Source organism: Onychostoma macrolepis, chromosome 07 (genome assembly GCF_012432095.1).
Source record: "Onychostoma macrolepis isolate SWU-2019 chromosome 07, ASM1243209v1, whole genome shotgun sequence".
NCBI lineage: Eukaryota > Metazoa > Chordata > Actinopteri > Cypriniformes > Cyprinidae > Onychostoma > Onychostoma macrolepis.
Window position 1 is genome coordinate 28,331,791 of NC_081161.1, and position 244,195 is coordinate 28,575,985.

General features: G+C 37.4%; 11 protein-coding genes across 63 annotated transcripts; 7 read left to right on the forward strand and 4 right to left on the reverse strand.

Moving 5' to 3' along the window:
- The first annotated feature begins 1,970 nt into the window (after positions 1–1,970).
- On the forward strand, positions 1,971–16,750 carry nr1h3 (nuclear receptor subfamily 1, group H, member 3). Of its 3 annotated transcripts, none has more exons than XM_058782568.1 (11): positions 1,971–2,121; positions 6,100–6,244; positions 8,139–8,221; positions 9,284–9,460; positions 9,709–9,975; positions 10,622–10,824; positions 11,164–11,343; positions 11,565–11,664; positions 11,946–12,059; positions 12,574–12,668; positions 13,712–16,750. In XM_058782568.1, exons 3-11 carry the CDS (start codon positions 8,179–8,181, stop codon positions 13,856–13,858), a joined length of 1,326 nt encoding a protein of 441 aa, XP_058638551.1. In that variant the 5' UTR covers positions 1,971–2,121; positions 6,100–6,244; positions 8,139–8,178; the 3' UTR covers positions 13,859–16,750. The 3 variants fall into 3 exon arrangements, with proteins under 3 accessions (XP_058638551.1, XP_058638554.1, XP_058638552.1); XM_058782571.1 differs by having other exon boundaries at positions 2,027–2,121; positions 6,104–6,244; XM_058782569.1 differs by lacking the exon at positions 1,971–2,121 and having other exon boundaries at positions 5,094–6,244.
- A 1,315-nt stretch (positions 16,751–18,065) lies between these two features.
- Positions 18,066–84,592, forward strand: madd (MAP-kinase activating death domain). 30 transcript variants are annotated; one of them, XM_058782728.1, is made up of 37 exons: positions 18,068–18,383; positions 35,938–36,150; positions 38,725–39,002; positions 40,470–40,803; positions 47,905–48,214; positions 52,994–53,125; positions 53,212–53,325; positions 53,450–53,530; positions 55,350–55,406; positions 57,103–57,275; positions 57,486–57,721; positions 58,360–58,519; positions 59,176–59,279; positions 59,383–59,579; positions 59,666–59,919; positions 60,027–60,166; positions 61,790–61,888; positions 67,017–67,125; positions 67,812–67,998; positions 68,100–68,250; positions 68,647–68,850; positions 70,332–70,388; positions 72,136–72,236; positions 73,612–73,692; positions 73,880–74,038; positions 74,141–74,258; positions 74,766–74,828; positions 75,433–75,553; positions 75,881–75,986; positions 76,241–76,351; positions 76,448–76,555; positions 76,671–76,835; positions 76,993–77,065; positions 77,730–77,836; positions 80,477–80,546; positions 82,513–82,559; positions 82,811–84,592. In XM_058782728.1, exons 2-37 carry the CDS (start codon positions 36,092–36,094, stop codon positions 82,922–82,924), a joined length of 4,980 nt encoding a protein of 1,659 aa, XP_058638711.1. In that variant the 5' UTR covers positions 18,068–18,383; positions 35,938–36,091; the 3' UTR covers positions 82,925–84,592. The 30 variants fall into 30 exon arrangements, with proteins under 30 accessions (XP_058638726.1, XP_058638732.1, XP_058638711.1 ...); XM_058782754.1 differs by lacking the exon at positions 55,350–55,406 and adding an exon at positions 64,938–64,997 and having other exon boundaries at positions 18,070–18,383; positions 73,612–73,695; XM_058782727.1 differs by having other exon boundaries at positions 18,071–18,383; positions 73,612–73,695.
- Positions 84,593–84,916: 324 nt separating this feature from the next.
- Positions 84,917–100,310, reverse strand: bbox1 (butyrobetaine (gamma), 2-oxoglutarate dioxygenase (gamma-butyrobetaine hydroxylase) 1). 5 transcript variants are annotated; one of them, XM_058782759.1, is made up of 9 exons: positions 100,182–100,259; positions 99,639–99,729; positions 97,458–97,841; positions 96,133–96,247; positions 91,372–91,570; positions 88,693–88,798; positions 87,748–87,944; positions 87,040–87,206; positions 84,917–86,708 (listed from the first exon to the last, which is right to left on the reverse strand). In XM_058782759.1, the coding sequence occupies exons 3-9, from the start codon at positions 97,812–97,814 to the stop codon at positions 86,548–86,550; spliced, it is 1,302 nt and encodes a 433-aa protein (XP_058638742.1). In that variant the 5' UTR covers positions 97,815–97,841; positions 99,639–99,729; positions 100,182–100,259; the 3' UTR covers positions 84,917–86,547. The 5 variants fall into 5 exon arrangements, with proteins under 5 accessions (XP_058638742.1, XP_058638744.1, XP_058638743.1 ...); XM_058782761.1 differs by having other exon boundaries at positions 99,671–99,729; positions 100,182–100,222; XM_058782760.1 differs by lacking the exon at positions 99,639–99,729 and having other exon boundaries at positions 100,182–100,310.
- A 2,172-nt stretch (positions 100,311–102,482) lies between these two features.
- On the reverse strand, positions 102,483–105,851 carry fibinb (fin bud initiation factor b). The gene has a single exon (XM_058782137.1). The coding sequence runs from the start codon at positions 105,323–105,325 to the stop codon at positions 104,699–104,701; it is 627 nt and encodes a 208-aa protein (XP_058638120.1). The 5' UTR covers positions 105,326–105,851; the 3' UTR covers positions 102,483–104,698.
- Positions 105,852–116,409: 10,558 nt separating this feature from the next.
- muc15 (mucin 15, cell surface associated) lies at positions 116,410–126,517 on the forward strand. Of its 2 annotated transcripts, none has more exons than XM_058782554.1 (4): positions 116,410–116,436; positions 123,229–124,024; positions 125,337–125,516; positions 125,663–126,516. In XM_058782554.1, exons 2-4 carry the CDS (start codon positions 123,244–123,246, stop codon positions 125,782–125,784), a joined length of 1,083 nt encoding a protein of 360 aa, XP_058638537.1. In that variant the 5' UTR covers positions 116,410–116,436; positions 123,229–123,243; the 3' UTR covers positions 125,785–126,516. The 2 variants fall into 2 exon arrangements, with proteins under 2 accessions (XP_058638537.1, XP_058638536.1); XM_058782553.1 differs by lacking the exon at positions 116,410–116,436 and adding an exon at positions 121,508–121,641 and having other exon boundaries at positions 125,663–126,517.
- Positions 126,518–127,983: 1,466 nt separating this feature from the next.
- Positions 127,984–137,649, forward strand: dis3l (DIS3 like exosome 3'-5' exoribonuclease). Of its 4 annotated transcripts, XM_058783598.1 has the most exons (17): positions 127,993–128,446; positions 129,020–129,173; positions 129,344–129,472; positions 130,006–130,141; positions 130,523–130,690; positions 130,784–130,862; positions 130,962–131,141; positions 131,398–131,567; positions 132,012–132,173; positions 132,328–132,578; positions 133,634–133,726; positions 133,853–134,377; positions 134,900–135,054; positions 135,557–135,735; positions 135,848–135,993; positions 136,501–136,672; positions 136,805–137,649. In XM_058783598.1, exons 1-17 carry the CDS (start codon positions 128,317–128,319, stop codon positions 137,147–137,149), a joined length of 3,174 nt encoding a protein of 1,057 aa, XP_058639581.1. In that variant the 5' UTR covers positions 127,993–128,316; the 3' UTR covers positions 137,150–137,649. The 4 variants fall into 4 exon arrangements, with proteins under 4 accessions (XP_058639583.1, XP_058639582.1, XP_058639581.1 ...); XM_058783599.1 differs by lacking the exon at positions 136,805–137,649 and having other exon boundaries at positions 127,986–128,446; positions 135,848–136,024; positions 136,501–136,637; XM_058783600.1 differs by lacking the exons at positions 135,848–135,993; positions 136,805–137,649 and having other exon boundaries at positions 127,984–128,446; positions 136,501–136,665.
- Positions 137,650–140,092: 2,443 nt separating this feature from the next.
- tipin (timeless interacting protein) lies at positions 140,093–144,713 on the reverse strand. Of its 2 annotated transcripts, XM_058782118.1 has the most exons (8): positions 144,580–144,713; positions 143,061–143,209; positions 142,735–142,828; positions 142,324–142,399; positions 142,035–142,157; positions 141,346–141,400; positions 141,082–141,261; positions 140,093–140,892 (listed from the first exon to the last, which is right to left on the reverse strand). In XM_058782118.1, the coding sequence occupies exons 2-8, from the start codon at positions 143,194–143,196 to the stop codon at positions 140,669–140,671; spliced, it is 888 nt and encodes a 295-aa protein (XP_058638101.1). In that variant the 5' UTR covers positions 143,197–143,209; positions 144,580–144,713; the 3' UTR covers positions 140,093–140,668. The 2 variants fall into 2 exon arrangements, with proteins under 2 accessions (XP_058638101.1, XP_058638099.1); XM_058782116.1 differs by having other exon boundaries at positions 141,082–141,400.
- crybgx (crystallin beta gamma X) lies at positions 144,704–159,145 on the forward strand. Of its 13 annotated transcripts, none has more exons than XM_058782124.1 (9): positions 144,713–144,835; positions 145,347–145,462; positions 145,764–145,887; positions 156,362–156,387; positions 156,800–156,848; positions 157,115–157,236; positions 157,438–157,573; positions 157,702–157,841; positions 157,946–159,145. In XM_058782124.1, the coding sequence occupies exons 3-9, from the start codon at positions 145,849–145,851 to the stop codon at positions 158,076–158,078; spliced, it is 645 nt and encodes a 214-aa protein (XP_058638107.1). In that variant the 5' UTR covers positions 144,713–144,835; positions 145,347–145,462; positions 145,764–145,848; the 3' UTR covers positions 158,079–159,145. The 13 variants fall into 13 exon arrangements, with proteins under 13 accessions (XP_058638102.1, XP_058638107.1, XP_058638108.1 ...); XM_058782125.1 differs by having other exon boundaries at positions 145,347–145,458; positions 145,760–145,887; positions 156,223–156,387; XM_058782126.1 differs by having other exon boundaries at positions 145,347–145,458; positions 145,760–145,887; positions 156,315–156,387.
- On the reverse strand, positions 145,561–155,150 carry lctla (lactase-like a). Its single transcript, XM_058782132.1, has 13 exons — positions 154,529–155,150; positions 153,925–154,085; positions 153,753–153,840; positions 153,545–153,654; positions 153,041–153,169; positions 152,869–152,964; positions 152,548–152,602; positions 152,299–152,460; positions 151,929–152,203; positions 151,687–151,813; positions 146,071–146,270; positions 145,819–145,882; positions 145,561–145,634 (listed from the first exon to the last, which is right to left on the reverse strand). The coding sequence occupies exons 1-13, from the start codon at positions 154,653–154,655 to the stop codon at positions 145,561–145,563; spliced, it is 1,668 nt and encodes a 555-aa protein (XP_058638115.1). The 5' UTR covers positions 154,656–155,150.
- Positions 159,146–174,773: 15,628 nt separating the features above from the next.
- Positions 174,774–182,272, forward strand: smad6a (SMAD family member 6a). The gene is made up of 4 exons (XM_058782115.1): positions 174,774–176,156; positions 177,230–177,286; positions 177,426–177,503; positions 181,479–182,272. The coding sequence occupies exons 1-4, from the start codon at positions 175,460–175,462 to the stop codon at positions 182,018–182,020; spliced, it is 1,374 nt and encodes a 457-aa protein (XP_058638098.1). The 5' UTR covers positions 174,774–175,459; the 3' UTR covers positions 182,021–182,272.
- A 14,217-nt stretch (positions 182,273–196,489) lies between these two features.
- On the forward strand, positions 196,490–233,551 carry smad3a (SMAD family member 3a). Its single transcript, XM_058781987.1, is given in 10 exon segments — positions 196,490–196,962; positions 214,295–214,488; positions 220,014–220,148; positions 221,776–221,808; positions 221,811–221,849; positions 222,237–222,287; positions 224,005–224,217; positions 224,310–224,447; positions 224,641–224,785; positions 230,793–233,551. Coding segments are annotated over 10 exon segments (1,275 nt in total). The 5' UTR covers positions 196,490–196,759; the 3' UTR covers positions 230,917–233,551.
- The last annotated feature ends 10,644 nt before the right edge of the window (positions 233,552–244,195 follow it).

The window sequence follows — 244,195 nt, forward strand, 5'->3', positions numbered from 1 at the left end:
CAGCTCTAGGAAGAGTCCTGGTTGTTTCAAACTTATTCCATTAAGGGTAACAGAGACTACATGCTTTTGTGAACCTTCAATGAAGCAGAATTTTTTTCTGAACTCTTCCCCAGATGTGTGGCTTGGCACAAACCTGTTTCTGAGCTCTACAGACTGCTCTTTTAACCCCAGGGCTTGGTTTTTGCTCTAATATGCATTATCAGCTGTTGGACCTTTTATTACGTGTGTGTCTTTCCAAATCATACCCATTCAATTGAATTTGACACAGGTTACCTTCACTCAAAGTCTAGTAACACCTACAAGCAATATGAATGCTCCTGAGCTATATTTCAACTGTCCCAGATAAGGGTATGAGTACTTATGCAATGGAATCATTTAAGTTTTTTATTTTTAATACATTTGCAAAGATGTTAAAACCTCTTTTTTTTTTTGCTTTACCATTATAGTGTATGGAGTGTAGATTGATGTGGAAAAAGTAATTTAAAGCAGTTTAACATAAGGCAGCAACATAAAACGTGAAAAAATTAAAGGGTATGAATATTGCAAGGCACTGTAAGATCTTACAGGACAAAGTGAATTTCCATTTAAAAATCACAATGTCCAATATGATACAAATCAATAAAAGATCCTACAGGAAAAATTAAAATGCCATTAAAATAAATCAGAATGTCCAATAGGATAAGGATCAAATAAAATCCTATAGGACAAAGTGAAATTCCATTAAAATCAATAGGAATGTCCAATAGGATTCTAAGAATCCAATAAGATCCTATAGGACAAAGTGAAATTCCATTAAATGTCCAATAGGATTCTAAGAATCCAATAAGATCCTAAAGGATAAACTGAAATTCCAATAGGATTTTTTGACAAGGGTTATTGGTACGTATTTCATGTCACGCTAAAAAGTGCACCCAGGTACGTAAATGCCATGAGACCAGGTAGGAATTTTCACCTTATATTGCCATCTGAACAAGTCTGCCACGTTTGTTTTGACCAACTGAGGAAACTGAAAAAAGCATTACCATAAATCTCGCTACCAATGGTGATTAAATCTAAAGATCGGTTAGCTCATATCACATCAAACCGTGAAAATTATTATTATTGTTACACTTTATTCTCAAATTATTAATGTTAACAACATCAGCATTGCTTGACTTTGAGTGTATGTGTATTAGCGTGTATTTCAATTTCTGTACAGTCTAATATCTAATTGTCATACCATTCGAATTTCTTAAGAAATTCTTTTAACCCAAAAAGCAAACTATGCTCCCTTCGAACTGGTTTTCTTTAAAATACAAATCGTGTGTAATCCCAGGCTATCTGTAATCAGAAGCACATTTAAAACTGGAATATACTTTAATTTCATTCACATGTGTTTCATAAACACAATCCTTTCTGGATTACAATCCGCCATCAAAATGATACATTTAATTATTCCAGCTGCTGTGAGAAAAGACTATAAAAGATCCGCCGCCTGTAGGATCCGCACATGGCCTAGTACCCGGGACAACTTCTTTATGTTTACAGTCGTGATGTAATGACGCAGTGCCATGCTCGAAATACCTGTACCACTCAAATTAGAAAATTATTATAGGCTAAGCGTTGTGACTCGGGCTAATGTGAGGTGATAGTTTTGAACACTGGCGGGTTATGTACTTTCTCAAATATTGATTTCGGATCATTTTTAACCAAAAAAAAAAAAAAAAAAAAAGTTACGGACTGCAGCTTTAACTAGACTGCTGTTCCCTCAGTACTAATGGATCATATAGCCAACTACCGGTTACCGGTTTAGACATGTCAGATACATCTCGTTTACAATGTTGTTTTTTGACTGAATATTTTTAACTCTTTAAAATAATCCTAATTTTTCCACCGTTGTTTATAGAAAGTTAGTTATTAGACACATTTATAGCGATTATCCCGTCAAATATATCATTCAAATGCATTATTAAGGAACTTTTATTTTGAAGGCAGAAGACAATAACAGTCCTGTGATTGTATGTAGCCATCTTAGAGCTCTCTCACTCTCCCCACGGCCTACCTAGGCGTTTCTCTCTTCATATCGCCAGTGTAAAGTTCAACGTGCTGGATTAAAGATCTTGTCATCTTCAGCAAAGCGAGGTATAGCTAGAAAATTAGCGTTATTTTCATTTGGTCACGTGATGACACTTGAGCGTTGTTTACGCAGTACCGGGGTCTGTGTAACAAGGTGTATGTGTTAGCTCTTGTAACTTAACATTAGCTGTCATGATGGGAGACATGTCTGTCAGTGCTAGGTGCTTAATATAACGCTTGTAAACACCCTGGATCAAACTACAGTTGTCTAACTCACTTAACGTAAAGTTGTCCGATTGAATCTCTCAGTGTTTAAATGGTAGTTGCGGGGGTAGTTTTTGTTTATTGTGTTACACTGTTGTTTTAAAGAACCCAGGCTAATAGGGGGTTTTGGCTAACTGATCATCACTAACACTACTTTTCAGTACAGTTTTACGAGTCGTAATCTGCCTTGTTGTACATGTCCTGAGTTTATTAAAGGCTAATCCGAGAGTTACAGTATTTGGGGTGAGGTGCAAACTAAAGCCGGCTAATTTACTCGGAATCCTTCACAGAAATGCGTGTGATAGAGGAGTTACAGAGTTATAGTGAGCTGTTTATACAACTGTTCAACTCCGGTGTTGTGCCCATTTTTGACCCCCTGCCAAATTATTACCCCTCTCGATGAAATCGCTGTCTGATTGCCTAATCATAACCTCTCCCCATCCCCCATCCCTAACCCTAAACCTACCAATACTAGGGGGTTATAATCTGGCAGGGGGTCAGAATTGGGCACAACACCGGTCCTCTAATTTGACAGATCAAGTGACCTAACAAATCTGCTGATAGTTATTAGGATGACAGCAGTGTCACTGTTTTTAATAGATCCATGATTTAGAAACTGAGAGAGGAAGACATAGACACACATGGACAGAGCAAGAGCAGAGGCTCTCTAGACACTGTGATCTACAGCAAATAGAGAACGACAAACACTTTCTGCTGATTTGTCCTAAATATCACAATGTGAGGGAAACATTTCTCCCCAGATTTGAAGCACTGATTCCATCATTTACTGAACTTAGTGATACTGAGAAAATACCCTTCATACTTGGAGAAGATGATAACACAGCTGCATTAGCTGCAAAATTTGTGTTAGCCATTCACGATGTTAGGTGTTAAACAACTTAAACTCTAAACTGACTTACTTTATCTTTTCATCTATTTAGATGGATTGTTTTTTTTTTTTTATTGTTTCCTTCTTTTTTAAATGTATTTATATGTTAATGCATCGGCAACATTGTGTTACACAGTCATGCTAATAAAGCTTAATTAAATTAAACTGAATTGAAATGGAAAACATGGAGTGGTGCTACAGAGAAGGATTGTAGAATGCTTTGAGAGGAATTCCAGTTGTTTCGCTACATGTTATTCCAGCCTGTGCTTTAGTTGGTGGCACTAATCACGTTGATACTTGATTTTTCGAAATAATGTAAACACAGTGTATGAAGTATGCAAGAACTATGACGTATGCCAGATTTATCCAATCATTTAGTCTGTTTAAATTCATCCCTGCAAGCTTGTGTTCAACTGTCTCCATTGGGCTCTGCAGGACAGTAATGGGAGTTACCAGACCTGTGGGTTGGGCCATAATGGAGGGGCGTTTTTTTAATGGCGTTACCTGATTTGCTCACTGCATAGCCAAATATCACCCAGCTCTCTCTCTCTCTGGACGTAATGAGTTGAGCTTGACGTAGTAGGTTATGGTTAGGATTAGGGTGGGTTAGGATGTGGTTGGGCCAAGGGGTAGCTGGACGTCGAACTTAACCCATTGGCTCTGTAGTGAGCAGCTTCTCAGTTTGCTCACATCACAGTTTTGGTTGTGTTTAGGGGAGGGGTGAAGGGGCATCATTTTCATTGCATGATTCATTAACACCCACCAGTTTGAAAATACCCACAAATTTAGAAAGGCCCACTTTTGTTCTGCAGACACCTCATAGTTCCATTTTTTTTTTTTTAGTGCAATGTTTGGATCTCAAAATCCAGTCAGCATTTCTCCGCCCTTCATTTTTTCCCCGATAATCATCTACATTTAGATGTACATCACAGTGCAGAGGAAAAGATCTGCCATTATCTAAATTTCATCCAACTTTAATATCAGCACGTCTATGATTACACACAACCTAATAAACTGTACTCTACCTTTAAAATGTCATGCTGTAAAAAGTGCTTACATTTTAACTATGTTGAGACGTTATTTATTCAAGACCTGTTTGTGAGGAATACAATTATTTTAATGTAGGAGTTGGTGTGCAGTCATTGCCATCTGTATGTTTTTGAAAGAGCAGTTTATAGCTCTGTTATTTGTGTCTGACAAGTTGTTTGTTTACAGTCGTGGAGAAAGTTATGCTTTAATGAGTAAAATACCACAAATGTGACACCCTGTTCATATATAGTTAATTCATACATGGTTTATCTCTCACCCACCATTTTATACTTTCATTTTCTGTAAAAGACCTCTTTTTAGTTTGGTGATAGACATAGTCTGTTTCAGGATGAAAACCAGCCCACGCATCGTCTCTGTATGTCGCTGTGTCTTTTGTTTTTTGTAGCTATCGACAGCAAAAGTAGTTCCATGTTGAGGGTGTAAGCCAACAGTACTTTTAGACGAAATCGTATGTTGCCGCCTTGCATTATGAATCTGCATCCTATGTATAGTAAGGATTTCTTCCTCTTAATTCTCATGACAAATTTAGAGGAAGCTTGTACAGAATTGGAAAACACCACTTCCTAAAATGAGCTGAATCTTAACTTTAACCCATTTCTGGGTTTGAATCTTTCAGGCAGCACTTTGCGATAAACACACTGAAAAATGTTTTTCAACATTGAAAACACATTGCAAATGAACTATTTCTTCTGAAATAAAGTAGTCTGAATTATTCTTGTTTCAGTTGTTCATTGTCACTTTCCAGCAGATGAGCTGACTCTTGATCTGGCAGATGTAGAGCATACTGGTTTACAGGACAAAGGTAACAGCCCACTGATAAGTGCAGAACATTGGACACTGAAAGAAGCCTTCCATTGGTTTACTTCAGGTCACGTTCAATGTGATTTTAATGAGTGTTTTTATTCAAATAGGATCTATACAATTCATTGAACCCTTGAACAAATTGAAATTGAGACAATGACAGGATTCTTTCTCCTTTTTACAACTGAACCATTGTCAGTTCTTACTGCTGATATAATGTGTGTCATGCAGTTTATGAACAAAATCTGTTTCTTTAGAATCTTGAAAAGTATGTTTTACTTTGCAGCTTTTATATTAGAAATGGTTGTTTATTATTGTCTATTATCTGAGGCTGCTAAGAGTTTCTGACTTTGTATGGTTTTATAGTTGCTGTTTCAATTTTATTTGTTTTATTTCCTAAGTGTTGTACTGCTGGTGACATAACCTGGACTTTGATCAGTTTCTGGCATAGCTGTAACCGTGGGATGAGGCATGTCGGGGTTTGTCTCCTGGTTGACATTATTCTGATTGTTAAAGCACAAACTTTTTATGATGTCTAGTGTTGTACTCCCATTACAGCTTATTTGTAATTCAGTAAATGCAGAAATAATATCCAGGTTTTACAGAATGTCATAATTTGAGTGGTGAATAGGTTCTGTTAGTGCCTATTTATTTTTATTGTACAAAGTGTTTCCACTGAGATGTTTTTTGTGCATCTGTTCATTGACTCCATATCTTTCTAAATTCCAAGATGTGTAAAAGATGTGCTTTGGGAGACACACTTACAAGTGCTCAGGCCTCTGTGGGGATTTCACAGCCATGTGAACGACCGCTAGTAACCTCTCATGTGCCCTCTTGCTCTCTTTTTTTCTCCCTCCTTTTTTCTCCTCTCACTCTCTTACTCACTCACCCACCTTCTCTTCTGTCATTCTTTCCAGTTGCTTGTTTTCTCACTTGCTTTCTTGTTTTCATAAAATCCTTTGGAACACCTCAGCATTGGAGCTGTACAACCTCCAAACAGAAGTCAAACTCTTGTTTTTCTCTCTTTGTTTTGCTGTCAGTCAGAAAGCTGCAACACAGAAGAGTCTATTATAGGAGAGAAGTTTCCTCCGATGGCATCCAGACTTTTGGAGAGGATAAACATGATGTGCTGCTAGTGACGCAGAGAACAACATGGACAGACAATAACAAATCGTCACACTAGGGGTAAGTGAAGCTCTCACTCAGAATAACTTATTCTGCTGCTTCAACTCATTCTATATCAGGGGTGTCCAATCCTGTTCCTGGAGGGACAACGTCCTGCCGAGTTTAGCTCCAACACACCTGCCTGGAAGTTTCTACTAGTTAGTCTGAAGACATTGATTAGCTGGTTCAGGTGTGTTTAATTAGGGTTGGAATTAAACTCTGCAGGACAGTGGCCCTCCAGGAACAGATTTCGCACCCCTGTTCTGTAAATAGCAATGCATTTTATTGTATGCAGAAAGGATTTCACTTTCAGTTAACTGTAATGCTTAGGATTTAAGCATTACAGTTTATGTCCATAGTTAGATGCTTATCTTTCAGTTGTTAGGGTGTGTAAACCTGCTGTGTAACAGCCTAATTCATATTTTTTAACCTCTTAACTGTCACCGTCCCCTCTGTGGGACACCTACGTTTACATCACTATTTTACAATTAAATCCTAATCTAATCATGACAAACTATATATCGTTGGAAAGGTCTAAGACTCCTAAATAGGTATTTTAGGTTAAAAAAATATGTAGGAAAAGTAATAGATTAATTTATGACAAGAGTGGACCTGAAAAATCTACATCATAACAGGAGTTCTGACCTTTGTCACAGAGTCTTCTTAGTTGCCTTTTCCTCTATCAAGTATTAGAAATCATAAGAAATTATATATCCGTTGAAAACTTAAAATCTCAAAATTCATCATTTGAAACCCATTTTAAAATCAGACATTGCATTACCATGGAAATGGTACATCAAAATCATGTTACAAAATGTTTTCTTCACATCTTCATCAATGTAAATTTTTTTAGGAGGAGGTGGAATACATTTGGCCAGTTAAGGACGTTGATATTAAAAGAAGTTATCCTTAAAAGTCTTTTGGTTTTTTGGTTTTCTTAAGTAGTATTTTATTTTCGTGATTCATGTGTATTTGTGTTTTTTTTTTTTTTTTTTTTTTTGCTTAAAGCTGATGAAGTCAAATTGTAGAACTGAATCAGCATATTTTGCTGCATTTTTAAGGCGTGGTCACATTTACCCTTGCATGGAAAAATTTCCCAGGCAAAGAAGGCAGGACCTGTGGTTGTGGACTGCCCACACAGAGGTCACTGGCAGACCAAGTAACTTGCTGTTTGGTCAGAGCTGTGATTTTACATGTCAAAAAACATTCACTCAGTGAAATTTAACAACCATTGGAATTCTATTAGGAAAATTACATTACGTTAACAAATTATTTTGCCCGTTGACTTTTGTCACACCAGGGTTAGTGTGATTGAACCTTTATCCAAAATACCATCCCCAAATCAGATATCCCCCTCTGTTTTTTCAAATGTTCTTAAAACTCTCAAAGCAACACCCATGATTGACCAGTCTTGACCAATTTTTCTTTGTTGCACTTTCAATTCCTATTCTCAAGTAGGTAGTTCGTACAGCATGCTTAGTTGGCAAAAACATGCATTCACTTTGGCGAATATTTCTCAATTGTATTTTTTTTTGTTTTTTGCTGTGCACAGTTTAGCTTAAGAAAAATTCCCATGATGTGAAAGGGTGACTGTGTAGTTTTTGTTAGTTTTGCATACAGAAGTGTGACTACTTAAGGAACTGTACTGGCAGTCATCAGTGAAGATCAGCATTGCGTGCGTTCAGGCAGTAAGAGTGGCAGACCACTGCTGCCCATATTACGTGTGCTGACTTTGTACGTGTCAGGTGTGTCGTTGCATTTTGAACATGCTGTGCTGCTTGCTGTTCTACTTTGTGGTTTTTGATTCAATATTGAATTTTATATTCAAAGATGGTATCAGTTTGAGGCAGTTTTTGTGACTTAATATTATAAACAGAATCAAGACTTCAGCTTTGGCTTTTATTGTTCTCTGCAGGTGCAGTCTTGGTTCGTTATGACAAGTGGCTGTGTGGAAGATGTCCACCCTTTCTACGACTGATATCACTGATGTTGGTCATGGTAAGACTCTCGTTTTTCTTCTACTAGAATGTGAAATGTTCACATAATGGATTAAAATCAGAAGTTGCAAGAACAGATTTGACCACTTTAGTCACACATATAAATATATGAATGTCATTGCATTTGATAATAAAATATCAAACCAATTGGCTTTTATTTATAATAAAAATATCACAAGCTTTACTTTACAACATATTTCATGAAAGGTTTTGTGAACTTCAGTAACTGATTTCATATACCAACTTGAATCACCTTGACAGCAGTTATTTAAAAGTAATTGGAATATTCAGTCAGAAAAGTGTTATTAGTTATAGAGAGATAATGTTTGAATGTATTGCATAAATAACAAAAAATCAAATCTGATAGAAATTGTATTAGTGTTGCTTAAAGGAACAGTTCTGTCAGTTCTATCATTTTCTCACCCTCATGTTGTTCCAAACCTGTATGACTTTGTTTATTCTGTGAAACTAAAATATGATATTATGTCTACAAAGGAACCCAATGGTAACCAATTTTGGTTGCCAATATTCTTCAGAAAAGACATACAGATTTAGAATGACATAAGGGTGAGTAAATGATGACAAAATTTAAATTTTGGAGTCCAAACTGGGAGTTCACAGTTGGATTTATATAAATATATAATGTATGTAATGTAATGAATATATAAATGAAAGCATAAGTTTAGCATGATTAATAAAGCTACCATTTGTGAAAAGGTATGTTTTATATAAAGATGTGGTTAAAAACATATAAACCATTTTTAGGGTGTTTTGATGTTTGTAAAAAAAAAAAAAAAAAACGGTTATCAAATTCGCACATAAAAATATGGGTCATGTGTTATATTTATGCATGTTGTTATTGTTGGTTGTGTGATTTGTAATAATCACCCTTTAGAACCAGAGATGTAGGTAAAGGTTTTCAAGATATTTTCAACTATTTGGTACCTTGTGTCTACAAAAAAAATCTAGTGGTTCTTTCTAATTGACTAGTTGTTTGTTTTGAACGCCTTAATTATCAGAGCCAGCTGTAATAGAACTGTGTGTTGTTGGTATGTGTGTACAGGGGACTCTCTGTGCTGCGCCAGTGAAGAGGGCCCTTCAGCAGCAACAGCAGAAGTGAAACAGGAGACTCTCAGTCAGACGGCCTCATACAGCACCTCACACAATGAGCTGAACGACACGCTGTTCATGGAGCCCAGCGACATCAAGATGTACCCCACAGAGGACACACCTGCACCAGGTGAGACTGAATGACTGGAGGATACAACTCATTTCATAGATAATATACTTCACATTTCTAGTGAACTTTACCCATTACATAACATGTGACACGTGACTTTTTCTCATGTATGAACATGTGGATGAACTGGCCTAACTGGTTAAGTGAACACATATGCACTCATTCATAAGGTTGTAGGGTATTAACTCATTATTTATTTGTATATGAAGCTTTGGATTTGGAAGCGTTTCTGTCCTGTGTTTGTGCAGAGGGTCAGCCAGTCAAGAGAAAGAAAGGCCCTGCTCCCAAGATGCTGGGGAATGAGGTGTGTAGCGTATGTGGAGACAAAGCATCTGGCTTTCATTACAATGTGCTGAGCTGTGAGGGCTGTAAAGGTTTCTTCAGACGCAGCGTCATCAAAGGAGCGCAATACACTTGCAAAAATTCAGGCCGCTGCGAGATGGACATGTACATGCGGCGCAAGTGTCAGCAGTGCCGTCTGCGCAAGTGCAGAGAGGCCGGCATGCTGGAGCAATGTGAGTGACGCTCTTTCACCATCAACACTAGGCTGTTTTTGAAAGAAGTTTCTTATGCTCACCAAGGCTGCTTTTATTTGATCAGAAATACAATGAAATACAATGTAAAATATTACAAAATAAAAGAACTGTTTTCTATTTAAAACGTTTTAAAATGTAGTTAATTCCTGTGATGGCAAAGCTGAATTTTCAGCAGCATTTACTCCAGTCTGCAGTGTCACATGATCTCTCAGAAATCATTCTGATATGCTGATTTGGTACTCAGAAAACATTTCTATTATTGTCAATGTTGAAAACAGTTGTGCTGCTAAATAAATATTTTTGTAGAAACCATTATACTTCTCAGGATTCTTTCATGAATGGAATGTTCAAAACAACAGCATTTATTTGAAATGACATTTTGTGACTTTATGCATCCTTACTGAATCAAAATATTAATTTTATGAAAAACTTTGGAACAGCAGTGTAATTTTCTTTTTCACCTATGTCTGGTGTTGTTCATTAAACATGAATGTCACAAGCAGTCCATACAGCTGCCATCCAATCTTTTATCTTATCTGTTATGATATGTTCATATGACATTGTGATCATGTAGTGCTTGTTTAGCTTATCAAACTATTAGCAGCTTTATCTCTGTCTCTTATAGGCGTTCTGTCAGAAGAGCAGATCCGACTAAAAAAGATGAAAAAACAGGAAGAAGAGACAGCACGTACCTCTGCAGTGGCAACACCCAGCCCTGCTCCTGAGATGCCCCCTCTGGCTCCTGAACAGCAGGAGATGATTGAAAAACTGGTGGCCATGCAGAAACAGTGCAACAAACGCTCTTTTCTCGACCGGCCCAAAGTCACTGTAAGTGCATTTAAGTGAGCCTTACAAGTTTGATTTAAAGCAGACAAAAACAGTCTTTTTTTTTTATTATTTAAAATGGAATAGTCTGACTGAAATCATTCTAGTCTGGTTTTTGTGAAGTCAGACTAAAAGGCCTGTTACTATTGTAGCTCAGCTTTGTAAAGCATTTAATACGTTTATTCAACTACAGTTGCCCTTGGCGTTGTGCATTTGCTCAGAAAGATTTGTATATTTAATCGGTCAAATATCCAGTTATGCATTGTGCCATGTAGATTGAATCTTTCTGAATCTGTGATGCATTGATTCTAAAAGTTTACATCAAAATGTGTTATTTTTCAGCCTTGGCCACAGAGTCAGGACCCACTTAACCGAGAGGTTCGACAGCAGCGGTTTGCTCATTTCACTGAGCTGGCCATCATGTCTGTGCAGGAGATTGTAGACTTTGCTAAACAGCTGCCTGGCTTCCTGGAGCTCACCCGAGAGGACCAGATCGCCCTGCTGAAGACCTCAACTATAGAGGTTAGACTTGACTGACCCTTAACACACATTGTTTTCTGTTGCTGTTATTGTGTGCGCAGATGGAGCACTGTTGTTTGGCAGACTTGTTTCTGCTGTTATTTTGTAACACAAAGTACTTTAGAAAAAATGCCACCTGGTGACAAATTTTGTTTCTCATAAAAACTAAGCACAGCCTGTACTGCTTGTTTAACATATTTGCTAAACTGTCTTTTCTCCTGTAGATCATGCTGCTAGAGACTTCCAGACGTTATAACCCAGCGATAGAGAGCATCACCTTTCTCAAAGACTTCAGTTATAATAAGGAAGATTTTGCCAAAGCAGGTACTGGATGACATTATTAAATGGATTCTTGTTTTAAACATGCCTGATGTTTATAATAACGAAGAATATGATTTGTCATAGCTAGGGCTTACAGGTGTGTCTAATTTGCATCGTTATTCTTATTTTTAATAACAAAGATGAAAATAGCTATATTGTGGAACGTATTCTTATCGTTAATAAAAGAGTTCAAGCCTTATGAATATTTTGTGAGGTTTTATTTGAGACCTGTTTTTGTTGTTCATGCACTAAAATGATCTCTGTCCTCTCTGGCTCGTCTGCAGGGTTGCAGTTTGAGTTCATCAACCCCATCTTTGAGTTTTCAAAAGGCATGAATGACCTCCACCTGGATGAGGCTGAGTACGCTTTGCTCATCGCTATCAACATTTTCTCGGCAGGTCAGTTTGACACAAGCACCAATATTATATTGTTTGTCTTCTGGTGAGTCTTATCAGGCATTTATTTGCCCCTACCCCTGTTTATAAATATCAGTGCGCCCCATTTTCAGGGGAGAAGAAATAAAAAAGCAGCAAAATAATTATGAGTACAATGAGTTTTATAACCGCACAAAACCTCCTGCTATAGAAGAGTATTTGTATTCAGCTTGCTATTATAGATTTCTAATAACTAAGCTTTGTTTGAATGTCATAAGGGGTTTAATAAAATGTTATGTTTTGAAAGGGGAAGCCATTTTTAATAACGCATTAGATTTAGTAGATTCTAATGTGAGATTGGCATCTGGTGTGCTGCTGGTTTATTTTGAGAGCTTTTTAATGATCCATCCTACAGTAATTCCCAAGGCACTTTCTCACAAAACAAATGAAATGCAGCATCATTCTTATTCATTTGTGTCAATCACTCTTGCTATTCTTGTCTGGTGTGTGTGTGTGTGTGTGTGTGTGGTGGGGTCAGACCGACCGAACGTGCAGGATCACGAGTTAGTGGAAAGACTACAGCAGCCATATGTGGATGCTCTCCACTCTTACATCCGAATAAAACGACCCAACGTGAGTATGATTTACCTAAGAGGCCAAACATAACACTTAAAGAAGAAAAATGAGTGCTAAAAGAATATCAGTGTTTTGTTAGTGTTTGTTCATTTTAAAGTCATACAGTTTGTTGTCAGTTAGATTTTTTTTTTTTTTTTATGTTTTGAAAGAAGTCACAAAGGCTTGCCAAGACTGCATTTATTTGATTAAAAATACAGTAAAACAATAATATTGTGAAAAACTTTTGTATTTAATATATTTTAAATTGTTTTTAAATTTATTCCTGTGATGGCAAACTTAATTTTCAGTGTCACATCTTTATAATATGCTGATTTGGTGCTCAAGAAACTATTATTATTATTATTATTATTATTATCATCAGTGTTGAAAACCAATGTGCTAATTTATATTTTTGTGGAAACCGTGATCTTTTTCAAGATTTTTTTTTAATGAATAGAATTTTTTTATATTTAAAAGGAAATCTTTTATAACATTATAAATGTTTATATAACATCATAAATGTTATAATTAAAGAAAATCTTACTGACCCCAAATTTTTTAACGGTAGTGTATCTATCCAAGATATCGGTAAATATGTTTGTGTTTTATATTTTGCCTGTTGTGTCCTTTTGCGTCTAGTTGGTGGCACTGATGAAATTTAAAATATGAATAAATGCTATAATAGTATATAAATAATACTAAAATAAAACTGCTTATAGTCAATTGTTATACGTTATTGTTTGCACCAATTGACTATAAGCAGTTTTATTTTAGTATTATTTATATACTATTATAGCATTTATTAATATATTATTTATTTATTATTTTATATTATTAATATAAATTTTATATAAATATAATATAAATTGTATTATTTATTTATTTATTTCTAGGGTTTTTTAATCTCAGTTTTTCTAATATTTATATTTTATTTCAGCTTTATTTCAGTTAACAAAATATTTTAGTAGTTTTAGTTGGCAATAACAACACTGTATAACTGATGAAATTTTGCTATTACTATGTATTCCTAATCATCTACTGCTCATTAATCCCCACCAAAGGATCATCTGATGTTTCCCCGGATGCTGATGAAGCTGGTCAGCCTACGCACACTGAGCAGCGTCCACTCAGAGCAAGTCTTTGCTCTGCGCCTCCAAGACAAGAAACTCCCACCTCTGCTTTCTGAAATTTGGGATGTCCACGAGTGAGCCGGCGCTCTGCCTCCAGGACAGAACGAGCCAGTGTCAGAGAAACATGGGTGGGCAGGGGTCCTCTACAGACAGAACACAGGGTCATGATGTCCTTAAGGGCTGAAATGTCTCCCACTGTCACGAGAAGCCTGCTTTTATCATTCTCTTCCTTGACTTCTATATTTTGGACCCAGTGGTCAGTGAGCTGCTTCCTTTTGAATGTGCTATTGATAGACTGTATGGCCAGAAGTAGCTCAGGGACCGTTCAGAACAGATAATGGTTATTTAACCATGGTCATTAGAGCTTGGACATCAGGATGGGTTTGGATTCAGAGACTGACTTGCTAGAGTGAGCAGCCACAAACAGTGTGGTCATGGTTTTTTTTAGTCGTTGTTGTTGTTTATACCTAATGTTTCCAGTACCAAAAGCTTTGAGCAGGTTTTGGCAATGGTTTCTACTTTCTAATTAACAGAAGAGGTTGTCTTGAAGGTTCTTCATTACAGAAATGTAGTTTATTTACAGTGTTTTTTGTGATTCCACTCTGGCTGAATGGTTGGAAATGGCTGACGGCCATTTGATTTTATTTTTTTTTAACATGCATAGATCACGCATAACAATGAGTAACACAGTCTTCTGTTAGTACAGACTCATTCGCTCATTTTTATTACATGATGTTTGACATGCATTTAGTCTCTAATTATGTTAAAACACAATCTTCTGTTAACACCCAAAGGTTTTTATGGACAAAATCAATCAGTGCTTTACCAGTGCAAGCCATTCAGAGCCCATGTTACACAGATCCAGCACATCACAACCTACACAAGGTATTCTGTTTTCTGCTGGTTGGAATATTCAGAAGAAGAACTGACAAACCAAATGGCCTGATTTTATGAGGTCGAACGTACTGCAGATGTATTCTGCACACCATCCCAATGTTTTGGAGTGGTTAAAAGTGCTTATCAGTGTAGCATATGGTTGGCTGTGATCGGTAAGAGTCACTGGAGCTGTTAACCCGAATCAGTGTGCTGCTCAACTCACAGCGACTACTGAGATACATAGATAGATAGATAACCTTCAAGTGTGAAGCCTTCTGAAAACTTAATGCAGACCATGATTATTCCTTTTCCATCACATTATCATGTGTAGTTACTGCAATCTCCAACTTAACATGCTGTAGTTTCTTTTTTCTTTTTTTGACTCATCAGTTCTACTTAGAGGGCTGATGTTGTTTGACAATTAATTCTCGAAAACATAACATGCATACACAAACTAAATCTCAGTTTGATGCCTATGTCTTAATCAATGTGTCATTTTTGTCCCTGAATACAAATCACAAACGAACAGTACAGAAATATATATCTTCCAAAATCAGTGGTTGAAATTGTCATAGAAAATAACTTGGGCCATTATTGTTGTACTTCATCACTTGATTTTTATTTTTTAAAATAAATAATATCATTGTTATATTTAGTTCTATATACACCCATTCTTCAAAGAGGATAGTTTTGTCAACTTTTATTCACACATACTAAATAATTTAATTTAAATCTTTAATATTCCTTTTTGTGTGATTTTGCAATTATCTAGCAGTCTGTTTTAACACAGTTTTGTTGAATGAATGAATGAATGAATGAATGAGGCATTTATATTATGTTGTACCTCACTTATACATTATGATGATATTCAGATAGTCTGAATGCACACAGAATAAAACCTGTCCCATCCACATCAAGAGAGATTGGCAATGTATGTGAAACAACCGTATTTTGGTATTAAACTTAACTGGATCTCAGCAGTAGCTCTGAAAAAAGGGACTAGGCAAATGAGAGCACTTTGTAATTTCTTCTTATGCACCGTAACAATGCAAATATCCAGTGTGACCATGTACAATTCAGGTTTTACTGATCTTAAAAACCACTTTTATGATGGCATGGGTTGTTGTGAATCAATTACAGAATTTAACATTGCAAAAATAAGCATCATTTCTATGGTTGACTAATACAGTTGGTTTGCTGTGGCATTCTTTGCCCTGACTGTGCATATTGTTGAGACTTTGTTTGCTAAATCAGATGCTGATGTGTTCATTTTTATACCACCTTTCTGTCAGCTAGTGAAATTGCTAAATGCACATTCGTTTTCCTCAAGATCTTTTTGATTTCTGATTAATCTTGTCCAGGCTCATTTTATTCTAAGTCATTTCCAATCTTTCAAAAGGGCTTGAAAATACAATTGTGTCAATGCAGTTCTTTTACCTTCATCTGTTCAGCAGCCAAACTCAGACAGTTCACAAAATGAAACTTGGTATAAAACCCACTGAAAGACACATTGTTAAACCTCAATGATCTTCCTGATGATTTGTCATTGCTTATCATCTGTTTGTGCACATTTGAAGTGTGATGAGGGCATAGACAAATTGTAGTCATCACTGAAATGAGTGTTTACTCCCGCTGCTCTAAGCTGTTTTGTCCAAACTGAAATGATAAAATGATTTTCTAACAGAGTGTTATTACATGAGGCAAAGTGTAATGCAAAGTTGATTGTAGTTCTAATTTATTTGTACCCTCTCAGCTCAGTGGACCTCCTTGCTCTGATTAACATTAGTCTTCAATAGAGAGTCATGGACGTCATCATAGAAATGCAACCTTATGTTTTTAACGCCTTAAGTCCTTGGATGTATACTGCTTTATATGTATAAATTAAAAGTAGACTAAATTTATTGTTCTGTGAGAGTATATATTTATCTGATAAAAATGCTGAAAAACCTAGATGACTCAAAGCCTATTCTTTATACAGAAATGCATTTACCTGAAACAGGGAACCTCCGAATTGTTTCTGTCTTTTTATTACTGTGCTGTTTTTTAAATAGATCAGGGTTGACCCTGTTAATAAATACTGAATCTGAGCTTACAGCATTGGTGTCAGTGATCTGTCTATTAGCCTTTGTGTTATGTAAGCATCTCTCAGCATCCTAATTTAAGGAAACGTGAGCTTCCGACGGAAGCATATTGTGTTTGTTTGTTTATTCAATCAAGCCCTCTGAACAATATGCAAATAACCACTCCCCTATATCATTGCACGTCAGTTTGCGCCTGTGCAATCTTACCATTTGAACCAATCTCTAGCACATAACAAATGTTTTCACTTTTAACCTCGGTCCAATTTATCGTTGTTAAATAAACGCCAGAAAACCGTCAGTTCACATATCTGACTGTAAGCCTAAACGTGAGGCTTGTCCCCTCTAGATGACTGAATGGTACAGTCCAGCCTCCGGCTGTATGCGGAACTCACGCTCGGCTCGTACAGTAGTGATGGGAAGTCCGAATCTTTTCTCCGAATCGGTTCTTTTGAACACCTCTTCAATAAACCGGATCTTTTTTCTTATCGGTCGTCATTTATTATATTTCCTACCAAATGCAATCCGTCAGTTGTGTGTGTTTGTTATTACTAATCAAATGCTTATTGTAATCTAATTTAATTAGTCTCAGCCATAATTCAGCGTAAAGTCATAAAGAACCCATTGATAATTTGTTTTTTTTAACCTTTTGCCCTATCAATTAAGCCATCTGTTTGCTCCGAATACTATTCCTAGCTAGCAATTCAGTTCAAGTCGGTGAGTTTAGAACAATCAGTAATTGCATCCCAAATGAGGCTCTATACACCATGCACTTATGCACTATGTACTTGACCATGTAGTATATGAATTTCATAAGGTTATTTTAGCTGCGTCCCAAATGACGCACTATACACTATGCACACTATGTACTAATGCACTATGTACTCAACCATGTAGTGTATGAATTTTATAAGGTTATTTTAGCTGCGGCCCAAATAACGCACTATACACTATGCACTTGCACACTATGTACCTATGCACTGTGTTCTCAATCATGTAGTGTATGAATTTTATAAGGTTATTTTAGCTGCGTCCCAAATGATACACTATGCATTAATACACTATGTACTCAACCATGCAGTGTGTGAATTATATAAGGTTATAATTTATGATAGGAGTCTGATAGACCCTCCCCCTTCACGATGTAATTAAAGTTGCGACAGTTGAGTGCATGAAGTGTCCACAATTCTTTTTTTCGGTTATTTAAGTGCATCATCCGGGTATTTAAAGTGCACTTTTTCTTTTTGGTATTTTCATGTCTTGTCCAAATACCCACACTTGCGGTCTTGGCCACTTGAGAGCGCGTGCTCTTGGGACGCACTAATCTGAGAACCGGTTCAACTGATTCACTGAAAAGAACCGGCTCAAACGAACGATTCCTTCGCGATTCGGACGTACAGTCGGTTTGCAAGCAGAGAGAGGGAGAGAGGAGGAGGACGAGCAGCGCTTATCTACAGGCACGATCATCGCTGCATCACTGACCGACCCGCCGCCACAGAACACGGATGTGCGATCGTCGCGTCGTGCCGCTGTCACATCATGTGTTCACCATCGTCTGTAACGAGGAACGCGCTTTGAGACGCTGCTTCGCCGCGGCAGGGCCACAGAGAGACGGCTAAAGCGAGTAGCAGTGGCGTTAGCTCCTGGAGGTCAGTATCTCTTTTACTCTCTTTCTCGCGTCTAACATTATACCTTGTAACTGTTATACGGTGCTTATGTGATGGTTTGCTCTGAAGCAGTTGTGCGGTAATCGGATGGATGAAGGTGTTTACGTTATAACGGTGTGGAAATGTACGCAGCTGGTTGTATAAGCAGCTTTGACAGCTAGCTCAGCGCTGCTATTTGATCCTGTTAACGTTAGCTGCTGCTAGCTGCTTATCGTTATTTTTCACTGTATAAATGTGTGTAACGCTGGATCTCTGCTTATAATATATAATCAAAGACTTTTAAATGTCATGAGTGCCTAATAACAAGGCTGTCGATAGGCAGAGCTCTCATCATTAATTGATGTCCTTAGACTCAGTGCATTTGCTAGGGATGAATGCTATAAACGGCAGTATAACAACACACCATTTTCCAAAAAATGATCAGATGAGCCTCTTGATTTGATTCTTGTAAGTGCCCATCTGTTTGTTCTCCAGAGGTCATAAGGACGCAGGTTTTCTCTCCAGAGGGATGTAGGGCTGTTGTCAAGATGATAATGATATGACAGGAAAAGCTTGGCTGTATGGTGCAGCTTCATATCTCTGAATTGGTTAAACATGAGCAGTAAACCTTTTTGCTTTTAGGGGACACTTGAAATAGCTGCGACATCAGGCCGTGCGTGAGATGACTTGGGTGGTGGTGTTTCTCTCTTGGGTGAAATGTGAGACTCTTTGCCTTTGTCAGTTCAGCCTGTCACTGTTTGCGAAGTATCCTCTTTATTCAGTGGTCCATGGAAGAATCCATTCAATAGAGCTTATAAAATCAGAAATATATTATGTGCGCTAATTGGGGTGTAGAAGTTTACTGGTTGATAGTATGTGTCTTTGATGTAGTTCATCACTGTGCAAGTGTCTGTTAAATGTCAAATAATATGTTCGAAACCCTGTACAGGATTTGATTTCGAAGGGTATTAGGGCATAATTATATTCACAGCAATATGCTTTCATCTCTCTTAAATTAAAGGTTCAGATGGGAGTAAGTAGTATAAGAGTCTGGATAAATTAATCTTGGAATTTGTCTCCCGTGCTTTGATGCTTTGAAAACTGTATTGATAATGACAGATGGAATCTGTGCGAATGAGTGATTCTCAGTTCCTGCTGTTAGTGGAGAGTTCATACTGCATTATGAATGAGGCTGATGGGTTAAGTGTCGGAAATTAACTGAAAATATGAGAAAAAAATAATTTCACCAGGAGTTGATTTTCAGGGGCATTTGAGGGGGTATTTTATTTATTTACACCAGGGTTCTCATTTATAAAACTCTCTGTAGATTTCATCCTAAAAGTGTACGTAGGCACAAAAACTAGATTTTGCGATAACCTGCAAAAAACCCCTTTATAAATCCTAGTCAGGGGAAGATTGTGCGTATGTGCATCTCCACCCCGACTCCTCCCATAAATCACCATATATGGAGCGCACCACACCTCGTTTTACTATGCACAACCTCATCTGCATATCATTGCCATGCATTCCCATCCACGTGACACCATGTTTAACACCGTCAAAGGTACAACACATTAAAGGTCCCATGACATGCTGCTTTTTGGATGCTTTTATATAGGCCTAAGTGGTCCCTAGTACTGTATCTGAAGTCTGTTTCCCGAAATTCAGCCTTGGTGCAGAATTTCAGCCACTATGAGCCAGTCCCACAATGAGCTTTCCTGAGGACGTGCCATTTCTGTGTCTGTAGCTTTAAATGCTAATGAGGAGGAGAGAGGCGGAGCAAGGTGGAGGGTGGGGGTGTGTCCTTAACCAGCTTGCGCTACCATGCGCTAATGTTGACAGTGGATGTATCGCAATGGCTCATAGACACGCAGTCATTCAAGCTTTTCAGTTTGACCCAGAATCTGATCCGGATGGAGAAGCACCGGATGAAGAAGCTGCAACTCAGCGGCTACAGCAGGACGTCTCCGAATGGTTAGTTTAAAATATTGTGTCTGGATACAGAACTTTAGTTGGTTTGTTACAGTTATTATCATGTAGCTAATGCTAGCCATAGGCTCGGATGAAGGAACTAAAAAAAATACTTTGGTGTTCATTTGTACATCCAAACACTGAGCAACTGCCATGCTTCGCTCGTTTGCAAGCCATGATGTCTCTTGAGGAAAAAAAATATTGCGCTCACCTCGCACGGTAGTAGCTCATTTTCTCATGGGCGGGCAAAGCAGAGAAAGGGGAGGTAACCTTTCCCCGTATGACGACATAAAGGGAAGATTCCAGATTGGGCCATCTGAGCTTTCATTTTCTCAAAGACGAAGCAGGATACCCAGGGCTCGGTTTACACCTATCGCCATTTCTAGCCACTGGGGGACCATAGTCAGGCTAGGGGAACTCATATTAATGTTAAAAAACCTCATAAAGTGAAAATTTCATGCCATGGGCCCTTTAAGGAAATATGAGATATGGACTATAAATGCCATTTGTGCCATACACACAAATTTGTATTGCTAAAAATCATCCAGTATCCTTATGTTTTAGAATAAATATATCAAAATATCCATTAAAAAAAAAAAAAAAAACTGTTTAAATAAGCTCTCAGAAAAATAATTTAGAATAGAGTTGATCTCATTCATTTCCACTGGCCAAATAATATTTCAATTGTTCAATATTTCAAAAATTCTAATTAAATTAAATTAATGCAGTTTTAGCTTTTAGCTATTTCTAGTGTAAAAATATAGGCCTATATTTATTGCAGTGTAAATACAATTATCTGGAAAAGTAATCAAGCGCATCCACTACAAATAGACTATGTCTAAATTCATATAATTTTGGTTTAAATTCTGCGTAATGACTTTATGTAATTTCAGTGCTTATCTCCATTAATGAGAGTGGAATATTTAATGTAAATGTGTATATCGAAAGGAAACAGTTTAAAATCGTTGTTTACTTCATTACTTTTCTCTCTCCAGGAAAAATGTCCATAGTTTGCGTGCAGGTGTGCGATTTCCCGTCAAGTTTGTTTTTTATAAATCCCACCTTTTGCGTAGGAAGTGGTGTGTGCCTCTTTCAGGGCAGGTTTTGTGCGTACGCAACGGTTATAAGTGAGGCTCCAGATGTGTGTGTTACGTTTAGGGTTGGGAATCGAAAATCAATTCCAATTGCAGAATCAGATACTTAAGGTCAGGAATCAGATACTTGCTGTAAAATTAAAATTTCAGTTCTACCTATCAATGTGTGTGCACATCTATTTATTTTTTATTTTTTTAGGTGGCGAAAAGGGGCTGTTAAAAATTAATTTGTCTTTGAATCATTTATTTAAGAGATTCATTCAAAAACACTGATTCATCCAGTAATGAAACAAGTAAATTTTGAGTGAGTCATTGAATCAATCCATTCATAAATTCCATCGGATTTTGTTTAGTTGTCTTATGTTTTTTCTTCATAATTGTGAGAGAAGTACAACCTCCATATAAAAAAACAAACAAACAAAAAAAAAAACAGCTCTTAATCAAGTCTTTTTTGCAAAAAGAGACACAGAATAAATATGTTTGATATCTAAATTTCTGACGACTTTTTTTTTTTTTTTAAATCACATTGGAATCGAAACTGGGAATCGATAATGAATCGGAGTCAGAATTGGCATGGATAAAATTCAAATGATACCCAACCCTAGTTACGTTTTGTCAATTTAAAAAAAAAAAAGTCTCCATTTAAATAATCAGAATAATTAATAGAATAGAATTTTGAAAATTTAGGAGGGGAAATCACGAGATATAATAATAATAATAATAATAATAATATCTGATTTTTGTAAACCCACCTTTCTTTCTTTAAGTCACTCTCCCTTATTGGCTTATATTCTGAGCACCGGAAGTAACTAACATCGCTATATTTATGTGTTTGTTAGGGCAATATTAAATTAATCCTGCCAGCTCATCCTTCAGCTCACTATGTGCTCCCAGTGGTGTCGCGTGAACGGCGCTGTGACTCTGTGCGTGCGTAAGCGTGGAGTGGGCAGACTGAAGTGTCTGTTGCTTTGATCTGATTTGGCCACTGGGGAATGCTGGGTCCTGAATTGATTGAAATGGCCTCTCCTCTCCACACTTAATCCTGAATGATGTTTATGTCCTGTCTGAAAGATTTCATCTGTCACTGTGTTATGTTTTCCTCCCTGACAGAGTTTAGTTTAAATGTACATGATGCACAATTACACACAATTTGCAGTGAAGCTCATTTTAGAGATTAGAAAGCAATTGCACAGCCATTTCTCCTCCTTGGGTGTCGTTCTGCTCTATATCCTCAGAGAGAAATGATGGAGATCTTTATCAGCAACTTTTTGTACCTATATGTGAGATTTCGCTATTTCCATAAATATTCAGTAGCAACTGCCTGTGAGAAGTCCAGCTGAGGGTGGTTTTAGTTATAGATTTAAGAGAAAACTGTATTATGGGATTGCTGTATAATTTGTCTCTCTATTATGGATTGGCTGGTCTGATAGCACTGCCAGAAAAGGCTTATTTTATCTCGAGCACAGCAGTAGCTTGAGGGGTGTGCTGTGAGCATGTGTGCTGCCAACGGGTGGGATGGCTTTTGGCAATCAGACTCTCTCCTACCACATGAACAAATCTGAGTAATGCATCGCCACTGGCTTTCACAGTTTACACTGTATTTCACCACAACTGGAGCCGAAATAACAGTCAGATAGTACATCTCATTGTGCAAACTTATTACTAGGCATGACCATGCTTTTGTGTAATGCAGCTTCTTGTCAGAATAAACGCATAAGAAAAAATAGAGTACATTTAGGCTGCTTGTGTTTTATGAAAACCCTGGCCTCTGTCTTTTTTCCCCTCCCACAAAATGGTAAGCTATTTTAAAATAACAATACAAGTGTGGTTTCTCAAATTTTAGTCAAAGACCTCTTTCACACATCTGTGACAGAAAACAACTGAATGTGATTTACATTGTATTTCCTCTACAGCAATACATTATAAAATGGTTTGATGATTCTGACCATTACAGTTTATTTCCATATTATTTATGTTCCATAGTGTTGGATTTTTAGTTTTCATTTTTAATTATATTGTAATAATTTTGATGGGTTTTTGTCATTTTTATTCTTTTTTTTTTTATTTCTGTTTAGCTTTTTTTTTTTTTTTTTCAATTTTAGTTTTAGTAATTTCATGACTTCAACTTATTTTAGTTTATTTCATTGGTTTACATTTTTAAAATAATATTTAAATAAAATTAAAATTTGATTTAAAATCAAATCAAGCCTGACATACATATTTATTTTGAACAGTGAGTGAATAGGTCACTCTATTATGTAGGGCTGCAAAACGATTAATCACGATTAATCGATTCAAAATAAAAGTTTGTTTACATACTATGTGTGTGTGTGTGTGTGTGTGTGTACTGTGTATATTTATTATATAAATACTCACACATACATGTATACATTAAGGAAAAATATATATGTTAGATTTATATGTAAATTATTTATATTTATATATAACAGAAATCATATACAAATGTTTACATACAAATACATACAATGTATACCTTTTTTTTTTTTAATATATACATATATGTGTGTGTATTATACATAATAGATATATACAGTACACACACATAGTATGTAAACAAGCTTTTATTTTGAATCGATTAATCATTTTGCATCCCTACTATTATGGTATGTTGCTTCATAATAGCTTAAATTGCAAAATATTCTGTTAATAAGTAGGTTTATTGTGCATTTTCACTGTGTTTTTGTGGGTGAGAAACTGTACTCTCGGTGGTGGTGGTCACACAGGTAGTGTGAATATGTGTGTCAATATAAGAACATGGCTGCTTATGCGTCACAGATGGATGTGTGAAACAAACAGGCCTTATATATTGTTTGCACTTTTTTAAATTTATGTGTGTATTTAGATTTTGTACTGTGTTAGCCTTTGTGTACCTTTTTGTTACCTTGTAGTCAGTAACATGCCTGTTGACCATCAGATCAAGCTTGTTATCAGTGCTAATCTGTTTGAAGTGGCTCCTTTACTGGACAGTTAAGATCAAACCACTCTTAACTCCTTCAAAAAAAGCCTGCTGCAAACCAGCTGTGAAAACTGGGGGTGCAAAACCTTTAGAGTCTTGAGAATTTCAAAAAGCTTCAGGGTGATGTTAACCCTTCTGATATAACCTGTGGTCTATATGAGGATTGTTGAAACGTGGAAGCATTTGATGCTCAGTTTCTTAGAAAAGAGCATCCTCAAAGATCAAAGTAGAATGTCATTTTTAGGTTTAGAATTTCCAGAGTTCCTCTACAGATCACTTCATCCTGAGATGTCTATTGCTCTTCATGTTTGGTTACAGGATACTTTTCATTATGCTGATGCATGTGTGTTTAAATGGAAAAGTATTTGTCTTCTAGGTGGAGGAAGTCTTTTATTTGCTTTGTCTTGAAGCACATGTTGGAGAACATGTAGCTCTTGTAAAGATAAGACCTGTAAATTGAAACTGTAACTCAGCTTTTAATTTTTTTCTTCATTATAGTTGAAATATGAAATTTAGATTTATCATTAAATGTGTATTTCATTTTAGGTTTATGTAACGATTTTAACTAGATTTGAGTGTCACAATTTGTATAAAATGTTTAATGCTAATTTAATATGAATAAATACAAATGAATAACAAAACCACATGTTAGCGGTAAATACAGATATACAGAAAGAAAATACTAGCCTAACTGAAACTTCTCAAGCTCACTGAAGACACAAAAACAGTCAATAATAAAATCTGAACAAATTGCACTAGCACAAATAGGCCTAAATAAGATATAGTTTTCAGGTAAGTCTATGAGAAATAAGCAATACTACAGAAACGGATTCATCAAATGTTTTAAAGGGCACCTATTATTCCTCTTTTTATAAGATGTAATATTGGTCTTGGGTGTCCCCAGAATGTGTCTGTGAAGTTTCAGCCCAAAATACCCAACAGATCATTTATTATAACAGCTGGAAAATATCATTTTTGGGGTGTGTCTAAAAAAGAGCTGATTTGGGGTGTATCGCTTTAAATGCAAATGAGCTGCATATTCTCGCCCCGTCTCCAGAAGAGAGTGTCGCGTATATGTGTCTCTGCATTGCATATCTAACTTGGAGCAATAAACAGCCGGTAGAAGCAACATAACTGAGAGCGAGAGAACCAGTGTTTAGCCGTACATATGGGAAGCCAAATGCACTGAAAGTGGGACGAAACAGCGCGATGTCACAGAGTTAAAAATACTTAATGTACGCACACAAATACAGTTAAAACGCTAAGCACTGTATAACGACATGACATTCACAAAGGAGTCTGGAGTAATGCACGTATTTAGGTAGATTTTGAGGCGCATTACCTTGAAAAATTAAAGTAATCCACAGCGTCCTCAGCAGCTCGGATGTTGGGAGAAAATGAAGACTCTTATGTTCAGTCTTGCATCCAAACACAGAGCACCGGTATTGCTTGTGAGACATTGTTGACGTTACAGTTGCTCGAGTGCGGAGAAAATGGAGGACAGCTTACAACCGCTGAGGACGGAAACTATGGCAATGCAGGGCTGTCAATCAACCCCCGTGACCCGGCCCCTCTGAAATGTGACGTCACACTGCGTGAGAATCAAAACGGCAGGCCTAGTGAGACTGGCTTGGTTTAAAGGGGATTAAAAAATGAGGAGTGGGTGGATTTTTATCATTGTAGGGTGGTTGTGGTCACACACTGCCAATACTCATTTATGTCCAAACACCATGTAAAAGTGGATTTTGCATAATAGGTGCGCTTTAAACAAATGTAGTCTTCATTGTATAAAGTTTATTTATTTATTCTTTTTAAAGCCACAGAATGTATTTAGTCAAGAGCAGTGAGAGACTTTCTCTTTGTTTTTAATTGTTTGATTAACACAGGACACAAACAACAGCAGGTATATTAGGTTTCTGTCACTTTAGGACCTCATACATGGATCCAGTATATTGCCACACATCCGATTGTCTTCCAGCTATTTACACTCACTTAAGACGTAAGTTAATACTTACCAAGACCGAGTCATTACCATGTCATTTTGACATATTTATGTGAGTATTGGCCCACCATCACCCATCCCTAGGTACAGTGGCAGATATGTGCATAATGACATGAGACAACAAATTAAATAATACATAATTGTATTGCTTGTTAGCGTAGCAAGAGTATGTTTTAGTTTGTGTTCATTAGGTTAGTTGTTTATAGCCTACACTGTAAAAAAAAAAAAAAAAAGTTGAGCGAACTTAAAAAAAATTTTTTTTTGAGTTTGCTCAACTTGTTTTTGTGGGAGATTCTCAAATTTTTGTTGTATAAACTTAAAACAACAAGTTGAGAAAACTCAAAAATCTGCTGAAGTTTGTTGCCTTAATTTTAAGTTGGCTCACCTTTTTTTTTTTTTTACAGTGTATTACATCTTAAATCTCATGTTAATATGTAGATTTATACCTGTTTCTAAATATTTTTTTGTGTGTTTGACAATAATCTTAAAAAATAGTTTAAAAAAAGCAACATTTATCCTCAAGCCTTAGGGAAAGATTTTAAGGGACACGTCACAACAAAATACCAGAACACAATACGTTATAATCAGTGACGCTGTCTACACTGGATGCGGTGCGGCACGACAAATCCCCGACAGTAAACCGATGCCTTGTCCTGTTTATGACGTGCTGACACAAAGCTCAAATGATTTTTAACGGTCGCTTTGTTGCGTCCAGTGTACACAGACTTTAGCTGTTGCGGTGCGGCGCGTTAAGTGTTAAGTGGGTGAGCACTTCATCTCAAGAGCCGTTTCCAGTTGCTATTTGCGAGAGGAGGCCAGCAAAGACCCGCTTGCTTGGTGGTGGAATAATGAGGCAAGATACCTGGCCACGGTTGCTTAAAATGCATTTGTGCAACAAGCACACCATCTGAACGCGTGTTCAGTGCAGCTGGAAACATCGTAGCATCAATGAGGTCCTCCCTTAAACCGAACAATATCAACATGTTTGTTTTTCTGTCAAAGAATTTTAAATATAACATTAGCCTATATCAAAGCCAAAGGTAGGCTTAAGCATTAGTGTTTACGTTCTAATTGTTATCAGGCCAACGCAGATTTTCCAGCATGTGATTGAAGTTGTTATGAATTATTTAGGCTACTATCTTATTTAACTGTATTGATAGCCTAGTGTTTTGCAGGCTGCGTGTTGCCGTGTTCACTGACGGAAGTGCTAAAATTGTTAATAGATGTTTGACCCGCATTTATTTATTCTTTGTTTTAAAGCTATATATATATATATATATAACACCGCTTCACTGCCGGTAGTTGGTCCATTACCACCGTGGTGGTAAACATCTGCCACTGTCACAGCCCTGGTTTTAACACAATTTTGTGCTCCGACGCATCAAAAACCCTAAACTTCAGTCAGATCCTTTATAGGCGATGAAAGGTTTTCTCTGAGTGCGCTACTGTGGATAACCCAATGCAATTGCTGATTTATGATTAGCTAAGGCATTTGTATGTTCATTTCTGTGGATGGAAAGAAGCAATTAGCCTTGCTCATTTTCATTTTGCTCATGCTAGTTTTATTGGCCAAAGACTGTTCATTGTCTTTCTGTGTATGGTGATTGGGACAGTGTATTGTCTGTTTAAAATAGCCGTCACAGCTGTGCTCATGAAAAGAGGCAGTATTGGTTTCCACGGTGACCGTGTGGAATCTCATTACCCGAGGCTGATTGTAGAGCCATGAGGCAGACACACTATGATTGACAGAGTACGAGATCATGTCACGTTTCCCATAGACACATAAACGCATATGTTCCCTGGAGGTTATGAGGTCTGGGATTTGTTCCACGCTACCTAATTAACCAGGTAGTTAGGTAAAATAGAGGGCACATAAAGTGCGTCATTATTTTTTTATTTGTTTTAGCTGCGTATTATTGGCTTTGGATTAAATGCATTCTCTGAGATGCATTAGGAAAGTTATAACACAAGTTAAAGGGAATTGTTTCTTTTGTGTGTCTAACTGCAAGAAGCAATACTATGAGCTAATTGCAGATCACTGGATGGCACATCCTGTATGATTAACACATTAATTTCACATGTTTCAAATCATTGCCTTATACACATTTTGGTAATGTTAAAACCTTATTCACCTAATGTATATTCATTTTATCCACCTTTTTCTTTAACGTGGAAGTAAGCCTATGGGCAAGACTTCCGGTTCATTAGCCACTAATAGGGAAATAACGAGAAGAATAATAACGTGAAGTAAATGGTAAAACTGTTTGTACTACAAACCAGTGTGAATAATTAAGATAATATATTAAAATAATATGGTAGACACCCCAATTTTCAATATCAAGTAACAAAATGAGCTGTTTTGTAAAGCTAAAAATAGCTGGATGCGGATAAGACCGGAAGCCAGACCCATAGAATTTACAAATGGCTGCGCCTGCTCTTGAGGGAAGAAAAAGGTGGATAAAAATAAAAAAAGAGAGCCATTGATATGTTCATTTGTTTAGAAAATGAAGGTAAAATAACAGCATTGTTGTGTAAAGCTATTGTTTACTTGTAGTATAATTTTCTCATTAAAGTACTGTGGAAACTCAAACTGTGTAAGATACTAAACCGGCAAACATTACTGACGTAACCTCAGTTCCCTGAGATAAGGGAACGAGCGTTGCGTGAAGACGCATATGGGGAAAACTCCTGTTTTACTCTGTACTGAAGCCTGATTTGTTCACATTTGTGTAGCTGCACAAACCAGTGGCGCTTTAGCCCGCCAGAAAGGGCGGAGCCGACCCCTATATAAGTCGGCTCAGAGTGCCATTCATCAGATCATTCGACTGCAGCGATAGTCATCAATTCGCGTGTAGCGAATGGTGCCGGCCACTGCATAAGCCCTATTGGCGAGCGCCGAGGTGCTCCTACAGGGCTTAGAGGGATGCACTGCATGGGCCTTCAGTCCGAGGGCAGATTGCGGGCACAGATGAGCAGCAACTGCTTCCTCCAGAGTGGGGAGCTTGCTGTATACCTTGTCGTCAACGCCGTCAACGGTGGTGAAAGGCGCTGCTGTTGAGGGATTTACTCGGGCCGAGTAGGGGGCACGCCACGTCTTGGTGAGCTCGTCATGAACTGCAGGCAAGAACGTTGGCGAGAGGACTGTTGACGGCTTCCCAGGCAGGTACCACTCGCTTAACAGGCCGTGGGCGGGCTCTTCCGGAGCCGACCACTCAAGGCCCAGATCCTCTACTGCCTTCAACAGGACGCGGATGAGTTCGGCGTCTGGTTTCGGCCTCGGAGTTTGAGAAGGGGGAAGGACTCCCCACTCTTCTGTATCAGACGCTGCCAAGGACATGGAGTTGTCGGCGATGATGTCCTCGATAATGACGTCCACTTCGGATGCGCCGAAAGAGACCAAGCTGCTCACAGCCGAAGAGGGGTGCTGGTCTTCTTGTGTGAAGCTGGGAAGGCAGGGCACGCGGGCGCTGAGCCGATGTGACACCGCTCGAACCGGCTCGAATCCTCGCTGCTTGGGCATCTTCGGCGGCTGCGAGCAGAGCTAGTGCTTCTTCTTCCTCGGCTTCTTCTCTGCTTCTTCCAGAGTCAGCGAAGAGATGATCCTCGTCGCTGAAGGAGAATGATCTGATGACTGGCGCTCTGAGCTGACTTATAGGGGCCGGCTCTGCCTTTCTGGCGGGTTAAAGTGCCATTGGTTTGTGCAGCTACACAAATGTGAACACATCAGGCTTCAGTACAGAGTAAAACAGGAGTTTTCCCCATATGCATCTTCACGCAACGGGAGAGACCGTTCGAAAGGGAAACTGACACTTGCTTCCTGAAACCTGTTATCTGAAAATGTTAGTTTTGTTGGTTGACATTTGAATATACAGTAGTTGCATGTCTTAGCAAGGAAAGATATGTCCCAATGCCGTTTACAGTGACGTGGTTGTCATTGGTGTATAATTTGATTGTCTTGTTAGATTAGTGAAAAGATTTCACAATGAGCTGCAAAAAAATTACTTTGAAGGTCTAAATGAATTTCTGAGAAGTGAAACATAATTTTTGCCACTGGAAATGTAATTGAGCAAGAGTATTCAGTTTTAATATTCTGCTGGTAAAGTACAAACGTCCCGAAATAAATAAAGTATAATTACCCATGTACTTTACACCCCTGCCCCAATTTAAATGTCTGTTTTTAGGCATCCCTTAGCTTCTAGAAGCTTCCGCTCCAAGTGCAAGTGATTCATGTTGGGTCAGTAGTGAGAGCTGTGATTTAAGAAAAGAACAGCATGGAGGTACTGGTGTCAAATGATCCGGGTGATGCTTAGAGGAAGAAACAGAGGCGTTATTGATGTCTTAGTCACAGACCATCCATCTTCTCACTTCCCTTCCACCACCTCTTCCTCTCTGAGCTGTTGAGAGTGACGGAGGAAGAGCAGAAAGTGCCACTCCGGCAGAAAGAGGAGGCTACTAATCACAGTGTGAACGCTTCGGCTCCTCTCACATCAGAGATTAATACATCCCTTAGGACAAGGCCAAACTTGCTGACTGGACTAGTCATTCAAAAGCAGTTTGAGTCAAGGTTCAAGATGAATGTTTCTGTTCTTTCCAGAATTGAAATGTTCCAGAGTGTAATAGACTTAGAGGAGCAGCATTAGGGCTGGGCGATATGTCAAAAATATCTTATCGATAATCGCCTTAAAAAATATCGCGATATCCGATAATATCGTCTACCTAAACCCCACCTCCACTAGGCCCCACCCCCGCCGAGACAACATTGCCGACATGCACCATAAACACGCACCATGTTCAGTTTGGTCTTAATTAGAGGTCGACCGATTCATCGTTTTTGCCGATTAATTGGCACCGATAGTTGATTGCCACAATTATCGGTTATCGGCAAAAATCCATGCCGATAGTTTTCCGGTTTGCAACCGTTGCCGGTGTGGCTGAGAAGGGTCAGCTGGCAGTACAGTACGAGAGCGGCCTCTAGAGGTGGAAATCACTGACAGCACGTGTTGTTTATTTTGACACGTGACACTGCGCGCTGCACAGAGCGGGAAACTCCAGACGCGCATTTAAATACAGCCGACAGAAAATCCTGCCATGGAAGAGAGCACCATAGTTTTCTATTAAATGACATTATATTTGTCCCAAATCGTTGTGAATGTATAATGACTTCACCCTAGGCTATAAATTATGTATTGTGCATTTTTCAGCAAAACGTTTGTCTTTCTGTGGCTCTAATAAAGTCTGTATGCTTCATATAGAGCTGTAATACAGATCGCTCTCTCTCTTTCCGCTTCCTCTGTTTTTTTTAAACCCTGAACTTCAAACTCATTTATGCCACATTGTTCATTCTTGAAGCAAACTTATGTCCGTTTGGTGATTAAATAAATTGTTTTAGACCGCCACTTGATTTGAACGCAAAGCGTCTGGTGTGTGTGTGTGTGTGTGTGTGTGTGAGAGAGATACCTCTGAGTTCTCTAGACTCAGCGCTGCGCTTTTGCCCGGTGTGTGACTAACTTTTTTTTTTTTTTTTTTTTGATTAGATAATTATCAAGTGTTAAAAAATAAAAGCAAATAAAGTGTGCGAGTACACATACAATATCCATATGTATGTAATTTTAATGCTATGGCCTTGTGTAGATATTTAAACATGGCCATCTTTAAGCATGGCTGTTGAAATTAAATGGTAATACTTAACAGTAAGAGTCCATTCGTAGTATTAATGAAAACTGTAGAAGTATTGTTCCTTGTTAGAGTTTGTTCATTTCAACATTTTTACATTTTAAAGTTTCTTCTTTTAACATTAGCAAACTATGAAATAACTTTAATGATCAATATAGTAAATAATATTAATATTTTTTATTCATTTACAAAGTATGGTTCAGTACTGTTGCTGCTTTTTTTTTTTTTTTTAAATAGTAAAGCACTAGCTCTCTTTCAGTATCTATTTTGAAAACTATCGGTTGATTAATCGGTATCGGCCAGTGTGGTCCAACCTAGCTATCGGTATCGGTAAAATCCACTATCGGTCGACCTCTAGTCTTAATTATTGCCACATTAAAGTTTGGTATTACTTTTCTTAGTTTGTGCTTAAACTAACAGAAAACATTAGCTTTGCTGTTATGTCAATTTTGCTAATAATTTCGACTCTGTTCTTATCAAATTTGTGTTTGAGATGAATTTCGTTTTGTGAGGAGAACTGTTGAGGAAAACTAATAGAGTCCACTTTTAAGTTCATCATGGTGAAGTTGGACGTTCTGGTGGTGATTGTAAGAATGATAAATGCATGTTTATGTTATATAGTAATGTCTTGAATAAATATTGTTTTCTGATGTTTCTCTTTCTTTTTGGCATTAGACAAATTTGCAGATATGCCGTGCTACTATTTGTCTTTTTTTCTGTTTAGCTTTTATTAAACTGCAGAGCAAAATAGAATTGGCCTATAGCCTACCCTAAATAAGGATAAATTATACTGGAACGCATCTCCAAAGTAATCACATACACATATGCACATTGCCATTACAGTAGTCAGCGCCGAACAACAGGCAAATAAAATATAAACTGAGGTTACAAAAGTGATTCAGTCAAGATCAGTGAGGAATCTTCTTTTCTTTTGTTCTTTGATTAACATTAATGACTGGCAGCAGCGGCTGCTGTCAATGCACAGATCCAATAATGTTTTCTTTCTCAACACTCTGTTCGCTTAAGACATAACCGATTGTATTTATGGGATATTTGGATATAATTCTGTGTGTATTTGTCCATAAGAATGTGTAAGAATGTGAGAAAGAGAGCTCAGTCCAGTGTTCGCGTATATAAGAGGCGGCTTTTGTGCGTGTGCTTTGTGTGTGCTTTGCAGGTTTATCATTTGTCTTTTTTTTTCTTTTTTTTAATAGTAATGTCGATAATCGTCTGTTACCTGACTGTTGACATCGCGATACTTACGAGACATCGTCAATATACAATAATATCGTCATATCTCCCAGCCCTGAGCAGCATTTTCTTTCATGCTTTGAGGAATGTTCAATTAATTTTTAGGAATTAGGTTTGACAAGAATGTTAACTGTAGCCAGCCACAACAGAGAATATATGTTAATTTTTTTGCACATTTGCAGAGCTGCATTGCAGAGCACTTCTGACTCTCTATCTTTGTCTTTCTTTTAATAAGCTGAAAATATATTTTTATCTGAGGTGCATGTATCTTCACAAATGATCTACTATAGACTGAGTCCCTGCTCAGTGTTGACCCTGATGAGATGCTGCTGAATGCAGAAGTCCTTGTTTTGTGATCCTTATGCAGTTACATAATATTGCATAACACCATCTCAGCTCTGAAGGGTTCTGCTTTTAGGGCATATGAGTTTTATTTAAAGGGCACCTATTATGCTTCTGTTATTTATTTTACCTTTCCTTTAGTGTGTAATATAACTGTTTGTTCATGTAAACAGTCTGCAGAGTTACAAAACACAAAGTCCTTGCCAATAGGAGTTCATCTCTCCAGCAGAAACACTCGCCTGAAACACTTTATTTGTAGTCCTGCCATTATTTACACGACTTAGCTGCATCACCCTGTTGTTACACATTTGCATAATGCGCCTACTGGTTGATCCACCCTCAAAGAACAGCTCGGAAAGTGATGTCGAGGATACGCTGTTTTTTTGTTTGGACTTCCAAGGCCAACACCCTGGGTTATCGTAGATATAAACTGTTCACAGCTGCTAATGAAAACTCAGGAGCTGAAATCTGTTAAATGAGGTGCGTTTTATTTCCAGGTTGACCAATCACAACAGACTGGGGTTTGCGGACCAATCAGAGCAGGTTGGACTTTTCGCAAAGATGCAAACATAGCTTTTCAGGCAGAGTGACTAGAGGTGCTGCAACAATGTAAAATATGCACAATTCTTTTTTTTTTTTTTTACTTAAATCATATTAATGTATTCTAGCAGACCCCAGAAATAAAATAATGAATTCGTAAACAAGTATAATTAGGCTTTTTTCATTCTGGGCTTTGATTTAAAGAAATTACCTCAGACTATTAAGCTTCTGAAGCAAAGGTAATGCAGTTGTTTGTCAAATGTAGGGTCCAGGTGTCTGTCTGTGTGTTAGAGCATAATGGAAAACTCTCTGCAGTGTAGAGTATCCAGAAATTCAGATAAGCACTGACCCAGTTTTGGGTCAGTACAGAAAAAACACAGACACTGCAGTGAGACAGAAGCAACTGCTTGTGAAAGGCCGTCTGGCTCTCACTTCATAATTACTTTTCTGTTTACAGCCTTTCAAGACTGTATTTGCTTAGTTAACAGAATATATTCATCCAGAAATGTCTTGCTTGAGTAAGTTGCATTTTGATATCGATAATATATCAATTCTTCTAATCACAAACATCTAACAGGTTTACTGAACAGTAATGTTAGTTGAATTGATAACATCCAAGACAATCTAGCTGGATATAGGTGTGTTTTTCCTGTGTGAAATTTGAGCATGCTTTCGTTTGTATTTACATTGAGGCATGTGCTCATGCGTATGAGTGCTAACACATGAGGAACACAAATGGCAAATCTATGCGGTGAGGACACAGCTGGGCTCCAATCCGTTTAGCTTATCAGAATGTGTGTGTGTGTGTGTTTACATTTGAAGTCGAGCCTCCTGTCAAGATGTATTAGTGAAGACTTCCGAAGCTTGGCTTGTACAGTGTGCTCTGTTTGACTGTAAAGATTGCTGTCAGAAGTATGTCAATCATACTCCAGTGGTATGTAGCTATAAATGAACGCTATGCTTCCTCCTCAGTGTAGTTTAGTATGGACAGTACATTTACACTTGGGTACATAAACGTGCCATTGCAAAATGACTATCAATCCGATACTCATACAAGTAGCCAGGCACAAAATATTTTTGGAGTATTTCAAGTATTTTGAAGTAGTGCTGCACCTTTTGACAAATATGTGACCAAAACAGCAACAACAACAACAACAACAACAAAAAAAATTATATGACTTTGATTGTTCACCTGAGAACATGACACCCTGAACAGCATAGAGTTCAATCACCTAATTACCCAAGTTTCATTTCCAAAACTTTGTTTCAGCTAAATGAAAACTTTCAGTTTCTGCAAAAAAAAAAAATTAAAAAGACTTAATTGCTGAATTAGACACACACACACACACACCTTACAAAACTTCGCCCTTTGTGGATACCATTGTAATATTGCAAGTAGAAAAATAACAACTGAAAACTGCATATTGAGCTCCCCTGTGACATGCAAAGTGATTGATAGTCAGAAATCGGCTCTGAAGAAGCATTTCTCTGTCAGTGTTTCTTTTTTTTTTTTTTTTCTTTTTATTTAGCTGTTTATAACTGTCTGTGATATTTCAGGACAACTATTTTAGTGATACTGTTGGGAAATAGGGATACATTTTGAATGGAATTTCATATAAAAATCACTTGCAGAAGGTTTAATTTTACTGCAGAGTACTTGCTTTGTGATGGATTACTTCTATAATATTCGCTGTTACTCCTCCACAGGCCCCATTCCTGCACACCACAGACCACAATGATTGGCCGCTGCCTGCCTCGATCAGCCAAATCCTAGTTCTGCTGCGCCTGATTGGAAGACTGCCTGCTTGAGAGCTGATGGTTGCTACAGTTGCCATGACTTAGAGACACTCCTGATATAGAGATGGAGAAAAAGAAAATGTGTCCCCGCCTCCTGGACTACCTGGTGGTAGTTGGAGCCAGGTAAGGGAGATTGTTGAATGGTATGTGGGCGTGCTTGTGTGTAAATAGCTCAGACATACAGTGCCGTGTAAAGGTTTTTGCCCCCTTCCTGTTTTTTTTTTTTTTTTTTTTTTTTTTTTTTTTTTGCATATTTGTCACACTTAAAAGATTCAGAACATCAAACAAATGTTAATATTACACAAAGATAATGCAAGTAAATTCAAAATTTCATTTATTAAGGGAAAAAAGCTGTCCAAACCTACCTGGCCCTACGTGAAAACTTAATTGCCCCCTCCTATTAAATCATGAAAGAACTGGGATTAACCACATTATTTTCGAAAGCGGAGTTAAATTTCACTAGCCAAACCCAGGCCTGATTACTGCCAGACCTGTTGAATCAAGAAATCACTTAAATAGAACCTGTTTGACAAAGTGAAGCATGCTTAAAGAGCAACACATCATGCCGCCATCTAAAGAAATTCATGAACAGATGAGAAACAAAATAGTTGACACGTATCAGTCTGGAAAGGGTTATAAAGCTATTTCTAAGGCTTTGGGACTTCAGCGAACCATGTTCAGAGCCATTATCCACAAATGGAGAAAACTTGGAACAGTGGAGAACCTTCCCAGGAGTGGCCGGCCTACCAAAATTACTCCAAGAGCGCAACGACAACTCATCCAGGAGGTCATAAAAGAACCCAGAACAACATCTAAAGAACTGCAGGCCTCACTTGCCTCAATTAAGGTCGGTGTTCATGGGCAAAAACAGCATCCTTGGGAGAGTTCCAAGGCAAAAGCCACTGCTGACTGAAAAGAACACAAAGGCTCGTCTCACATTTGCTAAAAAATATATATTGATTATCCCCAAGACATTTGGACAAATATTCTTTGGACTGATGTGACAAAAGTTGAACTTTTTGGGAGGTGTGTGTCATCTGGCCTAAAACCAACACAGGATTTCATAAAAAGAACATCATACCAACAGTCAAACATGGTGGTGGTAGTGTGATGGTCTGAGGCTGCTTTGCAGCTTCAGAACCTGGACGACTTGCCATAATTGATGGAACCATAAATTCTGCACTCTATCAGAAAGTCCTGAAGAAGAATATCCGGCCATCAGTTTGTGACCTCAAGCTCAAGCGCACTTGGGTTATGCAGCAGGACAATGATCTGAAACTCACCAGCAAGTCCACCTCTGAATGGCTCAAGAAAAACAAAATTAAGGTTTTGGAGTGGCCAAGTCAAAATCCGAACTTAAATCCAATTGAGATGCTGTGGCATTACCTTAAACGGTCCATTCATGCGCAAACCCTTCAATGTGGCTGAATTAAAACAATTCTGCAAAGAAGAGTGGGCCAAAATTCATCCACAGTGATGTGAAAGACTCATTGCCAGTTATCGCAAACGCTTGATTGCAGTTGTTGCTGCAAAGGGTGGCACAACCAGTTATTAGATTTAGGGGGCAATTACTTTTTCCACATAGGGCCATGCAGGTTTGGATAGCTTTTTCCCCTTAATAAATGAAATCATTATTTAAAAACGGCATTTTGCATTTACTCGGATATTTTATTTTATCTTTGTGTAATATTAAAATTTGTTTGATGATCTGAATCTTTTAAGTGTGACAAATATGCAAAAAAAAAAAAGGAAGGGGGCAAATACCTTTTCACAGTACTGTAGGTTCTATTGGTGCTTAAGTAAATTGTTGACAGGAGAATTGAATCACAGGTGAACTGATTGTGTGTTTTGTTTGTATGTGACCTGTGCAGGTGTATTCCAAGCATCCAGCCTCAGGTGTACTCTGTCAGTTAATGTTAAATGGGATTGTATGTTATCATGATGAAGTCTGGTGTAGTGTTGACAGCAGATCACAATATAATGAGTAAGAAAAGGTGGAACTTGGGAAATATGTTTGTGTAGCAGCCCTTCTCAAACTTCCAGCCTTAATTAAGTAATTCCAGTTCCCTACTCCCATAATCCTAGGTTTTCCAAACAGGTGTTTGTAAGGGAGCTGCAAGGAGTTTGTGAGATTGTTATAGAAATATTGAATTAAACTATTAAATCAGTTAAATATTGAATTATAGACCATTTATAATTCAAATGAAATCATTTAAAAAGTTAAAAAGTAAATAATAGTAAAAGTAAAATTTCAGAAGTGAGAATATAAAGATGTTGTAAAATTGTTTATTTCATGGCAAAGCTGAATACATTCTACAGCCATTATTCCGGTCACATGATTCTTATCAATGTTGAAAACAGTTGTGCTGCTTAATATTTTTGTAGAAACCATGTTACTTTTTTCAGGATTCTCTGAAAATGTTTTATTTGAAATAAAAATATTTTGTAATAATATAAGTCTTTACGGTTAGTTTTGATTAATTTAATGCATTCTTAATAAAAGTATTAGTTTCTTTAAAAAAAAAAAAAACATTCCCCAAACTTTTGAACAGTAGTGTGTGTGTATATATATATATATATATATATAGCCATTGCGCAATACTTCACACAAAGTGCATAAAAGAACAAGGGCTGGGGCTGAGAAAAGCCAGAGATGTGTCTTCCTGTCTCTCACTTCAGCCTTTTTCCCTTAATCAGGCAACCCAGCAGTGACAGCGTGGCACAAACACCTCAGCTGCTGAGGCGCTATCCACTGGAGGACCACAGTGGCTTCCCACTGCCCCCTGATGTCGTCTTCTTCTGCCAGCCTGAGGGCTGCCTGAGCATCCGTCAGCGCCGGGTCAGCCTTCGTGACGACACCTCTTTCGTCTTCGCTCTCACCGACAAAGACTCAGGTGTCACTCGCTATGGAATCTGCCTCAACTTTTACCGCTCTTTCCAGAAGGGCCACCACCGCCCGCGAACTGAAGGAAAAGGTAAGAGGTCATTTTGGAACAGTTTTATGAGGCAGAACCATTTTATCAACTGATTAGTGGCCTGGTGTTGACGCATCACATATGCATCACATATGTAGAGTGATGTGATTTCTGTGATGTGGAAAATGTGGACAGAATTCGATCAATCCAAAAAATAAATAAATAAATAAAGATAAAGAAGAAAAAAAAAAAAAATATATAATATATAGTGATATATATGGGTCAATGACGTTACGCTAATTTTTTTGTGTCCGTATGGTTTATTTAAATTTAAAAGGGTTAACATTTCAAAATAAATATGCAAACTAATTGCATACATTCTCTTTTTTTGTGGACCAAGTCTAAAATTTCTGGTTTTAATGAATTTTGAGAGAATATTTGGGGGATTATTGCAAAAATGTCAATGTGGTGTAACTGTAAAAACCTTGTACCAAAAAATTTATCTTGTTTAAAAAAGGTGAAATTCTCAATAAAACACCAGATCAGCTAGTTTGGCATAATCGTACATTAGTACTATTTAATAGTAAATAAAAGTAAATGGAGCACCATTGTTCTGGATATTATAATTAATTTGGGGAATTAGGGGAGTCAAGACAAATTCCTTGAGTGTCAAGGTGGTGTAACTACCATTCAAGGAGCCATTTTGTTAATATTTTGCAAGGAGATCATGTGACAGGAAATTATATCACAGAGAAGGACCTCTGGTGATACTAACTGCTGCATGCAAAGGTTAGTAACTTTCTTTAAAATGTGAGATAATTTGACATTTTTAGGGTATGGTCAAGTATTGTTAGGTATACATGTGAAATAGTTAACTCAAAGCACCAAATTTTAACTGCTCTAAAACAAGATACACAAATTTGTATAGTCCTGTCAAGCAGACAAAAACATGAACATGATGAATAGGACATGTGTCTTTGCATGGTTAAACAACAGCTGTTTTCACGAAGGGTGTACTCCCTTTTGTTGCCAGCTTTTTTGACAATAATGGCTGTATGTTGAGTTATTTTCATGCTGCTATACAAGTTGCACATTGATTACTCTAAAATATATCCAAGTTTCATTTCTACAGAATTGTCCCTTGAAAAGATATACTAAAATGATTGCCGAAATGTGAGGTGTGTACATGTTTTTGTAGAAGCAACATAAACACGCTGTGTACATTTTAAAATACCTGATGCATGCTTTTAAAACAAGTTTTTAAAAGATTTTTGAATTTCTCATCTTGCCGACCCCTTTTTGTCACTGACCCATATTCATTCATTCATTTATTTATTTATTTATATTTCATAGAGCACAAATAGATTATTTAAATATTAAAGTTTTATTAATTAAATTGATTAATCATCCATTAGGGTTAAAACAGGATGCAGAAAAAAGTAAATCAGAAAACACCAAATTTGGGAAAAAATAAAACACATTTCATAGGGGCCTTACTTAATTTCTCCTTAATATTTTTTTATACAGGAGAAAAGGCCCCTCATACAGACTCTGCAGTGGAGGCAACAGAGAAATCTGACCCCTCCACATTGACTCTTCCAGGGGAATCTACACTGCCCCCTGCAGGAGATGGGACTTTGCCACCAGGAGAGCCGGGCAGCAGCGGAAAGTCTCCACGATCCAAACACACTGGTCGACTGACACCGCAGAACCGGAACAGCACGTTAACCTCTCTGTGCATTCTGAGCCACTACCCCTTCTTTTCTACATTCAGGGAGTGTCTGTACATCCTCAAGCGCATGGTGGACTGCTGTAGCCAGCAGCTCAACCAGAGACCCGGTGCTGCCAAGTCCACACAGCGGTGAGAACAGCCTTCTTTTTTTTTTCTTTTCTGTGAACTATGCAGATATGTAACGTTACCCTGAGATTCAGCAAGATAATACTTGTGCACGGAAGTGATGTCTAATGACTGCGATGTTTTGCAATATATTACAGTAGGTGTGTAAGTGTCAAACTGTGGTGCTGCCAGAAGATGCTATCACAGGTGGCAACATTCTGCCTCTGTTTACAAATGCTGTTACTATCTCCGTTTTTGTTTATTCATTTGAGTTAATTCACACACACACACAAAAAAAAAAAAAAAAAATCTAGTGATGCAATTAGGGATGCTCATATTTACCGTTTAACCGTTAACCGACAGTAAGAATTTTATGCAATTTAATACTATCAGTTAAACGGTTTAAATATTTTTTTGTTTTTTATTGTTTTTTGTGTTTGCTGCATGGTGAAAGAAAAAATAATGTTATACATAAGTTATTTGTTTACTCACGGGCGCGTGTCGACACAGACAGACTCAGCAGAACTGAACAGAACAGAACAGAATTTTGGATGGTGAAAGGATTGTAACTTAACTGCCTTTGATTGGCCACTGCGTAAATTAAATCAACAGTGTATGTCTGTGATTGGCTATATTGTTAAACGCTGCAAAAACACGGTGTGGATAGAAACATATGACCACTGGATGAAAAGTCCCGAACTGCAAATTGACGGGATTTTTGTGATTGTGTTTTTGCCGCGGGTCTAACAGTTAACAGGCAGTGCTTCCAGTGTATCCGTACAGCATGTCGACATGTTACTTTAAAAAAACTAGAGGTACACTGAGGTAAGGTATGCCTGCTATAAAGTTTTATGTCTGACGTGAAGAACAAGACCGGCACCGTTCTTCAAAGCGCATTGAAGTATTCAGTGTGTGTTTTAGTTTTTCATCTTAATTAGATCATTATTTATTTAGTGTAGGCCTATTTATTTTATTCTTTATTTATACAATTTATTCAGATTTTCTCTGTTGTCAGAAGCGCTGCTGGTGCGTGATAATTTGAGGATGTGTAAATCCAGGTTTTGTTGTTGCTCTGTATGCTGCTGTTTGCACTTTAAAATAACATATTTGTTTGTATTTTTATGTGTCATCACAGATTCAATTTTTATTTAATCCTAATTTATTATTCTAATTTTATCAGTTAACGGTTAATGTTTGATTAACGTGCAGCAGTTGTCAGTCAGGAAAATTAACCGAAATGAGCATCCCTAGATGCAATGAAAAAAAAATCTTAACAGAAACCCAACATTCTGCACTCACTGCGTCGAAATCCAAAAGCATTTGTTTGAAATTACTGGGGCTGGGCAAAAAAAAAAAAAAATCGATTTTTCGATAAATCGTTTTTTTTTTTTTTTTTAATGACGTCGATTCGATATCGATTCTCAAAAGCCGCGAATCGATCTTTTCCGGTATTTATTTCAGCACACATTTAAAACAAGATCTGATTAATGTGATTCTTATCATTAGTCTTCTCCACTAGATGTCACCCTTATTTACCGATGCGCGATGTTACAACAGAAAGCCTGTCATTCATTCAGTGCTTATCATGGCGGAGATATTGTTGATGAGAACCAAGAACAAATCCATGCACGTGATTCGTAATGCTCAGGTGAAATGAAGCATTTGATATCACGCATAAGGCACCATGATTTCCGCAATGAATGGCGGATGGCGCGACTTGCACTGTTTTGTTTACGACACACATACTAAAACACGGACGGCGCTCGCGGTGTTTTCATCTTCTGTCGTCTCACTATATGATGATATTGACACACTGCTGCTCTGAGAGTCATTTCATTAGCATTTTACAGTTTAATTTGAGAAAACTACGGTCATATCACATGATACACAGCAGCTGCAAGTTCCTCACGGCGACATGTCAAAATAAAAGTTTAGTTTAACGTTAAGAGCAGTCTTAATACTCAATGCTACTACTACTAATAAATATTAATAAATCTTTATTTTTAAAGGAATAAACCCATTTGTTTTCTTTTTAATTTTAACCGTAAACCTCTGTTGTGCAGCACTTTGTTTGCCAAAAAATAAAAGGGTTTAATTTTCATTTTATTAGGATAAATTAAATGAATGTTTTATGCCTTCATCTGATTACCAGAAAAATTAAGAACATTTTATAGGGCCCTATTATTGTTTAAGAAAGGACCCTATACAAAAAAAAGAATAGGTTTAAAATACAGGCCTGTGGGTCTTAATTTCTTTTTATTAATTCACCATTTGTAAACTGCGTTTACTGTTCATTTTTTAGAAATATCAATAGCTTTTGTCTTAAAACTATATTCACTGAATGTAATCAAAAAATCGAGAATCGAATCAAATCGAGAGCTTGTGAATCGAAATCGAATCAAATCGGGACATCTGAATCGATTCCCAGCCCTAGAAATTACTATCGATATTAAATAGGGTCCAAAAATTGTTTCAATATTGTTACTGTTATTGTGAATATACACTGACATGGGGTAGTCAATGATAATCAATGTAATGCTGATCAACGTATATTCAATGCAAATGTAAACTATTTGCATTCGCCTTCAAATTTTGAGTTTAATGTGTTCATTTCTCTAGTCATTATTGAGATTGATGCATGGTCACATTTGCTGCCCATGTGGAATTTTGTTTGTGCATCTCATCACCCATCATGTGCATATGTCCAATATCAAGATAACAACATATGGTGTTTACATTGAAACATAAACAGTCTGAAATAATTCATACACTGAAGAAAAAAAAAATCTCTGATCTCACTCATCATACACACTTTCAAACCTGGCATGTCTTGATATACGGATGTAAGAGAACCAATTAAGATTTTTGCACAGTTTCTTCTCTTCCTTGTGTTGATATTACACTGAAACAAACAAATAGCTCTTGACATGTTCATAATCTTGCAACATGAATATGAGTAGACAATGAGCGAATTCTAATTTTGGGGGTGTATTGCGTCTTTAAATATATGTTACGCTAGGAATGCCAGAAGGGTTTGACATTGTTAGATCCTGCAGTGTCGTGGCTGATTAAATTGACAAGTAACAAGGTGCAGATGATTTTATAAAAGGAAGTCACAAGTGGAAGGATGTGTGATGATGCTTGTGACTTAGAGAGAGGGACGAGAGAAAAGGAAGTAGTGTGAAGAAGCGAGTACTTGTGACAGGGTTTGTGTGAAGGAGAGAAGGGTTATGCAGGAGGTCTTGCAGTGTGGTGCTCCAAACAGGAGAGGTTTTAACTAGCTCTTCACATATCTCAGTGGTAATGGTAACTACACCTTGAGTGTATATTGGTAAACAATCTGCACGATAACACTCTGCTGCAGATCAATAAGCATTGAGTAGAAGGTTTTTTTATCTCTGTGATTTCCTCAGCAGAGTCTTTTCTTGCGTAACCTAGCAACCACATCCACCATGAGCCACAGTCGCATTTGCAGGCCTCAATTTGTTTGCAGTTGAATTGCCCTGCCAAGCCCCTTTTATTTGCTCACGAGTGTGGAGAATAATTTAACCAGCATAGCAGCCTGTGTTGAGTGTTCAGACCTGAAGTAGTTCATATATTCCATGTAGATGCCATATTTTCTCTTTTTCAGTTTTTTTTTTTTTTTTTTTTCAGTTGAATCTTTATCATCTCCATTTCAAACTGAAATGCTATATTTACATTGCTAGGTGTTAGTCCACCGTTAGCTGTAGTTGGTGTTAGTCCATAATCAGTTAGTTGAACATTGCTAAGGCCTGTGTAGAGCTTTTTGTAGGGGTGAGGAGGTGATACTATGAATAAAAATGGACTTTCTTTCTTAGATGGAGGCTTGAATGACATTTACAGTGATAGAGATCCAGGATGTTCTTTTAAATGTTGTTCTTTTTATACTTAAAGGAATAGTTCACCCAAAAATGTTCAGGTCATCCAAGATGTAGATGCATTTGTTTCTTTATTGGAACAGATTTGGAGAAATGTAGCATTACTTTACTTGCTCACTATTGGATACTCTGCAGTGAATGGGTGCCGTCAGAATGAGAGTCCAAACAGCTAAAAAACATCACCATAATCCACAAGCAATGCATAAGACTGTAGTCCATTAATTAACGTGTTGCAAAGCAAAAAGCTGCATGTTTGTAAACGGTGCTTGACCTGTGCAGATTTCTCTCTTGATTTAGACGAGATGACTCTTTTTTTACTGGAGAAAGCTATTTTATGGATTATGGACTCATATTTTTTAGCTGGACGCAATGGTCTAAAGTTAAAAACATCATTTTTACAAAGACACAGCTTGTGGATTATTGTGATATTTTAATCAGCTGTTTGAACTCTCATTCTGACGGCACCCATTCACTGCAGAGGATCCATTGGTGAACAAGTTTTTGGGTGAACTATTCCTTTAAAGTACTGATAGAGAATCAGATTGCCCCTCTGATTAAACTCTTTTTGGTCATGAAGTCTACATAAAGCATGAATTTGATTATATTTATAGAATGAGTCAAACTTAGCTTTTAACTGTTGTAAATATTAATGCATATTGGCTTGCCAACCATGAATAGCCTACAATTTGGCTAATGGACTATGTTACTTGGCGAAAGTGTAGTTTATTCTTGTGTCGTGCTTAAGTACACCCTAACTTATTGTTTAATTAGTGTTCCTACCTATTGGCAGCCTCAAACCTATGACCTTATGCCACATTACAGTGAAAATGTTAAATAGAAATGACAGACAAAATTCGAGAATTTAGTGTGTATATGTGCCTTTGCAGTGAATGTGTCTTTAAAGGCCATTTCTGACTCAGTCATCATGTTCTCACAGTACTGCAGTGACCTTGGCTTTACCCACATTTGTAGCCGTTCAGTATGCACGACTCAACCTTGTAATGACAAACCATCATGCGTCATACTGCTCTCAACTAGGCTATTCTGTGTGAGAATAGCCATATGCCAGTCCAATAGCCTAATGAACAAACCAGAAATCAGTTTTCACTTTACCAGCACGCTCAAACCACTAAAGCAACTTAGTTTCACTTTTGATGTCCACATTTAATGAAATGCAGGACATCCATGGTCATGGAAAACCAGGAAGATTTCCAGGATTCCAGGATTTCTATTTGAAGTGAATGCTGTACTTTCTGTACACAACAGCACAATGGTTTTTAACACTGATAATAATAATAATAAATGTTTCTTGAGTACCAAATCAGTATATTAGACTGATTTGCTATCACAAGAATAAATTACATTTGAAAATAAAATAACAAAATGGTTATTTTAAATTAAAATATTTGACAATGGTACTGTATCGATTTGCTATTTTTGAATGGAATCTGTATAAATGCATAAGTATACAAGTAATTTGAATGACAGGAAAGTCATGAAAAAGTATGGAACTTCAGATGCAGGAACCCTGAATACAATAATTAAACTATTTTGCATGTAATGATATTACATTAGCATCATTGTTTTTCAGTGCAGAACTGTGGTTGGCTAGTGTGTCAATATTCAGTAGTGTTTGTGTCCCTAAACAGGCCTGTGTTAATTTGCAACAGTTTAACTATGCAGCAACAACACAATTAATGAAGACGGTGTCAGTGGTTTTGACGACACAAATTGACAGTAGAAGGAAAAAGACAGGTAGAGTGTGAGAGAGCAAAACATGTTAAGAGTTGGAGCGAGTGTGTGGAGCTGGTGGAGACAGGCTGTATGACAGATTGAGGCCACTGACTGTTCTCAGAGAGCAGCTGTGAGAAGTGGGAGTTCTCAGATGAACCAATTATGACTTACTGCAGAACCTCTACTCAGCCCACACAACCATAGTCTGGCCTGTCTGGATCTTAGACGCTGTGCTTGTGTATTTGAGCTCCAGTGAATTGATACGAACTGTTTATGGCATTTATGGCAAGAAATCATAAGGATTTATGCTGATATTATTATCCAAAACCCCTTTTTGCATAGGGCTCTTCTAAACTTTTGGAGGGCACTGTACTCACATTTGTAGAACTGGTTTGGACGTTGTCAGAAATAATACGTGATACCAGTGATTCTCTGTTGGTACTGAGTTATACTGAGAGTATTATTGAGAAAATATTCCCCAGGCAATTACAGAACTGCCACCAGCACCTTGAATGATTGAAAAGGCAAGATGGATCCATGGATTTGTGTTGTTTATTTCTGACCTTACCAATCTTGTACTGTCAAATTTTCTAGACAAAGTAGAGATTGCTGTATGTGAAATTCCCAGAAGATTAGCAGGTTCTTGAGATACTCAGTCAGACCACTCTCTTTTTTATTAAAGTCATGTTAAAGGTTAAAGTCATGTAGATAACATTCCTTCATAGAGTTGCACAATTTGAAAAAAATCTAATCATGATTTTTTTTTTTTCTGATAAAAATTGAGATTGTACTTCAAAATGTGTAAAGAAAAAAAAAAGTTCCAGTTTTGCTGTACTTGTTTGTATAAACACAATGCCACACTTCGCTGTAAAACACACCGCTTATATATTTATTAAATTAAAGCATAGTATTTGGATTTGATTAGTTTTATTTTGATTAACCGTGCAGCCATATTTTCTTCCTCGTTCTAATGTTTGGTTTGCATAATTCAACCAATTGAACATGATTTAATTATGCATTGATTTGCTGCTGCATGAATGGCCGATTAGATATTTGCATTAAGAATGAGAATGCAAGCAGTAAGTGACCAGTGTTGTGCATGTTATGGTGTAGTCTAGCGCTTGTAGAGCTTTTGAACTGTGTGCCTGGTCACTGCTGTGCCATTTTACTTAAAGTGATTAGTAGTTTAATCCTGAACAGTAGAAGCCAGCTGCCACTGTTTTTGTGGTATTTCTGTTTTCTGTGTAGACGCTAGAAAAAATGATTAAATCATGACAATACCTGAATGTACTCGACAGTTCAAAAACTAGTTAATGAATAATTAAATGTTCAAAAAATTCAAGTAATTAAAATAGAACTGAGCAACAGTATGAACAAAGACAAAACAATGGAAAGAGAGCTTGTCATGCTTCTTCGTGGTTGTACTTTTGAACCCGAACCCTGATACTAATTAAACACTTTAAATGTGTATATGTGGATTTCTCTCCCTCAGGGACACAATGTGGCGTGTGTTCACAGGCGCTCTCTCCATCGAGGAAAAGGAAAAGGGCAGTCAGGTGCTTCAGGACCTGAGGGAGATCGAGTCATGGGTGTATCGGCTGCTGCACTCCCCGGTGCCTGTTGCTGGTCAGCGACGTGTTGATGTGGAAGTGCTCCCCCATGAACTGCAGCCTGCTCTGACCTTTGCCCTTCCAGACCCTTCCCGCTTCAGCATTGTAGACTTCCCTCTTCACCTGCCCCTGGAGCTGCTGGGAGTCGATGCTTGTCTGCAGGTCCTGGCCTGCATTCTGCTGGAACACAAGGTATGGATGGCCAGAGGAACACGAACACAACCACAACTCTGTCAGATGGCAGAGACCCATAAGGGCTTTTCACACTTGAAATTGTTAACCCTGGGTCATGCTAAACCCCGGATAAACAGAATCCTGGGTTATCTGTAATCACGTTTCACACTGTTCATACTATACATGGGGTTAACTGTTAATCCTGGGTGTTCATTAACAGACGTCTCACACTGTACATTTCTAAACCCCTAAACGTTCTTATTTGCATATTTGTGGTGTCACTGATTAGAGGAACAGCAAGCAATCTGTTTACACAGCTTTTCCCGCGTCTTGCCAGTTATTAAAAAAAAAGTCGCTGCGTAAGTCTTTAGCTGTTTTAAGCATCATGAGATGTACAAAGGCGAGAAAGAGGAAAAAAAACAAGGAGCAAAGGATGTGAATATTTATTTGAATTTCTTTTAAGTGTGGAGAGACTAGAATTAACTGTAAGAATAATACCGTCTCCTCATCACTCCAGTTCACACGCTTTCCGTCTTTTGACATTTATTATTTTTCTCTCACTGGCTGCTATTTACATGATGCGGGGAGTTTCATAACCCCGGGTAAAAGCGGTGCTAACACCGCTTTCAAATTACAGGTGTGAAACATGTCCTTACCCGGGGTTAAAAGCAGTGTTTAGAACGACGATAACCCGGGGTTAAGCGCAGTGTGAAAATATACTGTTGAATAAAGTCTTTATTTTTGTTTTCTTTGCGCAAAAAGTATTCTCTTAGTTTCATAAAATTCAGGTTGAAAGAAAGATGTCACATGGACTAACTTAACTATGTCTTTACTACCTTTCTGGGCCTTGAACATGGTAGTTGTGTTCAGTTTTCATTTTTGGGTGAACTATCCCTTTAATCAGTATTGGTCAACATTGGATGTGTAATTTATTACAATAGGATTACCTTTTTTTTAAAAACACTAATCATTTAAAAACGGTTTAATGTAATCTTTTGCAAATCTCAGTGAAAATGAATGTTTTGTATTGTACATTATAATGTTACGATGCCTAAATTCACTTTAAATGGATTTTAAATTATTTATATTAGTATTAATTTGTAATTTATTTAGGCAAAATATCATATAATATTAATATTTTAATTAAAAATAAATAAATAATTTTTTAATTAATATATATATATATATATATATATATATATATATATATATATATATATATATATATATATATATATATATATATAAAAAATAGAGAGAGAATTTTAATTTTGATCATTTATCATATTATGTCTGGTGACATGAAAATGATTATCAGGCAAATATTTAAAGGGGTCATATGATGCTTTTTTTAAAGACCATTATTTTGTGTATTTGGTGTAACAGTATATGTTGACATGCTTTAATGTTCAAAAAACACATTATTTTTCAAATACTGTACATTTGTTGTAGGTCCTCTATGCCCCGCCTCTCTAAAAAGCGTAGTTTTCTACGAAGTCCCTCCTTCCGACAAGCGCAGTCTGTTCTGATTGGTGATCTGACCCAGTGCATTGTGATTGGCTGAACACCGCAAGCACTCGTCGGAAATGTAATGCCCCTTTCCATAATCGCGAGCTTAATCTTTCAAAATAATGTAAAAACAGTTAATAATGTCCTTAGTTTTACCATCAGTTCAAGCCCGAGAGGGGAACAGAGTGGCGTGACAGACACAGTGATGAAGCTCGTATGTGTTTGCAATCAAGCCACAATTAAGAAAGCTGACTCCATTGTGATGTGACCCTCTCCCTCTCTCTCTCAATTCAATTCAATTCCGCTTTATTAGCATGACTGTGTAACAATGTTGCCAAAGCATTAACATATATATATATAACAACAACATAAATAACAACATACAGTGAGGAAAATAAGTATTTGAACACCCTGCTATTTTGCAAGTTCTCCCACTTAGAAATCATGGAGGGGTCTGAAATTGTCATCGTAGGTGCATGTCCACTGTGAGAGACATAATCTAAAAAAAAAAATCCAGAAATCACAATGTATGATTTTTTAACTATTTATTTGTGTGATACAGCTGCAAATAAGTATTTGAACACCTGAGAAAATCAATGTTAATATTTGGTACAGTAGCCTTTGTTTGCAATTACAGAGGTCAAACGCTTCCTGTAGTTTTTCACCAGGTTTGCACACACTGCAGGAGGGATTTTGGCCCACCTCCACACAGATCTTCTCTAGATCAGTCAGGTTTCTGGCCTGTCGCTGAGAAACACGGAGTTTGAGCTCCTCCAAAGATTCTCTATTGGGTTTAGGTCTGAGACTGGCTAGGCCACGCCAGAACCTTGATATGCTTCTTACAGAGCCACTCCTTGGTTATCCTGGCTGTGTGCTTCGGGTCATTGTCATGTTGGAAGACCCAGCCTCGACCCATCTTCAATGCTCTAACTGAGGGAAGGAGGTTGTTCCCCAAAATCTCGCAATACATGGCCCCGGTCATCCTCTCCTTAATACAGTGCAGTCGCCCTGTCCCATGTGCAGAAAAACACCCCAAAGATGATGCTACCACCCCATGCTTCACAGTAGGGATGGTGTTCTTGGATGGTACTCATCATTCTTCTTCCTCCAAACACGTTTAGTGGAATTATGACCAAAAGTTCTATTTTGGTCTCATCTGACCACATGACTTTCTCCCATGACTCCTCTGGATCATCCAAATGGTCATTGGCAAACTTAAGTCGGGCCTGGACATGTGCTGGTTTAAGCAGGGGAACCTTCCGTGCCATGCATGATTTCAAACCATGACGCCTTAGTGTATTACCAACAGTAACCTTGGAAACGGTGGTCCCAGCTCTTTTCAGGTCATTGACCAGCTCCTCCCGTGTAGTTCTGGGCTGATTTCTCACCTTTCTTAGGATCATTGAGACCCCACGAGGTGAGATCTTGCATGGAGCCCCAGTCCGAGGGAGATTGACAGTCATGTTTAGCTTCTTCCATTTTCTAATGATTGCTCCAACAGTGGACCTTTTTCACCAAGCTGCTTGGCAATTTCCCGTAGCCCTTTCCAGCCTTGTGGAGGTGTACAATTTTGTCTCTAGTGTCTTTGGACAGCTCTTTGGTCTTGGCCATGTTAGTAGTTGGATTCTTACTGATTGTATGGGGTGGACAGGTGTCTTTATGCAGCTAACGACCTCAAACAGGTCCATCTAATTTAGGATAATAAATGGAGTGGAGGTGGACATTTTAAAGGCAGACTAACAGGTCTTTGAGGGTCAGAATTCTAGCTGATAGACAGGTGTTCAAATACTTATTTGCAGCTGTATCATACAAATAAATAGTTAAAAAATCATACATTGTGATTTCTGGATTTTTTTTTTAGATTATGTCTCTCACAGTGGACATGCACCTACGATGACAATTTCAGACCCCTCCATGATTTCTAAGTGGGAGAACTTGCAAAATAGCAGGGTGTTCAAATACTTATTTTCCTCACTGTAAATAATAATAAATAAAATCCATCTAAATAAATGAAAAGATAATGTAAGTCAGTTTAGAGTTAATCATGTTTAACATCTAACATTGTGAAATGGTTAATACATATTTAGCAGCTAGTGCAGCTGTGTTATCATCTTCTCCAAGTAAGAAAGGCATTTGCTCAGTATCACTAAGTTCAGTAAATGATGGTATCAGTGCTTCAAATCTGGGGAGAAATGTTTCCCTCACATTGTGATATTTAGGACAAATCAGCAGAAAGTGTTTGTCGTTCTCTATTTGCTGTAGATCACAGTGTCTAGAGAGCCTCTGCTCTTGCTCTGTCCATGTGTGTCTATGTCTTCCTCTCTTTATTTCTAAATCATGGTTACTTAATCTGTATTTGGGGAGGATTTGTCTTTTTTTAAATGGTCTAATCAATAAATAATTGGCAAATTAAGTGGTTTTGTTTAGGGTTGAGTAGTATTGGAGTTTATTATGAAGGTCAAAGTATATTTTTAGAGATTCATCATGAGTCTCTTTCAGATTTTTGCCATCTCTCTCTCGCACGCGCATTTGAACAGTCAACAGCAAATACTTAAACTAATAACAAAACATGCAGCTGCTGATTCAGAAGCGCCAGATTGTCATAGTAAAGTCAGAATTACCTCCTCTCTTAGGTTCACGAAATGGTCGTCCATGAAATGCGTTGCTGTTCTTTTGTAAGTAATCTTAATGATTCCTAAATGCATCTACTTTCGGAAGGCCAAATAAAGTGCTTTTGCTTTCGCCTAGAAACACACAGTGTTTCCCTGACATGGCTGCATCAACACTACTGCAGTTACTACTTTCTTTGCGTGAACATTTGGGCTGCATTACGCAAATATTTCCACATCGTGACGTAGACATGTGGGGGCGTGTTTGAGAAAGGAAAAATTGAAATCGGATCATATGACCCCTTTAATACTGATGGATGGATATATATATATGTGTGTGTGTGTGTGTATATATATATATATATAAAACTTAACTATGTATATATACTCAGAAATATCTTTTAATCTAAGTGTTTAATTTGACAGTCATGCATAGTGAGAGGTACCAGTGTTAATTTTTTTTGAAATATTTTGCACTGCATTTACCGAGAGTGTTGGACAGGCTGACACTTGAGAGGATGCAATAATTTTAGGTTGTTTTTAAAACATATTGTTTCATGGATGAGGTTAATGGTTGTCTATAGATCTGTTGTTTCTGAAGCTAGTCTTCATCATTTTGCCTATGCGGGTCACGCTGCTAATGACACGGACACTTACTCTCACTCTCTGCTGTCTGTAGGTGGTACTGCAGTCCCGAGATTATAACGCCCTCTCAATGAGCGTCATGGCATTTGTTGCAATGATTTACCCCCTTGAGTACATGTTTCCTGTCATTCCACTGTTGCCCACCTGCATGGCCTCCGCAGAACAGGTAACACAACTCAATCTTTTTTGAACAGTTGGTGTATAAACAATGAAGCTCTCTTTGTTTGTAACACGCATATCTTATTTTTCTAGCTCTTGCTAGCACCCACTCCATATGTCATTGGTGTGCCTGCCAGTTTCTTCCTGTACAAGTCTGATTTTAAGATGCCTGATGACGTTTGGTTAGTGGATCTGGACTGCAACAAGGTACATATATCTGTAACTAACCAGACAGGGGTTTGTGGATTCTACCATGTTGTAAAGCCTTTAACAATTAATTATGTATATACTATAGTGGTCTTATGATGCTTCTATATCTTTATCAATGTAGGTCACTGTTCCAAGCAATGCAGAATTGCTCCCTCCCCTTCCTGAACCTGAGGCCTCTGAGTTGAAGAAACACTTGAAGCAGGTAATGAACCAGATGTTCTCTTTTGTCTAAGGAGCCCTACCATTAGCTCTGAATCGGAATTGGATACTAACTGGATTCTAGAAAAAATGCATAGTAATTATACTGTCCTCTAACAGCTGCTGTAAACATGGCCAATTCTAATTGCATTTAAACCAAAGAGAAGGCTGACAATGCAAAGACATTTTTTAAACCCTGTCATTTGAAGCCAAATGCAGACATAAAATTAGACATTTTCTGATGTTTCTAGGGTTTATTCTGATGGATTCATATTTCATATTTTATTTTGTAATGACTGTATATTCTCCCCCTTTTTTTGTTCCAGCTCTTGGAGGTAATAAGTTTTGAGTTTCCCTATCTTTAGACTCAATAATGGTTCTAGTTCTCTCGCTTAACCCTTTATGATCCCACATAGACCCTTATCTAGAGCTTCTGACCTGATTCTGGCACCTCTGAGCTTAATTAAACCCCATTAATATCAACTGTTTAAACATTTCACTGTGTTGTGTTATTAATCATTGTCATATACTGACCAACTCTGTTTTTCTTGAGGTCCTTGCACACTGAGTCCGAAATTGTTGTATGCGTTTTTCCGTTGTCGTTGTTTTTTTTTTTCTTTCCTATCAAAATGCTTGCTACGGATACGAAAACGCCGAAAATCAAACCTGTTCCGCATTTCTTTTTCTTTTTTTTATGACTGACAAAGGTTTCGGAGGCAGTGTGTAAACTTAAGGTCGTATTTATTATTTTAACTTGCGAAAATTTCAGACAAGAATTTCGGACTCAGTGTGCGAAGACCTTTATGTCTTTTTGATATAGATGCATTTAATTTGGTCCCAATTTGTTGTTTTTGTTTTCGCTGGTCTGCAAAAAATTTCTCAGCCAAATTGATTTACCATTTTGTTTCATCTTACATCAAACATAATTATCATGCTGTCATTGTAATAACTCAAGCCAAAATAGTCAATACACTGAATCATCAGTTGTGTCTCACAGACCATGAGTCATGACTCTTCATTCGCCATTATGAATCATCATTAGTCAGGTCCTCATTTTCAGATCATTATTGTTCTAAAAGCTGATTTAGATTGAAGGTCATCTTTTTCAGTGGTCTATAGATGTACAATATTGCCCTATCATTCATGCACCACACATAGTAGTTCAAGAGCTCCATGAGCCAATATGGAAATCATACTTTTCTTGTGACTGTCATTCAGTTCTGTTTCTCACTCAGTTTAGCTTTATATTTTAAGAAAATGTTATGTAACATCCTTAACGTCAACATGAAATCAAAATTCACTCTGTTCCATCCTTAATGCACATTCATAGGAACAAAATGTCATAATATTTCCACAAAATCTCACTAGAATGTCATTTCTTTTTGGGTAACGTCACCAAAAAGAATAACCTGTTTCACTTTTTGTTTGTTGAAAATCCTGTTTCACTCTGAAAAGCATCACATTAATGAAGTATAGGTAAAATAGGCTGAGAATGTCATTTTGTGTTGACTAACACCTACCAAATAATGTTTGCAGTCAAGTTTTGAGATTTGTACACATTCTCCAATGAAAAGTTTGTGTGAGATCTGCTTCCCTTTCCACCTGATAACCCACTGGTTTTCTTGAGATTGGTGTGCTTTATATCCTGTGTGGACTCATACGGTCCAGTTCATGGTGTGTTGTGTCCTCGCTCTATTTGTCTCTCTGTGGTTTCTCCCCATCCTTAAATTGTCTCCACTCATGGTTAGTCACATGATTTCCCAATCTTTCTCAGTGAGAGGCAGTCATGTGACATTTCCTCCATGTTTTCTTGTGTCCTTCAGTGTCTGGTAAGATTGACTGTGATCACCCAAAAGCAGATCTTCGCCTCTGATTCCAAGGTTCACAAATCTTTGCATTTTGACTGTGCACGGAAAAATAACCTATCTCTCCCCCTTCATCAACCCCTGTAGCCCTACACTCTCTGGAAACTTAACAAATACTGAACTGAAGCCATAAAGATACTTCTTTATTCCACACCCTTTGAATAAACAAACTCGCAAATGCATACACTACTGACTCTGTTTGCCTCTATAGCCTCTAACTCTTTGCACTCTTACCTCCCTTCTCTCTGTGCGATGAAGGTCCTACAGAAGCCCCCTGTATCTCATAGCACTATGTTTGGCTTGAGCATGTTTCAATGCAACATCTCATTTACATTATACTCATAACCCAAAGCAAAAAATCATCGTAAGCAGCAGGAGCGGATGATGCAATTGGTTTGGTAGTGTGACGGCCAAATGGCGTGACGAGAGCAGGGTCTGATGGAATGCCAGCTGAGAGGCATTGAGTGAGCAATGGCAGAATTCCCAGAGTGCTTTGTTAATGGCTCTATGTGATGACCGCACCCTTCCCTCTAACATTTTGACTATTAAATATTTGATGCAACACCGTCGGTTCAGGCAATAGCTTTCTCTCTTATCCCCATGTAACCTTTTCTGAATTTAAAAAGGATAATTCACCCAAAAATAAAAGTTCTGTCATCAGTTACTCACCCTTATGTTGCTCCAAATCCATAAAACTTTTGCTCATCTTCGAAACACAAATGAAGACATTTGTAATGGAAACTGAGAGATTTCGTTCCCTCCACTGAAAGTCCATTTGTGATCCTGGACCACAAAACCAGTCATAAGGGTCAATTTTTTTTAAATTGAGGTTTATACATCATCTGAAAACTGAATAAATAAGAACATTGGTGTATGGTTTGGGCAATATTTGGCCGAGATACAACTATTTGAAAATCTGGAATCTGAGGATGCAAAAAATGTAAATGTTGAGAAAATCTCCTTTAAAGCTGTCCAAATGAAGTCCTTAGCAATGCATATTACTAATCAGAAAATAAGTTTTGATATATTTATGGTAGGAAATTTACAAAATATCTTCATGGAACATGATCTTTTCTTAATATCCAAATGATTTTTGGCATAAAAGAAAAATCTATAATTTTGACGCATTCAATGTATTGTTGGCTATTGCTACAAATATACTCGTGCTACTTAAGACTGGTTTTGTGTTCCAGGGTCACATTTGACCAAAACATTGACAATAAAGACATTGTAAAAGTAATCCATGTGAATCTTCAGAAGAGACATAATGGCTTTATATGTTGAACAGATTTATATTAGATTTATTTATATGATTCATCTATCAACACTGACATAGAGCTCATCAAATATGTACTTGTTTAATGTGCATGAACCATTTAGGGTTTGTTCACGTTTGAGCTTCTGCTTACCATAAACAAAAATCAAGGCATGTAAATTATGACAGAATTGACATTTTTGGGTGAACTATCCCTTTAATGTAATCATAAAAATAGTGACTATGATTTTACCTTTGCCATTCAGTAGATTTTTAGACAGAAGTTGGTAACCGTAGGCCTCCAATGTGGGACATGATTGCCTGAGGCGATAGTGCTCTTACATCAGTCTCTTCTGTCAGGATTCATTGTTAAATTGATCTCTCCTGTATCCATCTTTCTCCTCCACCTCTCTCTCTTTCTCTCTCTCGCTCTGTGTCGTTGACTCCTCCATGCAGGCTCTGACTAGCATGAGTCTGAACACGCAGCCTATTCTAAACCTGGAGAAGTTTCAGGATGGACATGAGTTGTCTTTATTGCCCCCTGGTCGTGACAAAGCCTCCCCTTCCTCCACTGAGTTCAACCCACTCATCTATGGCAATGATGTGGACTCCGTTGATGTTGCCACAAGGTATGAAGTATTGTATGCTGTATCAAATGTGACATGAATTAGTGGCTGCTAGAGTTGCAACATTAATAGAACATGATTTTGGTTTAATTTGAAGTAACGATTGGAGCTTTCACGAACAAATCATGATTCATTAACTTTCATACTAAAATAATTTTTTTAACGAAAATGTATAATAATAGAAATGTTTTATTATTTCGATTTTGCCATTAGGGTGGCGATGGTGAGGTTCTTCAACTCTCCAAATGTGCTTCAAGGGTTCCAGATGCACACTCGCACTCTGCGTCTCTTCCCCCGTCCTGTGGTGGCATTCCAGGCCACGTCTTTCCTGGCCTCTAGGCCACGGCGGAATGGATTCACCGAAAAGCTCTCCCACACCCAGGCAGTGGAGTACTATGGAGAGTGGGCTCTCAACCCCACCAACCTGGCTTTCCAAAGGATTCATAACAGTGAGAGACATAGATACACCTCATCCTTTGTCCTGAAGTTGCTATTTCTTTGACCCCCAGATTTGACTGTCACAGTTCGCCCCCTAGTGGCAGTTGTGATGACCTCTCAATTAGTTGTTCATTTCAATTTGTGAAGACACTGACTGTTTTTATTGACTATAGGTGGAATAAATGAATAATGTATGAATAGTTGCCCATATAAATGATTGCCTACACTTTTAGAAGGAACATATTATGGGTTATCCTAAAATGCCCGTTCTGGAGAACTAACAGTTGTTTATGAAAATTAGAAATTATTGTTTATTCTCACCTTGTGTAAACAAATCAAATCCGTTCAGAAGGTCACCCACCATATATTTGCACAAGTTACAGTATTTACTTATAATAATATAGTATATTATATATTTTTATGTACAGTAGATATAGTATGCAAAACTAAAATCAAGTCTCACATCTGCAGAGGTTGAGAACTCCAGTCAACCCCCTCTTCAGTTGTGACTTCCAGTCTGTATGCTGTTGTTTGTTGCTTTATAAATGCAGTTTTACACTTACCTGCATGTAGTTTCACTTTAAAGACTGTCCATTAGGTTTTCCCTATTTTGTGGGTAGACGGTAATTATGCTGTGTGTGTTTTTCAGATGTGTATGACCCCTCGCTAATAGGCGATAAGCCTAAGTGGTATGCCCACCAGTTACAGCCAGTATTCTACCGTGTTTATGATGGGAGCTCTCATCTGGCGGAGGCACTGAGTGGACCCCTGCAGGATGAGACCAATGATTCAGACCCAACAGATGACAGGTTGAAAACACCCAATACACACTCATTGTTGCATACTTTGTACTCACTGACACACATAGACCTTTATACACGTTCACATAAACTCATGCACAAATGCTGTTGATTCTTTTTTCTTATATACATACACATTCAAAGTCTGGATGTTTTTATTTTAAGAATTTAGATGATGAAATAAATCATTTTATTCAGCAAGCATATATTTTCAATTGTTTAGAAATGAAAGTAAAGACTATTATAGTGTTACAAAAGTTTTCTATTTTAAATAAATGCTGTTATTGTGAACTTTCTGTATGTCAAAGAATCCTGATAAATAGCACAACTGTTTTCAACATTTATAATAAGAAATAAGCACCAAATCAGAATATTGGAATGATTTCTGAAGGATTACGTGACATTGAACGCTGGGGTAATGGCTGCTGAAAATTCAGTTTTGCCATCATGAAATTACATTTTAAAATAATTAAAATAGAAAACGTTTATTTTAAATTGAAATATTAAATTCTAAAAACAATGCTGTTTTTAACTATTTTTGGCCAAATAAATCCAGGCTTGATGACACTTCTTTCGAAAATATTACAAATCTTTACACGCATGCATTTTTGTGTTTAAACTGTTTTTGTCTATTAAACTATATTATTTGTTGCTGGTTATTTCAGTGGCAGTGACAGTGAAGCATACGATGACTCCAGCTCTTCCTACTCGTCTCTTGGAGACTTTGTGAATGAGTTGATCAAAGGGGACATACAAGGGGACACACCAAGTTAGCTTCTCCATTTTTAATCTCTTTCCTGAAAATAGATTCTTTTTCTTACCTCTTCTTACCAATTATGGCTTCATAATTGTTATGTTTACACTCTTTCTAGATGTTGACACCCTGACCCATGCTGCGCTGGGAGATGCGAATGAGGTAGAGATCCATGACTTCCAAGAGTATAAGGGTGACAACAGTGACCCAGATCCAGAAGGCCCCCCGGAAGCAGCGGACAGCCAGCCACTGCGGTCCAGCTCCAGCACGACGGCCAGTTCCAGCCCCAGTACAGTCATACAGGGAGTCAACCATGTCAGTGCTCAAACTACATGTTATCTGAATCTAGAGGTAAGCATCATGTGCTGTGATCTCTAAAGTGTGTGTGTTTGTTTGTGTAGGAACAGAAGGAACCTGTTGAAGTGGAGGCGACAGCAGCCGTAACCCTCCCTAACTCTGTCCCAGGATTGGGTGCTCCACCTTTTACAAGACCCACTCCTGATCCGGTCCCTGTTGACCCAGCCAATAAAAAGCGAGAGTATGATAATCCCTATTTTGAACCCCAGTATGGCTTCCCTTCAGAGGAGGATACTGAAGCAGATGAGCAGGAGGAGAGTTACACACCGCGATTCAACCAGAATCTGAATGGCAACAAGTATGTACTTGGAGATAATCCTACACAAACACTCAGAATCTATATATCTGCTGCACAGACCAGCTCTCAACATCCTGTCCTTGAATTGTGTGTGTGTGTGTGTTTAGACCGTCTCGTCCATTGAGACCCAGCAGTCTGAAGCTTCCGGGTGAATCCGATGGGGAGGGAGACTCCAGAAATAGCTCTCCGAACTCCACCATCTCCAACAATAGCAACGATGGCTTCGGGGGACTCATGTCCTTCGCCAGTGAGTGGCCAGCTTAACATAACCTCTATTCATTCCTTAGTAGCTCATGCTCACATTGCAAATTTGGACATAAAAATACTGAGAATGCAAATGAATGTTTGAAGATGTTTGCTTGATTGTTTTTTGACACATTTTCTGTCTAGACAAAAGTTAGAAATAACGCTAATAGAATTGAGAAATACTAGAAGGTTACATGGCATTCTTTCAACTTTAATATTTGTTAATACACTACCGTTCAAAAGTTTAGGATCAGTACATTTTTTTTAAGGATTTGATCAAAAAACAGTAAACAAAAGAATTGTTTCTTGAGCACCAATCGGCATAATAGACTGATTTCTGAAGGATCATGTGACACTGAAGACTGGAGTAATTTCTGCTGAAAATTCAGCTTTTGTCATAACAGCAATAAATTCAATTTAAAAATCTATTTAAGTAGATTCTTTTATATTGTAATACTATATTGTATGTATGAATTATATCGTAATAATTATTTTACGTCATAATACTTCTCATATATATATATATATATATATATATATATATATATATATATATACACACTACATTTTGATTAAATGAATGCAGATTTGGTGAGCATAAGTGCCTTATTTCCAAAACAAAAGCTTTGAGAGGAAGTGTATATTAATATTGACTTTTTTAAAGGGGTCATCGGATGCAAAATTCACTTTACAAGCTGTTTGAACATAAATGTGTGTTGGAAGTCATCCATCCTATAATGATAAAAATCCACCCAGTAGTTTTTTTTAAATCCCCTTTCTCAAATCAGGCTGTTCTGAGAGTCCTGTCAGAATGACGTAGTTCTGCACAGACTGCTCGATAGTTGATTGACAAGACCGTCTTATCTTAGACCCGCCCTGAGCTGAGAGCTGTCCACCATTGTGTCGACTCCAGTGCAGGGGATGACAAGAATGTCTCCGATTAAGAGATTGAGGCGTTCTGTTGTTGGATGTAATAATGAATATAGCAGTCGTCATTTACTCCCGACATCTGAGCCGCTGAAGACGCAGTGGATTACGTTTGTTTTTGAAGGGAATGTGCCCCCTGATCTACCTAAATGTCTATGTTCGCACAAATCATTCGTGATCCAGCTTCACCTACAGAAGAAGTGAGTATAAGGGTTTTTAATGAATCTTTGCAAACCGCCTTTCCTAATAATGTGCTAATTAGCAAGTTTCACGATGAATGCGGCTAAAGTAAATAGTCCCTCAGAGAGCGGCTCTGAAGAGAGGGGCGGGGTCACCAAAGCTCATTAACATTTAAAGGAAAATGCTACAAAACTGCTTGCTCTGACAAGAGCTGTTTTTTAAAGGTTTAAAAAGGTGTTTCTTTTTAGGTGTTTAAAAATAAATTTTAACCAAACTATGTTTCAGACTTTTCATTAAGACCCTAAAGAATTATATCAACTTATGGAAAATGGGCATCCGATGACCCCTTTAAATATCAGAATATCTTCAGTGGCATTTTAGCTTTTGCTAATGGTTTGAACATATTACAAATTTCACTGGTATTGACACTGACTGTTGAAATATCTGGTATTGGTACTGCATTACACACAAACGTGTGTTCCCTGTTGTACATCTCGCCTTAATCGTATGTGTGCAGGTAACCTGTATAAAAACCACGGCACCAGTTTCAGTCTGTCCAGTCTGGCTCTGCCTAATAAAGCTCGAGAGAAGAACACGCCATTCCCCAGCCTCAAAGGTACAAACATGCCCTCGGATCTCTCCATGCGACCTTCCCGCTCATCCACCCATTTCGCCCTGTCTCATTTTTCCAGTCTAGTCCAGTTATCTTCTATTCTTCTTCTTCCTCTCCTTCTCTCCAAATCCTTTCCTTATCTTTCCTTTCCCTGCCGCCTTCTTTTTTACTTCTGGCTTTACGAAGGCTGTGTGACTAATGGTTGAATCACTCCAATTAGATTGAACTTGTTATATAACTTCCACTGAATTCAAGTAATTTAAAGGTCAAATAAGTAGATGTTAATTCTCCTACAGTAATTCTGTAGTTTAAGGATGAGTAACACTACATCTATTTAGTGCAGGCATTAGGTTTAGAAAGACTCCAACCTCAGCTGTTTAAAGGGAATATTTCTTCATCTTAGTTGACTACAGTAGTTTTCATTGTTCTACTTTTTCTCTTCTTCCTTTATGATTTGTTGTATTTCTTTTTAAAGAATATTTTAATTTTGATTTAACAGAGGACACAGATCAAGGTTTGTGGGAATGTTGCCTGATTTCTTTGCCCCACATGTCTTTTATCCATTGTTGCTGCCCTGAAAGTGATGAATATCTTGCCTCCTTTTTGCACTGTGAAGAAACTGATTTAGTGGAAAATGGTGGCATAGACCTATAGTCACTTTCTAAGCTAGCAACCACAGTTCTTATAGCTGTTGTTGTTATTGTTGACTTTATTTTCTGTTTGTTTATGATTTTGGATGATTGTATTGCTCAGACGATGCTGATGACAGTCCTGAGAGTCCTGGTATGTTTCATATCTGTAGCCTGCCCTTATGATGAAACCAGTTGCTGTTTATAGTAATATAGACCCTTTGAGTCCTGAGAGAATGAGAAACTCTGCCCACTTTTCTCACTCTGAACCTGACTGACAGACTAGCATTGGTTCCTAACTCCTGTCCTTAATGCTTCCTTTTACACCAATGAATCTCAACTATAGCGCCAAACAGCACTTGTCATGAACGGATAATGTGTACTATTTCAGGGTTGGAAAGTAAAATCTCGTGGGACAGCAGTTCGGAACCTCTAAGATAGAGGATATATATGTGCTCACATATATCCACTATGCCTTTCCTCCTCCTTGTTCCTATTCTGTGATTGTTAGTAATGAATATCGTAATGGTGGTGCCTTAATAGACAACAGCCAGTTTGTGGTTGCATTTCAAAACCTTTTTCTTTCTTTAAAGAAAGGATGTTTCTGTAGGAATGGAATGATGTGACTTTTGACTGCTCTTTGTGTTGTGTGCGGTGTGTTTTTGAAGTGATTTTTCATTTATTTGTGTGTCATCTTAGTTGGAGACAGAGTTGAGGTCTGTTCCATTTCAATTCCACATGAACTCTGGGTGAATTGAAGATAACAAAACCATGCTGGGAGAAGTGCAGCCACTCAGTACATTTCAAGATCTGATCAGCTTCAGAACTGAAATGTGTTTTTCACTAAACTTGCTAGATGGGTTTCCAACAAAGTCTCGATAAAGGAGACTTTGAAGTCTGGTGGTTGTGTAGGTGTTTTAAAATAAATCGATGATATGTCAAGGATTGTAGCTTCTATGCACAGATATTGTGCAGCTTTAAGCAGAGCAGTAGTAATGCTGCTTTTAAAGCTGGGTACAGGAGAAAACCAATAGAGCTCTCCAGGACACGAAAGCACACTGCATTCCAGCTAGCATGTCGACTGGTAATGATTTTTTTCTTTTAATGTTCAGTAAACACACACGCACACCCTTGTCTAGTCCTTCCAGCAGTTTTACTGTCAATTTGAAGAAGGTGCTTTTAGACGTGTTTTCTTTAACAATAAAAAAAAATCTATTTAATGTAGTGCTGTTAAAAAAATGTGCCCCCTTTGCTGTCTCCTGAAAGTTATTTTTTGCTCTTTTCATATTTCTCAAACAGCATCAAAACGCACAGGAAATACAAATATGATGTAAAATATAATATAACAATGTTAATCAGAGTTATGACTATACTGATTTTAAAAACTCTTACTGAGAGGAATGAATCTAGTTTTCACGTCATATTGAATGTGATAATTCCTTTAAAGTTGTGATGAAAAGGAAGGAACAGCATGTTTTATTCTGCATTGTACATCCAAATATAATTTTATATATATATATTTATTTATTTATTGGAAAAACAAAATATATAATTATTTAAAAAATTAAAACGGGGACTTGGTGTTCTGTTCATTGATTGTTAGTTGGATTTTAATAATAATGCAACTTGCAGTTGATTTTGGTATGTTTAAATGGACTAAATGATTAGAGAAGTCTTGCTTGGTCACCAAAATCAAGTTGTGACATTTGATAAAAAAAATTTAAAATTTAAAACATGCACAAATGAATTGTTCAAGTTAAGATGTATAACAAAATAGATAGTGAAATTTCGGTAACACTTTACAATAAGGTGTCATTTGTTAACATTAGTTAATGTATTAACTAACATGAACAGACAATGAACAATGCATTTATTACACTATCTATTAATCTTTGTTAATGTTATTTAATGAAAATACAGTTTTTCATTGTTTATTCATGTTAGTTCACAGTGCATTAACTACTGTTAACAAACATAACTTGTGATTTTAATAATGCATTAGTAAATGCTGAAATTAGCATTAACTATGATTAATAAATGCTGTAGAAGTATTGTTCATTCGTAGTTCATGCTTACTAATGTTTTTAACTAATGTTAACTAATGAACATTATTGTAAAGTGTTACCGAAATTTCATTTCATGGAAACTCAAACTAATCACAATTAATCAAGACTTCCCAAATCACAAGCAATTCTGACCAAATGGAAGTCTGAAATGCTTATATATTTCTGATTTCAGTCTTTCTCTCTCTTTTTCTCTCTCTTTTTCATATTCCATGCTCTCTGCTGGTTTTCTCTGTTGTATATGTACATGTGTCTGGTGCTTGTGGTTGTGGGTTGATGTTTGGACTGGTTCTGTCTGGGCCGGTGTTGTTCTCTGTCCCCTCTTTGACCCCCTGCACTAATTCTGGCTTCTGTGTCCAGTATTTGGGTTAAATTCTCTAATGGAGATTGTAACAGAGATCGGCCCGGGGAGCGGAGAAGGTGGGTTCCGCCCTTTGCTGCGTGAGCTGCATGCTTCTCCAAAGCCAGTCAGCTACATCTCCCAGCATCCTGTTCCACCATTGCTTCCTCATTCCTAATGTCAGATGTCAGTCACTGTGATTGTAACCGTTTGACTCTTTTGTTTCACATGTCATGTGTTCTGTTGATGGACTGGGCCTGTATTGTATTGGTTCGAGAGATTGATGATCTCACTGAGGCTTATTGAGCTCTAGGCAGCATTTTTCGATTATGGATTATGCTAAAAATGAGATGATGCTGGTTGAGAAAATGTCCAGAATGTGCAGATCTATTCAGAAAGTGGCTACTAAATTAATAAGATGACTGTATCTTATTAATTTGAAAATAAATGTGTTGATTTTGCGGGAAAAAATGTGTCATTATCGCAAAATAAACAGACTCATGGTTATTGAAGATTGTTCTGAGCCACACTTGGGTCCTGATCATCCCGTCTGTGTTTTTCCCATATTGACCTTCTGACTGTACATTATAGTTTAAGGATGGTAAGATTTTTTTATTGGTTACAAAGGCTGCATTTATTTGATAAAAAAAATACAATAAATACACTATATTTAAATATAGTAAAATATATTTTAAAATGTAGTTTATTATCAATTCTCAGCAGCCATTACTCCAGTTTTCAGGGCATGCTGACTTGGTGCTCAAGAAACATTACTTATTATTATCACTGTTGAAAACCGTTGCACTGGTAAATATTTGTTTATTTTTAATATTTTTTGGAAACCGTGGTGCATTTTTAATGAATTTTTTTGATGAATAGAAAATAGAAATCTTTTGTAACATTATAAATGTCTTTACTTTGATCAATTTATTGCTGAATAAAATTATTGATTTCCTTAAAAAAAAAAATCTTACTTTTTGAACTTTTTTACCCTATGCAGCTAATTACAGAAGAGTGCACCGAGTCACATAATTGATGGGCAGCAGCTGTCTACTGGATTTTATAGATAGAGAATGCCATTGTTATTTAAATGTCTGCATCCTCCTAGCAGCCTTGAATTCATAATTCATGTATTTGCTCTTTATTCTTGTGAGATGATTCAAAATAACCTCTTCGGCAAGTTTGTAATGACATATAGTTATTCAGATTTCATTGAGACATGTAAGTCTTGTCTGAAAATATTCCCTGGCCAAATCCAACGAGCAGCCTAACCACAGTGTGAAATGTGTGTGAAGATGTCCATCTGTTAATGCCCTTGTATGCAGCACAAACCATCCATGCACCGGTTGTGCTTTACGCATGTAAATGTTCAGATGAATGCACAGAGGCCGTATAGACACACACACACTGTGTGTTAGTGTATGTGCTGTTGCCGTACACTCACAGCTAAGTGTGTGTAGTATGATCATCTGAACCGAGAGGGCATTTTTCATTCTTTTTTTTGTGTTGTTTCTTGTTGCCATGCAGTCTGTTTCTCACTCATCTTTCTCACTCTGTTCTTTGCCTGTGTGTGTTTGCTCCAACCAGCGTCATTGCTCCTGTAGCTCTCCTTACTGCTCCAGTCCTTCAGTCGCACCTCTAACTCTCTGCGTTAGCATCATTAGTCATGTAATACCCCCTTACTGCAGTGTCCAAAAAACTGAGGTGCAAAGGAATATTTGCAAGTTGCTTTAGTGCGTGCGTGTGTGTGAGTCTGTTAAAAGCTGTGTGTGTGTGTTGCCCTTTACTTCTATTGATTCTATACTGTTACCAGACACGGGGTTAAAACATCTGTGTAGAGGCCTTAGACTGCACTGTGTTTTAATGCTGTCGTCTTTGTGTTTCTGCTGTGGTGTTTATTAGGTGTGTGTTTTCAAATGGATTGTTTACTAAATAATTTTAAATAAATTCATGCTTTATTTGTGAGTGTGTTTATGTATGTAGAGGTGGGTAGGTCGGTGGATTGGTGGGTGTTGACACATGGAAGCAGGTTTCATGTGACACACATACGTACATATAAGGTCTATATCCAGTCTGACAAAGTGAATGGTCTGTTGTAGGTGCTCGAGCCCCCAGAGCGCTGGTAGATCAGAAATCCTCTGTTATTAAGCACAGTCCCACCGTCAAGAGAGAGTCTCCATCTCCTCAGGGCAGAGCCAACAACACCAGGTACTGCAATGACCCTCATATTTATTCACTTAGGTGCCTTTATCTGAAGGATCTTACAAATTAGAAAAATACAAGCAGATGTGATTCCTCCAAGCAAGTAGTACTATCATGCACAAGAGTACAATAGTGACCACCCACTTGTGCTTTTAATTTAAGTACAAATAAAATAATAGAATACATTTATTTAAATATATATACGATATTTAGAAATGCACTGTACATCTATAATCAATGTATGTATACATGGTACTTTTCTATTTGAAATTATATTTTAAAATGTAATTTATTCTTGTGATGGCATAGCTGTCATATTAGAATGATCCTTCAGAAATCCTGTATGTATACTGATTTTATGCTCAAGAAACATTTCTCATTATTAATGTTTAATGTTTAGAGGACTCAAAGGAACAGCATTCATTTGAAATGGAAATCTTTAGTAATATAATGTATCCTTGATAAATAAAAATAAATCTTACTGACTATCCTGACTGATGGTGTTAAAAATATACCTATTGTTAAAAATATACCATTAATTAATAACCTCAGAACAACAAAATATATATATATATATATATATATATATATATATATCCCTCTTCTTTTTACTTCTGTTGTGCTCTATTAAGTGCCTATGTAGTGAATATGTAGCTCTTCCTCGGTTAAACCTGGTCTTTTTTTCTATGCAGTGAGAACCAGCAGTTTCTCAAGGAGGTGGTCCAAAGCGTGCATGATGGGCAGGGTGTGGGCTGGCTCAACATGAAGAAAGTACGCCGCCTGCTAGAGAACGAACAGCTCCGAGTCTTTGTGCTCAGCAAACTCAACCGTGCGGTCCAATCAGAGGAGGATGCTCAGCAGGAAGTTATAAGAGATGTGGTGAGTTAGAAGTGATGAGTCAAACTACTGAACCGAAGCAAGACTCTAATATTTGATTTACGTTTTATTCATTATATGGTTTTGTGTGCCTGCGTATATAGGAGATAAACAGGAAGGTGTACAAAGGCATGTTGGACCTATTGAAGTGCACAGTGTCCAGTTTGGAGCACTCATACACTAATGCTGGCCTGGGAGGCATGGCCAGTGTCTTCAGTCTGCTAGAGATAGCACGCACCCACTACCAAACCAAAGGTAACCTACATTCAAATGTCCCAATTAAATTTTTTTGTGAATATTTCGTATCAAACGTGGTTTCTGCCTGCATTCAGAGCAATAGATATGTACCAAAACCAACTGTTTTGTTCGTACAATGAAAGTTTGTGGTGTTCAAAATAACATTGGACCCAAAAAGAGTTTTTGCATTTGAGAGGGTGTTGTTCCTCTTCACAGCCGTGTCCATCTTGGTGTCAGTCACTTTTACATATCCTTGGGTTTCATCCTTTCTTTCCATACCTTTTTAGAGAAAAATCACCTGTAGCCTGCCTTCAAATTTAACTTCTATCCCTCGTGTCTCCATGTGTCTTTGCTATTTCCTCTTCTTCCTTTTTCCTATGCTCTGTTTCCTTGGTGCCCACTTGTGGCTCACAGACCCAGAGAAGCGGAAACGGAGCCCCACGGAGGGGGTTAGCAGCCCGGGCAGTAAGGAGAGCCCATCGGGCCGAATGGAGAGCGCCAGGGCAGCTGGTGTGCTCCTGGTACCCCGTATCCAATTGCCACCACCCTCCTCTGGAAAATCGTCACGGCAGTTTGATACCCGGAGTCTGAACGAGGAGAATTTTATTGCCTCCATTGGTGTGTAAACCGCAGTCCCCATTGCATGCCCCCCCCCCCTTCTCGCTGCTTGTTACGTTCCCTGAGCTCTCTGGGGGCAATGTGTCCCTTAGGGCCGCATCCTCTATTTCATTACCTGTCTACTCCGACTTTGTGCCAGAAGTTAAGAACTAAGTTGGCTGAAGAGTTCCTTTACCCGAAATTGAAAATTCTGCCATAATTTGCTCACCCTTATGTTGTTTCAAACTTGTATAACTTTGCTTCCTCTGTGGAACACACAAAAAAAGATGTTTTGAAAGTCATTGGGGTCTAAAACATCACTAGACCCTTCATTCATGGACAGAAAAAAAACATTTTTTAAATGATCTGCTTTAGTGTTCCAGAGTAGAAATAAAGGTTTGGAGCGGCATGAGTCTGAGAAAATGACAGAAATTTCTTTTTTGGGTGAACTGTTGGTTAAAACATTGTAGTATGAGTGATCCTTCCAAAAACTGTTGTCAAATTCTCCAGTTCAGTAGCTTTTGGAGCCAACGAATATTTTAAGGTGGCATTGGTTGGTGTAGACACATTAGTGGAATATTGTGATGTATCTGAACCCAATTTATGTAGACTTCTTCTGGAATGTTCAGCGTGTTTTTTCAAATCCTGTATGCCAGTCCCAACTCCCCTTAAATCCATTGGATGCATGTTAGTGTAAGACCTGCAGCTCTATGTAGCTAAGAGTGAAATAGTGGGACGGTGACGGTCTTGGACTGTACCACTACTCTCTTTAAAAGGGTCCTGAGCTGTTGCCTCCCCTGTTAACAGTCCTATGATGAGCCCTAAAGCTAACCACGGACGTCTGGCTTGTGGATTTTTAGGCCCAGGCCTCTGATTGGCGGTCATATCTGGGTCTGTGTACAGGGGACCGTTCACCCTCCAAAGCCTAACCCTCATAACCTTGCCTTGTCTGTCCTTTGGTAATAATGCACCTGCAATTCTACGGAATGTCTTTGAGACTGCACCCCCTGCTTTTGCAACACCTCATTTCACCCACCAGCTGTGAGGCTGATTTGTCGTCCTCATCTCACAACTTTTGCATCTCCCAGGCCATCCACCCTCGCCTTGGAGAGCCATTGCCCATTATGGATGACAAGAATGGGGAAAGAAAACCAAGGCATGAGGCTGATTTTGTGAAATCCATCGTTTTGGCTCTTCAGGAACAGGGTCGCAGAGCGTAGGATGTTTTGTAATGGGACCCCATAAGCTTTAAATGATTGGATGGTTTTACATGACGGCAGATCCTTAATTTAGCTTGCATATGGCTGTGTGATCATTGCAAAACATCCTTGTTTTTGAAAATGAGACTTTGCACTTGTTCAGTTTTATTTATTGTTTTTTTTTTATTATTATTTTTCTCTCTCTTAAAAAGAAAAAAGCTCATCCTCCATATCTGACAATTCAACCGGCTCTCTGATTCTCTCTCTGTCTTTCTCTCCTTGCTTGCAATGCATCTTGGGTAGAATTGTGGAGCAAGCACCAGGATAACAGAAAGCAAAAAGCTTTGGAAAAAGAACAGAGTAAGATCACTTCCCTAAGCACCCAATTAGACTTTCCTTTGCAGAACTGCAAAACCGGGACTTTCTACCTGCACCAGTCCTCTTCCCTTAAACCACTTTCTATTGTGGGGAGAAGCGGATTTTGCCCCCAAATATTCAACTACTTTTCAAAAAGCCCATTTAGACATGTGGCCCAAACATTATTCCAAGGAATAAATTGCATTTATTTAAAAGGAGCAAGGTATATAGATGCAAAGTTAAAAATTGAAATCCATCCAAAGTCAATATTGAGGTATAAAATAAGCCCTGTACACATACAGATTTAAATCATATTGAAATGAAATCAGTATTTGGGCCAGTATTTCTAAGTGTGCAAATCTGACTCTTGACTAGGGATGTGCATTTTGGTCATTTTGACAGCTTGAGTACTTGACGCATATCAGCTTGGGTTATTGAGAACTCTGGGTGGGCAATGAGCAGAATGTCAGAAGGCCTTCTTTTACCATTGTATCACATCATTGTTTTTTAAGCGTCTTACACCATGAGCCGAGTGTTTTTTTTTATCATTTATCGTACAATTTGTTTTTGTTTTTTTGTCTAGTTTAGCTCTTTTTAAAAAATACATTGCAAGACCACTGCGTTAGAATGTGTATACACTCAGTGTGATCAGTGCCGTTTCTCATGTGGACTGAAAGTCAGCCTCCATTTGTAGGTGGCATCCAATCGTAGCAATCAGACAACCGGATACCATCCCTATGTACTGTTGTAACCAATCACAAAATGGATCATTTATTAACCAGTGCTGTCTCTTCATAGTACTCAGGTACTAATGCCCATCCCTACTCTTGACTGGTTTGCTCTGTTTTAACTTGGCAACTTTTCTTGAAAGCATTCACATTTGTTTGACAGCGATGAAATAGATTTATCTCACATCTACCTAGAATTGTTTTTTTTTTTTTTTACTTTGACTTTCTTCATTAATTTTTCATTGCTGTCAGGTCGTGTAAATAAATGTACATTTGTAGCACAGTTCTATTTACACTTACTTCTCAATGACTAAACATAGGCATATGTCGTCTTTGGTTTTCCACCGCCTTTTAGTTATCTTACTTTTTGATGCAAGTATGAAATATGAGATAAATTACATCATCCCACATTTCAGTTACTTATTTCAGTTGAGGATCTTGTTAGACCACATGCATCTGTGAAGAAAATGCTGTTATAAAAAGTTTTGCTTTGATTTTACAGAAGATTTGGAAAGTAGCTTTAGAATTTATTTTATTTATTTTATTTTATTTTTTTTTTTTTTTGTTCTTGATGCCTCATACAGTACAGCGTAATCAATTTTAACCGAGTTGGGGTTTGCAATCGCAATATCGGTATCTTCATTTAAGAAGCAGTGAGTGCGCTAGTTGTAGCTGAAGCTTCCTCCTGTCTGATTGGTTGACTGTGTTTGCCTGCATGTGTGACTGCTTCTGTCTGTGTGTCTGTGATACCTAGCGCTACTGTGAACTGATCTGGCCTACTGTCAGCTGATCTGCTTCTGTGAGTTTCCCAATATGACCGCAAGCATTATTTGTTTCTCTCTGCCTGACCTGCGTAGTCTAATGAGTGGCAACCAGCTGAATGGCATTATTCCCCTCGGTGATATCGATAACTGTCCCTCTCCAGAACAGAGATGGCTTCAGCTCGCTGTTAGTCATGTGACGTCCGAGAATGCTTTGCAGAATGTTAATGGATGGAAGAGCTGATTATATGTTTTCTACAGGGGCTGATGGAGCAAAACAGCGTCTGGAAGGTGGAGACACTGAGGAAAAGAAATCACAGATCAGTGCTGACAGTGGCCTCAGTGTAACGTCTGGCTCACAGGTGGGTTTTAAACTAGTGGTGTCAAACGATTAATCACGATTAATCGCATTCAAAATAGAAGTTTTTGTTTACGTAATATACATGTAGGTACTGTGTAAATTTATGTATATATAAAGACACACACATACAGCACATATTTTGAAAATATTTACATTTATTTACATGTATATATTTATATTCATATAAATTATATCATGTATAAATTTATTTAATATATAACCGTAACATATTTTTCTTAAATATATGCATGCATATGTGTGTATTTATACTTAATATGTGACCATGGACCACAAAACCAGTCATAAGGGTCGATTTATAAATAAATAAGCTTTCCATTGATGTATGGTTTGTTAGGATTGGACAATATTTGGCCGAGATACAACTATTTGAAAATCTGGAATCTGAGGGTGCAAAAAAATCGAAATATTGAGAAAATCACCTTTAAAGTTGTCCAAATGAAGTTCTTAGCAATGCATATTATCAAAGACTATAGAATACCCAAGACATGTCACTCGTATAGTTTTGAATGGGGAAAAATGCAATGCTCAATATGGCTGCTCAATTGCAGGAAGCCCCGCCTTCTGAATGAAAGAGCCAATCACTAATCGGTAAAGTCACTGTAGCTGCTGTTAGAAGTTCCGGTTGCTATAGAAACGGTCTATACAGCGTTTTGAGACGTGCGCTTAGTACTGCGCATGCGCACTGGCTGATCTAGCCTGAAAAATAAGCTTTTTATAACGCTATTTGAGCAAAAGAAACAACATTTATGATGCAGTTGTCGTCAGATTTCTTTGGTGATTTCAAATATGAAATTTAATCGTAAGCTTAGTGAACACTTTTGGAGAATTTGATGTTTCCCCATTCAAAGAGATAGGAGCTGCACTTGGATGCCCGAGAGGTGTTTCAAAGATGGCCGCCGAGTGACATGATTTGTCTTAAAGAGACTTTGATATTACTAATGAAAAATTTAATTTACAGTAGGAAATTTACAAAATATCTTCATGGAACATGATCTTCACTTAATGTCCTAATGATTTTTGTCATAAAAGAAAAATCAATACTTTTGACCCATACAATGTATTTTTGGCTATTGCTACAAATATACCCCAGCGACTTAAGACTGCTTTTGTGGTCCAGGGTCTCATATACAAATATACACAGTACACTCACATATATTATGTAAACAAAAACTTTTATTTTGGATGCGATTATTCGTTTGACAGCACTAGTTTTAACCTAATATCACGATATAAATCTTAAAACTTTGACTGTTTTATTTAGAAATTTAATGTATGTAAAAATACCTGTACATATTGTTGTTCATATTGTTCTTTTTTTTTTTCATCTTTGTTCTTCTTGCTTGTCCCTTCTGCAGAAGAGTGATACAGAGTCCCTGGCGAGCTCCGAGCCTCCTGCTCTGACGAGAAGCACCAGCCAGGACTCAGAGGCTAGCACAGTGGTAGGGCATGGCCATTACAGAGACACTGCCATCCTTTCCCTAAAATACCATCCAGATCATATGTAGTTCCCCCAGACACTTTTGTTTCTCAGTTTTTACAGACAATATTAACTATCCCATTAAGTAGCTGCATAACCCCTCTTGTTTGTTGTGCTGTTGCTGATCTCTGACCTTGGATCTGTAGGTGAGTAACAGCTCAGGTGAGACGCTGGGTGCAGACAGTGACCTGAGCAGCACTGCTGGAGATGGCCTGACAGGAAGACACGCTCAACATCTCAACCTGTCCCGTGGCACACTGTCTGACAGCGAGATTGAGACCAACCCTGCGACCAGCTCTGTGTTTGTGGGTATTCCTCACTGTTTTACTCATCCGATTCACCGCATCCATTCAAATTAAAGATAATAAAATAATGAATATGGACAATTGTCAATGTCACACATATAGGGCAAGACTCATAAGCTGAAGCCAGGAGTGAAGGAACCTGTTGGTGTTAATAGGGGGACACCAGCTCCGCCCCTCGAGGACGTTAGCATGAGGATCTATCTGTGTGAGGGGCTGCTGGGTAAGAGTTGATCCTCTTCCTTAATCCATTCAACAATCCTTTCCTTCCGTTAATTTTGTTTCCTTTTTTCTTCTCTTCCTTCATGTCCGTTCTCACTGCTTTAGTAATAAACTCTGGCATATTTTTTTAATGACTGTTCATTAAAATGATGAGGTATTTACAAAAGTTGTCTCTGTTGGTTTTCCATAACCTCAGTGTTTTCAAATTGTAATAACATGTCTGCTGCTCAAAACAATTTTTATTCAAAACAACAGTTTATTCTGTAAACCCTGTTTATATTCTGACCATTAGAGCTTTGTAAAGTGTTCTGTTAATTTGCTGTTTTTCTGTTTAGCTCCAAATATGTCCTCGTATTAACCAGCGTGTGATGAATTATTGGTTTGCATATCTCTGACAGCACACAGCTTTGCTTCTAACACTAACACTTTCTTTGCCTTTTGCTCTGCGGCCACCTCCTTTTCCCTCTCTCTCCTTTTTCTTTTTCTCCTTCCGTTTAATGCCACAAAGGGCGAGATAAAAGCTCAGTTTGGGACCAACTGGAGGATGCTGCCATGGAAACCTTTTCTCTGAGTATGGCTGAACTCTGCCTTTGACCTTTGGGATGTGTGTATTTTGGGATTGTGAAGTTGTAGTATTAGACACTACATGCCTTCCCTCACATCCATACTATGACTGTGTTTAAGTCTTGTATGGAGCATGTAGGGTGTTTTTTATTATTTTTTCTAAGAAATGAAATATATTTGAATGTATTGGTGTGTGCATGGTACTGTTTGCATGAAGAGAGAATTAAAATACACAAGCCAGACAGATCAGATAAGCCAACTTTATTTTGTAATTGAATGTGTTTGTGTGAAATCGAGGGGTGATAAAAGCTGCTTGAGAGAATGGGAATGCTGAAACAATAAGCAGATGTATGGAGGCGTGTGTTATCTCTGTGTTAAAATTAATTTCATAAGGTTTGATAGCAAGTTCTACGTATTACAGCATGCTGCGCAGTTGCTTTGGGTGCTTGACGTCTCTTTCTGTTAATGTATGGAGGATGTTTTATTTTAATACTCATTTATTCTATGTCTTGGACATCTTACATTCATAGTAATAAATGTTTTATGCTGGCATGTTGAGTTGAAATACTGTTTTACTCAAGTTAAGAGTGAAAATGTGTGTGTATGTGTAGGTAAGGAGCGTTCCACTCTGTGGGATCAGGTGCAGTTCTGGGAGGATGCCTTCCTGGATGCCGTTATGTTGGAAAGGGAAGGAATGGGGATGGATCAGGGACCACAAGAAATGATTGACAGGTTAGTATGTTCTTTAAGTGCCTACATTAGTGTTCACACCGAATCGGAAGCAACAGAATGAAATGGAAAAACATCTGCATAACTAGTCCAGTATGAATCTAACTTTCATAATCCTCTGATTTCATATTGGTTGTTCACATGCTTTTATACAAATTACACCCATCTGACCGTGCTGAAATGCCTTTCACATGTTCTGCTCCAGGAGAATGGAAACATATTGGAACGGTTTAAGCTAGAAGCTATTTAGTCATGCTAGAATTCAGATGTAAACTCTGCTGTTGTGTTTATATTATGTTGTCCAAATAAGACTGTGCTGTGGTCTCTCAGGTATCTGTCTCTGGGAGAGCATGACCGCAAGAGACTGGAGGACGATGAGGACAGACTACTGGCCACTCTCCTGCATAACATGATCGCCTACATGCTTATGATGAAGGTATACACATTTATATTTAAGTGAATATGGAGATTTTTAAAGTGAACAGTTCAGTTGTGACATATATTCAGCCATTCAGTGTTACCAAATTGCATTAATTAGATCAAAAGTGACAGTAAAAACATTTATAATGTTATAAAAGTATGTTCTTTTGAACTTTCTGTTCATTAAAGACTACTGGGAAAAAAAGTACTACTGTTCGGCTTCCACAAATATATTAACTAACATTAATATTAAATCTTACTGTTCTCTAGGTCAATAAAAATGACATCAGGAAGAAGGTACGGCGTCTTATGGGGAAATCTCACATTGGCCTCACACACAGTCAAGAGGTCAATGAAGTCCTGGACCGCATCGCACATTTGGTTAGAGCCTGTGAAATGAAGAGTTACAGCTAATGCATGGAAACCAGTAGCCAAATCAGTTGATGAGTGAATGACTGATCGTTTGTTTTGTTGCAGAGTGGCCGGGAGCTTCCCATCAGGCCAAGTGGCAGCCGGCACATTAAGAAGCAGACATTTGTCGTGCATGCTGGGACTGATACAACTGGTGATATCTTTTTCATGGAGGTATGAGTTTTGTGTGTCCGTGTGCCTCCTTTTTATTCCATTTAACAAGTTTGCATGAAATCCATATTGTAAATGAACATTCATTCCTTCTTTCCTCATCCTCGTGTGTATTTAGGTGTGTGACGACTGCATCGTCTTGCGCAGTAACATCGGCACAGTCTATGAGCGCTGGTGGTATGAGAAGCTCATAAATATGACCTACTGTCCCAAGACCAAAGTGTTGTGTCTGTGGAGGAGGAACGGTCAAGAAACACAGCTTAACAAGTTCTACACCAAGAAGGTAGGACACACATCAATGTAAAGGCACACCACATACTTCAAAATGTGACAGTCTCATTCTCAATTCACAAATTTTACATCATTTCAGTACAATCAGTGGAAATTGGAATCAGTCACTGTTCTTCTTTTTCTCTTTTCCTGTGTGCTTGCGTGTTAAGTGTCGGGAACTGTACTACTGTGTTAAAGACAGTATGGAGCGTGCTGCCGCACGACAACAAAGCATCAAACCAGGTATATTGTGCATCTTTGTACACAAGCATTCAAGAGTTTTGGGTCTGTAAGTTTTTTTTTTTTTTTTTTTTTTTTTTATAATTTTGAAAAAAAACAAAAAAAAGCCTCTTAGGCGCGTTTATATGATCAAACATTACAGTAAACTGTTTTCTATTTGAATCCATTTTAAAATGTAATTTTATTCCTTGATGGCAAAGCTGAATTTTCAGCAGCCATTACTCCAGTCTTCAGTGTCACATGATCCTTCAGAAATCATTCTAATATGCTGATTTAGTACTCAAGAAATATTTATTATTATTATTATTATCACGGCTGAAAACAGTTGTGCTGCTTAATATTTTTGTGGAAACCATGAGACTTTTTTTTAGGATTTTTCAAGATGCTGTTCAAAATAGAAATCTTTACAATTGCTTGTAAACAATTTATTGTGTCCTTTCTGAATAAAAAGTATCAATTCTTTCTGACCCCAAACTGTTGAACTGTAGTGCATGGGTTTGTAGGGTAAATGAAGTTAAAATGGACTGCTTTTGGCAGTCATCTCGATGAAAGTGGCCCAATTTACATCTTGTATTATTGGATATATAATATCCCGCTTCTTGTTGGAATAAACTAAGAATTTTTTTTTAATTCTCACTGCTATTTGCTTTTTTTTTCATGTGTGTAGGTCCAGAGCTGGGAGGCGAGTTTCCAGTACAGGACATGAAAACAGGGGAAGGTGGTCTCCTTCAGGTCACGCTGGAAGGCATCAACCTCAAATTTATGCATAGCCAGGTAGGAGGTGTTGCCTTTATCATAACCATGACAAAGTGCTTGCCAGATTCAACACCACCCTCCCTCTCATTCTCATTCCATCCAATTCTGTTTCTCTTTTCTGCCACTTCTCTTCTGTATTCATCTCATCATCTCTCCAAGTCTCTTTTCCTTCCTCTCACTCTTTCTATTCGTGCCTGTCTTCCTTTGAGAATTTTTTTGGAACAACTGACAAAGTAATAAGAAAATGCGCTAAAAAGTTAAATAATCAAAGTATGAAGCATTTGTTTTGATATTAGACTCTAAAATAAATTAAAATATGGAAAAAGTCTGTAAGTGTTGTTCCTGAAGAATCTCAGAGGAATAGCTGTTTTTTTTTGTTTTTTTTCGTTGTCGGTGTTGTTGTTTGGCTTTATTTGCTGGATGTTTGTTTTTGGGTTGCATAATCACAAGCAGAGATTTACTTTTTCAAATGTCAGAACATTCCACCCGCTGTGTGTGTTAGTATGACGTGTTAATGGTCACGGCGCCCAGCTCTGGTCCTTACGGTTTGTGAGTGTTGGTGTGATGTCAGTTTGTTGTGGTGTGCCAGAGGTAAGATGTAGAACTTTGTGCAAAACATATTCAAAATGTACAAAATACTTTGTTGGGGAGATTGAAATAATATATTTTCTATTTAAAACCCATTTTAAAACCACTTTAGTGTGTTTTAATTCTAATAAATTTTATTAACCAACTATATAAACATATGCTTTAAACTGGCTCTAATGGGAGACAATCAGGTAATAGTTTTTAATAATACATATTTGATATATTCTACTTGAAATGATTAAGACCATATGTCCGTCTTCTGCTCCACCTAATATTGCTGTTCTGGGATTATTTAACCTGGTTATTTGTCTCTTGTTACTTTGCTGTTCATAAAGCTGAACGTATGTATAGAAAACAAAATCCTGGTTTCTTTTTGATTTGAAAAAACTCCCTTAAGCAGGAGAAGCAGTCGTTACGGAACACTGAAACTCTGGAAAAGACTGGACCGATTAGGAAACAATGCAAACCTTAATAGTCATTATTTTCCTGGGTTATCTTGGGTTATAGTCTTCCACTGCTGTAAGAACTTAAAGGGATAGTTCACCCGTTTACTCATCCTCGTGTCGTTCCAGTCCTGTGTGACTTGCTTTCTTCTGTGGAACGTAAAAGAAGATATTTTGAGAAATGTCTGTTGTTGTTTTTTTGTCCCAAAAAATGGGAGTCAAATGGTCACCAAAACTGTTCCGCAGAAGAAAAAGCTGCCGGCTTGGAACTAGATGAGCTTGACTAAATAATAACAAAATATCGCTATAATGTGAGGACATGGCCACATGGGTGCCTCGCTGTGGTCACTAGTCAATTACGTGAGCTTTTAAAGAGTGCTAACAAGTAAAATGTCAGCAGAAGAGTTAAGCGCTTTTGAAACTGTAAAATTTTGAATTTAAAAATCATTTATGTAGTGTAGTTGTGCGTGTTGTAATGGTTTTGGCACTGTTCTGTTTTGGCTGTAGGCATGTGTGAGGGAGCTGGTCCTCATTGCTGGTGGAGGAGGCATGGAGGGTAATGGGGTGGGAACACATCAGGGATTCAAAACTAACGTAAACCTAATGGAAGATATTAACAGCTAATGTACAAAGACTTTGTTCCTTCTGGATGGAATCAGCGGTTGTAGTTTAATACCGTAAGGGTGGGCTCGTAGCACCAGAGGTGTTTTGTGCTCTTTTTGTCCAATAATAATCCAAACCGTTTCTCTCCCATGCTCTCTCCCCCTGCAAGGAGCCGAAGGTACACAACCTCTGCAGTCTTTTGCTTTTTAGTGTACCATTTTCATTTAATTTTTATTTCTTTTCATTGTACTGTAGCTTTTCTGGCAGACGCCACTTTTTGTGTGCTTTATTTTTTGATGTCTTTTGTATTATTTTCTCTCATTTTTTGGTTTCTTTTTGGTCTGTTTGTCTGTCTTTTTTTCTGATGATGGAATTTTCCATGGATGTCTTTGCATGGGCCCTTTCAGCACGTAGGGGGATCAGTGCCATGATTTTGTTCCCACTTTTGGTGCAAATGGTCACAGCTGCAGGGTTTATATTAGCTCTTTAGTCTTAAGTGCTTCAAAAATACATCTGTTATACAAGTCTCCAAGTGCCTCAAGAACACGTCATAAATGAATGTGTAGAACGAAGGCAGTTCTCCTCTTGGCTGGACAAGTATTGTGAATACACAGTGATTCTTTTGAAAGCGAGACTCTCCTAAGAGCTATGGTGTTGATTAATTTAATACAGTTTAAAAATGACCCACAAAAAAAAATTGATCTGGAGTTATTTTTACTCTGAAGAATATGAAGACCCTTAATCCTGCTCAGGTGTTGAAACTTTCACGGCTCTCCATTTGCGTCACTGGCCCATGTAATCCTGTCAACATGGAAACTTCTCTTTCTTTGCAGTCATATTTTAGTTCTGATAGCTTTTCAACAGCTTGCTTATCTTGTTCTTTCTTCGTTTCTCCCTAGTTTACAGTTACTGTCCAGATTGTCATCTCTTCAAAAAAATACTTTTTTTGTTTTCCCACAAGTGCGTGATTGAGTTGGTAACAGTGTGTCCTGTTGTTTTTTTGTTTGTTTTTGTTTGTTTTTAGGTTTTCATAGAGCTGAGTCACATTAAAAAGTGCAATACAGTGAAAGGAGTCTTTGTCCTGGAGGAGTTTGGTAATTACCCCCATTTTGATTCTAGGCCTGTACGCGACACAGCAGTAACCCAGTCACATAAAGAGCAGAGAAGTTATCGTGTTCAGTACTGTTAGATGTGGCGATCTGAGCAACTGTAAGAGATTTAGGAGCAAAGGTTATATATAAGACAGTAGGACCGTTGTTTTTAGCTGTTGCTCCTGTAATGCACAGTCTATGAATGACGTTACATGAAACGTAACGCCCAAAATGAACCAGATCCTATCTGCCTGCAGAATCCTGTTCCCCTTGGACCCAAAGCCATTGTATTGGCTGAGACAGCGGTGTATTAATTATTAATGTTAGAGTTAGAGTATTAACACTAGAGATTATATATTCAAGTATGTATGCTCATTTCCTCCATTTGTACTTTGCCATCTAGAAATGCTCGCTTAACATTAATATGTAAAAACACAAATAATGTAATATAAATATTAAATGTGCTCTTTAAACAAATGTGCATTTTTCATACTCTACGTGATAATTTTGTGATCCATACATTCACTATCAACTGAAACGACTGATTAGATTTTTTTTTTAGCGTTAAATTCTAGTTATATATTTAATCAAATATGTATTGGTTATAATGTGAAAATACTTATCACTCTGTTAAAATATTGTTTTTTATTATTCACATATCATACTGTATTGTAGAAAACATTTAAATCAAACGTATCCCTTTTTGTGTTTTCAGTGCATCTTCTTCAGTTAGCAAGCTAACAGCTTTATGTAGTGTTAACTGGTTAAGAAATGCTCTGTTTATTAGCTAAAACAAGATACCATTATACCTCTGGCATGGAGGAAAAGGAAAAGGATTCTTCCGGTGGATAAGGTCTTGCACGCCTTCAGCAGCTTTGAGGAAATGCACAGTTCAAGTGCTTTTGTGACGAATTAACTGATCAGCTCCATTTTAGATTGTAGTTGTTTCCTTTGATACTTCTTTTGGAGGAGGAATCATAGGTTTTCATCAAGAATACTGCTTTAAGTGATGCTTCAACTAAAACTGTCAGTTTCCAGAATAGAAGTCTTTATAGAGTTAGATAATAACTAAACCATGTAGAGATTGCTTTTGGAGATATGTACAATGAAGGAGGTGCAGTGTACTGAATGAAGTCTCTTCTGTAGTCATAGAGTCGGCTCTAGACTGGGTTAGTGCTGTGTCTTTGTGCTTCCTTTTTGTAATCCGCCCCTCATCTTTGCTGCTATGAAAACCTTCATTCTCCAGCAGGTAAAGTGCTGTCACCTTTATCTTTTCTTCTTCTCTTTCTTAACCTGTCCTCCTCATTTAACTCTACATCTGTCATCATCTCTCGTACATCCTTTTTCACCACTAATGGCTGTCAACTGCTCATCTGCACTGCACTGCCTTGATGTCAGATGTCGCTTCTCCTAGACTCGAGTTTATACACTCATGCCTGTAGTAAAAGTCATTCCATAAGTGATGGAAAAAACCCCAGCAGACCCCGGATTTCCTTCCAACTTTAACTTTCAATGATATTCCCTTTCTTGCTTTCTCTCTTTCTGATTTCTCCATCTATCCCCCACCACTTTGTATCTTTTTTCCTCTGGCTTTCTTTCTCCTCCTTGAGCCTGCCTTGATTCAGTTTCCCATTGCATAAGAGTTTCTCAGTCTTGTGGGAAATGTCTACTGATGATAAATCCTGTTCAGTCATATGATCTTTATGTGAGTGCTGCTCCTCTGCTGCAAGATTCAGTGCTCTGTAGCTCTGTCTGAAATGTGCAGGGGTCAGATATAGATTATTAATATTTATTTGTCATTGGCCGTATGTATGCCTCCTCTCTTCTCTATCTCTCTCTCTCTCTCTCTCTTTCTGTCTCTATCACTCTTTCTTTCTCTCTGTTTCTGCCCCCTGCCCTTGAATATCTTATATTTGTTATTCCAATGCTGTTGAACTTTTTATTTTGTGTCTTGCACTGGGATTTGCAGTTCCTGAAACTAAAGAAGTGGTGATCCATAAGTACAAGACTCCTATGGTAAGACTTCAGTATTCATGTTTTACGGGGTGACACCAATGAAAAGTAGTACAGAAAATACAGATATAGAAGAAGAAAAAACATGCTTGGGATTTTAAGAGTGAATATCAAGATTGTTCAAATAACGATTGCAGTTAACCAGGAAATCAATCTTTTTACCCAGCCCTACAATATGGTATAGAGCAATGTGTGGGTTTTTTTGTTGATGTTTTTTTTGGCATAACAGCTGTGAACACTTCTGTCTCGGACAGGCACACCAGATCTGTTACTCGGTGCTCTGCCTCTTCTCCTACATGGCGGCGGTCAAGGGGAAAGAGTCAGAGGGCAAGCCCAAGATGCTGTCCCCTCGTCCACTACCGAGCTAGCACACTTGTCTCCTATGTTTACTTCAACCCTTCAGCTCCTGAACTCCCTGCAATACTACTCCTGTTCAATACAAGCTGACACTCCTGCCAAGCTCCTTTTAAAGACCTCTGCTCCTGTACCAATTCAAATGTAGATGCATTCACATATTCAACACATTCGTCCTAAAAGAAACAACCTGTTCATATAATGTATCTGATATAGTATTCCAGTCCTTGGACACTAAAATGCTGGCATTTCATTCTCATAATGTGGACAAACCAGAAGAAGAACAGACTTTTGACTACTATTGGTTGACGTCCTCACATTTGTACACTTTTATTTATTTCAATAAGAGGCATTTGGGTGCATGCAGGTCCCATGCGCAGCTCTTGTGAGTTGGCACTGGCACTGGCATGCAGACATCAGGCAAACGTCTTTCCCCTCTTCAACCCCCTCTGATATCAGTCAACAGGCTGTGTATTTAATATTTATGTGCTAAGTTGTACTGTAAATTCCAGTCTGTTTTGTCTGTGGTGGGTGAAATGTTCAAGTCTTTGCAATCTAGTGCTGCCACGTATGAGGGGTTTGCCTTAACCGTCCAACGACGGAGCAGCTGTCCCATTCATAAATGTTCCATACGCCCTCCTCCACCTGCTATAAGTGGTCTAAGGTCTGTGTATCTCTTTAGCTCAAAATGCTCAAACTACTGTACTAGTTCTGCTGTAAAGTTCCCTGTCTGTGAACTGCTGTGTTAAATTTGCATGTCACCTGGAAAAAAAAAAAAAAAAAAAAGAATATTTAAAAAAGGAATCTGTACATCTCTGAAGCAATGCTGAAAAAGCAACTAAAATGTTTAGGAAAAACTGTAGTGTTTTCTAGATGTGCAATACTATCACTAGTGGGTACCAAGAACAAGTCCAGTCATGTCCTCAGAGTTCATCCACTGTCCTCCTGTGTTCATAATGAGGAGACCAGAGAGCAGATCAGGCATCATGTTTTCTGTTCATTTGTTGTCATTATTTTGACACAGCAATGAAAAAAGGCATTATTAATCTATAAGACAGCTGCATTTGGAGATTGTTTAAATAGTGATGGAAAAGTCTCGTGTCCAGAATGTCCTGTTTGAAGTGTCCTCTTCCTGTTTGTGTGTGTCTGTGTCTGTGGGATTGTGTGTGTTTGTGTTAGAAACACAGATGGCAAGAGATTGTGTCTGTTCATATAGGTGCAGATTTTCTTGTTTCATCTCTTTTTGACTACTAGATTTGGCAGTACAGCTGTCACATTTACATATTTTAATGTTCTTTTATGTTCTGCTCACATTTTTAATAATTTAAATGTATGAAGTGTTGTTTTGCATCTCCATTAAATTCAGTTGTTGAATGCAGACTGTAAATGGACTTGAGCCCACTCAATATTGGTTTAGAGATGTAAATAGCACAAAACTGATTTCCCAGTGTCCAAGTCTCCCAAAACGGATGTTTTGAGTTGGACAGTGGATCAGGTCTGTTGTTTGAAAGTGTGAGAGAGATACAGTTGCACATTATTTGGGCTTTCATTTTAGTCTGTATTGTTTAGAACAAGAGGGAAAGGAAAAAATAGAGACATGGATGTAAATATTTCAGCATTTAAAAATATTTATAGAACCTGTACAGCTTTGGCAATATGAAAATAAAAGATGTCCAACCCGACTCTGTGACTCTGCGTATTGTTATTATTCAGCGGTCACATAATACATTTTTTATTTATTAAGGGATTATATTTGCCTCTTAGAATTTTTTTCTGACCATATAAAAACCAAGTTTATTTAGCTTTTAAAAAGCCATTTGTCAAATACTTTAATTGGATAACTAACTATAAAATCGTCAAATATAAATGTAACATTGCCATAACACAATAATCACCACTATAAATTTTGGAGTCAACATATTCAAAAACTGTCCCAGCAGATGTATAAGCACAGCATGTGAGTTTTTGTGTAAGTGCATGAATGAAAAAGAAATGTGACAACTCTGTATATTATAAATGTATTTTATTGGCATTTTGGGGGGAAAAAAGAATCTCTGTCAGAGTCCTCCTAAATCATTGTAACACTTTGTAACACCAGAGCATTTATATATATATATATATATATATATATATAAACATTGCATTGTTACGTGGATTCCCATCCAGAAAAGCCCACTGGAGATGCTCAAAATCCTGAGCTTTTTAAATATCAACATTGTGCATTTACAAAAAATGAGGCAATTTACTAATTAGTCATTAGCCACATGAGCTATATTTGCATTGTTGCTGCATTAGTACAAATTCGCCAGTTTTTCTTTCTTTAAAAATATCATATTTGAGGCCTTTCATACGATGGCCGAGCTAGAGCTCAACGCGCTGCAACTTCAGAAAACACATGCACATAGAAAAAGCACCAGCAAATCAAAAAACATCTTCACCAGTTTGCCAGCAGGTGCAAACAATTAAAGAAACGCACTGTAAATGCTCACAACACAACCAAATAAAGAATTTTATTTGCAGTGCGTTTCTTTCTTTGTTTGTGTTGTGAGCATTTGCAGCATACGTCTTGTCAAATTGATGAAGTTGTTTTCTGAATTTGCAGGTGTTTTTTTTTTTCTATTTGCAATGCGTTGAGGACTCTCGGCCACCGTACTTTCAAGTATCAAAGAGCTTAAGGTCTACTGGCCTACAATCAGTAAACGAGTACCGATGAACTATCCAATCTCCATACAGTATATCAAAACAGAGACACTTTGTTTTGGACATCAGCTTATAAAAAAAAAAAAAAAATTGTACCACAAAAACATTTATCTCTTTAAGAGGCAATGTCTTGTCATTGTCCGAACCACTATTTACAATACAAGCAAATATAAACTGTATGGTTCACTAGAGAATAAAGGGGAAGCTACCAACTACCATTAATCGTGATTGGTCTTACAAGAATGTTTGTGTGGAGGAGAGGGAAAAGTACTGACCGTTAAAACAATAATCCCTGTAAGACAAACAAAGGTTGGCTAAAAAGTTTTAGTTTTGTTGACACCATGTGTGAAATACATAAAAGCTAAAAGGGGAAATTATATACATCACTAACTAAATCTCAAACTGTGCCAGAGATGTCACTTTTGTTGCAACATGGACTATATGACTGATGAAAACATTAGTGCTTCAGAATAAACCCATTGTATTAGTTCAAACTAGTACCATAATTTGGGCAGTTGTCCATACATATGCTAAACATTTAGTTTTAAACAAAATTTCACCATCACTTGTGATCGTCATAAACATATTAAGACTAAAACCGAATTACCTCTGGTAAACTGTCCCTTATACCAAAGACCAAGTAATGCGTCAAGACAGAAAATGACTATTTTCTAAGTGCAAGAAAGAGCTGTAGACTCCAAGAGCCCTTCAGTAAAAGGCCGCGATTATAGTATTATATTAACTACAGAAGAACAAATATCCACTTTTCAAAACTGAAATGCCTGACAGAAAATATCCCTAGGCCCTGAAGCTTTCTACAGTGAAGAGATGTTTTTAAAGTTGTCACGAAGCAACACTAGCCCAAAACCAGAGTACAGATTAGACATCAACTTTGCTTTCTATCATAACTGTCACTGTGGATGATGAAGAGAAGTGTCTAGCTATCTCCACGGACAGCTTTCTGGAGGATCCTGAGACGGGACATGACCTCATCCCAGTCCAGATATGCTCCTTCAAGATGTCTTGAGTTCTGGCCTCGTGACAGGTAGCTCTTTCGGCCATGCAACAGACGCCAGTTATCAAAGGTCACCAAGTCACCTGCGCAGAGATTAAATGAACAACCAGCATCAGTCCCATATTTATACATGCAATGTCATATTTGGTTAAGTAAGAAGGCTAGCAGCAAAGGGAAATCTTTTGGGATAATATAGGATAATTCTAGTGAACATTTTTGAAAACCCTGGCATTAGATTTAAAATAGAAAAGTTTCCAAAGCCTGAGCCTAATCCCAAATTCATAAACCTAAAACCCTTCATCTTTGCCTATTATGCAATTACGACTGTCAACTATAATACAAATGTGAGCTATAACAACCGTAATCTGATTAGGTAAATAGGTGAACTGTGTGGCTGTTTCTGACCACACTGACCTGGTTCCATTCTGTACGTGAACACGTTTTCAGGTCTGCTGAGGAGCTCCACAAAGGCCTTTAGAGACGAGTAGAAAGGCTGAACCTGATGCACAGGCATATCCAGCACCGAGTCTCGTGTGGCGTTGTTATAGTTGATCCTCGTCACTCGACCCTCAGAGTCCACACTGCACATTACATACAAGCTTGTATTGAAAGTTACAAGGATTTTTGAGAACTACTACAGTGTGTTGCTGTTGTTTAGAATTGCATGGGAAAGAGCAACCACAGCACAATTTTCCCTGCTGGAAAAACAGTTAAAACCAGCCTAAGCTGGTTTGCTGGTTTTAGCTGGTCAGAAGGCTGGTTTTAGAGGGGTTTTGGCCAATTCTTTAGCTGGTCAGGCTGGGAGACTAGCTAAAACCACCTGCTTCCAGCTTAAACCAGCTAAGACCAGTCAACCAGCTTTTTTCTTCAGCAGGGTTGTGTTACACTGAAGGTGGGGGAAAATTTGATGACACATTTATAACCTAATAAACGCATTCATTTGTAGAAATTTCGCTCTTATGAGTCTCAGTTCCATAACTAACCACCAGATGGTGTTGATTTACACTATTTACGTACAGTGAGTTTTGATGACCATGAGATGTGACAAAACTAATCCATTGCATTAGCTATGCGTGATTATGTGAGTATGTATGCGTCTGCTGGAGCCACAGTCTGTCTTACTCTATAATGTGGTTTTTGGACTGCACACTGAAGTCACAGTAGTCAGCACCGCTGTCTGTGAAATCCACCCTGAGAGAGGAGAGGATGTTAAACGCCTCAGGATCCTCCCTGCGGAGCTGCTCCGCCATGTGAAACCCATCAACCGCTTCACTCTCTCCACCCTGATCAGCCTGACGGACACAATGCAGGAACTGTACCTACAACAAGAGAAATTACAACAGCAGTCCTCTTGAGAAATCAATTATTTATTCTATTATCTATTTAGGTTGTACTAATTCTAATTAGCTTAATCTATAAAAATAAAAACACAGTGGAGGGAAGTCCCCTCATAATCTAAAGAAGACATATTCACCTTGATGAGTAACACAGCATAGTATGGTTGGTATTATGTATGTATGTATATGTGTGTGTGTGTGTGTGTGTGTGTGTGAACTGATATGGTTTATGAGGACACAAATCTGTATAATAACATGGGAACTACAACGTGAAGGTGGTTTATGAGGACACTACCTATGTCCCTGTAAACCAAAAGGCTTAAAAAAAAAAACACACATACTAAATGGTGTTTTTTTGAAAATCTAAAAAATGCACAAAGTTTCCTGTAAGGCAGGGATGGGCAACTTCGGTCCAAAGTTGCCCATTCCTGCTGTAAGGTGTAGGGTTGGTGTAGGGCAGGCATCCTCAAATCAGTTTTGCTCTAACCCTAATCAAACACACCTGAGCATGCTATTCAGAGTCTTCAGGATCATTAGAAAATCACAGGTAGGTGAGTTTGATCAGGGTTGGAGCTAAACTCTGCAGCAGATTGGCCCTCCAGGGAAAGATTTGAGGAACCCTGGTGTAGGGCAATAGCACATACAGTTTGTACAGTATAAAAACCATTACGCCTATGGAGAGTCCCCGTAAACCACAAATGCGAGTTTGTTTGTGTGTGTCAGAACTCACTCCAGGTGGATGGTGCAGAGCAGGGTAATCTGTGTGCAGGCTCAACTCTCCAGAAGTGTAGGCAACATTGTTAGCCATGGGCTTGTCCTGCACTTGCCATGTGTGTCTGTAAAATCACAGAGGAGGCGATGGATCAGAACAGGTGACTATGGGCTTGTAAAGTTTTACTGCATTTCTCCATTTATTTATTGTAGGAAACCACAGCAGTAAAATACTTACTTGATTTAGTATGGTCTTGAGAGTCAATTTAAAGACTAAGGAATCTCTTCAATGAACAAAGCAGACATTTTTGTTATGGCAACGCAGTGCAAGAAATTAATAGTGATTTTTTTTTTTTTTTTTGGTAGTGAATTCTTGAAACTACTCACTGCAAAGCAAAAATGACTACATGTAATTACTATTTTAGTCTTTTTTATTTTTTTAAGTAAATGTGTAAATTAAGCTTGTTTTCAAAAAATATATATTGTATTTTTATATATCTTAAATATTTTCCCCATTGACAAAATGGGGATTATATAATGTTACAGAGATCACTGCTTGCTTATCCAGAACCAGCCTTTTTGATTCAGATGAGTTCTTCAGACACTTAAAAAAAATACTTCTTTACACTGTGCCCACAAAAAAAGCAGTTTTGGTAACCTAGACTAATTTTAGATTTCTATTTAAAAAAAAATAAATAAAAAAATTATCTTTTTATCAAATTGAAAACAAAGGAAAGAAGAGGAGTATTCGTGGCTTTTCAAAAGGAAATGAAGTAGATTAGTGGTATCAATAAGGCTACATTAGACACCAGAATCCTCCTCCTTCAGTCTGAAGATCCCTAGCCAGTGAAATCTTGATTTGGCAGATGCAGTGCTTTTTGTTCCAGTCTGGGTCAGGTGAAGCTGCTCTTTGGCCAGTTTGAGCGAGCTCCTGGGGCTAGTGCAGTGTTAAATCATTCAGCCTGTCACTTAACAGGTGTCAGCTGAGAGGGAGTTCACATCCCTGGATTTGTGATTAGAGCCAGAAGCTTACAGTGTGTCGGTCTCTGTTCTGTCTCTTCTCTCCAGCTCCTCTATCTGTCTGTCCTAGGCTATGGTTTCCATTCACTCATCCTTACTTATTAAAAATGTTCTCTGCGTGATCTTGTGAGAGGCTTTGGTGTTTGGCAAGAAAATAAATCAGAATCTCAATGGTTTTTTATTAATAAAATGGGCTCGGTAAGTCTAGAGCAATGGAACAAGTTTAAATGAGTGTAAAGCAAAGCTCTTTCACATCATTTCCCATTCATTCAAATGCCATCAGAGACGTTTTTTTTTTTTTTTTTCTTTGAAAACGGAACATTGTTCTGATTGTTGGCCAACAGTTACAGCATGAAAAGGATCAAAGGATGGTGTAGACAAATGACTCCATGATAATCATATTTAAACAGAACAGTCCTATGGACCGGTTCTATGGTTGCATTACCAATTTTACACACTACTTTACTCTCAAGTCAATAGCCAAGTTGCTTGTGGCAGAAACAGAAATATGACTTGAGGACTAGAGATAAAGGTAATAGCAACCATTATTCTTCTCAGGGATGGGCAAAATAACTGAAATACCTGACAACATACCAATTATTGACTCATTTTAGTCTTTCTTAAAATGCTGTTAAAACAAGTTTTAGCGTTTGAGATACTAGCTATATATAGTTTGGGGTCAGTAAATTGGTTTTATTTTTGCAAGAAAGCATTAAGTGGATCAAAAGTGACAGTATATACAATATTAGAAAACATACTTTTAAAAAATATATATTCTTTTTGAATTTCGCAGTATTACTGTTTTTGCTGTATTTCTGATTAAATAATGCAGCCTGATCTAAAAATTCTTACTGACCCCAAACTAGCAACACCAAAAAAAATCTCATGAAGAATAAGTGGTTATAAGATGCACCTGGTCCTTTAAAACGGCCTTGTATTCGTTGGCTGTTGGAGAGAATCCCCAGACCTAACGAGACGGGTGCCCTGACTGCTACACATCTCCTACCATGTTTTCAACAGACATTGTGGGTTGAAGGACTTTTATTTCCTTCAATTATAAACCTGTCCAGATGCAACACATTAGGGTGGAAGATCAGACCACATTACTCATCACACCATATTTCGTTTTCCATGAATGATGGGTTTGTGCCCTTTGCAGCAGGTTATTTGTCTTTCCTTGTAGATCTTGGAGTGAGAATGGCAGTTCTGGCATAAATGGTAGTTTTGCACAATTTTTGGTGTAAACACAGTCACAGATGTTCAAAATCAGTTTAACAATTTCAGAAATGGTATTTTTGAGAAACTTACAGTACTACCTCTGAGTTTGTAATTACAGTTTGACCAGGTTTGAAATGTACATAATTATTTTTATATATATGGTTTCCAGTGACAGACTAAATATCTTTGCATATATTTTGCACTACGCAAATAGGCAGTTAGTTAAAGAATCATCTAGAAGATTTTCAAACTTCTTGATTACTGGGTAAGTAGTAATACTAGTTGTCAGTATGAGAATGAGTCCTGCTACTCCACTGTTTCCAAGTCTGCAGTATTAAAATGACTGTATTTTCTACTTCTATTTGTGTCTTTGCTCACTAAATGGTTAAATCATTATAATTATCTAAAAATAGGCATTTCATTGCTTTAATTAGAGTGTAGCCAAAGCTTCAGTCCATACCCGTAAAAGGTGAGGCGCAGATAGCCAATCCTCTGACTCAGTCTGGCCACCTGGCCCTGCTCTGCTGGCGCCCCCCTCAGGTAAACAATGCCAATGCGTCTCAGAGCCTCTAGCCAGGCCAGGGCAGCCTTGTCATCATGTAGAACTTCCTGAAAGTCAGCTGTAGGGATCTGCAGACTTGAATCCCAATATTCACGCTCTGAAACACAGATACGCATATAAATAAACATTACAATGCACAACAAAAAACATCACAGAGCAATAATACAACTTGGTGTCGTGTCATGAAGTGTAAAGAAACAAAAACCTAATTTTCATCATTTCATATTTTTATTATTTGATGAATTGTTTTTTGTTTTGTTTAGCTTTTTTAGCAACTCTTGAAGTTCCACCACAAAAAAACCTAGCTCAGGAAACTAATTATGTGGGAATGATGTCAGCATTAGTCAAAAAGTAGCTAAAATCCTTTCCAAGCGAAACATGTTTCTCTCTTTATCTTTCCGATCTCTGTTACTCATTTTCTAAGCACCCTGATTTACAATGCAAATAAACACATGATAGAAACTTTGCACCTATAACCATCCCAAGTGTCTTAACAGTGTGTGTGTGTGTGTGTGTGTGTGTGTGTCAGGGTTGAGGTCAGAACACGCTGGTCAGAACACTGTGTGAGGGCCTGCATGTTTGGAGGAGTACTGCTGGAAAACTCTGGTTCTTATGTCTACTTTCACAGACGGGGCCTCTAGAGTGTGCATGTGAGAGCAAGCGTTCTGCACATAAGTCTGTAATTCACTGCTTGGACCTCTGTGCTGTAGAAGTATTTTTCAGCCCTGCACCTCTTTCTCAGCTTCTCTCAATTTAGAAAAATGTTCCACTGGAGAATTTGTCACAGTTGAGAGTCCAGAGACAAATATAGTTCAGGACCAGCAAGTGAAAGAAAATAACTCCTGACCGATTATTTCCCGATTTAAGAAGTCATTTACACTACCATTCATTAGTCTGGGGTCAGAAAGAAGAAAAAAAATTAAATGAACACTTTTATTCTGTGAGGATGTACTGTATTCATTTAATTAAAAGTGACAGTAAAGACATTTATAATGCTAGAAAAGTGTGTGATTAAAACTGTTATCCTGAAAAACACAAAAGCACAACTGTTTTTAACATCAAGGCAATTTGAGCTCCAAATCAGCTCAATTAGAATGAATTCTGAAGGATCGTTTGACATTGAAGACTGGAGTAATTGCCATAACAGAAATAAATTACATTTTAAAATGTATTTATATTTAAACTGAAGACATATATTTTAAATTACTGTATAATAATATTCCACAATAATACTGATTTGATCAAATAAATGCAGCCTTGGTGAGACTTGAAATGGAATGGTAGCATATTTCCACCTGGCACAGATACTCCCCTCAAGATACTTTGGCATGACGATGAGCATGAATAAGCTTCAGATTTCTCAGAGGTATAGTCATACCTCAATAGGATAAATAAAATTTGTATATTCCAGACATCAACTAGGTAGAAGCCACAATGCCAACTCAGCAAACTTTACTTGGAAGGGAAAGGAGCATCTACAATTAATTTAACCACAGCTGACACACATGCAGGATATCCATGGTGATGAGCACAAATATAAGAGCTTTCTCATTGTGGCTCGTAACAAACATTCTCATAAAAATACAAATAAAATTAAAGCAGTAAACCTGTTAGAAAACAGTTATTGATGCATTTCTGTTTGGCATCACTAGAGGCACTGAAGTGAAACATCTGAATGAAACATGGCCGTTTGTTTACTACTGAATGCATTTGCTGGACCTAAAAATGCTGCTATTTCAGCTTCAGAAAATGCTGTTATTTCAGCTTCAGAAGCTGAAGGCCACACAGCACACTACAAAAATGGTATTTTGTTGATACCAACCATAGTTATAATAATAAGTGTAGTTTCAAGTTGACAAAATGCATTGAAAACAAATGTAACCCTGAGAGAGGAAACCATGTTGCTAAATTAGTCATGATATACACTGAATGCAAACAAGACCAAAACTGACTGACACACAAGGCAGAGAAAACACCCACAATCTCACCGCAATATTAAGGTTCTGGCATGAATTTGATCAAAAAAGAGAGGGAAAGCGAGTGAGCTGGGCACTGGGCCCAGGGTGAAGTGGTTCAGTCAGTCCAGGTCAGTAATGTTCAGCTCTTATAAGCGTGTAATTTGTAATATTCTCTGTCTCACTAACATACTGGCAGTGCTAATGTTGACTTCAGAGCCAGAGATTAATATCATGCTATCATTCTGTCCAGCTGCGGCTTCTGAGACACTTTAATAAAAACTGACATTATGTTTCAATGACCCTGTCAGTCTCTAAAACAGATGGAAACACGTACATTTATGCACACAAAGGCATGCCGGAAAAGAAAGGTGTCGGCTTATGTGTGCTTGAACAGTTTCCTTCAGCATTGCTTCTGTGATTTTTCCAGCTATGGTAATGTGAAGCCGTGACTGCTGTAGCTGGCAGGCAGCTACGTCCAGTCAAACTCTGTCAACAGAGTCCCTACTGAGAGCTCAGCACAGAGCAGAGTTCACTAAGAACAGGACAGACAGAAGCTCACAACCAGAGTACAAACCACTTACAGAGATCATTTCCAAATGGGATATGGAAAATAGATTTATATGATTTGAGTAACTCGATTTGCATGTGTGCAGCATCCTTTATTCAGTTCACGTCCTGTGCGCTTCAAGAAAACGAAGTAAGACACCTCTTTTGAGTCAAGCCATTAGTTCTCCATAAGCCATTTGGAAAAATAAGGTTTTAAAAGTACTCCTTCAACTGTTATTTAAGTAATCTTAATCTTTGGCCTGTGCCAGTGTGGTCTTTTTCTGTGTGGGAAGAGTGAACTGTTTTTCATCTAATGCAGCAATGTGACTGTTTTGCTGTTTTTGAACTTCGATGGGAACAATGAGGTCTTGGTGCTCTGAAGGATCATGATGTCATTGCATGCATGAACTCAGCTGAACCAGGACATGCTGTGACCGCAGTAAAGCACACTTGTGCCCTCTTGTAAATGAGACACTACAGACACACTAGAAAAGTGAATCAGTTCACTGGGTCATAAAAATCCTAGTGTGACCTAATTCAGCCTAATTACCTGTTCGCATAAGAGCATAAGAGACACGGCAATCATTTCGATTTAAAATAACTTTCTATTTTAATGTTACTGTGTATTTTAAAATGCTTTTTATTTTTGTGATAAAAAAGCTGAATTCGGCCAATACTCCAGCCAGTGGCACATAATCCTTTAGAAATCTCACATTTCTTATTATAATCAATGATAAAACAGTTCTGTTGCTTTGTGAAAATTTCAACAGAAAAGCACTTATGTAAAATAAAAATGTCCTCCAAGATTATAATTGTCTTTACTGTAATTTTTGATCAAGGATCAATGCATCCTTATCTTTTAAAAATTGCAATACTTTTACACAGCAATTTTGCTTAGCCTCTAAAGAAATACTACAAAAATAAGCCACTTGCACTGCATTAATATAAAACTTGGAGTTAAAAATGGACACAAAATGGTCCTTCTCATTTGTACAGAGATTGAGTAACACCATGTTCTGACACATCAGTTGTCTACAAATGGTGCTAACCTGCCAGGAAATGGCTAATGTCATATTACTACCCATGACAGACGTATTATTGCAAGGTGAGAGCTTTACAGGCCTCTTTCGAGCAGTTTGAAGACAGTTTATATGGGAGGTCTTAAAACAAGGGGCAGAACTGTCATATTATGTGCCAGTTTAGGAGCTTTGTTAAACACGTGCAAGCCTTGTGTGTTTTACACCTCAGCTAGAAGCAGACACTTGTGATGTGTAGTCTACGCTTTAAACCGTGGAAATTTATTGGTTGTCTTTCACTGATTTAAGGGGCACAAGGGAATGCCTTTTGTGCCTTTAAACAAAACAACAGCATCATTTCCTAAACTTCAAAGAGAAAATCACAAAGTTAAACTAAAGAACATTTGTGGCTAACAAAATCTCTTACAAAGCCCCAGTGACGTGCATTAATTTTGAAAATGTAATCTTAAAATCTCAGGACACACAAATATGTGCAGGATGCTTGTTCTGGCAGACACATTGTTCAGTCTGCTCCAACCACAGCATCCCTCAAGAGTGGTGCAAGCACAACAGCTCACTCTTCTCAAATGGCCCTGAATCTCTATTCCATGTGGCAGGAAGTGGAAAAGATCTTTCCATTCAGGGGCGATTCTGGGGAGAAGTGCCTGCACTACAAAAGTAACTGCTGTCCAGACCACACATTAATTCAACTATTGGACAAATATTAGCCTGAATGAGTGCATTTCAACTATATATGAAGCTATCCTAAAAAATTGTTGTCTAAAACATAAACCAAAATCCATCCAGTCTTCATTATATTAAAAAAAAGAATCAGGCAAATTAATCATTTCAACTCAAACTGTGCCTTAATAGGGACAATGTTATAGAAGTATGTTCACCCCATACACTCAAGCGGCACATCAAGAGAATAATGACAACAGCAGGCTGTGAGTGTTTTGGCTGCATAACTGAACTGCAGCTTTATACAGTACAGAAAATAAAATCTCCAGGTTGCTATATAAAATACATTCTTATATAATAGTCATATAAATCATAGAAAGATTAGAGATGTCTAAAAAAGAGATATAGATAAGACAAATATTATGGCAATGCAGACTAATAGATCACAATTAACCCACCATTAAGGAAGAGCTCCTCTTGCAGAGCCTGTCTTGCCTCAGAGGAAAAACACCGTTTCTTCAGCCAGTCAGGATCAAACTCACTACTGTGCTGATCAGGCCAAGTAATGGACACCTACAATGAGTTTCGGAAAAACAGGTTTAAGGACTATTAGACATTAGACTTGGGGTAAAAAGACCAGGGGTGCGTTTGCCAAAATATTGTTAGCTAACTTCCATTGAACTTTACACTGTAAAAAGTGATAAGTTGACTTAACTTAAAAAAACTGAGGAAACCATTTGCCTTAAAATTTTTAAGTAAATAATAATAATAAAAAAAAAAAAGTTAAGTGAACTTGACAATTCACTTCACTTATTTTTTTTAATTATCATTTACTTAAAAATTTTAAGGCAACGGGTTTCCTCAATTTTTTTTAAGTTAAGTCAACTTATCACTTTTTACAGTGTATTAGTAACGATGGAACTTTAGTTGCTTTTGGGAAATATCTGCTCACTAGCATAGTACTGCATGCTGGAGCCTCTACCAAACTTCCTAACTGTCTTGGCCAGCAATGCTACAGTGTTTAGGTACAGTCACAATAGCAAAAAAAGGTCCACTGTCCATTATCCTTATTTTAGCAATGTGTGAAGCACAGCTCACACAGAAATCAGTTTCAAGCAGCTTTCTGTTGGTCAACGCAATGAATTTGCATGATGTTAAATCTGCATGGAGAAATCTTTCACCCTCACAAGAAAACCCTGCTCATATAGATTCCTATTTAAATGACTGAATTTTGCCTGCAGAACAACTGTAAATGTGTATGGCAGCTTTAGTCAGGATGTTTCAATATAAAGTCAGGTTTAAAGGAATAGTTCATCCAAAAATTACCACCCTGCGTTTAAAGTGGCAGATGACAAAACAGCAGCACGTTCTTACAATAAACAGAACGTTACTGTGTGTTGGTGTGGACGATAATAAAATAGTTACAGTTAATAGTTATCATTCTTGGTGTGAACAGGCCTGTTCTTGTTCAACAATAAAAATGAATGGGGCCATCAAACTTTAAAAATGACAAAAAAAAAAAAAAAAAGCACCACAGTGGATGGGAATAAAGTGAATAAACCTGTAATACAGCACAATGCAATATTTATGGAATGCAACAGCTCTATATCCTTTCCACTTTTATAGTCTCAAAAAGAGCAGCATGGACATTCCGCAAAACATCTTCTTTTGTGTTTCGCTAAAGAAAGTCATATCCATTTCGAATTACATGATAATGCGTAAATGATGACAAATTTCTATTTAGTATGAACTATCCCTTTAAGCTTTGCTTACCAAGACCAACCTTATTGTCCATCAGCTGTACTTGGTCCATTCCGGTGTGCACGTCCAGATTTGAGAACAGCAGGCTGCGTGCTTGTGCTGACTGCAGCGTGCAGTGAGGACACTGGCAGTTATCCCTTAACCAGGTGAATGGATACAAACTACAACTCCCATCATCCCAATCAATCTGCAGTAGTCTCTCCTGGTCCAGTGCCCGGGCCTGCCTTACTCCTGGACTCCCCCCAGTGAAGGGCAGAGGAGCCGCCGCCAGTGTCTGATTCCCAATATGAGGTGTCTTGACCAGTTGAGGCCGACTGCTTGCCCCCTTCAGTGCCTGGAAAGCACCTCTGGACACCCAGCGAGTAAGATAGGATAACATGCTGATTTGTGAGTAGCCACTGCTAGTCTGAGGACACAGAAAGTAAGAGGCTATTGCATTCATATAAAAGCCACCCCTTCATATCACCTTTTAACCAATAATTAGATGAGTCAAATAGCAAAATATGCTGCTGTAAATGGTAAACATGACTGATGTGAGCAGCACACAGGTGTGTCAAGTAAACATAGTACAGCAAACTGCTATCACACAACTCCAAATTAATTTTTCAGTCTTTAGTAATGTCACTTTTTTTTTTTTTTTTGAATAAATAAATATTGATTACCATAAAAACGAACTGTTATGAGTTATATTTTCAGTCAATAAATCACTGAATACCTGTAAAAGTAACATTTTGACATAATAAAGAGTTCCAAGACTTTGGGGTTAGTCAGATTTTTTGCTGTTTTTGACAGATTTTTGCTCACCATGGCTGCATTTATTTGATCAAAATATAGTAAAAACAGAAATATTGTGAACTATTATCACAATTAAAAACAACTGTTTTTTATTTTAATATATTTAAAAATGTCATTTATTCCTGTGATGGCAAATCTGAATTTTCAGCAGCCATTACTGCAGTGTCACGTGATCCTTCAGAAACCATTCTTTCTAATGTGCTGATTTGGTGATCAAGTTACTTATAAATGTTGTAATCATTTGTGCTACTTAATATTTTTGTGGAAATCATGATACATTTTTTTTAGGATTTCTTTGATTAATAAAAAAAATATGAAAAAGCATTTATTTGAAATAGACATATTTTGTGAAATTTACTTTACTGTCACTTGATTAATTCAATGCATCCTTGCTGGATAAATGTATTAATTTCTTCTTCTTCAAAAAAAACAGCAACAACAAAATTATATATATATATATATATATATATATATATATATATATATATATATATATTAGGCCTGTTCCAAACAAAATCAAAAGTTAGTCTGGAGGGTTTTTTTCAGAAGGCAGGTCACTGATTTGTTGATTGTCAAGGTTTGTCTGACGGCCCAAAAGATGAGATAGCTCTTGATAAATGACTGTAAGAGTGCATGACTGACAACACTAGTACAAACAGGATTACATCAAAGTAACCAAGATAAAAGCTAATGTAGGGCTAAGGTGACCTTATGACTTTAGCACTGCCATACTAAACAAACTACGACTTAATGAACTCTGTGGTTCAATTCTACTTGCACTAGTAGGAATAATTTTAGTTTGAATTTTGAATTTGATTTTCACATTTCATGTGTACAGTTTTACAGAAATTCTTAATGCGACCTTTGTGTTGCATCTCTTAACCTAAACAATAAAACATGTACAGTTCATTTATTACAATTTCAAATAGGCTACACCGCAAAAGCCAAATTGATATATGAATCAGTATCCACTGCCCAAAATTTCATAATCATCATAATAACATACTGATAATGTCATAAATTGTTTTTAGTACATTTGGTATATCAACTATCAGTGTCATTGATCCATTAATCCCAGTTATTTTATTCTGTTGACAGCCATAGTTTCTTGTGAGATTTATATACTATACTATCTAACATTATTGTATTATTCTAATCATTTCTAGAATACACTGTCAGCTTCATACAAAGATTGACTTTTTTGGCTTTAGTAATACCAATTATTCATTTTTCCAAACAACATGTTATCTTTATAATATAACGCTTACTGTTTTTCTTACACATTACAAAAAGGGTTTAATACCTGAAAATATATTCCTTGTCTATCAGGCAGCAAAGTGACAATCACATTTGTGGGTCAATGATGTTAAATAAATATAATGATATAATCAGTGTACCCTAAACAGACCTTTGAGCATTGGTCATATAATGTGCAAACACCTTAGCTGATGTGTCTCAGGGAACACGGAAGTAGGTGAAAGGTCACCACTTCATTCCCCCTGTAAACAAACACATTACCGCCTCCAGCGTTACAACAGCACGTACACACACACTAACACTGCAGTTGTCATGAAATAGTAACCAATTCAGCTACAACATTTATTGTTTTTATTTTGACTTGATAGCTAAATATGCATCTTCCTTGTTGTTGTTTCCGGGTATTTTTAGCACTCGCCCTCTTTATACTGTGCTTTAGTAAATGATCTATGGAGCAGCTGACTGACTAAAGGAGGTCTACACTAGAGGTTTCCATTCATAAAATATTACATGAAGAAATCACGAGTATGGAGCTTACAACAAACACAACAAGACCAAGCTATCTTTCTTTCACTCCTCAGGCTGATACACGCGAACGTCCCGTTTACTAAATGCAGCCCAGCCACTGAATTTTATTTTCGTTATTTACATGTGATGAGAAATTAGGAAAACAGAAACAGCATGTGGCACTTACCGTGAAGCCGTAGGTAAGATAGGCTCGGTTATTTCAGCCTTATATAGCGCTGAGAAGCGTGAGAACTCACAGTGCTGGAAGTGGGTGAAGGGTCAGACGCACTGTAGCGCTGCTGCTGCTGCTGCTGCACGCACACACACACACACACACACACACACACACACACACACACACACACACACACACACACACACACACACACACACACACACACACACACACACACACACACACACACACACACACACACACACACACACGTGTTTGTTTTTGTGAAAAGTGGGGACATCCCATAGGCATAATGGTTTTTATACTGTACAAACTGTATGTGCTATTGCCCTACACCAACCCTACATCTAAACCTAGCCCTTACAGGAAACTTTGTGCTATTTCAGATTTTCAATACACTCCATTCTGTGTGATTTATAAGCGTTTTGAAAAGTGGGGACACGGGGTAATGTCCTGAAACGTCACCTTCTCCTTGTAATACCTATGTCATACACAGTGTTGGGTAAGCTACTCTAAAAAAGTAATTAATTACTGGTTACTAATTACATCTTCTACAGTGTAATTAGATTACTTTACAAATTACTCTCTCCAAAAAGTATTAAATTACTTACTACTAATCACTTTTTAAATCCTATATCAACCTCGACAAGTTAATGATGCAAGGATAAACACAAAATGGTTATTTTAATTCTTTCATAAATTTGCAGGCTGTGTGTTTTCAACTGCATAAATTATTCTGCTCACACTTTAGATTAGAGTCCAGTTCTCACTATTAACTAACTATTAATTATGACTTCTGCTTCAAAATACTCATAATTACTGCTTATTAATACTTAGTAAATAGTTGTTAAGTTTAAGAATTGGGTCGGATTAAGGATTTAGAATAAGGTCTTGCAGAACAAGTCATTAATATGTGCTTTTTAAGTAATAATAAACAGCCAATATCACAGTAATATTCATGCTAATAACCAAGTTAATAGTGAGAATTGGACACTAAAGTGCTACCAATATTCTTATTAATTCAAAGCATTTAAAGTGAGAAAGGTACATAAAAAGGATGCATTTTAAGGTTAGACTTTACATTTTGATGTTAAATCCACTATTGTATTGCATATAACTGTTCTACAGTCTATACACAGTATTAAGTTCAATTACATAAGAAGTAACTGTAATTAAATTACAGAAAAAATAAGAGTAATCCCTTACTTTACTTTTTCAAGGGAAACTTTTACATAAAAATTTAAATAATTATATATAGTACAGTATGAAGTCCATGACAGACAGACGGATAGATAGATAGATAGATAGATAGATAGATAGATAGATAGATAGATAGATAGATAGATAGATAGATAGATAGATAGATAGATAGATAGATAGATAGATAGATAGATTACATAATAATGCCAATATTTAGGTCACAGATAGACATGCCCATGATGATTATGATTATCAGGTTAGCACATCACTGACTGCCAAATACAGTAAGTACCAAATAAAACACAGTCTAGAGTGCATTTACAAATAACTAATATTTTTATGATCAGAATTTATTAACTTTTTGTTTAATAAAATATTTATTAAAATAATATTTAGTTTAGAACTTTTGAAGTTTTTAATTTATAATTCTCTCTGTCTCACACACACACACACAAACTGAAAGATCACCCTCTACCGCAACAGTTACTCTGGCTGTCTTGTAATGCATGTTTATGAGGAGGACTCCCACTACGTCGGGGAGGTTGGTGTCCTGCAACAGCTGTTGCAGTGTTTTAACATGAAACAACATGACACCTGCATATGCTTAGAGTAACTAACCCTGCTCCATAATGCTCACATCGTCTCATTTTGGGTAAAAATAGAAAAATAATACTAAAGTACTTTGTCACGCAGTAACTTGAGTCGTTTTTCAACAAACTACTTTTTTACTCTTACTTGAGTCATATTATTTTTCAGTACTTTTACTTGTACTCAAGTAAATTATTCCTTAAGTAGCAATACTTTTACTTAAGTACAATTTCAAGGTACTCGTTCCACCACTGCAGGTTTTTATGCATAGTTAATACATTATTAGGCTACTTTGACCATTGATATTTCATGAAATAGTTAATGCGTTTGGGAATGTTTCGAATAAAAAGGAAAAAAAATAAGTAAAACATAAGAACATAAGTGCTATTGTGGCTGCTGTGTGTCCCACTCGTGTCCCCTCAAAAATAATGAGTGCATGACGCCCCTGACACCTGCATATGCTTAGATCATACTGCTCTAATAAATGCATACATACCTTAATAGCTCTGCATCAACCTGTATGACTTTAATTCATAATATGTCATCGCAATATATTAATTTTTTAATAGACAAATGGTAAATTCAAAGTTTTGAGGCCTCTGAATAGTTTTGACATCAGTGTTGGAAGTATTTGGAAAGCTTTAAAGTTTTAAAATAAACTTAAAAACACCATAAATGTATCATGTGATCCAAACAACATGTGCACTAATTTAAGATACATATTTGTGAAACAAACCAAAATACATAATTCACTGACAATCTTCCCTCTCCAGTGAGCTGTTATCATCAAGCTGATCTCAGGATCCAGGTCAGTCCAGTTTGTGAATGAATCATTTAGTGAATCAGAGCAACCAACTCAAAGGACAATTTGTTAATGATTTGTTCATATATATTATGAGAGAAGTCATGCAGCTTTTTTGAACAACATAAGCCTGAGTTAAGGATGAATGATGTTTGATTTTTCGGTCAACTATTACTTTAAATCTTTTCTGGAGTGTTTTAGAACAATGCAGTTCTTGCACTCACACAAATATTATCTTGAAGATTTTTATTACAAAAAGGAATATACACAACATATACTGTATCTCAGGAATGGAACTACACATGGTAGAATGCTTCAAGTCCAATAATTCTGCCCGCAGTCATCTTGGTTTGTCTGGAATATGTTATCCCAGATTGTCCTTTTCCCATTACTTCTTAGAGGATTACAAGAATACTTAATGCAACACATACAGTTTCATAAAATGAATACAGTTATGCTTTTTCATAAATATAAACACTCACAGTTTAATATTTTAAAAGCTCATTATAAAATATATAGATTTCTTAGGGCACACAAAATGTAATTACATGTACAAAGAAGAGCAAATGTGTTTTTATTCCTCCAAGTGTATCATAGAAAATAATAATAATAAAAATGTATGTTTTTAATATGTTCATGCCAGTATCTTTGGGAGGATTGTCAAACTGAATGCTTAAAAACTATTCCAAGTACATGCTCTTATATAAACTAAATATTAATATGACAACTAACATTTGTACAATGAAAACTATATTCCTTCTGTTTAACCAATATGAATTTTCTCTGAAACATTCAAGTAATGCCAATGCAAATGAGCAAATGCAATTACACCCTATATCATTTTCGGAGAAAATAGTGAGAAACTCAACACTGACACTAACTCAGTGTTTTGTATGTCTCCTCTGAGAGGTAAAGCCTCTATATTGGTTAGACTGAGATTTCAGTCGTATTATCATCTGCAAATGTCATTAATGACCAGAATTTAAGGGCAGTATTCCCAAGTTTAAAGCATTTAATGGCTGTCCATCATGTATGATTGCTACTATTAAGTGAATACTGGCTTTCATTTATTGCACAGAATAGCTGCATCACTTTTGCCAAGTAGTTACAGAGAAAAAAATCAATTATTCCTTCAAAATAAATAGTATATTGTTATGTTATGAGTACTTATGTTAGTAAGCAATCCAATAGTGATTATTACATTTTACATCTAATATTAATTATTTTCAACTACTCACTATGGTGATAGTGACAAGAAACAATTCCAAATATTTTCCTACTTTTTCCAGTGAATTCTATAGAGATCTGTGGTTCAGACATTAACAATTCACTTCTGACTAGTAGCCTATGTGTTCCAGTTTTTGCTGGTATCTAGTCCAGTTTTCATACTAACAATTAACTATTTACTCTAGTTCTTATAACTATTCAAATGTGACCCTGGACCATAAGTAGCATGGGTATTTTTTGTAGCAATAGCCAACAATACATTGTATGGGTCAAAATGATCAATATTTATTTTCTTTTTTCAGCTTTCAGATGATATATATAAATATCAATTTCCAAAAACTGACCCTTATAACTGGTTTTGTGGTCCAGGGTCAAAAATGTAGGCTATATTTCAGCTTTGTAGTAGCCTACAAACTGAATAGCCTAAATACAAACCAGTGTGTGTTCTGTAACTAGTGAGACAACAGCTAGGATCGACCCTAATGTCTCATAGAAATGAATCTGAACCGAATAATTGCGTGCAGTTTAGGACAGTTGGGACAATTTTATTGGGAAAATTTGCTATTTACTAAAAACAAGTAAGAAGTAAATTACTAGCCTACTTAATTTGAAGGAATAATGTTAAAATGCCTTGCCATAGAGTCAGACTGAGATTTGCCTGGGCAGGCTCCTGAAGGCAGACAGCAGTCCTCTACACCTTCATGTACTCGTTCTTCAGACGGCTCAACCGGGTCCCGTGACTCCGGATGATGAGCGACAGCAGCTCGTGCTTGTCCTTCAGTCCCAGCGAGATGTCCAGAGTCTCCTTCAAGACGTCGCGCGTGTGCACGATCATGCCGAGGAAGTCGTCGCTGATCTTGTGCTCCTCTTTCAGCTCGTTTTCCTGGCTCTGTTTGAATTTCACCTCCAGCTCCAGAAGAGACTTCTCGGAGTTAGAGAACGCCTCGCTGATCTGGGTCGTCTCCCGTCTCAGGTATTTCCCATAGCTGTCCTCTCCGTCCAGGTCGAAGGAGATGCTCTTGCCGATGCCCTCCAGCACCCTCGCCGCGTCCTCGATGTGCCGCTTGATGATGATAAAATCGTCCCGGATCACTGAGTCCTGGTCCTCGTCCAGGGAGCATTTGCGATTGTCGGTCATTTTGAACAGCATCTGACATTTCTCGGGATCGTCGTTTTCTTCGTAGTTGCCATCCGGCACGAAATAATGATGAAAGGTGCCGTTGGACATCTCTGGGTGCAAGGGTCCCGAAAAGAAAACCCCTCCGACACGCAATGAGAGCAGACAGGCTATCAGCAAGAACAGAGGGGAAGCCATCATAGCCACCTCTGCCTTATCACAGTCAACAGTACCTTCAGCTCTGCTGTTCAAACTTTAGACAAGCCCTCCTGCTCCAGCCCCACGCATGTCCAGAGCGTCAAATGCCGAGCAATCCCGACACAGAAACAGCTAAATCACACAGAATCGTCCTCGGTTTGATATTGCAACCTTCCTGTCCGCTTTCCTTCCTGTGTTTTTGGCTAAATCAACAGGCGCGAGCCACACAGACCCTCGCCGTGTCCTTCCTTGTGTCTGTTTGAACATCTGGACCGTTCAGACTGTGAGCTAGGTCTAGATAATAATACCCCCGGTCAGACTCTCAAATTACAAGCCCGTCACTCCTTCGCTTAAAAGGCAGCACACATTACAGGGCTTGTCATTAAAAGACCTGGGCTCCTGAAAGCTACTTTAGAATTTGGCTGGACGTTAGACTAAACTAAATAAAAAATCAAAGTGGTGCCAAAATTACAGCTTGCTGTGATGAGATCATTGCGCTTATTTAGAACAATTAACCTAAAACTTAATTCATAATTAAATTACATTTATTTAACCCCAACTCAAGTAAATCTTAGTAATGACAGTAGATTATTGTGGGGTGGTATAATGTTATACAATATTAAATAAAGACAAATAAATGATACTTGTTATTGAAACAATGAGTAATTGTAAAGAATTTACATTTTGTATGTAGGCTGCTCTGTTTTTAGCTACAGTACTACAGCTACAGCATTATTCATTGCAGGGTAAGGGCAGAACAGTGTCCAGTTTTGTGTGTTCAAAACAGGAGATAAAATGAAGTGCAACTGCCAAATAAATGCAGAAAAAATTAAATATGGAAATCTTATCCTTTGTGTTGCAAAAAAAAGAAAAGAAAAAAAAGAGAAATCAATCCAATACATCATTAAAAACATACTTGCTCAGTTGAAACCTGCATAACCAATAAAACTTATTATAACAATTATTATTGTGAAAAATGGATATAAATTCACACATTATTGTATTACATTACAGTGTGCATTTGTCATTCACTTCCCAGCAGTTTCTATAAATGCTTATATCTTTATATTTTTCTCTTTTTTGCAGTGACACATGCTCGTCTCAGTTTAATACTAAAAATATAAACAGCAATGTGTCATAAACTTATATGCAAGAGCTGAAAGCCAAGAATGTGAGCATCCTCATTTGAGACAATAGCAGACACTGCAGATGGCCACCCTGCATGCTTCCCTCTTCAATAATAGTCTGGGAGGTGTGTCTGACAGACCTCTGAAAAGAGGTCTTCATTCTCAGAGACAGGTCTCCCAGCTCCATATATGCCAATTACCTAAAGAGGATGTCTGAGTGATGACGAAAGGTCGTGACAGAGCGTGAGACTGAGCAGAAACTGTTGTGCTTCGGCATCAGGATGTGCTACTTTCCTGCGAGGGCCCCTGTATAGAGCCTCAGAGGGTGAACAGCAGTGAGCTCACACATAGATACTCTGTTCACTTTTAAAAAGCCCAATGCATTAATGAACCACACATTCCAAGAAAACCAAAAGACAAACATTTTGTGGAAACTGTCAAAAAGATGGTGATGTCATGTATGATGTATGAAGATGGATTCTCAAATACACTCCAAGACTTGGATCACGGAGGATCACATCAGACGCTGGCTATGGAAAGCCTCGTTTGCTCGGCCTTGTTGGATTTACAACCATCTTTCATCATTTTTACAGACACGGTACAGACACTGCCAGCGTTCTTTCATTTCACCATATGGCTCTTAAGCAAACACATATACCCACACACCAACAGACACACCCCACACAACACAAACTTTTCAAGACACTCACATGTGCTTTTTTACAACATTAAATCCTGGCAAATAGTCCCTCAGTCTGGTATTTGTCTGTGAGCATGAGGTAATAGGGAATACCGCAGTGATGTATGTTCATTATGCTACGGATGTGTGCCCTACCATTTCATTGATACGAAGTTCCTGCAAAATAATAGCTTTACTTCAAACTCCCGTAAAAAAAAAAATCTGCACAGATGCAGAGCAGAACATGCGTAGTAGAAACAGAGGGACAAAATCAGCGAGAGAGAAATAAAAGGAGTCTTGTTTTCCACTACACTGGAATTCGTTCCACTAGAATCTATTCTTTATGAGTGCTTTAATTTTATGGCCTTCAGTACCTCTTCTCAGACGCCCTGTACCCCTTTGAACCCGGTTCCCCCAATGTTCCTCCTACAGATATCCACTACAAGGGGGCCGTCTCTCTCTCTCTCCACACCAACCCCGTCTCTTAAACCCCAGTGGATGGAACGATGCCAGCTCCTGGAGAACTTCCCCTACTGTTTCCCTGCTAATGATCTTAATAACAGGGGTCTATAAGTAATGTTAGCTGTCTAGTATTTTTCATAAAACATATTAACTTTAACATCAGTTTAAGCTTGCATGAAATGATCATACTTCCCAAACTATGACTGAGACTTATGTTGTGAGTTGCACACCTCTGCCAGACTTTTCACTCACGGGATGCATCATAAATACTACTGAAGTCATCATGTCGCCCTTGGATGGGCCTCTTAAGTAAATGAAAGCTGCACACAGTTCCTTTGTGGTTAGACTGAATTCATGCCATCAGCTTGGCAAGGATAAAATGGGCACTGACTTAAATGCCCTGAACCTTGCGTGAACTGGAACTCCAGGCCAGTTCTAATCTTTTGAGGGAAGAATTATGGGAGAACAGTTGTTTCATCATTAATCCATGGAATTTTCTGCAGGGCAATAAGACTCAATTACTGAAGCTTTTGAGCAAGACGCTCATAAAAGATACAGATGCTGGAGGAACATGGCCAATGGGGCCATGAAACAGAATACACCGGCATCATGTTCTACAGAACCTATTAGAAGACCACTGAGAGGACAGGCACACGCATGCACTCTTCATAAAAAAAGCATCATATTAAAATAATAGTTCACCCAAAAATTACTACTCACCCAAGAATTATGATGATGACTGAAACTTTTAAGCTTCAAAAAGACCACAAAAGCAAAGCAAAGATGCCATAAAAGCAGTTAATATAACCCATGTTCATCTTTGGTCATACAATGCTGTGTGTGAAGAACAGACTGCAATTTGAGTTGCTATTCATTGATAATCTTCCTCTCCTGGAAGCTTTGTTCACATCCACAGCTTGAATTTTGGTCTGTTTCTCACACAGCCCTATCTTGTGGCTTCAGAAGTATAGGAATACAGCACATATGGACCACTTTTATAATACCTTTTTGATGTTTGGAAAAAGATCTTAATTGGTACTGGGGTGGAAACGCCAATGATGAGGGCCAGATGACAATATGTGAAGCCACCAAACATTACAAAGCTATCACTGTCCCAATCTGAGTTGAATGTAACAATCAACAGGTGCACTCATATGCAGGGAATACAACTGATTAGGTTAGACAAGCATGAAAACTTACAAATCTCTTCTGGTTACGAGCTCCCTGATGCGTCAGAAGGTTAATGAAGACTTTGGTCCCTTAGAGTTTTTCCTTTATCACACACACATGTTCCAGGAAATCAGTCCAATGGTGACCTAACACCAGCTTTTTTCTGATAGCTGCTCTACTGCCCAGTTCTATAAACCTCTCGATTTACAAGTCCATTAAGTTAAAAAAAAAGCCTCGTGACGCAATTCTAGGAGCCATGTTAATCCCTGGAAGAAAGCATTGTTAAAGAGCCATACATTCAAATCAGTTAATCAAACAACTAAAAACCAGATCCATTTGTAAATAAAAATGCTGTAACTAAGACAACAACCTTGGGACAACTACAACAACGTTTTAAAACCAAGTTAGAGAATTATGAATGCATAAAATGTGCTGAGAGACAATTGTTAATGAAACCTATAGAACTTGACTATGTGTTTGTAAAGCTACTGAATTCTACTCAGCAGAAATGACATATTTGTATCTATAACCTGCCATTATGGATAGAGATCTGCCTCACCATGCATAAAGGTCCACAGCAATCAGGCAGAGGGAGGGATGGAATACGGGGTAAATCTCCCCAGGGAGTATCGAAGGAATTGGAGTTGTTTGTTGGAGATTTTTCCAGCTGTTTTGTGGTCAACTGCTTCTCTCACAGCCCCTTTATTCATTTATACATTTTCCATATGGAAATGTTCTGAGACGAATGTACACACTACACACACGCACATTACAGTCCTGCAGTTTCTGAAGAATCTTACAAGAAAGAGAGAATATGAACTCTAATTGACCCAATATTTACTCAGGTGTGGTCATCTATAATGTGTTCAGTGCATTCAAAAGAATGTGAAATATCAGATCAGAATTTAAATTTACATTTAAATGAGTCCAGTGGCAGTTGTAATATAGCCGCTTCTTTATGTGTAGGGCTGCCTCATCTTCCACTCATCAGTCTTTCCTTGCATAAGTTCAGAATGAGATTCTTCTCCTGTTGTCTACTAACAGTATCCACGTAGCACAAAACAGCCTACATAGTGGGGGGCATTTTGTTCTCCATTACTAAGAGTCTGAGTGCATCAGCCTCCATTCAAGCTATGCCAAAATGATTATGCTATGATTATTCCCCACTGATCACAAATGGAAACAAAACCTCTGCAGTGAGCAAGAATGGCTCACATTGCCTGATTTCCAAACTAGAAATGAGTAAACAATAAAATAAAGAAATAAACAAATGCACCCCTTCCCTGTTGTGTAATTTGGTAAATTCCCGAAGGGCTAGTACATATTAGTGAGATCAGAGGATGTTTGTTTAGAAAGAACCACCGGCTCTAATGAGCTACACATGTGGATTTGGACAAATGACTCTGTGCGGATGCTTTTTTTACCCCATTCATTAATCCACAATGATTTATTGGATTGCTTGTAAGAATTCATCGAAACTTCCAAAACACGTTCCTTTTTTTTGCTCCTCTCTATTTTAAATGTTGTGCAGGGCATTTGAGACCTGAGACACAAGTAGGCCTAAAATAAACCCTGACATACAGTACACAGTGGCGGCTCAGCCTTTGCCTGCTCCAAATTCTGTGTAAAGACTCAGTGCTGCATACAAGCATGCATGCCTTTATTAAATGTGTATTTATAATCATTTATATTTGTGTACTGCGTATTTATGTGTGCATTTAGTTCTAACGCAAAATTCTGTAAAGCTCACAACAGACACATACCATTGTTTTTACCTCTGTTCCATAAGAATTTGGTTTATTTTAAATGAGGGCGCGTGTGCCCGCCACTACTAATTTTGTCATGTCAGTTTTGTATGTAACACTCTTGTAGCAACATAGTTATTTAATTAATAATAAAAGGTAGTATGTCAATTGGTTCCAAATTATTTCTTAAATGTATTATATATAGATGACTGAAATAGATCATTAAAATACATGTATCAGTGTTTCCTTAGTTTATTTATTTATATTTTTGGTCAATGTAAGAGTTCTTTTCCTCTCATTGCATTACCAGTGTTGCACCTTATGTTAAGTCAATGGGTTGATCTGGTTTATATTTCTTTTTAAAGCTTCCCTGTAAATACTTCACTGTTTGTGTAGGATTAAACTAAGTGGCTGTGCAGGTTTTTGAGTTATTAGTCAATGAGGAGCACAGCAGGAGTAGCAGCCAAAGACTGCAGTCATCAGTACACAGACTCTGCAGGCAGACGCAGGAGGATTCTGTATGTATACTGCTCTGACATAATGAGTGGAAAAAATGAGTACTCAAGAACTGAGAGACAGAGAGATTTGCCTTGTTCCCTGTCAACCAGTCTAAAATGTGCCATCTCAAAAAATGAGAAAATAACAAGCAATAAAGGTGAAACTGACAGAAAGAAGAGGGAGAAAAATGAGAGAGACAGAGCAACAGCTACCAACACAAATATGGATAAGACTGTAAATGATGATCTGTCTGGCAGGAAGGACATTTTCCGTGTTTTTGCACACAAGACGGCTCTCTGTGCGTAATTCATCAACTTCGACTATAAAAAAGGGGGGAAATAAAAAATGTAACAGCAAATGCTCTTCTTTAATCTACTGAATTTATTATAAATTTCTATTTAATACCATTTGTCCTTGTTTTAATGTTGCTAAATGGAAGTGTTTTTATTTTATTTATTTATTTATTATAATTTTTTTTTTTTTTTTTTTTTTTTAAAGTTTGTATTTATTTCAAACCTGGCCACATTTGTAAAAATGACTTCAAAAGTTTTGTTGTAACAATTGATATTGATAAATTTGACATTGGTACATAAGAATAACAAAATCAAAGTCTCCTGTAAGTAAATATATTTCCAATATTTCACATTTTTCCAACGATCATGTTTTTGTGATTCGGTGTCTGTATATGTGTAAAAGGGAGAATACATAATTCTAGGTCTTTTTCAAGTTATTTATTACTTGTATTAAATGCATCAACTTGTATTTTACTTTAATAAAATTCATAAATTTCATTCATCATATACACAATTCAAATATATTCTTGCTTCAAATACACAGAGAGAGAGAACAAGCGTCAAAGGCAAATGTGTGAAAAGGAATAAGGAAGTGAAAAAACTCTGAAGGAAAACACAGAGTAAGATAAATTAGATTCAATTCTTTCAATGATAATTATATGGATTGCTGTAGTATATTTGCTAAAAAGAAAAAGGAAAAAAAAGGTGTTGAAGCCATGATATGTTTAAACTGATGTGTTATGTAAAAAAGATTCCTAACAGATAAACATTGGGTAAATATTCTGTAGCCGGGGCTTTGAAGTATGGTCTGTGGTGATATGCGGGGGCCGGTTACGAAAAGTGTTGTAACAGATAGCATAAATCACTCCGATATCATGACACTTTGAAAATATTCTCTTGGCTGCTTGTTCTATGCCCTAACTGACAATATGAGCTCACCATTCACGCAATCATTTGCACTTCACACAGAATATATCAGCTCAGCACTTGTAAGCAGTTTTATGTTGGTGAAAGGCCATTTAATGTATCACACTGTTAGATCCATTCAAGGATCTCCTGCTGACCAGAACAGTGATGTCAGCATTACAAAGTGTTTAAATGAGGCAAATAATGACGAGTCCAATTTAACTGGCATGGGCACACAAGAGCGGTTGGTCTTTCCAAGGCCTGTTAAACACCATCATACATAAAAGCAGAATGAGGGCTAGAGAAGAAGAGTGAAAGAGCACATACATAAACACGCTTCAGTTTTCATTATAACTGAGTGTTGCTGCAAACTCCTAAGGTGTGCAAAATATTCAAACAGTGGAAATGTTTAGAGCATCATGGTGCTCATTTAACGCAGGGAGGAGGATCACACATGCTTTCCATATGCAGTAAGTGTTGGGAGCACTGAAGCAGTTGGAAGAGACCCACGCTGGGCGAACGGTGGACCTACACTGGGCTTTCTCTGGTGCAGTAATGGTTGGAGCGTGCTCAACTGGAATAGCTGCGGTAGTGTTAAACCTCCATGCATCTGCCAGGAACGCTGCCGCAGAAGCAGTTCTGTCTCACTTCGTCTGAGCTTCATAAATGCCTTCATTGTGCCCAAGACACTGCCAGAGTCAGGCGGATCACGCCACACCATGTCCTACCACACTGTGACTGAAAATAGACATATTCCCAGCATAAGAAGCTAATGAAAAAACAGCAAATGTTTATACAATGTTAGTCCAGGGCTAGTCAATTAAGTTCTCAGGAAAATTAGGCCTAGTGTCTAGTGCAATGATCATTTGGAGATGTCAGTGTGAGATTGTTGCAGTCTCACTGGTCCAATTCTTGCTATTAACAAACCACTGACTATGACTGACTTGCCTCAATTAACTCCTAGTTTGCTGCTTATTAATAGTTAGTAAGGTAGTTGTTAAGTTTAGGTATTAATTAGGGATGTAGAATATAGTCATGCAGAATGTGCGCTTTGTAAGTACTAATAAACAGCCAATATGAGAATTGGTCCCTATACTAAAGCGTTATATAGCTTAGTTATACTCTATGCACTTATATCAGCTTGACAGAGATCATTACTTTACAGACATATTCATTATTCACAGACATATTCGTCACTGGTTTCATGACTCAATGCTTATTCATTATGGTGTGTCAAAAAATGCACAGCAGTGGTGGCCCCCTGTGAGCTCTGATTACATCTGTTCTGTGGATGATAATGCTGAACTCAACCAAGCTGAGTTCTTCCTAATTAAACTCCACATTCCTCTCAAATGGATTGAGAGGGAAAGTGCCAAGGTCATTCTGGGCTTTTAAAAATATCTGTCACATTTAATAAAATACAGCTGACAGTGAGTTTGTTTTCTTTTCATTTGTAGTCTTGTATTTTTTGCCACTGTGTTTTATTTGAAAACACTTCAAAGTAGATTGCACATGATGGCATGTAACCAAGAATGATGTAGCTAGCAAATTTTAATTAATTAATTAATTAAAAAAGTCAGAAAAATTCACCACTGTTGTGCTCTCTGGTCAATAACATTTAGTATTTATTGAGAACAGTGATAAAAGTGTGACAGAAACTCCGAACACAGATGGCTGAGTCTTGTGCCTAATGCCATAAACTAAAAATAAAATTCTCTCAGGGATCACACTTTTTCATGATTTTATTGTTTATAGGAAAAATCCATGGTTACTGGAACAGACCTTAAGTGTTTTTGTTAGTGCAGCGTTACAAAAGCCATCTGTTTTTTTTTTTTTTTATTGCACTACCAAAACATTTGCAAACAATGCAAAAGTACGGACTGAAATGAGGTGACAGATCTAAAGATGATAAAAGTCCAAGATGTGAATCTACAATAAGAGAATGACATCTTCCTAATGACATTTGCATAGTCATCATACACATTATCCACTAAAAGTCTGCAATTTAACATCTACGTGCATTAAGGCAGTGAGACAGAATGATGGATGAAGGGTTGAATGAAATATAGATGGAAAAGACACAAACATTTTTCAGCCCATTAAAAAATATGCAAGTATTCCAAGTCTCCAGAGGCATCGTTTCATTTTCTCACATACATCTGTGCACGTTTGTGTGTATATGAACGTTTTGATAAATCACCATAATTTTAAATAATTGTCATGCATTAGTGTAATATGAAGTTTTATGTTACTATATGGTTTGTGTGTATCATTATTTGTGTGTGTGAGTGTGTGTGTGTGAAGTCTGTATGGATTCTGCAATTGATAGAATCCAGCTGAAAACAAAAAATGTGTCCAAGTGACCTAGTTTTTTAGATGTGTTTTATGGATAAAGGGTTAGATCGTCAGTCAAAAAAATCTCACAAAGGAATGTTTTATCTCACATTCCCTAAATTTAAGCTGCAGCAATACTCCAAGTTTTTATTCTCTAGTCTTCAAACAGGCCACTTTCTGGCCTCTTCAGGGCATCAATCAGCAGTGAAACATATGAAGCAGGATGCTGAGCTCATGTCTGAGGAAAGTCTCTCTCTTATTATCTCTCTCTGTTTTTCCTCCAAATCTGGAAGCGTTTTAGGTCTGGATTCTCTCTCTATCTCTTTTCTTCATCCATTTCTATTCTGTCTATCTCTGTGCTGGTCTGCAGTCACATATGCCTAGGAGGTGAACAATTCTTAGGAAAAGAGTAGCTCTAAGCCCTGATCTTATTCTGAGTCACTCACCAGATGCCCTTAAGTGTTTGCACAATTTGTTTTCTTCTTGCAAAGTCTTTTCTGAAACCATCTCCATGTGTTCACCATCTAAGGTCAATATCGTTGCCAGAGCTGCAAATCAAAAGTTGTTGTTGAATTGTTTGTACCTGGTGGTTATGTTATGTAGGTCAGTACTTTATCTGTTCAGTTTGACTGTGAAAATAGCCTTTAATTGTTCATTAGACCAACTGTGGAAGCATTAATGTCACAAACGTGATCTGATCTCTAAACGTCTGTGATGTTCTTTGGTGAACAAAATGTCTATGGGAAGAGAAAATCTCTCACTGTGAACCATATACTATTACTGAGGATATTAATCATTATAATCCTGCATCTAAGATGGTCTTTGACTGGGAAGTTAAGCTCCACTCCCACATTTTTCCAGGGTTTATGTAATAGTGTGATAAACGGAAAAACAGCTGCTGAAAAGGTTGAAAAAAGTGGGGTGAAAAAACCTTTAGAAGAGAGAGGGGAGGGGAAAAGGAAAAGTCTGTGGTCAAGGAGTTTGGATTCTGCTGGTTGGACAGGAAGATTCCAGCTCTAACACACCTTTATATATCATTGTATGTCTGTTCACCTTTAATATGTCGGGCAGCAGAAAGTGTCTTTTGTTCCGTTTGAGACTTTGCAGGTTTACTGAGGTTATTGAAAATGTCTCAACACTAAAAATACTGTAGCCATTTTGTAGCTTTTCAAACTTTCCACATAAGTAGGTCTATTGTAGTTTATGGATTCACACATAAGGTGCACAAACAGGTTCACATAACTTCATTAAGATGAAGAATTGCCAGTCTTTTTAATTTTGTGATATGCTCATGGTTTAAGCATACCACAAAATACATTTATAGCCTACTATACATGTGTCACGTTGCGCAAGGAGAAGGCAGGAGATGAGGAGAACAATCAATATTTCTTTTAATGAAGTTTTCACCAGGAAACATGGAGCACGGGGGTAAGACAAACAATACCGGACCTGGGAGACAGGGAAACACAGGGCTTAAGAACACTAGGTAATCAAACGAGGAAGAACTGAAACAGGTGAGGAGTAATTAAACACAGATGGAGAATAATGAACTAAAAACGAAGACAGGAACAGGAAGGACCAAATATGGGCATGGGGAACAAAACTCAACACAAACACAAGTCTGACATCACGCCCCCCTCCGGAAGGCTCGTCCTCGCGCCACACAACATCCAATGGGGAGGGGGAGGGGGAGTGGGCACTCTGGAGGCCTCAAGGGACATGGACACGGGGAAGGCGTCCTGGGTGGATCAGGCAGTCTACGGAGCCACGGCGGAGCAGGGAGCCCGGGCGGCCATGGCGGGTCAGGGGACTCGGGAGGCCATGGTGGGTCTGAAGACTCAGGAGGGCTGGACGGGACCAGCAGAGACGAAGGAGACTCAGGAGCGCTGGACGGGACCAGGTGAGACGAAGGAGACTCAGTAGGGCTGGATGGGACTGCCTCCGAGGCCGCAGCCCCAGCCCCAGCCCTGGCCTCTACGGGGACACTCGCCAGTAGGTGGTGACAAGTGACTGTGTTTGTGAGCGAATCATTCACTGCAACACGGTTAATTCAGAAAGGATTTAGTGACTTGAGCAGTGTTAATTTCGTCGACTAAGACGAAAAATATTCGTCAACGAACCTTTTTTCTGTGACTAAGACTTTGACGAGCTAAAATTAATATCTGATGATAAAAACTATGATGAAATTTATGCCTTCATTAACAAGACGAGACGGGACTAAAATGTTATTTGAGGACTACCGGACATTCAAAATACATCCTATAGGCTAAGTTAACTGTATTGACTTTCAAAATGTGCGTCTGTCATTGGATTGCAATCAGATGAGGGGCGTTTATATCTAGTCAGTATGGCAGCCGCAGCGGACGGATAGTTACCAAAACGCCAACTAGCGATCTGAAACAATGGCCTCATCACCTGAAGGGGTTTTTTTTAGGGATAGAGTGTCCAGACGTCCCGTTATTCCCGGGAGTCACAGTTCGTTGTCGATTAACTTAAAGTTAGTGAAGGCGGGATAGGCGGAATCGCGCTGATAGAAGCGTTCTCTCTCGCGCACGCTCCACTTCTTCAGTTCTCATACAGCGCGCGATCAGTTCTCAGCGCTCAAATATTGTCTATTGTGTAAAGTATATAGTCAGTTATGGCTTAAGTGAGCGTAAACAGGTGGGTGAAAACTGAATGTGTGTCAGTATTACATGCATGCCTTCCGTCTTAGGGACAGCATTCCTATCCGTGTCATAAATGTTAACCAACAAAAGATGTTAAATAAATGTATAATTAAGTAAAGCTACTGTATCTGAAAAATGAGTTTAATTTGTATCTCTACCAAAAACTGAAAATGTATTCCAGTTTTTCCAAATTCAATCCTTGATTCAAATTTCTCATAAGCTTAATTGATTTGGTCTAAAGAGAGAAGAATTGATGACTATTTTTGTTTGAATACTACATATAAAATAGCTACCAAAATAAATGTTGTTAACGGCACTTTGACTAAAAGTTGACAAAAATACAATGAATTTTCGTCGACTAAAACTAGACTAAAACTATGAAAGACTCAAATGACTAAAATGTGACTAAGTCTATTAAGCATTTTCGTCTCTAGATAAAGACTAAGACTAAATCAAAAATGCCTGCCAAAATTAACACTGGACTTGAGTGAGTGAAATAATTCAGTAAACAGATTTGTTCACAATTTGTTTCACATGGATGTATTTAGGAAGGAAACTGTGTTGCTTGGAGACGTGGCTTTATTGTTTTCATTGTTGGAGCAAAAATAAACAAAATAACTGCCAACGTTGTGTTTAAAAGGTAAGTTACTCAATATTACCATCTTTTTCATTGAACAGTTGTATAAACTATTGTAATCATGCTTATGTTTGAAATATTAAGCTGCAGTACAATGAACATGATTGGTGACCATGGCTGTTAAACAAAGTCTTTCATGTTTTTTGTTGTTGTTGTTGTTGTTGTTTTTTTTGGGATGAGTGTCACATGAAAGACATTGCTTTTGTTAATTGATATAAATCTGAAATAAAATAAAATATAAGTATTCAATGAAAAACTTAAACATTTTCTGCAAACCTTCTGTAAAGGTTTATTGCATAACTTGTCTGCAGAGGTTTATTACTATAATTGATCTGTTCATGTAATTAACAACATTACTTCACATGTAGAATAAGAGATGATACTAACATTAAACATTCCCTTCACTGTCTGAATCCAAGACAGTATTACAGATACACTAACATCAACATCAACATACACACTCATCTAAAGCCAGAAATATATTAAAACACATTCTGGCCCTCAATTCGGAAAACTGTAAGATATCCCAGAGGCCAATAGAACAAAACATTCGTCTGATGCTTGAAAAATATTGCTTTATCTAAAGGCCTCATTTAAAACATTTTCCTTTGGCTTCTATGAATACCATTAAAATGTTTGAGCAAAACTCCTGCTGAACTTCAGTATTATAAACATTAAGAGAGTGAACTGTCTTTGTTGTGATCAAAATTGTTTGGCTTGCTTCTCCCTATATAATAAATCCTCACTCAAGGACATGATGTTCATGCTCTTTTAGTGTCCAGCTGCTAATCATATTTCATGTAGTATTGTAATTATTCATATTTGACACAATCACTGCATAAGTCTGTTACTTCACTATTCATCAGGTTCCCCCAGTCAAATGCAGTTTACAGCTCCCCCATGAGGTCTTAAATTGCAGGAGGCCCCAAATGAATTATTAAAAAAAACAAACATCTACTGTATGCTTTCGTTGGTATTACACTTTCCCTGTTTAAGTAGCTGACCTTGTCTTCGAGAATGCTGTCATGCAATGATCACTTCATATTTTATTCAGTTTTATTCAGCTTTCCATAAATACAGTGTGTGTTTTCTGTAAAGTCGGAGCTTGACAGCTACTGTGTGCTGCAGCTTTATAATGTGAAGCCCTGTAGTTTAATAGTCTGGCCTGTGGGCACCAGGCTTTTGTTCTCCAGGGGCAGTTAATGGCTCAATTTCATTTTATTCATTTGAATAGGAACCTTCTGCAAACAAAATTTTCCAATGCCCATATAAAGTGTGAACTGAAAACGCTTCGAGAGAAGTTGCCTAATTTAAAGGGTCAAGAAAGCAAATAAAGTAAATGTGATGTTGGTTGCTCCCTATACAGAAAAATTTCCAATAGAAAACAGCCCACATTGAGAAACACTGCCAGGCTTTCTTCTTTTGTCGTGACTATTACCTGTATAAGTTTATTTATTTATTAATAATTATTTCTAATTGTGTGATAATTATGTTAAATATTTTACTTTAACAACAACATTTAACATTTTACTTTAATATTTTCAATGAAAAAACTAATTCGTCTACATCTTGGATGACCTGAAGGTGAGTAGATTTTCAACTTTTCCTAAGTTTTAAACTACTTCTTTAAACATTTAATATAATTTCAACTGATTTGTTTCTTATGTTAAATAAAGGTGTAAGAAAAAACGATAAGGACATTGAAGGTCTTGATAAAGATGTTTATTGCAGCACAGCAGTGAAAAAGAAGTACCTTGGATTCAATGGAGTCAGAATGAACCCAGAGTATCCTAAACTTAAACCTTTTATACAGTTACAGTTTACTACCTGTAATGTAAATGAAATTGCTCCAGTCATAACAGCTGTGGTCTGTATGTTAATGAAGTTGAGACACCCCATTGTCTGAGTTGGTTCAATGTGTCCCACACCCATTCTACAATCAAACCATTTGCTCAGGATATGATCATCACAAATAGTGCAAACAGAACAATTTAACTGCTGACTTTCTTCTTCTCTATAATAAGCCATTTTGGGAAATGAGCTTGATCAAACATCTATTGTGGAGTGGAATCTGGGTCAGGACAGTCTGTAGTCTTTTACAAAGGGATAGTTACTAATAATCATTTAAAGGTAGACAAAAATTCTTTTAATTATTCAACACCTCAAAAAGAAAGAAAAAAAGAAAAAGCCAAAGCTGGTTTGGTGGTTTTAGCTGGACAGGGCGATGTGTGATTTCTGCAGGCCCAGCTTGGCCTGGCTTGGAGACAAGTTTAAACTATGATTAAGCCAGCTTGAAATGGAATGTTTCAGCAAGGTCTGCGGGTAATTCTTATGAGCAAATTGCGTTATGAATGTCAGAGCTTAATGCTGTTGTTGTTGTTTTTCTATTTACCAAACCAGACATTATATATTTTTTTTGTCCTGCCACAAAACAAACCATTTTTATTTTTATTATATAGTCTATAAATATTTGAATTTTTAATGAATGTTATATTTTATTTACATGTTTTCTTTTATTTTTTACTAAAATAAAATGTACAAAACTTTTCTTTCTTTACAAAAAGAGAATTTTCAACAAGCTTCAAAATTATACAGCTGTATAATGTAACTATAATTTCACAGTTTCTGGAAAACAACACCGACAAAAATGATTTATTGAATATACTTAAAAAAGTATTTAAGTAAACAGATTTTGTTGAAAGTTAGTCAACTAAATTTATTTAAATGTAGCTAAAATAAATTGATTGCAACCACTTACCTTAAAATATTTATTAAATTCAGTGAATGATTTTTTTCATTAAATTGCATATATTATGCATAACATTATCATCCTTACAGCAGGCCATCACTATTGTTGATACTCGGTATGTTAAAATTTTGGAACTGAGAATAAGTATGATAAAATATTTTTGGTAGTACCTTTAATATGCTGTACCTGCCATTTTGCTGGTCTGATAAGTGCAGCATTAACTTAAGTAAAAAGCAACTGAAATATGTGTTACTTTTAATGTAAGAACAATCATGCAACTGCTCCCTACAGAACGGAAAGAAATTATAATACACACTGCCCTCTGCTGGGCCATTATTGGAAGAGCGAGTCATCTGGCCAGTGTGTCCACTCTACCAGTAAATGATATTTCACAGGTTGTTCACAGATGTTTTAAATTCAGGCCCATGATTAACCATTAGAAACATAAACTATTCCTCATAAAGAAGTACAAATGTTTCATCATCCCAGTATGACATTGTTAAAATGCAACCTATGACCCCACTACGACAAAAGACAGCCTTATGACGCACATGGTCATCGGTCATGTAAAATAGCATGTGTCTTTTGTTACTGGCTAACGCTGAAAAGATATGGGGTGGAGGAAAGCAGATCTGAGCAACCTGTGTGTTTCCATGGACACAGGGCATGGGAGGAATGCTCAGAGGCCCAGTGTGTCTGGTGCTCCTCCCTTCAGGGAATTTGAGTTGTTCAAAGAATTCAAAATCTACCTCCAGGATAAATCTGTGTTCACTGATGAGGTGTGTGTGACTGACGTGTGAATGGAGATTGACGTTGAGTTTCAGTCCTAATTACAACTGACGCACATGAGTGCTTTATTTGCATCTAAGAAGTTTGATGCAGAGGCGTGGTTTGCAGGTGCAAATTCAGGAAAGGCCAGTTCCCAGGTAGTCACAAGCGAGACAGGTCCCTCCCCTTGCCTCTTGTCTCTGGATGCACACTCTCTGTACTCTCAAACCATTTTACTTCAACCTGCCTCGATCATCTCACCCGAGTCCAACAGGCAGCGCTCAGGTAGTTACACAGTTTTCATTTTTAATACATAGAAACCTATTGAGGAATGTTATTCTGCATTAAAATTAATTTGGCCTAGTTTGGTGTAAAATGGAGAGTAGGTATTAGATGTCTGTGGTATGAAGGCTATTGAAATTATGATCCGTCGAAGGGAGTCATGATTATAAATAACTTCAGAAATAAATGACCTTTGAGATGTTTGATGAATGGTGCCACATACGTTTAAGAGTTTTAATTCCTGAAAGTTATTAATAAAATTATGCATATAAGTATGAGTTTTTTTCTGGAGACACTGATGAACTATCTAATAAACAATGAACCAAAAAGGTATCCCTTAAACAAACGTTTGAAATATGATATATTATAGCTTAACCACACAGATATCTTCTCAGTGGGATATATTGTATTATTGACATCATATGACTGCTACACTTCCACATAGACATACCACAAGCTCATTACTGGGAAACCTGTTCTGGCACATTTTAAGATTATTAATAGAATATTTTCCTCCAGGAGGTAGAGAGAACTGTCTAAAATTGTGTTATTTAACACATGTACTTTAAATTTTGAATTTTACATTTTCATATAGACTTCACATGTTCGCTCAGAATAATGCCAGGAAACATAATACAAACTATAATAATAGTATAATAATAATAACTGACAAATATATAATTCATAAACTAACCGTAAAATAAAGAACAGCAATACAATAAATTTATATTTGTTGTAAATAATAAAAATAATTACACAACATGTGGTTCAGATATGACCTGCCAGATTAAATGTTCTATACTAAATACACACAAAAACAGGACACAAATGTGGAGTCCAAGTACTCTTTATTCCTTCAAACCCTTTCATTTCTGTAACACTATCACTGTTTAATTGTACTTTTGTTGGTGTCTGGCAATAATAGATGATGGCAGATGAACTGGACAAACAGGAATAACTGAAGTGACGACGGGATGGAAATAGTTACTCTGTTAGTCACGTCATGTTAAGTGTGGGTGTGTCTGTTCAACAGCATATCAAAATATAATACAGATACCAATTACTGACATTATCATGCCACGTCTATGTCTCATCAAAGCATATTATTTAAATATTTATACTAATATTTTTATGAGCATCGCTTTGCTCTTTGTGTTTTGTCATAATTTCCCTCAAAATGTGCATCTAAATATAGTTTGGGTGTGTACATTGAATACCATACACAGAACACAGAATATTGTATGCTCACCTCCTGTTATTGCAATGTACTGGCATGGTTGAATGGTGTACTCCTGCATCAAGAGGCTAGATACACTTCAGTGAAAAGGACTCATGGGAGTGGAACAAAGGGCTGCTAAATAAAGGTTTCTGAGAAAGAACACTTTCATTTTGTATAGAGAGAGATCATAGGTTTTGCCTTTCCCAAATGTTGATTAATTTTGGCAGCATTTATCTTTTGATTGATGCCAGCATGATGTCTACGTATATGCGATATAACTTATGTTGCATTTAAAATAGTGGAATATGTTCGGCATTGCTTATGTTTTTTTGTGATATACACATTCACTCCACACAGTCTTATTTTGGCAGGTAGAGGAACCAAACATGAAATTGCCACTAGGCATCACACTTGCACTCCTCTTGATACTACAAACGTTTCAACAAGTGTCCACCCAGATACCTGACGACTGGAAAAGAAGTGATGATACTACAGACAACAATGGAGAACAAACATTTGGTGAGGAAACAGCTGTTCAACCAAGTAAGAAAGACATACAAAGCAATGAGGATGCACAAGCCAAACCAGAGAGCAGTTCAGAAAATGAAGGACAAACATTTGGCTCATTTTATTATAGTCAAGGAGGAGAGCAGAATTCCACAAAATTGGATCAGAGCCCTGAGCAGTCTCCTGAGGAATCCAGTTCTGACAGTTCTGTTGCTACAGCACTGCCTCCAATGATCGCACTTAATTCAAGTTCTGAGCTCTCAGATACATCGGCAGAATCCAATGAAACACTGACACAGGACACAGCCACAAATACCACACCAGAGCCAGAACACACAAATGAATCTGCTCTGAATGACACATATACCACTCCCCAACCTGAGACTACCACAGCAGAGAGCAGCCATGATGAATCGGGTTCTGGATATTTGCCCTCAGATGATGTACCCACCAACAGCACTACTAAAAGTCCGACCACCACAACAGAAGATGAAAGAGTCCAGAACCAAACTACAGTGAGTCCAACTGAACCACCAGTATACAGAACTACAACGGCAGCAATTCCACCTCCCTTCCCTGCAAACGTCTCGACTCCTGCCTCAGAGGATACAGAAGTAATCCAGACCGAGCCTATTGACACCAGAGAGAATTCAGAAAGAGGTGAGACTCACAAATCAGCATTAATCAAGCACTAATAATCAGTGTTTATAAAAAAGACTAAGCTTAATTCAATGGCTGAGAAGTTTTGTCATTTGATACATCAGTACATTTTTTTTAATGAAGCAGCACAGCTTTGATGTGTTCCTTGAACACCAAATTATCATATTAGAATGATTTCTGAGAGATCATGTGACACTGAAGACTGGAGCAATGGCTGCTGAAAATTCAGCTTTGACATGACAGGAATACATTTCAAACATCATAAAATAGAAAACACACAAATCACAAATAATACAAATATTTTACTGTATTATTGTTTAAATATTGCCTTGGTGAGTATAAAGCCTAAGATACACTGCACGATTTTCGGCTGTCCTAGACGAAAGAGTGGCATCGTGAAACAATCGTGGCCAATCAGAAATCGCTGCAATTGCTTCACGATGCCAGTCTTTCGTCTGGGACAGCCGAAAATCGTGCAGTGTGTTTCGGGCTTTAGACATTAAAAATCTTGCAGACGCCAAACTTTTGAACAATAAGTGTTAAAATGATATGAAAATATTTAGCTGAAATAGAATTCTCACTCTAAATCTGGGTCGCTGATAGTGTTTTGACCTTTTATAAGCATTATTTCACTCTCCAGTTCCACAGCACAAAGATCACACAAATCTTTTCATTTCATCCCTCAAGCTAACCCTCATTCTTTGCTTCTCAATTCAGTCATAAAATACATATTTGCTGCTGTTCCTCCAAGTTGGATTGGATTTCAGGCTTTGTTTGTCCCCTGCTCTGGGCCAGAGTGTCTAGTTACTGACACCTCACTTCCCTCACAATAAGAGTGGTGTTCACCCTGCAGATATTGGGAGGGGCACCTTTCGGGGGTCAGGTGTGGACCAATGTGACAAAGAACACCTGACATTGCTGGAGAACAAATTCCATGACCTTTTGAGTGAATGTGACTCTAACCAATCTGTGTCCAAACAGTATTCTGAACTGAAAAGAAGAGTTAAATTTGCATGTTCAGAATAATTTTTATATATTCAGATGGTTTTGGCCTGATGAAATATACTAATAAATTTCAGGAAAATTACGACTTTAAAAAAGCTCTTTAAAAATTGTAACCTAGCATGTCCTCTGATGGTGTTGGTCCGAATTGACAAAAAATTTGTCCATGACAAATTTTAAGCAAGAAACTCCATGGTAAAGGCAACCACAATTAATATCAGTCCAAAAATTTTTTTTTTTTTTTTTTAATTCGCTAATGTGGTCATGTGTTGTTTCATTGTTACAATAAACATGAAATATATCTTTACAGGTTTATCTTCAGATGTTTCAGATGGTACCGAAAGCAAGAAAGGGCAGGCATGGACCATCGTCCTAGTCATTGGGATTGTAGTGGGGGTCCTGGCCTTGGGAGCATTTATCTTCCTGAATCGAAGGAACAGAAGAGACTTCTCACACAGAAAACTGGTGGAAGAGATGTCACCTGATCCAGGTAATATAAAACTCTCCTGTCATTATTTGCATCGCTTTGAACCAAGATCCATGTGAATATATGTGAGGGCTTCTATGAACATAATACAGAATCATTTTTTCACTGTGATGCACTCATTCATATAATTTTTTCTCATTTTTTCAAAGTTCTCCGACTGGATAACAGTGAGCCACTAGACCTGAAGTTTGATGGATTTGGTTACAACAATCCAGGACTACAAGAAGACAACATCCAGATGACCAACTTTCCACAGGGACGTTCAAAATGAGAACAAACCTGTGATGCCAAAGACATTTTATTTAATGTTGCACCCATGTGTAGACAAAAGTATGTAATTAAGAAATCATTGTCATTTTTAAAGTGATTTGCCAAAACAATCACAAGGCAATTTTACATAACTGAACAATCAAAACATTTTTTTTAATGTTAAGTAGTGTCTTTTGTTTGAATGTTTTAGATGATCAGAAGGAATCAAAATCTGAAGGATATTTCTATACTGGGCACTTTTTAATGGATCTGCAAAGTATTGGATTGTATGTCTGCTTCTAATTGTTCAAGAAGTTTGTTTACTTGACACAATTATTGTATAATGTCAAAACCTGTATATGCAAGATGGTGGAAATTATCAGCATTATGACACAGCTTCTGCACAGCAGTTTTGGTCTATAAGATCAAGATTATGTCAGTGAGCTGGAAGAACATCTATTGGCTTTTTGCCACGTTGAATTTTCAGACAAAGGCCTAATACCTTTTTTGTAAGCCTATAATATTTGACGATTTTTTTAGTTTACAAAAGCTCTAAACAAAATACAGAATAAACAGGACAGTAGGTTCTCAGATTATTATAAATAATAAAATAATAAAATAAAACTTGTCTCCGTGTCTGATTATTGTCGGTCCGTGTACGTTTTGATCAATTGTTTTTCAATTTGAAATTAAATAAGCAGAAACCAGAAAACGGTCGTTTTGACAAAACAAACTTTTCCCCCATTAAAACAAACGCTCAGTTTGTGGTCCATTATTAATTTAATGAAAAAAAAAAAAAAAAGAAACTCACTTATAGGCTATTAAACAAATAAATAAATATATATATTAACAAAAGCTCTGCGCGTTTGCCGGAGTCGCTATGGTCCTGTCAATCTCGCGCTGCGGCTCGTGCTGTATGAAGCAGATGCTTGTCTGCTGGCCAACTCAACTAGGCTTCATTATTTATGTTAGGCGGCAGGCCTATTGTATAAAAATCGGTGGATGGCCGAGCACACCGGCACAAACTTTAAGAGTTAGTTATTTATCTATCTACTTATTTATCAACATGTTACTAAGCGTCGAGGGCTGTGCACACTCATAACATAAATCCTGGCTAAATGCAACATTCCCGCAGCTTTGATTAGCCTACAGTAGCCTGCAGTAAAAATTAAATCCACCCTCAGGCCTCAGCCGATTTGCATTTACAGTAGGCTCATGTCCAAAACTGAGCGTACTGTCTAAAAGTGCTCGAATTGAGGTACGCGGGCTCCCTCTAGTGGTACGCAGAGGAATCACTGAATTAAATATAAATTAATGTTAAAACACTTTTAAAAGGTTTGCAAGGTTAGTAAATGAAGCCTGTTAATTTTTTTTTGATCAAGTACTGTACATTTTTTACTTTACATTTAAGTACAGTACAGTTTTTTTGTTTTACTTTTTAAGTACAGTACAGTTTTTAATTAACTTTTATGTACAGTGCATTTTAATTTAATCATTTAAGTTTTTTTGTTTACCTGTATGTAAGCACAGCGCAGTGTTAATGTTCAAACTGTTTTTACAATGTTTAAAGTGGCCGACAATAATAAATATTCTTATTAGGAATAAAACACCCTCATTTTTGAACTGTGCATAGCTGTAGCTGAATAATTAGGCCTACTGCGCTATAATTAATAATTAATTAATGATCAGTTATAATTACAGACTTGTCACAGCACTCATTTGTAAACCATTTTTGGATAAAAGTGTCTGCTAAATGATTAAATGTAGGCTAAATGTATAAAATGTTAAAATTTTAATAATGAAAATTTAGTGCAGGTTTCCAATGTATGTAAGACACAACAATTCTGACATTGTAGGGACCCCCTGAGTCTATTTCTTGTTCTGCAGTCTATGGGTAGCGCAGCGTCACCATACAGATCTAACAACATGCACAGCTAAATAAAACAGGCTGGGTGCTGATTACAATTTCTGAAATAAATATTTCTGCGAAACGCGTTAGGTTGCACAGAAGAAAGCCCGATCTAGGACCTGCCCCGTACAGCAGCAGAGGACTATTATTTTGCTGAACGAACTGAGGATGACGTCACGGGCTCAGATTTGGTTGGCCAATCGGCGGAAAGGGGCGTGTCATGACACTAATTTTGCAGTTGTTTATCCGTTTTCTACGGATAAACAACATAAACATTATCCGTTTTCTACCCGTGAACCAAAAAAACGAAAATCGAGCCAAAATCTCGTTTTTTCGTTTTTTTGAACAAATGAAAAAAGACAAAACGACCGTTTTCTGGTTTCTACTTATTTAATTTCAAATTGAAAAACAAATGATCAAAACGTACACGGACCATTGCCTAATCAAAATATTGTTAAGAGCACAGTCTATGGTTAAGAGTAACGTTAGGCCTTGTGAGCTTGTTCGCGTCCTCCAGTCCTGTAGATGGCGCAGGTTCCTTTCAAACATAAAAAACACATTTTGATAAACATGGCAAAGAAGAATAGAGGAACCCTGCTTGTTGTTGAATGTTACTAATAGTAATTTATTGTGGAAGGTCCGGTCATGATTAAAATCGAGAAAGTTTTACATTTGAACAGCTCAAAGGGTAGAAAGGTCCGCGTTGTTCGGGAGCACTATGTGAGGGAACAGGTGCCTTGTGGAAGCTCCCTCTGTCAAGCGGGCTGTCATAACGGTAGGGAGAACACTAGCCAAAAAAACAAAGACAACATGAAATACGTGTTTATTATTATTATAGTGAATGGATCAGTATACAAACAGAACTAGGTAGCTAACAACAGGCAATCTTAAATTATGTGGTCTTTACATTCTAAAGTGAACTATAGCTTTACGAATTGTTAACTTACATAACAATCTTTGTCATTTGGCTTATTACAGTATTATGTGTATATATTGGTGACTAAATGTTGTATAACACGCCCTCTGGAGTGATGTCAGAATCGATCATCTCATTTAGGTTAAACTTAATGTAGATGTTCAGTAATGGAACAAATGTAAGTTTACAGGTTGTTCTACTTAACCTTTTATTCACCTTACCAAACTGTTAATGATCAGTGATTTACAGAGACTACTTCAAACATGCAAACATTAATTTCAGGGTCAAAAATAAATAAAAATAAATAAATAAAATAAAACATTAATTGCAGGGTGTTTTTGTGTGTGAGGTTATTATTTTATTGTGTTCTGAATTTAGCTAATAAGATAATAATGGTTTGCAATATATTATTGACCATTTGCGCTTCAATAGACGGGAAGGTGCTGTCTGGAGATGTGACCCACTATGTGGTTCCCGATGTGGGAGTGGTTCGGGATTTCCTGGAGATACTGGAGTTCAGGGAGCTGCAGGGGATCGTGTTGACCCAGACAGCCTACCAAACTGTTCAGCACACCCGTGGACGCAGGTCAACCCCTCAAATATCATTTTTGACATCAGATTTTAATTTACTTATTAACTAAACCAAGTATTGTAAATCCTAGCATTGTGTGTCAATAAAATAGGAAAGTTCCCTCAGGAAATTTGGAAGGGTAAGTTTTACAGGTTGCTTTCATAGTTGCGTTTTGTCTTGTACAGGCACTATAACAGACTGCGTGCTTTACTGAAGGACCCTCGCCATGATTGTGTGCTGTTTGCCAATGAGTTTCAGCAATACTGCTACTGCCCCAGGGACAAGGGCGAGTCTCAGGACAAATGGCATACAAGGCGAGTCCTGACTATAGAGTATTACGCTTTCTTTTAGGCATTTTTTACTTTGAGAAAAGGTTATTGAGAGTATTAATAGACTGTAGAGCAGGCCTTTTCAAAGTCATAGACAGTGGGCCTCCCTTTTGACACAACATACACAATGGCACCTCCCCACCCTCTAATTTTGTAGTAATTTTCAATAGTATTAAAAAATGCTTTTTAATTTTCATAGTTCAAAATGTATGTATATAGTGCAACAACAAAAACCATGCAAGGAAAAAAAAACATTTATTTAAAGCATTTTTAATGCAAACAAGCCCCACACTTTGAAAACCCTGGCTATAGTATAATAAAGTATTCGATTTGAATCAACCTCAAGTTTTAAGAATGTCATGCATTTTGTCTTTCAATATACAATAGAACTGTGCAAGTATAATTTCAAAAACAAACAAACAAGTAAAGCAAATTCAACCTTTTTGAGAAGTGAGCACATAGACACTTCATTGACCTGAGCTGTAGAAAAAAAAATCCCTATGTGCATTCTGTTCCAGAAATGTGTACAATGCAGCAGTTTGGTACTATAATCATCTAGCTGGACTCCAGCCGGTGGTCATGATTACAGAAGATATTAATGCTATTTCAGAATTCAGTGCCTTAAACAGTGGAGTGTATGTCATCTCTACTCAGGTATATTTTTATTTTATTTCCTGTGAAATCTCTGATGTTGAATTGTCAATATCTTTCTTTCTGTATAATAACCACTAAATTGTAGAATCGATTGTTGTTCTAGCCTCATTCCTCTTTCTATGACTCTGTGGTTTTTGTTTCAATAATCTATTTTTCATGTTCATTTATTTATTTATTAGACAATGTATGATCAATCTTTCAGGGTTTATTTTGTGATAGTGACAGGCTGATTATACATTATCCATACATGTGTTTAACTAGTAAAAAAAATGTCAAGAACTGGGATTACTCTGTTTTGTATTTCACAAATATGACTAAATGAGTGCAATAAATGAGACCAACATACTTGTCCATAGGTAACACCAGTGAACTCTATTGTAGGAGTACCTGTTAAGTTTCTGGCCGGACCTGCAGGCCGCCCATGATCTGTACAACTCCATTGCTCAGACTCTTCAAGAGCGAGAGAGTGAGGGAGTAGAGAAAGTGTACGCTGAACACCTGCCTGCAGAGGTGATGGAGGCTGGTATAAAATCTGGCAGGTACATCCAGGTAAGTGCCTCTCACTCCTGTTATTTAAACCAGATCTCTTTCTTGGTAGTGGCTTATGGAAACTACATTCCAACCCACTCCTTTCCCTTAAAGGGTATCCTCAGTGTGAACAAACATCGAGCACAGAATGAGGCGTTTGTCCGTTATGAGGGTTCAGCCAGCAAAAATACAGGTTTTTACCAACATGCTTGTATCAGTCGTTCAAATTTTACTTATTATGGTATTATGGTCTTTTACCTTTGATCCTGCCTGTGTGGTCACTTGCTTTTAGAGCTAAATAGTGATGTGCTGATCAATGGAGCAAAGCATCGTAACCGGGCGGTGCATGGAGACGTGGTTGTCATAGAGCTGTTGCCCCGTAATGAGTGGAAAGGCAGGACTATGGCACTAACAGAGGGTCAAGGGGAGGAGCAGCCACTGGAGGAAACACAGAGTCAGCCTATGCCCACAGGTAATCATGGATGTATGATGATTACAATTGGTCCAGAAGCCAGAAGCCAATCACTGGTGCTAAAAATGCTTTTATTATTACTTGAAAATTATATTGAAAAAATGTGTTCTTCATTTTACGTCTTTCGGGTAACTTTCAGGTTCAAATGACAACATTTCCAAAGTTTCAATGTGGGAGGAGATTTTTGGACCTCGCTGTAGATGGATAGTTGTATAAGTTGTGGTTGTTTTTTGACTCTCTCCTCTCTTTCCTGTAGGCAGGGTTGTGGGTATTCTGCAGAGGAACTGGAGAGACTACGTTGTGACTTTTCCTCCTCTTGAGGAGGTGCAGTCACAGAGTCGAAATTCACAAAAGATTCTGGTTATTCCATGGGACTACCGCATCCCTAAAATCCGGATCAGCACACAGCAGGCTGAGGCTCTGCAGGTGGAGATATAATTCAGCATTTTATTTGCCAATAAAAGCTATATTAGCAGATCTTTTTTTGCAGCAAGTGGAATGTTTACATTATTGCTGACACCATTTGTTAGTATTTAAATCTTTAGTAGAAAATTAGAAATAATTACTCTTATTCAGTAAAGATGCACTAAATTGATCAAAAGTGACAGTAAAGATGTTTATAATGTTACAAAATATTTTTTAAATGAATGCATTTATTTTGAATGTTTCACGAAATACAGCCCAACTGTTGTTAATGGTTTACTGTGTTATCATATTATACAATAAATTGCATTTTAAAATACACTAAAATACAAAACAATTCAATATTAATTCACTGTAATTTTACTGTAATTTTGTTCAAATAAATGCAGCCTTGGTACGTGTGAGATGCTTAAAATATTAAATCTTTAATATTGCTTCTCTGTGTAGGATCAAAGAGTGATTGTGCGTCTGGATTTGTGGGAAAGTACTTCTGTTTACCCCAATGGCCACTGTGTGAGGGTGCTTGGGAAAGCAGGCGAGCTGGAGACTGAGATTCAGACCATCCTGTTGGAGAACTGCATCCATGTTCCACCATTCTCAGAGGCACAGGTGGGGTCATAGTATCGGCATCTGAGTTAAATAATTTCAAAGGTTTAAACTGTGATTTTTGCCTGACGAATAGAGTGAATCCTCAATAGTAAAGCCTTCAAAAAGGTACAAGGTGTATTACTATAAAAGTCAGTGTTTTTGAATGTTTCCTTAGTTGCGAGAGATGCCAGTTAACACAGAGGAGATCCGGTGGCAGATGGACAGCAGTGAAGTGTCCTCTCGGCGGGACCTGAGAGACACACACCTGGTTTTCAGTATCGATCCCAAGGGCTGTGAGGATGTGGATGATACCTTGTCTGTGCGGCCTCTGCCCGGGGGGAAGCAGTTAGAGCTGGGTGTCCACATTGCTGATGTCACTTACTTTGTCAGGGAGGGCTCTCTTACAGATCTGGAGGCACGGTCAAGGTATGGAAACTTGCCAGTTATTCAAAAAATAGTGGTGGATTAATAGAGTATATTATTGTATAATATGTTTTTATTTTTATGTGTTTATATAATTGTTTAGTCTCATATTTTGATGGTACACAAGAATAATGATTATTCCGTACACTAAAGTTTAAAATTGCAGGGATTGGTAAGATTTTTATATTTTTGTTTTTGAAAGGCATCTCTTATGTTTACCAAGACTGTTTATTTGATCAATAATACAGGAAAAACAAGAAATATTGTGAAATATTATTACAATGTAAAATAACTGTTTTGTATTTTAATACATTTGAAAATGTAATTTATTTGTGTAATGGCAAAGCTGAATTTTCAGTAGCCATTACTCCAGTTTTCATTGTCACCTGATTATTCATAAATCATTCTAAAATTCTTGTTTGGAGCTTAAGAACCATTTCTGATTTCTTATTATTATCAATTTTAAAAGCAAGTTATGCTGCTTGATATTTTTGTGGAAATCGTGATACTTTTTTTTTTTTTTAGAACATTTTGGTAAATATGAAATATGAATCTTATGCAACATTATAAATGTTTTTACTGTCACTTGATCAATTTAATGTGTCCTTGCTCAAAAGTATCAATAAAAAAAAATCTCAAGCCTTATCTAAACCAAGACTGATAATATTTTGCTTATTATAAATGCACGTTGCAGTGTCTGCTGCTTTAAATGTTCGAGCTTAAGTTAGGTGGATTCTCATTAGCTGACTATGTCTTCATCATTCATCAGCTGGAAAAAACTAAATTGTTCAGAAAGTGATTCCAGTGGTTCTGGTGTGGACTTTATTCACATAGAATTTTAATTTAGAATTAATAAAGCTTAAAGCTTTATCATTATCTTCATAGTTACCGTTCTTGGTGTGAATGGGCCTTTACTGACCCCAAACATTCGAATGGTTGTGTATGTTTATTATCACATTTCTGTGCTGAATGTGCATTTGTACATATTTAAATAGCATCTAATACTACAGTAACTAAAGTATACATTAAATAAGTTGCATCTTTTTTTCTAAACTCAGGGCAACCACTTACTACCTGGCTGACCGCAGGTATGACATGCTTCCAGCAGTTTTGAGTGCTGATCTGTGCTCCCTCCTTGGAGGAGTGGACCGGTGAGTAACACTCAAACCTTTCCCTGCTTTTTGAGACTTGACCTAATATGCTGCTGGAATCTGTGGATTTTCTCTCTGTATTCTTTAATTGAAAATAACAGGGAATCACTTTGTGATATGTTCCAGATATGCCATGAGTGTGCTGTGGGAGCTGGATGCTGAGACACTGGATGTGTGTACAGTTTGGTACGGTCGGACTCTAATCCGCTCCTCCTATCAGCTTCACTATGAGCTGGCCCAGAGTCTGCTGAACGGCGAGGTGGTTGAGGTACCTGAGCTAAGCCAGCTCAAGGGTTCACAGCGAAGCCAGAAACTGGCTGAACTCTTGCAGGCCCTAGAGACCCTGACGAGGGTGGCCAGACACCTCCGTGCACAGAGAGATAAGGGTGGTGCTCTGGAGTTGGAGGGGGTGGAGGTGAGGGCTCAGCTGGATGAGGAGAAGAACATTACAGCCCTTGTGCCCAAACAGCCTCTGGAAGTTCATGAGACTGTGGCAGAGTGTATGATTTATGCCAACCACTGGGTGGCACGCAAGATACAGGAGAACTTTCCACATCAAGCTCTTCTTCGTCATCACCCACCACCCAAACAGGAGTTCTTCAATCACCTCATCGACTGTGCCAAGGCCCGTGGCTTTAGTATTGATACAAGGTAAAAATAATTTTCAAAACTTTGGGTAAGATTTTCTTGAAATAAATCACCAAGACTGAGTACAAACTGTAATATTGTAAAATAACTGTCTGAATTTTCAGCAGCCATAACTTCAATCTTCAATGTCACTTGGTCCTTCAAAAATCATTCTAATATGCTGATTTGGTGTTCAAGAAACCTTTCTTATTATTATCGATGTTGAAAACAGTTGTTCTGCTTAATATTTTTGTAAAAACCTGATACATTGTTTTTCAAAAGAACAGCATTTATTTGAAATTATACATATTTTGTAACATTTTAAATGCCTTTACTGTTGCTTTTGATTAGTTTAAATAATTCTTTCTGAATAAAAGTATTTTCTTTTTATCTTACGGACTCCAAACATTTGAATAGTATTGTATATCTAAATAAAGATAGAGCCAAAATAAATAAATATAATAGAATAATAATATAATCAGTATGGTGAGAGATGGATTGCATACATGCATGTATATTTACGTGTGTCTGCATTGCTTCATCTAGGTCAAACAGAGCTCTTGCTGATTCTCTGGAACAAGCTGTGGATCCTCGGGACCCCCTGGTGAACAAGTTATTGAGAATGATGGCCACCCAGGCAATGTCTAATGCCCTTTACTTCTCTACAGGAGCCTGCCCAGAAGAACAGTACTATCACTACGGTACATGCTTTTCATTCTGCCATCATTACAGATCATTTGTAATCTCATTATTGCAGATTACAGACGTTCATTTAAGCAGAGTAGCTGGTTGCTCATTGTTGTTACTGCTATAGGCCAAATCTTTGTAGTAGTAGTATGAATGAAAAATGAAAATTTCCTCGTCATTTACTCACCCTCATGTCACCAAACCTGTGTAAGTGTCTTCTTATGTTGAGACACAAAAGAAGATATTTTGAAAAATTTTGAAGAACCAAACAGTTGTTGGTCCCTATTGACTTCCACAGTAGGGAAAGAAATACTATAAAAGTAAATAGGGACCATCAACTTTACCAGCATTCTTCAAAATATCTTCTTTTATGTTCAACATAAGACATTTTCTATTTTGGGTGAACTATCTCTTTAAATCCTTAATTGACATAGAGGCATATTGGTCACTTTGCTTGCTAGAACTAAGAAAAAGATGAAAGCTTAAATTTGGTCTTGCTGTTTATGTCATTTTCAGGTCTTGCTCTGGATCGATACACTCACTTTACCTCTCCAATCAGACGTTATGCCGATGTATTAGTTCACCGGCTGCTCATGGCTGCTATTCAGCTGGAGAAGGAAGGATCACTGAGCAAACCCTTAGCCAGTAACAAAGAACTTGAGGAACTAGTTCAACATATCAACAATAAAAACAGAGTAAGTGGGGGCCATTAGCTTTTGTATCAATACTTTATTGTAGTAAAACTGCAGTAATATAATTCTCAGGAAATTACCTCAACACTTTCTGCACTCTCTGTTTGTGTGACAGGCAGCACAGCATGCACAGAAGCAGTCCACAGAGCTCTTCCAGTGCCTCTACTTCAGAGACAAAGACTCCAACACAGATGAGCGCTGTGTGGCTGACGCTGTGATCTATGCTGTCCGAGCTAATGGCTTTCTTGCCTTTGTACCACAGTAATGACCTGCTTATGGAATATTAATTCATGTTTGTACCAAAGAAAATGTTACACACAAAATATTAAGACAAGTGTACTATACTATGTATGCACACTCTGATATTTGATTAAAAATTCATTAAAACAGCAATATAGTGAGATATAAATTTAAAATGTGGAAAGCTGAATATTCAGCAGCCATTACTTCAGTTGTCAGTGCCACGTGATCCTTCAGAAATCATTCTAATATGCTGATCTGGTGCTAAAGAAGCATTTCTTATTATTACTAGTGTTGAAAACAATTATGCTGTCTTGCTTTGAAACGGCATTTATTTGAAATAGAAAGCATGTTTTGGAAGTTAATGCTGAATAAAAAAGGGAAATAATTCAAAAGTAATCAGTTTATTTTAAACAAAAATCTTACTGAGCCCAAACTTTTGAATGAAAGTGTACGCTAAAAGTATCTCTTGCGTATAATGTGGACATGCTGTTTGATTTCAAGCTGCTGTAACACTTATTCACACAGGTATGGTGTGAAGGGAGCTGTGTATCTTAAGGATCGAGAGGGTCAGGTGGTCAGTATTGATGGAAATGGAAGGTGCGAGTGGAAGGCTGGGACACTGCAGAGATACCCTGACAGGATCAGCACCTGCACCAGCATTGGAACTCATACATTTTACCTCTTTGACCACGTTACAGTATGTATATTCTCAGCAAACAGCGAAAACACCTTGTTTGTGGCACCTTTATTTGGACTGTCATGGATATGTCTGTTACATCCTCTAACATCATGTTTTCTTTCTTCCTTTTGTACCTGTCTTCCTCCGCAGGTTCGTATCTCTGTAGAACCGTCCCGTTGCCATGCTGACAGCTTGTGTCTGGAGCTTATCAGCAACAAGCCCCATTGCCCTGTGCAACCCGAGTCACAGCCAGCTGGTCGCGGTCGGTCTGAGCTGGTTCAGGAAGTGGTGCGCTGGGCAGAAGAAGCCTCCCTCCAGGCAGAGGAAGAGAGGGTGAGGAAGCCCAAACTGAGCAGGGAGGAGAGACCGTTCAGACAGAGCAGGACACCAAACCTCTATGTCCTGTTACAGGAGATCAGTGAACTTGCCCTACTGGATCTGTCTGTCTGTCAAATCAGAAATACAGAGGAACAGACTTGCACTGCATCTTCTTAGCCCTTTACTGCTATTTCTACAATTGATTAGAAAGCTTTAGGGATTGTTTTTTAATATTTGTCATGGACTTCCATTGAAGTGTCCAGATGTGAACTGACAAAAATGAGTTAAACTTACTCAGGATTTATGAACACTGGTTTCTTTGCATTGTCCAATACATGAATTCTCAAGGTAATGTTGGTCGAGTTCTTCACCTTAGTTTCCTGTGAAGTCAGTGGCTTTATATTTGAAGACCAGCTTTTGGACTGCAGATACACTCTAGGCATCATCTTCTAGTATGGTGTCAAGTTTTAATTTCAATGAGGCAAATGAAATGAAATCAAATGAAAAACATTATTTAAGAGAAACCAGTATGTAACCTAAATATTGTTTGAAGCAGGCTAATAGATTTCCAAGATGCTTGCATTTGTTAATTCTTTCCATTTTGATCATGTAAAAATTTTAAATATTTTTGGAAATAAAATGTATTTTGATGTCACCAATGTTTTTATGATCCACATTTCCTTTTCTTCTATGATTCTACAGAATTAAAGTGTGAGACTCTTAAGCATCTCTACTGAAGGCTGGAATACACTTTTACCCAAATATGTGCCCTAATTTAACGTTAAAACTAGCTGCACATTATCAGTCTTGAGCCGAAAAATAAATAAAACCTTAACATTTTTGTTATGTGTCTCCTGGCAACAAGTCGTATTTATTTTGTGCTCGGAACGACTTTAAATGGCATTGTGTGATCCTTGGTCGTTTAGTGTATGACACCTAGGCCCAGTTTCACAGACAGGGCTTAGACTAAACCAGGATTAGGCCATAGTTAATCAATTAGGACATTTAAGTAATTTTTATAAATGTGCTTAGGAAAAAAACATTACTGGTGTGCATCTTGAGACAAAACAAAGAAACAAATATATTTTAAGATCAGTCATTGCAAGTTTCTTTCAGTTGAAACAGCTCATGACTTAGTTTAGTCTAGGACTAGGCTTAAGCCTCGTCTGTGAAACTGGGGACTAGTGTTTTAAGTCATATACTTCAAAATTAGTGCTGTCAAACGATTAATCACATTCAAAATAAGTTTTTGTTTACATAATATACAGTGAGGAAAATAAGTATTTGAACACCCTGCTATTTTGCAAGTTCTCCCACTTAGAAATCATGGAGGGGTCTGAAATTGTCATCGTAGGTGCATGTCCACTGTGAGAGACAATCTAAAAACAAAACAAAAAATCCAGAAATCACAATGTATGATTTTTTTAACTATTTATTTGTATGATACAGCTGCAAATAAGTATTTGAACACCTGTCTATCAGCTAGAATTCTGACCCTAGTCTGCCTTTAAAATGTCCACCTCCACTTCATTTATTATCCTAAATTAGATGCACCTGTTTGAGGTCGTTAGCTGCATAAAGACACCTGTCCACCCCATACAATCAGTAAGAATCCAACCACTAACATGGCCAAGACCAAAGAGCTGTCCAAAGACACTAGAGACAAAATTGTACACCTCCACAAGGCTGGAAAGGGCTACGGGGAAATTGCCAAGCAGCTTGGTGAAAAAAGGTCCACTGTTGGAGCAATCATTAGAAAATGGAAGAAGCTAAACATGACTGTCAATCTCCCTCGGACTGGGGCTCCATGCAAGATCTCACCTCGTGGGGTCTCAATGATCCTAAGAAAGGTGAGAAATCAGCCCAGAACTACACGGGAGGAGCTGGTCAATGACCTGAAAAGAGCTGGGACCACCGTTTCCAAGGTTACTGTTGGTAATACACTAAGGCGTCATGGTTTGAAATCATGCATGGCACGGAAGGTTCCCCTGCTTAAACCAGCACATGTCCAGGCCCGACTTAAGTTTGCCAATGACCATTTGGATGATCCAGAGGACTCATGGGAGAAAGTCATGTGGTCAGATGAGACCAAAATAGAACTTTTGGTCATAATTCCACTAAACGTGTTTGGAGGAAGAAGAATGATGAGTACCATCCCAAGAACACCATCCCTACTGTGAAGCATGGGGTGGTAGCATCATGCTTTGGGGTGTTTTTCTGCACATGGGACAGGGCGACTGCACTGTATTAAGGAGAGGATGACCGGGGCCATGTATTGCGAGATTTTGGGGAACAACCTCCTTCCCTCAGTTAGAGCATTGAAGATGGGTCGAGGCTGGGTCTTCCAACATGACAATGACCGAAGCACACAGCCAGGATAACCAAGCAGTGGCTCTGTAAGAAGCATATCAAGGTTCTGGCGTGGCCTAGCCAGTCTCCAGACCTAAACCCAATAGAGAATCTTTGGAGGAAGCTCAAACTCCGTGTTTCTCAGCGACAGGCCAGAAACCTGACTGATCTAGAGAAGATCTGTGTGGAGGAGTGGGCCAAAATCCCTCCTGCAGTGTGTGCAAACCTGGTGAAAACTACAGGAAACGTTTGACCTCTGTAATTGCAAACAAAGGCTACTGTACCAAATATTAACATTGATTTTCTCAGGTGTTCAAATACTTATTTGCAGCTGTATCACACAAATAAATAGTTAAAAAATCATACATTGTGATTTCTGGATTTTTTTTTTTAGATTATGTCTCTTACAGTGGACATGCACCTACGATGACAATTTCAGACCCCTCCATGATTTCTAAGTGGGAGAACTTGCAAAATAGTAGGGTGTTCAAATACTTATTTTCCTCACTGTATGTGTGTGTACTGTGTATATTCATGTTTATAAATACACATGCACGTATGTAATTAACAAAAATGTTATGTTTATATATTAAATATTTATATAAATATATACATGTAAATATTTTCAAAATATATACAGTATATGTGTGTATTTATATATGCATAATAAATACACAGTACATACACTTATTTTGGATGCGATTACTCGCAATTAATCGTTTGACAGCACTATTCAAAATATAGGTATACACAAATCACAACACACATAAATGGTTTTCTACATTAACATTTTTATTGAGAAAATAAAAAATGTACACTGAAATAACAGGAATAAACATAACTGACAGTGACATTACAAGGGGACGACAAACTGACATCATTTATATACATATATAAAAAATAAAAATAAAAAAAAAGGTAGGTGATATGGGTCAACCTCAAAAGCTCACTTTATCCTGCAGTATTCTGTGCTTACACTGGGACATTATAATAAACTTCAGCCAAGTGGTGATTTTATTCACTGAGAGGTTACTGTGAACCTAAGAATAAAATGAGGGAAAATGTTTTAAATCCGAGCAAATATACACCAAAATCCTCACAGAGGATGAAAGATGATATGACAAAATGCAAGCAAACTGAACTAGATTACTGTGTGTATAAGATCATTGTGGTGAACAAGCCCTGGGTTGGCATTATAAAACATGCCAACGAGCTGCAAAAGATGTTTGGCATATGACTAGAAAGATTTTACAAGTGTGAACATGAAAAAGCCCATCTGATTGCAGTTTCCCTTCCCAAAAACACTCAATTTATTCAGTCCTCTTGGTACAAACGGGGAGGATTGGTTCAATTGCTATCATCATCATCATCAACTATGCCATTTGGAACTGGACTAGCACACTCATTATCATATAAAGGGGAATTCTGAAGCGCAGCTGACTTTAGCTTGAGTGGCGTTTGGGCTGAGGTGCTCTGATCGAAAGTGCCCTGATTCTCTTGACTGAGGTTCTGTCCTGAAGAGCTGGTCGATGGTTCATCTGCATCTGCCTGGATGGAATTCTGAGAGGATTCTGGGGGGAAAAAGTATCAAATAATGATACAAAAATTAGACTCAAGCAGCTGAATCTATATGCATAACAGTGGACCCAGATTTTTTCCAGGACTATAGGCAAATGAGAGAACTTCCGTTCTAATCATAACACACCATACAAACACCCACATGATGGTGATGACATTATGACATTAATGCCTCCACACACCTAACTGTTTCTGCTTCGCAAGTCTCCTCTCCAGAGCCAGCCGTTTGTTGAGCTCTATGCGCTGCTGCTGTTCCTCCGTGAGAGAGGCTGGAGCAGGAGTAGAATGGACAAACGGATCTTCAGGGAAACCTTCGTCTCCAACTGGATCAGGCTCTTCCGGTACTAGAACCTCAGCCTCCTCTGAAGGGGAGTAGAAAGTCAATGAATTTATACCTGCTGCTTTCAAATGTTGTGCCAGACAGCCAAAAGTTAAAGTATCATTACCAACATAGTCCTGGTGTGTTATTGGCATGTCCAATCGAATTCGTTTCAGACATGTCTAATGGAGAAACAAAGTAAAGCATTAACAAAGGATGCAGATAACTTCCATTAAGGATGTACAATATCGCACATTGAGGGTTTTTAAATGAGGTCCACGCTTCCTAGATTAAATACTGTATTCAAACAGGATTTATTCTTGCGTTGATTAAACAGAAGGCATTTATGTGTTCTTTTATAAGTTTATAAGCATTTATAAGTCCCATGCGCTGTTGTTAATGTTAAAGCACACGTAACATTAAAAACGTGGCAATCATGGTGTGGCATCAAGAAAAAACAGTGAGACATGATGCAACAGCCTTAGACAATTGTTTAGTGCATGTGTACATAGAGTAACATTTAAAATAGACTGGCTGGATAGGACCTGAGTCTGAGTACCACACATGGTCTTTTCCTCCCCTCTCTTATCACTTCCTGTCCCCACTTCTACTGTCCTATCATAATAAAGGCATAAATGCCAAAAATATTACTTGTTCCAAATACATAAACAAAAAAAGCAGACATAAAAAAATAAAATTACATGGAAAATATAACACAGAAAAAAATAACATCACATCCTGTGTGAACGGCCCCTAGTTAAGCTTGAATTTGCCTCATGATAAAGTGTTATTTTTCATTAGTGCCAGACATCTTACCTGAACTTCTTTTTTACCGCCCAGACTCTCCACTTTATCAATGAACTCCTCAAACTGCATTTTAGGATATAGCCGATGGGCCCAGTTCTCCATTTTCTGCAAGAGCAGCTTCAGATTCTCTGCCTGAATCAGAAATAAATGAAGAGGGTGAACACTGACAACTGTATTCACATTTCACATTGACTCATATACATAAATATTGGAATAACCAATAACGGCACCTGAGTTCAGGAGTATTTCAATATTTCACACACAAATGGTGAGGATGAAGTGAAAAATGAGCAATTACCTCATGACCTTTGCCTTTGAACTTAACATCTTCAAATAATGTACGCAAAGCTGGAAGACCCTTCTCAGAAATCAACCTAAAAGAGAGAAGAGATGATCTGTAAACACTGGAGAAACTCAACTCAAGTCATATTTATTTATAACACCTTTCATAATAAATATTGTTTTAAAGCAGTTATAGAGAAAATCATGATGCTAATGTTTGAGACATCTTTTCTTTTAATATATTTTACATTTTGTGATGAAACAAGCAATAAAGCAGTAAAAATGCTACATGGTATATTAGAGCTATATAAAGAGCTGGGTGATAATATAATTACATTTTACAATTATGCTTATGATTGCTATACATTATATATACACTGCATGTATGCAGAAGTAATTATCAATTAACTGGCATCTGGTTCAGTACCTGTTTTCATCCAGTTTAGGCCGAGGCCTCTTCACTGATCGTCTTTTTGCCACTGGCACTTCTGCTAGTTTTGACACTTCTCCTTCCTCCTCACCTAAACTCAAAAAAATTTGGGTTTCATCCTAACGTGAGATTAAACTTCACAGAAGACTCGGCTATGAACAGTATGAACAGCAGGGATTATGTAGCATAGGAATAGCTCATATTGCTATAGCATCAATTGGACAAAAATCACCTTACTAAAGATTTTGAGCACTTATAACATATGAACACCATTAATGCCTTTACATCTAAATTTTTTAAATGATTAAGAATGAAAAACAGACCCTCTCCATTGCCAAAAGGATCCTCGATGTCTCCCTGACCAGGCGATGATGGAGGAGGGAGAGGAGGGAATCTCTCATCCTCTATGTGCTCATAATCTGGTATGTCAAACAGGCCATTTTCTAACGGATCGAGCATGATGCACAGGATCCTGTAGAGAGATAGGAGCATATGATCAATTCTGGAACATAAATACAATTTAATTCTACTTTCAGTGGTGTTCAAGTAAATTATTGGCAGTTTTTTCTCTTTTGTGTTTCTGAACAGGAAGACATGCTAAAGAACCTACAGTTCAACAATAAATCTACATTATCAAAGTGAGCAAATACCCAAAGAGCAGTTATTATCACCGTCTGAAGTCTAGGTTTTCTGGGGGTCCGTAGTCAAACATTAATTTAATATCAAATTTCATATATTCTAATTAAAATATTTTTTAAATTAGGAAATTAAATTTATTTGTACAGTTTCAAATAAATACTATATGTAACCCTGGACCACAAAACCAGTCTTAAGTCGCTGGGGTATATTTGTAGCAATAGCCAAAAATACACTGTATAGGTCAAAATTATCAATTTTTCTTTTATAACCAAAAATCATTAGTATATTATGTAAAGATCATATTCCATGAAGATATTTTGTAAATTTACTACTGTAAATATATCAAAACGTCGTTTTTGATTAGTAATATGCATTGCTAAGAATTCATTTGGACAACTTAAAAGGCGATTTTCTCAATATTTAGATTTTTTGCACCCTCAGATTCAAGATTTTAAAATAGTTGTATTTCGGCCAAATATTGTCCTATCATAACAAACCATACATCAATGGAAAGCTTACTTTATTCAGCTTTCAGATTATGTATAAATCTCAATTTCGAAAAATTGACACTTAAGACTGGTTTTGTGGTCCAGGTTGGATTATTTATTATTTAGCATTAGTAATATTTTTATGTACAATTTTAAGAAACAACCTATCACCACGATATTGCTTCTGTGAAGCGATTCCAGTATATTACAGCGAGTTGTTTACAAACAGAAAGCCAAGCATAAACTGCCTCAGCATTTTTAATATTAAACATTCGCGTCTTTGTACTGTTACAGATACTGTTTAGTCTATTAGACAATGACTAAGATGTTTGTTTGTTTTTTTTAATCTTATTTTTGCAGTAACAATAGACGGTGGAGTATTCGTTGCACGCTATATTCATTCAAACAATGCCGTTGAAAGTTTATAGGTTTTGAAAATAGTCTGAAAAGTACATAAACTGTACAAAACAATGGCACATGATTTAATTATCGGAACTAATCCTTATATTAGCACACATACAATCATTGAACTGAACAGATTACTGTAAACGTAACGTTAGAGGAGAGCTGTTCGTTACTGTCACAGCATTTTGGCGCCAGACAATGTTAATCCGCACATCGCCCTCGGTTTCGTCCATGTCTGGATATCAAGCCCAACCGATGTCACTGTAATTTCAGTGATAAACTGAATATCAGTGCGGCCCGTCGAACTTACTGAATAAGTGCTGTCAAAGGACGAAACTTCAACACCGACCGCAGCACGAGATCATCAACACGGATCACAGCCAAAGTTTCTGCCGGCGGCTTCCTCCTCAGCCAATCAGATCTCTGCTGCGGCGCACGTGCTTGGTTCTGCTGCGGCGCTCCTCTCGTGGCTGAGGAGAACTGCGACGTCTACCGGCGCGGAGAACTGGACACACGGGTAGTTTTGCCCTAGTTTACCGAGGTGGACACGTCAAATACCAAAACAGGTATAATGCAGGTTTTCAAACTTTACTGAAAGCACAGATCTCATACACATGGATCTTATACTGCAATGTATGTAAGCTATGTATTCGTATGTTGTAGTCCCACTGAATTTCAGTATTTTAAAAGGTTTCACAAACACATTTATTATGGTATTTATTTTATTTTCTGTTTGTTTGCCACATATACAAATGTCATTGTTAATAGGGTTACATAACTGCTTTCAAAAAGTTTCAGAAACTTCCATCTAACTTTTCTCACCTCATAATCAAACACCCAAACCTCAACTTATCCTCCGAGTAATTTGTTGAGAGATGTTTGGATGGTCCAACAATTCATGAACACAGATGTACATTTGTGGACCATTTTATTTGAATTTACATGTAAACAAGTCTCGGCATGTCATCGTTGTTATTAATAATAATCAATAAAAAAGAGAAATGTACAGACACATGCAATGTGAAAAAATATAGTTGTGTAAATGTGAAGCAGTCTGTTTTATATTCGTGTTCTAAGCAGAAACATGAGAAAAACTGCACTGAGGAGAATGCAGAGAGTGCACACGGTGGGGACAACAATCTCTGTGACCATCTCCATGTGGCTGATCAGTGGATCTGGAGATAAACAAGTCAGTAAGTCAGTGGCAACTAATAAAAAATACATTGTGAAAACATAAATGTATTTGAAAATAGCACTAGACAGAAAACATATGACATCCTCAGCCCTGTACCTAAACTTCATCATGCACAGGCCAAACCTTTGGCATATCTGCATGTTCCTTATTTTCCTTGGATTTTCTTCTAGCTGAAAGGGCAAACAAAAGAAAATTCCTGTTAGAAAGTTACCATATAATTTCCCTCTCTATATATTGTGCTTGGTTATGAATAGAAAATGTAATTTGTGACAGAATTTTCTTTTATTTGCCCCAGCTAGATCACTGCCGGCTGTGCTGCCGGTGGGAAGAGAAGTCAGCAACAGTTACACTAACCTGCCGCAAGGAGCTGGTTACTTGAGGTGCATGTTTCCAGTGCCTTTCTTTTCCAGCTTTCAATCTGTGGTAAACATTATCCAACTTAAATGCATAAGATGTAAACTGAGACATAATATAAAGACATACTGTATATTTATCACACAGATTGCCCAAAAAAATGCTTAGACTATTATACTCTTTGACTCAAAAGATGGAATAAAAAAATGTATTTAGCATACAATTTTAATGCTAAACTCATTGAAGTCATACCTCTCTCTGATTAGGGAAACCATTCGAGCTGATGATGCGCTTGTAGTACTGAACTGATGCTTTGGGGTAGCGTTGTTTATTTTTGCTGCCAAAGTCCACGTAGTACAGGCCAAATCTTTCAGAGAAGCCCTCATCCCACTCAAACTTGTCAAGCAATGACCAAGCTGTGTAGCCTTTCACATTCACTCCATCTTTAACCGCTGAATGAAAAAACAAACAAAAAGGTTCCGCTGAGTGGTTGTATAGACTTTATTTATCAACGTATGAAGAGAATTATGATTTGAAGCTCTGTAGAACTCTTGTGTTTGAAAGAAAGCATTTTTAATTTTTATAGACCTCAATCAGTCGTATGCTCAGTCTGTAATCAAGTTTCCGTAAATTTTGATTTGCATGTTCTGAATGTTTTTGTGAATCAGGTCCAGTGGCTCAATTTATTCAGTCTGTTCTAAGACAGGGGTTCTCAACTCTTTTGACTGAAAGGCCTTCCATTTTCCAACTCAATATTCATAGTCCATCCATAACCATCACAATGGTTAAAAGATTTCCTCTGATATTTCTGCTGAAGGTATTACAATGCTGACTCTCTGACAATGTTTTCAAATGTTTTTATTAACAGAAACTGGGAGTGTTGAAATGAATTAAACACAATTCTAAAGTTTTTTTCTATAAAATAGTCTTTGATGGGGAAAAATAAATATGATTTCAGTTTGATCATTCCATCTTTTTTATCATTCCATCTTTTATTCCATATATATATATATATATATATATATATATATATATATATATATATATATATATATATTAAGGCTGCCCCTAATAGTCGACTAACTGTTAATCGACGAGAAGAGGCTTGGTCGACCAAAATTATATTAGTCGCAGAAAAAAAAATTCCACACGAAGTGCATGTCGAAGTCACACAGTCCGTGACGGACAGATCGTTAACAGCTGGTCTGTGTGGTAATACATCGGGCAAGACATACAAACGCTCACCTATCATTAATCGACCTCAAATATGGCTTTTCATCTGAAAGATGTATGTAGTAGCAACTTTACATGGCCGCTGAATATAATGTTAACCTAGAAAAATGTGCGCTATTGAAGTGTCTGAGCGGAGTGTAGAAGCTGAACAGTAGCGTGCTCACTGCAGGACAGATGGAGGGCCAGTAGGCTCACTTGCTCTTAAAATACTCCGTCATTTTTGGTCATACAGATAAAAGTAATAAATTTTTTTAATTTATAAAGACTACGTTTATTTGTGTGCACTCACAATAACAATGAAATGTTGCGCTTTTGTAAAATAATTAAAGCAAACAGGATGCGCTTTCTGCAGCCTCGGTCTCTGTGAACTTGAGCACATTGCTTCGAAACTCCGTGTATACTTGCCTTACAGACATGAAAAATATATCTATAGTGAGTGAAATCAAAAGTTTGGGATCAGTAAGATTTTTAATGTCTTTTAAAGTTTCTTCTGCTCATCAAGGCTGTATCTATTTGATCAAAAATACAACTGTTATTTTGTGAAATATTATTGCAATTTAAAATAACAGTTTTCTATTTTAATATACTTTAAAATATAATTTATTTCTGTGATCAGAGCTGAATTTTCAGCATCATTACTCCAGTCTTCAGTGTCACATGATCCTTCAGAAATCATCCTAATATGCTGATTTATTATGAGTGTTGAAACTGTTGTGCTACTTCATATTGATTTTTGGAACATGTGATACTTTTTTCTTTGATTCTTTGATGAATACAAAGTTAAAAAGAGCTGCATTTGTTCAAAATAGAAATCTTTTCTAACAATATAAGTCTTTACTATGACTTTTTATTCATTTAACACATCCCTCCTGAATAAAAGTATTAATTTCTTAAAAAAAAAGAAAAAAAAAATGTACTGACCCCAAACTTTTGAATAGCATTGTATATTGTAACACAATTTTTTTATTTTTTTAATAAATGCTGTTCTTTTGAACTTTTTATTAATCAGAGAATCCTAAAAAAACAAAAAATGAAGCAGCACAACGGTTTTCAACAGCGATTATAAATCAAAATCAGCATATTAGAATGATCACGTGACACTGAAGGCTGGAGTAATGATGCTGAAAATTCAGCTTTGAACACAGCTTTGAATAAATTATATTTTAAAGTATATATATATATAAAAAAATTTAAATAGAAAACTGTTATTTTAAATTGCAATAATATTTCACAAAAAAACAGTTTTTTTCTGTATTTTTGATCAAATAGATACAGCCTTAATGAGCAGAAGAAGCTTCTTTAAAAAACATTAAAAATCTTACTGATCCCAAACTTTTGAGCGGCAGTATACAGGTGCTGGTCATATAATTAGAATATCATCAAAAAGTTGATTTATTTAAATAATTCCATTCAAAAAGTGAAACTTGTATATTATATTCATTCATTACACACAGACTGATATATTTCAAATGTTTATTTCTTTTAATTTTGATGATTAGAGCTTACAGCTCATGAAAGTCAAAAATCAGTATCTCAAAATATTAGAATATTTACATTTGAGTTTGAATAAATGACCATCCCTACAGTATAAATTCTGGGTATCTCTTGTTCTTTGAAACCACAATAATGGGGAAGACTGCTGACTTGGCAATGATCCAGAAGACGAACATTGACACCCTCCACAAAGAGGGTAAGTCACAGAAGGTCATTACTGAAAGGTGTGGCTGTTTACAGAGTGTTGTATCAAAGCATATTAAATGCAAAGTTGACTGGAAGGAAGAATTTGGGTAGGAAAAGGTGCACAAGCAACAGGGATGACCGCAAGCTTGAGAATACAGTCAAGCAAAGCCGATTCAAACACTTGTGAGAGCTTCACAAGGAGAGAACTGAAGCTGGAGTCAGTGCATCAAGAGTCACCACGCTCAGACGTCTTCAGGAAAAGGGCTACCAAGCCACTTTTGAACCAGAGACAACGTCAGAAGCATCTTAACTGGGCTGTGGAGAAAAAGACCTGGACTGTTGCTCAGTGGTCCAAAGTCCTCTTTTCAGATGAAAGTAAATTTTACATTTCATTTGGAAATCAAGGTCCCAGAGTCTGAAGGAAGAGTGGAGAGGCACAGAATCCATGTTGCTTGAAGTCCAGTGTGAAGTTTCCACAGTCTGTGATGATTTGGGCTGCCATGTCATCTGCTGGTGTTGGTCCACTGTGTTTTCTGATGTCCACAGTCAACGCAGCCATCTACCAGGAAATTTTAGAGCACTTCATGCTTCCTTCTGTTGACAAGCTTTATGGAGATGCTGATTTCATTTTCCAGCAGGACTTGGCACCTGCCCACACTGCCAAAGGTACCAAAAGCTGGTTCAATGACCATAGTGTTACTGTGCTTGATTGGCCAGCAAACTCGCTGACCTGAACCCCATAGAGAATCTATGGGGTATTGTCAAGAGGAAGATGAGAGACACCAGACCCAACAATGCAGATGAGCTGAAGGCCACTATCAGAGCAACCTGGGCTCTCATAACACCTGAGCAGTGCCACAGACTGATCGACTCCATGCCACGCCGCATTGCTGCAGTAATTCAGGCAAAAGGAGCCCCAACTAAGTATTGAGTGCTGTACATGCTCATACTTTTCATTTTCATACTTTTCAGTTGGCCAAAATTTCTAAAAATCCTTTCTTTGTATTGGACTTAAGTAATATTCTAATATTTTGAGATACTGATTTTTGACTTTCATGAGCTGTAAGCTCTAATCATCAAAATTAAAAGAAATAAGCATTTGAAATATATCAGTCTGTGTGTAATGAATGAATATAATATACAAGTTTCACTTTTGAATGGAATTAGTAAAATAAATCAACTTTTTGATGATATTCTAATTATATGACCAGCACCTGTATATATATATATATATATATATATATATATATATATATATATATATATATATATATATATATATATATATATATATATATATATATATATATATATATATATATATACATATATATATATATATATATATATATATATATATATATATATATATATATATATATATATATATATATACATATATATATATATATATATACAATGGGGGTGGGATTGATCCCCTGCTGATTTTGTACGTTTGCCCACTGACAAAGAAATTATCAGTCTATAATTTCTATAATGGTAGGTTTATTTGAACAGTGAGAGAGAAAAAAATCCAGAAAAACGCATTTCAAAAAAGTTATACATTTATTTGAATTTTAATGAGTCAAATATGTATTTGATCCCCTATCAATCAGCAAGATTTCTGGCTCCCAAGTGTCTTTTATACAGGTAATGTGCTGAGATAAAGGGAGTGCTCCTAATCTCAGCTTGTTACCTGTATAAAAGACAACCTGTCCACAGAAGCAATCAGTCAATCAGATTCCAAACTCTCCACCATGGTCAAGAACAAAGATCTGTCCAAGGATGTCAGGGACAAGAGTGTAGACCTACACAAGGCTGGAATGGGCTACACGACCATTACCAAGCAGCTTGGTGAGAAGGTGACAACAGTTGGTGCGATTATTCGCAAATGGAAGGAACACAAAATAACTATCAATCTCCCTCGGTCTGCAGGGCTCCATGCAAGATCTCACCTCATGGAGTCCCAGAACTACACGGGAGGATCTTGTCAATGATCTCAAGGCAGCTGGGACCATAGTCACCAAGAAAACAATTGGTAACACACTACACCGTGAAGGACTGAAATCCTGCAGCGCCCGCAAGGTCCCCCTGCTCAAGAAAGCACATGTACAGGCCCATCTGAAGTTTGCCAATGATTCAGAGGAGAACTGGGTGAAAGTGTTATGGTTAGATGAGACCATAATCGAGCTCTTTGGCATCAACTCAACTCGCCATGTTTGGAGGAGGAGGAATGCTGCCTATGACCCCAAGAACACCATCCCCACCGTCAAACATGGAGGTGGAAACATTATGCTTTGGGGGTGTTTTTTCTGCTAAGGGGACAGGACAACTGCACCGCATCAAAGGGACGATGGATGGGGCCATGTACCGTCAGGGCATTGAAGCCAGCCAGGGCATTGAAAATAGGTCGTGCATGGGTATTCCAGCATGACAATGACCCAAAACACACGGCCAAGGCAATAAAGGAGTGGCTCAAGAAGAAGCACATTAAGGTCCTGGAGTGGCCGCCAGTCTCCAGACCTGAATCCCATAGAAAATCTGTGGAGAGAGCTGAAGATTCGAGTTGCCAAACGTCAGCCTTGAAACCTTAATGACTTGGAGAGGATCTGCAAAGAGGAGTGGGACAAAATCCTTCCTGAGATGTGTGCAAACCTGGTGGCCAACTACAAGAAACATCTGACCCCTGTGATTGCCAACAAGGGTTATCATTAAAATGCAAATTTATAACTTTTTTTTAAATGCGTTTTTCTGGATTTTTTTGTTGTTATTCTGTCTCTCACTGTTCAAATAAACCTACCATTAAAATTATAGACTGATCATTTCTTTAAATCAGCAGGGGTTCAAATAATTTTTTCTCCACTGTATATATAGGTTTGTTCTGGCCTCCTTGTTGAGAACCACTGGTAAGAGAATTTAAAAATAGAAGGCATCGATTTCTATATTGATTCTGACCTTTGAGCATTTCATTGATGTAATCCCTCAAGTACTGCATTCTCCAGTCATCACACAGTTCTGTGCACATCATCTTCTCTGATACACCATTTCCTGTCACGTATATAATGGGGTCTCCATACTGTGTCTAAGAATAAAGGGATTTGAGTCACAAAAGGCCAGTGTGCCATTTCTAGTCAGACTGCTGCCCACAGGCTGCAAGTAGTTGTTGTGTAGTTGTTTACAGAGATGTGTCAATGTACCTTTACAAAGCTAAGCAGACGCCGGAAGCCCCATGGCACAGAGTAGAGCCAATCTGATCCAGGATCAGGCCACTGTGGGTCCACCAGCTCAGCCAGGTCACGGTCAGTGAAGTAGCTGTTTGCACGGTTGGAAGGAAAGTTCTTTTGTGTGATGTAGCGCGTAGTGAAGTGACTGATGCCCAGGAAGTCACAAGTGCCTTTGACATAACTTTTCTCGTGAGGGCTGAACGTAGGCAGGCGAGAGCTACTCAGGCCCTGCTGGGCACTCTTCCTACCTGCAGAAATGAAACATAGAAATAGTTATGTAATATTTTAAAATGATCATTAGCCCCAACTAAATAAGCCTATCATTTATTTATGGTTTGCTTGCCTACGTAGTCTTTCATTATTTGAGGATAGTCTCCATGGAAGAGTGGTGTGGCAAACCAGCCCAAGTAGAACTGGACATATCTTTCAGCGGCTTCTATATCGCGCTGATTGGTGATGTCCACCGGTTCTCCCCAGTCAGCTGACAGGGAGATGCCCACCATACCTAAAATGGCAGAAACACTTGTACCTGTTTGGACCTTTGGTACCTTGACAGGGTAAAAGCTAATTTCAATATCTAAAATTCGTCTACCTTTCTGTTTGTTTCGCCACTGGGCATCGTATGTGTGCCAGACCTTGGCATGAGCCTGTCAGTGCAGCAGAGGATAAAAATCAGCTTCATTTCACTGCATTTGAATTTTTATCCGAAACAGTGATTTTAATAGTTGAAAGTATTTTTGTAATAGTTTGCTATCCCTAAATGCATGCATATTTCCATTTTTATTTAGATTTAGTTTTTTTCTCTGCTGTTGATAATCAGAGCATTGCATTGCTAACTTAGCATATAAATTATTTCTGTTGATCATTTATTATAATTATTAGACTATAGTGGACCGCAGTGGATTTTGATCACCTTAATGATGTTGTGGGCAGCATTATAGGCACCAGTACCCCTCATCTTCAGACCAGGAGCATGTTCTCCAGTCTCATAACCCTCCACTGCAACTGACTGGAAATATGGAAGGATATAAAAGTGGACTTTAAAACAGATAATACCAGACAATAACTACTTTTACAATTCTTACCCAAGGATTGTTGAAGGTGATCCAGTATTTGACGCGATTGCCAAATCTCTCAAAGCACAGATTGGCAAAATCGTTGAAGAAATTGACCATACTGGCATTTTGCCAACCTCCATATTTCTCCTCCAGAACCTAAAAACACCACAGATATGATTTTAAAAGTTAAATAAAACTCATGTATACTCTGTTTAAATATGTGTACTCTGACATACTTATCATACATATTTTATGAAAGAGAATTCAAGAAACATTCCCTGCTTTAATATTCTATGATGCCACAGGAGAGAAGTGAAGCAACTGACGTTGGTAGGTCACATGACAGTGACAACATTGCGAATGTAGTATGTCAAAATTTTATTCACACTAGCCATATTCATACTATGTAGAACATACTTTTTAATGGTCATTAAGTCAGTTTCACACCAAATGTAGAAGCTACAAGACAGTACGTACAGTATGTGATTTCAGACGCAGACATTGTTTGCCTGTGTGGGGATTTTGTTTTACCTGAGGTAAGTCCCAGTGGTACAGTGTCACAATCGGCGTTATTCTGTTCTCCAGAAGCATATTAATTAAGTTATCATAGTGCTGTATCCCTTTCTCATTGATGTAGTCATCTAAAAAACAATCAGAAAAACATTTGGTAATGACTCTTGTAAAACATTTCAAGGAAACTTTTTTTTATTATTATTATTTGGCATAATAATTGAATTACTCTTAATGCCACTGGGCAGAATCCTTGGCCAGGAGATGGAAAAGAGATAGTGGTTCAGCTTCATGTCTTTCATTAGTGCGATATCATCCTAAAACATACATTAAAAAGATTATCTTAGAACCAAAGCATCTACATACATCATTGCGTATTTCTAATCAGGAAATCATTGCACCTTTATTTTATGATAGCCTTCACAGGAAGAGTCACCAGTGTCATTTAGGTGAATTTTCCCTCTTTTGTGAGAAAACACATCCCAGATGCTCTTTCCTTTTCCGTCTTTATCCCATGCTCCTTCTGTTTGATATGCTGAACTGCCAGCGCCCCAAGAGAATCCTGAAAATGTATGCAAACACTATTTATATAAAAACAGTATGTATAATTCTTGTGAATATGTGTTTGTATATGCATTCATTATATAGAACCCTGAAAATGAATAATGTCTATAAAATAATATCAAATGTTACTGACATTGTTAAAAAATATCTTACGCTGTGTTCAGCAGAAGAAAGAAATTCATACAGGTTTGGAACCACTAGTGGGTGAGATGACAGTATTTTCATTTTTGGGTGAATTATCCTTTTAAGTAAGACAGGATTATTATTTACAGTGGTATTTACTTGCTTTAATCACTGCTGTGACCATATTGCATATTTTGCATGATATATCACTTATTACTGGATCTAGTGTTCTGTATATATTAATACTTGATCTGAAAGAACACACTTATATTTGCTGTTGTTTGTAAGTGTTATTTGCTGTTATGGGTAAGGCTTTACCTGAAGGAAATGTGCCATATTGAAATGATCCCATTTCGTTCTTGGTCCAGTCAAAGTCTTCACTGGCAAAAATGCACAGTGCCAACAGAAGAAAGTGGCATATCCTCAGCACACTGTGTTGGAGCATCCTCTTATTCTCTTATTCTTATAGCACCTGCACAGATTAAAACAGACTCATTTTACTTCCAGGCACACCTTCGAAAATGTTTCATCCTTTCAGTTGTCTAAGAATTCCTCAGTCCTTAGATGGTATATATAGAGACATTTCAAGTCAGTTATCCTCATTTCAGAAGAAAAAAAAACATACTCAGAGTGGTCAGCTTCCAAAGCATTCGAAGCTGAGGCATATCAATGATGCATCCCAAACTAAAAAGCTGTCACAATCCACTTGCAATCAGCTTAAAATGTCCAAAATTTCCAAACCCAGATCAAATCTGATGAATTATCTCTCATTTCAGCCAGCTATAAGACAGACTGACACAAAAGGCTATCAGTGACAAAAAGTAAGTCAGTTTGTCAAGAGCTGCCAAAATGAAAGACATCTCAAAAGTATTTATCCACAAGAGAGGAGATGCAAGTTTCTTTCTGAAAGGAGAGAGGATGAGATGGTGATTAAAATGTTTCCTTCTGTTTGCAGGAACCAGAAGCTTTGCCCTGTCTCATGTCTCTCTCCCTGCTCTCACCCTCTCTCTCAAACTCTCCCTCAATTTAGATTTGCACTCAAGCACATATAGACATATACCTGCTCCAGGCCTCACATTTGTCTCGACTGGAATCCACTCCAAAGTGCCAGAAGGTTACCTAAGCTTTTGAACTTCATTCACCCTGACAAAGCTGCCCAGTGCCTGTGCGCCCGCGAGCACAAAACAGTAGAGAAGCATCTAGTAGATCCGAGCTCCATTCAGGAGTCACACGCAGGCTCAAATACCCACTATTCAAATTCAATGGGCTGAGAGGGGAAAAGTGCTGCTCCTAACATGTTTTATAGAATTGAACATTTGACTCTGTAAGCAAAGTTAATGTTGGTGTGGGTGATACATTTGCATTTTGGCCCCCAGGGGGGAAATACAAGTTTATGCCATAAAAAAGGTGAAAATGTTCAGATTTCAACCAGCATTTCTGAACCAATTCTGCATTCTTTTTAAATAAAGGATGGATGTTACATTAAATAATTGAGGAAAAACAAAAAATAAATAAAATAAAATAACAATTGGTTGTTTAGCGGTTATAGAGGATATAAATTTATAATGTATAATGTTATTTTATAAAGTGCAGAATATTACTACTAGAATCCAATTCTGACCGAACTAGGATAATAAATATAGCCCAATATAATATAAAATCATGGCTGGATTGATCTCTGCTATACGTATGTGTGTCTGTCATTGTGCTTTCATACACTTGCTGCCCCAATTCAAACGTGAATACAGTTACAAAATGCTTTGAAAAGAATGTTGAATTGTTTCAGAAAGTGTTGACGCTGCACTCTTTTACTGTACGTGTATGGTCGTGTTGTGTTTAGGTGTGTATGAAGGAGAATTTGTTCATTGTATGTTGGTTTAACATGTACATGTGTTCTCTTGCTTGTTCTATGGATGTGTGTGTGTTTAAGCTTTTGTATGTGTGCAATTGAGTTTCTGTACGCACATATAGCTAAAGGCTTTTACAAAACATAGCTTACTGTATGTGTTTAGCATATCAATACACAGACAGACTACAGAGAGAGCAGCAGAAAGAGTATGAGCATTCTAGCACTCCCTGTTTCTATGTACCTGCTGTATTTAAGGACCATCTTAGTGGCCACCACGAGCTGACATGAACATCTTTACTAAGGTCCCCGGACTAGCCAAACAAACCAGGTATGTTTGCGGTGCATTTGGACACCAAAGTTTTGAGTTTCAATCTGCACCTCCCAAGAGGACTGTATTAATCATTGCAGAAAAAGACATATAAAAGACCAACACCTGTGACTTGTTTGTGGAAGAGTGTAAATATATAATTCTGATCACAACCATACCATTAAGACAGCCCTGAAATAACATACTGCTGTGCTTTAATTGGCAAACTGATTTGTTCCATACATACATTTACACACAAATATACATTTACCTTGTTATGGAACGAATAAAATTGAACTTTAATTTAAATGTTATATCATAAACATTTGGAAAGAAAAGAATCCAATTGCTCTGGCTTCTTTCATATTTTCTACACGTTGTTTGATTGTTGATGTTTGAAAATGTGCTAAGAGTGTTTGACTTTTTTCCGTAGCAAGCTGGGGTCTGTGCTCCAACGTGCCTTCTACGGGTCCAGTGGGAGGGTAAGAGTTTATTTTGATGGCAATAGTTTATAGTTTATGCCTGCATATTGAATTAATTTTTGTCACCTGTTTGCTACTCTTTTTTATTTCTTCTCATGCAGTTAGGGGTGTTTTTAAAACAACATGAAAATTAGCTGAAAAAGTTGCTAGTTTTTGTTCAGGATATCTATATTCTCCCGAATACTTTTAATCCTTTCGTGCTTATTAAATACTTGAATGTACATGTTCAAGTGGGGTTTTTTAACATTAGTTTGTGTGTTTTCCAGGTGACCCTTTTCGAGCAGAGGAACTTTGCAGGTCGGCGACTGGACCTGACCTCTGACTGTCAGAAATTGAGCGAAAAAAACTTTCCCGACAGATGCAACTCTGTCCAGGTGGAGAGTGGAGCGTGAGTACATGAAAGTTTTGTATCACAAGACCTTATTTTAACATTTAGAAATGTAAAATGAATGATTACTCCACATTTCTTTATTCTATCAACTTTGTTACGGCTACATTAAATCATTGCATTTCCTTTCCATGTACATTTTGCCAGTATAAGCCCATTCAGATATGTTTTGCATTTTTACTGTGACGTGTTCTTGTGTAGATGGGTGGCATATGAACATGAGAACTTCCGTGGACGTCAGTACCTGTGGGACATGTTTGACAAGGGGGAGTACAACTGCACTGATAGGTGGTGTGCTCAGGGTGACCACATCTCCTCTGTCCGTGCTGTGAAACAAGTGAGACATTCAATAATAATAAAAATATTAAAAACAATATCATAAGTATCAATCTTTGCACTGGTTCCACTGAAACATGTGATGGTATGATCCAAAATCAGAAATGTGAAAATTGTTTCATGGTCTAGGATAACAACCCTCCCCGTGCACAGCTGTTTGAGAGGGCAGGTTTCTCAGGTAAGAAGACAGAGCTCCAAGATGACATCCCCAACCTGATGAGCCGTTACAGCCTTAGCAGAGTGTCCTCCATCAGAGTAATGGGCGGAACGTGAGTACAAATTCACTTATGTTAAAATACTGAGCTGTGTATTCTGTTCTGTGTATATATTCAGTGTTGTGTGCACATTTCCCATCTCTCTCTCCTGACCACAGCTGGGTGGCGTACCAGGAGCCTAACTACAGAGGGGCACATTACACCCTGGAGAAGAAGGACTACAACAACTTCTCTGACTGGGGTGCTCAAAACAGCACCATTGGCTCAATTCGCCGTATCCGCTTCAGCTAAACAAAACCCCCTGAAAAACACCCACATCTGTCAGCTCTTTATACAAACAATATGCCAGCTATAAGTGACACAAACCCCACAGAAGACCTATTTTAGTAATAAACTGATGAAAAAGACAAAGATTGTTGTTTGTGCTTAAGTTACCATACAGGAACTACATAATTTATTAGGTATCATAAAGATGAAAAGTTCTTCCAACAGCTCAGAATAAGTGTTGTGTCGCCCTCTGGTGGTAAAACACACTTGTGCAATTTCAGCCTGTCTGGTCTATAATGTTACCTGGTATGCCAGAGCAACCACCATCTTAAGATAGTCTTGTAGCACAGCTCCAGGATTGTTCCCAGGATGCTACAGCACTGTTTGGTCCTGCCCTGATGGGATGAGGGGATGCTTATAGGAACTGTGAGCTCACGGCTTTGCCCTCTCTTCTATGATCCGAATCCTTTAAAGAGCAGCTGTGGAGCTCATCTGTGTATATTTGAGCATACGTTGAGGAATTCACACGGGCTTTAGCTCTGTGTTGGACTGACAGACACATGCTGTCGTGCTCTCTAAAGGCCGGTGAGGTATTTCTGTGGGTCGTGGGAGTAGCAGTTGCTGTGCCCCTGTCGTGCCGATGACATTGTGCTACATCTCTCTCACGGTCACCGCAGCAGCCTGGAGGTACCCACCAGTGTAGACACAGCGGAGGGGTAGAACGAATGCAAACTGGTTTAGGATGATGCAGAGAAGGAAGTACAGGGAATGAGAGAGATTTATGTGATAAGAAACAAAACCATTATGTTAACCACTGACACTTTATTCATTCTATAAAACTAGTGTTACAGCTAGTATTGTGCCCATTAGTGCTGATTTCACTGTTACCACTGCTGTTGCTCCTATACTATAGTAGCACATGACCATGTTTCCCTAGAATTTGGGAAAAAATAAATCCAATTATGTACAGTGAGACAGGAGTGAAATTATAATATAATATTGTTACTTTTGTAATATAAATGAATATATTATATAAGTGAACAGCAAAAACAACTTGATATTTCACAGAGATTCTGCTGATTTGAAACAATGCTGAGACATACAAATATGCCCTACCTTTCAAAATATGGTGTCAACAAAATATTTCTATTTTAACAAATGTTTTTCTTTTGAACTTTCTATTCATCAAAGAATCCTGAAAAAATTTAAAATATGTTAAAACAAGACAGTTACTGTTTTTATTGTATTTCTGATCAAATAAATGCAGTCTTGGTGAGGATAGGAGAATTTAAACCTAAAAAATCTTACCAACTTCAAACCTTTGAACAGTAGTGTATGTGTAAGCAATAGAAAAAGATTGGCAAATACAGCCATTTTGCTCTTACATTTAAGGCCCATGATTTAAACAGAACAAATAAGAATGCATACACAGTATGTTGTGTGTGTGTTTTTTTTGGAGGGGGGACTCAGGCCAGGAAGTCCATCACAAAACATTCACACACACACACACACACACACACACACACACAAACAAACAAACAGTCAGAGTCTGACCTTGAAGGTGGCATGGCCTGTTGAATGGGAAGGATCCTATGTTTCATTCCAGTAAGCCAGTTGGTCACAGCTGAATTGGTAAACTAATTGACCACCCATACACAGCATTCCTCTTGCTTGAGTTCAATCCCACAAACACATAGGCCTACACAAAAACATATACATCCACACACGGCAACCCTTAAGTCATGTTTTAACAATCAGAATTTGAATCCCTCTTTCTCTGAGCGTGTTTATATGGTATGTATGTTTACGATTACAAACATACCACACATTGGTTGTACTGTAAAAGCTTTTTGTCCTCTTTTCCTATTCTCTTGGTGATTGCCGTTACTGTAATCCATAAGCCAAACTTCACAGTCCTCATGTTACATAATTACAGTACTACGTGACAGAGGGCCAAACAAGCACACACCTAACAGTACAGCAACACCTTAATGGCAGTTATTATCTCAGTCTGGTTTGGTTTCGTTCACACAGTATCACAGAGTCTTTAAATCCTTAGGTACTTCCCTATGAAACAGCTTCTATCCAAGTGTGACCCTCGATTTTCAGCAGTGTGACAGTAAAAACTGACATTCACACTCTCTCAAGCGAGGCAATAACAGACATGAATGTCACATTGTTTTTGTCAATCCATTCTGGGAAATTCCACCTACTTGATTTAGGCCCAAGAGGAAAAGTACATTGATACCAAAGAGATTTAGTTCAATCATTGAATTTACAACAAAATGAGGAAATACCATGCAAACTATGAATGCATTTAAAAAAACATTCAGATTTTGCCTGTTTTCCCCCATCTTCTATAGCAAATATATTTTTGAACATTTTAAGTTAAGCACAACAAAATTGAATGTTGTAGGTATCCTAACATATGTCATACTATATATCCTCTGTGTTTTGACTCATTTGCAGCATAGATATCACTCCATGAATGCACAATGTTCTTGCGCTCTCAGCCATTTTGCTTGGTCTATGTTACAGAAAGATGATCTCACCAGAAAATAGCCTGCAAGGCTTAAACACAAACTCTTTCATGTCTGACAAGCTATTTCAGTATGATTATCAGGAAAATCTTGATGCTACATGCCGCTTTGCAGCGTCGCGTCTCGTTTCAACATGTTTTTGGTCCTTCAGTCAACAAAGAAGGGAAATGCCTGGGGAGACTGCATGCTAATGGCATATCTATGTTTGAAGGAATTTCTCCATTATCTGATAACAATATCTGATAGGAGGCGCCAAGAAAGGTTTTACTGGGGTATTTTTGCTATAATGCCAGTAAAATTTACTTAATCGCTTTGATGTGAAATCAGTGGACATTTGAACACATTCTACTTTTGCACTCATCATCATGGGGCTGTACTGAACTGTTGGCACAATTACAAAAACTAGTTTTACTCAGCAGTTCTAATTATCTTCATGCACTTAAAAAGAATATAATGGTTTATTGAAAGTTTAAAGGCATAAGAAGCTTGAAAGCATAACAGTTTCCAGATACTTGTTACTATTCTGCATGTACAGTCATGGCCAAAAATATCGGCACCCTTGGTAAATATGATCAAAGAAGGCTGTGAAAATTAATCTGCATTGTTAATCCTTTTGATATTTTATTTTAAAAATTCACAAAAATCTAACCTTTCATTGGATAATAAGAATTTAAAATGGGGGGAAATATCATTATGAAATAAATGTTTTTCTCAAATACACGTTGGACACAATTATTGGCACCCCTAGAAATTCTTATGAGTAAAACATCTCTGAAGTATATTCCCATTCATATTCACAATTTTGAGCACTCCAGGGTGATTATGAACATGAAATTATCCAGTCATGGCTTCCTATTTCACAGAAATATAAATAGGAGGGAAAACAAAGCCCAAATTCCCTTAATCATGCATCATAATGAGAAACACCAAACTTATTTATATGAATTAAATTAATTTAATTATATTTCTGATGTGCAGCAAAAGATAATTGAGCTTCACAAATTAGTGAAGTGGCTTTAAGAAAAGAGCTAGATCAGTGAAAATTCCCATTTCCACCATCAGGACAATAATTAAGAATTTCCAATCAACATAAAATATTATGAAACTGCCTGGAAGAGGACGTGTGTCTATATCGTCCTAATGCACGGTGAGAAGGAGAGTTTGAGTGGCTAAAGACTCTCTAAGGACCACAGCTGGAGAATTGCAGAAAATAGTTGAGTCTCGGGGTCAGAAAACCTTTAAAAAATTTGTTAAACATCACCTACATCACCACATGTTGTTCGGGAGGGTTTCAAGAAAAATTCTCCGAGCTCATCCAAAAACAAACTCCAGCATGTTCAGTTATCAGACACGACTGGAACTTCAAATGGGACTGGCTTCTATGGACAGATGAAACTAAAAAAATGAGCTTTTTAGCAGCAAACACTCAAGATGGGTTTGGTGAACACAGGGATAAAAAGTGCCCCATGTGTACAATGAAATATACTGCTGTATTTTTTATGTTGTGGGCCTATATTTCTGCTGGAGGTCCTGGACATCTTGTTTAGACACATGGCATCACTGATCATATCAAATACCAACAGATAAAAAAATCAATAAGTGACTGACTCTGTTAGAAATCTTATAATGGGCCATGTTTGGATCTTCCAACTGTACAATAATCCAAACACAAACCTCAAAAACAACACAAAAATGAGTAACTGAGCACAAAACCAAGCTTCTGCTGGCCATTCCAGTCCTCTGAGAAGAAGAGAGAAGAAGCATCAACATGGAGCTGTGAATCTAAAGGGTCTGGAGTGATTCTGGATGAAGGAATGGTCTCTGATCTCTTGTCAGGTGTTCTCTAACCTCATCAAGCATTATAGGAGAAAATTTAGAGCTGTTAAACTGGCAAATGGAGGTTTCAAAAAGTATTGAATAAAAGGGTGCCGTTAATTGTGGCCAATGTGTATTAGAGAAAAACATTTATTTCATAATGATATTTCCCAAGCGAGGCAAAGCAAATGCACACCTTATGAGATGCAAGTTGAAGGAAAAAATATGAATCAATTAGAGAACAACTGCACACTCACTTCAGCATATTAGCCAATGTTTCGGCTTAGTAGCTAACATACCTTGAAAAAGGCTACTAGCCGAAACGTTGGTTAATAAATAATGCTTAAGTGAGTGTGCAGTTGTTCTCTAACTGATTCATAATAATATTTCCCCCATTTTAAATTCTTATTTTCCAATGAAAGGTTAGATTTTTGTGAATTTTTAAATAAAAGATCAAAAGGATTAACAATGCAGATTCATTTTCACAGCCTTCTTTGATCATATTTACCAAGGGTGCCAATATTTTTGGCCATGACGGTAAATACTGGCATGAGATCTTAACATCAGTGTTGTGTTCTTTGCATCAAGGCTCTTGTTTGAATTTTCAGGATAGAGACTCATGAACTCATGTCTAGGTGGACACGGGGACGGCCAGAGGCTTTGACCACAGTCAATAACAAAGAGCTCTGGAATCTTTTGTCTTTTGTCCCAGGCCCTGGTATGAACTCAAGCTTGGACAGGCCACGACTGTGGCCACCTGTGAATCACAATTATCACCAATGCTCGCACACATGCACACTGGACCAATTAAGCATCCCGTGCACTCACCTCCATTCAGCCAGCACTAACAACTTTGCAGTGATGCCAGGACTGACTCCCTCACTTCCCTCTCACTCATCAGTAATGACTCTTGGAGCAATGTGTGTGTGAGTATGAGCTGAGAGGTATTTAAAGGGTCGCCAAGTAATTACCTAAACAACACAATTCCTGCCATACAGATTCAAAAAAAAAAAAAAAAAAAAAAAACATTGACAGAACTTTGAAATCATTCCAAGATTTATTAGATGGCTTTCAGGCATACTTGATTCTGATTGGTCCATTGTGACATTCAGTAGTCAGATATTTCAGTCCAGCAGTTAAAAAAGTGTGCCTCAAACGACATACTATACACTATGCACTTTTACTATGTATGTACATTACCGTCCAAGTCTGACAGCCACTCCTATGTAAGGAAATCTGTGACTGTTGAGTGCATCCAACATACCACCCTTTTTTTTTTTTTTTGGTTAAATAAGTGCATCATCCATCCAGGTATTTAAAGTGCACCACTTCTAGCTGGAGTTTTCAGAGTGAACACCCTATCTATCCACCTTTTTCTTCAAAGCGGAAGTAAGCCTATGGGCAAGACTTCCCGTTCATTAGCCGCTATAGGGAAGGAGAAGAATAACAACGTGCAGTAAACAGTAAAACTGTTTGCACTACAAATCAGTGTGTTCGTAATTAAGATAATGCATTAAAATAAAATGGTAAGACACACCAATTTTCAATATCAAGCAGAAAATGAACTGTTTTGTACAGCTAAAAATAGGAAGCTAGACCCATAGAGTTTACAAATGGCCGCGCCCATTTTTATGGGAAGAAAAAGGTGGATACTAATGAATACGCAATTTGAAACGCACCAAAGGTTTTTCATTTTTTTAAATAAAATAATTTAAATTCTTTTCTTTTGCTGTTGAAAAAGGAAAGCAAAGCACCACAGTATCAATCCGCACGGGTAAATGACCCCGGCACTAAATGTTGACCACAGAGGACTTCAGTAAGTACTGAAATATTGTTGCCGTGCTCATCTTGTCACTACTAGCCCGATTGCTTTGTACTTTGTCGTGGACTGTATTTTTCTTGGAGGAAGTTTTACGGTGGAATAAACAGGTAAATAATTTTAAACTCAATTAAATATTTCCATCACGTCACCCTTATGAAAACACACCCATACAGATATAATGAGCGATATAACCTATAATTTGCTTGAAAAATGTTTCAAAACGAGTGAGACATCACATCAAAGATTGTGGGAGAGTGGGATTTGCAGCCTGTCAGTGTAGCGTCTGAGCTTTAACCCCACCTCTGCATGCAAGGCCACTGTCTGTTTCCAATTAAGAGTGGAGGCCTGAAAACAGCCTTTTAAAAGGGCCCGAGCATGTTTGGATGTTTACATTTCAGTCCTTCCCTTCAGCGTGCAGGCTGCTTGGAGGCTGGGCTGAAGAAAAAGCCCCCAAAAACAGCAAGGAGTTTTTAAAGCCTCAGTACTCAGTTACCAGAGTCCTTCGCCACCCACTGAGCCCCTGATCCTATCAAACACAAACACAGGCCAAAGTGGTTTACTCAATAACACAGGCATGCCACAGCCCTCTTGCCTGGCTGCAGGGATATGCACTACTAGTTCATTTCAAAAGCCTCCATCCTTATTTCACGCTCAGGAATTTGTGTGTGTTTGTGTGAAAGTTGTTTTGGCATTAGGTTTAGATGCTACACATTCGTCCAATGCAAAAAAAAAAAAACCAAGATAATTAACAGATTATGATTTTAGATTTCAATCTTATTTAATTCATGCATGAATTCCATGAAATTAATTAGACGGTTTTGCGTTATAGGTTATGAATACAATGTAAAAACGAACAGTTTCAGCAGCTAAGCCTCATTCTCATATAGAAATAATGTATAGCCTTCTGGAAAGAGTGCTTTGGGCATTTTTGGGAACAATGTGTTGCCTTAGTTCTGGAAAGAGAGCTCTGGACAGTCTCTGGCCCGCTCCAAAAGCGCTTATACTGACCCCATTATGGGCGTATAAATGTGGATGCTTAAATTAGAGCTGGTCTGCATTCACATGTCATTGCCAATCCCAGCTATGGACTGTGAGAGGGACCATGAAGCTGTAATCTAGAGCTCGTGTGCGTGTGTGTGCATGTGGTGTGCCAGTCATGGACCTAAAGGAATAAAACTAAGCACGGTTCACCTCAGGCACTTGGAGTGACTTGAGACTTGCCAGTGCCATCATTTTATAGAAACAGAAATTATATTTCATAACTTTATAAAAATAAAATTCGTAATCATTTTTAGAGATTTTTTTGTATGAGCATATGCATGTTTTTATTTGCTCTAACCATGCACTCTAGAGATAATAAAACCGGCCAGTCTGTCTGGAACAAGATTTCTTTAAGATAGCTCTTATTTGGATTTCATATAAAAACTGGTCCTGAACCTACTGATAAAGCTTTATCTGCCATGCTCCTCCCTGGGCCACCTGATGTATGTCTTGTCTTGTCTCTCATGGATGATAATTATATGATAGGCTGCTGCTCTATGTCACGGATAAAGGCAAAGGAAAAACTTTCAACAAGCTTGAAAGGAAAAAAGTACTCTATTTTCATGCAATTATTATTCTTTAGTACTTCTTAAGACAAACTTAAGATCATCTAAGTGTACTCAACTGTGCTATTTTTGGAACACCATGAATATGAACTAAAATGCACTTTTAACATACTATCCCTGTATTTAAAAAATGTATTTAGTCACCACTTTTAGTACACTTGAGTGTTCTAGTGTAACTAAATACATTTTATAAATACAGGGATAGTATGTTAAAAGTGCATTTTAGTTCATATTCATGGTGTCTCAAAATAGCACAGTTCGGTACACTTAGATGATCTTAAGTTTATCTTAAGAAGTACTAAAGAATCATTTTTAGTATATTAAGTACAAAATTAGTGTGTGAAAATAGAGCACTTAAAGTACATTATGGAAGTGCACTTGTTTTTCACCTGGGAAGTTTGTGTCTGTATTGACCATGAAAGATGACAGAGAATGAGCACCCACCAACATTAATAAACAAAACAAAAACAAAAAAAAACATCTATTCATTCATCCATCCATCCGTCCATGAATACATAAAATATATGCTTGTGATTGGATGATTTGTGAGGCCCTAAATCTGGCAACTTCAAAAACAGTTGTATTGTGCATGTTCTTCCTTCATACGAAGAATTAATAGTGAAAGTGCAGTGGTTCAGTTACTTCTGCTTGGTTTGACCCTTAATAAGTATTACATTGGTATATTCATTGGTGTATCATTGCTTTGACTTAAATAAAAATGGTTAATTTAGATTTTACAACATTTTTAAGTTAAATGTTCAACTTTTTGAGCCTGAAACTTGTAACAGACACAAACAAATCTGTAAATCTGTCTTTTGTATTTCACACGTTTCTGCCTCAAATCCCCTATCTGCTCAAAGCCAGGCAGGGACAGGAAATTGAGAGCCGATCTGGTAGTGGTCTGGCCTCCCAACCCTGAACTGCAGATCCATTCGCTTTGAAGTTGGGAGAAGAATCACATGCAATTACTTGCAATATAAACCACGTTCTTCAAAAACACATCCTCTCCCTCTCTCCATTTCACACTGAGGGCTTATATTTTTTCTCAAGAATTATGAACTAGTGGGAGAGTTGTTGCCTTGCCAAATGCTGGGAATTCAATATACAGTAATCAGGGAGAGATTTAGAAACAGTTGAATGAATCACACCATAAAAACATCCCACCCATTCCCTCCAGAAACATGCAGGAATACACACAAACACACAAATTGCATGAATTCATTACCCACAGTACCTATTCCTTACATTTAGTAACTTTCTCTTTGTCTTTACTTTTAGCCTTCTCTAATGGATACACATGTTCAGAAATCTTCAGTCACAAAGAAACTGTGACTGAAGAAAAATGCGGTACTGCTTTGTGCCCAATGCCCTGGTCTCTCAAGAGTTTAAAGCTGTGTATAGAAAGAGTCTGGTAAGTAAAAGAGTGAAGACCTTCCTTAGGAGAGAAAGAGTGCAAAGTATTCCCTAGATGACCATACTACACAATCAGTCTCTTTCTCTGTCTCCATTCCTGTTCAGGACCTTTTTAAAGCATGTTATGGACTCTTTGCATAATGTTGTTTTATATATATATATATGTGTGTGTGTGTGTGTGTGTGTGATATTTTAGAATAAATAACCTTTCAAGATAAATAACCTTAACATGACTGTGATGTGTTAAATTTAGTTCTCAATGAACACTTAGGAGGACCATGTTTATTAATCACTCTTTGGCAAGTCCACAAACCCACCTTCATTTTTACTGGTCAATAAAATATATAATGTATATAATGTTTTAAAAAAGTACTTTTTACTGTAAAGCATAAATGTAATGAGAACACATGAAAACAAATGCTTTGTAAGGATGTTTAGGTAGTTTTACTGGAAACCAAGACAAAAAATATAAAAAGACAGTGTTGTTCTGTGAAGCATTCAGGATGTTGTGCTGTGATACAGTACACAAAAAGAGAGCCACACAGGATCAGTTTACTCACAGATCAATGTTCAGTCCAAAGACACTACAGCAGTTTAAGGGGTACTAAAATAGTACCTCAATGCCTCAGAATGCAGCCTTGAAAGTAATTTATGAGTAATTTGGCTAACATAATGAAGTTGAAGTTGAAATGATCACGCAATAACATTTAAGTCACAAGAGGAACCGAATACAGAAATTAGTAGTACCGAATACTCTTTTTTTGTAGAGGAGTTCAGTTCCTGTTTTTCCTGCTCCTTTGTCAGTTTAAATCAGAGCCAAACACACACAAAAACATACACACATTCTTGGTAAACTTGTACTCAACATTACTTTCAAAGCAGAGGGTTCTTCCTGAAAGAAGTAGCTTTTCCCTTAAGTCTGTATGTACTCTGTCTCTCTTGCTTATCTTTGAGGAAAAGTTCCTCTGACCCCTGGCCAGACTTGCACGTTTCTCAGTCAGGCCCGTGTTTCCTCACCTTATAGTGTTGTGGATCTTGCTTATTTAAGGACGAAATGCATGTGAGTTCAGCCAATCTATTGTTACTGTTTTGACAGAGTTCAACTTTATATTAAGAGAGTTTACAGGCAGAGAAAAGAGAGGAGCAAAACAAACCATCAGTATAACAGTATGTTTTGAGTAAAACTGAACTGAATGATTTTGTGTTTTGAGTGAAAAAGTAAAAATCATCTCACATACAATAAATTAAAGAAAAGTACTAACCATAATCAGAGGGGTAGTTATTTCAACAGGGGAAGTCAGGGAGCACCAAGGAGCATAAACTGCTTATAGCAGTGCATGAGCGGTGATGAAAAGCACCAGCAGAGAGGCCCTGTGCGTGTCTGGTCAGCTGACAGTGAGACAAAGTATGTGTAGCTGTTCGACCCGGGAGAACAAGTGTGTTTGTGTATGGAACTGAAGCCCTTATCTCCAGCCTGTACTGACGCCATAGTCTTCCTGTCTCAAATCTCCTCCATTGATTTACTCTCTCCTCTCTGCCTCTCCACCCCTCGCTCTCTCTGTTTCTCTTTCTCGATCTCTTACTTAATTCAGCTCACCCCGAGGAGCCCTGCTGGCCCCGGGAACGGTCTTCTCCCTTTTCCGTCCTCTTTCTCTCTCTCTCTCTCTGCATCTCTCTCCTGGAGATTAGATGTAGACTTTGTACCCACTGACGTAAATACCGGTTGGCACAGATGCACGCAAAGTCTATTACTGTTGACGGGACACGCCTGTCTCTTGTCATGCAGGTTTACTGATGAACGCAAACACTTGTAATCTTCATATCTCTCTGTCTGCGTTTGTACATCTCTGTCTCTGTTTTCCTTTCTTTTTTTCCCCCGAAGCATACTTGAATCTCAGCAGAGGTCCACAGTTGTATGCATTTTTACCCGTGTTATTGTATTCATTTAGTCTTGTGTGCCACTGTGGAGATAATAGTTCTGAAATGACGAGGCACAAGATAACTTCATTTGCATCGACTGTGCTGCACAAATGCAAAGTCAATTGCACGCTAAGTGAAGTAAACTCTTTGTTTACTCGCACAAGTAAGAGTAAGAGCTCTATCTCTCTCTATCGTCTAGAAGTTTATGGCCTGCTTCGTCGGCGCCAGGCGCTCCGAGACTAGACTAGACTACAATCAGCTACAGCAACAGAGTGGTCTGATCTCGCCGAGTTTCTCTCCCTTTCCTCTGTTTTTAGCCTACTTCCTTCCTCGGGTTCTCAGATATTCTCTTTTCGCTCGTAGAGCCAACAACAGGCATGCTTAAAAAGCACACAAAATGAATGGAAGGAGTCAGCTTTGCACAGCAATGCAGAGACTGTTATATATTCAAAGAGGAAACAATCTTTGAAATAAGTATTCATCAGATATGCTGTTTAGCTATTAAAGGATTAAATCGTATAAAGTGGGGTGTTCTTTTAATGAATCTAGCCTAGGTAAATAAAGCAACTCTTTGATGTTATTTGCTTAAAACAGATTTTTTTTCAATGATCATAGAGCTAGTGTTGATTTGCACCATCTTTGCACCAGAATATGCTAGTCTAGAGAGTGCAAGTTTTTTTTTTACTATATATAATAAAATATGCATTATATTTTTAATTGAATTAAAATAATATGAAATAAAAACATAAATGAAAACCAGTAGTGATGCGTTTTCTTTCTGACTTCTTTATTTTATAATAACAGTCTAGTGTTTCTGCAGGTTACATCATTATGCCAGTAGGTGGCGGCCAGTGACTGTCTTTACGAGTAAATCATTTGAATCATTCACTAAACTGATTCATTCAAAAACTCTGACTCATTCAGGAGCAAAGCAGGTGACTGTAAAAGAGAGTCATTTGAATGATTTTGTCAACCGCTTGACTGTACAAATCCATTCAAGAACGAAATGACACGCCGTGTTGTAGTTTTCACTGTCAGAGCAAAAACAGGCAAAATAACTGGCCATACGCAGTATCTAATGTACTCAATATTAACTGATTGTTTATTGAATAAAAGCAGATATATTATAGTTTATATAAAAGCAATATGGCAAAATAGTGCTACTTTAAATAACTTCACAGAAACAGAAGTTTGTTGTTGATCACCTGCTGTGATCTACTTTTGATCATGTGGTATTGCTATATATTACTGTATATATTGCTGAAAAATAAATTTTGGATAAACTCTTAAAACTCAATCATATCATGTACAGTATTCAACATTTGAAGTGGATCAAAAAAGATTCATTTTCAGATGGATTCATTTTGGTTTTAGGTTTTAGGACAACTGTGAAAGGTTTTGATCCACCTCAAATGTTGACTTGTAGAAAGGACATACTGTTAATTATTGTGGCAACGTAAATACACTGAAACAAAGATGTAAGTACAGCATGATAAAAACCTTAACAATTTATAATGAAGTTCAATAGTTAACTACATTAGTTCACATGAACTAACAATGGAAAAGCATTTATTAATCTTAGTTTATTAATCGTGTCCCTCTATTGAAAGTCCAGGTGACCAGAACTTAGAAGATCCAAAAAAGTCCTAAAGTCATTGTAAAACTAATTGAATGAACCCATATGAATCGAGTGGTTTAATCCATGTCTTGTGAAGAGATATGATGGCTGTATATGATGAACAGATTTAATTTAGGCTTTTATTCACATATAAACACACAAGCATACAGTAGACCGGATCACATACGGTAAACACGGAAGCTTGTGTGTGCGTAATGTGAGTGTGACGCACAAAAACCAATGAGGCTTGTTCTAAAATATTTGAGCTTCTGTATTTACCATGTGTGAAGTGCTAATATGTATGCACGTCTTAAATTTAAATGTAAAAAAGCCAAAATTAAATCTGTTCATCATTTAAAGCTGTCATATCTCTTCACAAGACTTGGATTCAACCACCAATTTGTTTTATTCCTTTTGACCTTTATGCCTCTTGACCTTTTTAAAGTTTTGGTTACCTGGACTTTCAACAGAGGGACAGAAACCTCTCGGTTTTCATTAAAAATATAAAATAACTTGTGTTTCAGAGATTAAGATTAAAGTCCTATGGGTTTGGAACAACATGAGGATGAGAAAATGACAACAGAATTTTAATTTTTTTTAGGTGAACTGTCCCCAGACAGCAACAACGGTGTGAAATCCATGCGGGCCAGTTGTGGGCCGGATCTGGGCCTACACTCCTTGCTGTCTGGGTCCCTTTAAAAATATTATGGACCTGAGCTAATAATGAACAACTGTAATCTGTATTGTCAACTAAGATGAATAACTGCTGTAATAAATGCATTTGTCATTGTTAATGTTAGTTAATATTGTCAAGTACAGAAAATATTTTTACAGTAAATATTTCCTAAGAGTAGAAGTACTGTAGCCATAATATTAAAATTTCCAGAGGAGTAGAAGAGAACGTCACATTTTGCTTTTGTTGAGGATATTCAGGCTTTTTTTTTCTCTCTCATATACTCCTGCCACGTAGAAGCATCACATTTACACAGCAGACATTCATTTAAGTCTCTGGCTGTCTCCTTGTCTTCACCATAAATGAGGTTTTCCTTGCCGAAACTCTTGTTTTGACTGCCAGAACCTTCCACAGGAGACAGATTACACTGCTAATGTCTGTCTGTGGCTATGACTTCCTGCTACCATAGGCCACACCAGCAGTCAGAAATCGAGTCCATACCACAGCTTCTTTACATTGTTGAATTGTGCATTCAGTTGATTTGGAGATATTTTCATCAACTCATCACTTCAGCCTATATTAGTTGCACTTGTGTTATCTGAATGTATTTTGACTTTGTTTTTGTCTCTAGAGCATTTTGGCAGTATTCATGGAACTAGCGCCATCCAGAATGGAGTATGGACCTGAGGAAAGGCCTTAAGGGATGTGAGTGCTCTCTTTTTCTGTCTCCCACTGTCTCGCCTCTCTCCCTAAGGTCCATTAGGAATAAGGGGCTTGTTGACATGCTATTCCTGTTGGGTCTTGCTAGACCCCATCAACAAGACCACGTCTGTCCGGACTGGATGGACTGTAGTTATTTTGGGGGGGTGGTTTGGTGCTGCTCTCTCTGTCTCCAGACTTCTGCTGATAGACTATCTAAGAGACTTAATGGGAGTAGCTGCAATTATTAGCCTGACGCCAGGCTACAACAGTTATCACCCCCTATGATAAGTGAAGGGAGAAAGCCAGAGGATTCTTGCTCTTGATGTATGTATGTGTATATATATATATATATGTATATGTGTGTGTGTATGTATGTATATATGTATATATGTGTATATGTGTATATGTGTATATGTGTATATATGTGTATGTGTGTGTGTGTATATATATATATATATATTTTTTTTTTTAACAATACTGAACAATATATATTATATTATACATATTATATATATATATATTATATATATTAACATATTATGTATATTGTATATTACAGTGCCTTGCGAAGGTATTCATACCCCTTCATTTTTTTCACTTTTTGTTATGTTGCTGCCTTATGTTAAACTGCTTTAAATTACTTTTTTTCCACATCAATCTACACTCCATACACCATAACAGTAAAAAACAGGTTTTTACCATCTTTGCAAATTTATTAAAAATAATAAAACTTAAATGATATTGCATAAGTATTCATACCCTTATCTGGGACAGTTGAAATTTAGCTCAGGAGCATTCATATTGCTTGTAGATGTTAATACACTTCAAGTGAAGTTAACCTGTGGCAAGTTCAGTTGAATGGCTATGATTTGGAAAGGCACACACGTCTTAATAAAAGGTCTAACAGCTGATAATGCATATCAGAGCAAAAACCAAGCACTGAGGTCAAAAGAACTGCCTGTAGAGCTCAGAAACTGGTTTGCTTCAAGCCACACATCTGTGGAAGAGTTCAGAAAAAAATTCTGCTTCATTGAAGGGTCACAGAAGCATGTAGTCTCTGTTACCCTTAATGGAAGAAGTTTGAAACAACCAGGACTCTTCCTAGAGCTGGCCTCCTGGCCAAACTGAGCAACTGATGGAGAAGGACTTTGGTTAGTGTGGTGACCAAGAACCTGATGGTCACTCTAGTTGAGCTCCAAGATCATATGTGGAGATAGGAGAAACCTACACAAGGACAAACATCACTGCAACACTCCACCAATCTGGGCTTTATGGCGGTTTGACAAGACTCAATCCTCTCTTCCGTTAAGATCCATGAAAACACACTAGGAATTTACAAAAAAACACCTAAAGGACCCTCAGACTCTGAGAAACAAGATTATCTGGTCTGATGAACCTCAATTCTAAACATCATGTTTGAAGGAAACCAGCTCTGGTCAACATCTGCAGAGTACCATCCCAAAAGTAAAGTGTGCTGGTAGCAGCCTCATGCTGTGGGGCTGTATTTCAGCAGCAGGGACTGAGGGACTCAGTAGAAGAAACGCTCAGTGCAGCAAAATATAAAGATAGCTTTAATGAAAACCTAGTTCAGACTTCAGAGCATTCAGAACCTCAGACTGGGCAGAAGGTTCACCTTCCAACAGGACAATGACCCTATAAGCACACAGCAAGAGTGGCTTATAGGCTTATAGGTTTATAGCCTGGGATTGAACCCAATCAAATATTTCTGGAGAAACCTCAAAATGTGCATCGGCCCCCATCCAACTTGACAGAGCTTGAGAGGAGAAGAGATGAGGAGAAGAATGGCAGATAATTGCCAAATGCTGATGAGCAAAGCTTGTCGCATCAAACAAAAAAGACTTGAGACTGTAAAGGTGCTTCGGCTAAATATTTAGCAATGTACTTATTTCAGTTTTTTATTTTTAATAAATTTCTGAAGTTGTGACAGTTCTGTTTTTGCTTTGTCAGTATGGTGTAAGGAGTGTAGATTGATGTGGAAAAATAGTAATTTAAAGCAGTTTAACATAAGACAGCAACATAACAAAATGTGAAAAAATGAAGGGGTATGAATACTTTCGCAATGCACTGTATGTGTGTGTGTGTATATGTATATATATATATATATATAAACCTTGCTACATGCATTGCGTTGGGCTAACTGAGACTTAACAGTTGCATATTATTGCTCTTTTGTTGGTTTTGATATATGTGTATATCACACACACACTATACATATATAATTATATAATATATACATATATAATTATATAATATGCACAACAATTAAAATAGTGTGGTGGTAATACTACTAGTAGTATTTCTATTATTTAAAAATAATAAAACATAACTACATACATTAATGATAAAAACGGGGTGTTATTCTAGCCATTTCATTATTTGTAGTTATTGTAACACGTTTTTTCGTGCACAATCACATTAAAACGTTTAAACATTAAAGCAGTAACATTTTGGTGTGTTGGGTTGTTGTTTTTTCCCTGCACAATCACAATCATTGCAGCAGTAACATTTTGGTGTTCTGTCGCTGCCACCGCGCGCGCACACACACAGGTACATGTTGCTCCTTTAAGAGTTCGGAAACTTGATACTGTGTTTGCGCAACAATCAGCGCGGCTCGCAGCCGCCAAAGTGTCTAGACGAGCACATGATGGGAATCAACCAATGGCTCCACTGCTCTCCTCAGGGGCCCCGTGTGTGTGTATCTGAAGAAGAAAGAGAGTGAAACGGCGAAAGACCATCGAAGAATCCCATTAATCTCGCTCGAAACACGGAACGAAACCATCAAGACATCCCACGTCCGTCTATCCACTCGGAACGACCGCTTTGCCGTCGCAACACAATCATTTTCTTCTGCGAGGAGCGCGTGGAACATGAATAAGGATTATAGTGAGATCAATTCATGTGCTCGGCGTCATTAAACTGCTGCAGAAGGTTTGCTTGGAAAAAAAAGTCTATTTCTGAGATTATCGAAGATTTTTTTCTGCATATCGTGCATTTCGTATTGTTCAACAAGAAGTTTCTCATATTGTTGGGGAATGTTTACAGACTGGATGCACCGCTCCTCACGCAGTGCACTATCATTATTATAGCCATCCATTTGCTACAGTGCTGATATATTGTAGCAGCGGAGTCTAATGTTGGGCTTTGCTCAGGCTCTGCTTGGCTGTGCATGCGAGCACAGATCATTGATGTCGCACAGCGAGCGCACGAGCGTTTGGAGTCTCCGCGGTTCTGACCAAACATAGGAAAAACGGATGCAAACTGTTTAAATTGTCGTATGTTCAGGACGAGACGCACGGGTCTGGTTCGGCGACTCTGGAGAAGCCGTTTGGTCACCGCAGGTAAAGAAGGGGGCGATGGTGGTCCGGATGACTGGAGTGACAGCAACCCCGAGAAGATCCCCAGAACGGAATACGCACCGGCGGGAAACAATGCAGGCTCCTGCAGCAAACGCGTAGAGGAACACGATGAACCGGAGATCCTTATTGAGCACGATGGACCCCTCAACGAGGGGAGCGAGGGCAGGACGGTAACATGCTGTTTATTTAGAGACCTCCCCAGAGGCAAAAACAGACTCGCTTGTCGCCTAGAACATAGGAATCACAACAACTATAGCAGTTTGAGTGGCAGGGAACGGATAAATGGTGCCGTGACCGAGCAAGAACTCAAGAAGTGCACTTATGCGTTTCTCAAAAAGTTGAAAGAGAAGTCTCTTGATGTTTTACTGGAAGCTGTGGAGTCTCAAGGCGGGATGCCAAGTGGATGTGTTCTGGTTTCACAGACTGAAGTGCGAATTGGAGGTCAGCTGGTGTCTCCACAGTACCTGCTGTGTCGGCTCTTCCGCTGGCCAGACCTTCGGCTCTCCTCTCTCCTCAAACTGCTCTGTCACTGTCAGAGCTTCAGGGCAGAGGACAGCCAGACCCTCTGCTGCAACCCTCATCACTACAGCCGTGTCTGTGGACCAGTCAAGGATGGTAAGGAAACCTCTGAATGTTTTTAGTCAAGGCTATAATGGCTTTGCCGTCCATTTGAAGTGTGTTTTCAGCCCTGCTGAAAAAAGCAGATCTTGTTTGCTAGTTTTAGTTGATCTCCCAACTAATCCAGGCTGGTCTGTTTGATGCTTCTAGAGGAGTTTTGGGCACTTTTTGGAAGTCCATGTTTACCCAGGCCAGGAGACCGTCTTAAACCATATAAGACCATTTCAAGCTAGCGGAGACCAGCCAATCATCTTAAGTGTTTTCTGTAGCATCAAATCAGGAAAAACTAATGTTAATACTACTATAAATGTGATTTTTACTTGAAGCGTGGGCGAATGAAAGGGAGGGGAGTTGGACGGTGATATTCCTGTTCAGGAAGTGGAATTCCCAACTAGAATCCCTCTGGGATTCTCAATTTCTCTGCTCCCTCCCTATTCACAAAAACACTACCCTAGCATTGTGTATATAACAGTTGCAGATAAAGAATTGATTGAACAATTGTCTTTGAGGAGGGTGAAGAAAGAATACACTGTAAAATTGTAACATGCTTGGTTTAGTGAATACACAAACATACATCAAAAATAAATGTCTAAAGCAGTATGAATTGCACTAAGTGCATGAGACCTTGACATGCATTCAAAATGTCACTACAGCCCATTAGCACCAACACTAATAATTAATGGTTAATAGTTTTAAAGCAAAGTCTGATTCATTAAGTGTTTTCCATGAAGTTTTCATTCTCTGCATTAGCAAAATTGCAGTGTTTCCAACTTTCCACCCACTATTATAATGTGATTCAGAACAGGTCACTTTTGATTGGATTCCATGCATTCTTGGCACATGACGACACATCCATTGTCTTTTGATGGATGCTCTTCTTCACCTGTAATTTCCATACCAGCTGGGAACATTCTCATTTGTGTAGAAATTCTGGAGAAACTGTGCCAAGCGCTGTCACAGTATTAGATCTCTAGGTCTGGTCATATAGCCTTGAAAAGTCTGAGATGTGTTCAGTTGTAAAGGGATGCTCAATTTAGAGAAAACTCTAACTCAGTTCTCCCTATTTTCAGACACACCGCCTCCTCCCTACTCCCATTTCTCCCCCTTACCAGAACACAAGCCACTGAGTAAGTAATTTTGTCTTTCTCACTTTAAGAAAGCAAAGGTTCCTTGAAATAACGTATGATGTTTTAAACCCTGTATGTCATGTTTTCATCAGCAATCAAATGGAGAAAAGGTTCAATTTTTCGTCTTGTCATTTTGCAGATTCTTCCCTCCCAGTGCTGCCTTACATAGAAACCGAAGCCACACGTTCACTTGGTGGCATGTCGCTGGACTATTCAGGTTGGTGTGCAAGTCTTCAGTAAATTAATGCATTTAAAAGGGAACAAGTGTGTTCAGTAACTACTGCCTTTGTTAAACCTAAACATCAAATGGCTTATACTTATGCTTATGCTACACTTAAAAGGTTGCAATAGATTTCTCATTCAAATAAATGCTGTTCTTTTGAACGTTCTGTTCATCGAATCAAAGTTTCCACAAAATATTAACCAGAACAACCATTTTCAGCATTAATAATAATAATAAGCACCAAATGTAAAGCTGCTGAAAATTCAGCTTTGCCATCACAGGAATATATTTAAATGTATTCAATTTTAAATGCAAAAAAAAAAAAAATTAACTCTAAAAATATAGAAAACAGTTATTTCATATTGTAATAATATTTCACAGTATTTCTGCTTTTACAGTTTTTTTATTTTTTATTTTATTTATTTAATTATTTTGTCGTCTTTTTTTAATAAATAATGTTAGTGTGTTTACTGTATGTGATGCTTTGGTTTGGACCTAAAGTTGCTGGCTGTTGCAATTATCTGTTTTCAGAGCTGCTACATGTCAAACGGTTAGCTTATCCATGTTATTTTTGTTAGCATTTGGTCAGTTAAGCATTCCTCTCTCTATCATACATACATGCATTCACCTCCAGGACTAAGTCCAAACATAAACTCTCAGTGCTTATTTAATGGTTCCTGAAGTAGTGACGTTGTTGCTTTCCTTCGTTGCTTTTGTTTCTGTAGTGTTATGTAGCCATATGATTTCTGGTTCTCTCTATTTTGTCACTTAATGTGTTACACTTTTCTCTGAAGATTCATGAACTTATAATTGTTGACTTTCTACAGTTTGAATATGATATCTAGATGTGCTGTATGCAAATAGCTTTATGCACCAACTTTTCAGCACTGAGTCAAAATTAGATTATGGGCAACAATGGGCAGTTTTGTCAAGATGCTGACTGGGGGACTCAGGGCCTCCTGAGCTCTTATCTGCTGTGTGTCTCACAGCACTGTGCTTATTATTACCCAGCATATAGAGCTCTGGAGACAAGGAACAAGATCCTCTTTTGGTGTGTCACATACGTTCTTTCCTCCATTATTTTCATGTTGTTGCTTCCTGCTGAGTTTTGCAATGCAAGCCCTGGCACAGCCAGCCAGTCGCATTTTAAAATAAGGTTTAAATTACAGGCCTTGCTGTGGCTTCCCCTCTTCCTGACAGAGCGCAGGCCAACACGCAATTTAACTAATGAAATCCTGCCTGTCTCTGCAGAGATTCTTTACAGATGTTGACAAAGAACGACTCTATCAATTGTTGGAAAATGATTTGCCCCTGTTTTTAAGGGACACGCATATTAAGGCTTTTTTGATCTAGTTACTTTTTTTGGCTGATTTATTGTAATTGCGTTTATGCGTGATTGCATTTGTCTGTCTGCATATTCCTCTCAGTTTCTCCTCAGTATTGTGACAGGGAGAAATCATTTTGCTTTTTCATCCTGACACTAGCTGTTAGCTTCATCTTAGATAGGGATCAATATGCAGTCAATTCCCTTACCACAAATTCGTCATCCAGTGGAATGAGCAACAAAATGACTTGCAAAAGAAAGATACTTGTACAATTATATCCCTCAGTAAGTATAAGGAAATGTGCGTGTATGCCTAACTTCCATTTATTATGTCACTAAAAATGAAGCATGTTGGATTGTTCATCCAAAAATCAAAATTCTGTCATCATTTACTCACCCTCGTGTTATTCCAAACATGTATGACTTACTTTCTTCTTTAGAGCACAAAGGAGTTATGTTTTGAAGGATGTTTTGACTGCTTTGTCTATACAATAAGTGTATGGGGTCCCAATTGACTTTCACTGTATGGATTAAAAAATAAAAAAAAAGTTGTCTTTGATGTTCCGCAGAAGAAACATTATGCCATATATGTTTTAAACAAGGGTGAGTAAATGATGATAGAAGTTAAAGTGTTATTTTAGAATAAAGCTTTAGACGTACCAAAAGAAAGAAAATTGTTGGCTTATTTTTGGAGCCGAACAATTTCGACCGCTGCTATTGTTCTAGAGTTGTGAAAATACTGGAAGTGTTGTAGAGTTCTTTGGCAGTTCTCGTCGTGGCATTTCCATTATCACCCCTCTAAGCTCCCCCACCAATCACTGGCTCAGTGGAAGGGTCTAATATGTGGAGGGAGATCTAATATTTGGCACAGCAGGACAGACAAGACTCCATCCTCTCCTTCCCCCTCTCATTTTGTGGTGTTGGTTTAGGCTAGGCACACAAGCACCAAGAATGCTTTTGCAGGCACTAACAACTGTGCATGCAAAACAGAGAACTTTCTAAAGGAGAGGTTGAACATTATCATACACCATAGCATTGCTTGCAGAATTAAACTAGGTAGCAAATATGTGATTTGCATGTCTTTGCATACAATCGAAGGGAGTTAAATATGAAACTTAAACAGTGAGGCACTCTATGAAAAGCAGATGAAAAGATTATTTTCCATTGTTTTCCTATTTTGCATGATTTTTCCATTGTATTTACTTTAAATCCAGGAAGTTTTATGCAAATTTTTATGAAAATGATGTCCTCCTTTTCTGTCTTTTACTAGTGTATCCTTTTTTTTTATATTTATATATATATATATATTTGAAAGTACTTACTATGTGAGCGGCCCGAGAGTCTGAGATAATGATCATGTATTTCCATACCCCTCCTTAAACAAAACTTACTTCATTAACAGTGTGTCCTCTGCTGTCTGTTTGGGCCAGAGAGGGTTGAGACTGAGCAGAATGAGGGCACAGGCCCAGGGCTTTAGATCTTCTCCCTCAATAGAGCCTGTGAAGCAAAATAATGCCATCAGTCTGTGTTTGAGTTAATCAGACTGGATAGGCTGGCGGCTGGGGGGTCAGGGGGTCGCGAGCCTTCACTGAGTGGTCAGAGAGCTGAATGCTGGCCCTCGGAGGGGGAGAGGGGGCCCCAGTCGGCCCCGCGTGGGGAGAGAGGAATGCTGAGGCAGGAGCGGGGGGTGTTAGAGTCAGAGATGACAGATTTGGGCCTGTTAGTGGGGGTCGTTGCTTCTTCAGTTTCGAATCCTCTGCTGATAGGATTGGAGATTTAGAGAGTGCACATGTACTGTGTAACATCAAAAAGAATAAGGGAGCTGATATAAGAGTGGTCAAAACATTGACATTACTTGTCACGACAGCACATTACTGTAGAAATAAGCATGCCGCTGGGGCACTGGTGGCTTTCAGAAACACAAAACCTGATGTAATTTTACAACAAAAATGTTTAAAAATAAGTTTTATTTTAAGAAATGTTATATTTAAATCATATTTAATAAGTATTATGTGTTTGTTTGTTTATTTGTAGCGACAATGCACATTAATGAACATCAGCATAAAAACACTTATCCCTATAGCAACAACATTGTTATCCAATATTATAGTAATATCAAAAACAACCACAATAATAATTATGTATTTCCAGTTTGTTTTTGTTTTTTTACTAATCAACCTCAAATTTGGACAAAAAAAAAAAAGTGAAAACTTTTACAGTTTTATTAATTTAATTAAATTGTAATATTTATTGTATTTATTTACAAAAAAACTAATTTGTTTTATTAGTTGATTTAATAGGGACAATGCATGTTAGTATATCATCAAAATGTAAACATGACAGATTATAGCAACATTGCTAAAATCATTGCTATCCAGTATTATAGTAATATTAACAACAACAACAATAATAATGACACCGTTTCTGTGTTGTTGTTTTTTTCACCAGTCTCTTATTAAATTAATTATAAATATTGTATGATTTTACAATAAATAGATTTTCAATGCTTTTTTAACTAAATAAAAAAAATAAGTTTTCCTTGAAAAAATTATTTAAATGATATTTGTACTTTGGTTTGTGTCCTTTTTTGAAAATCAAAGTTTCTTGTTTTGTTTTTTTTTGTTTTTTTTTTCTTCACTCCACAGATGCCAGTATGTCTCCCTCCTCCTTGGCTCAGAACCACTGGTGTAACGTGGCATACTGGGAGCTTCGTACACGCGTGGGCCGTCTGTACCCAGTTCATGACGCCTCTCTTAGCATCTTCTATGACCTACCTCAGGGTACAGGCTTGTGCTTGGGCCTGCTCCCCCTCTCTCCACGTTCCACCTCCGTCCAGCGCACCCGTGGCAAAATCGGACACGGCATCCTCCTCAGCAAAGAGCCAGATGGAGTTTGGGCCTACAATCGCAGTCAGCACCCTATTTTTGTGAATTCCCCGACTCTGGAACATCACCCCTACCTGAGTTTGACTGTGAGGAGAGTCATGCCAGGCTACTCCATGAAGGTTTTTGACTATGAGAAGTCGTGCCAAATTCAACCCCCCAGCGATTTGGTGCACATGGAAGGGCCATACGACCCAAACAGTGTGAGGATCAGTTTTGCCAAGGGCTGGGGACCGTGCTACTCAAGACAGTTTATTACATCATGCCCATGCTGGTTAGAGATTTTACTGAACAACCACAGATAACGTATACACATGAACAAATCCATACGTATACATCGCTCTTACCACACCCTGCACACACTCACTACAAACTCTCCGATGCCCACAGCCACAATCCCAAATGTAATCTATCTAAATTTAATATAAAGTTTTATATAAACGTATTATATGGAGTACTTGTAAATACTGAGTCATTTTTACAACATAATTATTTATGTATGGTGCAATGTCTTTATGGATGGACAGAGGAAATAAAAACAAAAGAAATGCATTTCGGAGTTCTGTGTGGAATTTACATATCTTGTAATATATACATATATAATAAAACACACACACACACATACTGATTTTTGTAATACTGCTCTATTTATATATATATATATATATATATCAATGTGTCCTATGGTGTGACAGCAAAAATGTAAAAAAAAAAAACTAACATTGAAGATAAACCTCTCTCATGCTATTTGTAACTCTAAGAATGAAGATACATTTTTCTCATGTTATTTGTATGTTGTTTTTTTTCCTACATTTTTGCTATGCCACACCATGGGACACAGTCCAATTTTTATTTGTCAACTCCCCATATATATATAACAATAGATATATAGCAGTAGATAAGACAAATTTAAACACGGCTATTGTTTCACCATATGAAAATTTGAAAAAAAAAAAACTTTTAATATGATCTGTAAAAAAGAAAAATAGCAATAGATGTCAAAATAATACTTTTCATATTATTTAATATTGCACATGATTAATATCAGCGTTGAAGTATGTTTTAGCTGGCTGCTATCAATCAGAAAATGAGCAAAAATTTAACCTCTAATTTAATTTGACCCTTATTATCAATGCTGAGCTTACCGTCATGAATTTATCTCTGGGTCTCTTGATGATGGATGTTTTGTGTTTGGCTGACTTCCTGAATAAAGCTATAAAAAGCTTATGGGATATATATTTGCCAATGAAATGAATCAAAGCTCATTTGGAAATTTCCAATTAGCTCATAGCTCAAGTATTTCATTTGTCTGTAAAGCAGGCCATATAGTGTTTTTCAAACATCTCAAAAATCTCTAAATGAAATGTTTTAATTCCATTTTTTAATGTTTTACTTTGCTTACACATCACATTAAGTGTCACCGCTCTCTGTTTTCAGTGTTGCAATACATCGGGGTCCAGGGAAGCGTTCTTTTAGTGCCGTTGTTTGTTCTAGAGGGCGACCGCGTAGTGGCTAGCTTACTCAGCAGTCTGCCTGGCCCCACCTCATCCCTTTTAAAACAGGACTCCCAGAAAGCAACATAGACATTATCCCTGCGCCGCGCTGCCCCGGCCGCCCAGCTCCAGACACATTCTTCAGCTCTTTGAGCACCATATTATGACTGTGGAGACAGAAGAGAAAAAGCACCTTTGAACATTTGTATCTGTGCAGGGAAACGGAAAAATGGAGGCATTTGCATTATTTGTCTTCTCAAGAGCTGATGCTGCTTTTCAGGGAGGATTTGAATAGATTAAACTTTTAAAATCAACATTGCATTCTCCCACATTTATCAGGTGATTGTGCATAAAACGGCATAATCAGCTCAAATAATATGGTCTGTTCTCTTATATGCATGAATGTTTTTTAGTTTCTATCTCTAATTGATCTCATTTGTCACATTCTCGAAGCAGGATCTCTGGCTCTCAGCTGTGTTTCTGCGTGAGGTTTCTAGCCGTGGTGTTTTTAACTCCATGGTGGGCTGACCTCACCGTGAACTGGATTTCTGAGTGAGTGTGGTGATTTTGGCTCAGCCAGTGCTGCTCTAATTCGTTTTCTACCACACCAGATCATACCAGTTTGGGATTCAGTCGTTTAACTTGCAAAGAATTAACTCAAATACTTGCCCTTTGTATATGTGAACAGAGATGATTTTCCCAGAGAATGTTCTGTACACCCCATTTAACTACGACACGCTGTAAAATCAAACAATTGCCTTTCTTTGAGATGGCTGATGTAATTAACTTGTGTATCTCATTTTGGCGATCTTGTGCTTTGAGTTGAAGGTACATTCGAAAATAAAGAAAGATAGCTGAATAAGATAAATGAATTACAACACAGATTTTTCATATACTTCCGTTATTAAATTTACAATGCACCAGTCACTAATTGGAGTGACAAACACTAGCTTTTTTATATAATCAGTTTTCGAGGAACTTAAGCTAATCTACTAAAATCAATGAATGCATGGTTGTTTATCACCACTGTAAAGTTATTGCTTGTTGAATTTGTGGAAAAAGCCTTCCTGATTAAGGCTTGAAAGGATCAACCTAATTAAATCTCAATGGCACAATAGAGCTGTGAGGCCCATAGGAAGAGAACTAAAGCAGATCAAACCAATAAAAAAATGCAGAAATGCCATATTGACGTCACGTAAAACATTTAATTACATTTCAGTTGATTCATTTTTTTTCCCCACATGTCCCCGTTTCTTATTCTTTATTCCCTATTCCCATACAGTCTTGAAAATGCATGGTGAGTGAAACAAATGTAGACAGCATCATAAATCATTCTGTCATCAGGTTATTATCTAAATATAATATTTAGCCTTTATTTTCTTTCACCCTTTTTTAAATCATTCAGCAGCCCTATAACTCTTAGATTATTTAAAGTCCATGTATGTACAGTATGTACTGTGTCTGTGATGTATACGTTTATGTGTGTAGAGTTTTTGGCGTGTAGGCATATTGGTGTTTATTCTTAATCCTGTCTCTGTTTTGTTTCTGTAAGCACTATGTCTGTCAGCCACTGTAGTAATTATAGTGAGACTGGAAGCCTGGCTCGGGACGGCCCGCTCCTTAAACATCCTTCAGACATAACACTGCTAGACCAGATCCTGAAACACTGCCAAAACCATTTCCCTACCCTTTCACTTCTTTTCAAAGTCCTCTCTCTCTTCATCTACAGTATGTCCCCTTCTCGTTTGAATCTCAAAAGCGCTTTGAATTACCCCAAACCGTTGGATAAGTATCTGTCTATGGAGGTGGTTTTCTTTTTGGGCTGTTTTGCTTGCTGAAGAAAAATATTTGTCTTTGCTCCATCATATAATTTTGAATTATTATATTTTTATAGGCTTACAGGTTTTTTTTTTTTTTTAGGTTTTTTTTTTATCAAGTATAAACTGTATACTTTATGAAAGACTGAGCCACTGTAGACTGCCCAGCATTTCCTGTCAATAGCTCTGCAGCAGAGAAATCAATATGGTCCCCATGGAGCCAGACACAGTTCTGCTGTTCAGCTCCAGTGTTTATCAGACAGGCCACAGTGATATATAAAGAAGATAATCCATCCTTCATTTTATTCCTGATGGGCACATAATGGCGTTTATCTGTTTGTGTGTGGTCGGTGGGCGTGTGTGTGTGTGTGTGTGTGTGTGTGTATCAGTGGGTCACTATTAACTTCCAAAATTCTTTGATAGCTTTTTATTCATCAGTACTACATTGAAATATATATACAGTATATATGTATGTGTGTGTGTGTATGAAGAGTTTATTTGCAAAAACAGATAACTCCATTTTTTTTATTATTGTATACATGTTTTTTATTATAGTTTTTATTGTGTGTTAGTTGGCTAGTATTTATTTATTTTTGTTATTTTTTTACCTAATCAAAATAACCCAACTGCAGTTTGATTGAGATGAATTGGAATGCACAATGAAAAAACATGATTTTTGAAAACTAAGTTATCTGTTTTTGCAATTGAACTGAAATATGATAAAAAAAAATAAATAAATAAATTAAAAAAAAAAATATATATATATATTTTTGTTTGTTTGTTTGTTTTTGTTTTGTTTGTTTGTTTGTTTTTTTACAGTGTATTACTGATAAATGAAAAGCTATTAACGAATTCTAAAATGAAGTTAATAGTCGCCCACTGATTTCAGACTTTCTACTTCAAAATTTCATTTTTATTTTAGTGTTACTTGCTGTTTCTTTAATTATTGTGAAGTTTACTAACAATTAGTCAAAACTGTTTAAAAGTAAATCTTACACCATTTTTCAGTGCACATTCTCATTTGATTAACTGACCTTTTAAATATATATTTATTTATATGTGAATTTTCAGTGTTAAATTTCTATTCTATTCTATTCTATTCTATTCTATGGGTTGTTAACTAGAACATGCCTGACTGCATTTACCATTTGTTATTCATAGTCATGATTTCAGGATGTTTAATTAAAAAAAAAAAATTATCTTGCAAATATATTACAGATATGATTTGCATAAATTATTACGTATGATGCATGAACAGTACTTTTTACATTATTAGGTGACAAATTTGATGTTGTAAAGAAGTGTTAGTATGTACTCCACCCTCAGCCAGCCCCCTATCTCTCTCTCTCACACACACACACACACACACACACACACTCACTCTCTTTCTCTCTCTATTTTCTCACCTTTGCTCTCACACTCTCTCTCTCTGCAGGAGGATCGGATGTTCTCGAGTCTCCAGGAGGGCAGTCGGCCGGCAGACGGACTGGCTCCACACTAGACTGGGCATCCGTACACAGTCAGACATTTTCTCATCAGTTTTACTTTCACTAGCCTCAGCTAAACATGCTTGTTGCTAGCAAACATTCTCACACATACATATGTATAGACACACATATATACATCACAAATACATGAGAAGCCACATGCATGTGTCTTTGCCTTCAAATTAATTTATAGAATTCATTATCTTAATCTATATATATTCCCCTCAAGTCTAAGTAATCCAGCACATATACTGGATATATATACAGTAGATGATATTCAAGGATATGATGACAGACAGTTATTCAGTTATTTAGGCAGACACACAACCATCTATCCACACAATGCCAACATATGACGATAGGAAAGGTAACCTATAGACGAGCAGACCAGCACATGCTACGAGGAGTTAAGATTTTTTTTTTTTATTTGCTTTTTATCAGGATTTGTCAAAATAATACAGACTACTTTAAACATTATATATCTTATGTTGTAGTTATGTTGCATTCATTCACAGGGCAATTTTTATTTATTTACTTATGTTTAATTACAGTGAATACATGAGTCTAAGTAAATAAACAAGAAAGAACTATTGTAATAAATTTTGTAACTTGATGAGGTTCGTACTACAACAGACAATGGTATAATATGTAAAGTATGTTAGTCTGTGTTATTTTGACAAATCCTCATAAAAAAAAAGAAAATTACATTTTTATAAATCATCATCATCATCTCTCTTTCTTTCACACTCTCTCGCTCAGTGAAACCAGAGCAGGGGGCATTCCTTCCTAAAATGGCTCCCTCTTCCTCTGTCTCATCCTGTGGTGTTATTGAAGCAGTATTTCAGGCCTGTCATAAAGTCCCTTAGGGATAAAGTATCATAACTACCTAAATAAGTGTCTCCAGATGATTAGATAAGTCTTAACACCTCAAAATTGTAATAACATAAGGTCCTTAATTGTATTATTTTTAATTGTATATATTTTTCATACTTCATTACATGACATCTCATAGATTTTAGATTCAAAATCAAATATTTCTTTTGGGGAAAGGTGATGGGGTGGGTGTAAAAACGTACGCTGTTATCAATTGCTGCCACCTGGTGGCGTCTGAACTAACTACATGCCTGTAAGAACCTTTTGGAAGGAGCAGGACAATCCTCTGGCATCATGTTTTGGCTACTGGCCATGCAGCTAGTCAATATTTTCCTGGAAGACACATTAGATGTGAACGCTCACTGGAGCCAAGCAACCTCAGATGTTTTCCTTTGCCGTTTCTGCTTCCATTCATGAGGAGTTGGAGCTCAGCCCACATAGCTGTGTGATCCGTTAGTGATTTATAACTGTGCTGTATTGTTTAATCTCCTAAATTATACTAGCAGACACTGGAAATGTTTCCACGGTTTTCTAAATGCTGCCTAACCATGATGAATTTTTTCAACCCACATGCCTGGAGTCTTTTGCCGAAGACATGTGAGAGATGCATTCAACTATTCATAATAGTCTAATCAAATAGTCTGTCAGCAATTTTCTTGTCTGCCTTCCTTGCTGAAAAATCCAGCTTAAAGTGATATAGTGTCTTAGAAGAAGGTAACTGGTTTCTAGCTGGTCTAAGTTGGACATTAGCTGATTTAACATAGTAGACCGTCTTGCATCACCAATAAACTTGTGACCAGCTGATCAAAGCAGCTTAAAGTAATAGTTCTCCCAAAACTGAAAGATTGCTGTAAATTTAGTCACCCTCAGGCCATCCAAGATGTAGATGAGTTTGTTTCTTCATTGGAACAGATTTGGAGAATTTTAGCATTATATCACTGATGGATCCTTTGCAGTGAATGGGTGCCGTCAAAATGAGAGCCAAAATAGCTGATAAAAGCATCACAATAATTCACAACTAATCCACACAACTCCAGTTCAATGTCTTGTGAAGTGAAAAACTGTGTTTGTAAGAAACAAATCCATCATTAAGATGTTTTTAACTTCATATTATTGCTTCTAGCTAAAATACGAGTTTTATGTCAATAATATTGGTTCCTACTTGTGGATTATCGTGATGCTTTTATTATTGGAAATGCAATCTTTTAGTCCACTATATAAAACACACAAAATATGATTGTTATGAGATATGAGGTGCATTTCTCTCTCTCCACATTTATTAGCGAAGTACAGTAAATGTACATTATTGTTATAATAAGTGGAAAGTTTTAGGAGTGAATTTTGAGTGAGTTTTGGCTTTTGCTACTCTAAATAAAGGCTTGTGCTTAATTAAAGAGCATTCCGTGATCAAGCTCTTCTGTAATGGGCTGTGTTTATCCCTCTCCATGTGTGAGGCAACAGCTAAAGAGACTAGACTGTTCAGACCCCGTGTTTGCTCAAGTTATATTTTTAAAGTCTGTTATTTCCTCTTAAGAATATTTGCAGTGCACACAACAGTATTTAAGTATGGATTAAAGGGCGCTTGTAAAGCTGCTTCGAGCCCTTTCGGAGCCCCTGTTTCTTAGACCCCACCCAACAGCAGCAGACCTGAGCCGAGTCCTGCATCCACTCACACTAAACTCACTGCAACAGCCCGGCTCTCAACACGGCTGAGAATTGAATGCGCTGGATTGGTCCATCACTCAAATTTACTCTGACCTAGCAGATGGCAAAAGTAGACAGAAAAGGGCCTTCTAACTGGTTAAAGCTGATCATTAGCTGGTTGACCAGTTATTATGTTACACAAACCAATGACTATCTAACAGGTATGACCAACTGGTATCTGGTTTGCCCCGTATAGCAAGAAAAAAAAAAAAAAAAGTAATACGAAAGAAAATGATGAATAATGCAATAAACAGTTCAGACTTTTCTGAGTAGTTCAACATAACCCTATTAAAAATATTAGCATATATATATAAAATAACATCTATATTACCAATATAGTAGTTGTACATTTTGAAATATATAAAAACATAATATATATATATATAATTTTTTAATATAATCTTTTTCTATTCTTTTGAATTGTTTTATTTTAATTTTAAAAAAGACCCTCTAACACTAGCTTTCTTTATTCTTTTTCTATTCTATCTACTATTCTATATCTTTTTATTTATATAAAAAACCTTGCTGCGTATACTGCATTAGCCTGAGACTTGTCACAGCACTTACATACACAGTATATATTGTCCTCATTTGTAAGCCGCTTTGGATAAAAATATCTACTAAATGTAAATGTATATCTGAAAGTATATTTTTTCCACATGAAGTTGGTGGTCCAAGGTGGTCTACCAGTAAGAAAGCAGATAAAATGTTCTAAAACATGTAGTTAGCTAAATTTTTCAGCTGAAAACAAAAAAGTAGCAACTTCAATAGCATGTCTTCACCACCAGGTGGCGCTGGTTTGCTTGTGAATCCTTAAATAACAGCTGGCCCCACTGAATGCCGTCTGTACTATTAAGCATACATTTTGTACAACCAGCTGAGTTGTTGTAAAAACAATTGGTGGTCAAGCTAAAAAGACTTTTATTTGTGTGGTAGCATCCCCTATATGATAAACAAATTATATTATCTTCAACTCTGTCCAAATGAAAGGCCAAGATGGCATGGGACAGTGGCATCATCACCATTTATGGTCTCTGTTAGATTTTAGCTTGCTGATCCGTGTCATTCTGCCCTCAGTATTTCCAACACACAGTTGGCTATTCGCTCTGACTCATGGGTGCTAAGACCAGTATGCATCACACTCAGCACAATAGAGGAGTCAGATCTCCAGCCTTGTGCACGCATCAGCACGTGAATCATGGTAATCCTCACATGGGTGTGGATGCTTTGGGCCCGTATCAGCCACAAAATATATGCCCTCCATGCTGGGTCTGCACCCTTTGAGTCCCTGTTACTCACACGGATAAATCAAACAGAAACATATACACACGGTGAGTCACTGGGGGTTTTGCAACGCAGCACACTCCTTCAATAATACAAATCCAGAGCGTCATATTATGTAACACTGGAGTGTGGGCTGGTGTTGACTAAGTGGTGGTGACCAGATTTATCACAGCCCTCAGAGCTTATCAGTGTCTTTCCACAGACAAACGGAGTGACTACAGCATGCAAAATAACAGTCAATCATATGTTTGGGTTATCTTGTTTATCGTTTTATTCCAACAATGATTGCTTCAAAACAGCATTTACTCATTGTTAACATGACATGGAATGGAAGTACTGTATTTTAATGGATGCAAGAGGTGTTGATAGGCTTTTAGTTTCATTGTGCTCACACTCAGGTAACATAATTATATATAGTTTGGGTCTTTATGACTTTAATAGCTGTTTTTGTGCTTTGGAGAAATAAAGAATCAAACATAACATCACTTTAAATTTTCAGAGCAAAAGCTGAAAATAGCTTGATGAGTCTAAATTTTGACCTTCCCCTTCTTTTATTCAGTTCAGTGCACTGTAGAGGTATGACCTTCATTCTTTATGAAGACATCAGGATATGTGTCTATATGACAGCTTATAGTGAATGTTTATGACGCTGACTGAGGAGTTGCTTTTCTTCAAAGTTAAAGGTTTTATGGAGGGGTGTGTGTGTGTGTGTGTGTGTGTGTGTGTGCGTGCGCGTGCGCATATGCCTGTTGTTGTGTTTTGGATCTGTGTGAGTCTGTGAACAGATTGTTGGATTTAAAATAGCGAAAAACCTGGGTTGTTTTGCGCTCTGCTGCCTGGAATATTCATGCTGTCGTGGTGTGACAGCTCTCGACATAACACCCTACTTATGTCTGCCATAAAACGTGCCTTAATTACACCCTATGGAGTTGCAAATTTCTCAGGTACGCTTGTAAACACACACACACACGTTCAAAAAAAGTGGGGACATCCCATAGGCGTAATGGTTTTTATACTGTACTTACTGTATGTGCTATTGCCCTACACCAATCCTACACCTAAACCTACCCCTTACAGGAGACTGTGCATTTCAACTTTCCCCAAAAAACCCTCACTCTGTATGATTTATAAGCGTTTTGAAAAGTGGGGACATGGGTCAATGTCCTGAAAAGTCACCTTCACCTTGTAATACCTATGTCATACCTTTGTCATTATACAAATCTATGTCCTGACTTTTCACAAAAACGTGCACACACACACACACACACACACATATACACACATTTTCTTAAGCAATGCAGTGCAAATGGGGACATACCATACATTTCTATGGGTTTTATATACAGATAATTATGAATAACTCACATGCTAAACCCAACAGAAAACTTTTTAGAATTAAAACAAAAATTGTATTAATACACTATCATTGAAAGGAGTACAAAAGATACAAAATATTTATATTTCAAACAAATGCTGAATTTTATATTCATAAAAGAATCCTGGAAAAAAAAAAATCACAGTTTCCACAAAAATACTAAGCAGCACAATGGTTTTCAACATTGATATAAAAAAATTTCTTGAGCACCAAATCAGCATTTTGGGTCCCACTTTATATTAAGTGGCCTTAACTACAATGTACTTACATTTAAATTAATAATTTGATACAATGCACTTATTGTGTACATACATGTTTTTACATTGTACTTATATTTTAAAAAATACCTGTATGTAGTTACATCTGTAATTAATTTGTGTAATTACATTTATAATTACTCTGGTGACCCATCACTTACACCTTAACCCACCCTTAAACTAACCCAGACCACCAAACCTGTCCCTAACCCTAACCTTACCCGTATCCCACCTCAATAGCAGCAAAAGTGTTTTGCAATACAATAAGTACATTTTATCTTTTTTTCGATGTAAATACATAGTAGTTAAGGCCACCTAATATAAAGTGTGACCACATTTTGTTATGATCTGATCAAATGCAGCATTGGTGAACAAAAGAGACTTCTTTCAAAAACATCAAAAATACACAATTTTAACAATAGTATATAGCATTTTCACAAATGAGAATGTCTCTAGATGTTCCCAAATGCAGGTTTTGTCAGATTTAGCTCAATTCCAGGAAGTGCCCAAAGTACGTACTCACTAAACATTTAGGTTATACATTGCTATCACAGTCACATCTGCAAACACACATAAAAGACACACAGTGATTTTGGTAATGCTTTAGTATAGGGACCAGTTCTCAATAAGTTAAGTTGCTTATTAGCATGCCTATTATCAACATATTGGCTGTTTATTAGTACTTATAAAGCACATATTCAACATGACCATATTCATTAAGTAATAAGCATCAAATTAGGAGTTTATTGAGGCAAAAGTTATATGTAATGGTTTGCTGATAGCAAGAATTACACCTTAAAATAAAACGTGGCCGTGATTTTACACTGGAATAAAAACATAACATATAAACAAAAATGTATGCTTGTTAACAACATAGAGATACCACCATGCACAGACACTGCTACTCAGAGCTTCACAGAAACTAGCTCTTGGCAGTAATATTTGTTTATCTCTCAGTATCTGTCACTTACAACATACTGGCACAAAGTTATCACGTCAGAACTGTTTTCCGAAATGATTTAGTGGCATTTATTTCCATCTGTTTCCTTCAGTAGTACACTTTATACACATAAAGTTATCTTGTGAGAACACTATGTCAGTGAAACAGAGAAAAACGTGTTACACTAAAGAAATATTCAAAAGAACTCATTATATACTGAGACAAATGCTTATATATGTTTGAGATAATACTTAATTGGCCTAAATAACAAAAACTAAACAAAACAAATAGGCTGCCATTGATGCTGTTGTCCCGCTGAGATTTTCTACTGCTGTTTTCAGTTCTGCTGAAGCCGAGATCATTGCTTTCTTCCAGCTGTCCTTTATCACATTGGTACTAGTATTGTGTTAAACACTGTTGATTAGACATAAGCTTCATCTTATCACTCTAACACATGTCCTCCACTGGGACATAGTTCAGCCCCCTCCGAGCCTCTTTACCACCTTGTAGCTCCCCAGGGTCTCTTGAGTCCAAGTATGCACAATACCCTCATCAGCCATCAGATTGTATAGGGCCATTACTCATTCACACAGCCTTGCCTTTTGTGTGAGGCAATTCTTCAGACGAATGCATGCACACACACACACACACACACACACACACACACACACACACACAGACATATATACCCCCAAATCCCCCCACTTTGCTCTTCTAGATCCCATCTGCCCCCTACCCCCACACATCCTCAACTACAAGCCCTGGACTTCATCCCTTCCTACACCCCTAAACCAGCTGTCCAGGAGCCGAAGCCCCTGAGGGAATAAACAGGTGCTGAGCTTGTGCTGGCCACTGCAGTCAAGCTGCACATTTTAATACTGGCAGCCTCCATCCTGCCACACGCTGTCGTGCAGATACATGATGAACACACACACACACACACACACACACACACACACACATACATGTACTCACGCACAGGTTTGCTTGGCTAACTACATGAGGATTTATCATACAGACCTTTGTAAATCTATATACTACCATTCAAAAATTTGGAGTCAATAACATTTGATGTTTTTGCTGTTTTAAAAAGACGTCTTTTATACAGTACAGTATAAACAGTCTTATTCTGAAATATTATTACAATTTAAAATAACTGTTGTCTGTTTTAATATATTGTATTTTATTCCTGTGAGGGCAAACCTGACTTTTCCACAGCCATTATTCTAGTCTTCAGCGTCACATGATCCTTCAGAAATTATTCCAATATGCTGATTTGGTGCTCAAGACACATTTCTTTTTATTATAGATGTTGAAAATTGTTGTGCTGGTCAATATTTCTGTGTAAATTGTACATCTATAGACGTTTTTCAGGATTCTTTGGTAAATAGAAAGTTCAAAAGAATAGAAATTATTTGAAATTATGACTGCTCTGGGCGTGTGTTCATGGTGTGTGTGTGTTCACTGCTGTGTGTGTGCACTTAGGATGGGTTAAATGCAGAGTACAAATTCCGAGTATGGGTAACCATACTTGGCCACATATCATGTCACTTTCACTTTTTCACTTTCACTTTACTGTCAATTTTGACCATTTTAAAGTGTCCTTGTTGAATAAAAGTATTTTTAAAATGACTTGCTGACCCCAAACATTTGAATGGAAGTATAGATGCACATTTGTTAAATTTAGCCATGCATTATATTGAATAAGATGCAGAAACTACATTAAATGAACCGCCATGCAGTTTTTCAGCACATGATCTTTTAGATTCCTGAGATGTGTCATACATCAGTTTTGAGTGTATATTGACTCCCTCCGTGTGGGAGGACAAAATGAATGGAAATGCTATAAATATATATATATATATATATATATATATATATATATATATATATATATAATATCAGTTGTTTTTAAAATATATAAAACACAGAAACAGTACCACGCTGAGCTGAGCTTTTAGCACAGCAGTGAACTGTTTTAAGAATGTACCAAGGGTTGCCATACATAAATTTAACTAAATGTGTGTGGCCAAACTCAAATGACCAGCAATTTAAAACTCTCCATATTGAAAAATCAGGAAAATGGCCTTGATATGTTATACGTACATCTTAGAAAATTTAGAAATTGACATTAAATCTGCACAATTCTTACTTACTGCTTCCAATGTCTTGTGTAAAGGGACAAAAATCCTGGGCTCAGTCTGATAAGGATAAATCAAATCTGACTAGTGCAGGCCCTAGGTTTTCATTTTGTATGTAACAGCTGGTCCTTGGCTGCACACACTTCTCTTGACACTTCTGACCTAAACTCCCACTAGCATATGTTCATGTGTGTGTGTGTGTCTACCCAAAGATGATGGTCAGTAATAATTATATACGACAGATACCAAACATAAACCATATAGGTTAAAATCTTATAACCTAAAAATACATAAATAATTACGTTAATGATAAAATATTATCATTATATATAGGTATTATTATAATACCTCATGCAATTCTTAGCTCATCTATTTTAGCTAACTGTTAACACAATAATGTGCTGTAAAATCTCCGCAATCTTCTATTTGGAAAAGAGCTATTTGTTGAGACTCATCTATTGTGCTTTCAATGAGTCTGGTGCAATGTTTGTGTGTATATGAGTTTGCTGCTCATTAGGGACATGTATGATTGCATGCTGTTGTCATCATGCTGAGGCAAGGCCCCTGCATCAGCATTGTGTCTTTCATCCCCACTCCCTCACTAAAAAAAGAAGCCCAGTATCAGATTAATTAAACCCTGTATACTCAGTTCGGTGGGATGCCCCCCCTTACACACAGTATGGTGAGAGAAAGAGAGAGTAAAATAAAATGTGACTCTTTTCTCTTTTGAGAACTAACTGCAGTTGCGTTTACTGATTCTGTGCATGATAAGGTTTTGTACAACTGGCTTCCTGTGTGTCACTGTCTAACAGTGGTTATTGGGTGGGTTTTATGAGTGTTTACAATAGCACAGGAGGAACAGAACTATAAAACTGCTCAGGAGGCTCAGCTTAGTCCCTGTTTCAAATTAATGACATTGCTCCCAAAACTATGACATTTTGTACATTAAGTCTCTGTTTATGTAAGTAAGTTCGGCAACGTGATATTTTCATCATGTAGCCCTCAAAAATGTATAGGCCACCATAAAAAGTGCTTTATCAACATACTGATATATGACTAAAGTCCTTGTTTCATGTGATTGATTGTACATGATTTTAAACATATATTCAAATGTACTTCTCATTTCATTTCGGGGTAAAACTTTTCGAAGAGGAAAAATTACTAAGTGTACCTTTAAAAGCAAACGCAAAACGTCACAGAGAGCCGCAGCACACACCAAAGCGGATGACATTAAACTTGAGCAAACCTCACGATTTAAACTGTGACTGCACAAAAACATACGCTATATTACTGACATGTGAGGTACTGCATAATTTATTTGAACATATCTGCATTTTTCTCGCACAACGGGTTGTTCAACTTGTCCAGGCGGGATGAAGGGAACTATTTTCCCGCGCGGAGTGATATGAACGGCCTGGCAGTGGTGTGTGGCGCGGAGTATGCTTGATGATCTCGAGAGACAGACGGAGCGGAGCTGAGCGCTGAACTTGAGACCGTGTCTCGGTCACGTCTCAAGTGCCTCTCACTTTTCTCAATTTTATTATCGACCACTGAGCAGTTTATTTTGATTTACCGCCTTCGGATTACGCTGAAGATTAAAAAAAAGTATCCCGAATTTCTCTCCGAGTTGCGTGAGAGACTGCGCAGTAGAGGAACGCTGAACTGAATTCAACATGTCAATTTTACCGTTCACTCCGCCGATCGTGAAGAGGTTGCTGGGCTGGAAGAAGGGAGAGCAGAACGGACAGGAGGAGAAATGGTGCGAAAAGGCCGTCAAGAGTCTGGTGAAGAAGCTGAAGAAGACGGGACAGCTGGACGAGCTTGAGAAAGCCATCACAACTCAGAATGTCAACACCAAGTGTATCACCATACCACGGTGAGTGCATTTAAAAACATCGGCTTGTGGTGAAGCGAGCTGTTTTACTGTCGTGATTTTAGCAGAACTAGTCCACATAGTCTTAAAGTGAAGCTAAAACACCTTTGAAGAACACAGTAAAGTTGAAGACAGCAGCAAAGCCCCTTGTGTTTAGTAATCAACTCTTGTGTTTCCTACGTAATCATGAACAGCATCTCCATCCATAGTGCGGGGACTCGTTTCTGTTTATGCTATCAAATTCCGACACTCCTGTTGATTTATTATAACTTTATACTCTCCTGTGCTTTCGTAAACCCACATTTGCCTTGCCTGGGGTTGTCGTTTGGGTTGTGATGAGGTTATATAACCCGACCTTAATCTGGGGAGCGCTGGAGCTGCTGTATCTGGGCTAAACGGTGTGTTGTGAATTGTGTGCTTATATTGTGGATGGTGGGAGTACGCTTGGCGCAGGACGTTTAGGTCTTTTATTTTTCATGAATGTGTGTGCATAGGTGGATATGGGATGGAGGTTGTTGCCTGAAGTTGTTTTTTACTCTCAGTTTTGCAATGATTTAATTGCAAATGGTTAATCTTGTTATGTCACAGTACGATGCTGGGCAACTGCTCACAGGTCTTGCCCCTACGAGCCCTTACTCTCAGAAACATGACAGGCACTGGTTCTGTCATCCTGTTTGTTGATGTATTTAAACGTGCAAATCCAGAACTCATTTATAGAGGTCACTTAAGTGTTGTTGTAAACGATGCTTTTTGTTGTTGTGAGATGTTTCTTATAGAAAGACTTTCCTGGCATAGGGTTAGTATAGCAGATAAAGGTCAGCTCTTAAATTGCATTTGATAATATTAAATTTGCATTTGAGCCAAAGTGACATATTTATAATGTTACAAAAAGTTATTTTTTTAAATAAAGAATAGTTAAATTACTATTCATTAAATAATTCTGAAAGAATGTATCAGTTTCCATAAAAATAATAAGCAACTCTGTTTTCAACATGAAATGTTTCTTGAGCACCAAATCAGTGTATTAGAATGATTTCTGATAGATCATGTGACACACGACTGGAGTAATGCCTGCTGAAAATTAGAATCTGCCATCACAGGGTTAAATTACATGCATTAAAAAAGGAAACATTTTAAAAAATCCAACACCAAACTTTAGAACAGTAGTGTATATTGTCATTATATTGGTCAGTAGGTATCATGATCTCTACATGTTGTCTCCAGCATATAAGTAAACCAAACATTTTACATTATTTAGCAAATCTTGAAAAATTTCCAAATAATTTTTTTCAGTCTGGTAAAGTAAAAATAATAAACTTTTGTGTTACACATCCCTATTAGAATTCCAACAGTAAAAGATGCTAATATAGAGATTAGAATTTAGAAGTGACAAAAAGGGAAGAAAGCTTCCTCTTCATGGACAGAGAGAGAGACACGTGTGTGAGAAAGTGAAATAATTCATGGGATGTTGGTTTTTAAATCAGGTCACCAGATCGCACTGTCTGATGTCTTTTTCACATTATAAGATTAGAATAAAAAGTAAGAGTGGTTGGAAAGACTAAAAGAGCTCTTGACAGAAAATCTTTTTGTTATATCAATATCACATTAAGCAATGCAAGATTTAATGGAAAATAATTAGAGCATGATGGGAATTTACCACCAAGTCAGTCAAACTGATGGATAATGATTATTTGTAATGTAACCTCTGACTATATTGCCATTGAAAACCTCATATGTGACCCTGGACCACAAAACCAGTCATAAGTGTCAATTTTTCAAAATTGAATAAATAAGCTTTCCATTGATGTATGGTTTATTAGGATCGGACAATATTTGGCCGAGATACAACTATTTGAAAATCTGGAATCTGAGGGTGCAAAAAAATCTAAATATTGAGAAAATCGCCTTTAAAGTTGTCTAAATCAAGTTCTTAGCAATGCATATTACTGATCAAAAAAATAAGTTTTGATACATCTATGGTACGAAATTCACTAAATATCTTCATGGAACATGATCTTTACTTAATATCCTAATGATTTTTGGCATAAAATAAAAATGGATAATTTTGACCCATGCAATGTATTTTTGACTATTGCTACAAATATACCCCAGCGACATAAGACTGGTTTTGTGGTCCAGGGTCACATATTTGTGTAGATTGCAATTCAACAATTTCACTTCATAGCTATTTTATTCATCGTTTATAGACAATAAAGACAGATCCTTTGACAGACTCCTTTTATATACTGTAAAGGCCACAAAATCTCACACTGTAAAAAAACCCAGCTTTTTTTTACCAGCTTCAGCAGATTTTTGAGTTTGCTCAACTTGTTTTTGTGGGAGATTCTCAAATTTTTGTTGTATTAACTTAAAACAACAAGTTCAGAAAACTCAAAAATCTGCTGAAGTTTGTTGCCTTAAAATTTTAAGTTGGCTCAACTTTTTTTTTTTTACAGTGCACCTATCTGCTGTCTTCAGCCTTTTAATCACAGGTAGCTGTCTGAAATGGAACAAGATGCTACAGAATTGCTATGCTGGTAAACCTCATAGGAGAGTTTATTCATGAGCTATATGCCATTGCCTTGACACATTTGGGTTGCTTGACTAAATTTACTATATTTACTAAATTGGGTTGCCTAACGGAATTGAATTAAAAACTAGAAGACACAATGAAGAACTTTGTAACCTTATAGTCAACATTTACCTTTATAGACATATAAAATGGACATAAATAGAGTCCCTTTGAGATTTCCTTTCCAAATTTGAAGTTTGCATAATTGTGTGGTGTTACAGGGCCGAACAGCTGCGGTCCAAGCCTGCAGCACTGTTGTATTGGTTGTTGTTTTCTAACAACAGATATCTCAGTGAAAGCAGGGCTCCCAGCCAGAGATCAGACTGAGTCACCCCGGAGGGAGAGGGAGTTTGAGCCTGTGGCTTTGTGGTGTGACCCACTAGTGCTTCTCTGGTAGAGCTCGGTGCTGACAGAAACTGTAACAAATGAAGACTTCAACTATTGGGATGTGTGTACCAGGTTAACTCGGATTGACTGGTTTTGTGCATCAAAACAGTTTTGGCTTATACTTCAGTTTTTTTCCTTGTTGTTAGAGTAGTGTAACCTGAATCAGCACAGTGTCCAGTCCAAGACACTATTCTTGGCCAGATCTGTAGATGGTAGCCTTCACAACACTCTGCCTCACCCCACTGGAGGATCCAGATTCCTCAGACACCCTCGACTCGCTTCAGGCCACACAATCCTGTTTTGCCCTCACATGCTGCTTACGCTGGAAGCCTGTCCCAGCCTGCTGGAGATCCAGAGAAAGAGAGATAAAGACATGATTGGAAGACAGATTGAAACTGTCCAAGACAGGATACGAAAAACATAATTATACCATGGTCACACTTCCTTCGCCTGCCATACACCTGTCGAAGCCCTATCGAAGTCTCCATGTAGATTTCCTGAGAGGATGTCTGCTCCGCTGTGTCTCTGTGTTCTGGGATGCCTACTATATCTCAACCCCTGCAGTCTTTGTTTACTTTTGCACTCCACGCACAATGACTTCAAAGGCATCTGAACTGTGAATAAAACCTGTGGTCCATTGTGTAGGTGCATTCAGCCGATCTCTCAAACAAGTCGCCTATCAGCTAAGAAATTATATGTGCCCTGTCGCGGCAATGTAGTTTATTGTTGGCATTTGAAACTGAAAGTGTCTGTGCCTTGAAGAGATGTCTGGCCTTAAGTCTGGCATCCTGAAACTCTATACACTATACAGTGATTCAAAAGCGCTTTTGATAAAACATAGAGATTGGATGTCATTGGCTTGTAATTGATGTGCCGAGGGTTGTTTTGTTTCAGCCGGGGTAATGCCTTCAAAGCGCCGCGCGTCTGAGGGAAGTGAATCTGTCTGATGATTCAGAGTTATTGTGTGGCAGCTGATGGAAAGAGAGTGAAAGACAACGTGACAGAATTTCTCAACTCTTTGAAGTGATGGCTGAAACTAACAGTAAAGACACTATGTGAGCACCATTGGCCTCAGACCTGTCATGGTCTTTTAACACTTTTATCTAAAGCAACTTGCTGTGCTCTTATTACAGGGACTACCCTGGGGCAACCTGCGGGCTTAATAGTGATGATTCATGGTAGGGGTATGTAAAACTACATATTTTTAGTATTGATTAGTTTGTGGGCTGACTGAAAGACTTGCCCTGAAGGGCTATTAGTCTGGTTTGGGGTTCACTTGATCCTGAAAGTGCAGAGTGCAACTTAAAATAACAGTACGCAGGAGACAAGATGCGCTTTTTAAAATTTGGACTATTTTTAAAAGCGCAACGTTGTGGTGGAGCTCAGAGACACAAAACAGCTTGAGACACAGCGCAACGGCAAAAGATGTCTGTCTGAATGTGTACGGCTGTAGCAGCAGTGCTTAAATAACATTCATGCGGCTCAAACAGTAAAACATGATGCTTGCAAATGCCAAGGTCATGATTTCAAGGGAATGCATGAACTGATAAATTGCGCAATGTAAATCACTTCGGATAAATGCATTTACATAAATCTAATTCGATGTAAAATGCAAAACTTGCATAAAAGTTCTTACCATGCAAATACCTAACACAATGTGTTGAAGCACAGCTGCTGTAATATAAAATATATATAGAATCACATATAGAATCTAGATCTCTAAAAGATAGTCCACAACCAACTAGTCCGACCATTGTAATCTATCCCTACTTTAGCAGCTAAAAATATAAAAGTAAAAATTATGCACAATTGCTCAAAGATACTTTTATTCAGCAAGGATGCATTAAATTAATCAAAAATCTTATGGGCCCCAAACATTTGAACTGTTGTGTATGTAAGTAAAAATCTGTATATGCTATTCAACACCACTAATCAGTTAGTTGGTTGTTGGACAATTAATCAACTGTTTAGATCTACTGAATGCAGTTGCCTGTTTTGTGTAAAATGTAATGCTGTGCATGAAAGTTGTGCTCATATTTGTGTCCTGAATGACTGATGGCGTGTCTATAGGTGTTTGTGGATTCCCTGAGGGTGTTATGATAGCTGTAGCACCCAAGTGACGGAGAAAGCTGAGTGTGCCAAGTCTGACTGCGGTTGTGGTGAAGATTAGTGACACAGTTTGTCATCTGTGAGTTTGTGTACACTACGGTATGTGTTTGTGCATTTCTATGTTCTGGAAGTGAGTGCACTCATTGTGTACTGTATATGTACACACACTGTTGTTGTGTCTAAGCAAGTCTGTGCATTGAGAGCAGGTATTTGAGTCTTAGTCTCAACACATACACGTCTCTCCCGTGTGTGTGTGTTGTTTGAGGCGGGGTTAGTCAGCCCTCAGGAATGCTCCGTCTGCCCAGGGGAGGGCGTGGGCCGCTTCTGGGTTTGTGGCTCCTGCCGGGGTTGAAGGTTTAGAAAAGCTCTATGCCGCCTCCATATCTGCTGGAATAATAGACACTCTGTACAGCAGACAACAAGACTGCTTTGTGCTAGTCTGTCATCACAAACCCTACTGCTGAGCCTCAGACTGCTTCTGACCACCGTGAGAAAATAACTGTCCTTTTCTCGTGAACTCTGTATTTTTTTTTTTTTTTAAGAAGAGCGCCAGTGTAGACTTTGTGCAGGATGTTTTGAAGTTTGTCTGAGAGTTTTGAGAGACTTACTTAAAGTCTGCCATGAATGTACACTGACACTGATCTAAGTTAATCGCTGTGGTCTCTAATTTTAAGACTGAGGTGTTTTATCTGAGGTGGCGCTGTGTAGGCTTGGACCGCAATTAGGGCTGGGTGATATGATCTCTATTTTTTTTTTTCCAGAACGTTTTTTTGTTTTTAACAATTTTTAACTATTCAACTTGAAAATGTAACTACAACATGATTCAAGTAACTTTTTCTTTATTAACCCTCTTGTTAAAGAAAATTATATTCCAAGTGCACCACACATGTTGTCAACATGATGTAAATGTTAAACAAATCACTTGTTAAATATCTTTGCAGAAAAGATGCATGAACTACAATTACATCTTGTACAAACTTGTCTTAAGACACATTATGTTCAGAAATAATATGAGAAAAAAAATCACAAAAGTCAAGGTAATTCAAATTCAAAATGACTGAAGGTATAACACCAGTAGACTATTATTAACTATAAATGATGCACCATGATGCAAACATGAAATATCAGACATACAGTAGTAGTTCTTCACAGGTTTTGTTTCGATTGTGCTGCTTTGCCATTGTTTTTCTATGTAAACATGGACGCGTTTGACCGTTGCACTCATATCTCTTGCAGCGTCTCATGCATGAAACGGCATTCTAAAAACAAGGCCCTCAAGTTAAAAGAAGTTCACTCTCATCTTCTTGCATGTTTTTCCTATTCCACTGCCCTTGTCGCATCAACACAAAAATGCATTCTGTGTGAATGGCGACTAGCGATATGAGCTCGTCACTCGTGAGTGGTTAATCACGTGTGCCAACATGCGGTTGGATCGTTTTTTTCTCTTTACTGTTATCATTGGCATACCTCGATTTCTAAAAAATAAAATCGTGGCAAAACATTAAATTTGAATTAATCAATATAATCGTAAAAATTGTCCAGCCCTAACACCAATACATGGAAAATTCATATCTTTTTGATTGTTATTGTAAACTAATAGGTAGGATGGGCGCTTTAGAACAGAATGTTCGTAAGTGCAATTCTTGAAAAATTCTTAAGTTCTCAAATATATTCTTATCTTAATTTTTTTCTTAAGAAAATGACAGTCTTTATCTGAGTGAAAACATGACGCACTGATAAACTCACACTTTATTGTCTTTTTGCGCTTCCTGCAGATTACCATAATAATCATGATAAGCACGCATACTCTTTTTGTCGCGACTGGTGCTCAGCTTCACGTTTTTAATGCAGCGTGTTTTTGAACAGCCTGTCTCAAGCTGCAGTGATCTGTTTCATTTGTTTTTGTGCTGTGTTTTTGCGCTGTGTTTTTGCGCTCTCATCCGAGTGAACGCTTCCGGTTTGTGTGTCCGCGCTGCTACAGCAAACGCATCCTGTGTATCCGCGCATTCAAATGCGCTGCATACTGCCAAAGATTATGTCGTATTTATAGGCTAAAATAACAGCGTCCAATTAAAGCTTCCTGTCTGACTCGTTTTTGAGTTGCTACTGAGTTTTGAAGTCAGCAAAAAGTAGCGTCACACAGGCTAATCATGACTGATCATTGTTTACATTATCAGTCATCGCTGTCCCTGCTAAAAAAAAAACAATAGAAGCCCAATAGAAACCATCACAGAAATTCCAATGCTTTCCATTAAAATACCATTATAAACCATTAGCTTTTTCTAGTAAAACCATTACAGAATTCCTTTTTGTGGTGTGTTTTGGGCATTTTTCCAATAGGATTTAACATCCCACCAATAGAATCCATCACATACCAGTAGACACCATTATAGTTTCCATTAAAACCAATACAATTTCTATTATAGCCATTAAAACCATTACATTTTATATTGTGTTTATATTTATATTGAGCAGGGATCACTTCAGAAAACTCACGCACATCCTTATTAATAGTCCTACTATGTATTATATGTAGCTAATGTTGTTGTAATGCTTAAATATAACAATTAATTTGAAATACAGTTTGGGATTTAAGACAAGTCTGGGGCTGTCCTTTAAGTTATAAGTTATATAATACTTTTAAGTTATTTACGATGATTTTTAAGAAGATTATTTTCAAGAATTTTAATTCTTCTTAGGTTTTGTCTTAAGAACAATCTTATGAAAAAAGATAACAATATTCTTAAGAAGAATTTTTGGGAATACAAAACTTTTTTCTTAAGTTAAAAAATAAGAAGAAATGGCAGTTAAGAAGAAATTTCTTCTTAAGAATGTTTTGTGAATCCGGCCCCTGTTTTATGATTTGAAACAATATCACATGCAGAAACTAAGAAAATATTTTTTCTTTAAGACATTTATTTTGTTAATGAAAAATGACTGGAAAAGTGTAAAGTATTCAAAAATGTTTGTCATGTTCTGATCATAAAGAGTAGTTTAAAACCACAATTAACAGTCTGGTTTCTACAACTTTCACTTGGGAGCAAAATTCTACTTTCAAACTTAAAAAAAGAAAGAAAGATTTGAAAATTATCATGATAATTATTGATATTGAGTTGACTGATATGAAAATTTTTGTTGTGATTTTATTTATATTTTTTTACTGTATTGCCCAGCCCTACTAATGTTTTAATATTTAATAATTTTAGTAACTATTATGTTATATTATATTGTATTATATTATATTATATTATATCATATTATGGGAAAACGTTAAATACACTTGTTCAGGGGTAAATGTGTCATCCTGTATATGATTACTAAAGGTCAAAATATTCTTCAGTTTTGACACGAACATTTAGTGTATGCCTACAGCTCCATTTCATAGTGTGCGCGAACCCAGACAGTTGACACGTGCAGAGTTTTATCCTTGTCCAGTACCTGCACTATTTCTTACAGAAGTTTTGTGCAATTTAATACGTTGTACAACTTGCAATTAAAAACGTGCGTGCAGGCATACTCTATTGTACATGTACAAACTGAAGTATACTTTGGGTTTAAGTTGATTTAAGTTAATTCTGCGTCTTGAATAACTGTGCCCAAGAGCCTGAAATACAGATCTACTCATGACAATGTGAATAATCTGTTTTGCTGGCTCTTTCTTCACAGTTGTCTTTACACTTTCTTGTCTTCACACTCTGTTTTCTATTACACTACTCATGCTGTGTCTAGCCAGCTTTAGCTATGTGTTTTCAACAATTCTCATCACAACTTTGAGAAGGTGGGATGGGAGGATGCGAAGAACAGGCCGGACACAGCAGCTGTCTGTGGTCAAGCCACTTCATAAGTGATGCATTGCAAAGACTATTAATGTCAAACCACATTTTTACAAAGAGTTTTAAGCAAGCTGTGGTCTAACTTGTCAGTTATCTTGTAAGAAATGCTTGTCACACTTTTTTGCAGAGTTGTTGGTTACCAGTGGCCAGAGCCTAGTTCCGACAGGATCATAAGTGAAAAAGCATATTTGCAGAAAATGTACTGTCAAAAAGTAATGGTAAAGAACAATAGTATGGACAGGTACTCATACACTGCTGGAGAGAGGTTGAGAACATACTGTATCAAGTAGGGGTGCAACGGATTGTAGATGATCCGTGATCCATACGGACCAGTCCCCACGGTTCGGCACGCATGTGATTCACAGATTAACTGTTAAATTCAACCAGTATAGACTGAAAGTTATCATTTGCACATGTTTACCAATTTACACATTCAAGCAATTTCAGACCATTCAGATGAAGGAGAAATCGAAATCTGCTGCTGCCGCACACACCCGAAGCGCACAGAGAGAGAATGAGCGGCACAATTCAGAAACAGCGTTTCAGACAACGCCTCAATGGATGGATACATACATACACACACACACACACACACACAAAGTTATGTGAAAATACCCGTTTAGGCAAGTATTCTGGGAAACACAGTAGGTTATGTCCATGTCTTAAGTTAACGTATACAGCTGATTAAGAAAAACCAAATGTGTGTCAGTATTTAGGTCCGTGCATTTAGTCTTAAAGAGACAGCAGCCTAGAAATACCTACTTCTGTGTTGTCTGCTAATCAAACAACACCACAGCTTTAACAAAGATTAATCTGTATTTAATTTATGCAGTAAGCATTGTGTTGTTTTACACTTAATTATTAAATTTCTGCACCTGAATACTACTGTTACTGTCTTTATATAGCCTATAATTTTATGATGTAGGCTGTACATCTATGCTTGAAATTTGTGCAATTGTTCTTGTTTGTATTACTGACTTTAGTAGTTAAGCTAGTAGTTTCTGCTGGGGTATAGAAGTACTTAAAGTAAGCTTTTAGTAATAAATGAAAAGCAAACTTTTTTTTTTTTTGCTGATCCGAAAAATGATCCGATCCGTGACTCAAAATCCGTAGTATGATCCGAACCGTGAGTTTTGTGATCCGTTGCACCACTAGTATCAAGTGACCTTTACTCAATTTAGATTTTGAACCTGGAAGAAAATATCATTGTCAGTATTAATGTTGCAATTAAACTAAAGTAGCGACAAATATTTTTTTCCATGTTGGTACATCATGGAGGAACATCTGAGTGAAATGGATTATTGAAAAATAATGTGACTTGGTTCTGTCCATCGGTTGTTGATTTAATGGAGGCAGAGCTGAATGCGAACTTGCAGTTGATTGTAAGAAAGTGGTGGAGTTTAAATCAACTAAATAATTAGAGAAGTCCAGCATACATCACCAGTCTGTCATTTTTGCTGTAAGATTGAGTTGTTAGATGAAAAATAACACAATTTAAACATGCACACATGCGCATTAGTTGTTCACAGTAGTGGTCGATCGATATTGGTTTTTTGAAAGCCGATATCTTGGAAAGCAAGGTGGCCGATATAATTTTATTTATATTAATTGATATTTAAGAAATTTTTAATTGTTTGAAAATGGATTAAAAAATAAATGTTAAATAAACATACTTTAGATGACAAAGTATTTTTCAGAAATCAATAAATATTTAATTAAAAAGGAAGTAAACACTGTAACCAACAGGGCACTCAGTATTCTGGGAAGTTAACACCAAGGTAACACTCATTTTACATACAGAACACAGTGGAAATGACATGAATATGGCAGTGGACAAATGCATAAAGTGCCGCATTATTTGAAATCACAAGTTTAAAGTTTGTCGATCGCATGTCTCTAGTGAAGCTGAACTCTCCTGTCCGCATTCAATTTGCAAGGGCCGACCATCACGCAGAAAACCCGCGATCATGCAGGATACAAATGCACACTTCACAAGATCTCACAACTGGATCCGACTACATCTGTGAAATTAAATATTCATTAGTCATTCAAAGATTTGTTTAAATGATATAAATGCGTATTTGCTGAATGCTGATGGCAAACAAGAAAGTATTATAATGTTTGCCTTTCTATTACTAATAACATAAAAGCAGTCGTTATAATACTTTTTGTATACATTTTAATTCCTTTGTTTAACTATTCTATCTGATTATTAGATGGGCTTCCATCCGTATTAGACAGAACTATTAACAACAACAGTGAACAAGAGGGAGAATGTGAGCACTGTGTGTGCTCAGGCGCTGCTGTTCTCACCGCCGTCAAAATACAAGTCCGTTGTGCCGTCCAAATAAAAGTCCCGCCTCAAACGCATCGGCCAAACAGAAAAACTTATCGGTCATGCCGATATTTGAAGAATGCCAGATATCGGCCTTGACGATATATCGGTCGACAACTAGTTCACAGTAAGATTAATAACACAGTAACTTTTGTTTAGAAAATGGATAGGATGAATTTTCATTTTGGGCAGAATTAAGTAGGCCTATATTGCACTTTTTTTTTTTTAAGAAGAAGAAGAAGAAGAAGAAGAAGAAGAAGAAAAGGCTCTATCTTTCACTTTTCTTCAGAGGTAGAAATCTACTCCATGCTAGAGAACCTGAGGTTCAGGTGTAGGTTAGGAAGGCCTTTGACATTGTGGTGTACATTACACCTCCTTTTAGTTTTATGAACGGGGATAAAACAAGATTTAAAGTGTTAAAACAATAGATAAATGTCTAGAAATGTTTTGATTGTCTTGCTTACAGCAGCATCATATACTGGCCAGTCTCACTGATACACCACTATCACAAAGACACGTGGTGTTCTGGAGTTAATGACAACAAAGGAAAAACCTGTTGGCCTCCCTTTCCTATACTTATTATTTTACAATTTATTATACAATGCTTGGTAGCCATTTGTTAATTTTTTTTCATCTGAATATGTGATTTTACTAGCTCATTTTTACATTATTTTACACGGTGATTTAAACTTTGTGATTGCTAGATAAGTGACTAACTAGAGTGTTAATTTGGGCCCGTGCTGCATTTGTATGATGGTTGTAGTGTTTCTGCTATAGTCCTGCTCCCCTGCTGAGAACGGGCCCCCGTAACCACATCCAACCACCTGCACATGAGACCCCTGCAGGGCTCTGTTTACTTAGGGAAGGCCTTAATGACTTTAGCAGAGGCAGGAAAACCAAAGCCTTTCAAAAAAATAATACAAGTTAAACGTGATACTTTACCCTCACTCACATTACGAAATAAAGGATAAGCAGGTATACTTGGCTTGAATTAGAAAAAAATATTAGCCTAAATAAGTTTCCATTTGTGTTTGGTTTCCTGCATACATTTAATGCAGTAATTTTACAGTCAGATTTTCTATATTGTCAGCTTCCAGATGTTATTCCAATACAGATATTATGACCAGTCAATCCACAGTTGAATTACTGTATGTTCAGACATAAAAAGCGTAAGTTGGTTTAGCTTTTATCTTCAGCAGTAACTGTGCGATCAGGTATGTGTCTGTCATCACTGCACAGCACAGTGTCGTTTAGTATTAACTCTGTTGTACTGCTGCGTGCCGTCTGGGTTTAGACTGGGGGAAGGGGGAATAGCAGTGGTCTTAAAGTGTTTTTAAAGGGGGCTGTGGGGGCTGGGTTGGGGTATGTTCCACAGGGTGAAATGGTCCCACAGACAGTCTGGCCCGATGTCGAAGTTGCTTTTGTCCTTCTCTCCCTCTGCATCAAATTTGCATGTATCACAGTTCACTGAGTTCGTGTTTTGTCAAACTCACTGATTTCAAACAGAGAGGCATGCAAGTTCATGGAAGAAGTTTACAAAAATCCACGCTAAAGGCCCTCTCACACCAAACGCAGCATGAAAAAGTAAAATGAAACAAAAGTTACTTAGGAAACATGTTTGTCGTCTTGTGTGCCAAACAAATGCATCATGTAGAATCAGCTGTAGTTTGCCTTTGCATTTTTGTTGCTGTTTAGATTTGTGTTTAAGCAAAAACGTCTGTGAAAGTTCATGTTAAGTTGAATGAAAAGATCCAGATCAGTAGACCTGATTCTGCTTTCTGTTACGCATTGAGTTGAGTATGATAATGCTCTGCGGAAGTGTCAGTGTCATGGTCAAGTCAAGGCTGCATGGGCTGATCCAGAAATTGCCCACTGCAGGCCACGGCGTCTGTGTTTTACCCTCCAGATTAAATCTGCCCAGTGTGGTTCAGCCTGTGTCAGAGTCCTCCATCCCTCCAGCTCACCCTGCTACTCTCTTTCTCTTCCTCACCCCCTCTCTGTTCCAGTCTCACCCCTCTCTCTACTCAAGTGACAGCCGGCATGCGGAATGGGGGGACGGGTTAGCCCTCCAGGCTGTGTGTGTGTGTGTGAGAGAGAGTGTGCGCGCATGTCTCTGTTTCTGTTGGTTGGATGTGCCTTGCTGCTGACCTAATTTGCCCTCTGTAGCTCAATCAATAGTCATTCAGTGCTTCCTTTTCATATGAGGTCTGCCCACGCGGCAGCAAACACAGGCTCTCTCTCCGCTGAGCGCTGGAATGTAATGGAAAAGTGAAGAACTGACGGTGGATACAATATTTTCAGACTGATGCATCTAATGAATGCCAGAGCCCAAGGACTGGTCTCATCGCAAACTTTAGCGTTTCTCAAATGATCCTAATTGTAGTTACCTGTCGTATTTCTTTTTATTTAAATTAGACTTTTGTGTATATACACTACCATTCAAAAGTTCTGTTTCAGTATGAATATTTTATTTTTGTACAGTTTTTTTTTTTTTTTTTTTTTCAGAAATGACACATTGAATTGATCAAAAGTGTCAGTAAGAGTCATATTTATTTAATACAGTGATTTTCAATCCTGTTCCTCGGGACCCACAGCTCTGCACATTTTGCACGTCTCCCTTATCTGACACACTCATTGAGTTCATGGAGCCCTTTCCTAATGAGCTGATGATCTGAATCAGGTGTGTCAATTAGGGAGACATGCAAAATGTGCAGAGCTGTGGGTCCCCAGGAACAAGTTTGAAAACCACTGATTTAATACATGCTTTTCTTTTAAACTTTCTATTCATCAAAGAATCCTAAAAAATGTATTTCCACAAAAATTTTTAGTTTTCAATTCAAGTCAATTCAGCACAACTGTTTTCAGTTTAATTCGATAACAATTATAAATGTTTCTTCAGCACCAAATCAGCATATTAGAATGAGTTCTGAAGGATCATGTGACACTGAAGACTGGAATAATGGCTGCTGAAAATTTAGCTTTGCGATCACAGGAATAAATTACATTTCAACATATGTTAAAACAGAAAACAGTTATTTTGAATTGTAATAATATTTCACAATATTGCTTAGGGTTAAGTTATATGGCCAAAAACAAATCACAATAAAATGGTTCATATCAGTCGATATCTATAATTGGCGCAATAAATGTCAAATCTTTATTTCTTTCAAGTTTAAAGGCAGATTTCTTCTCCTCAGTAAAAGTTGTAGAAACCAGACAATTAATAGTGTTTTTTTTTGACAAACACTTGCAAAACAGGTGAATATTTCACAAATCTGAAGTGCAACTATTGAAAACATTTATAATAATAAAATATTTTTTCTACATCAAATTATGCATGGATAAACTTAAGTAAACCATTTTTCATTTTTATCCCCTTTACAAAATATCTTATTAGAGAAATTAATATAATTCATGAAACAGGTTTGTGTTCCCTGTCTCTAATGGCATGATGCAGATGTAAATTTATGTTCATTAACAAAAACAGTAGCATCTGTAAAAATTGTAACAACCTTATAGGATAAAATTGAAATATTCTGACTGTTTGAGTCAAGACTCGACTTTTCTTAAAATGAACCATTGGCCATCTATATATTACACAATTAGATCATGATAACCAAAGGTAAAACCACACACAGCACCTCACTACCATGGTAAAATGTAACTATATGGTTTTTATGGAATTTGTATGAAAAATGCGCCAATGCTATAGCATTTTAATACATTAACACTGTTTCGTTCCACTTTTGGCACATAAACGTTATATCGAACATTGATCCATGTGTTATCACTCCATCAAGGGGAAAATATAGCGTCAATTATTTTTAACGTTTTATCACCCAGCCCTAATATTGCTATTTTTTTTTTTCTGTATATTTGATTTAAAAAATGCAGCCTTGGTAAGTATAGGAGATCTTTGAAAAACAGTAGTGTATGTCATAAAAAGAGTTCAGTGTACTATGAAAGCAGACTGTAGACAGATCCAAAAATCGTTAATTTCTGATGTCAGAAAACTGAATGCCATAACACATGGCTGTTATTGTCACATGTCAATGACTCCTATTTTGGTAACAACACCGTGGCCGACCTTGTCACATTGCGGTCATAAGGAGGAAGAGGGATAGATATTATTCCTAAACACCAGATAAAGTGTTATTTACAACCATCACACACAAAAAAAAAAAGGTCCGTGTATACAAGCTGTTGTATGAACTGGACATTTGGAGAGTCAGACCTGTTATTAGTATCAAACACTGACTGAGTGAATGCAGCCATAGATGTATTCAAGACACAAGTAAAAAAAAAAAATGACCCATTTGATTCTAAGCATCAGAAAGAGGAAGGTCATGGAAACCGCATCACGATCTGTTTTTAAGTGCAGTGAACAAAAACAAAATGATGTGAAATGTATTATATGACCCCTTTTAGAGGGGTCTGGTAAGGAAAGTTCACACCTCTTTTCTCCTTTCTTTTCATATCTCTGCTTTATGGAGTGTCTATAAGGGATGAATAGTGTGTTATGAATGATATCTGTGGTCTGGATTCCTCAAAGTGTTGAAGAGCTTTGCTGACCTAGTGCGCAGCCCTTCTCTATCTCTCTCTTAGCACTTTGGCTGCTGTTGCATATTTCAAGCACACAATGTAGCAGTCATGTATAATAGAGTGCTCTGAGAGGTTTGGACCATACTGTACGGCCCCATTTTTCATCACACCAGAGCAGGGCGTGTATTGCGTTGGCGTGTTTGATCTGATTTCAATCACGAATGTACCGTTATAGGAGGCTGCTACGATAGTCATCATGAAAATGTTTTAGTCACTCGAAAGCCCTTGAATGTAGAGATAAGCACCGTAGGCGGAAAGAATGAGGTTAGTGTGAAAATGTGTTTTGATATGATGGTGTGCTCGATTGTGTCTGCAAAAGTCCTCTTTGTTTGGACCGGTGAACAACTCGCCTCAGATGTAAAAAGTTCACTGTGCGGTTGTTCTCCCTTGCTCGAGGCCTTCACTGCATTATTCTGAGATGATTATGCCTTTTTCCTTTTCCACATGGGGCCATCCAAAGAAAAGTCTGAGTTTATTTGCCTGCAGTTAAAAAGTGAAGCAGGTAAAAATACAACGTGTATTGGAATGTTTTTGTTGTTCTGTTCGAGTTCTCTCCTCTTCCTCTGCTGTGTCTCGTCTCCTTTAGCCTTAATGTGTCTTTGACTGGTGGGGCGTGCATGTGTGAACTGAAGGAAGTGACTCTGTATTTATGGCTCTGCTGTGTGAGGCCCGTGTGAGCTTGTGTCGCAACCAAAAATTGAATTGTTTGTGCCTAAATATTGTTGTTTATTCTTCAGATTTGATTACGTAATATTCTCTTTTTTTGGTCTGTTTTTCTCTCTCTCTTTTTTTGTAAACACACTTTCTCCATGGGGCGTCTGGATTTTACATCATTATTTTCCCTCTCGCAATCTGCCTGTGAAGCGAAAGCGCTGCAATGAAAAATTAAAAGCATATTTAGCTGCTGGGAGAGCCACAGAAGGCCTCGGGCAGGCCAGCCTGGCCCGTGCCGCTGTCTGGGCCGGGATCGGTGGGTGTAAAAAGGGGAGGGGGTCTGACAGACATGCTTTAAAGAGCTTTTGGGATTTGCATTATTTGGCCTGCACTACATTTGTGTGTGTGTGTGTGAGTCTACTGTTGCTTTCATATGGTTATATCAGATGAAGCTGTTGTTCTGCTAGAGCACAGTCAACCCCCCTAAACACACACACACACATTGTTTTGAAATAGAGTTTTTTTTTTGGACTTTCTCTTCCTCTTTCTTCACCTCATTCACATCGCATGTGACGTGTAACCGAAAACACCACATTAACAGGAAATTGGGCCACTTTTACTTCATCTGCGGTCTCACATAATACCTTGGCTTTGTCCCTGCAAGTCTTTGAGCAGTGAGTGTTTATATTGTGGTAATTTAAGATTTTACACAATGTTTCTTACTCAAGCAATAATAACATTTCCTCTGTATTTCTGCTTTTGGTTTTTGAGAATGAGCTGCTGGGATTGTCTCTGCTGCAGTCATCATTATTAATGCCTATTCTTTTTCTCTCTTTCTCTCAGATCACTAGATGGTCGGTTGCAAGTATCTCACAGAAAAGGACTCCCTCATGTGATCTACTGTCGTCTTTGGCGCTGGCCTGACCTGCAGTCTCATCATGAGCTCAGAGCCATTGAACTCTGTGAGTTTGCCTTTCACATGAAAAAGGACGAGGTCTGCGTCAATCCCTACCATTACCAGCGAGTCGAGACACCAGGTAATGCAGCCTGATATTTATGAAAGCATCAAGCACACTGTCAGACAGTATCATTTGTTTAGAATTGGGGTTGATCACAGTACTGCAGGGAGTCTGCCGATTATTATGTGATCACAAACATGTTTTAATGAAAATTTTACGGATTAACGGATGGTGTAGTGTGACCACCCATTTAAACAAAAATTGTATAATTAACTGTAATTCATAGCCTCAACCAAAGCTAAAAATGTTTAAAAAAAATATTAAATAACATTACAATGTAATGATCATGTACAGGTGCATCTCAATAAATTAGAATGTCGTGAAAAGTTCATTTAGAAGTTATTTCAAAAAGTGAAACTTTCATATATGTTAATTCATTGCATGTAAAGTAAAACATTTCAAAAGTTTTTTTATTTTTTATTTTTATTTTGATGATTAGAGCTTACAGCTCATGAAAGTCAAAAATCAGTATCTCAAAATATTAGAATATTTACATTTGAGTTTCAATAAATGACCATCCCTACAGTATAAATTCCGGGTATCTCTTGTTCTTTGAAACCACAATAATGGAGAAGACTGCTGACTTGGCAATGATCCAGAAGACGAACATTGACGCCCTCCACAAAGAGGGTAAGTCACAGAGGGTCATTACTGAAAGGTGTGGCTGTTTACAGAGTGCTGTATCAAAGCATATTAAATGCAAAGTTGACTGGAAGGAATAATTTTGGTAGGAAAAGGTGCGCAAGTAACAGGGATGACTGCAAGCTTGAGAATATTGTCAAGCAAAGCTGATTCAAACACTTGTGAGAGCTTCACAAGGAGTGGATTGAAGCTGGAGTCAGTGCATCAAGAGTCACCACGCTCAGTCGTCTTCAGGAAAAGGGCTACCAAGCCACTTCTGAACCAGAGACAACGTCAGAAGCGTCTTACCTGGGCTGTGGAGAAAAAGAACTGGACTGTTGCTCAGTGGTCCAAAGTCCTCTTTTCAGATGAAAGTAAATTTTGCATTTCATTTGGAAATCAAGGTCCCAGAGTCTGAAGGAAGAGTGGAGAGGCACAGAATCCATGTTGCTTGAAGTCCAATGTGAAGTTTCCACAGTCTGTGATGATTTTGGCTGCCATGTCATCTGCTGGTGTTGGTCCACTGTGTTTTCTGAAGTCCACTGTCAACGCAGCCATCTACCAGGAAATAGGACTTCAGGACTTCTGCTGACAAGCTTTATGGAGATGCTGATTTCATTTTCCAGCAGGACTTGGCACCTGCCCACACTGCCAAAGGTACCAAAAGCTGGTTCAGTGACCATGGTGTTGGTGTGCCTGACTGGCCAGCAAACTCACCAGACCTGAACCCCATAGAGAATCTATGGGGTATTGTCAAGAGGAAGATGAGAGACACCAGACCCAACAATGCAGATGAGCTGAAGGCCACTATCAGAGCAACCTGGGCTTCCATACCACCTCAGCAGTGCCACAAACTGATCACGTCCATGCCACGCCGAATTGAGGCAGTAATTAAAGCAAAAGGAGCCCCTACCAAGTATTGAGTACATATACAGTAAATTAACATACTTTCCAGAAGGCCAACAATTCACTAAAAATGTTTTTTTTATTGGTCTTATGAAGTATTCTAATTTGTTGAGATAGTGAATTGGTGGGTTTTTGTTAAATATGAGCCTAAATCATCACAATTAAAAGAACCAAAGACTTAAACTACTTCAGTCTGTGTGCATTGAATTTATTTAATACACGAGTTTCACAATTTTAGTTAAATTACTGAAATAAATGAACTTTTCCACGACATTCTAATTTATTGAGATGCACCAATAAATATCCAATAGTAAACTGTGGAGGACAAAATAAACATTTAATCTCCTAAAATTGAGAAGTCTGATGTAATTTACACATTGTCCAATACAAGTCTGAGCAGGACAAAATTAATAATAAAAAATAAAAAAAACTCATAAAAGAACTAATTGGAGTAGTTTGATGCAACTCATTAGGTTTAATTTAACATTGTCCAATGTTAGAGAGAGGACAAAATAAATAGAAACATTTAAACTCAAAAACTAAACTAAACTAAACTAAAAAGGTTTAATACTGTCCAATATAAGACTGAAGACGAAAAAAGAAATGGAAACATTTAAACTACTGAAAGAACAAAACATTAGTTTGATCACAGTTATATCCATGGGTGCTGCGGATAATCCGCGGAGCCGGTAACAAAAAAAAAAAAAAATGCATTCTGATTATTTGCGGGTGAATAACATAATATTATATGATGCAAATATTAACTACATTTTTTTTTTTTTTTTTTTTTCATACATTTTTTCATCAGGCAGATGATTTCATTTGTGTGTGTGTGTGTGTTCGCCTGATCGGGAAGTTGCAGTGACAGAAACGGTGACATTCCAGATAAAGTTTGAAAAGAGGAACCGATGCGTACAGTGATGCGCAGATCAGCTCTAACGTCACTGACATCCATTCATCATATCATCATGCAAAACATACACTACAAAAAACAAATTTTTCATTGTTTCTCGAAACGTTATAGCATTTCCACACCAGCGATGACATGACTGCGGCGCCAAATCATTTATGTCCCCATGCATCATGTACGTACTCATGCATTGACGTCATCAAATTGAGATCAGATCTGTAGTGAGTACCGATCGAGTCATAAAATGTGATTATCGGCCGATACCGATCTCCGACCGATCAGAGCATCCCTAGTATTTACATGTATATATTTATATTCATATAATTTAAATATCATATATAAATATATTTAACATATAAACGAAACACATCATTGTATATACATGCATGTGTGTATTTATATATTCATAAGAAAATATACACAAAACACACACATATATTATGTAAACAAAAACTTTTAGTTGCAATAATCGCGATTAATCATTTGACTGCACTACTTAAAATACTCAACATATTTAGCATTGGGGCTGAGCTATTAATCTAAATTGCAGTTAAATCATGATGCGAGTGTGCGATTTCTAAACCACCGAAAGCATGATTTCTTTGCCAACCCCTCAGTGTGCATTCAGAATGTAACGCCAAGTTCTAGTGCGAGCATGAAAAAAACTGTTTTCTGTGCACACACACCCAAAGACGCTTCTCAGATAGCACGTGAACACCGAATTTAGCTTTCTTTCATGTCTTTTTGCGCTTTCTATGTTCAGGTCTTAAGTTAATGTAAAGAGTTGAGAAAGAAAACGCAGGTGTAACAGTATATGGGGTCTTAAAGAGATAGTTCACCCAAAAATTTTAATTCTGTCATTAATTACCCACCCTCATGTCGTTCCAAATCCGTAAGACCTTCATTCATCTTCGGGAACACAAATTAAAGGTGCAGTAGGAGATCTTGGAAAATACTAACTTTAGCCTGATAGCACTGAAAGCGAACGTTCCACGCTCCCTGCAATCGCCGTCTAAAGCCACGCCCCCTGCATGCATATACGCTCACAGACCAGAATACCAGACAACATTACTACAATAGGCTACATCACCCGTTCCCAATTCCCAATTCGAAGCGAGCATATATGTTCCATACAAAGGGCAATAAAGTGTGTGAGACGTAAATTTAAATAGTATTCATTTACAGTGTGAAGACGCTGTGCAGCTTAAATCCGTGAATGAATGTTCCGAAGTGAAGTAGACTTCAACGGATTTTCCCTACTCAGGGAGTACGGAGCAAAGAACACTGTGTATGAAGCATGTTAATCGGAACACAGTTCATGCACGTAGCTCTCTTCTAACGAGCTGGTTATCTGAATCAGGTGTGAATCCGATATTCAGTGGCATTTTCTGCCGGATCGGGGTATTGGTCAGATGAGACCGATCCAAATCAGAAATCGGAAATCAGAAATTTGGCTAGGAACTATACTCTCATTCCGGCGTAATAATCAGGGTACTTTGCTGCCGTACCATGGCGCAGTGATATTACGTAGCGCCTGAAAGTAGTCCCCAGCTATATTATAACCAGGTACCTAGCTGGGGACTACTTTCAGGTGCTGCGTAATATCACTGCACCTGCTGCGGCCATGGTACGGCAGCAAAGTTCCTTGATTATTACGCCGGAATGAGAGTATAGTTCTTAATCATATCAGCCTAGAAAATCGCAACTTTTCATTTTCCGCCGGTCTTAGTACACGATATAACTACAGAAGAGTCAAGTTTTAAATAGGACAAATATCGAAACTCTTTGGTCATTTTTGAACGCGATGCTACTGGTCTAATCGGATTCAATGATCTATGCTAAGCTATGCTAAAAGTGCTATCGCCAGATCCAGAGATCAGCTGAATGGATTCAAAAACGGTAAAACTCAACTTATTAACTCCTGGGGGAGTTGGAGAATGAGCCTATTTCCAAAAAAAGTGGAGTGTTCCTTTAAGCCCCACAAAAGCCACAAACACATTATAAAACACCATAAAGTTTTCGTGCACTATATTTCAAGTGTTCTGGAGCCGTTACATAGTTTAATGTGAGGCACAGATGAATATTTAAGTCAAGTTCACGTAAACTCTTCTCTCTGCTGCGGCTGTCTGTCGTACTCCAATCAGCATTCAAACCGCGGTCGCGTTCGGTTGCGAGTCAAGACGATGAAAAAATCTGCAAGATTATTAAATGTTCCTAATATTATACTTGATCTGTAAATAAAGATAAGTGGTTTTGCATAAAAGGACTATATCTTTGTGCTGTTTTCAAAATTGTGTTGGTGTCTGTTAGATCACAACACTGGATTAGAGAGCCATGTTCTTAACGAGCACAGTAACTGAAATTTAAAACTCTTAAAAGAAAAGACTCAATAAACTATCACACAGACTTAATACACTACACATTAATATCTCTTCACTTTGTGCTTTGTACCTTTCTATGCGGACTTGTGGAGTGCTGTGACTCTGTGTTGCTTAAAGCACATCATTCTGCCTACAGAATGCGCATAAAGAATTTTTGGTATCGGATCGGGATCGGTTCTGAAAAAGTGGTATCGAGCCACCCCTAGTTATTTTTGATGAAATCCGTGAGCTTTTTGACCCTCCATAGAGAGCAATGTAGATGTCCCAGACCCAGAAATTTAGTAAGAACATTGGTAAAACAGTCCACGTGACATCAGTGGTTCAACTGTAATTTTATGAAGCTGCGAAAAATTTTTTTTAACAAAAATGAAGACTTATTCAACAATTCTTCTTCTTCTAACTTCTGTTGTTGTTGTTTCAATGTTAATCGAACAACAAAAGATAGCATGAAAAACTCTCACTGCCCTTGACTGAATAACTTTTGTAATTTTAATAAGGATTAATCTAAACTAATTTATACAATGAAGACTATGCAATGTTGTTTTTGTTTACATTTGGTTATTTAATTTCTGTAACAGAATACTACTGTCAAGCATATCTGAAAACTTAAAGCAATTTAGGTTTCTAAAGCAGTTAAGGTTTTTAAAGCAGTTTAGGTAATTTAAGTTTCATGTTTTTTCTCTTCTTCTTTTTAATTCTTTTTCACTTTCTCTTCTTCTCTGAAGTTCTTCCTCCAGTGCTGGTGCCTCGTCACACTGAAATCCCCAGTGAGTTTCCTCCTCTGGATGACTACAGTCACTCCATCCCAGAAAACACCATTTTCCCTGCCGGCATCGAACCCCAGAGCAACTACATACCAGGTAGGAGACAAATACACGGTAGTAAGGAGAAGACTTGCAGTTGAGGTTCATAGTGTTATAAAAACAGATTTGCCCTGAGATACCACAGAAAAAACAAACCAAATAACGTCAAGTGGCCTCTAAATTAATATATCGTCATCATCTGCCACAAAGAGGCTCACTCTGAAGTGTTCTCCAGGTTTAATAGAGTAAGTTTAGTCTGTAGCTGTAGTCCCAGTGGTCTAGTGGGCAGTGGGTGGATCACTTTACTGGAAGGATGTAGGAGGAGGAAAGAGACCAAACACACAGATACAGCAACAGCCCTGTCCACTGGCCTCCATTCAGGCAGAAGCAATCACTACATCATTGTGTTACAGTGTTGATGAAGCACCAATAGAGAAAAGTAAATGCATTGAAAAAAAAGCCATGTTCATTAAAAATAAATCAGAATTTTAATCTAAGTATAAATATAATTTTTCAAGCAGAATTATTTTAGATATTTATACCTGTATTTATTTATAACTTTGGATGTGCTTCAGTTGTAGTTTTGTGCTTTTACAAATGTTATTATTGGACGCTTATTTTCTTTTAAAGCTGCATTTAAACTGCAAAGTTTAAAACCCTTGTTTTGTTTCAGCGGATGATTTGACAGGTCAGAAGGCAGTCATTGACTTTTGTCCTACATCTAAAATATAAATAAAGTAGTCATATGCATTTCAGACCTCTTGTATATACACCAACATTCAAATGTTTAGGGTCAGTAAGATTTTTTTTTTCTTTTGAAAGAAATTAAATTTTTCAGCAAGGATGCATAAAAGTGAAAGGAAGGCCTTCATGTTTAATGTATAATGTTACAAATGATGACCATTTCAAATAAATGCTGTTCTTTTGATCTTCTATGAATCGAAGAATCCTGAAAATATTAAGCAGCACTAATCTAATCTCAACATTGTTAGCATATTAGAATGATTTCTGAAGAATCGTGTGACTCAAGACCAGAATAATGGGACACACTCGTGTCCTTTGACACTCACACAGAGTACATGTGAAACCTCGATTGTACACACAAGGAACTCGAAAGAGAAAAAGGGCGTAAACAATCACAGCCCATTATTAGTTAGTCATGTTAATCTCACCTACAGGCCTGTTTTCTTCTTTTCGGACCAGTAAACAAATGACTGCTATGGTTCTGTTGGTTATTATATTTGCAGGACTAATCAAGAGATGTTTAACCGTTGTTGCATCAGGCAGACAGAAAACAATTTATGCTGAAGTGATTTAAAGACTGCTTTTGGCTACATAAGGGGAAGATTATCCCATGGAGTATGTATGGAGTGACTTTGGCTGGGATTAGTTCCATCAGAATGGTATTTGCTTTAGAGAGGCAGTCTGTTACTGTAATAGAGCGGTGTGTGTTGTTTCATATCCTGCTGCTGAACTGAACTGACCACAGCTTTCTAAATCAGGTGTCTTAATCTGAGGGGGAAAAATAAAACCCTTGTGAGTCATTGTCTCTGCTGCACCTGCTAAATTTCGCTGGATGTGTTTGCTGGTGTTCCTAATCCTTCATCCATCAGCTGGGTCACTGTGTAATGAATGTGTATGAATTGTGTGTATGCAGGCTAACCTGCGTGTTTGTGTGTTACAGAGACGCCCCCTCCAGGCTACATCAGTGAGGATGGGAGACCAGCGATCATCAGATGAACCGCAGTATGGACACAGGTGATGCCTGTTATACCACTGTGATGTTGCATTCTTTGATTGGTTGACATGTTGTATTTTCTATAACTGCACAGCTATGAAGTAGTTCCAGGTTTGTTGGTGGCATTTCAGTTCCATATCACTTTTCCACATTGTTTTTGAGTTGCTTTCTGATACTCAGTCAGTGGTGTAAGTACGTTGATCTACGCAGAAGAACATTTAGGGATAAAACCTAAAAAATTTGACAAACGAGACAAACACGTGGTAAATGTGATGGAATGGAATGGAAGTGGAATAATTGACTTTGCAGACTTGAATTATTGGAAATCTAATCAACAGTGGTTTAATCAAAATGTGCTGAGTACATTCATAAACTATTAAGTCATTGATCTGTCCTTTTCATTTCAGGGTCTCCAAATCTGTCACCGAACCCTGTTTCTCCTGCCCACAACAATTTAGGTAACTCTTATTGCTTGTGTGTGTATCATTTGCACGTTAATTCACGCAGGTGTCCTAGCAGAGTGCAGTTCATCATGTTAACTATGAGTCCAGATTATTTTTGTGTATATCAGGGCTGTCATGATCTCAGATTTTTGTGGTATAATGATTTGCAAGGCAAATTTAAAAAACAGCAACAACAACAAATTAAATTCAAGTTAAATTCATCTTTAACTTTTGTATTTTCTCTTTTTTTGACCAATGAATCACACTCAAAATACAAGTTTAGGGAGACGGATTGAGTTTGTAACCACAACTGGCCAATAGTGTACAAAAAGACCTTCTTATCGATCTTCCTGCAGATTAGGGTGTTTAACTTCCCATATTTTTTATGGAATTTAAAAAGCTCCCACACTGGCAAGCTAACTTTTTTTCAGGTGTGGGTAGAGTGTCTCGCTTTTAAATATTGGTGTATTGCGGCACGTTTAAGCAATATATATGTTTTTATCATTTAAAATCAAAGAACTGTCTTTTTGTGACATGTTTGAATAATTTGCTTGTGCTGTCTTTCTTTAAAATAAATGACAGTTGGTTTGACATTTTGTTATTAATGAAAAGACATTCATGCTTTTTTTAATGTGGCTTGAATGTCCAAGTGCTCCTTGGAGCCACCATTTGTGGAATATTTTCCGAGTCTTCCTGACATTCGGTTGCATTAACAGTTCTTCCTCATGATTCAGATGCTGATACAACAGAACACTATGCTAAAATACCTAATGTTTCATACACTACTATCCAGCAGAGCTGCATTGCTGCTGAATCTACAGAGCCATGATGACAACAACAACAAAAAAAAGATGCTAGCTGGGAAAAGACTGACCACTGCAAACAGATACAGAGACAATAAATAAACTCCATACCTCGCGAAAACACACTAACATACAGCATAGACAGTGTAGACTGTTGTGAATTAATGACTCGTATGAAGTAGTTCTTTTTTTTTCAAGTCAATCAGTCTAATGACTCACTCTCTGACTGAGTCCGTTAAAGTAGTTCTTATTTGCTTATTATAGTCATTATGTTCCTTATGTCCAACTAAATGACTTTTACTGTATTACGTGTATTTTAAAGCTCGTGAAACCGAAATCAGTGCAAATACTAACCGATTGTTCATATAACAGTGTGTAATTAAAATACACGTTTAGTAGAGTGTTTGTAGAAATGTGTTTTCAGTGTCTCAGAGGAAATGGATTGTTGAAAGAATTATATGTATGTCCCCAAAACAACTTGGATGAAAACCACCCACACTAAACATCCTGTCAGTTACCATCTTAGCAAGGGAGGGCCCGCAGTTCCTTTTGTATCAGATCGTACTTTTGCAGACAGCGCTCAGATCCCACAGCGATATCTCTTCTCCACAGCAGTGGTGTGTGCGTATGTCGGAGAGAAATGCCAGTGCCATAAGCCTGTAATTTTCTATGGTTTTTCGTCCAAGTGATGATGGTATTTCCCGATTCAGCCTTTATTTCTGGGAAGTAACATTTACTCTTGACATCACAGTGTCGTCAGTTCCCAGCCCCCGTGCTCTGTCTCTTCGGTTATCCCCACCCATTTGTTTGTTTTTCTTTTTCCTGTCTTTTTTTGCTTTTTTTCTATTTCTTTTCCACCGCCTATTTCTGTGCATGTCTGTGCGTTTCGGATTCTCTCCTTTTATTGTTCTTTTTCCTCTTTCTTTCAGATCTACAGCCGGTGACATACTGTGAACCAGCGTTCTGGTGCTCTATTTCCTACTATGAGCTGAACCAGAGAGTCGGTGAAACTTTCCATGCCTCTCAGCCCTCTTTAACGGTAGACGGCTTCACAGACCCATCCAACTCTGAGCGCTTCTGCCTGGGCCTGCTGTCCAATGTGAATCGCAACGCTGCTGTGGAGCTTACACGCAGACACATTGGTACACACCATTGTTCTGAATCACTCATTCATTAGACAATTATTAAAAATAAATATTTTATCTACTTATGTAGCAACCTTCTGTTTTTGCAGGCCGGGGTGTGCGTTTGTACTACATTGGAGGTGAGGTGTTTGCAGAGTGTCTAAGTGACAGTGCCATTTTTGTTCAGAGTCCCAACTGTAACCAACGTTATGGCTGGCACCCCGCCACTGTTTGCAAGATCCCACCTGGTAAGATAAAACAAGAGACCCTCAACAAATAGCCCTCATTAAGAGAGAGTTCAACAGCTGAGCTACTGAATAGCTGTACTAAAAGGAATTAAAACAGAGCTTCCTTCTTGATAGTTGCATGACATTCAGCATGACAAATCAATTTGTCTTTGAGTTTATGAACTATGTTTCGAACTGCTTTGTGTCCATCCAGGCTGTAATCTGAAGATCTTTAATAACCAGGAGTTTGCAGCTCTATTGGCCCAGTCTGTGAATCAGGGCTTTGAGGCCGTGTACCAGCTCACCCGCATGTGCACCATTCGCATGAGCTTCGTGAAGGGCTGGGGAGCCGAGTACAGGTACAATTACTGCAATCACTTCACTCTTTCCATATCTATCAGCTCGCTTGCCACTCTTGGAATGTGGCCTTGATTTGACTCGCTCAAAGACTTTTGAATCACTTGTGGTGTTACCCAAAACCACAGAAGCCACCCGCGCTTCCTGTTAAATTCTTTGAGTTTGATTGTCGTAATCAGCTTTTTGTAGATTTCGTAGATAAAGGATTATGAATACTCAATGACGTAAAAACACTACAGCTTTTTACTTTATTTTACATTTAGATTTATTGGAATGTCTTGATTTTCATCAAATAGACCATAAAGAAAAACCATAATAAAAATATTAAATATAAAAATTTTGATCAGTACCGTCAGATGCTAAATAACAATTAAATGTGTTATTAAAGTGTTAAATTAGTTGTGTTAAAGTAGTTTAATTAGTGTTATAAATTAGTTTTTTAAAGATGAACTTTTAAGTGAGTGTTAGATGATAGAAAAGTAATCTATATGTAAAAATAGGTTTAATAAACATACGCAATTAAATATCCAGTATTGGCTGGTCTGATATAGATCCAATCAGGCTGCACAATACTTGTATCCACCATATTTGTCGTTTGCCAGTATTAAGAAATGTTGTTAATTTATTGGTATTAGCTGATGTTGGAAATTTTAATATACTTGTTCATTTAAATGACTGATTTTAGGTGCCAGGGTTTTTATTTTTATTTTAAGTTATTTAGACTAAAGAGTATAGAATTATAATATCATCCATAGAAGTTACTATCTCAAATGTATTAACTGAAAATTATTAGCTGAAAATAATCAGCTTTTTGGTATCGGCCAGTATTTTAATAATATTTTATAAAGAAAAAAACTCTAATATCAGCAGATATAACTAGTAATGATAGAAGCTGATAATGAAGGAAGCCCAAACCATTTTACCGCTCCATAGAACAATAGGAGGGAGTGTCGTTTTAAGGCTATTTAAGTATAGACAGGCCTGCGGGGTCAAGGCAGGGTCTGACAGGCTGTGGTTTGCCTGTGTTTTTCCTGGTCTGGCTTGCTCTGGTGAAGAGCTCTGATGTAGGAACACAACCCGGTGTCCACCAGCTTAGCGTGTCCGTCATATAAACTGTTAGGTCTGCGCTGGCAAATCATTCCACACAAAACAAACTCACACATGGTGTGCTTCAAAACGTCAGAGTTTCCTGGTCTCTCTCTCTTTCTCTTTTTCTCCCCCTCTTGCGCTTTTGAGTAACTTCATTGTTTGAGCCCATGGAACCAAGACCCTAATCAGAAGCAGTTGTGGGTTTTGACCAGGGACATCTGTAACGAAAGCTTGAGAAGAAAGTAGGAAAGAGTAAGACTGGTGTGAGAGAGAGTGAGACTGTGGTTTCCAGACAGCTTGGCGTGTGGAGACACAATCTGAGCTGTGTCGGGTTTCGGCAGACACCCACTCTCTCTCTCTCACGCCCCTCCACATCTCCCCACCTTCAGATCCACCTCTTTAAGTGCTGACAAACTGTCCCTGTTGCAGTTTAAAAATGCCATTTGAGCACTTTGGTTGGTTGGACCCTGTATTTACCATCACGTCGGTGAACATCATGACGTAGAACAGCACAGTGCCTTTGTCTGATTTCAGCTTTATATTCTTTCAGTGGTTTGTCACCTAAGCTGCCCCAGATTTTTTGGTTTATAACGACACTTGATTTCACCTCTGCTCATTTTTTTTTAAACCGTTGTCTTGTCCAAAACTTGACATTTAAATGTGCTAATCATTTCACAGTATCTGCATAGAAGATGTAACTTTTGAGTTTAGGAAAAGCTTTCCTCACTCTCCTGCTTTCTCTCTTTCCACTACTCCATCTCTTTTTCTCTCTTAATACACTATCCCCCGGTTTCACAGACAAGGCTTAAGCCCTAGTCCTAGACTAAAATCTCTTTCAACTGAAAGAAACTTGCTCTGACTGATCTTAAAATATAACAGTGCCTTTGTTTTACCTCGAGATGTTTTTTTCTAAGTATGTTTATAAAAATGACTTAAATGTCCTAAAATTGAACTATGGCCTAATCCGGCTTATTTTAAGCCCTGTCTGTGAAACCGGGCCTATGTAGACTAGTGGAGACTGCGGCCTGTGCTTATGCTGTATTTCAGCACTGCCCGTATAAACAGACTAGAGGTCGACCGATTCATCGGTTTCGCCGATTAATCGGCACCGATAGTTGATTGCCGCGACTATCGGTCATCTGCAAAAATCCATGCCGATAGTTTTCCGGTTTGCAACCGTTGCTGGAGTGGCTGAGAATGGTCTGCTGGCATTATACAGTACGAGAGCGGCCTCTAGAGGCGGAAATCACTGACAGCACGTGTTGTTTATTTTGACACGTGCGTGACACTGTGCGCTGCACAGAGCGGGAAACTCCAGACGCGCATTTAAATACAGTCGACAGAAAATCCTGCCGCGGAACAGAGCGCCATTCACATAGTTTTCTATTAAATTACATTATATGTGTCCCAAATCGTTGTGAATGTACATAATGACTTCACCCTAGGCTATAAATTATGCATTGTGCATTTATCAGCAAAACGTTTGTCTTTCTGTGGCTCTAATACAGTCTGTATGCTTCATATAGAGAGCTGTAATAAATTGCGCGTTCACTTTCCGCTTGCTCTGTGTTTTTTAAACACCGAACTTCAAACTCATTTATGCCACATTGTTCATCCTTGGAGCAAACTTATGTCCGTTTGGTGATTAAGTAAATTGTTTTAGACTGCCACTGGATTTGAACGCAAAGCGTCTGGTGTGTGTGTGTTACCTCTGAGTTCTCCGAGACGCAGCGCTGCGCTTTTGCCCGGTGTGAGACTTTTTTTTTTTTTTTTTTTTTTATTAGACAATTATCAAGTGTTAAAAATAGAAACAAATAAAGTGTGTGAGTACAAATACAATATCCATATGTATGTAATTTTAATGCTATGGCCTTTTAAAGATGGCCATCTTTAAGCATGACTGTTGAAATTAAATGGTAATACTTAACAATAAGAGTCCATTCGTAGCATTAATGAAAACTGTAGAAGTATTGTTCCTTGTTAGTGTGTTCATTTCAACATTCACTATTAACTAGTAATAGGCTACACACTGCAAAAAATGCTTTTATTACTTAGATTTTTTGTCTTGCTTCCAGCCACAATATCTAGAAATTCTTAAATCAAGAAGCATTTTCTAGGCAAGTAAAAATTATTGTCTTGTTTTCAGTAAAAAACAACTCAAAATTAAGTGAGTTTTTGCTTGAAACAAGCTAAATAATCTGCCGATGGGGTAAGAAAAATAATCTTGTTTTCTGTTTGATATAAGATTATTTTTCTTACCCCATTGGCAGATTATTTTGCATGTTTCAAGCAAAAAAAAAAAAATTTTTACTTGCCTAGAAAATGCTTTTTGATTTAAGAATTTCTAGATATTTTGGCTGGAAACAAGACAAAAAATCTAAGTAAGAAAAGCATTTTTTGCAGTGCATTTTTAAATTTTAAGGTTTCTTCTTCTTTTAACATTAGCAAACTATGAAATAACTTTAATGATCAATATAGTAAATAATATTAATATTTTTATTCATTTACAAAGTATGGTTTAGTACTGTTACTGCTTTTTTTTTTTTTTTTAAATAGTAAAGCACTAGCTTTCTTTCAGTATCCATTTTGAAAGCTATCGGTTGATTAATCGGTATCGGCCAGTGTGGTCAAACCTAGCTATCGGTATCGGTAAAATCCACTATCGGTCGACCTCTAAAACAGACAGAGGTCTAATTTATTTACTCAGAAACTTGTGTCGAAGAAGGAGAGACAGTCAAACGATCAATACAAGAAGTTGCAAAGAAAGAAAACAGTGGGCAGACAAATCATTGTTCGATAGAGCTGTAATGAAAATACTTTTATTCATTAAAGATGCAGTAAATTGATCAAAAGTGACAGCAAAAATATTTATAATGTTGCAAAGGATTTCTTTTTCAAATAAATGCTGTTCTTTTAAACTTGCACTGAAAAATTTACAGATAAACTCATGTTGAAGAATGAGAGACAGTCAAACGATCAATACAAGAAGCTGCAAGGGAACAAAAACAGTGGGCAGACACATCATTGCTGGATAAAGGGTATAAAATGTTAGGTTTACATTGTGAAGTGATTCGAAACACAACGTGGAAGCAGCAGAACGGTTTAAATAACCAAAGTAATTAAAATAGTTAAGAGGCAGAATGTTCTCCAAGAACTCACAATTAACTTCCTTTTTAATCACATTACATATAATTTTGTGGATAAAAAACATTAAATACACTGCATATACACAACGATTAAAAGATTGGATTTTTCAGTTTTTTAAGTGGCAGACATTTATAGTGTAACAAAAGATTTCTATTTCAAATAAATGCTGTTCTTTTGAACCAGAAAGATATTAAGTTTTTAACACTGATAATAATAATACATTTCTTGGGCTCCAAATCAGCGTATTAGAATGATTTCTTATGGATTATGTGACACTGAAGACTGTAGTAATGACGGCAGAACATTCAGCTTTGCTTTCAGGGTAAATTACACTTTAAAATATATTAAATTAGTAAACAGTGATTTTTAAATTGTAATAATATTTATAATATATTAAATTGTAATAATAATCTTACCGACCCCAAATTTTGGTGGGTATGGTTTTCTGTTGACCTCCGATTGATTGACACGTACATGCTCGTTTGCTGTTACAAATAACAATATTTGAAAGCGGCGTCACTTTAAGAGGTTCACTCTCTGCACATTGTAAAGATTTGTTTAATCAATATTGAAATTTATTGCTGGCTATTTTCATTATAGATTTAGTTGTTTTTTTTCTGAAGTGCTGAAGTGACTAACTCATGTAGGAGGAGAGGGAGTGAGATTCAGGAGAGACTTACACGTGTGTGTGTGGGTGGAAGGATTAGAGGAAGTCCCATTGAGGAGTAGAGCAGTATAAGGTGTTGTGAACAGCGGTTCTGAGACTGTGTCTGTTCACGTTTGTTTTTGAGCACAAGCGAGGCGATGAGTATTGTGTAAGCATTGTGGAATGTAAAAGAAGTGTGCTTGGCAGTGAATACTGTCCCTGTGAGGGACCAAAGCAGAGCAGAGTTTACACACACAGTTCATATCCAGAAAAACCGGCAAACTCTGTGATCTCCTGCTAGTCATTCACAGTGAAGGATGTTAAGAGGACAATTCAGAAATCCATACATACTTGAAAAAAATCTCTATATTATTAGTTTTAGAAACAAACCTTAAAATAGATTGTTTTTGCTTGATCACACGGTGGAAACCTAAAGGGGTAGTTAAGTGTTTAATTAAAAATTGCGTTATCTACTTGGCCTCATGTTCTAAACCTGTATCACTTTTTCCTTTTACCACAAAAGAAGATATTTTGGTGACCACTGATTTGTGTCGTATGGACAAAACAAACTAATTTTGAGACAATTCTCAAAATATCTTCTTTTATGTTCAACTGAAGAAAGTAAATCATACAGATTTTAAACATGAGGGTGTGAAAATGATGGACACAATTTTTATTTTTGGGTGAACTATCCCTTTAAACCACACTTAATGTTCCAATTTCATTGCATTAGATGATAATAAAATATCTAAACAAGTGGCATTTATTACAAAAGAATGATATGCAAAATATGTCAAGAGGTTGTGTTCAAAATATGTCAACCCCTGTGTTCTGCCGTGTCCAAAAAAAAAAAAAAAAAAATGTTTTCGTGGTCTCAAAATATTTCTGATCCAAACAAATAATGATATTCAAGTGCCAATCACTGAAATTGCACATTGCTAAAGAAATGCGAGATGAAGTGCATATGCATACGAGAAATCTCCTGAGAAAAAAAAATTGGAAACACTGATCTGATGCAGTTAAATTCACATATTAAAGTGTTGCATAAGTGTCTGAATACTATGAGTTTGTTTAATCTCTTTTCTGTCTTAACTCTCTTTAATTCTCTCTCTTTTTAATGCTGTCAGGCGGCAGACAGTGACTAGCACCCCCTGCTGGATAGAACTGCACCTGAACGGTCCTCTTCAGTGGCTGGACAAAGTGCTCACTCAGATGGGCTCCCCCTCCATCCGTTGCTCCAGTGTGTCATAGGAAAAATGCTCCCTACACATATACAACATATACAAACCACAAGATCTGGAAAAAATTAAGTTCTTTCAGGAGTGTAAGGCTGAAGACCTTCATACCCACCAACCAATTGGGTTCCACAGACTCACACACGTGTTTGTCTCATGTTGGAGGAGTGTATTACAGTATATGTATATATTCGTTTTTTTATGTTGTTGTTGTTAGCCATTTTTATTGCCATTATTGATATAAAATATTGCCATTTATGTTATATGTTGTTATATAGCATGTATATGTAAGATCTCTCCTCTGTCTTATGATGCTGTGTTAGGTACATGTTTACCACAACAGGTATAAGAAAGGCTTGATTATTTGTTTAGAGACATGAAAAAAGTGCTTTTTTTTTGTAAAGGGAAAATATGAAGTTTTTCAAAAATCAGTTAAACTGTATTTTTGTTCTTTTTTGGTTTTGTCAAAATAATGGAAACTTGGTCCATAATGTTTTGTAGTACATATCAAGAGCTCTTGAACTTCCTCCTAAAATTTTCAAACACTTCCTCCTAAAATCTTCAAACACTGAAAACTCAAGTTAATATTCTTTCTTTAAGTTTCCCCACAACATTGATTTTCTATATCCTGTTTAGGCCCAGGCAGTGAAATGTTTTTTTTTTAAAGTCCGTGTAAAGTGATATTAAAATATGTGTTCTGAGTTTGTCACACAACAGAAAAATCTGTTTTTCACGCTCGGTGGCTCCATTGCGTCATAGAGCCACCGTTTTAGCCCCGCCCAATAAATCCTGAACACAGAATTGGTGAAAAACTGTTTAACTCCACAATTCAGTACTACATAGTTCAGAGTCTTTGTAATGTGTTTCAGCAATACATTTCTAACATTTGTAATGTGTTTAGAAACAATTCTCAGAATTCTCTTTACACGGACTTTAAAGAACATACATTAGCTATTCACCTTTTTAAAATTCACTACACAGAATACTATGTAACAAACTTAATATACGCACATAATAGTTTATGTTACACTTGTGAAAGTGTTCTCTATGTTTCACATTATCTCTGTTATGTTATATTGAAATGTTAGGGCCTTTTGTCATTGCACAGATGCTGAGAGCCCGATACTCTTCCTACAGCAGTTTTCCAGTTTTAGTGTTTTTCATCTCTCAACAAGCTAAGCATGTATGCGAACATTATTTGAGAATGTTATAACTGTGCCAGCAGTCCTCGGTGAGCGTTTTGTAGTATCTGCTCTAGTATTGATTTCATCTTTGTCTGCAGTGAACCGGCCGCCTGCTCTGTGTGAATGAATGTGAATTATTAAGTTTTACAGGATTCATCATGCTTATAACTCCATGTGTTGTGTCGCGCTTTCATTGTTATTCGCTTAGTGTCTTTAGTGAGTGGGTGAGGAGCTCTTCAAGGTCTGGTGAGGTCTCTCAATTGTCCGCTTTGGAGAAAACGTTTCTCTGTGTGTTGTGGTAGATTTTCAAAACTGGGCATTACATCATTTTGCGCACTAAGAAGTTGGCACTTCATGTCTCACAGTATCGGTTGTGTCTGTGCATACCGTATGCACACACACACTTGCGGGCCTTCATGTCCTCTCATCCTCCAGAAATAAAACTGAGTGAGTGTGCCTTCGCAGCAACTTTCATAACAAGAGTTTGTAAATAATATATTGGAAACAGGCGTTCATCCGTATTGCTGAGTAAGTGGGTTGTCCAGTGTTGGACCACTCAGGGTTGTGATCTTTTCTCAGCTGAACTTGTAAATATGTTTAATAAATTAATTATGCATGCCTATTTTCTGAAACTCATGCCATTTGTACTGTAGACTCTATTTTGCTACCAAATATTTTTTCAGAAGTGGGACGGGAAAGTAAATGCTCTTACCTCTGTGTTTGAAAGGTGGGGCTTGTACTGCTGGCAGGTTTTTGTAAGGTTAACCATGTATTTTTATATGTCAGATGCTCATAGGATATGGAGAAGGGCCTGAAGAAGGGAAATGTCACAATGGGCTTTGTGAAAGCCAGATCATGCACAGTACTTTCAGTTTGTCGCAGGTCAGTGTGATGCGCTTGCAATGAGGAGCTCTTTGCATGCCTTTTGAAATTCTCTGATCTCCCAATGTGTTGTACAGGAATCATGGAAGAAAGTATAGCGTTTAGGTGCATTATGTACTTTGCAGACAGTAGAAAAGATGTGTGACATCTGTGTGCATAAATGTTGGGTGATTTAGATGCTCTACTTTGATAAAGTCAGAGTGTTATTGTGTCGACTAGGATTCCTTGAAATGTATTTAAACCTCTTGATGTCATCCGGAAAAAGGTACTGAAATTATTCAGGAAATGATTTATTGTACATTTAAGCAAGCATTAAGTGTTTTCTTTGAGAGGAAAAAAAATCAAATCTCATTTTCTCAACAAATTGTTGAATATATTTTAAGTAATGTGCATTTATTGTGCTTGTGTTAATCTTTCACATTCAGTGACGTTGTGGCTTAGTGGTGATTGTTGTGCTTGACATTGTTAGATTTCTTCTTTGTACAAGTATATAATCGTTATTATTTCTCTCCATCTTTAAAGTTTGTCAAGAGAAAAAAAAGTTTGTTATTGTTGTACTTTTAATAAATATGTAATTGAAAAATGTCTAATTTGTCACAAACATTTTCCTCTTTTTTTTTTTTTTTTACATTTTTATCTGTGTTCCAGTCAAGTTCAGCTTAGTTTTTTATGATCACAACAATACAGTAAAATGTGCATTGCTAGGATACAGGTAACACAACCCTGGGCCGTGATCTACTGCACACTTTTTTCCTTGCTAAAACGTGAAAGCTCTCTTTGTTCAGAAGACCCTAAGGGCAGGGAGGCACTGGAATTCTTCTCAACCGCACATGTCTTCACAAAATGTTTGTCAGTAAAACATAGGTTAAAATTAGAGCATCTTGCTCACATTGAAGTAGTCCAGGTGTGTGGTGATTTAGTAGATCAGCTGGTGCAAATGAGTAAATGATGAGTGGACACTGACCTCAATAATCTTTATTCAAACTCAGATTCTTCTCAGTATGCAAACAATGTTGACCATAACTCAGGATCACATAAATCATTTCAGGCAAATAACACCATTTAGTCCTCATTGACGGATCAGACGGACACCAGACTGGAGTTTAGCTGCTTAAACTCTCAACCCAGCTCTGCTGCTGAAAAATTCACGCTGAGGTTTGAGGGTCAAAACCTACTAACACCGAAGCTCATGAATCATTCACGGCTTCTCGAATGTGTAGGGCACTGGGTCAAGGTTTGTTCCCTTCTTACAGATTTCAGGTTAGATGTACAGCAGTCTGGTGGATTATTTCCGTCGCGCTGGCGCCCTCTGTGGGCAGATGAGAGTATCGCGCGCGCGCTGTCATGAGTGAATGTTGACTGAAGCAATCAGACTGGCGAGTTTGTTTGCGCTGTTCATGCACCATCAATCATCAGTTTAAATGTCTCTGATTTTTTTTCATTCAACCAAAACACTTCACACCTGGTTTTTATTGTTGAGTAAACCCGGGATTAGAGTTTCTCCGGATCCACCAACAGGCCTAGTTTTACTACACTAGCTGCAGAATACTGTAAATTGAATTACACAAAGAACTTGCTTCTTGACCTGAGTTGTCCAAATATGCAATATTCATATGACCGATGATCGACCTACTGCATTCTCGAAATGTGCAAACAATGAACACTTTAATATCCCATAAAGCCATGGGTGCTAGTCATGCGTCAAAGATTAAAAATTAAAAATGGCGGAAAACTCAACGGCCTCTTCAAGCAAAGAAATTTCTTCCTAATTTTTGTTTAACAGCATTCGGGTAAATTATTTTTGTGGTTGTATTTTCACTCTTTTACATCATGTAGGCTATTATGTGACCCTGGAGCACAAAACCAGTCATAAGTAGCACAGGTATATTTGTATATATTTCCCAAATATGGGTTAAAATTATCGATTTTTCTTTTATGCCAAAAATCATTTTTCACGGTCACTATTGTGACTGGTGGGATTATCCGCTGGTCACAATAGTGACCGTGAAAAAGGTTTTCATTTATGAAGCTCTAAAAACCGTACTGGCTGATGTTTCAGTGCACTTTCTGCAAATATGGAAAAAATAAAGGGTCTCAATTAAATATGTGCAGTTTCACATGATTAGTGCAGATTGTCACATGACCAGAGCAGTTTATTTCCTGTTTGCACCTTGAGAAGATGATGGATGCATCAAAGCTCCAAAACAAAAGGCTAGTAACGTATGTTAACATAAAGATATGACAAAGATTTTTGGTACACTTATTTTTTGGTACACATTATCTTTGAGGTGTCTAGTATTAATATATGAATTCACATATATTCAGTCTTGTTGAGTGTGGTCATAGAATGAGTAAACATGTTGATGGTCACAATAGTGACCGTGGGATAACAGTGTACTATATAAATCCAATTGTATTTGTTAGTGAAAATTGCACTAAAATGTTGCAATGACAAAATATTGCACTAAATTAAAAGTTCAAATGTTACAAATAAGTTACAATATTAATGTTGTAATACTGGTAGCACTCATATAAAAATTTGATGATATGTTACAAAAAAGTAACAATTTTGAAATATTTTGATCTCAGTATTCCTGTCAGGTTTTTTTTATGCATCATAGTAACCCGAGAATGTAATCAAACAGTTTAAAACAGCGGGGCTACGATATATAATCATTTTTGTGACCGACCATAAAACCAAAAAAATAAAACAAAAATAAATCTCAAAAAATAATTATTGATTATTTCAAAGGTTTCTAATGACACATCATTTGGATAGTTTCATGTCTGGGAAAAATTTGGGATTAAACGGGTTAAGTAAAGATCATGTTCCTACACTGTAACCGATTTCTGTAATTTGAACAGTATTTTACTGTATTATGTTAAGATACTGTAAAATGTATATACAGTATTTTACTGTAAACTGCAAAGGATTATGGGAAAATGTATGGTCACTACAGTAAACTACTGTAAATTTACAGTAGTGAACTTGCCCGCGAGAAACTGACCAATGGCAAGGGAGATTTATTTTGTTTGCTGTTTGGTGGAAGCAGAGGTAAAAGGACAAAAGAGACACTTTACACTGTTAACTAGACAAAAAGGTTAGTAGGCATATATTATTTCTGTTTTATGCAAAACTGAGATATTTTAAGATGTTTTAACTCATTAACAGCAAACTAACATTATTCATCGTGTCGTTTTTCATGTCGGGAGTTGGAAATTCTTATGACTGTTTTTTTGGTCCAGGGTCACATATAATAATGAATATTATTGAATTGTTATGCTATTTCTGTTAGCTAATTTGGTATACATAAATTTGGGGAAATAACATTTTTATTGAACTTTTTGTGGTTATTTATATCTTTGGTTTTAATTAGGCCTATTGATTTCTGTTTATCCTAATACACCCCTTTGCTGTATTTGTTCATCTTTAAAACAAATAAAAAGTTGTATAAAGGCAGCTAAAATCTTTTTCTTTTCTTTCTTTCAGGCGCTACGCACTGCTGCGTCACAGCTGTGTTCGGACAGAAGATAAAACAGGCCTCGCGTCTCTTTTCTTTTCTTTTCTTTTCTTTTCTTAGTGAAATTAAACAAAACATTGGTTAAAAAAGGATCACCAAAAAGTGCTAAGAAAACTAATAAAGTAATAACAAATAACTAGAGCAGTAAAGTAAAAAAAAAAAAAAGATACTGTATAGGACACTATTCTAATTATATAATGTAGGCCTGTAATACTTTATCATTACTGTAGAATAGTCCTTCAGCGTTACTTTAATGAAGAGATGTCCTTGCAGCTTTTGATGAAAGACTGACAGAGAAGATAAACTGAACAGATGACTCCACTAAACTCTCTCTCATCCGGCTGACAGCATCATGATCATCACCATCTTAGTGACAGCTACTACCTTTGTTGGTAAACAAATTAATCTTCTTAAAGGTCACCATTTGCTGTAAGGCGCCGCTGTCTGTCCTCTCGTGATGAGCGCGGGAGAGGCTATCAGCATTCTGCTCAGGTGACTCACACCTGATTGCGGCGCTACGCACTGCTGCGTCACAGCTGTCCTCGGACAGAAGATAAGACAGGCCTCGTGTCTCCAACTGCCGCGCACTGGAACTCTGCCCAACGGCCGATGCGTATCTCTACTGGCCAGCATTTCTCCCTTCAAGCCTTCTGTCCGCGACAAAGATAGACTCTCTGCCTCTCCTTAAAAAACGTGAACACCTGTTCTACTTAAGACCTCGACTCGGTCTCCAGAGAGCCTGAGCAAAATGATCAGGAGCACATGGACTAAGCTACGGGTGTTAGATATAGGCATATTTACTGTTAAAGGAAAATGGCCTAGCACACCAAAATTGAGTGAGTCACAGGACTGATGCTAAATGTTCTGCTATTTCAAGTAAAAACCGAGTGATTGGGTACAAAATATTTTTGTAAAAGATTCTGTTTTACGAGAAAAGACTTTTTCAGTCCTTTTATACCTCAAAATAGCACCCTTATTAGACCAAGATGGAGCTACTCAAAAGCTTACATAAGGTTAAGGTTAAATGGATTTTTCACCATTTTTTAATTTAGGTTTCTACAAACCTGTATGAATTTGTTTCTTCTCTTGGAGCACATGAGATATTTTAAAGAATGTGAAAACCAAACCAAACCAAACTGTTGATGGTAGCCAATGACTTTGAAATATTCTTTAATTTTTAAAATAAAAAAATCCTTAACCTTCAAGGCTGTTGATAGCCTCGCTCTTTCATACCTTTCTAATCTTCTTCATACCTCCACCCCCGACTCGTGCTCTCAGATCTTCTTCATCGGTTTTTCTTACTTTACCACAGATTAAGTTCAACATTATGGGGTCTAGAGCCTTTAGCTATGCTTTAGCTATGCTGCTGCTCATTTATGGAATTCATTGGAAAATGTGGTAGACTATTTTGTCTCAGGACTCGCCTATTTAAACAGGCCTTTTTTATCACTAAACTTACATTGAGTTTGTACATACTGTAGGAGAATTTTTTTTTATCTTTTAGTGTGTTATTGTATAATATAGTATTGTTTGTTCAATGATCCTAGTTTTGATGTAAGGTAATCTTAAATTTAGTAAAAGGCACCTTAAAATGTATTATTACTTCTGTTAGCTAAATTTAGTATATAAATACTATATACATAATGGAGGAAATAAGCCTAAGTTCAACAATACCTTATTATAAGTTTCAAAAATAAAAAAGATGTAAAATGTTTTAATATTTGTCTATGCAGTGTAGCTTAAAAACTGGGCTTGGACTTGAATTGGTAGGAGTAACCTGAACTTGTGCATGTCTCATTTTTCTTCATAACACTTTGCCCTTACTATCACCTACTGTTTACCCCCTCAGACACTGTTATCCAACTGTTTAACTGTTTAAAATGTGTTTATTGTCAAGTTCAACTTTAGTTGAATTGTTTTATCAAACCTTCCAATGGTCCATTGACAAGTATGTCGGATGTAGCATCACATGGATTGTGAAAAAGGCCTATTGACTATGTTTTGAAAGCAATCACCTCCCTGTTTCACAGACTGCAAATCTAACAGCTTTAGTTTTAGTCCAGCAGCTGCCAGGCTTCTGATTAATGGCTGCTCAATCCCTGCCCAATGAAGAGTAGCCATTTGAGTGGGACAGAAATCAAGACAGCGACCCATTACTAATAACATTCTACTTGAGCAGTCCATTGAGCACACAGACCACTAGTGGTTATTGTGCTGGTTGATGGCTGTGTGAACCATATGTGAGGCAGGGCAGCAGGTTAATAATCTAACCTTTCATATCCATGTGCGCTGTACACTTACATTGGTAATTTACTGCAGTACTGAAGTCTCGATCTTGTTTAGCTCTTGTCTCAAGACCAATTGGTAGTACATGATATCACTATCAGTGCTGTCAAAAGGTCTTGCTCTTTGACTCTTTAGATTCTCATCGCTTTTTGTTATTTAAAAATGCTTTAGGTTATCCAATACATTACATACCAGGATGGGGGGAAAAACATTTAAACTCGGTTTGCTCATTATACAGGTGCATCTCAATAAATTAGAATGTCGTGGAAAAGTTCATTTATTTCAGTAATTCAACTCAAATTGTGAAACTCGTGTATTAAATAAATTCAATGCACACAGACTGAAGTAGTTTAAGTCTTTGCTTCTTTTAATTGTGATGATTTTGGCTCACATTTAACAAAAACCCACCAATTCACGATCTCAACAAATTAGAATACTTCATAAGACCAATAAAAAAAAAAACATTTTTAGTGAATTGTCGGCCTTCTGGAAAGTATGTTAATTTACTCTATATATACTCAATACTTGGTAGGGGCTCCTTTTGCTTTAATTACTGCCTCAATTCGGCGTGGCATGGAGCTGATCAGTTTGTGGCACTGCTGAGGTGGTATGGAAGCCCAGGTTTCTTTGACAGTGGCCTTCAGCTCATCTGCATTTTTTGGTCTCTTGTTTCTCATTTTCCTCTTGACAATACCCCATAGATTCTCTATGGGGTTCAGGTCTGGTGAGTCTGCTGGCCAGTCAAGCACACCAACACCATGGTCATTTAACCAACTTTGGTGCTTTTGGCAGTGTGGGCAGGTGCCAAATCCTGCTGGAAAATGAAATCAGCATCTCCATAAAGCTGGTCAGCAGAAGGAAGCATGAAGTGCTCCAAAATTTCTTGGTAAACGGGTGCAGTGACTTTGGTTTTCAAAAAACACAAACACCAATACCAGCAGATGACATTGCACCCCAAATCATCACAGACTGTGGAAACTTAACACTGGACTTCAAGCAACTTGGGCTATGAGCTTCCACCCTTCCTCCAGACTCTAGGACCTTGGTTTCCAAATGAAATACAAAACTTGCTCTCATCTGAAAAGAGGACTTTGGACCACTGGGCAACAGTCCAGTTCTTCTTCTCCTTAGCCCAGGTAAGACGCTTCTGACGTTGTCTGTGGTTCAGGAGAGGACAACTGTAGCCAAATTCCTTGACACGTCTGTGTGTGGTGGCTCTTGATGCCTTGACCCCAGCCTCAGTCCATTCCTTGTGAAGTTCACCCAAATTCTTGAATCGATTTTGCTTGACAATCCTCATAAGGCTGCGGTTCTCTCGGTTGGTTGTGCATATTTTTCTTCCACACGTTTTCCTTCCACTCAACTTTCTGTTAACATGCTTGGATACAGCACTCTGTGAACAGCCAGCTTCTTTGGCAATGAATGCTTGCGGCTTACCCTCCTCGTGAAGGGTGTCAATGATTGTCTTCTGGACAACTGTCAGATCAGCAGTCTTCCCCATGATTGTGTAGCCTAGTGAACCAAACTGAGAGACCATTTTGAAGGCTCAGGAAATCTTTGCAGCTGTTTTGAGTTGATTAGCTGATTGGCATGTCACCATATTCTAATTTGTTGAGATAGTGAATTGGTGGGTTTTTGTTAAATGTGAGCCAAAATCATCACAATTAAAAGAACCAAAGACTTAAACTACTTCAGTCTGTGTGCATTGAATTTATTTAATACACGAGTTTCACAATTTGAATTGAATTACTGAAATAAATTAACTTTTCCACAACATTCTAATTTATTGAGATGCACCTGTACATGTATAAAACAATGGCCCTCCTAACTGTGTCATGGTCATTTTGATCAATCATTGCCATTATATTTAAATGCATAATTGTTATCATTCTATATATAGTGTAGAGTTTGCAGTCAGTATAAAACAGACCTTATTTCTTACATAAAGATACAACAGTTGTTCTAATACTGGTATAAAATAATGATAGTAATAAAGGAAATGAAGATATACATTTTGAGTTTTATTCGCAGATATATGCTCCTGCATATAATTTTCAATGTTTCTATATATAGTGGGTACGGAAAGTATTCAGACCCCCTTAAATTTTTCACTCTTTGTTATATTGCAGCCATTTGCTAAAATCATTTTTTTCCCTCATTAATGTACACACAGCACCCCATATTGACAGAAAAACACAGAATTGTTTACATTTTTGCAGATTTATTAAAAAATAATATCACATGGTCCTAAGTATTCAGACCCTTTCAAAACCAAGTTTTTCACACCTGGATTTGGGGATCCTCTGCCATTCCTCCTTGCGGATCCTCTCCAGTTCTGTCAGGTTGGATGGTAAACGTTGGTGGACAGTCATTTTTAGGTCTCTCCAGAGATGCTCAATTGGGTTTAAGTCAGGGCTCTGGCTGGGCCATTCAAGAACAGTCACGGAGTTGTTGTGAAGCCACTCCTTCGTTATTTTAGCTGTGTGCTTAGGGTCATTGTCTTGTTGGAAGGTAAACCTTCGGCCCAGTCTGAGGTCCTGAGCACTCTGGAGAAGGTTTTCGTCCAGGATATCCCTGTACTTGGCCGCATTCATCTTTCCCTCGATTGCAACCAGTCGTCCTGTCCCTGCAGCTGAAAAACACCCCACAGCATGATGCTGCCACCACCATGCTTCACTGTTGGGACTGTATTGGACAGGTGATGAGCAGTGCCTGGTTTTCTCCACATACCGCTTAGAATTAAGGCCAAAGTTCTATCTTGGTCTCATCAGACCAGAGAATCTTATTCAGGTGTTTTTAGCAAACTCCATGCGGCTTTCATGTGTCTTGCACTGAGGAGAGGCTTCCGTCGGGCCACTCTGCCATAAAGCCCCGACTGGTGGAGGCTGCAGTGATGGTTGACTTTCTACAACTTTCTCCCATCTCCCGACTGCATCTCTGGAGCTCAGCCACAGTGATCTTTGGGTTCTTCTTTACCTCTCTCACCAAGGCTCTTCTCCCCGATAGCTCAGTTTGGCGGACGGCCAGCTCTAGGAAGGGTTCTGGTCGTCCCAAACGCCTTCCATTTAAGGATTATGGAGGCCACTGTGCTCTTAGGAACCTTAAGTGCAGCAGAATTTTTTGTAACCTTGGCCAGATCTGTGCCTTGCCACAATTCTGTCTCTGAGCTCTTCAGGCAGTTCCTTTGACCTCATGATTCTCATTTGCTCTGACATGCACTGTGAGCTGTAAGGTCTTATATAGACAGGTGTGTGGCTTTCCTAATCAAGTCCAATCAGTATAATGGACAGCACCTGAGTTAAATATATGAGTGTCACAGCAAAGGGTCTGAATACTTAGGACCATGTGATATTTCAGTTTTTCTTTTTTAATAAATCTGCAAAAATGTCAACAATTCTGTGTTTTTCTGTCAATATGGGGTGCTTTGTGAACATTAATGAGGAAAAAAATGAACTTAAATGATTTTAGCAAATGGCTGCAATATAACAAAGAGTGAAAAATTTAAGGGGGTCTGAATACTCTGAATACGTACCCATTCCGTTTTTTTTTTAAATATTTAAAAATGATATATTGTATATAAGATGGCATTATTACCCTGTTAGCTAAAACACTAAAATATGCATAGAAACATTAAATAAAAATATATAACATGTAAATGTAATTTCAACAAATATTTTTTAAACATGGTTTTTGGATACTTAGAAAAAGAATCTCCATAAGTTGATATAATACAAGTTTATTGGACTCTCAAAGTTGATGCTGCAAAAATGTAAAATATAAGTTAAAAATATAAGTGCACCTATTGATTCACTTCATTGGTCATTGATTCATCAAATAGGGTTGTATGGATTACCATCATTTTCACTTTCTGCTGTTTGTAGAAGCATCAGCTTTGAGGGTCCTAAGTGATATTAAAAGGAGATGGATCATTTTTCTAAAAATCTGAAGAAAGTCTTATACATCTGGGTTGGGATGAGAGAATGTTCATTTTTGGGTGAAGTATCATTTTAAGTATTTGAAAGTGTAAATGCAGTCAGAACTACTTTAGGGTCTGATCTCAGTGCTGGTTTCAGGTTTGAGAGTCTTTGTTTGGGTCATGGTCATGTGCAGACTTAATGTAGACAGATGGATTTCAATCAGAGCAACAGTTGCTGATGTGGAGAGAAAGACAAAATAATTTCTTCACTGTTATTAACTTACCAAATGTTGACAGCCAAGTCTCAAGCCAATTTGTTCATTCCAAATTTGTGTGGTATCTCTCTGTCAAGGCAGTTTAGCTGCAGGGAGGAGAGGAGCAGCATCTGGATACTAATGAAGCACCGAGGAGCTAGTGCTGTTCCTAGTTGTGCTGTCATGTCATGTTGTCCCCTTGTCAGCACCACACAGGCGTTTTTTGTGTTCCAGTGTTCAAAAAGAAGTAAAAACAGCCCAGCTGGTGTCATGTAATTTGGTTCATGTAATTGATCAGTCTAATTTTGATTGGTTATGCTGTGCAATAATAATGCTGAAGAAATATTTAATAACTCAAATCTCATAACAGATGTCTCTGGATTTTAGAGAAAAGTTTTCCATGTGGAGTAAATCGTTTGTGGGTTGTGGGTTTTGGATGCAGCACCTTTGATGTACTCTGTTTTTCTCTCTTTCTTTTGTCCTTTCACTCTTTCCTCACAATTTCATATAATATTTTTAATATATGGGTGTTGCTTCAAAAGTCAGTTTTGCGTTTGTTGTTATGTGTGGATTCTTTTCTGTTGTTTGTTTGTTATATGAAGGTCACTGTAAAAATTGTATATTATTTTATTTTATTATTTCCATGCCTTCATAATTTATTTTTGGTACTTGTTAAATGCCTTTCATATGTGTGCATTTTATATTTTACCGCACTAGAAATTAGAAAACACACACACACACACACACACACACACCACTGTCATGCATAATTTCCTCTACAACAAATAACTATTTTTTTCCCCTTTGTAAATAAACTATTTCCCCATCTAAATACTGTAAAGCTGATGTAAAGCTGCTTTGACACAATTTGCATTGTTAAAAGTGCTATACAAATAATAGTGACTTGACTTGACTAAATATCACAGTAACAAAATATTATAGGCTTACTATGCATAGTTTCCATATAAGCTGTAATTTAATGCTAGCTATAGAATTTGCCTTAGTAGGACAAATGAGTTGGGCATTTTATTTCAACTGTTCATATTTCAAATCACAAAATGTTATCAAACAGAATAAGTAATTTGCGATGAGTTGGGATTTGCGAAAGACAATTTAGTGGAATGACAAAAATGAAAGAATTTTTAAAGCGAGTGTGTAAAAAGTATGTTTTAAGAGCGTCCTCACAGCCAAAAGGGCCCTTAGTTAAGAAAACACCCATAAATCTAATACAAATACAGTATATGGTGCAAAC

Excerpts from the sequence above, each read along its gene's own strand:
- madd (XM_058782754.1), top strand. The coding sequence starts at position 36,092 with ATGGAGAAAAAGAAAATGTGTCCCCGCCTCCTGGACTACCTGGTGGTA. Across the intron at positions 53,326-53,449 it reads TGGATCTGGACTGCAACAAG|GTCACTGTTCCAAGCAATGC; the intron begins GTACATATATCT and ends TTATCAATGTAG. Across the intron at positions 60,167-61,789 it reads GGGACTCATGTCCTTCGCCA|GTAACCTGTATAAAAACCAC; the intron begins GTGAGTGGCCAG and ends GTATGTGTGCAG.
- crybgx (XM_058782119.1), top strand. The coding sequence starts at position 145,354 with ATGAGAAAAACTGCACTGAGGAGAATGCAGAGAGTGCACACGGTGGGG. Across the intron at positions 145,463-145,759 it reads ATCTGGAGATAAACAAGTCA|CTAGATCACTGCCGGCTGTG; the intron begins GTAAGTCAGTGG and ends TATTTGCCCCAG. Across the intron at positions 156,849-157,114 it reads TCTACGGGTCCAGTGGGAGG|GTGACCCTTTTCGAGCAGAG; the intron begins GTAAGAGTTTAT and ends TGTGTTTTCCAG.
- lctla (XM_058782132.1), bottom strand. The coding sequence starts at position 154,655 with ATGCTCCAACACAGTGTGCTGAGGATATGCCACTTTCTTCTGTTGGCA. Across the intron at positions 152,461-152,547 it reads GTGGCGAAACAAACAGAAAG|GTATGGTGGGCATCTCCCTG; the intron begins GTAGACGAATTT and ends CTGCCATTTTAG. Across the intron at positions 151,814-151,928 it reads GTCTGCTTAGCTTTGTAAAG|ACACAGTATGGAGACCCCAT; the intron begins GTACATTGACAC and ends CTTTATTCTTAG.
- dis3l (XM_058783598.1), top strand. The coding sequence starts at position 128,317 with ATGATTAAAATCGAGAAAGTTTTACATTTGAACAGCTCAAAGGGTAGA. Across the intron at positions 130,863-130,961 it reads TTCAGCCAGCAAAAATACAG|AGCTAAATAGTGATGTGCTG; the intron begins GTTTTTACCAAC and ends ACTTGCTTTTAG. Across the intron at positions 131,142-131,397 it reads GAGTCAGCCTATGCCCACAG|GCAGGGTTGTGGGTATTCTG; the intron begins GTAATCATGGAT and ends TCTTTCCTGTAG.
- nr1h3 (XM_058782568.1), top strand. The coding sequence starts at position 8,179 with ATGTCCACCCTTTCTACGACTGATATCACTGATGTTGGTCATG. Across the intron at positions 9,976-10,621 it reads GGCCGGCATGCTGGAGCAAT|GCGTTCTGTCAGAAGAGCAG; the intron begins GTGAGTGACGCT and ends TGTCTCTTATAG. Across the intron at positions 12,060-12,573 it reads TATCAACATTTTCTCGGCAG|ACCGACCGAACGTGCAGGAT; the intron begins GTCAGTTTGACA and ends TGGTGGGGTCAG.
- smad6a (XM_058782115.1), top strand. The coding sequence starts at position 175,460 with ATGTTCAGGACGAGACGCACGGGTCTGGTTCGGCGACTCTGGAGAAGC. Across the intron at positions 177,287-177,425 it reads ACCAGAACACAAGCCACTGA|ATTCTTCCCTCCCAGTGCTG; the intron begins GTAAGTAATTTT and ends GTCATTTTGCAG. Across the intron at positions 177,504-181,478 it reads CATGTCGCTGGACTATTCAG|ATGCCAGTATGTCTCCCTCC; the intron begins GTTGGTGTGCAA and ends TTCACTCCACAG.
- fibinb (XM_058782137.1), bottom strand. The coding sequence starts at position 105,325 with ATGATGGCTTCCCCTCTGTTCTTGCTGATAGCCTGTCTGCTCTCATTG.
- muc15 (XM_058782553.1), top strand. The coding sequence starts at position 121,561 with ATGCACACTCTCTGTACTCTCAAACCATTTTACTTCAACCTGCCTCGA. Across the intron at positions 121,642-123,228 it reads GTCCAACAGGCAGCGCTCAG|GTAGAGGAACCAAACATGAA; the intron begins GTAGTTACACAG and ends TTATTTTGGCAG. Across the intron at positions 125,517-125,662 it reads AGAGATGTCACCTGATCCAG|TTCTCCGACTGGATAACAGT; the intron begins GTAATATAAAAC and ends ATTTTTTCAAAG.
- tipin (XM_058782116.1), bottom strand. The coding sequence starts at position 143,196 with ATGCTCGATCCGTTAGAAAATGGCCTGTTTGACATACCAGATTATGAG. Across the intron at positions 142,400-142,734 it reads CCTAAACTGGATGAAAACAG|GTTGATTTCTGAGAAGGGTC; the intron begins GTACTGAACCAG and ends TCTCTCTTTTAG. Across the intron at positions 141,401-142,034 it reads GCGGTAAAAAAGAAGTTCAG|ACATGTCTGAAACGAATTCG; the intron begins GTAAGATGTCTG and ends TTTCTCCATTAG.
- bbox1 (XM_058782760.1), bottom strand. The coding sequence starts at position 97,814 with ATGTTATCCTATCTTACTCGCTGGGTGTCCAGAGGTGCTTTCCAGGCA. Across the intron at positions 96,248-97,457 it reads TACAGCTGATGGACAATAAG|GTGTCCATTACTTGGCCTGA; the intron begins GTTGGTCTTGGT and ends AACTCATTGTAG. Across the intron at positions 88,799-91,371 it reads CTGCGCCTCACCTTTTACGG|ACACACATGGCAAGTGCAGG; the intron begins GTATGGACTGAA and ends GTGATTTTACAG.